Source organism: Embiotoca jacksoni, unplaced genomic scaffold (assembly GCF_022577435.1).
Source record: "Embiotoca jacksoni isolate LCO1_2020_lvr unplaced genomic scaffold, fEmbJac1.0.p SCAF_5, whole genome shotgun sequence".
Taxonomy (NCBI): domain Eukaryota; kingdom Metazoa; phylum Chordata; class Actinopteri; family Embiotocidae; genus Embiotoca; species Embiotoca jacksoni.
Genome location: NW_027185403.1, coordinates 3,567,825 through 3,856,182, shown reverse-complemented (window position 1 = coordinate 3,856,182; position 288,358 = coordinate 3,567,825). Strand labels below are relative to the sequence as shown.

Sequence of the window (288,358 nt, the reverse complement as noted above, 5' to 3'; positions counted from 1 at the left end):
ACTTGTTGATTCGTATTAACAGGGAATTAAGCAGCTGCTTATTGTTAGTGGAGGAGTGGTGACAGGATTTGTTGTACTGAGGCTGATTGTTAAATGGTCTCCATATGTGATCATTCATTTTCTGTGGTTTTTGCCACAAGTATGACTTGTTAAAGGTGTATGGCAGCTCCTGCGTCAGTTTGTGATTCAATCTTTTCGGCCCCAAGGCAAAGACATATTATCCTTTGACTCATGCTGTATTCAGCTCTGTAGGGTTTTTTTTTTAGAGAGCCTTGCATATCTTCTACTGGCCCGAGGTTTTTCATAAATATTGCACTGTAGTATGCTCGATGGTAAACCCCATGTTGCATGCAGTGTATCGTATTACTAAATGAATTATAGATGGGGGTTATGGAAGCGGGACACAGTGTGGTTCTCCAATGATTTGGGGTAAAATCAAGATACATTTATCTATAAAATCCTTTTTATTTTTCTGTTAAAAATCTTAAGACCTCTGTGTAGAACTGAGGAACTGACTTGAATTGTTCCTCTGTATATGTCAGGTAACATCTAACTTCACATTACTGGTCAAGTATACATGAAGACATGGTTTCTGGGCTTGTCATAAGTTTCATTCAAATATGAGAGGTGAATGTTTTATATATTATATGACTTCTATTTACCCTTTGCCCCCTTCCATTCAACAAGGTTTTAAATGGGTTTGATGGCTAAATACATGATGTCATTCTAACATAGCATCATACAATGATGTTAAAACAAGAAAAGCTTAAGCTAAAGTTGATCATCGGTGTAGTGGTCTTGTATTGCAAAATAAGGCTATAGTTAGCCCTGCTATAATCGGCTGAATCATAAAAGCGAACTTAATATCAGGCTTTTATTTCTAACATTACACTGTTCACATGTTTTTACTGTAGAAATATAGTCCTTTAGTCAGGCAACAGTAAGTTTATATTCACACGATACTTAATGGTTTGTTGTTTTATACATGTTAAATTTGTATATATGAAAAGGCTTTGAGAGTGAACAGCTATTTATATTTCCAGCTGTAATTCATTATAATAATATATACCCTTTGGATAAGAGGCAATGCAAATAAACTGTTGCAGATCATAAAGTGGTAAGTTGCATGCAATTATGGCCGCTTGCATTAGAGCAGAAAAAACACACTGTTTAATCTTTTAATTCTTAGTAAACTGCATGACCCACCAATCTATCCAAGTATTGATATTGATTCTTGACCAGGTTGCTGTGCCTAGTTATGGTTGCTAAGCTATGACTGGATATTCAGTGGGTGGGGGAAGGGGTCAGCAAACAATCCTCTGTCAGCAGACACATTTTAGAATTTTCATCAGTCACATCTCACTGATACCTGATCCATTTAATCAGGCACAGATCCAAAGTATAGTTTGATTATAGCACCCATTATAAAATAATAATCATTCATGGTCATCATTGATTTGGAAGGAATAAATAGTGCTTTAATGCTGCACATAATTTTTAGTATATCATTTTTCTAAATCAAGATATGATTTTCAAATATATATTTGATAATCATAATTTCACCTCTATGCATCTGAAGAAAATGTCTCTTAATCATTAAGCTCGAATAATAACATTCAGTGTGTAAATTTCACCAACATTACATTTACTGCATATACAGCATCATTTGCATAAATCAAGTGAAAAGCTCAAAATAAATGACCTGTCAATGAATGCCACAAGAGAACTTGTTTCATGATTTTAACTTAACGCTCCTCACAGCAGTGCTCTCATAAACTGTCATTGTAAAACCTCTCACATAACGTGCAGCAAGCATTATAAATAATAAGGCAATCTGCTGTAGGTGTCATCCCCTCCTGCTTTAATAAATAACTGCTCCAACTATGGGTCCCCAGATCTCACAGTGCTCGCACTTCATAGTTAAGCTGGAAAATCAGTGCAATATAACATGCTTTTCTCTTTGTCTTGTTACAGAGACAAGAAATTTAGAACTGTTTATTTCTTCTTTGTTGTCGAGTGCCCCTACGGACATACAGTATTTGTCAGGGGGTTTGTTACCGCTGCGTGATTTACTGCACAGTGTAAAGAGCTGCTTATTCAAGCCTTTTCTAGATTCATGCACACAGATGTACAGTCGATGAGGAAGTCATAAATGTTTTTCTGTTGAGATCAGGAAAAAAAAATCATGCATCTCAGGAACCCCCTTTAGTCTTTTGATTGTGGCAACATAAACTGTCACCAGTTGGTCTTTTTCTTTGAGATATTTAGGTTGAATCTGTCTTAGATTTTCTTTTAGTATACAATTGAACATTTTTAGCCACTTGGTGCTTCAGATTCAGTCACTTTCATGAAGTATTTTTTAATACGTGGTTTTATTTGCGACTTTATTTGTTAGGTGCATTTACTCATTTGTAAGATTTTTGCTCTTTCCTGACAGTCAAAGATAAACCTTTACGGGTTGAATAAAATTGTTTTACCTGCGGTTTGTATATGTCAAAAAAAGCCAAACATTTCCTATATTGTATTTAGATGTATTTAGCTTTTTAATGTGACTCCATTTACTTTCTTTGACACAGGCACCTCTTTACCAGTCACTACATTCATGCGATAAAATGGGACCACATCATCTTGCACAACCTTGTGCGGTTGTTTGACTGAATTGGCTCGCGAGAATTCATGTTTAATAAGCACACAATAACTTTAACACAGAGGCCATTGAGAGTGAGTTAACCAGTAAAACACTGTCTGTCCATTAACAGCTACACATTTTGAAAAGTTGATACCTGCGGAGTAGTGAAAGAACAAATTCATTATATTTCCAGGTTTCTCATCACCTTCACAAAGTGAACCACAGAGATGCTTGATAGAAGTGTTGATAAAGTGGAGGCACAATCAAAGCTGATTGAGATAATTATGTAATATCTATTAGCGTAGGTGATAATTGGCCTCATTATGCTTTCGAGAATTGAAAGGAGGTTGGTGTCTGCAACGGGTCAAAATAAATGTTACATGAGGAAATATTGTTAGTTTTTTATAAATCTTAAACTGCAGCAAAGTTTAACAAGTAAATTAAATAACAGCAAAAACAATTCACATACCAAATTTAGTTTTGATTTGCTTTTGCTTCATTTGATTTTGCCTTTTAACACAATGTCTTACTCCATGTGCTCATTAGCCTGTCTGAAAAATTAAAATGATTGACTGAAATAGAATCATTTACTTTAGTACATTTCAATTGGGCAAATTTCCCCAAACACCACTCAGTTCATTTCCCTGTGCAGTTGGTAATTCCCTGGAGATTTGCTCATGTTAAATTCATATTGATTATAGTGTGCATTGTTTGTTAGTCAGGGAAATATGACCAAGGGAAATCAGTACAAAGCCCCAGTTAATCACAGAAAACCACCGCAGTTTGTTTGATCTGAGCTTGGATCTATTTCCCAACTGTGTACAACACAAATATGAAATGTTACACGGGGGGTGTAGGGTCAAGCTTCCTGTCTAGATGTGCTTTCTCACTGAGGGTCATATGAATACTTTGACATCACTATATGAAGAAATACATCCACTGGTCATGATAAGACAAGGTAATCTAAACCATATGTGTTGAGGCATTTTATGATACAGCCATGCTCCGATACATCGCACAAATAGCATGCAGAGTTATGCAAGTCCATGGGAAATGTGGCCCCATGTCCTCTGGGGAGCGAGAGTGAATGGGAAGATTCAGGATCCGCTCGGCTGGAGAAGGATTACATCCCACAGAGTCTCGTGGGGAGAAAGACACAGATGCTGCATTGATCCTGCTGATAAACACTGAATGGCTGGAAGCTCGAGTAAGTGTCAGGTTTCCCAAACGGAAACACCAAGCCAGCCCGGGATGAAGTTCGGAGCTATGCATGAAAGATTTTCAGATAAGCCCGCAGTATGTGAAATTAGCAGAACTAATGTGAGCTATTTGCTAATAATTTACATGATTTTCCCATTGCAATGTAATTGATGGAAACATGAACTTAATGAGAGACAGACCTGGATCATGTGTGTTTTCCTGTGCAGCGTGTGGTCTTCTGCCATAAGTGTCTTGTGCAATAACATTAGGTGGGCATTTTCTTTTTCATGCACAATTTTGGGTAAGATTTTGATTTTGGAGCACTTTTCACTGTTTAATATTTAACAGGCCAAACAATTATTAGCTCAGTAGAGCAAATTGATGTCAGATTAATTGATTGACAGTGTCATTTCTGGTTAAAATTTTAGATTTTTCAGGAAAGGCTACAGCAAATTGCTTTTAATTGCAACAGGGCAGATTTAATTAATTTTCACTCCAAACTTAGTGGTAAAAATTTAAAGGTAATTTGATATCAGACACCTTGAAAATATTTCAGCACGTGAGATTATGTTTTCAATCATACATGATGACCATGGAGGTAAGTTTTTTTTAGAGAAATCCAGGCTATATTGAAGTTTAAATCTGATTCTATTAACAATTAACAGTCATTTACTTTTTTCATTATTTTTTTTTTGCCTATTAAATGTAAGCCTTTTAACTTGGAGCTGAAAACTCTAAAGACAGTAGAGATGGTTGTGGAAAAAATACTCAGCAATACCTGTCAGTTAATTGATTATTATTTCAGCACTAAAAGCAATGAAGATTGTATCATTGCTTCTACTTAGGTTCTAATAATGATCAGCATTACATGTCCTGGCAATTTAAGCCAGTATAATCGCACCATAAATTGTTTTTTATATCAGCAGTTGCCTTGAAGCAGTGCTATAAAAGACAAAAGACACCTAAAGGCTGCGAGGACAAATTACAACGGACAAAGTGGGAGACCTTCATAATGGTCACTCAGTGGAACAGGACCCTCCTGACCACACAAGAGAGGGTCCTTTATGGTCAAGACCGGATGCTGCACAGTGGAGGAAACAAAACCATCTCAGCCCTACTGCTCTTTGATTCACGCAGTGTGAAATGACTGTCCTGTTTATATGAACGGGAGCTGCGGCCACCCATCAGGTAGAGACTGTGGAGAGAGGTCCAAGAGGCCCTCATGAATTAAGGGTAGATTCATAGAGTCTCCAGGGAGGTCTGCTGATTGCCTACAGCACTGCTAATTGATTTAGTGCAAGGTCGCAGCCTGAGTGACAGAGGGTAAAGGGTGGAATTTCCTGTTTCTACATCTATAATTTAGTGGCTTCCTGTGGACATGTGTTAGAGAGAGGCTGTTTTCTTGTATGGAAGCACATGCTTTATTCACTCACCTCATGTAAATATCTGCCTTATACTGTATACATACAGGACAGTTAGAGATATATAAGTTCATCCAGGATTTTGCAGTTTTTTTGATTGTTGCAATGAAAAATGCTTGTCTTGTGGCATTTTTAAAAATTTGGGTTGGAATTTGTAGAGTTTTAAGTTCTTTTGCGGGATAATTGCGGTCGAGAAAAATATATTGCAATTTTTTTAACAACTAACTAATAAAGAGGGTTGTTGTTTTTTAACTTTGAGAACCATATGGCTCAAAGTTGTAAGGAATTCATAAAAGTGACAGCTTTTACAAAGCAGACACTTAGTGACTGCAATATAGAATACAAACACAAAATCTGCTGTAAAAATAATGCCTTTAAATGATCTTTAAATATTATTGATTCAACACAAAATGCAGACTCTTGTGAACTGTGTTTAAAACTAAATTAATGTACAGTAATCCTCAGTCCAGTGATTAAACCACATTTCCGACAGACTCCGTCGGCTTTTCCATTTTTTTTCTGATTGTTCCGGTTAACTAGCATGCGGTTTGTTTTGATGGCATGAGGAGAGGGAGCAGGGCCCTGCTGAGTGTAAATAAAGGGAAACCTGTATCTGATTTATCTTCGGCTGCCTTCCCCTTTAAAGTAGGGTGCAGTGATACTACTTGTAAAGTACTTTTGCAGTGATTCGCCACACTTCGCTCCCTGGAATTCCTGATCTATAAGCATGTCAAGCCTCATCTGAAGTTCGTGCGGGATTGCCTCAACATTGTCAAAAAGGCGACCCTTTAGCTTGAATGGAAAGAAGTCACAAGGAGCCAGATCTGGCGAGTCAGAGTGGTGGGGAGCAACAATTGCGTTGTTAACATGTGGGAGAACCCGTACGGCATCACCCCACACAAGTCATTTGCGCTTGTTTTTTTTCCCTCAGACACGTCCGAACATCACAGTAGAACTTGATATTGATGGTCTGACTCCAGGGGATGAGTGCACAACACCATGAATGTCGTGGAACTCATTCATGCTCTTGGTATTACTCCTGACCCGCCATGCCTTCTTTGGTCTTGGACAGTGACGTTCTGCAACTCTTGAACACAAAAGCCCCTCCGAACACCTCGCCCGGCTCATTACTTCATTGCTCTCCGCTCTCTGAAGCTTTTTAAGGATCTCTGTTGCTGATTTCCCAAGTTTGACATAAAATTTGATGTATGCTACCTGCTCAAGTATCAGGTCTTAGGGATGGGCGTTTTCTACTAAAGTGGCATATGACGACGTCTAAAGTGAGCCATCATGATGACATTGGGGGTTGACACCAAACTTTTTTTTACATTTGAAGTGTTGGCTAATTTCTTAAAAAATTATGTTAATGATTGAAGATTCAAACATTGTCCAGCTTCATCCACCACAGCTGGTTAAAAAGATCTGAGACACCTTAATGCTCCTTGGAATAAATTAAGCCTATAGCTCATTTGTGTCTCAATACAATCAGTAAAATGTAATTACGGAAAACTCGGGACCTGCTTTGCTTAAAAGACTGAATAAGTTAAATGTCATCACAAAATTTTGATCAAAATATACATGCACAGCTACATTCACAGTTTATACTTTTCACACGGATCTCTGTCTGTCTATCTCAATTGCTTTTTAACTATTTACACAGTTTTATTAGTTTTAGCTGACTCACTTCTAATAGCGACAAATTGTTTTGGCATTACAGCTGTCCCTTAAATACTTTTAAGTCCAATTGTAATTTAATGTTTTCTCAAATGAGTTGATGTCCCCAGTTGTAAATCCCTTTGTAAGTTTAATTATATTAACCTGTACATTGTTCGTTCATCCATAATAGCTGATGAGGCTTAGTTTTTCTGTGCTGATCTGTTAACTGGGGTTGTGTTGTATGCTACGCAAGCTGTCCAAACCAGCAGTCTGCCAATGCACCCTACTGTGCTGTCCCTTTGAAGGTCCAGTGGATTTCCCTCTGGTGTCTCAAGACTCCTCAACCAGCCACACAAACAGACTGCCAGCTTTATGAGAGAGGCCTTTGTTTTTGTTCTCTTCCTCTACAATGCTTAAGCAGTCCCATCACAATTGAACAAACACTGTAGTGTTGCAAAATGTGTGATGCAAGTCCTCCAGCAGATGAAGATGGCGTGTCATCTAAAACATGGAGCAGGGCTATTTTAGTTAGATTAGTTTAATAGCTAAAAAGTGTCTTCACAAATCCCAGAAGCAATTAAATTCCAGCAGCAATTGCTTATATGAACCTGAAACCCATTTTAGAGTGCATATTAGTTTTTTTCTAAAGACAGAATGTGGTCCCTATTTTACTCAGTATGTCAATTTTTTTGTATTTTATCAGCTCTTCGGTTGAGACTCCAATGACCCTTAACTCCCAAATATTTGAAATAACCCCAACTCGTTTTCATGACTGGTGGACTGTGCCCTGCTGAGGGAGGACGGGAAAGAACCTAATGTGCAGTTTGGTCTTTTGAACCAGTGAAGGTATATTTCATATCAACATGCAAACCTTTCACCAAAAAAAAAGCAAAATACTGGATCAGCCCAGGATTTCAAACAGCCTGAAGCAACCTGAGCGTCTCTCACTCAACCACACAGTAACCCCCCCTTACCACCACCACGCCCCAGAAAAACTTAATTTCCCATCACATTTAAGAGAAACATCTGTCACTTCAGGGGCCTTCATCTCGTGTCACACTAAACAGGTTTATGTTAACAAAATGCTAAGTGTCTCCTGAGGAACTACGGCAGAATCACAGTGTTGGGTATGGGATTTGTTGGGTGGATCCCCTACCACAGAGGTTCAGGCCTTAATCATATTTCCAGCTTGTGTTTGGATCCAACTTTCTGTCCTGGTGGATTTTGCACCCTTAAGCTCAATCATGAAACTTTTTGGAGCGGTTCAGTTTCAGACAACGCAGGCCTTCTTTCAGAAGCACTTCCATCTGGAGAATAAGACTTTCACTGCGTCATACTATAAACAGAAGCACCTGATGCTGCGATTGATCTGGGCTGGACTGTTTTGTGGAGGATTGTGTATTTGAATACTGAGCCATCTGGGAAATTCTGTTTAGTTTTGGCACACTGGTGCTTGTGTTGTGGGCTTTGAAAACAGTCCCATTTAAATGTTTTATCTGTTCATTTCGAGAACAAACGTTAGAGGTAATGAGAAGCTGCTGCTAAATAATATGCTTATCGTTTGTTCCAGCTTCAACGTTGCTTAGTACATAGATGATGTCCTGAGGTGATATTGATGACTAACAATACGTTTTACTAGCACAGTAAAGTTTGTGATTTGCAGTAAATTAAAAACATATATTTATCTTTCATATTTTGTAGAAAATAACACACACAAAAAATTATCTAAAGGACAAATTTTGCTTACCAAATGATTTCTGTGGACTAATTTTACTAATCTGTTGCTTAAATCAGGAATTACAAAATGTAGATATTTGAGAATATAACGTGTATAAAGAAAATGGTAACTGGGTTATCTCATCCTGAAAACATGAAGGGGCCTTGTGAGACCTAGACTCCAATGTGATCTTTTTTTATGTATAATCAATAGAAATTGTGAGGACCTCAAATAACTGTGCAAAGCATTAGGCATGGACCCTCCCCCAACCCCCTAACCCCCATGTTGGTCAAAGCATGTCCTCAGGGTGTATGGTGATGAAGGAGGAAGTGAGGGCCGGCTCTATTTCACACGCAGGCCATCTCATTTGGGATGGAGCAGTGAAATTTACAGATGGAGGATCATTTTCTTGTGAATTCTAATTTGCAGATCATACATCTTGAAAGGGTCACTTCACAAAGGCTCCTGCAGACATTCTCATCCGAGATTGATGGGAAGACAAAATCATTCTCATGGGTCCCATGGGCCAATGCAGTGATCAATATGTAGCCTAAAAGCCAAAAGGGTCAGTTGATGGTAGTACAATACAATTTAGGCTTTCAGAATTTATAAGGTAGTTTTTCACATTGTACACTGCATATTCAGTGCATGTGAGAGTTAACGTTATGATCCTCTCCATACTTCCACCAATAAGTAGGGAAAGGACCTGTTGTTGTTCCAGGTTGTTTGTTTGTGTGTTTGTCAGATGATTATAAGAAACTACGGCCTGATTTTTATTAAACTTGGTGTTGCACAGGCCAAAGAAGATTGTTATCGAAACTTCCCTTTCTATTTTTCTGAATGATGTGGATCAGGCCAAATACTCTTAACCTTAAATAAGTGGCTTTGAAATATAATTAGGGCCCAATCCCCGATGGTGCGAAAGCCGTATTGTTATTCAAGGAATTCTTTTTCTTTTTCTTGTTCTCGTTATTGGCGTCTAACTCATGAAAGTTAGCACACGCATCACTCCTGGCGAAAATGTATGTATTTGATTTGTTTCACAAGTGGGCGTTGCCAAATGGCTCAATAGCGCCCCCTAAACTGCAGCCCCGGTGGCTACATTTACCTACATGCACCAAATTCGGTGGACAAGTGTGTATCACACCTGAAAGTACAAAAAAGTCTCTTGGCATCATGACTTCAACTCAACAAACAGTCCGCCATTTTGAATTTAGTCAACATTTTTGGGGATTCGCACATGTTGTACTTTAACGAACTCCTCCTACAGATTTTGTCAGACCGACTTGAAATTTAGTCAGTGCACTCTTAACATGACCGCAACTCAAGAGACAGTCCGCCATTTCGAATTTAGTCACCATTTATACTATAGTATGACTTTTTTTCCGACCAAAAATCTAAAAAAACGTAAGGCTATAGTATGTCATCTAAAATATGAAAATGCATCATACTATAGTAAGACTTTTTTTTCATCCAAAAGATTGTCATACTATGGCATGTCGTTAAATAAAACAGAAAAAAACCTTTTCATCCCAAAAATCTTTTCATCCCAAATATGAAAAAAAAGTCACACAATAGTGACTTTTTTTCCAACCCAAAAATCAAAAAAACGTAAGACTATAGTATGTTGTCTAAAATATTAAGAAAAAGTATGACTTTTTTTTCGCCCTAAAAATAAAAATAAAAGTAAGGCTATAGTATGGCGTCTAAAATATTAAAATGCGTCATACTATAGTATGACTTTTTTTTCATCCAAAAGATTGTTATACTATGGCATGTCATTAAATAAAACAAAATAAAAACAACTATGGCACAGGCACATTGGTACAGTGGTTAGTGCATTTGCTTCATAGTGAGAAGGTCATGGGATCAATTCCAGCTTGAGGTGTAAATATTTGTCAAAAAAAAAAAAAAAAAGTGACTTATTTTTTGTCCCAAAAATCAAAAAAAACTTAAGGCTATAGTATGTTGTTTAAACTATTAAGAAAAAGTCATACAATAGTATGACATTTTTCACCCAAAAAAAAAAAATAAAACGTAAGGGTATAGTATGACTTTTTATTTGCCCCACAAATAAAAAAAAACTTAAGGCTGGAGTATGTTGCCTAAAATATTAAGAAAATTTCACTCTACAGTATGACTTTTTTTTTGTCCAAAAAAATTTAAATAAACATATGGCTATAGTAAGTTGTCTAAAATATGAAAAGGCGTCAGTTTTATAAACCTAAATTTTAAAAAAAACTGTCTGAATAACAGAGTTGGCTCATCTCATTCATTTTTTTTATTAAAAGATTCCTGTTATAATTGGTTCACAAATGCGACCTTTTGGATGATGAACAGTCTATCAACCAGATGCCCACAGGATGTGAGAGAAGCCCTCGATATTGAAACATGTCTTATCTGGCCAAGCCATCTTGCTGCCATGCTTATGATTCTGACTAGTGTGATTAAGCTGTACATAATTGGATACTGTTACTGCTCTTGCATCCAGAACTTTGAAATGCCACAGCCAAAAGAAAGCATTAGCCTCACCCAGCAAGGATGTGTTGAATGTCCTGCAATAGATGTGAAAATGAGATAGCAAGAGATAAAGCTGAATAGCCAGAGTGTTTCAAATGCCTCATTTGCACTACATGAGTCAGACCATGTTTGGTCTCAGTGGGACAGTCTGGCTTGACCTTAGAGAAAAAATGCATCTAGGCATTCACAGTTGATCACAGATGACCTCTTTCATATAAAGCACAATGGTCTTGTTTTAATTGTCCAAGCCTAAAACTTGGGGACTTCAAATATATAATATAAAAACCCCAGAGGTCGTAAACCGCAGCTGAGGAACAGAAAGAAAAGAAGAAAAAGTCAACCAACCATGCGGTGTTGTCCTTGGAAAAAGTTTCAAAACATAAATTCAGACACAAAACATTTCTTTCAGGTCCATATTTTCAGTCAACAATGATGTTTTCTCACATGTCTGTCATCTTTTGCATATTTTTCTGTTTGCAAAAGAGACTCAGAGACTGTAGTAGCACAGCTGTATTTAAGTTGTATGCTAACAGGCTTGCAATTTTTTTAACATTTGCTGGTAATATACAATTATACAGTTCAACTCAGGAAGATGGGAAAGGCGTAGTAATATTTAGCTTCACCATTTACCTCCAAGGAAATTATGTTTTCAGCGCAGTTTGTTTGTCAGCAAAATTACGGAAAACTACGGTCTGATTTTAATGAAACTTGGTGTCAGGGTGTAGCACTGGCCCAGGAGGTAACCATTAAATTTTTAAATGGATCTGAATTACAATGCAAATCGACTAATTATTTTTAATAAACATTGTGTGATTGGCTATTAGCTTGCTAAATGCAATACATCTTAAATTCAAGTGGGTGGTACTAAATTGCAAAACTGACAAAACATAGACAATTCTAGAAATATGACGTCTCCATGTTATAATCCACATTCACAGGTTCCAGTAATCCTCTGAGATAAACATGTACTTGCACACCTTAATACAACAAGCAGTCGCAATGGGGCACTTTGAAACAGTGGAGGGGAAAAACACAGTACAGCCATAATTGTAGCATAGAAGATATTTGGCCTTGGCGCACATTTGTGTCGAGTGCCTTTGTAGTTGGTCAATAATTTGGTTGGTGATTGGGTTGAAGGAGGAGCCAGGAAGGCCAGAGGAAGAATTCATTTGTCCAGACTTTGAGATATTTGACAGTGTAAGTGAAAAACACAGTGCTGCTTGTGGCACAATATGAAAGTAGATTCATCAAAAGCATTAGGCTTCATCTTCATGGGACAATGAATGGCTGTACTAAATTTCCATATTTTATATTTCCCACAGCACCAGAGTGATGGACTGACACAACCCTATTGTGTCCATAGAGCTGCTAGTATGGTTGAAAACCTATAAATGCCAAGTTGTGGTTGGAAAACCCAGACTACTTAAAATAATCAGTTCAGTATTTTCAGTGTCAACAATGATTGTTCAGCTGTCCATCAATCTTTGCCCATTGTTCTGTTTGCAGAAAAAAAGTACTTGCTCCTGTATAGTTTGTTCAAAAAATGAAGCAACTATTCATGTAACTGTAGAAACTTTTTTATTTGTTTTACTTTTACCTCCTGGCAAGGCTGTCTTTATTCAAAAGGGAGAATAAATAAATAAAAACAATTCAAGTTTCAAATATCTCATGATTCTTCTGTCAGATAGTCACAACACTGTGTTATTGTTACTGTACGGTCCCGCTGTACTGAACAATTTGTGATGCTAAAGCCTCTGTTTGGATGATTCATAACTCAATTCGTCGTGTCCCATTCCACAGGCTCAGGCCGCACAGCAAGATTTATACGATGACATTGAGGCCTTAAACGTTTCTCCCTGAAGATGAATGCGAGGTTACTGGGCTGCCCACAATGTTTCAAAAGTATCCCAGATGACTACATGGCAGAGGTACTGCTGATACTTTGGACCATTTTGATTTTAACCAAGGAAATGATTTGAACAGAAGTGAACCACAGAAATCTTAAACATTGATCAAAACCAGCAGGTCACTCAGCAGCCATGTTTGTCTTCTTGAACTCTGTTTCTCTTGTGTTTATTTTAATGCAGGGTGAGCTGAAGTGCAACAACCTTACTTCAGGTCGGCTGATTTCACATGAAGCAGTCATCCATCAGTTTGGTTCTGGAGTAGAGTTGCGAGGCAGCAATGGTATCCGTTGTGGTAACCAATGTGGACAGCGCTAATGTCGGATGGAGATTGTTTCCATATGGGGCCTGTTTCAAGCAGAGTTATTTTGCTGGGGTCTAAAAATCAGCTTCCATTTCATACTTTTGCCACTTCAAGCACGCAATGTGGAATAGTTAAATAACTTTCACACTAGCAGTTGCAAACAAAACAGCCCACCTTTAACCTTGGTGGATAAATCAACAGTAGGTAGAAATCTCAGGAGAGATGACGTTACCACCACGTCTAGTACGTTATTTAAAATAAACAATATAGAAATATAAAGCCTTTCTTTTAGACTTCACAGAAAAACAAATAACAAAAATCAAGAACATTTTCTATTTTAATGACATCTGCAAAATGAGGAGGGGGACACAAACATTCTGATACAACTTCTATAAAAGAATTAATTGAGCAGTCGATTGGCAGAAACTGTGCCAGCAACCATTTTGATTAAGTCATGTATTGGTCTAAAACTCTGTTTTCTGGTTCGCGTTTCTCCAATTTGTAAAAATCTGTGTTTTTCTCTTTTTTTATACCCAGCATTCACAAACTGAATATCTCTGGGTTCTGGACTGTTGGATGGCCAAGACATTAGAGAACATCACCTTTGGAAACTTTGTTTTCTGGATCCAAAAATGAACGATATGACATTTTTATGATATTTTCGATAACATGCTATAGAAGGATTTTTTTTTTTTTTTTCCACATTTTGGATGACACACTATAGTATGACATTTTCATTATATTTTTGACGACATACTATAGTATGAAATGTTTTTCAAATTTTGGATGACATACTATTGTATATTTTTTTCACATTTTGGACAATATAACATTTTTATGACAATTTCGATTACATACTATAGCACTATATTTTTTGCACATTTTAGACAACATACCAAGGCATTGTATTGTTTTTTTAACATTAATGACCACGTGCTATTATATCACATTTTTATGACATTTTGGACTTCAGCTGGAAGTCCAAACATGCTATTATAACACGTTTCTATGACATTTTGGATGACATACTCTAGTATAACGTTTTTATAACTTTTTGGGTGACATACTATAGTATGACGTGTTAATAGCATTTTGGAGAACATATACTATTACATTTTTTTTCACCTTTATGACCACATGCTATACCAAGACATTTTTTTTATGTCATTTCTGATGACATACTATTCTATTATATTTCTTTGGAAATTTTTGGCCACACGCTTTAGTATGAAGTTTTTATGTCAGACATTTGATGTCATAACATTACAGAAATACAAACGGCTTGCTGAGAGGGCAGAGATACTGGATTAGGGCTGTGTGCATTTACTGTGTGAGTTTACTAATCATTTATAGACCTTCACAGTGTTTATCTACCACCCATACCTCCTTTACTATGTACAAAGCAAAGAAAAGTTGAATTTATACTTCGAAAATGTGCTTCGAAAGAGCTGATAGACTAATTTATATTTAATATTAGTTATAGCTGTAAGAAATGTATATTTACACCTATGAAGTCAATGATATGAAGAGTCATTTTGCAAGCCTGTAATTATCATTTGAGTTATTCCACATCTTATGTGAACTGAATCATATTTTGCCTCAGGCTGAGAGAATTAAAAAAAACTTTGATATTGCAAGAAAATAGGTAACGCTGCATATTTCCTGCACCTAACATTAACAGCAACATATACACAATCTTTTTTCTCTTTACATGACGTGAAGCATTCTCCATCTACATAACATGCCATGACAGTAATATGCCACTTTTAGTTCATTGTAGTCTTTGAAATATATTTTAAGTGTTTAGTCACTTTGATTTTTCAGAATAAAAGACTCTTTCTCTGCACAGGATAATAATTGCCCTTCATAAAGTTCCTCCCCACTTCCCTTTTCCTTTCCTCAAACACTTCCCTCCTCGCCTCAGGTCCTCTAACAAGCCTCTCTCTGGCCCACTTCTGTCAGAGCACTCTTTCACCTCTCTGCTTTTCCCTACTTGAAACAGTCAGGCTGTGTGATGTAGAATCCTCTACTATATGCATGGCTGCCCGAGCTCGACCCTTACGGTGGGCTACCGCACCAAAGTCCACGTTCCTAAGTTGCAGAGCTCCTGCAGCGATCCTGGCATCGCATCAGAGGACGACAGCTCATGATGGGGGAGCTTCAAGTGGAGGAAGTGTCCAGAGGTCCAACCTCCTGCCATGTTGGGTCCCAGGTGTGCATCATTTCATAGACATGATGTGTTCTTTATTCTGTGTCTCTTTTGTGCATCCTGGGTGAATTAGCATTTGATGCAAGTGCAGCAAAGACTTGGGATTGGAGCAGAGTAAAGTGAGAAGGTTAATGGAGGAATGTCAGGCTTGCATAACTGATAGCACGACCCGGGGGGAAAATATAGGATTGTGAATAACTTTGTAAAGACACTATTGCTATAGACTCACTCTTATCCAATGTATCCTAGCACCCATTAGACCTGTGAAGAGTGAGTTCACATTGACACACGACTCGCTGCCATCGGCAGCAGTATACCAAATTAAATCCACCTACAAACAAAGGATAAGTTGATAACGTAATTTTTATATTTTTCTTTTGTTCTCTTAACTTCTTGTTGACAAATCCCATAAAAATTTTTTTTAAAAAAACACAAGTTAAAAATGGAGATCTATGGCACAGAAAAATCAACAAAATCACAATGTGAACACGAAGCCCTCAGAATTAACTCTTGGTTTAGGTAATTTGATAGGATTTGTCGAAAAGAAACGTGTAAATATGGAAAATAAAAATAATATAAAATAGGATCTAATGTAGGTTATTCATGTGGCTCAAGCAAGAGACTGTGTGGAAAGTGAAAGCCAGAAAAATATAATTATTGAAGACCCAACCCCCCTTTAAAAGAGACAATTTGACGAGGATTTGTGGTTAATATGCAAGGACTAACCAAATATTTTACCAGTACAATCTTCCGTAGCAAAGGCCAGAGGTGTGTAAACCAGATAAATAACACAAGACACATCCAATTTCAATGGTTTATGCCAGAGTAGTAAAAATGACAACTGCTAGGCTTCTGTTCGCTGCTGTTATATTTAAGTTTTACATGTGACTTACAAAGCCGTGCTCTCCTGTGCCACTGAGCTGAATGCCAACAGAGAAAAAATTTGGGATCAGTCATTCAATATTTCCAATCTTTGTTGGGTAACAGAAAATGTTGGGATTTGTGATTACAGTCATTGTTGTAATATTGATTCATGTGGGGCAGCACCAGCAGTTTTACTCATGTGGAACCGCAGTTTGAAATACAGTTCTCAACAAAGGGCAAACAGTTACTGACAGAGCAATTTTCCACTCAAGGTCTCCATAATACATTAAGTATGGTTTAGATCATCATGTATGGAAACCAAACTATATTTCACTGGCTGGATGCCTCCCATATGACAAGACTGTAACTATAATGGAATATAAATTAAAAGCTCCTTCCACCCAGTATGCATAGTCATGTAAGAAACTTCTTATAAGTAAAGCAAAAACACCTGAGAACAAGCTGACCTTTTCCGAATCACTTCGCTTTCTTTAAGAGTCGTTAGGAACAAGAAATTATGACTCATCCTACGAGTTGTATTAAAAGCAGTGAACCTGGAGGTCAAACACAGTGCAGTCTGCATTATGACAGATTTTGTTTTGGCTTTCTACTCTTGCACATTGGATTTCAAACAACACTATAACTATGAGAATAAAGTGCTGACTTTTAGCTTTAAAGCGGCTCTAATTATTGTTGTATATTTTAACAGTGAATGACATTACTCACAACGGGCCACCTGCAGTATGAGTTACAGTCACCACAAAGGATGATCTGTAGTTTAAGCTCATTGTTTTTGGCAGTTCAGGGAACAGATTTACCGGTTTGACTCGCATGTGTCATTTTCAACAGCAAACAGATGTTTACAGTAAAAAAGAAAAGGCTGATAGAAGTAATGAACCGTATTTGAACAGCACCAAATGAAAGACGAACACAGTTGGCCGATTAGCTGCTAAATGTTTCATTATGTTTCTCTCAAAAGGAGAGTGAATATTAGGCTTTGGGTCAGGTTGTTTTGAAAGGTGAATTTTCTGCCCTTTTCCACTCCCCACTAAAAGACCCACCAAAAGACCCAGAAAAGTTGTTGCTCAAGTGGGAGTCTTTGTTTTCAAACCTCCAGTGTGCTGAAGTAAAGCCAAAACAATCAAAACATATCACTGCCCTAATGCTGACACGCATACATGTACGTCATCAGCTGTCTGTGACTGATCTCTAAGACAAAGACTGAGTTAAATGGATTGCTAACAGGATGTTGTTTCACTCGTTTTCAGGTGAAATGCAGCTCATGGTCTGAACTGGTCTTTATTCTTCTGGGCTTCATGGTTGCTTAGCGAGGAGGCAGCAATGGGAACGGCTGAGAACAACATGGGCAAGTCTTTCATCAGACATCTGTCATCTCATCTTCCATCTCCCCCTCTGTTTCACCTTCTGCCTCGCCTTCTTCCTCCTCTTCCTCCTCAGAAGTCACATCCAGCTCCTCCATCTGGGAGACACACTTTGGACACGAGCAGACGAACAGGTAGTTCTCCCTGGGAAGAAAATGTTCAGCCAGTCACATTGTTGCACCTCTAACAAGAGCTAAATTAATTACAAGAATTCTGCGTGGCGGCGTTACAAAAGTCTGGTGCTTCGCAGCCGTCGCTTTTGGCTGTTAAACACTGCAATTAATGCTTGTGGTGCAATTAATACTTTTAATCAGCTGGTGTGATATGGTCCCAAAAGAGCTCACACCAGCAGCCTGGTAGTGAAACTGCACCTTCTCAGCCCCGACAATAATCGCAGGATGCACTAAAAACGTTATGCCTCTCAGAGACTTGTTTAACAAACTTCCCCTGCCTTTCCAGAGTATGGGGTGTAATTCGAAGATGTCAATCAATGATGAGCGTGAGCGCAGGAGTAGTCATCAGACCCCGTAGCATCTCGGCCTTAAGACTGGCCATTATTGCCTGGAAAGCTTTTTATTGATCCGGATGAAATTCATAACACTATGACCCCTGTTCGAGTGAATCATCCGAGGGATTACCTCAGTATTTTGTGTCTGCTGTGTCGGCTTCGGTCCCGCTGACAGCAGTCCAAATAACTGATGCAGATCTCCTGAAAATGGAAGAAAACGCAAACTTGAACTGGCTGAAGAAGCCCGACATCAATAACATGAAGATATTCAGCCTTAACATTTCCACTTAAATCCCACAAGCATACTACGAGTACTGCTACTTTTCATATGACAGAAATGTGTTTTTTGGGTTTTTTTTTTTTTTCAAATGTCTTTGTTCCCGCATGCAGGAAGCTGCTCTGTCCTTCAGTCGCTCTGCTAGTGAAACGTTGTACAAAGCACTTCTGTCTTGTCTGACATTCAAAGGAGAAAGCTTTGCCGGGAAAGTAGCGCGGCTGCTGTGACATTACTGTGCCGCACGGATGCAAGGCTTCTCAATCTTTCTGACAGCTTGACAAACCCACTCCAATCCTGAAAGTCTCAGCCTTCTAATACCGTCTGACAAGGGAGCACACAAAGCTAGAGAGGGATGTTCCGTCCCGTCTATCCCAGGCCAAAATTTATCACTCCACACCCAGGCATGTCAGCTGACCTCTCCAGGGTTGATGTCACTAAGGGCACTGAGGTGAAGCAGGAAATTGTTACTGGGGAAGGACGCCTCTGCGTTGGGTATGCAGCTGTGGTTACCTGCGTGGGGGGGTGGGGGGTGGGGGGGTCAAAGAGGCAAAAATGAGGTCACCAGACGGCCTTTTAACCAGAGTAACAGAAGTGCTCGTAACAGACACATCATCTGCACTTACATGAGCTTTGAAGCAGAAAAAGTCCAGAGCCCTCACAGTTAAGAAAGTCTCCCGTTTCTGCAGAGAAAAGTCACAAATTATGGACATTTCTGACCTTTGTTGGGATCTGCGCACAGGTTACATAATAATCGCAGCATGTTCATTGGTCAGAACTACAACACACACAATAATGAACACTCACTCAAACAATATGACCGCCGCAAATCTGCTCAGTTGAGACAAAAAATAATTTGCTGCAAGACTGAGATAAAACTGTGACCTTTCTCTATGTCCTTGTACAGCTGGTCGATAAAAGAGTCCAAATGCTCCCTCTGCTGGGCAGGAAGCTCAAGTGCATCACAGGCATGAACCCACTGACTCAAAGAGCTACAATTAAATGAAAGTAGAGCACAAAGAAGGAGAATTATTGAAGCTGAGATCCAGAGTTGGGCCTGTTGAAAGTTGAAGTGAAGAACAACAGAGGCAGGTGTTTACCTGGTGCCGATACCTTGTCCGTTGGTTCCCACCAAAGCAAACAGAGAGCGGAAACCCTCAGGAACAAACCACTGCAATACAGTTACACCTTTGATGAGCCATACAGGGAGATTTTCAATTTAATTTAACCCCTATTTTACTGAGGAGAGACATTAAGGTCAGCTACAACGTCACTTGAGCTAGAAGGAGTTACTTAAATTCACTTTTCAGTCATATCAGCACAATAATTAAATTTTCAAGCAAACATGCCAGAAATAAAAAACACCTGGCATCCCCTTTTTAAATGTGACACATTGTTTGCTGTCAGCATGACACAACTAACGTTTCACTGACATTTATACAAAAAAATGATTCATCAGGCAGGATGACATTCAGGACGCAGAGAAGGCCAAATGAAATCAGAACCGTCGGCTCAAAGTTCACCTGTGAGCTGCCGTAATTAACTGTCCTGAGGAGAAAAAAAATATTTTTGGGATATTTTTTGGCAGCTGCGCAGCATTTGGCAAAAATGAGCTGAACAAACCAGTGGACTGAAAACATGAAGAAACACTCTTACCCGGCTGAGATGGTCATCATAAAGTGCTTCTGTAAAAAGGCTGTGTAACAAGGCTAACTGCCCCTGCAAAAACAAATAAAAAAAAAAAAAAGCCATTTTACCCAACAGAAAATATACTTCTGAAGCAAAGGTGGCCACAGTGGGACGAGAAACTGTCTCAGGGGAGAGTGACACCTTGGCATGCTTTGCTTATCGAGGTGTGAAGAACTGCGATGGCCACGAGAGCATGATACGGTCTTTGAAGAGACATTTTCACTTCAACAACCTTATATCTGCAGCAGGAAGAAGATGAAGGCTACTCACTCTGAACTTCTCTCCCAGGAGCTTATGGGCGATCTCCTCTTCCTCGTTCGCTGTCCGGCTGCAGAAGTGAGAAAACAGCTTCTGCCAGTGTGCTTTATCTTTGGCCTGGACAACATCAATGACATCGTGTCACTTATTACAGTGAGTTGCATTGGTGAATAGCAGCATTTCTCTGTTGCACGCACCGAATGTTTCACCGCTTGTTGCGAAGGATAATACGTGTTTTTTTTAAAAAGAGAGGAACAACTGAGTCAAACCAAATTACTGATGGTATCTGCACATATGTGACTTACATCCTTCAACACCAAGCACACATATTTTACTGTATGACGTTTAGGCCCGGTGTTCACACTGAACAATTAGCATCCAGCAAAACATTTTCCACCAATAAGTCTCGGAGATAAAAGTAATCAGAGAGACTCACCTGTTTGACCATAGAGACCATTCTGGCCATAAGCATGATGCTGGAGGTCTCCGGAGGATAATGCATACTCCTAAAAGAAGACAAGAATCTGCATTTCATAAAATGTCTAAATAAAGATCAGCACCTTGGAGAGGGTAAAACGCTCTCTCACCTCCATGCGTCTTTGAGCTTGTTCATAGGGTGGTCAGGATCATCATGAGAAGGACCCACACACAGAGCTCGATGGTACTGATCTGCAGCTGCTTGTCGACACTCGCTGCCACAGTACATCACCTGCAAGGAGAGCCGGGTTCACACAGGTCATAAAACACTGGAAATGCTTAAAAACAATGGTGTAAATCATTGGAAGTGATAAAAGAAATCATCTTCACTCCAAATAACGCAGTTCCTTCCCCATTAATTGGATATTACACATCTGCAACAGCCACTTCAGCAACACTATGAGCAGGGAATTGACTGTGGTTTATTATTCAGTCAAAAGAATTTATAAAGTAATGCACTAGTGCTCAAACATCTATGAAATATATAATTGTGTATAGATTTTTGTTGGGCTGGTTTTTGATTTTCAAATCATTGTTCTTCCAGGTTTGTGATGAGTCAGCAGACAAATTTAACACGGACCACTTTTTTTTTTTCAAGCCCCATTTGTGACTCCAAGTTTCTTTTGGACAAATCGGGAAAGCCTAAAAATATTATAATTTTCCAAATTAGAGAAATGTAATGGAGCAATTTCTAAAGATATTAAAAAATATAAACCATTTCAGGAACATCATCATCCATTCTGAAAAGTAGGAGATGAATCTGCAAACTGTGCAGGTTATAATGAAAGAGGAATGAGCTTTGTAAGTGTGTTGTACAGCTTCAGGAACCTAAAGCACAAAGCCATGAAATTATGTGCAATTCACTTTGACATAGTTCAAACTCAGCTTGTTTGCTCCATAGATAAGTAATAATACACGTACTAAGTGAGAAACTACTGCAGGTCTCTGTGTTCCAATAAAAACTAGACAGATAGATTGGCTCAACAGTATCAGTCCTGGTCTCTAAAAATCGAACAGCTTGTCGTGCCGTCCACCACAAATACCGTCAAGTTCCTCACTGACCGCCGCCAGCTCCAAATCAGTGAGTCTCATATTGATCTGATGACTTTCTCTAAGGTTATTATTATTATTTTTTTTTTTTTTTTTTTATTGAGAGAAAAATGAATAATAAACAAAGTTTAAACCTTCAAGCACCAACTTAAGTCCTGATCAGACTTGCCTGACATTGAGGGCAGGCCTGGTGCAGCTCCGGTCGAACACGGCAGAGCTCGGGGTGAGGAAGGCTGAGTCCGGGGATGCCGCTGAGTCTCCTCGCATTCTCCTCTGCAGTCTCCAGAGCGCGTAGGCAGTACTCACAGGCTGGCAAAGGTGCGAGAGCACAGCAGATGAGCACAGGCAAAACATCGCTGCAGACCTTGGAGATATTAAAGTTTCATTCTCCTCCTAAAACTCAGATTTATGAAGTGTGAACCAAGTCCGTGTCCTGATGCTTTATAGGTACATATTATTAATGCAACTTCAGTCTTAGTCTTTGTAAAACGATGCAACTTGAACGATGTTAAAGTCAGGTACAAAGTCCTAAAGGCACCTTCAGTTACTTCATTCACACGTGTTGTCGTATTTAAATACAGTCAACATGCATTTGACGTCTCACCTTTATATTTATACAAAGCATTCCAGAGGAACTGGGCAGAGACGAGAGGGCGCTCGATGAAGATGGCGTCTCCCTTCTTGATGCTCTTTTTGGCGAATAGACCTTTACCCTGAAACATGAACAACAAACTGTTACCGTTGTTCTCCGTCACAGAGGGATTCGCTTAAACACAACTACAGCACAATTACTAGAGCACGTAGTCTACTGAAAAGAAAGAAAGACGCTTAAAAGCTCCTCATAGATGAAAATGTAGTAAGATGAGCTTAAAGATCACAGTGAGAGCTGAAAGATAAGCAAATTAAACAGTGGGTTCACTAACAGGAACATTCTGTTTAAGCTATTTGTCAAGTAAATGTTCCAAATACTTAATTGCCGTTTCCTCAATAGGAGGATTTGCTGCTTTTATCTTAGCATAAATTGAACATCTTTGTCGTTCGGCTTCTTAGTCTGACAGAACAGTATCAATACATACAGATCAAAATAATAATTATCAGATGACTGAGTAAATAAGCTTGTTGTATTTTACAACTTTTCTTGCAAATGTTGCCTTTAAAAAAAAGGAAGAAAATATGAATGTGATTTTTGTGTGAAAATATGTGATGTGGTTTTCTATCAGGACCATCAAATTGTATTTTTTTTTCCCTGAAAGCAATGAATCAACTAGTGAACATGACAAAAGCTGACAGAAAACAAACAGCGACAAAGAAATGCAAAATGGGACACAGAACAATCAAAATGATATAGAAAACAGACACAAAATAATCAAAATGATATACAAAACAGACACAAAATAATCAAAATGATATAGAAAACAGACACAAAATAATCAAAATGATATAGAAAACAGACACAAAATAATCAAAATGATATACAAAACAGACACAAAATAATCAAAATGATATAGAAAACAGACACAAAATAATCAAAATGATATACAAAACAGACACAGTGATGCAACATGAACCAGAGTGAGACACAAAAGTGTATTGAGACGGTGTTCAATGGGGATTTTCCACTATAAAATCTAGAAAATATTCCTTCTGCTTGTACAACTTTTCTTACAAAAAGGTGAACTTCAAAATGGTAGAAATGTGATTTATTTGTGAAATAATGTGATTGAGTTTTCTTCCAGCGCCCTCAAGTTATTTTTTTTTTTCTTCTGAAAGCAATAAATCAAACAGTGAACTGGAGTAAAAGCTGCCAGAAAACAAACAATCGGGAGACGCAGAATGAGACTAAACGAATACAACGTGGTGTAACACCAAAAAAAAAAACAAGAGATGCAAAACGAAGCACGTGATGCTCAAAAAAAACAAAATGACACAAGCGCAAGACAAATAAAAGTAAATGAACATCAAACACAAAGTGACCACAAAATAAACTCCTCACCAGACCATCTTCAGATCAGCACACAAAAACCAATGGACTTTGGTCGGAATATTTTTAACAGCAGGAACTTCATGTTTGTATATGTTGAGCAATTATTGATTTGATGACTGCACGTGGCTTTTTTTTTAAACGTGTCTCTCTTTTTTGTTTTCGGAGAATCATCGCTCAGCTGTGGTCTTGTTGTGGTCAGATTTACAGCTTTAAAGTCGCTGAGATCTGCAGTGCACACGTAGCGCTCACTGTTAAAATAAAAAATAAAAAATAGATGAACTAAAGACACAAGTCTGAAGCTCTGTGGTAGGTTTGGTCATTCGTTTGGCTTCATCCCTGTGCGCCCTGCAGCAGTCAAAGTGTGCTGTGATCCACGCCGACAGCCGACACGCGACCAACAACTCCGCTGATTTAAAGCGACGTGAAGACGCGCATTTTGTCCGAATCCGTTTAGTCCGACACACCGGAGTCAGTCTCACCTTGACGTTGTCAATAAATCGGACATCCACGCCGCTGGCAACTTTGCCGGGGTCCTCGCAGAAGGAAAACATGTCATCCAGGGGAGCAGCCATGTTCGTGACGCCCTTTCAACTTTCAACTCCCGACACTGACGTGTTATCTGTGAGACGGGCTGCTGCGACCTCTGGCGGTGGACCGGGAGGACTGCGGCGGATCCCGCAGAGGGTTCACTGCTGAAAGTTGTTTTAGTTGGGTAGGTAGGTAGGTATTTACTTTATTAATCCCCGAGGGGAAATTTTTTTTTTTCGCTACAGCAGCATACAGAAGCAATAAGATAATAATAGAAATAATAGAATAAAATAAAATAATAGAATAGAATAGAATAGAATAGAATAGAATAGAATAGAATAGAATAGAATAATAGAAAAGCAATAAAATATCAGTAAATAGCAGTAAAAATATAAAATGCACAGTGTATACAGTACATTATATATCTATATATATTATATACAACAAACCAAGAAACACAGTTAACATATATATATATATATGTACATATATATATACAGTACCGTATATATCTATATATATTATATACAAACAAACCAAGAAACACAGTCAACAGTGTTATTGTACTGTGATGGATTTTGCCAGAGGTAAGTTATTGTACAGTCTAATTGCGGTCGGCAGAAATGATCTCCTGTATCTGTCCTTGTGACAGCGGAGCTGGAGGAATCTTTTAGAGGTTACTGTAGGTTATGTGAAAAATGAATATCGTGTCTTGCAAATATGGCAGACAGTGCAAGTTTATTTATACAACACCATTCAGACTCAAGGAAAATTCAAAGGGCTTTACCGAGGCATCAAAAACAAGATGGCAAAATTGCATTTGCAAAACAATTAAAACAGTCACAAACACAACAACATGCAAATAAATAGTTAAGATATTAAAACTAAGTTACATGTTTAATTTATTGGAAAATCACAGCATATGATAATGTTTTAAGTCCTGATATAAATGAGCTGGCAGTTTTAGTAGACCTCAGGTGCTCAGGAAACCACAAGCTGCTTCCCCTCGCTTGGTTTCAAACCTAAACCAGACTTCCTGAGGGGTCTGGGTGATTTGTAACCCAGGGAGCCAGTGCACTGATTTTAAGACCGGTACAATGTGCTCCACTTCCTTGATGTTAGTGTTTACTCAGCATTATTTTGGATGTACTGCAGCTGTCTGGTAAATGTGTACTATTTTCTCAGTCCAGTGAGGACTTCATTACAACAGTCTGTAGGTTGCTGAAAAAAAAAATGCATGGATACAGTTTTATGCATCTTGTTGAAAGAGAAATCCTTTGTACTTTTTTCTATGTTTTTAAGGTGGTAGAAGGCTGATTTGGTAAATGTCTTTATATTTGTTGAAATTTGGATGAGTTTTGTTTTTTTTGCCATCGGAGGACACAGTTCTCCTCATCAAATACAACATATCTTTGAAAAAATACTGTCATTACCATTAAGAGAAATGCAAATGAATGTATAAATGACATAAATTTGTGAATCCTTGTATGAAAATTTACCCTCATTTATAATATGAATGAAATATAGTCACTATGTTGTTAAAGCTTGATAGCAGAGGAGAAAAAAAACATCATCTCATAAGACTGAGCAGCTGAAGAAAAGAGTACAAACACTTCATATACAGTGAAAGAGAATTTATTATATATTGTAAAATAATATAGATAGATGTTTTACAGTGTTTGACTAGCAAACATTTAATAAACTCATAGAAGTATTATACAAAGAATTAAAAACATAATCAACAGTATCATATATATTAAAATTGTGTTTAAAATATTGTACAAAAAGAAGTTGTTCATTAAGAGCACAACAGTAGTTTAACAACAGTCAGTAGTGGAGTAGCATGTCCTTCATACAAGTTCGGAAGGATAGCTTAGGTCATGTTATTTCACATTATGTGGGTTAAATTATGTAAATATTAAAAAGTGTATAAAGGAACATACTGTATATCAGCAGTACAGTATAGATGTGTTCACATGTACAGTACAGCCACGGACAGAGAGGTTTCACATTATTATTGTTCCATACTCATCCGTATGTTTTTCATTGTTTATATTAGCACTGCCGCTTTGTTAGTTAAGAGGTCAAAAACTTCTACCAACTACTTTCCATCACAGTAATCCAACAGGCTGGAGCTTTATAATTATCAGTGTTGACAGATAAGTAACAAGAAATTGCAGTTCAGTAAATGCTCCAGTACATTTGCTCTCGACTTTGTCCACCAGAGAGGACCGAGAAGTTTGTTTTTCAGCCATGTCATGGCCACAATTCATTAATTTTCTATTTGAAAGGTTCCTTATGAAACAAGTTAAAAAAAAATTTAAAAAAAGCCTCTGATTCATAATCATACAGAGCTGCAGAGTAGTATGGTTTCCAAAGTGGGGTCAGCATCCAGATTTATCTGAGGGATTATTAACAAGATGGAAAAGCAGAAAAAAAAAAATCATTTCCAGAAAAAAAATTTCCAGACTTGAATTGAAATAATCTCAGTCTAAGACAACAACAAAAGAGTCACATCAAACAGAAAAAAAACAAAACTGTTTTTTTTAACTGGTCACATGAATTACAAGGAACTGTGAGTATCGACATCACTTCATTTTTATGTTACATAAAGAAACAAGACAGAAAAACCTCTGATAAACTCAGAATACACAACCTGCAGCAGCAACAAATAACAGACAGACTTGTTTGTGAAGAGCTGGTGTCCATAGTGGAGCATTTAGCATCTGAAAATACAGAAATCTTTCCCTCGCAAAAGGTGGTGGAGACCAAAAAGAGAGACACAATACTGGACTTACATTCATCAGGTGGCCAAAAACATCACCCGTAATGAATAACAGTATTGCTTTGTTAGGCGTTTGCCAACAAGTTTGCCATATCGAAAGGTGATAATATGTCAGTGTTGTGTTTACAGCTTGTTAATACAACCCCCTAGTGGACAAAGATATCATTCAAACTGTATTTATGAACCTTGGTCATTGTTTAAATGGGCTGAGATATACTTGAGCAGCCAGAACTGGCGTCCAAAGTATGGCATGTGTGCTGGAAACCCTGTATTGTATATATATTAGATAATTTGTTAATGCTAAATACTGATTTTCCTGTAAATAAATCATCATTTCTATGTACAGAGTTCTTAAAAACAGGAAGATAGACAGGAATCTATGGCATTTTCAACCTCTGAAGACACTGTGACTGAATATTTGCTGTGATCTTGACAAGAGTATCAAACGCTGGGTTAGCACACGATGATCTACAGACTCTACAGTGATAGTAACACAGCAGATAGTTCCCAAAAGTGTCAACAGGAGGAACCTTTCTGTGGGTTCTCCCTGACAGATATTCACCATGCAGCCTCATCTCCATCCTCGTCCTCTTCTCTCCCACACCGCGGCATCCATCATAAACCCTTGTTATAGGTCACCACCTTGCAGTCCGTTGCCATGGCGATCTCCGGCTCAAGGTGAGACACCTCAATCTGGCCGAAAGATAAACACGAAACTGAAGGTAAGAATTTAGCTGAACAGCTCTGTCTTTAGCCTTGAAAGTCATTTTTAATTAGACGGGAGAAGAGACAGCTGGAATACGAGGAGTGGGCCGGAGCTGTGCATGTCAAGTGGTGTATATGTAATTTGAATTTCCTCACAGCTGCTCCCTGAACCATCTGGCCTTGAGAGCAGAAGCTCATTTAACAGTGTATACTGTACCTGAGACATCTGGGGGAACAGGCTGATGGCCAGGGGCAGAGAGAGGCCGAACGTGACCAGGCACACCACGCTGTGGATGGGCAGCAACAATCTGCGGTTGCTCTGCAGGAATCGCAGCCTACACAAGTCAAGACAGAGACGAAAAGGAGCCTGCTGTGTGGATCGATCCCGGATGACTACTGCGTAGCCAGGAGTTATTTTCGGAACTGAAGAAAAACATCATGTGCAGATTTGGGGGAGCTATTTGGCACAAGTGGTGGGTGGGAGACGTGTGAGTTCAATGAGTCAGACTGCAGATATCTTATTTAATTCAACAATAAATCCACAATGTCTTTGTCTTTCTGGTCTATTTATTTATTTATTTATTGTATTTTCTCCTGCTGAAGTGACCTCCTACTGTATAAATATGTGTGTCAGCACTTTGGGGCACAACATATGTTGGCTTTGGCTCAGTAAACACAGATATATGTAATGTATTTTTAGAGCAGGCAGACAATGCTGTCCTACGAAGACAAAGAGCAGAAACTAAAGCAAGGATGAACATTAGGTAAAAAGGGTTTTAGATGAGTTAGCCAAAGGACTTATGACTTATGTATTGTAAATTTAATTATGTTATAGGCACATTGCTTTACACTTCAGGATGAGGGGAAAACCATCAAACCTCTGTGATGTCAAGGGCTGATGGATTGGTTCGACATCTTCCAGATTAGTAAATAGTAGTTAGAGAGCTATTTTAGGGTTTACCTGCTGTTGCATCATGAACATGTACAGGAAAGGAGTAAGAAATGGGAGGCGTTTAGCTGAATCTGTGTCAGCAGCTAGCTTCAACCCAACTATGATTTTTAGGTCTAATTTGGGTTTTAGAGACTTTACATGTTGTTTTCTCTGAAATTATAGATATCTACAACATCATTTATTATATTTGGTTCAAAACATATTAAAACATAAGTTTCTGGCCCTAACTTGGTTTTGACCAAATGTGTAGTAACTATGTTTTGACATGCTTCATTATCCACAATTTTGTTCCCAACCTTCAGGTTTTCGGGATGCTGATACACTCACATTTTTCTTTGCAGTAAAACATTTCAATTACATAAACCAGCGCTTCCCAGCATGCGGGTCAGGGCCCCCAAAAGGGGCCCCAAAACTAATCTGAGAGGTCATTAGATGTTTGACAGGATAGGAATCAGAGAAAATATATGCCTTGCACACACCAACGTTCAATTTACTTAACCAGTGATGCACCATAGTTATGAACCATTTTTTGGCTGAATATACTAACCACATGTTTAATCACATTTACTGTACTTGTGTTTCACAAGTTTCAAAAAAGGAAATGTCTGAACATGAATTATTGTGCTGTTACCTCAACCTAGACATTGACTCTGCATAAAAAGAAATACATTATTATTATTATTATTATTATTTTAGAACTGTACTTAAAACAATGAAGTCTATATAGAGATAAAACCAGAAAGAATATCATTTGTTAAAAAAAAATAAATAAATAAATAAATAAAAAGATCCTGGTTTCAGGCCCTCAAATATGTTTTTAAAAATAAAATTCTGATAATAAAATATTTTTTTCGTTTTTTGCTGTTGTTCGGACAAAACTAGACATTCAACTGCAGCACATTGAAACTATTAAACTAACTATTAACTATTTCCTTTTCTTGACCAACTGACTGAACATAAAAATGAAAATTATCCAGAGCACTATAGTAATTTAACAGATGTATTTCAGCACAGACCTCTCGAGGTACGACATAATGATGGGGGGCAGGACGAAGATCGGCATCGGGAGGACCACACGTGTGAAGGCCGTCTCCATGATCGCCTGGGGATAAAAATGAGAACATTGTGCTCACGCTTCATTGCAAATACTGCAATGAATTGGATTTCATTTTCCCCTTCATGAAGTCAAATGGGTGCTGAGTGGCAGGAGCCCAGCAGGAAATGATACATTTTCCCATTATCAGCCACCATCACGTCTGAAATTCACTGAAAAGAAAAAGGCAGGAAGCGTCTAAACAGATTCAGTGCAGTTAAGTAGCAACGGTGCTGAGACTGCAAAAACAAACAACGAAAAAGAGCCACATACATGTCTTGCAGCGATTTTGGAGGACCCCACCACATTCCCGTTGTTGTCGAGCACGTCGATACCTTCAGAAAGCTCGTTGTGTCTCATCAGGCCCACGTTACAGATGTTTGCACTGGCTAAGGAGGCAGAGAGGAAGGCAGCTGAGACATTATTTTAATACATTTTACCAGGATCTTAACAGATGCTGACAGACAAGACATGCAGTAACACATCAAAAGAGGAATTGCTTTAAAAATAAACTGAGAAATATACAGGATGCAGAAATTACATTAATGGAATCAATGAGCTCTGAAATTTGAAATCGATATGCCTTTTTGTACCATTTGTGAATAAACTATGACATCAATGAGAGACTGAGAATCCAACCAGTAGAGGGCCACTTAAAAACCCGACCTCATTAAAATACGGGGTCCTTTGAAAACCCACCTACAGCTGGAAAGGGGACAAGTCTCTGTATTATCATTTTGGTGGCAGGGCTCAGCTTGTTGGCCTTCCGAATCAGCACATTCAGTCCCACCTAAAGAATACAAACACATTTTAAAATAGGAGATCAAAAATTTGTACACCTCAGGCAAACATCATGTCAGTGTTATAGAAATCTCTTTTCAAAATCTAAAATTGCAACACATTTTGTTTTTAGTAAAACATGCTTTGAATACTGCTACAACCGCAGACAGCTCTTCGCCTTCCCCTGTGTAGCTCGGCTGTTTTATTGGTACTTTAGGTTTATTTAATTTAATTTCACTGCATCATAAGAGCACCTGGTGAGTAAGAAGCTGAACTTGGACCACATAATGAAACCTGTGTGCCAGAGATAGTGAATTTTACTCACACTTGTGCTCTCAATCACAGACAGATCAAAGACCTCACGGCTAAACTGGATGAAGACCTTCCCAGTGATCTGTGTCTCCACTGATATTATTTCAAGATGTAAAATGCTTTCCTGTTTTTTTTTAAGCTAGAAAACAGTGAAGCTGTTTCTGGAAGGAAAACATCAGGACGATGCCGAGCTGTATTTCCCCCCGCGGACTTCAGATTCTGGCCTTTCTCGTCGACACGCTGCATCAACAGAACAATCCTAATCTTAATGTGCAAGGGAAGTTAAAAATGCTGCCTGACATGCTACAAAGTGTTTTCACATCAGTCAAAAGACTCAGACCTCAGCAGCTGAAGAGGCTGCGGGCTCTGCAACGCTCAGTGAAAATCTGCAGCATAGTTTTAAGGACGGATTCTGTAACCTGCAGCAAACACTGCCACAGATCACATCCCTCGTCAATCCTTTCACTGCTGGTTCAGATTGTTTAAAAGCACCTTTACAGGCAGATGAAGCTGAGGATGACTAATGATGTGTTTTAAGAGAGGAAGATTTGTCACCGTCAAACCAGCTGTAACCCTCAAGCTTATGTCAAGGCTTGGATGGACATCTGTCTGTGAATCAGTTTGAAACAAGTGAAGTCAAAACATGGCTCTGTTCTTATGGACACATGCAGAGTTCCATCGAGAGGCCACAACTAAGTACAAGCCAGACCTGAACAAGAGTGTGTAAAACAAACACTGCCAGGTGTCCCAGGGAAAAGCCCAATGAATACTGTTCAGGTCTATTGTCATGTGTTGTGTGGCTCTTTGCCATCGTTGTATTTGCAGCTGTAGAATTGTTATCAATAGTAGCGATCCTTACTTTCCTGCAGCTACAACACTGTTATTAGTATTACAACTGTACAGCATTACCAGCACTGATACTCATATTGATGTCAGTGAACAATAAAGACACGCACCGCGATGGAGACAGCACTCGTCACAGCTCCTATGTAGCCTTGAAGAAACTTGGATGTTGGCGTAGGCTGAAGAGGAACAAAAGAAAGGCGGTCAAATAACTTCATACTGACAGACTGATCTCAACTCTGTAATGATATTTTGTATCTTATGTTATAATTTAGTTTCTTAATATTGTATTTTATTTATTGACGGTAAAAAAAAAAAACAATAATCATGATAACCTATTATTGGAATAAAACCAAAAAAAAGTTGAAGTCTAAAAATCTAAACAACCTAAATGAATAAAATACATTTTATATATGTTTAAAAAAAAAAAAAAAAAAAAAGTGACAGTGTAATTTCTACCTTAGTGGCATTTCGGTTTGCATAGTTCACACATGCGTTGTGACTCTGGTTCAGCCACTGAAGGACAAAGAAAGACAGGAAGTGATGGAAGACGGAAAGGTTAAAGGAAAGAGGACATAGATAGATAGATAGATAGATAGATAGATAGATAGATAGATAGATAGATAGATAGATAGATAGATAGATAGATAGATAGATAGATAGATAGATAGATAGATAGATAGAGAGATAGATAGATAGATAGATAGATAGATAGATAGATAGATAGATAGATAAGCTCTGCATGTACACAGTAAACGTGCACTTCTTAGCCGATGTTCAAAATGAACAATAAATGCAGTGATTTACAATGTGCATGTTATTTACAGTACCTGCCATATAATGGTAGACACCACAGTCTGATTTGGGAGAAGGAGGCCAATGACCTAGATGAAACCAGGGGATAAGAGCTTATTTTTGGTCAAAATAAGTTCAAAGTCTCATTTCATCTGTTCCCAAAACATGGCCGTGTTCATGGATATCTGCACAGCCAGACAGAGTTCTCGGAAATCCATGAATAAAATGTATGGTTTTAAATGGGACTTACAATTGGTGTTCCGAATGGTACATAACCTGCGCAGCGAAAACATGAGTTTCAGTGTAAAAGAAAACACGATGACAAAATGGACCGAGTTGAACAAAGTGAGGAAAGATCTTCATCTGAGGTCGTACCTGACATTCGAAATGGCATGAAGATCTTCTCTCCTGTGTCAGGATGAATGATGGCCTGCGTGCAGAGAGCATGAAAGCTTCCTCATGATGCCACGGGCCCAGAGACTCGAATGTAATGAAGGGCAGTTAACCTGGGCCAACTTACGGCCGACGACTCACTTACCTGTTTGATCTTCTGGGCCTCCCACAACTGAACCGGTGAGCGGTGCGGTAAAACAGAAGGACTTATAAGACATATACTCTGCCTGTTCTCCAAATTCATATTCAATCTGCATTTTCTTCATATTGTACTGCAATATACTGCATCACATTAACATTAGTGAAGACTCACCTGAACATCAGATACTCCAGGTGGAAGTGTGTCATGTTTATAGTCATCAAGGAGTTTGATGCATTCTTTCAATCGTGTCTGCAATCAAAGGAAAATGAAGAAAAAGGTAATTTAATTGGAAAAACAATTAAATATTGGATATTTTGGCAGGAATAGTTGGGTATCATTTGAACTGTTTCTATATTGAAGCTGATCCAATACCAGCATTTTGACAATGACGCCAAACAAAACGTTTCTTTGTTCATTACTTTAACAAATAGTTTAGCTACAATACTGCACCTGCACCGACATACCTGCAAGTGTGTTTTAATTTAACAATAAAATGTTTAGGGCTGTAACTAATCATTACTTTCATTATCAATTAATCTGTCGATTTATCAATTAACTGTTGAGTCTTTAAACATCACACAAGAGTCCAATATATCATCTTCTGATCTTCTGTTTAATCAGATGACAGTTAAATTTGGCATTTTATTCTTGAAAAAGGAAATAATCACTTGATTATGAAAATGTAAACTAAACGAGTGTTTGATACGGGTTGATATCAAAATAGCACTGAGATCTGTTCCCTCCCCTTTCACGGGTTGTGGAAATGGATGAGTATGAATACCAGAAAGGTCCAGACTTTGTGCTGCATACACATGCAGTAGTGCAAACGTCTATGGAGATCAGATTTCACAGGGAGCTTTACCTCAGACACAAACAGGGTGCTGGGGTCGATGATATCAACAAAGTGTCTCAGTCGACCAAGAAATGAACCCTGAAAAAGACAGTAAGACATTGTTAATTCTTTATGACAGTAAATTAAAAAATAACAGCAGCGGACCACATTCCTTCAGTGAATGGATCATTGTTTCACGAGTCCTCTGAACTGATCCACTTTGTTTGTACTCATGCTAAAAAAAAAAAAAAAAAAAGCAACTCTGCAGCTGCTTTAGAAGTTGCAGTTTAAGATCATTAATGTGCTGATAATATCACATGCAAGCACATGTTTCAGTATTATTGTTTCATATGTATACACAATTATACACAAGGACATAACCAATCCCAAAAACCTGCTTCTGCTACTAAATGTTGTCACATCATATTATATTTCAACTCCCTATACCACCGTGGAAATACTGTTTTAAAAAAATGTGCAAACTGATAGGAATATTATTGTAGTGGAGAATCACAAACTTCCACTTTATTTTTACTTTTTGCCCGAAAAGAATCGCATTTAAAAGATACTTATTCAAAAAGAATCTGACAATAACGCTAAAAAAAAAAAAAAAAAAAAAACTAAACTCCTCACCAGAGTATGAAAATACCCATAAAACACTTCTCTCATTAACAACTGACTTTGATTTGCTAAAGAAAGAGTTTAAAATTCAAGAAAAAAAAAATGCTTAAAGATGTGTATCCCTTTCGAGCAGAGAGATCCAGGCAAGCCGCTTTCCTGTTTTCCATTTTTGTGCTGAGCTAAGCTAACAGGCTGTCGCTTCACATTTACAGAACAGACTTAACAGAGATTTCAGTCTTCTCCTCTGATGCTCGGCAGAAAGTGAAGAAGTGCATTTGCCAAAATGTCAATCTGCTGCTTTGTTTAAATTTCCATGCAGGACAACGAAACCTGGCTCCCTCAACGAAGACTGTGAGATGCAGTTAAAAGCACTGACTCGTTATTTAGAGGAGTTTTGTGCTTTTCACAGTAGCTGTTCCTCCATATGTTAATGACAAATAAAGAGACGTGTACTTCAAGATGCAGATCCAAAGGCATGTTTTTGTTAAATGCACAATGGAAGTAAATATAACTGAGACGTAAATGCGAAATGAACCTTTTGAGATTAACTTGCACAAACTGAGTAGTTTATCATTTACTTTCTTTCGAGTGAGGTTTGAAGCTGCTGGTCAAGCGTCCCTGTTTTCTGTTCCCCTCTCTGTCTACATCCGCATGCCAATTTGCTAAGTGCGTGTGTGCCAACAGTCTGAAAAGGCCCAACAGCATTTTACGCCAAGAGTCTCTTTGGCAAACCAGATGGACGAAAACATGGCAGCTTCGATCGCATTCCCTCAGAGACATTTATCAGTTATGAAGGGCAGGAAACGCGGCAGGCAGACAGTGGAACCGACAAGTCTTTATTCTAATTACGTCTCTAAAGCACCGGGTCCTAATTGAAATGACTGGGAACAACCTCAAGTCTCCACAAAGACTGCAAATAAACCAATTTCTTTCTGTATCTCTTTTATCCGGGTTTTCCGTCACTGCCGTTCCCCCATCACACGTCTCCTCCTCTGACAGGCCATATGTGCTGCAGTGCTATTTTGTAAGAGTGGGGTAGAGAGAGGATCCGTGTGAGGAGCCTGCTTTAATTATGCATGAGTTTCAGCTCCCCGGAGAGTACACACAACAAGGCTAGCAGAGACGTAGCGCAGCACAGAGCTCAGACAAACCAGGCAAGATTTATGCTGATTCAAAGTCGGCTGGCCTAATTTTAACTGCTTTGATGCACAGAAGTGTTCCAGCACCTTTATGAGCCCAACAGGAACTGCAGGTAGCTGATGGGAAAAGGTTGCCTTTATGGAGCTCATATAAAGATCTCCCAGTTGAAAAAGCAGTGCAACGACGACAGGAGCCGATAACCGAGGACGAACAGTGAAGAGGGAATTTGTAATCACTCCAAAAATAATAAGAACTCGCATGAGACAAAAGTGTTAATATGCTGTTATTTAGGCAGTCTGTGAACAATGAAATATCCTGGGTTAATTGGTGTGTTAATGAATGATGAAACAAAGGGTCCCTGCACGCAGACATGTAAACATCTCTCCACCCTCATGGCAAAGGAGCAACACATCCAGATTCAGAGAGAAAAGAAGAATTTTTGTCTATTCTGTCTTTTTTTTAGGTCGTTTTGTGTCTCTTTGTTTGTTGTCCATCTCCCTGTAGCTATTTTACATCTCGTTGTGGCAATTTTGCATCTCTTTGTAGCCGTTTTCTATCACTTTGTGGTTGTTTCGTTTTTTGTTTTTTTTTTGCAGCCGTTCTGCGTCTCTTTGTGGAAGTTTTGAAGCAATTTTGCCTCTCTTTGTTTCTTTGTAGTTCAAAAGGACATAAGTCACTGCAACGGACCATTCAGGGGCATGTTGTGTAACAATATGTGTGATGAGAAAAGGTCTTGTGCATATTTTTCACGTTTTTATGCCTGTGGATTACAGTTATATTGACAGCGCACATCAGGTGAAACAAAAGCAGATCACAAAGTGAAGTGACTTATTTACACAACATGGACTTTACTTTGTGCATCAGGTAAATAATTCACTTAAGGCTGCCGTTTAAAAAATGGCATTGAACACGTCTGAAGCGCTGGAAATTTAAATGTAACTAGTGTGTCGCCTCCTCAGTTAACGTGCCATCCGGGAGGACGTGAAGGTCACATTATCTTTCAGGGCTGACCAATGCAAATTCATCTGTGTACATAAAATTGAGTAATGGGCTTCAGATAAGGATGGACGAGCCTCATTAATCTCGATCACAAGCAGGGCAGAAGTCAGTCTGCAGAAAGTATCATGGGGGGGGGGGGGGGAAACTTGAGTCTGATTTGGACAAGATTTATGGCAAAATATAACGAGATGTGGAAATATTGTCCAAAATGTCCAAAATGCAGCGATTTAAAGCTTTAAAATAATAATTAAAAAAAAAAAAGACACGAGGAAAAAAAGAACAAAATAGTTGCACATTTATGGTTAAACTGATAACAAACAAAAATGCAAATTGACGAGGAGGCTCTCGGTCTCTCGGCTGCGGATCTAAACAGATCAAATCAGCAGCGAGGCGGCGGGTGTGAAATCTGTCAGAGATGATAAACAGCGATGTGATACAACCGACACATTTACTTCCACTGCTTAAAACTGCGATGAAGTCCAAACTCATCTAATCACACCCGGAAGTTGATTACCACTTGAAAGTTGTTGCGGTTTTCATTAAAAAAAAAAAAAAAAATTAAAAAAAGACAACAGAGAGTCGGATCGGAAATCAAAGGCAACTTTCGGCACAAAGTGTCAGCATCCAGCAGAGCGGCGGCGGCGGCGGAGGAGGAGGATGGAGCCGCTTTTCCACCGAGAGCCTCAAAAGCACAAACCGAGATTGTTTACCGGGCGGTTAAAGGAGGAGGAGGAGAGACGACTTACTTGATCGTATCGGGGTCTCCCGAGCTGGAAGACGGGACACGCTGCAGATTCCGCCATGACACCCGAACTACTTATTTATTAATGAACGGAATCATGAACGGATTTCCAAGTGGAGCCAACTACATCCAATGTGTAACTAGTGAAGCAAAGGGGGCCGCTACGTCTGCCGGGAGATGTAGTTCTCCCGTTTGCGCGAACACTGGCAAAGTTGACGCGCATGACTACACATCCCAAATAATCGATCATGTGAACGCTATTGCGTAACTGTTCGGATTGATCTTGGGGAGGGGAGAGATAACAGTTGATTGGCGTCTGATTGACCCACTTCACGGTACTGGGGAGAGGTGTGGCCTGGAGACACGAACGTCGTATGCAAAGATCAGCTCTGGACCTTTTCAGGAGAGTCTTCTTCTAAAACAACCTGCAGCGAAAACCTGTGACATCAGTCAGCACACTGGACACTTTCATTATGGTCAGTGGTCAGAGGGGAGAGACTACTGTTCAGAGAAAGTGACTTTAGTCGGGAATGTGCTCTCATCATTTACCTTGTTTAAAAAAAAAAAAAAAAAAAACTTTTCCATTTAGCACATTTGATCCACAACATCTTCCCCAAAGCACCAAGGAAAATCATAAGGACTCGTGTTTTCTCACTTGTAACTGCAAAAAGATGAGGCAAGTAGGCTTGAGGTATGCACAGCAAAATGTGGTTGTTAAAATGCTGGTAAATGAAAGGACATTTAAAAGCACTCGTTACATGCCTGAGAAACATCATGGAGGTACACAACACCCGAGAGAAAATCCCAGCTAAAGCCAGCAAACTAAGAAAAAGAGATGAAGTACAGTATATTTACTCGAGTACTGTATTTTACAGTAAGTTATATTTTCCATTTTATGCCACGTTATGGTCGTCTTTCTCATTTCAGAGGAAAAGAAGATTTAACTCCATTTAATTTAATTGACAGATACGTTTACTGGTTACCTTGCAGGTAAATATTACATGCACCTCATACAGTCAATAAATACATTTCAAGTGTTACACACTTGAACTATAGAAAATATAGTATCGAAAATATTGCTTTAATACTCAGTAAATACTCAGTAAAATAACAACCTGTGTTGCTTTACATTACTTTAGACCAGAAATTTGTGTAAACCAGAATTTCACAATTTGAAATAACACCACAAGAGTGTCCGGAGGTGCAAGAGAAGTGCAAGGCCAACTCATCTATACAAGGTCTGTGGAGTCATAGATCAATTTTTCTTGTCAATGTGCATAATCAAAGGGTGCAAAGCAGAAATGTGTGCTAAATCAGCAGGTTTTTCACCAGAACTGTAAAGTCAGGAGTGCTCTCTAGTGGAGAGAAACAAACATTACTGCAGGACTTACCACAGAGTCATTGTCCAGGATGACATGTAGTCTCGCCACCTGATCCAAGAAAACAACATAAAGACCTTAAAAACTTGGGTTCATGTGCACTTTATTTTATTACAGTACAGTACTGCAGTCATGTAAAGCATTGCAAGAAGCTACAGTGGTACTAGAGGAGCATTAGAGAATATATTATCATGACAAAAGTGTTTGATAGAAATAACTTAAGATGCTCTTACTTACTGCATTATTACTGTGTTATTCCTAAAGAACAATGTAACTACTTTAAAAAAAAAAAAATGGAGAACAAAGACATAAAAATATATTAAAACATTATAATTGTTTTAGGGGGGGGGCATTTAAGAAACACAACACTCAGTAAAAAATAAATAAAAACAAAACAAGATGCAAACAATAAGTCTTCATCGTCTTCAGCCGTTTCTGACACAAACATGAATGTTGCTTTTTTGCTCATCATACAGCAATGTTAATGCAGAGACAAATCATTTTTATTGTTCATATTGCAAAGCAGCATTTTATGTGTTGCTATTTCCTTCTTTTTTGTTCTTAAATTCTATTAAAAAAATATGTAATTAACTCAAGTTAGCCTTTGTGAAACTGTTTGAGGTAAAACAGTTGGAAGTTCGTGTATCAAAATGTCATTTTTTTGCTGTAAATTTGAAAGGTTACTTGAGCTAACGCCATACTTAGTCCCTGAGCAGCACATTAAATGGTTTTCTATAGCCTGTGTTTTATTTTATGCACATGTGAAAGCAGTGGCTTTAAATTGACAACAGCTGACTATTCTAACTTATTCTAGTAAGCATGGATAAAATAATCACTTGCATCTGCTTTGACAGAAGCTTTTTCTCACAGTGCGTTGTTCTTATTTTCTGTTTGTGCCAAATTGGGATCGTAACCAGCATGCATGTTGGGTAATATCGTGTCTACATCAACAGGGCAGTATTAGCAGTGAGAAGACCTGGATGATTGTGAGATCCGATTTTGTGGGGTATTTGTTTGACTGTAAAAAAAAACCCTCTAGAATTGTGACTTCCATCCATAAATAATAACTCAGTGGAAACAACATTCTAGAGGCTCATACATCGTGTGCAATACACCAAACGCACGGCAGTTCTGTCGTCACTTGTGTCTCGAGCGCACTTGAAGCAGCGTTGGCGTCTGCTCGATGATCCGCAGTAACAGATTATCAATGTAGTCCTCCAGGTCCCTGACCTGCGCCTTGACCTTTTTCAGATCCGCCTCGCACTTCTCCAGCTGCGCCCCCTGCCGCTCCGAGGCCACCTGCTGCTTCTGCATGTCCATCTCCTGCTGCAGCAGCAGGGAGATCAGCTCCATGTTGGTCAGGTGCTGGTACTGGGCCGAGGTGTCCACCGTCACCTCCTACCAGAGGAGGACAGAGGGACAGTACAGGTTTATGGTGTCGCGTGAAACTGGCCTGTGAACGTAGCAATTGTAGGATTGGTTTGATTGCCTTTGGACAGAATCAAGCCAATGGTTTCCCTCTGTTTGCGTTTTTGCTGGCAAGTTAAGCTTTCAGGCGGTAGCTTCAATCACAAGAAAGGTGGCAATCTTCTCCTTATCAAACTTTGAGTAATAGAATATATAAACACAAACTATTCTTTCTAATGAAAAATTCAAATGAATGATGACGTGTTGGAAAATGAAGGGGACACATTAAATTGCAAGTGGTAAAAAAAGAATTGAGTCGCAGGAAACAATGAAGTCATTCCAACAGTTGCTGTCCGGTCCAGCACTGCATCTATTAACACTACGTGCACTGCTGGTGGTAATAAATGCTCATGGAAGCATTAAACAGTCTGTGACTCTAATGGCTTCCTGTGATTTAATGACACGTTAACAACCTGATTCTTCTGCCGTTTGACTCGCGCAGCGTTGTGGATATCATTTGAAAGATGACTTTATGAATATTTTCTAATACTGTCTGATAAGTTTTAATAAATATAGGATGTGATAGTGTGGATGCTGTGCTCTTCTTGATTAAAAAACAAAAAATGAAATTCTGAAGCACAACCGTGATCTTAGTTGCAGTTTTAAATAGATTCACTTCATCAGCTGAAGAAATATAACAGAGAGAGTCATAGGTAAGAAGGTAATTTCAAACTCGTGTTCATTTTCAGGTGACCCTGAAGGTGCCAGGACCTGGAAACTCTTATCTGGGCCAGAGAATTATGTCACACTTGAGAGCAGTAATGGGATCAGTATTTCTCTCCACAGTGTTGGAGGCAGCCTCACTTTAACAGGGAGCTGTGAAGAAGCAGCTGCAAACTTTCACGTTATTTTTGTTCTGATGGACTCGTCCTATGCTGGTCTGAATTATTATTTAACCAGTGTGGAGTTCCTCCCTTCAATTAACTGGATTATTGTAGGCGTAAAGAATAAACTATCATTTCACAACAGGCTATAAAAGGTTTGTGTTTGTGTATGTAATGTTATGAAGGTGTATCGATGTTTTTTTTTGTCACAGTACCGGACTCTTCTCTGGTTCAGCTGCGGCCTGATGGGTGGTGCGTCCGGGGTGGATGGTCGATTTGAGCTTCTCCAGAACCGAACGACCCTCCTTCTTCTCCGATTGGCTGGAAGTTAACGGCTTCACTGGATGAGATCTGCAAAATAAAGAGGTCAGAACGAACGCGTTTCAACACGGATCTACTGTCTGTTCACCATAAGTACATAACTGCTTCTTAAACAATGACACGCTACTGAGTTTATTTTTTGTTCAGCAGTTGGTTACCTGAACTACAGACTCTTTTTTCGAAAAAGCTCAACATATCAAAGCAGATCCACAAATCTGACTCCGCACAAAATTAGTCTGGACCAGGGGTCTCCAACTCGTCCCTCACAAGCTACTAGCAGCCTGTTACCTGTTTCTGAGTAGCTCGCTGGAGGTTTGAACAATATGCCGGGTCTCCCATACATAGACTTACCTCGGCAGGCCGCACTGGTGTATTTGCCGGATTCATTTCAGCATTTTCTATTTATTTTGTAACCTGTCCAAGAGAACGACTCTATCAATGCGATCGATTAACGAGCGGACAATGTCTACTCGCTCTCCTCTGCCTGTCTCTTGGACACTTTCATTTTGTCACAGTAGCTCTCAGAGCAAGAAAGGTTGGAGACGCCTAGTCTAGACCGTCTAAAACCTCTGTCTTTAAACACATCAATTTGCAGCTGTTCTGATGAAGTTTCAGCATATTTGATCCTGCAACTGAGCCCGGGAGTATGGACATTTTGGCTTACATGAACAAATGTGATACAATACATATCTTAGATTTCTGGCATTTAGTAATTTAATCCTTGATCCCAATGGGCTTCCTGACCGTCTTTAACTTATTATTTTATAAAGTGTAAAGGTGTATTTCTTGGGAGGACATGAATTTAAATCTAAAATAACACTTTCACTCTGACCATGGGTCTCGTGCTGTGAGAAATTGCATATTCTCGTAATATAATTAGCACTTATTTTTCCACTGAGTACATCTACATAGCCGCGTATAGACATACAGTGCAGTGTTCATTCGCAGGTGGTCAAAGTAGCAGCAAAACTATCTGAGTTTAGGCAGAACAACGAGTAAGAAAACAACAAAATTACAGCAGCCAACAAGAAACGGAAACATGAGATGAATAACATAAATGTGAAGCAAAGCCAAGAACAATGCAGCAGTTATCATCCAATCACTTTGGATGAAAAGGCAGAACTCAAACACACAAATGCATTCAACCTCAAACAAGCCCGGACAGCAAACTATCAGAGCAAACAAAATGAGAAAGAAAACAAAAAAAAAACCAAAAAAAATCCCATTTACATGTGTTGTAGTGTTTGTGCAAATCATGTCTGTTACTCCAGTTTAGCACAGCTTGTAAACACCTACACAAGTCATGTCCTAGTGTGAGGACTCTCACCTGCTCTCCTGATGGGGCAGGTTGCTAGCTGGCTGTGTCTCCTCAGGCAAAAGTGAGTGCCGTGCATCGACCAGGGGCTGGTCAGTGGTGAAGGTGGTAGAGTAGGAGGAGGTGTAGGGGGCCACAGCCAGCGTAGTGCTGGCTCCAGCACTCGGCCCCATGCTCGAGGGATGTATGGGGGGGCAACAGAGAGGGGTATCAGCTGACAGGGAGAGTGCAGAAGGGATGGAGGGAGAAGAGGGTTCAGGCTCTTGCAAAGATTGCCCAATCTTTGTCTTGGAAGGGGTTCTCGAGTTTGGTGCTACTTTTGCGTGGAGGTCTTCGAAACTGATCTCGGAGGGTTTTCCTGTGACACAGTTTTCTGTAAGACGTGACGTTGTGTCCTTTGAAGATATTTGCGATGTTGTATTAGACTCACGATGTGTTTGGTCGCTACCTTCTAGCAAATCTGTGTGTTTGTCTAATGCCTGTAAGGAATGAAGGGCAGATTTAGTGGGCTGATATGATGACGGTCCTTCACTGACTTCTGAAATGTTTTGAACGAGGCATAAAAACTGTTCGAACTCTCTGTCTCTGCTTTTGCTTTGGCTGTTCGGGCTGTCACTGCTGCTCTGTCGGGACACTCCTTTTGGTCTAAAACGTGCGCTAACCACGCCTGAAAATGACTCCGTCTGGTAAGGTTTGGCTAACATTGCTTGGCGATTGCCGTTATCATCAACGTCCTTCTGTGTCTTTTTCAAATTATCACCAACTCTTAATTTTCCTTCTGTGTATTCAGTTTCGGGTGAAGTAGATGTTTGATTGTGTGACGTCAAAGCAGTAATCTCTCGGCCGTTTACCCTGGAGTGACCGTGTGGCGCTACATTATTTAGTTCACATCGACAGTCTTGGCAATTGTTTTGGCAAACTGGAGACACTTTGCACAGTTTATTAGAGGACGCAGTTATTTCAAATGATGAGTTCATGTCAGGTATGTAGGTGTCCTTCAAAGTGAACATGTCCTCAGGTGTGGTCTCTTGTCTCCCGCCCAAACTGTTGATGCTTTTGAGGGTGTCGGCTATCTCCGACTGAGAAGAGCCATCAGAATCAATAAAACCAAAGTCTGAATTATTCACATTCATGTTCAGATCTCCAAAAGACACGTTATTGTTGAGGCATGTGGTTTCAGGTGGACTTGCCTCTACTGGATCCTCTACTGGTGTGAAAGAAATATCAGGTGCATTTACATCTGTCGTGGAGGGAGCAGTAGAGGACAGGTTCAAAAGGTCTGCTACAGATATCTCACTAGCAAGATACGCTTTAGGCCCTGAGTTCTTAGATGTGGTTTTATTTCCAGCAGTTTCCTCAGAGTTCAAGGACAAACGGTGACTGTTTACTTTGGGTTGTCCATAGTTTCCTCGACACACCCGTCCATACAAGTCTTGCTCAAACAACATCCCTCCCCAGCAATCAGCATCATCTTCCAACGGCTCATATTTAAACTTTTTGAGCTTATCTTCCAACGTAGATCCCGGACAGGTAACGTTTGTGTAAGGTTGGGAGTGTACGGTGAGGGAGTCAGAGGTCTCGCTGTTTGTGTGAGGGTCTGGAGATACACTGTTTCTTTTGCACTCTCCCTCTCTTCCTCGTTGTAGCGAAGCCACACCGGTCTGAGAGAGGAGGTAAGCCTCTTTATGGACAGCTAGCTCCTGACCTCTGTGCAGCCAGCCATCAGAATAAATCTCGTTCACCGAGGTTCTTAAAAGTCTCCTCGGGGGTAAAGGCGGAGGCTCCTCTTGGCATGTTTGCAGTTCTTGTGCATAATTAGCGGCGTTGTTATTAACTTGGGGATAACTACGCTTACGACATGAAGTTGGGCTGGTTCTCGGATGCTTTGGAGGAAGACTTTCTTTAGGCGAGTTGAGCCTGCTGGAGGCAAAGGCATCAAACGAGTCCTCCCATTCTCCTGCACTCTCTGACATGGAACGAGGAGCGGAGTGGTTAGGTGTGGCAGCTTTGGGTAGTAATGTAGGGAGTGATATCTGCCTAGCTACTGGCCTGGGGCGCTCCCGCCTAATGGAAACCATATTTGTAGCTCTAACTTCAGAAGCAATACCGGGTGTGCAGGGCTGGGAGGGCAGAGTGGTGTAATGAAAGGGGGATGAGCCAGGAGAGGAGCAAGGCGCAAGAGGTGGCGACCTCTGCAACTCTTCCGCCACAAGCTCCTCAAAAAAGGGGTTGCGCTGTATACGTGGGAGGAAAGGGTTGGAAGGGGAGATGGGGGTTGAGGAGGGAGAGGAAGAAGGGGTAAAGGGATTGGTGTAACTGCAGCCATCAGGTGAAACATGACCGGAGGGGGTGGCAGAGGGAGAGGAGCACTGAGGAGGTACAGGGGAGCGAGGAGGGAGGGGAGGGGGTACGTCTGAGCTGCTTTCTACCTTAGGAGAAACTTCCAGCCTGTGGAGGAAAATAGGGCACAATAGTCCTCTTAGTTAATGATGTGCCAGGTTACCAGATGGGGAACAGAAAAGACAACCAAAACACTGACACTCCTCAACAAAGTGGGACATTTTTGCTCATCTAACTTCAGTCTCAGAACATCAGTAGATATAAAATTAGCCAAATGATAAGATTTATGGAAACAGTAACGTAAATTAAAATAAAGCAAAGCACATTTGCAAAATAATCAAGCAAAAAAAAAATTAAAATAACTGACGCATCGTAGCCATTCAAGCACCACCTGCATCGGCAGCCATTCTGTTGGGTGAGCTCATATTAACATGGAATGATTTTATTTCACATCATTATTTCAAAACCACTGTGACGTTATTGATAGAGAAACACACACTGGTAAAGAAAAGCAAGTAGAGGAAAAATGTAGTATGAGATGAGGATGGTTGTAAAATGGAGAAACTCAATCAATTCCATTTTCAGATGAGCAGGGATCAGAGCAAACACTGGACTCAGGACACCCAACTGAATGCAGGCCTCCCGTGTGCCTAAGTAGAAAGTACATTCATCAAAGACTGTGAGGCCCAGAGGCGAGCCTGCACATGATCGCCACTCACCTTGGCTTATTCTGGGAGTCACCAGAGCCAAACCAGCCCCTGAGCCTCCCCTCAGATGTAGAAGCAGCCTGGTTGAGGTCTGACTTCGCAGGGAGAGAATCACTCCGTCCTCCAGAGAATAACGTCTTTCTTAGCTTCCTCCCTTTGTCAGGTGAACTGGAAGCCGAGGAGACGATTGGCGTCGCCGCCTGCATGGTGCGACCGCCTACCTGAGCTTCCTGAATTGGGAGCGAGCATGCCTGGGCTTGCTTTTCTTCCTCCTTTTCTTCTTTCTTCGTCTTGTCAAAGGACCAGCGTCGGCCCTCTGCAAAGGAACCTTTGTCCTCACTTCTTTTGGTGAGGTTCTGCAGGGAGCGCGAGAGCGGGGAGTATTTCTCCAGCAGGACCAGCTTGGACGGCAGCGCTCCACCGCTCTTTGGAGTAGACAGCTCTGAGTCGTAGACGTGGCTTCCATTTATACACAAGGATGACTTGGACTGAGTCATGGTCTGACCCTTGAGAGACTCCACTGCGAGATTTCCTCGAGGGACGCCCGTTGTGATCTTGCTAGCTTCATCGCTAAAAGCTCGCTTGTGTGTGAGAACCTTTGTGGTGTGCTGGCTGGTGAGCACTGTTGGAAAGGAGGAAGAATTGGGTTATAGACATTTCAAAAAGATGAAATGTTCCAAATACACAGGTAAAGCTGAGAAAGTTATTGAATTTGTCTTCCTTGCTATCAATTTTCTAGCCAACATTTTGCCTTAAAGGAGTAACACTTGATTTTTTTTTTTGATTTTTTTTTGCCACTTAGGGCAGCAGAATAAGCTGTACACTATTATTATTTTGTGATGTGTTTCAGGCCAACTGATGTCCAAATAGTGACTCCTTTCCAGTGACATTAATTAATTTAGTGGTCATACAAAGTAATTTGATGCCTTGCTTATCAAAAAATATCCCTATCTTGGTCACAAATCTTTTCTTACCAACATTATCAAAATATAAAAAGATGATTCATGCTTTTTACCTCCAAAATCAAGTATCGCTCAGGTTTAATCCTGTTGTCAGTGTGAGTAGAGGAAATTATAACTGTCTGTTAATATCAGAATTTCTTTAACTAATCCTGTTACATGACATCTTGTGATCAGTTTAAGCTACGAGATAAAAGTCTGAACACGCTGATTAAATACCCGATAAATGCATGAAATAGCATCTCTGTTTTTACCTGAATTTGTATTCAAAGTGCGCTCATTTCTCAAGATGTTAGAGGAGGTGGTCTTGATTTGGGGAAAACACTCTAATTAACTCATTAAATCAATTTTTTTTTTTAGTCTTTATGCATGTGAATAATATCAAAGCCTACCTTTTTTAGCTAAATCTGTCTCTCCATAGTGGGAGTCCACTCTGACTTTGCTAGTGTAGATGGGGGAGCTGGGAGGTTCTGACAGTAGATCCAGACTGGGTGGAGGGCCGAGGTTATCGCTGGCCATGGAAGACACGCTACTCTCTGAAGCCAGAGACGAGCAGGACCTGGTGTCGGACGACTTTCGCAGCCTTCCCTTGAAGAAGTCTTTCACCTTGCTCCTCTTCTCCTCTGCTACCTCCACTTCACGTGACTCCACCGGCCCTCCGCCCTCCTCTCTGAACGGCTGCCCCAGGGATGCTGACAGGGCAGCGTAGCGGCCTGGGACAATGGCTGAGGAAGACTCCACGTCCCCCTTCTTCCTCCCCGTGACGCGGTCCTTGAGCTTGCCAAGCGCAGAGCGAGGTTTGTCCTTTATGGTGAGGTCGAACATGCTGGCTGTCATGTTGTTGCGGGTGAACTGGACTGTTACCTGGAGTTCACCACGTTCCTTCTCTTTCCTTCCCGCCTTCGAGTTGAGCTTGAACCATCTGCAGAAACAAAAGAAAAGGGAGAGTCAGCATCACAAAGTGACAAGTCAAATCTTATATAAATACAGCACATTAGCAGGACATGTTAGGTGTAAGGATTTCTGCTTCAAGCTCAAATCAGAACTTGTGTTATGTGACCATTCACTGTGACAAAAAGAGCAACAACAAAATACAAGGATTCTCTTTTGGCAAAGCTTTCAAATATTACATAATCTGGAAATATTGCTCGGGGGATTGTACTCAGAATCTGACTGACAAACTGCTTTATAAACCCCAGAGCAGGAAATCACAACCCAAATTCCTGGAGGTCCACCCACCTACACCTGTTTATGTGCTGAAAAAGGATGACACATGGACAGTACGAGGTGTTGACCAATGAAATTATCCCTCTATTCCTGCCTCCGACGTCCTCTGAGTGAACCACAGAAAATGTTAGAGCCAAAACTAACAGCAGGAATTCAGTGTGAGTTTCACTGAGCGTGGAGAGAGAGGAGAGAGGGTGGAGAAGCCACAATCAAAGCCAGATGTGTTGTATTGTTTTCCTCCACTCTGCTCCTATGTTTCACATACTGTAACACTGGTGAGTCCAGTTAGGTTACATGTGGCACGACTCAGCTCTTGAACAAAAAATTATCATTAAGCTTAAATACAATTTGCTCATGTGGTTTAATTAAATTAAATTTACAATAATGAATTTGAGAACATAGAGGACTTTTATTAATAAAAAAAAAAAATAGCCTATAATCAAACTAGGAACACCGTCTCATGGTTGTACACCTCCATCAACCAGTCAAGTTGCAGTTTACATCCATATCTGTCCAGACTCATATAAGATATGTAGCGCAGACTTTGAGGGAATCCGTATGGGTTCACATGCTCGGCAAATAAAGTTGATTGACAGTTGGTAGATGCTTCAAATAACAAAGATGCAAAGAAACTAGAGGTGGAGCTTAAATCTGACAGCACAGAAGATCTGTACAATCATCACAGTTTCAAGGTGGACACCCAAGATCAGTTTTTATAGAAGATAGTACAGTGAAGTTAACCTTTGAACTTTTGAATCTAAAATGTCATCACCTCACCATTTTATCCTATTAGACATTTGTGTGAAATTTTGTCATAATTAGCAAGTGAGTTCTTGAGTTTTGGACACACACTTATTTTGAGGTCCGAGTGACCTTTGACCTTAGACAAAAATAAAATCTAATCAGTTCATCCTCGAGTCCAAGTGAAGGTTTGTGTGACATTTCAAGAAATTCCCTCAAAGCATTCCTGAGGTATCGCATTCACAAGATTAGGTGAGGTCAAAGTGACCCTGCCCCCGGCGATCGCTGGCACGGAGGCATACAATAACACAACGCATACTATAAACTGCACCTTCAAAAATGTTCCCGAAGTCAAAAAAGTGGAAAGTGGAACATTCATGTCAGTCCAAAATAGAAGGCATTTGTTTCTAAGAAAAAAGAGCAGTAATGGTGTTTTGATTGAGCTGGTGGGTCAGCCAGAATTAAGACTCTGCAAAAAGCATTACAACACAACAACATTGGGCCTCTTCAGAACCTGACAGCCACTAATCTGATGCAGAGCTCCAATAAATAGATGCTGACACTATCTACCGCCTCTCATAACCTTCTGCCGCTGTTGGCTCCAGACTATCATTACTTTTCCAGAAACACTGGTTCTTTAGGCTCAGCCAGACAGTTTCAGTTATAATTACATTTAAGACATGTGTTTCATTTTGAGGAATTCTGCCCTCGCATGACCAACTTTTTTTTCATGGTTTTCCATCTTCAAATTAAATCTCATGACCCACCTGCCACTCATATCACATGTTGTCCTATTTTTATAACAGTATGTGGAGTGTGAGAATGGGTTTCTGTCTCAGACGCCCAGATTAAAATAATATGGGAAGCCATTTACGGTTTTATTTCCGGACATTTGTGGCCTGAAAAAGGACACAATGTCCTATAAGTTACACAAAATGTACTCTCATTTTATTTTATCTCAAACTTTACAAGCTATAATGGGAAATTGTGCACAGTCTGTCTGGCTTTAATTGCTCCACATTGGAAACTGCATCTCATCTTGTTGATTTGCAGTGCATTGTGGGAACTGCAGCTGGAGTAGCCTGGTGAAGGATGTCTGTCCAGAGGGCTACAATTTAATGAGTCTGTGTGGGTTCGAGCTTTGGCAGCTTTCTCAGCTGTAAATCATCCTGCAAAAAAACACATGTGACTCCACTGGCTGACCTCTCCGCTCAGCTGCTGCATGTTGGGTTGTAAATGATGCACATCAATGAATATTCAGTGGAGGGTGAGGTAGAAACTGTCCTCCAAATACTGAATGAGGGAAGAGCTGCATGAAAAGTTGCCTTGTCAGTGTACTGTAAAGTTTACTAAGATTTTACACGGGCATTGTCTGACCTACACACATGACACATCACTTGTATCTCCTCTGTGTGCCGTAAACTGACATGGTGTGTCATGCACGCTGCGTTAAAATTGAAATCCCAACCTACTCGTCTCTTGGACACACTCCGTTCTGAAATATCCTATCAAGGGGAATGATGGTTTGACCGAGGAACACGTCCAGTCCGATGAGCACCCGGTGCATGACGGTGAGGACCAGGTCCCCGCTCCCGGGGGGGTAGGCGCTCCGGCCGCCGTCCTCCAGGATACCGGGGAGCAGCTCGAAGCTGCAATCCTCGTTCCACACTGGCACCTCCGCCTTCTCCACCAGCCCGGTGGTGTACTTCTCCTTCCCCACCTGGATGATGGTGTAGAGGTAGCGGCTGCCGTGCTTGCCCTTGGTTCGCAGTCCCCTTGCGCGGAGGACGGTGACATTCACATGAGTGGGTACCCATCGCTGATCATCGTCCAGATCGATCAGTGACATCATCTTGCACCGCTACAGAGGGGCACCTATGTGTCCGTAAATAGTCCTGGTTTAACTTAGTGGCGTGTCTTCTCAGTTCATTGGGAGATCATCCCTACCCCCCCTTTGCGTTGCGCCAGAGTTTCCGTGCTGCGCAAAAAAAAAAAAAAGAAAAATACCTCTGCAGAATATCTCCAAAGTCCACCGAGTCTCTGAGGGTTTACCCGAGGTCAGTTTCCCGACAGCTGGCTCGCACCGTGCTCAACTTCAAGCTCTGCATGCTATTCAAATTCAAACAATGTATATCACGTTAGTGGGAGCTGCGTGGTGAAATCATCCCAAATCCACGCTGCGTTCATGTCGCATCAGTTCGTTTACTGTCCAGAAACTGCTCATTGTGTCGACGGCCCGCCCTCCTCCACTACAGCAGGCCCGCATACACAGAGAGAGAGATGCCGCAGAATTAAAGAGAAACACCCAACCAAAGCGTTTGTCAGATCCACCGCTGCTCTGTCCTCCGCCGTGCTGTCAGACGCAGCCAAGAAGACAATGAGCAGCAAATTAGTCTTTGTTTGAACAGCGGGAAATGTGCTCGGTGAAGTTCCTGGGCGGATCCAGCTCTGACAGCTAAATATCTTCCAGTTCATCCTGTCAGTTCTTTAATTCCGATCATTATTTCCAACCAAACATGAGGAGCAATCCCAGCGTGACAAAATGTACTGCGAACCTTAAAATGAGAAGATGCAAAGTGTTGTTTGATACATTATTCTGATTATGAATGTAGAATTTTTTTTTTTTTTTTTATCAGTACATTAAAATTATCATTATTTGAACATTTGAACCATCAAAGAACCCTTCCGGCTAATCCTTCACTTCCAAGTTTTATTTATCGACCCAGTTTAGTGCATCATTGTCCTCTCACTGGCCCTTGCATCAACATAATTACATTATTGATCAGGGCTGGAGAAAATCATTTCACTGATCATCTTTTTAACTACAATGCCATCTAGTGGATTTCAGTGACAGCTCTGTGAGAGGAATCGGCACTAGCGAGATACAAAATCAGATGTAGAGGACTCTCAGTGGAGGAGCTGTTGCAGTCACCACCTCTCTGGCATCTCTGCTGTAACACTGAGGCAGACTCAGTGTTGGTAAATTATTTACAGATATAATTGTGACATTTACTCTATAATAGTAGCTATACAAGTAAAGTTGGCCTGATTGTATTTGGTTTTAGGTTCATGATAATCTTGTGGTCTGTACAGTTAGGGCTTATCTTGGTAAGAAAACTAATGCCACTAATAATAATAATAATAATAATAATAATAATAATAAGTGTCAGTAAGACCTTACTGACCTCACTCCTTTAGTATTTGTGTACACTTCCAGTTAAGTTAAGAAAAACTTTGAAAAAGGTTTCTGGCAAGCAGCTACAAAGCTTTTTTGGGTTTACTCAACTAAAAAGGTGAAGTTGAAGTAACAAAACATTTCAAGTTAAAAGGAAACGATATCCCAACATAAAATATTCAATGCTGGTGATGTATTTTTTTTTCAATACACACAAAGTTTCTAATATGTAACAATTTAAAAGTTGATTGTATAGTAATCTTAAATTGGACAAACTTAAGAAGGCACTTTAGATAAACTTCTTAACACAAGTTGACATAACACTTTACTCATTAGTTGAGTAAACTCAAAAAAGCTTATTGCAGCTGATTTGCCATATTTTTTTTTAAAGTTTTCTCAGCTTTTCTATTTTTTTTTACAGTGCATAATAATTTCCACACAGTCCCATAAGTGCTACGGATTTCTGTATCAGTGTAGCATCACCAGTAGATGCTGTCTTATAAACAACGGTGCAAAAAAACTACAGCAAGTCCATTTATTCCAGTACAAATTTGAGCTACTTATAGCCAGTATATTGATCTTTTATGATACTTTATACTTCTATTCCACTACATTTTCCTCATCTAGGCCTATAGCTATTTATCTGACAGCTATGCTTACCAGTTACATTTCAGATAGATAGAAAGACAAACAGACAGACAGACAGAGAGAGAGAGAGAGAGAGAGAGCGAGAGAGAGAGAGAGAGAGAGAGATACATTTTCGGCTTCAGTGCTTATTTTATTTAATATAAATAAAAAAAACAACAGAAACTATTAGATTTGTAAAAATCCGACTGATGTTTCACAGTGTTGATAACAGCCACTTTGAGGGTAAAGGAGTAAATACAAACCAACGCTCACATTCAGAACAGCAACACGACGACAGAATCCAACTGTTTTAAGGTTTCTGTGGCACTTTCCTACTTGGCTTTTTAACGAGGGAGACATGGTATTTCAAGAACACCTCGCACAATAACTGTACTTTATATTACACATTTACACAGCACTGTCGACATAGCGAACTGACCTCATAGATCTGGCACATTCAAACGTAGAAAACAGAGTCATGAAGTGAAGTTATTGAGTCAAATCAAGTCAATACCAAGTCACAGAATAAAAAGTAATGAATTCAGCTTCAGGAAGTCTCGCTGTAGGACTGCTCGGGCTACAATGAGACACTTAAAAGTGCAAATAAGAGCTTCAGAAAGAAAGAAGTGCTCAAATTTTTCCCACTCGGGTTGACAGTTAGTGGATACTCTCTCTGTCATTATTAAGAAACTTTAGGTTGAGACAGAAACAACACACGACTTCTGACGCACAGCTTTAACACTTAACACTGTGGAAGTTTTCCAACAGGTTTAAGGCATTATCATATGGCAGCAGCCTTAAACCAAGAGTTGATCCATCCTGACACGAGGAGGCTCGTCAGAGTACCGAAACAACATAGTCAGGGGGTTTGTAAAATACTGTAAATTATTTTGTATTCCAACAAGCCTATTTTTTTTTTTTTAGAAGTGAGCCAAAAAAAATCTGATATAAAAAATGCAGACATTCAAATGAAAAAGAAATATCTATTTCGCTTTTTTTTTTTTTTTTACTTAAAATCAGCGTTTTATCAAGTACAATGCGTTTAAACAAATAGTAGACCTCATGTCATCTTTGCAGGAGCGAGAATTTCTGCCGAGCCAATTATAGGACTGTTAATAAAGACGAAAACTTTGGGGGAATTTGTGCTGGAGAGCAAATTGAGTTTTAAAAGCTGTGAATGTAACACTGAGGATGTCTGTGTGCGTAATTTCAAAAGTGTTCTGCAATATTTTTCTGAACGAGATAGTTAGAAACAGCTCAGCACTGATCTAAAACTTCTTCCAACTAAAAGGAAGCTGGATTTTAAACACATTTCACAAACGCTATATTGTTAAATGCACTTTTCTTTTTAACAAATATAACTAAACTCATTGGACACGATTCAGATTAAGAAAAAAAAAATTAGGACGCAAAGTGCAAGACTACAGGTAACAAACCATGTCTTTCTCAGAGGCACTCCTGTAGACGGGTTGCAAGTAAAGGTGCTTCGGCAGTCACATTAAAAACAAATTGAAATGTTACTTTTCATGATGGACGTGATAGTCAGTGATGGATAGAAGAGAGGAAATCTTCCACTGGTCGTAACATAACTGCTCAAAACCTGTGAAAACATAGAAAAAGTAGCATATGGAAGACTCAAACTGTTTAATTTAAAACCCTGATGAGTTCAATTTTAACTAAACAAAACTTCCGTTATATAAAAATGGCAGAAAAGCTATAAAACTATTTAAAAAAAAAAAAAAAGAAGAGGACTGTCATTATATTCTGTCATAAACTTCTGGAATGTTTTCTTCACTGTGTAAAGTGACAGGATAAGGTTGGTGTTTTGGGATATGTTATTATACAGCTACATTTCAAGCATTTTGTCTTTGATTTCTCCCCTAACTTCAATCCGACTGGCCGTTCTGGCAGCCTTTTAAATACAGTTCGTCCTGCGACAAATGGCCGTCGAAGCCGTCCATGTAGAGGCTGCTGGTGCTGCTGCCGCTGCTGCCCAGGAACGTGCCGACCGCCCGGCCCTGACGAGCGTGACCGACGGCGTCGCTGAACACTTTGTTGATCTGCTCCTCTGAGGGCATCCACCAGTCTGGGTTTGAGGCACAGTGCATCCGGATAAACTCTGGCAAGATTTACAATTACAAGGTTGTTTTTGTTTTTTTATTTATTGAGAATTATAGTGAGTCTCATCAGGCTTTGACAGGAATGAGGCTTGGAGGGACTTCAGGTGGAGTTTGCATGATATTCGGTGAAGTGATGAGGCCGAGAAGACAAACAATGGCCAAAAGCAGAGCAGTAGTATTACCGCTAATGTGCATATACATCCTGGTATTGCGGCAAAGCGTGTAATACACCTGTCAGTCCACAAGAGGGCACCGGGTCAGTGCCACGTTTTGCCTCGCCTGGTCGTGAAAAGTTTTTTTTTTTACTTTTGGTCTCGAAGAGACTTTGAACACTGTTCTTTTTTGATAAAAGCCCTGCGTTGTTTTCATCCCGCCACCCTTGACATCATCGTTACATGGACTTCGCCACATGACCTCAATCACATGACCTCCTTCTTCGACCCTGGTCATCCATACCTGTATTTTTCACATGAAACTGACACGGTATCCTCTGCTGGACTGACAGGTGTATTACACGTTTTGGCGTGATACCCGGATGGCAGGTGCTATTTTATCTTATTATTGTCAACCCTGTGCCAGTGAATGGATTAGACAAGAGTTTAGAAAGGCACACAACTGTGTTTATAAGGTCCCACGGTTCACTCTGCTTATCTGTCGTGAGGCATCGTTCAGGATAAATTGAAGTTTTATCGATTTAAGATTAAACTGACAACAGAAATTTGAGTTTTTTTTAAAAGAATGTACGTCTTTTTTTAAAGCTGTTCGAATTGCCGTTGCTGAAATGTTTTACATAAATAAACTCGCCCGGCGTTTCCTGACATCAGATGTCAGTTGGTGAAGGAGAGGAGTGAGAAAAAACACTGAATCTGATCAGTTATACTTGAAATCCCTCCACCACAAATGGGATATGTTTCAGATCTTACACTGAGTATAAAGATGAGAAAATCAAACCTAAAATTTGAATTTGTTTGTGTATATAGGGCTAAAAATAAATCTGTGCCATATCTGAACCAATAAAGTCATATTTGGCACATTTTTGTTTGCAACACAAACACAATGTCAGTTTCAAAGAAGTCTGTTTTGTATAATTATGAGCCCATAAATAATGATCAGAGTTGATATCTGCTGCATTTCAATTCTGAAACAAGACTTGTAGAAGTGGAGTGCTCTAATGAGCACGGCCCTCCATCATTCAACCACTGAGAAATATTTTATAAGCAGATATTTGCCAAAGATTCATGTAGGAGTTCTACTAATATTTCATGCAAATTCAGAAGCCGATTGAATTATGACACAAATACTGTTGTGAATCAGACATTTTCAGGCCGAGTACCTCTGAGGCAGCTGACTTTGACCGGGTTGAGCGGTCGTCTCTCCAGGCCCGGCTCCCCTGAGTGGACTGAACGCTTCCTTTTGCCCAAACCACAGGAGAATTTGAGCTCATCTGTGGTGAAGACGTAGCGAATCAGGTAGCGCAGCAGGCGTCTGCCGTCTTTCTTCGAGGAGTTGACGGCCTCGTCCCACTGCTTATTAGAGATGAAGAGAGGATAGTTCTCCAGGAGCTGTTTACTGCCCTGCAGGGAGGAGGAGGACGGAGGTGACACTCAGATGGAGTTCAGGTTTTCAAGCTTTTAGACGTAGCATCTTCGCGATAATGTGATGCATTACAGTTCTGTCACTATGTAGAGATAATTTCACTACTTTCTGTTCATGTCATGAGCAGAAAATGATTAATTGTGTTCCTGAAAAAGAAATGAAGACGCGCACCTCAAAGACTGTTTGCCGTTCTTCTTCCTGCACAGACACAGTTTTTAATGTTCACACCACTTGATAAGACATTTCCGGTGCATGATGCACCTGTTCAGATATTCTTGCACCTTAACATATGCTACTGATAACACATGCTTTGAATAGCTGTGAACAATGTGCAGGAGGCTGTTTCCTCACCTCTGTGAGCTGGTCCTCTGGCAGCGGCTGGACCAGCTGGTTGTGAAACTCAAGAACAGTCTTGAAGTAGTCAAGAACATTTTGACAGGGAACTGTAAAAACACAAGCTAATGTGACCAGTAATAGAAACACATTGTCAAAGTTCCCTGCAAGCAACGAGACAACTTCTATGGTGTGTATATAATTAAAGAAGAATAACCCTGCAACATTTCCCTCCTCCTTTAAGGATCCTTTTAACTCGAATGTGTTGTAATTATGAGCTCAGATTGAAGAAATCCGCTGTGTACACAATTTCACGTGCAGATAAAATAATCAGTTTTAGAGTAAATTAGATTAGTGTGACTCTGGGGAGCTCAGAAAGCTTTGGAGAGAATAGAAAAGTTGGCAAAAATAGATGGTTTTATTAAAAGATTGTGTGATGCATTTAGGCAGCAAGACCACGAGAAGGAAAATGATCAGACAACCTTTCTGATAATCAACTAATCATTTACACCATTTATCATAGATGGTAAATATTCCTGTACATGTGAAGTCAACAACCAAAAAAAAAATACCCATTTGGACACTTTTCAGCTCAATCTGTTTCTGACTAGGTTTACAAGACAGGCGAAATATTATCGAGTTTAACGATCCATCTATTAATTAATTGGTCTATCAGCAGAAAATTCTTCTTCAACTATTTTAAAGATTAATAATTGTTTTAATATTTAAAGAAAAAGTACTTATATTCAATTGAATGGGCTTCTTTTGGTGCATTTGCTTTTCATGCTAATGAGAAATCAAATAACTTTCATTTGTGATATTTTGTGGACAAAACAATTAATCCATTAATGAAAAAAATGTATAATAAAAATAATAGTTGCTGCCCTAGAAAGGGAAACCAATAAATGCAGATGCTCCCTTCCAGAAAAAACACATGAATTTCACGTGACCACATATACATGTGATTGTACACATGTTAAACGTGTTTTTTCAAAAGGAAACATGTGGTTTTGGAACATTTTCACGGTGAAATGTGTGAAGCCCATGTAGATTCCCATGTGATAACCTTTCCACATATTTTCCCCATGTTATCATATGTGGCAACATGTAAACATGTGTCACACATATAATCATGGGAAAACTCGCGTGTTTTTCTGTAAGGCCGTTCATGCAGAGTACTGTGAGTCATTGAATGTTTTTTTATAAGTTTAAATATTATGCCTTCACAGCTACCAAATCTCTTATAGACCACACTCTCAATCGATATCATGTAAACTCTAAAAAAGATTTATTAGAAGAACAGAGCTCCAGCGGGGTAAAGACTCTATGAAAAGAAACCGTTTGCTTCAATTTGTCACCATTCTGTATCAATAAAAGTACGACTTTAAGAGACCCTTGTCCCATCCCAAAGTTTAGCATCAATACCCAGCGAAGTCCCGACTTTTATTACTGCACCTGGGATATTCTCCAGCTTGTTGCGGAGCTCCTCGTTCTCCTGCTGCAGGGACAACACCTCCTGCTCCAACTCCAGGCAGCGTGGACAGCAGCTCTCCTCCTCCTCTTCCTCCTCAGGCAGTGTGGACGACGGGTGGCCGTAGGACTCTGACGGAGTCGGGGAGCCCCAGCCTCCCATGTTGTGCCTTGGAGGAGACACCCCCGTACCGGGCTCCGCTGTTGGACACTGCTCTTCCTCTAGACCCGCAGCCAGATGCTGCTGCTGCTGCTGCTGCGACCCTGAGAGCAGATAGTTCTGTAGGGAGTCTGTGAAGATGCGGAGAACTGCAGAGGTCTTTTGTTGGTTCAAATGGCTTTGTTGGGCCTCCTCCTCGGGGTCTGTGGTGGAAGAGCTCTCCTCAGATTTGGTCTTCCCCAGTGAGGAGCAGTGAAGGCCCTGAGTGTCCCCAAGCCCGTCTTCCAGCTTGATGTTAGGGGTGAGGGAGGAGGAAGGGGGCTCCAGGAGACGCCCGTTATTAAGGAGGCTGAGGACTCGACTACACTGCTGGGCAAAGGCATCCAAGATTAGACGGTTCTCTATGACAAAGAGAGGAGAAACCAGGTGTAAAATGACAAATCACGACACAAGTCATCTAAGGGGATTTTACATTGTAAAGTCAAGACTTACAATATTACTGAGAGGAACCAAACAATTCAACAATTCCCACATGAGTGACAGCGGGGAGAAAACAACTCTTTTAACCAGAAACCTCATGCGGCCACCTGCCTCGACGGGTTCCGGTGACAGGAGAGCATAGAGAGAAAAGAACACCATTGAGAGAAAACAAACAATAAACACTGAGTAGGTTAGTGGGGCTAGTATTACAGATTGGAAACATGTGGATCCAGAGCAGGACATACCTGCAGAAAGGTTCAGGGAGAGAGGACAGAGAAAATCACAAACTATAGTAGAGAGAAGACAAAAAGTTAATGCTATGCAGTACTGGCATATAAACACATCGAGAGTCCGTCAATCAAAAAGGAAAGTTTTAAGCCTTATCTTAAAAGTAGAGAGAGAGAGGGTTTCTGCCTCCTCAACCTAAACTGGGAGCTGGTTCCACAAGAGAGGAGCCTGAAAGCTGAAGGTTCTGCTTCCAACTCTACTTTTGGAAACTCTTGGAAAAACAAGTAAGCCTGCACTATGAGAGCGCTATGTTGGGATAACAGGGTACCATGAGGACTTTAAAATATGGTGAAGCTTGGCCATTAAGGGCTTTATATGTAAGGAGAAAGCTTTTTAATTCTATTCTGGATTTTAACGGAAGCCAATGACGAGAAGCTAACATGAGAGTAATATGATCTCTTTTGCTAAAATCCTGTCTGCACTCTCACTGCAGCATTTTGGATCCACTTTTAAAGAGTTATTGTGACATCCTGATAATAAGGACTTATAACAGTCCAGCTGAGAGGTAACAAATGCATAGACTAGTTTTTCTGCATCACTCTGAGACAGGAAGTTCTTAATCTTGACAATACTGAATAGCGAAGAAAGGCAGTCCAAGAGACTTGTTTTATGTGTGAAGTAAAGGACATATGCTGTTAAAAAAAAATAACTCCAAGGTACTTCACAGTAGAGCCGGAGCCCAAAGCAATTCCATCCAGAGTAACTCGATGGTTAGAAAGTACGTGAGCCTTGATGTCTTTTAGACATGCTAGAAGTCTGACTAGCTGATTTGTTCCATCTTTATAGATCAATACAGCTGCGTGTCATCTGCATATAACAATGGAAATGTATGAAGTGGTTCCTCATCATATTACCAAAGGGAAGCATGTATACCATAAAAAGTATCGTTCCCAGTGCAGAACCTTGTGGAACTCAATAACTAACTTTTGTTTGTGCGGATGAGTCGTAGTCATAAAATACTGTGATCGACAGTGTCAAATGCAGCCCTGAGATTCAGCAAGAAAAGCATAGACACGAGTCCAGTGACTGAAGATATGAGAAGATCGTTGGTAACTGTCGCTGGTTCTGTTTCTGTGCTATGATGCCCTCTGAAGTCTGACTGAAAATCTTCAAACAAACTATTTCTGTGAAAACAGTCATGCGATTCATTTGCAACAGCTTTTCCAAAGATTTTAGAAATAAAGGGGAGTTTGGATATCGGTTTATAGTTGGTTAAAACGCCTGGATCTACACAAGGCTTTTTAAAAGAAAGGTTTAATTACAGCAACCTTAAAACTGCCTGTGGTGCGTAGCCTGTTGATAAAGATTAATCTGATCTAATATGGAAGTGTTAATTAAGGGTATAACATAGTGTAGTTAGGATTAGGTCTGAAAGAAAAGTAGACGGTTTAGATGATGTAATTGTTGAAGTTAGCTCAGACAGATCTGTAAGAGAGATGCGGTCTAAAAATAAATCATGTCTTACAGATGTTTCCAAAGCTACTGAACTTGACGATAGATCTGTGACAGCTGTGAGAGGGATGTGATTATTTTTCTTACTAGTAGTTGCAATTTTATTTGTAAAGAAGCTTTGGAAGTCTTTACTACTGAGAGCTAAATGAAAAAAAAAAAAAAAGAGCCTCACAAGAGCTGTGACTCCTGGCTACAGTGCTAAAAAGAAACCTGGGATTGTTCTTGTTTTATTTTTTTGTGTTATTGGGGAACATTTTTTAAAAACAAAAGTACTTAATCTGCATGTCATATTATATATGCATTAGTGTGTCAGCAGCATTTTACTGTTGTAGCTTGTCAAGGTGTTTCACTGCTGTAGTTAGGTTGTTTAGTCCACTGGTTCCTCACACAGGGACAGAAAATAAATAAATATGAGCGGTCATGAGATGATATATGGGGTAAAAAACAAAACAAAGCTCTGCAAGTCAAATTTTGCATAATTTGAACCCTGAGAAGTTTAGAGGGCAAATGTTTCAGCTGGAAAAAAAACTCAAGTCAAAGAGCTGTTTTAAGTATTCATGGGTTTAATCTTCCGAAATGCAACGTGTTTTATCTTATTGTGTATTTTTTTTTATAAAATCTTAATCTGCAAAATAGCCAATAAATAGCCAGTAAATCTAAAATGTAGAGAAGTATAAAGCAGCAGAAAATGGAAAGGACAAGTATTAAAAAATAAAACTTCACCACTTACACTTAATAAAACGTACTTTGCTTTTGACCCGTGATGAAACATAATTTGTTTCTCAGTAAACTGCACAGTTTTGTAAACAATACAATTTATTCTGTGTTTTACGTGTCATCACATTTAGTTCTTTTACTTTCTGTCCTCCGTATCTTTTTGTGGCAAAGTGTTTCATTACAGTAGCATACAGGAGGCTCCTCTGCTCACAGAAATGTCAGCGTGATTATGCTGATTTATTCAGATGTCAATAAACTCCAGAGTTACATTATCTGTGACCAAATCCAGACGAGCAGAGCAAATCAGCACAGACCTATTGTCCAGAAACAAGCCTCGGCGTATGGTTTCCCTGGTAGTCTGGGCACGTCTCAATGAGATGATCTCACACACACCTCCGGTGTGATGATTATGAGTCTACTGGCCTCACACAAACACACACACACACACACATACACACACAGACAAAATGAGTTCTGGGAGGCCATTGCTGCATTGCCACTCGCTCAGACGTGTCTATCAGCCTGGCGCAGATGTGTCGCATTTATTAATATGCGTGCTGTCTCTGTTTACCCGTCGAGATGTATCTGATATAATTTGCCTTCACCCTGCACCCCCCCCCCCCCCATCCTCCTCCTTCACCACCCCCCACCCTCGTCTCTTCTCTCACCAGCTCTGTGGCAGTGTGAGCTGAGAGCCTCATAAAATTTCATTAAAAAACAACACGGTCGGCTGAGGCAAATTTATGAGACCCATTTATTTTAATCACAACTCTTTGGGAAAGGCTTCTCAATGCAATTTGTGTTATTGTGTGCTGTACTGATTGCCCAGTCCCAGAGTCTATGGTGCTTCTCCTCATAAGAAAGGACATCAAGTGTTTTTGTTTTTTTCCAGCCATGAAAAGGACATTAAGTTGTTCCCATCATGCAAATAAAAACACTTTGATGTGTCATTATCAGTGCAAATTCATGGCACGTTTAGCCGGGAATGGATGCTGCATCTTCTGCAATTCACTGGAGCAGAGAAAATATGGTTTTGTGTGATTATTTCACAAGTGATAACAGGATCATGTGTGTGCCAGAACAGATGCAAACAATGGGATCATAGAGACAGGAAACAGATTCAAGTGGCTTAAAGATATGATACTAATGATCAGTTTTATATTAAACATGTAATACTTGATGCACATATTTGCCAACTCACATAAAGGTTAGTTAATATGAGGCTACAGTGCAACCTGAGCTCTGGCTCAACACTTGATTGCCTGTAAAGCGACAATAACCAGCAGCAAATTGAGCCGCTGCTGCCAGCTGTGATAAAGAGATTAATATCTGATTAAAGGATGAGGTGTCTAATATTTAATTTCATAACTGCCGGGATTAGGTTCATTGCTTTCATCTTAATGTTGGTTCCCATGGACCCGCCCTCCACATGGGTAACACATTTCTTCCTGTACGGCCCTCTAATGAACAGCAGCTGAGGAGAAAAATGAGCAAGGAACAATGTGTTTCAACAGGAGAGTGTGAGGGCCCATCTCACGCACACACAAGTAAACACACAAACACACACACACACACACAATTACCCAGTGTAATTTTTTAGCACATCCACACTGGAGATTCAATCATGACTGCTCCCATTACAACAGCAAATCCATCACTGCTGACAGGAAGGGGAAAAAAGGAAGGAAAGGGAACAAAAAAAAAATGAAGCTCAGGTGATGTGGAGCAAACAATAGGGATGCTGGCTTTTTGGCCTTCCTCTAAGTTTACTGACTCGATTCATGCCCATATGGCTGCTGCCGAAACCCCCCAAAAATAAACACTAATATCTGTGTAATCTGGAGACACGTAGACGGGAAAACTCTCAACATCCAAAATCTTGAATACTAATACCACTACTTGAGCACTAAAAGAGATTGGAGCAGACCCGAGCAGGAGCACTCTCATCACTCACTCTGAAGAAGTTTGAAACCCACCTGTGCTGATACCGTAGGTGCAGTCCGGAGAGAATCTGGGCTCCGCTCCGCCGCCGCTGGCGCGCCGCTGCAGGTTACCAAGAGATACCGCCGCCGCCGCCGCCACGCTGCCCGCCGCGGCTGAGGTGGATGTCGGGACCCTGCTGCTGGGCCTGGTCTCACATGAGAAGCGATGCTGCTGCTGCTGCTGCTGCTGTTGCTGCTGAGGCGTCGGGTGATGCTGCTGGCTGCTGCTGATAGCGACGCTGTTTTGGTGGAGCTGCTGCAGACGCTGTTGGTGTTGGGGATAGTACTGCTGGAAGGGATGAGGCTGCTCGGGATGAAAAGTGAAATGATGCCCGTCGCCAAACAGAGGCACCTCCGCCACAGCGGACCGGTCAAAGCGCGGCTTGCCCGCCGAGCGCTTGCTCTGAAAGGTTTTCAGGCTGCTGTACGGACCCCGTTGTTGTCGGCACATCTTCGGGGCGCAGGGCCCTTCATCTGCGGGCTGCATCTCTCCCTCCATCCCCTGGCCAGGTGTCACAGCGCGGCGGAACAGCTGCGTGCGGATACCGTGGCGCGCTGGTGTGACAGGCAGCTGATGAGCGAGGGATCGGATCGTCACTGTCTGGCTAGCTTTCCCTCATCCACGCCGTGCGTGTGAAGGGTGGGCTAATTTACTGACAAGTCGCCGCTCCAATCCCCAGTCGGGAGCGCCGATACCGAGACTCCTCCAGAGGGAAATGCAGGCGGGACTTGTGCGCCGCTGCCTGCCTCCTTTGTAGCTCAACAGCCTCACTCAGAACAACGGGGCGCTATAGCAGTTGTACAATCTGAAAATAAAAAAAAATAAAAAAAAAAATAAAAAAAAAACATCCTACAAAAGAAAAAGGCAGTGGCCATTTTGCAGCTCGGCTCAAAGCCGCAATAGAGCAACACAGATGACAGAAAAAAAAAAGAAGCTTCTGAACATTAGGTGGAGCTAAAAAAAAAACAGCACAGTTCAAAAGTCTTAAGTGTCATAGTCTGTCTTTAGATTAGAAATGATTATTGACAACAAGACTATACAATAAACTATAAAAAAAGGAGGACAGCCTCTAATTTGAGGCCAAATCCTACTAGTTTCTCGGCGATCTAAAGGTTACAAGCCTACTTCATCAAATTAGATCAAAAGTCCATATTATTTTATTACCTGATATCCCCCGATAAAAGGCAGGTAACAGCTGTCCAATAGCGCGGAGGTCCAAAAGTTTGCAGCACCACATGGGGGCGCTGCATCAAAAGGTTTCAAACAGAGGAGAGGAGGGTTTAAAGACCTGCTGCTGATTACCGTCCACTTTTTTTTTCTTTTTTTTTAATTTCTCCGGACAGGTCGATAACGTTTTTTTCATTCTGTGGAATATCAAAATACATGGAAGAGTTTGTTTCTCGACACCAAACTGAGACCGGCTACACGACAATAATGCAACAAAAAATACTGATTAAACAATGACATGTATATGCTCATTTGGCCTGTTATTAATCCACCAAATCAGCGAGTAATATTTAGAAGATAAAAAATTAAACTGAAATGTGAAACCTTTACAATAAAAAAAGAAAAAAAAAAAAAAGCTGCCAGAAACCGTTGGAGTTAAAAAGATAATAATTGCGGATTTACCTATTTACAATATAACAAATGTTTAGTCTTAAATGTCAAAATAATGAAAAGCAAAGACACAACCTGCTTATGTTTAGTTTATGTTTAAACAAAATAAACGAGTTGAAATCACGCGTGTTATTTACGCAACTTCACGGAATCGGGAGTAATTGGCGTCTGCGCACCCCCTTGCTTGCCGCTGCACCACGTGATCGCGCACGTCCCGTTAATGGGAGTTACGTGCGCGCGTCGAAAAACCCCGAGTCACAAAATCAGCAAAGCTCCAGAGAGGTGGGCGCACAACTTCCACACCGACACACGACCACAGGAGCGTTATTCACCACAGAGGTTTGAGAGAAACTCGAGCGCGTTTGGAGTCGCTCTGCCGGCTATACTCGTCTTTTTGGGATCAGAATAAAGTTCAGCAATGTTATTTTTTTTAAAAGTCACTGAGAACAGTTAGTTGGACAAACCGGAGGAGGGTCAATTAAGGAGCAACTGTTGCCTCAAAGCGGTTCGGATGCTGGAAAGATGACGGTGACATAACTTTGGATCCGGTCGTTGAAGTTCCCTCTCGGTTAAAATTCATCTCAAATGACGAGCGTGTAATCCGGACTGACTCGGCGGTACCCAGGGAGCTGCAGCACCACAGGACGCGGGGAACCGTGAACCCCCCCCCCAGCGGCTCGCCGGGATGGTGCGCCTGTTGAACTGCCTGCTGCTCGGATATCTGACCTGGAATCTGCGGATATCGGACGCTCAGGGAGAGTACTGCCACGGCTGGCTGGACGCGAATGGGAATTACCATGAAGGCTTCCAGTGTCCGGAGGACTTTGACACCATGGACGCCACCGTGTGCTGCGGCTCCTGCTCGCTGCGCTACTGCTGCGCGGCCGCGGACGCGCGGCTGGACCAGGGCGGCTGCACCAACGACAGGGAGGTGGACAACACCGAGTTTGCAGCGCGTAAGTTCGGTGTTTTAAAAGTCATTTTTCAGACTCTCGATGTACAATTTCCACCTTAAAACACCACCTTTCTCGTGTTTATTTTTACGTGCAAAACCTCGCAGAGGCGAATTTGTTCAGAGTTGAATTCGTCTGTATTATAAAAACGACAAAGTACGTCATTTAAATTCTCAAATAAACAGTATTTAACTTGGTTGTAATTAAAACTAACAAACACTGTCAGATGGACATGCATATTCAGCAGAAGTTGGAGCAGATCTTTCAGGAGAGGTCAGAGGTCAGCTGAACAATTTCGACAGCAGAGAAGGGAGAGTTTCAATGCCTTGCTTAAGGACACTTCAGGTATTCAAGGACATAGTTTGCTGGAACCAGACCACCCTGTAGTCCTTTGAAATAATGAGAAATTAAAACATTAAACAGAAGTTTGGTGCTGCTGGACAACAAAGGCTAAAATTGTGCCAATATTCAACACAAAATCTAAACGCAAAGTTTTTATATTCTTATTAATGTCTTGTGTTTGTTTTTTTTTGTAAATTTAAACTTTAGAAATGGACACTGATGTTCTGGAAATATGGGATGTGTTATGCTTGTCACATGCAGTTAATGTCTGTTGAATCACTGCTGTTTGAAAGTTTGTATGTATTTTCAGCATTAACCAGCCTGAGAGTCCAGTTTCCACCACCTGCTTTTATCTCTACTCCAGTGGCTTCATTTTACCTCAGCACACTCCAGATTGTTATCGGCGCAAAAAGGAAAAGCCGGACGAGTTTTTGAAGACCCGGTCCGTCAGTCGCGCAAATATCGTTCTTCAAAGAAATTCTCGTCAAAATTTTCACGCAGAAATTAGCACGAAACTCGATCAAGTGGAGCCGGATTACAGTGGAGGAATGTTTTCCATAGTCGGAGCCTTCTCACACAAGCAGCCCTTTTGTGCTGGTGAATATAAAGCACATTCACTTTGACAGCTCACTAATTTTCAAATGAAAGTAATCACAACATTGTGAGACACCAACTCACTTCTGTGGCCTCTTCAAACGGTGTCAAAGTGTTGCTTTGACCTACTGTTGCTTACGAAGGTTGGAATAATCGGCTTCTTTAACCCCCGAGGTTTTTATCAGTTTTCTTTAAATTTCCCGGACGGATAAGCTTTTGAGCCTTTTAACTGAATGGACTGTGTGCACTCACAATTTCCTATTTTTCAAACTAAATAAACGTTCGTAGCGAGATTTCCTGAGTGCAAAAGGGCTTCGTGAAGTGTAACTTGAGATGTTTGTGTTTTCAGGAGGAATGTGTCGCTGATTTGGTCACGATACTTTAAAGGATTTTAAAAGAAATTGCATGATTTAAAAAGTTCAGTATCACAATTTTATTCACCATAAGTAGCCATGAAATAGGTTGTAGTTCTTGGTGACCAACAAGGTAGGACTTAACTTTAAACCTCCTGTTTCGGGTTTAAAGCCACTAATGCATTTGATAACAACTATCATTTCTCCTGTGGGTGTGTAAACGGAGAAGAAATGACAAAGTAAAACTCATCAGAAAACACGAGTTGTTGAAAAGACTGTAAAAACACTTACAAATGAGTTTGTATCCGAGATCAACTACATTAGTGTTTAAAACAATAATTTCTTAAATATTCATAGTGCTTCTAAATGTTTAAAGTATAATAAATGTACTTTATCTTTAAACGATGTAGTTTCTCTGAAAAATGTTTAGCTTTTAAATGTTTTTTTTTTTTTGTGGTTTCCTGGCCGCTGATTCTGACCTGCCTGTGCTCCTTCCCCCTCAGAGCCCGTCTACGTGCCCTTCCTAATGGTGGGAAGCATCTTCGTCGCCTTCGTCGTGGTCGGCTCCCTGGTGGCCGTCTACTGCTGCACCTGTCTGCGGCCCAAGCAGCCGACCCAGCAGCCCATCCGCTTCTCCCTGCGAAGCTGCCAGGGCGAGACCATCCCCATGATCCTCACCACGGCCCCCCCGAGCCTCCGCGCCCCGTCGCGACAGTCCAGCACTGCCACCACCAGCTCCAGCTCGGCCGGAGGGGGCAGCTCCATGCGGAGGTACTCTCTCGGGGGTCAGGGGCAGCAGCAGCAGCAGCAGCAGCACGGCTGCCTGGTGTCCGCCACCGTCTCCTCGTCAGCCTCCACTCCCACCCAGACCCCTCAGACTCTACTTCCACCTCCGCCGCCTCCCCCTTACACATCCCCACCGGCAGCCCTGACGGGAGGCCTCCACCACGTGCTGCCTTCCACCCACGCCCAGCTGCAGCTCCACCAGCCCTCCATGCCCTCTCACGCCGCTCAGAGCGCCAGCTTCCTCCTGCCCCAGCAGTACTTCTTCCCCTTGCAGCCCGACGCCTTCTCAGCAGCCAAGGGCTTTGCAGACTTTGGGCAGAGCTGACAGGGCTCTCGGCATGGGAAATGGAGGGATTACAAGATTTGTAGAGGGTAAGATGTGAGCTGGTGAGGGCAAACACGCAGCAACCCAGCTGGCGGCGTAAAAGGCCCGGCCCGGCTGAATGGACGCAGAGAGAGCGGCGAGTGGACAAGGAGTAAAATGTAACAAAGCCGCGGTTGAACGCCGCTTAATTCCCTTCCTGTACCACAGGACACATCATCAGACCTGCTAAGGGCTAGACCATGTCTGAATTTAATGCACTTTTATACTGGATACAGATCTCAGTGGTCTACGTTCTATTGTTTTGTTTTTTTATATATACATGCTGCTTTTCAAGGAGGAAGCTCGCAGACTAAAATCGTATCACCCTTAAAGAACAGATGAGACTGTTACTGTCAGTCTGAGACTCTGCTGAGTATTGCTCCACTTTTAGGGGAATATTAGAAATTGGAAACCAGGGAATTATGTTTTTTTTTTTTGACAATCTTAAGGACCTCTGAAAGGGGGAGACAGAGGACATTTTATTTTGGGGGGAAAAAAAGAGGATATTGTGAGATGTTGTACAGGTATTCTACCCAGACCGGGGCTGTCATATTGGTTCTTTTAATTTACAGCAAATAAACGTATCTCACTAATGTCTGTGCACTGATATATGTGACATTTGTCAAGTGACATTTGAAGAAGAAAAAAAAAGCCTGTCCAGAGTGAAGCCTCATCATCACTCGGGACAAAAAAAAGGGAAACCGGAGCGGGTCGGGTCTGCACAGCAGCCTCCTACCTGTCGCTCATTCTTGCGCCAGACTTCACAGCAGGAATGCAGCGCTGAGATCCGTCATTGTCAGTGTTCAATGAGCATGGCATGGTCACAGTGTTAAAAACAACTCGCCCCAGAAATAGAGGTTTATGTTGCACCAGCAGGTAGAGCAAAATCTTAACAAAGACCGTCCTGTTTCCCCGGTTACCTGACTGTGAAATAGACTTGGCAGTCGGGTGTCTCACGAAATCTGCAAACTGTTCGGTCTGAGACTGTTTTCAGGCCGCATTCAGAGGTCCCGTAAAAGTCTGCGCCGTTATCACAAAATACAACTTGCATGATTTGGATCACTCGGACTCGTTCATATTGGCGGCTGTCAAGTGTGAACGTCTCTATCAGATCCCGGGCTCTGCTTAAAAAAGGAAAATAAAAGCTGCTAAAGGCGTTTTTATGGCATTTCGTACATTTTTCAGATACTTACAATCCTTTACCGCTTTGCCAGGTTTCAATTTCTTTTCCAAGTTATCCTTGGATCCCGATTATTTCTCCTCGCACAGTTATTTGTACTTAACTGTCTCATGGGTTTCATAGTAATTACAAGTTTTGCAACATTTCTGGGTCTTTTGAAAAGTCTCACTCCGCTCGGAACAAAACCAAACTTCTGTTTACTTTATTATGAATTGTAGCCATTGTTCATCAAACATGCATCATTTCTGGCATCATTTTGTCAGTGGATCAACCTTGATTATTGCAGGGCATCATGGGACAATAACAATCGAGCAGTAAACCGATGAGCTGATGACTGAAAGATGACTTCTTTATGAAAACATGATGGGTTTGTTTGGCTGCAGTGTAATCAGATACCTCAGTTGTTCTTCTGCTCAACAAGTGTTTGTTGAGGTAATAAATCAAACTTGCTGACATCACCAGGAACCCCGATTGTTGCAAAAATCAACCAGGATTGACATTTTTAAAACAACTTTAAACGTTTTCTTTATTTATTTGATGTAGTCATTTTAGTTTGGACGCATCTGACGATTACTAAATCTTTTCTCGTTTTTTGTTTTTTTTGGGGTCTGTAAAATATCTAAAACTAGTGATGCAATCAGTCTCGATGAATAAGGCTCAGGTTGTCTTCAGTTTATGGACAAATAAACTCAGAAAAGTAGGAAAGCTTCATATTTGAGAAGCTGGAACCAAAGAGTTGTTCAGGTTTCTACTATTAAAAAAAAAATGACAAAAAAAACTTGATACATTTTATGTCAATCAACTATTGAATTGAACTTTTAAGACCCAGATTACAGCAACAAAAATGAGATACAAAACCTTCTCTGCTGATTTATCTAGTAATAATAAACTCATCAAAATAAAGTGTAGTTGGGTCATTTAATCTGGATTTATTACAGGATCGGATTGCCGTCTGTGTGATCACACACACACATTCGACTAAACCCCCCCCAGTCATAACCAAAAAGGTCTCTATTGATATCATGTGTTTGTCCTGCAGTCTGATGCTTCGCCCTGCCTTTTCCTGTTTAGGTTTTCTGTCCTGTTTGTTGCCACACAGCCACAAGATGACGGTGATTACCTAGTCTGCAAATACACACAAGAATGACCAAAGATGTTCACATTGTTCCTCCACGATTGTAAAGTTTATTTCAGTAGTCCTTCATGGCAGTAAAAGACAACACTTATAAGTTTGCAGTCCCAACATGCAGAACAATCATCGAACAAAATGACGGAAAGAAACAAATATTGAAATAAAAGAAGTTAAAGGTGCATTTTTTTTCCTCTTTAGTAAAGTGATCAACACTCGAGGGAGAATCAAAAGTAGTACAGTTAACACCTCAGAGAACAGTTTGTGTTTTCCATTCATGCAGCCCACGACCTTTACAGACAACAACGTGTGTTTTATGTTTTCCGGAAAAAGAAAGCAGTCCAAGCCTTCCACAACGACGACATCCACATTCAGCTGGTTGGAAATATTCGACAAGATGACGACCAGTAAAGATTTCACGCATAAAGACCAGCAGAGAAAGAATAATCAGAAACACAAAACACAAAAGAGCTTCCTTGTAAAGCAGAGGTACCACTGCATGAAGTAAACGAGTTACAAACATGTACACTCAAGAGAAATCATATACCGAAACCAGATAATACCGGACATCCACAACTGGAAAGGTACATAGAGTGCTTTTGTGCAACATCTCCTGTCGAAGCAAGCCGGGCGTCGGAAACCGCCACAGTCGAGGCCGGGGGGGTTCGACTACGAACACACGCACAGGCACACCGCACAATCTCACTTTCCCCATGAGGGCCATGCATCGGCACGCGGTAGTACACCATAGCTATACCTGGAGTCGTGCAGACGGACAACTGGAGCAAGCGTCGCCACGCGCACGCGCACGCATGAAAAGAAATACACGAGGAGGACTGAGGCTCTCCCAGTCTCACACAGAGGACACAGACATGCAACGCATACATAGAAGTTATCCACAGTAAAGGTGACACATACACGCGCGCACGCTCACACTCACACACGTACAGCACATGCACATGCAGGCGATAAACCGAGACACGCACACACACACACACACACACACACAGTCAGAAATTTGATCTCCCATGGGGAGAAGAAAGCAATCACGCGGACATTAAGTAGTCAATTATAAATAAATCAAGCTGTAACAATATTAATATTAATAATAACAAGACATTTAAGAAAGCTCCGTTTCCTCATTACATCTATTCTATCCTGCCAGTTCATCAGAGGAAGAAACAACTGAAAAGTTACAGACGAGTCATTACAAAGCCAGTCGATGCAAAATTCATACATTTCCAATATAAAAATACAAATCCACAAAATAACTATAGAGACAAAGTAGTTTTGATACCGTCGTGGAGTTTCCTGGCTAATGTTTCTCTCTCCCTTTAAGCTAATGGCACTTATGTTAGAAGGATAAAATCTCCATTTGAAGGGAAACACGGCCACCACCGTCAGCTTCACGAGACCATCAAGAGAGCCTCCCCTTCACCGCTGCAGGAACACGTTTCACATTGTAGGAGTGCAAAACTGTGGCGGGGAGACAGTGACTCTGTCTTCGGTAGGTGTGTGTGGAGCACTGGTCTAAGCTAGCCGGCGAAACTATTCTTGTTTTGTCTTCTAAGAGGGAAAAGTTTGACTTAGGCACCGTTGTGATTGTTGAAACAGGAGTGATGTGTGGAATGCAGTTACGAGTCGAGAGCAATACTTCTGCTGTAAAAATGGTGGAAACAGGACTACCGTCGGTTGCTGGAGGCAACTTCTTTAAAAACGAAATAAATTTTAAAAAAATTTTTAAAAACAAAAGATAAAAACAAAAGAAAACCAGGCACGATATCTACATACTTAAAAAAAAAAATTAAAAAAAATAAGTGTATCTTAAAAAGAAACAAAGAAGGACGAAGGCATGAGCAAATGTAAGGCTTTACACAATAGACGCTTCCTTAAGTGCAAAAAGAAAATGAAAACGTTACAAACGTCTGCTCTGAAGTGGTCTGTTTAGTGCTGGAATACTCGCAGGAGCTTAGTTACATTTGGTTTAAAGGTTTCCGAATTCACTAGTGCTTGGGACGACTGCGGACGCGACCGCTCTTCGGCAAATCTCTCGCAAGTTCACGTCCTCTAAAACTACTCATTTGCCCAGCGTTTTTAACGTTTACAATAACAGCGTTCGGGAGTTTGATTTGAATTCAAGACGGTGATTTTAGGCTTTTTGGCTCAGTGCTAAAAGCTGTCGTTCGTTTAAATCAGTCACTCCCGACAAACAGAGCGAGAACAGTGAAGAGCTTCAGACCACAGACTGCTAAGAAGCACAGTGCTCATCATGGCTGCTGGACACACAACTACAGCTGATAGTGAACACGTTTTGTTTTGTTCCTTGGTTGTTGTTGTTTTTTTTTTTTTTTTTTTTTCCTTCCCTTTTTCAAAGACTACACAATGTCACTCTCCTCTGTCCGTTTCATGTCCAAACACACCCCCCCTCCCTCCCCCTTTCTCTCTCTCTCTCTTCAGTGCTGGAGGCACACGCTTCACGCCACCGCTTCACATCGCTATCGGAAACGGCTGCTGCGGCTCCAAAACTGGCCGGCCGGGAACGAGAAGGCCGGCGGGCTCACCACTCGTTGGTCCTCTGTTTGGTGGTGTCGTACGCTCTGATCACCTCAGACTGAGACACCACTCCGTTCTCATCTTGAGAGAAGGCGTAGCCATCTGAAAACGAATGCAGCAGTTAAAACAGAGGTTGTACGAATTAGTCGTTCATGAAATTTAAAAAAAAAAAAAAACAACTGATGAAATGTACATTAAAAAAAAAACAACAAAAAAACACACACACACTTAAAACAAATGAATTAACAAAATAAACAAAATCCATTTGGGAAATACGCTTATTTTTGCTTTCTTGCCGAAGATCAATACTGGTCTCACATCTGAGGGTGAAGCTCGCAGCCAAAAGCAAGAGAGAAACAGCCTCGCTGGATCGTGTAACAAAATACACTGAATTGCACCTACCAGCCGCTCTAAAACTCTCCAATTCATATTTCCGATTTTCTTGATTTAATGCCTCCATGAAACTGAAGTGTAAAAATGGCAATTTGTGCTTTTATGGGGGGCTTCATAAAGTCTACGTTGGTTGTTTGGCAACCTCACAGCTACGACAAGCTTGCAGGTGGTCACCGCATTGAGCCAAAACTATAATTAAACAGGACACAAGTGTTTTAATCATTGAGCTTCAGAGGTGCTGGTCGGCAGTTTGGTGCGTTTGGATGGAACCAGGCTCGTTGTTTGATGGGTGAAATGTTAAGCCAGTGTGGCTAGCACTGGTTTGTGCCTCTTCTGACATTCAGGTCACAGCAGTAAGCATCTGCTTCTCTGAAAGATAATTACCAGCGATGCTTCTACACCCCGGAAGGTTGTTTAACAACGCTTACTGCTGCACTGAATATATTTCTAGAATCCTCAAAGACTCTTCTAACCATTCTGTCTGCAGCAAAAATAAAAACTGGAGACCTTTAACCCGTTGGGACGCTGTTTTCTATTCAGGCGGCCACCAGCTACCGTTTCTATCTTAATAAGCAAACAAGAGTTGCATCTTGGGAAATAAAGTTATTTCCTTATCGTGCTGCAGAGGGGAATATTTTACAGAGAAATGAATACTGAGCTCTGTGCCCTGAGCATAAAGCTAATGCTAATACATAAGAGGCAACAAGTAAATAGACAGATATGAGAGCGGTGTCAATCTTCTCATTTAAAAAGAAGAAAATAAGTAAATTTCCCACAATGACTGTTCAGTTCAAATAAATCATGTGGTGAATATAAATCACGACAAGGACACACACACACACACACACACACACACCTCCCCCTAAATTTGTATCTGCTGCCCTATGATCTATCACCTAAACTGTCCTACGGGGTCTCACCTGACCTTTGACCCTTGACTCACCTTCAGGTGTCAAATGACTTGCTCAGTACCTGGAGGACAGCGGGAAAGTTCAAAGGACCCCGCTGAGACGAGTGCATTGTGGGGGAATAACAGCGCAACATTTCATCATTTCAGCGTTATCTCGCTCTACTGAGTTCAACTGAGGACACACGGGAGGCACACGAGAGGAAGGACAGGAAGTCAACGACCAAAAGGAGGGAGAGGGGCGTCTTATCGGGGAGCTACAGGCGGGCTGGAGACGTAAACGGGGTTAGGTTTGAGCATTGAATCTAAAAAGGTATCAAACAACAACGGTCTCATCCCCACCTATGAGACAAACAAAAAACAAACTGATCAGACAGGAGACATAAAACAACAGAAAAACAGAAAACCTCCAAAAAAACAAAACCCATGTTTAGAAAACCATCGGGGAGAAAATGGGACCTTAAGTTTGGACGCTTTAGGTACTTTTTCGATGCGTTACTATGAATGAAATCCCTTTATTTAAAAAGGTTTCAAGCTCCATTCGAAGGGGATTTATCTCTCTCTCTCTCTCTAGGATGTGGGGTGGTTTCTCACTCGACATGATAAGTGATTTTCTTCCCGTCTGGAGTGTTTGTCTGTGACTTTTCGCCCCAAACCCAGAAATAATTATAGCCTCATTACCGACAGATTTTTGGAAAATTCACTGAGCCTCTTGTGATTTATTTCAGTCCTGAGAGACACTCACTCACTTAGAGTGTCTACTACCTCATCAGCTGAGTGCAGTGGGACAACAGAGAATGAAGAAAACGTGACAGACATATCGCTCCTTAACAGCATCAGTAGCTTTGCCCAGAGAAGCTGAGCTGACTTATTGTGTCTGAATGGGGATTTAGATGTTGCCCCAAACAGTCAAACAGTACCGATATAACACTAACTGAAGAAATACATTTGTAAATAAATAACTGATTCTGACTGCCACCTTTATATATTTCATAGTTTTTAAAAAAAAATATATATATTTTTCAGATCATGTTTTCATGTTTCTGACTAACTATAAAAATAATTCATCAAAGAGTTCATATGTAGTATTTGTCAGGTAGATTTGGTTTGAGTTCAGACGCAGGGAGCTAGGTACGATCTCTGATCGACGTCCGTTTAACGCAACGTATTTCTGAAAAGAAGCAGGACGAGCAGAATGTTACCGTCTCTCAAAGGACAGAGTAATACAGAGTGTGTCAGAGGAGGAGCAACGACGCTCGATCTGCTTTCCTACCCCTGACAGGGCAACGTGTTGGGGAGCAGATAAATCTAACACGGATAAACTAATGGCCTGGTGCCTCCACCCCAAAGAAAGAAAGGAGAAAGAGAGAGAAAGAGAGAGAATGAAAGAAAGAAAGAAAGAAAGAAAGAAAGAAAGAAAGAAAGAAAGAAAGAAAGAAAGAAAGAAAGAAAGAAGTTGTGAGTAACTTACGGAGCAGGTTCTGCTGCATGGATTCAGAGCGGTACAGACTGACTGTGCTCTTCTTGAAGACGTTCTTCAGGAGCTGAGCTCTCTCTGTCAAACTACACAGAAACACACAGAAACATTCAGTGTGTTAGCAGCATGCTGAGCACCACAGGCAGATTTAATGACCCATACATCAAGGCTGTCCGAGCGCTCGGACCTGCCAACTGCTCTACCTGCTGCTCCAAACACCGTGGAGGGAGACAAAACTGAGGAGACGCACAGCAATGGATAAAGTGAGGGAAAACAGCAGGTCGGCCGAAAATCATTCATGTATCCGAGTGTTGGTATCTCTCCATGTTTGTTTCTGTATAGGCGCGTGTGTGTGTGTGTGTGTGTGTGTGTGTGTGCGCGCGTGTGTGCGCGCGTGTGTGCCTGCAGCCCGCTGGGTCCGGGACAGCGGCCAGGCGGGAGGATCACTTTCAGCCAGCGGGAGATCTCACTGATCGGCTCCATGTTGGTGCCTGCTGCCGGCCTCAGAGCCCAGAGCCCAGAGAGCAGAGCAGACCTGCTTCAGCTAAGACGTTTTTAGAATATACAGCTTTAATATGAGACGACTGTTGCTTTAAAATGAGACATTCGGCACTGGAGGGGGCGGGGGGGGAGGGAGACAACCACATTTATGACATGATTGCCGATATTACAGTCAAACTCCTGCAATTTCGCAGCAATTTTAAGATTTCTCCTTTCCACACAGGAATACTGCCGGCAGCAGGAGCGTGACTATTTGTGACATTTTGAGGGATTTTGGAGGATGTAGATGATTCTTCCTCCAAGTTCATCATGAGAATTTGGGAAAATGCTTCATATTTTGTGAAACGGCCAAGGCATCAAGCAGAGACATATGACACCCCGAGTCAATACAGATTTGTCATTTTGCCATAATGTTAATGTGAGCCATGTGAGCGATGCTGCAAATCAATGAAGAAAACTGATTTGTGGCAGGATTTGAGTTTCATAAGGAGTTTTGCATCAGTTTTGTGATACGTCCTTTAATTAATTTGCCGGATGAACTTAAAACAGATTTTATCCATAAACAAATCTAATGATATGATGACTCTTTAAATCTTTTGCCGGTGTGGATAAAGCTCCAGTCATTTCACATGGAATTGTTGTTGAAGAACAGATGACTTTAGCTCATGAGAGACAGTTATGTTTATTGTGTTTTCAGCCACTTTTGTGTTAAGTCTTAGCTTTCAGAAAAGTTCTCAGTCTCGAAACTACGTACAAGTCAGAAAATCATTATTACAACAACTCCAACAGGCCATGAACGCATCATAAATGTCCACGGAGGACAAGATTCATTGACAGATTTAAGGATTCTTGTGCTGCTTGGCAAAAAGTCTGTAAATTGTTGTAAAAAAAGAAAAAAAGAAAGTTGAAGGTTGATTATTTACCCAAAGCTCACTACTACTTGCTACTTGCTAGCTTGCAGGTGTGGACATTTACGCAGTGACTGACAAGTAATGGTTAAGATAATGTCACCTAATGTTGCTTCAGACACAAACGCTGAACTTTGAATGTCTGTGTCACAACAGTCCATTAAAGCAAACAGCAAACTAAAAGTAGAGAGAAATATTATTGGAAATATTCTTTGAATTGCAAAAACATTATCATGTTATTACACTGACACAAATTGTTTTTGATCCACTTACAGACAAATAATTGGTTCAATGAAATGACGTAAATCTAAAATCACGGAGTAAAGACAGGAGAGGTGAAGTGGTGTGTAACAGTACCTCTTTCCGTGCACAACTGCTCCAGGGTCTTTAGATAACGCCTCAAGCTCCTGCACCTCATCCACCAGGGTCTTAAAATATGCCTTCTTCACACTGTAAATGAAACAGTATTTCATTTAATTAAAATCATGTGGCAGATGTTTTCACATGAATCTGCTGTGGGCTGATGTCCACCAGACCCGAGGCAGAAACAAACATTTCCCACGTAGTATTCACAGAATGGAAAAATGCTAGACTTCCTTGGAAATCTGAGCAAAACACGCAGGCAGGAATTTCTTTTGTAGATAGGGGAGATTCTGGAGGAATTTCCTGTATCGGATGTATATTGGAGCGATGATGAGCGAAGAGAGGAAGACTCACACTTTGTAGGCCACGTCAAAGACCAGCGAGGTGACTGGGATGAAGAGCAGGCCCATCCAGAAGAACCCTGAACTGAACATCATTTCCGCCTGTCACACACACACACACACACACACACACACACACACACACATATATACACTTATTCTCAGGTCACTGTAGACAATGCAGAGTTTAACTACCAACACAGGTAAAAAAAAAAAAAAGACGAGCTCTTTAAAAGAAGAACCACCCGATAAAGGACAACCACCACATATCAAAACACATGCATGACAAAAGCAGCTCAAAACAACCAGTTATATTGTGGAAATAGAGAGAAGAGGGCTCTAAATAACTTGTCAAAGTGGGTTAATCCTCCATGACTAAATGATGCCATGTTTTCGTTTGGATCCACTCCGCCTCGCCGGCCTTCAGGGTGGAGGAAGTACCTGTGACGTATTTAGACAGTGGAATCTCTTTCAAACGAAAACAGGCCGGTTGTGTGCTGTGCTCAGAGCTCCTGTCAATACATCAGAGGAGCCACGGGACCGTGATCTGAGGGGCTTTTAATGATACGTTCAATACAGCCGCCACTCAATCTTAGTGAGTGTTGATGAAGCATAACAGCTGTAATTATGGTAGTTTCTTGATATCCACATTAGATGAGCTCCAGATTCCTTAATAACATAATTTTTTTAGAAGATTTTTCCAGTTACTTTAAATGGGTTACAGAAAGCCGAAAAGGCTGACTGGAAGAGTTTATAATTTTTGGCTTATTTCCGATTCCTATTTCATCGCGAATTCTTTTCTTGATTACCGGTCGACCTAAAAATGTCAGACAGTAGTGTGAAATGCCCACCACAGTTTCCCACAGCAACCCCCCCGTCGACCACACGCGCACAAATAAAAATAAAACTGCAAATGTTATCATTGTCGAGTTGACCAAAAGTTCAGACAGAGATGATTTTCTTTGCTGTCGCAGAAGTCCTTTAAATCATGAGCTAGTGTTTTATTTCACCACAGTGAGTAACGAATGTTCACGTTGAGCTCGTGAGTGATGAGGTTGTTTTTGGGTCCACGGCGGCGGGGAGACAGCGGATCGTCCCGGTGGGGGCGAAACCTTCCAGCTCTCTGCGTGAGGACGATGTTTGTTTTGGCAAGCCGCTATGAAACTATCTGTCATTACACGTCAAAGTGCAAAACTCGCCCTCCTCGCATTGTAACGTGCCACTTGTTTAAACTGCTGAGGCCCCCGCGGCAATACTGTCTCTGCTGTAATGTGACACAGGCCGCGTGCGCGCACAAACACAAACACACACACACACACACACACACACACACACACACACGCACACGCACACATGCACACACTGACGAGTGTCAGAACTATCAAAGCGCTCGGGTTTGCTGAAATTAGCTAATCTGTTGGCCATTACCTGCAAATTGACTTTGATGTCTGACAAAACACTGGAGGAGAGGAAACCCCAAATGACAGGAAATCAAAAATGGCTTTTTCCTACAGGTTTGTGAAGGGACACGAATGAATAGAGCGTTTTCTGTGTCGCTTGGAACTAAACATTTATGAGATGAGGGAAAATTGCACCGAAGCACGGGATATTTTCACGTCAATTTAGAAATTACGCAGCACTGGTGGAAACATTTACTGTTTTTTGTCGTGAGTCACTTTAATTATTTTCGTTTTCATCCAGCGTATCATGCATTTTAATGGGGGTGTTTAAGCTGTCTTGAGAGTCTTTCGAAAATAAACCAGGGATGTATACTCAGCATATTAAATCAAAGTCAAACAGCTTGAAAAATAAACCAAAGTAGTCGTTCACAAGCTCAAACTATGAACCATATTTATATATTTCCATACATAACTCTGGGGCACAAACGATGTATGTACAAGCCTGATGCTTTAAATATCAAGTTTATCATAAAATTCAATATTATGGGTTAAAAGATTTGGTACAAAGACTTATTAGAACATGAGGTTTAACTGTGTAAACTTCAGCGACTGTAAGACAGTAACAAAATAGAGACCGACCTAAATATACTGCATTCATTGTGAATCAATCTGACGTCAAACATTCAAAATCCAAACAAATCTGATCAGTTACAAAACAACAAATGTTAGTGTTCCTGCATCTGGACTGGCTCCATGACTACAAGCGAGGCAAGCAGCGTTGGTGGACGCTAGCGACGTCTCATACCAGGGGGCCTTCTGGGAGCTGCACGGGGTGAGAGGGGCCCGGGGAGCGGGGCTGTATTTTTAGGACAAACTAATAAACTTGTCTGGCTGGACAGACAGTAGTGTCCGCTGGCCAGGAGGGGTGTGTTTTGACAGGCCACGACCCTGCTCCCGGCCACACACACAACCACACAGACAGACTAGACGCAGGGCTAGACAGGCACAGGCAATCTCTCACACACACACACACACACACACACACACACACACACACACACACACACACACACACACACACACACACACAACATGCCAGCTAGTGCATTTGTTATAAAATGCATGTTTGAGTACTTACTTATTCCATTATCATTATTATGGTCGCCAGATCGTAAAAAGGTGTCTGATGGGAGTTTTCATGAAAACAACCAAATTGCGTGTGTGTATCGTGTTTCCTACTAAAACACACAGATCGCCCTTGAGGTTTAACCCAGGCGAGAACTTCAAAACAACAAAAAAAACTACATTGTTCAGATCCGTGTTTACTGGACCGCCAGTCTTTATTGGAGCGAAACTACGTATGTCGGCGCATGAAAATTGCTTGTTAAGTATCGTGGTTATACTTTGCAGTTATAAGGTGTGGTGTTTTGAAGGAAGGAGTTCCAGGAAAAATAAAAAATCATTCATTCTTCAGCCAGCGGACCATGTTGAAATAAAAGTTTAAAAATACAGAACATCAAAGATACAACTTCATCCAATGTTATAAATCTTTTAACTCGGCAGGAAAACTTGAGGGGAATATTGTTCCCAGACCTAAAAACTCGGGAGTTTTTTGCGCTTCCTTTTCCAGGAAGACTCGATCAGCGGAATCTGGCACCTGGCTGATCATGCAGAAGAAAGCCCGTCGTCTCAGCAGTTTGAATTATGTTAATGACTGCCATTGTAATGGTAAATGTGAGGTGAGGTTATCCGCTACTTCACATTTCACCCCACAGGCCCAGAGTAAGGTTTAGATCCAGCAAACAAAACGATGAAAAGCCAACTTCATAACGCTCTGGCAGCTCTAAAACATCCCAGAGATGCTAATATTCAGACACTGGCTGTTCCGAGTACACAGAGCTCCTTTGTTTAACACTTTAAAAGACAGATTAAGAGGAGGAGGGTTAGACTAAATTGCATTCTGACTAATACTTCTGTCTGAATCCATCTACAGTATGTTGATTCTCCAACTTCTTTGACCGGACAACACTGTGCATGTCGGCTTTAGTCGGAGGGGGGGAAATTGAAGATGAAACTATACATTTGGCCAAAAACCTCAACAGTCTTTCTTGTGCAAATAAAAAGTACAAGCTTCTGGATAAATTTCAAGAAAACACAGCACAGTAGAGAAGAAACAGACAATTGAGGATGACAGAGGAGAGCACGAGAAGCAAAAACAACCAAGAAAGCAAATAAAAAGAGCAAACAGGCGGCCCGACAAGGTCAAGGCAAACCCTCAAATTCCACAAATGTCATTAGCAGAGACAAATCAGCCAATAGCCACCCTGAAAAGGTCAATGTGGAAAACAAACAGTGATTTTCTCGTTTGGATTTTTCTTCCACTCCATGCTCTCTGCATGTCGCCTAACAAAGAAAACCTCTTTATATAAACTCTTGCAGCTCAGCAGTCTCACAGACGACTACACACACAAGTGATTTACAGTGTGTAAAAACTGCTCTCTTCACCCACAGGGTTCGTTGTCAGTTATTACATTAACCTTGTGTTGTAGTGTTTATCAGTTATTAGCCAAATGAGGACAAAGACCTCACTTGAACTACACTTAGTCTTAAAGAAGGAACATAAGGACACAACCACAGTGATTGACAAGGGATCAATAATATCAAATTATCCCTCAGAAAAATTGAGCAGTCGTGAATATGTCAGATACCAATCATTAGAGCTTCTTTTTTTTTTTTGGCAGCTTGTTTCTACTTTTCAACTTCTGAAGTTCTGCCAATCATACAAACACAAAACAAGAACAAATGCCAGTAATCTCATCTGTGAACAACTTTTGCAGTCTGAAAATCAATCAAATCTTCATGTTTTCTTGTCTGTCTACTGGTGTGAATTAGTTTTGAAAATAATAGTTCTGCCAGCTAAATACAAAAAGGACAAAAAAGTGGAGATCCATTTCATCAGTCGTTATGACTTCTATTTGACAGAATACCTTAAAATTATTTTTTTTTAATCTTGAAACTTTGAGGAGAGTGTCGATCGCTGGCAGGTTTTTTGCTTATTTAGAGGAATTTGATTGCTGAGTCTCAAATGTCAAATACCCTTTCAGGCAAGTTGCAAACAACAATAAACAACATTGAGTGAAAACTAAAGATGACAGATAACCTGTCTGACACGAGTTTCAACCTTCTCCGAGTCTGTTCTCGGACAGCGGTGTGACTGCCTGGAAGGTACAAATGGATAAAACCTCACGAAGTGATAATAATGAGTAAAACGAGGTCACTCGTACTCTCCTTTTTAAAAATCGAATGTGAAAGCAGCAAATTAATGTTATGACCTATTAAAAATGTGTTTTAATTACTTTAAAAAAAATGGGATGAACAAACAATTTAGAAAATCCATGTTGGTGTTTTTTGTTTGATAATGCATTGATTGGATAAATTACATTTCACTCACATTTACTGACCTAACTGTGTCTCTGCTGAGTAGCTCCTGAATTTTCCTTTAAAATGGTGCCACGCAGACATTTAAACAACAATATCATTGTCACACAAAACTTTGTTTTAGGGACAGACTTATTGTGGACATGTTAAAAACGGATTATATTGTTTTTTAGTGTTCTGTACAAATATGGTAAGTGCAGCTGCTACAAAATAAAGCTGGAGAAATATTTTTTGGGGAATAAAGTGGCTGATGGAGAATTGAAGACAGGAGGGACGCCCGCTATGATTAACATTCCTGTTTCATAGAGTTAAGAGTTTCTCGTGACAACCCGTTCACTCAACTTAAACTAAATAAATCTGCCCGTGAACATAAACCACTCAAATTAATAAACAAACTGATCTGTTTCTATTGTGACTATTTCATACACTTGCTAGATATTCCTAGCACGCTACACAACAACAAACTTCTCGGTAAAGCGATTCCTTCCAGAGAAAACGTTTCTTATCACCGAGCAGAAACTGTGGAAGAATCTTGATGCATGCTTGCAGAGTGTAAAATCCATGTGCAGACGACAAGTAGAGTCTGACAGAGCGAGAGGTGCTTCGCTGCAGCAGGAACTGAAAAATAGCAAAGGTAGGTGTGTGTGAAAAGTGAGGAGAGACAGAGAGAGAGAGAGAGACAGGACCGAATAAACTCTACTGGAGCCAGCTGTGTTGATAGCAGAAGCAAGTCAGCAGGCAGCAGGTCAGTGTGACAGAGTGTACATGATACATCTCCTGAGGTGAAGCTAAGCCGCTTAGCATGGCAGATTACACTGCCTGAACCGAATAATCTGACATTCTCTTTTGATATTTGTGTCAGACTTTTGTGAGGTGAAAACGGGATGAGATATGCGTTTGGGATCGGGCCAGTCTGCAGAGTACATGTGAAAAGCATACAAGCTGTTTGAGTGTGTCTGCTGGATGGATCCTGCACCTGTCTTGTCAATCGTCCAAAGAATATTTTTGCCTGACATTGATGAATGTGTTCAGATGGGGCCGAGCGCTGCTTAGCGTCTCTTGTTAAAGGCGGCGAGCTGGGTAGTGAGTGAGAGCAGAAACAGGAGAAGAGGCGAGTTCTGGTGTCTGTTATGTTGTTGGGCCCCCAGGTAGTTTTTCAACTGGCAGAGGTGGGGGGGGGGACAAAAAGAGAGCTGAGGAAAAAGCAAAAGAAAGTAGATGGGAGGACAGAAAGCACTTTTTTTTCTTTCTTTTTTTTTGTCTTCTTCTAAGATTCAAGTACACAGGCAGGGAGGCAGGGCTGAAATATGCGAGGCTCCATCAGGGTGGAGAATAATCCTGCTCTTAAGAGGCTACGAGGTCTTGGAAGTGGAGATAGTGTCTCTGATGCCCTCTCAGGTTTCACAGAGATGTGTCCCTGTTTGATGATGTACTGGCATCCCTGAGTTAGTGCTGGGCATAGAGTTACCAGCTACCCACAGGACACCATTACTGTCTTCAGTCAAGTGCTGCAGGGCATGGATGAAAGCACCGGGCTTCACAGACGGGGGATAAGATGAAGCTTATATACCTATGGTGTGTGTGTGTGTGTGTGTGTGTGTGTGTGTGTGTGTGTGTGTGTGTGTGTGTGTGTGTGTGTGTGTGTGTGTGTGTGTGCGTGTACGTGCGTGCGTGCGCGTGTGTGTGCGTGAGATTGGCCGAGCAAGTGACAGCAAAACAGCATTTCTTTGCATGCGCAGATAGTTGTTATACATTGTCGTGCCAAAAATACCGTTGCTGTGGGGAAACTTTTGTCCGACAAGAATATCGCGTACACTTATATGTAATTTCCCTCAAAAGTCGTCCATTCCAAAAACACAAACTATAATCATCCACCCAACATAACTGATCAGAAATGACAGATTTTTGACTAAACATTGTGCTCCACGAAAGGAATAGCTTGGCATTTTGGGAGACGTTCACTTTCTGGCAGAGAGTTTGATGAGAAGATTGATACCATGCTTATTTCCGTATGGTAAATATGAAGCTACAACCACCGGCAGCTTAATGTAGCTTAGAATAAAAACTTGAAACAGGGCGAAACTGCTATTCTGGCTTTGTTTAAAGGCAACAAAACCCGCCTACCGGCACCTCAAAAGTTCACTATTTAACATGTTACATGGCATTTGTTTAATTTGTGCAAAAACCAATGTATAAAAACAACATTTTGCTGTTTTTATATGGGGGTTATTGTTTCTTGGTGGGCCACAGCAACTTCCTGAGGTCTCTGTTATATAAATACTCCAACACGTAACCTCCTGTGAAACAGAGATGTGTCATTTTTGCAGTTCTTATTTTATACTGATTAAACAAACAAGGCGTGCGGTGTTAATACGTGAGCTTTAAAGGTGCTGGCAGGTGGACTCTGTTACTGATGAACAAAATCACAGTCTGTTTCCAGTCCTAAAGCTAAACTGTGGCATTATATTTAACACACAAGTATGAGAGTAGCATCAATCACCTTATTTAACTCTCCGCTAAAGCTTGAAAAAGCATTTACAAAACCTTTTTTTTTTTTTTTTTCAAATCATCATACTGAGTAATGATGTGTTCATCTTTAATCTCACCAGAATCCCAACAAATCAAGAATTTTCTCTTCAGACAGACGACAAAACCGGCCTGTTTCTGAAGCTCGGGGTACCTGAATATAACTGAGCACACAGACCTTTGATGAGGCAATATGTTCTTAATTTAGTTTTTTTTTTTCGACAGACCATCTTTCCTCTTAAATAAGGAACTATAAACACCACTGTGACCTGATTTGAAAGGTAAATTAATCATACAAAATAAAGATTTTTCCATCACTAATCGAGGGGGGTTGATGCAAAATGTCCCGGTTAAAGACATTTCTACTAAGCTGCTGTTCAAGTTTCTCACTTGTATGTTTGAAGTTTCCCATCCAACATCACCACTGATGGCCAAAACTGGTGTAAATGTATGAACTACCACAAACAATCGAATAGCTCAATAATAAACTGAGTCACAATTTACATTTTTACTGAATCCTCAAAGCCAGAAGTATTAACTAAAGCAGAACACGCATAAGGCTTAAAGAGTTCTGAAAGTCCAGATCGTTCCTTACTTGTGACTAGTGAGACAATAACTACTTTTAAGAGGGATTTTCTGTTTTTAAAGAATATTTTCACTTCTTAGAGTACATTATACTAAATTATGAAGTGATCTGTTTGCTCAGCATCCCTGCAAAGACAATATTTACTGTGAGGGGCAGATTATTTGCCTCTGCTGCAGGCTGTGTGTATGCCAGCCTTTTTCTTTCAATAGCTTCCTGCTGTGCTCTTGTTCACGAATGAAAAGATGCCTCAGTCTCTTCTCCAGAATGCACTGGGAAATGTCACCTGTTTAAAAGGTTCTCATTGACCACCTGTGGTGACTCAGAGAGATGTTAGTTACATTCACATGTAAATAATAACTCCTAAAAGAATAAAGTAAACAAAATACTTCAGGAGTATATATCTATATCTAATCAACTTTAAAGGGCTTTTTAAACTCATTTTCTAAGATGTTCAGGACGTGTTGTCCTCATTTCTCTTTGCTCAGCTTACTGACTGCTTCACTGTTTCAGTGTCACCTGTGGATACTCAGAGTCCGGGAGGGAAATGTAACACAAACATGGGGCAAATTGGCCCAATTAAGTCATTATGCAACACAAGCCAGAGGTCTAAACTAGTCCTCTGGCTTTACTTATACACTCCTGTGTCAAGTTTAACTCGAAATTTTCCCACCAATATCTTTCTGCAGAATCAGAATTATAAGGTGCTACAGGTCTGTCAGTGATAGACGGTCATATCAGCAGTTTCTTTTAGTGCTGGAGGAAGTTGTTTCTGTAAGAGTGTGTGTGTGTGTGTGTGTGTGTGTGTGTGTGTGTGTGTGTGTGTGTGTGTGTGTGTGTGTGCGTGCGTGTGTGTTTACCTCGCCCGACATGTCGGGTGCCAGAGGGATGAGGGGCCACAGGGAGGAATAGATAATGAAAAACACCACCCACAGGCCGATGCTTCCCCAGATGGCGATGTGGCTGAACTAATGGAGGAGAATCAGAGGACAATAAAGTACCAGAAAATGTTAATGTTTAATGATTAATTTTCTCAAGATTTGAGCGAGACTACAATTTGCCGACTGAAGCTGTATTTGAAGCAACATTTTCATTCATTTACTGTCTTGTTTGATGCAGTTTTTTATAAGTTGGGTTTAAAAGTTTACATCTTTACATGCAAGTTTACAGTTCCTTCTGACAACTTGAAGGAGTTTCCATACGTGTCATCGCTGTGGGTTTACAGTTACAGGCCCAGTGGGAACAAACCATAAAGAGATTTGGAGATAAGAGGATGATGTAAAATATGTCACAAGCATCAGTGGTCACATAAAAAGGAGGAAATGAAAACAGATAACAGAACCTCCAGCTTACCATGGTCCAGGATGAGGTTTCAAGGCCGGCTTTAAGACAAACTGTGATGACCACAAACTGTGGAGACACAAATCACAGTGTCATTGCACAAAGAGTATCCCCTATACAGTAATAAAACTGGTCATGGGAAATGCATCACACATATCTGAGTTTACATTAAGAATATATTTCACATGCTGTACAGTATAAAAGTGGAAAAGACAGTAGACAAACTGAAAGTCACAAGAAAAGGAAGTAAAAGTGATGTTTATTCACTGAAATTGGATAACACTTGGCTCGGACACCTGCACTCTTTAAACACAGCAGAAACACTGCCTGTCAAGAAGATTGGTGCACTTACTGTGTAAACCATGTTGCCTAAGAGGAGATAGTCTGGAGTTCTTCCGTTGCCAAAAACTGTATCTGTGAAGGGAATCAACAACAGAGGCTTTTAGGGCCAACGCGGTCTCTCCTCAGTTCTCTGGGTTTCACACAACACACGTAGGAAATTACTTTAAGTACAACTCAGTGTGAACTTTATCGTAAACCAATTGGAGTGTAACAGGGAACTTAAAGTGGAAACGCAGTCAAATGCTGCATCCATTACTGTCCTTTGAGCACGGCTGGAACGATAATTCTGTATTTCGCAACTATAAGGAAACCGTGTTTGTGTGAAAATCCATCAATGAGACTGAAAAGTAGAATTGATGTGCATTCATTATTTTCAGAAACACATTTTCTGGCTGATTCTTGCCAAAACAGAGAGAACAAAACAGTTTTAGTTATTTATTCAGTCATTAAAAAAGGAACCCAACAAGTGTTTTTAAACTTTCCTAAATTAATAAGATCGTAATAAACGCAGACATATTGCTTCAACCCGTCCAAGTGGGTTTGGGCTGAGTCTAAAATATCAACAGTGTGCGACTGCCAATAGAGAAAGAAAGAGAGGCTCCCTTTCCCTTTACTTCCGGCTGGTCACATGTCTTGTGTGCAGTGAGGCTTTGCTGACAGCCTGTCAGTCAGAGTGAAGGGGCTTGGCGCCTTTGTTTGGAGAGCAGGCCCAAGCTTGTGTGGTCCTCGGCTCTGGCCAGCCAAGACTTACCGACTCAAAGATCCCTATTCTCTCTGCACTCACACACACACAGAAACCTTGCATCTTAATGTGAACAAACATGCACAAAGTGACCTATGGATCAATAAAGATATTGTGAATAATATTCAAATTTATATTCGCACACAGAAACACTGATAGTTGTTTGTTCGGATAAAAAAAACAAAAAAGAACCACCATTGTGGGCCCTGAACAAACAGGAAAGTGTGTATTTGAGTGATTTATGAAAAATTAAGTGCAAATAACTGCATACAATAAAAGCATTTCAGCAGTCATTGGTGCAAAAATGCACATACGCTTGTTAGTGTGTGTCACTCAGACCGGAGCACACACATGTTTGCAATTCATGACTGGATGCTTGAAGAGAGAAGTAATTAAGACAAAGTATGTGTGTTTGACTGTCCGTCTTTATCCACCGAGTCCACCGAGAGCCGTGGAGGAGTCTCTGGGAGCTACTTACCATGCTGGAAAGCTTTAAGGGGGACCCAGAAGAGGATGACGGAGTGGAAGAGGCCGTTCAGACAATGGGCCCAGAAGACCTGCAAAAAAGAGGCAAGAAGGATGGAGGGGAAGGAGGCAAGATGAGGGAGGAGAGAGGGTAGAGGGAGGATGGGGGGGTGGCGGGGTGGGGGGGGGGGGGATTCCAATAAGAGAGAGTGCGAGACAGAGAGAGAGAGAGAGAGAGAGAGAGAGAGAGAGAAAAAAAGCATGAGAAAAGGGTGTGTGGAGCTCCAGCTTTCCAAGTGACCCCTGACCTGGGCCCTTTGTGCCAGCCCAGCGCTAGGCTAAGTGGCGGTTTTGTCGGGGCCTCCACGCTGAATGGCCACCCCGCTGACAGACACGTTGTATATCCTCTGTGTGTGTTATGGGGGAGAGAGAGGCTGCTGAGTGTGTGTACGAGTCGTGAAAGGCAAGTGGACAATATCAATGTGCAGGTTTTAACTTGTAGTTTTTCTTTTTCTTTTTTTTTTTTTTAAGATCATTCTGTGTAACGGAATAATAAAAAAAAAAGGGAGCACAAGAAACTGTAAAATATACACACACTCGCCCCGACAATAAGAACATTATACAACATTAAAATATGTGCTGCCAGTGTGAAGGTTTCCTCTCATTTCTTTCATTAAGCTTCGGCGCTTTCATGTGAGAATTTTAACTGGTTTGGTAATAAATGACAGGAGAGTTTAAACAAGCAAAAATCAGTCTAGAAACACACACAGGGAGACTGACAGGCCTGACAGAGATTAAGCTGTTTTCATGGTAATTATTAAGGGACTGGAAAATCGTGGCGTGGACTGCAGTCTGCGTGTGTGTCTGTCTATGCAAGCATACGGACTTTGGATGAGTCGTTTAAATCAATACTCCCACTCCAAAACCACCTTGTTTAAAATTTACGTTATGCAATGCCCGAGCCAAACAAAACACTAATGGGTCATGTAGCATGAAACAGCCGTGAAATCTATTCTGCCAAAAAAACACTCCACGTTTGTGCCCTCTTTTCCTCCTCCGTGCTGACACAGACGTTGGTGTTAATTCTGAGGGATAAAATTAGTCAACCCGGAAAGTAAACGGCTGATGGAGGAGGAGGTAAATAAAAGAACTTCACATTTTAATCTTTTTTTTTTTTTTTTTCACGATACCTTCTTGGCAGATGACAAGTAAGAGCCTCGCTCTCTTAAAAACACTCTTTTCAACTTCAGCAAACCTGTCAGAAAAACATTAAACACGACTTATTCAAGACAAAGTTGACTCCCTGAAAACTGAAAACATTGTGTGATTTCTGCAAGTCATTTTAGAACAACTATCAGCATATTTACATTTCAGGGTTATTCCAAATATTCTACCAGGGAAAGATGTTAAAAAGAAGGGAAAAGGAGCCGAGGAAGGCAGAACAGGGTACAGGGTACAGCGAAGGAAAAAAATATATACTACTAGAATATACCCTGGCCTCAGTGGCACGACCTCCTCACCTTTCCTATCAACCAAACAAAGTTCTATAGCAGCCACCCCCCCCCCCCCCCCCACCCTGGATTACCTCGCCCTCCCTCTGTGTACACAAACCCCAACACACTGAGCGGGGGGGGGGGGCTAAAGTAAACCCCCCCTCCTCTATCTCTGTGGTCAAATGCGTATTAAATTATTACTAATGTTACAATCACATGTCTACGCCAATTAGCCTCGCACTGACAGGCTCAGCTCTCTATCAGCTTCCTCCTCCACTATCCCATCCCAAACACTGCAGGAGGCGGTCGCAAACCAGCTCCAGTTTCCTCTCCCCAATAATGAATGCTAATGAAATCAATAAATGTTCATAATCATTTGTCACACTGGGATCCTCCCTTTCACCCCTCCAGCCACCCATGTCTCCTTCTTTCCCCTTGTTTTACGGCAAGTTGCTAAGGATCCCCTCCAAATGAATGCCCGGTCTGTCCTGTAAAGATTTGGCCCTTTGTGAACGTCCTAATTGCCAAAAAAAAAAAAAAAAAAAAAAAAGCCCATGAAGGCCACTAATTAATATCGAGCCAAATATTTCCAGAGCTGTCCACTCATGAACTTTTCTTTTTGAACGAGTGAGGTAAGAGAGGTGGAAAAAGAGTATAAGAGAAGGAAAGGTGCTGTATAAGAGGTGATAGCTGCTGGTAAACTAATGTAATTACTGAGGTCGCATAAAGGGGAGCCTGGTTTATTAGGGTGGCTTATGTGTCCGGAATATGTAATTAAAAGAGAAAGAGCGACATGGCTGAAGCCACGCCTCGAGCTTCTTCTAACACCCTCTGCCTCTCCCTTCTCGCATCTCAACACAAACAGCTTTAATTCACAAAGACAGTATCTGTTGTGTACAAAAGAGCCAGGCGTGCAGAAAGACAGGCTTCGAGGGGCCAAATTCCTGCTGGATTTTCTCGCCTCGCCTCGGGCCAGCTGCAAGGAAAATATATCGGGAAGAGAGTGGACAAGCCAGCAAAAACAACCTGCTGACCTGGCCGAGTCATCATTTATGGGTCTTGGAAAATGTGGCCCAAACAAAATTGAGGTTCATTTGCTTCTAACTATCAGACACATATTTTTGTGATCTGTCTTTGGCACAAAAAACTTAATGAAGTCTTCAGAAAGTCAAAGGGAAAATCCACCCTAGAGGATTTATACTGAATTGTGGACGATTAAAGTAGCAGCTGTGTGGTCATATATTACTAATCTCCAGTATAATTTATGATAAACAGAATAAAGAGGATTTCTTATGAAAAATCTTGTTAAACTTGCAAAATCTACATTCATCTACAAATAATGCAGGGCTTTTATTTTGAGTTTAGCAAGTCTGTTTTTCAACAAATTGGTTTTCCATTTCTTCTGATTTATTTTGTGGGTTTCCACACATGCACATACCCACTAACTACAGTATGCTAATTAATCAACAGTGACATTATAACCTCAACAGTTTTTCATAGTTTTCTTTATTAGCTCTGGGAGAAACTTCTTATGTTTACAGTCATTAAAAATGTGTGTTATTACCAGAGTTGCAACTCTTGATTATAATCAATTAATCTGTCAATTTTCGTTTTCTATGAAATAGAAAAAATAAATAGGAAAAAACACCAGTTATGAAGTCTTAATTGATCATATACCATTAACTTTCATGTACAGCAAAGAAAGATGTCAAAGCTGCAGTTAGAAAAAAAAATTAAAAATACTATTCAGCTATAAAAAGTTAAGTCTAACATCAAGGAAACAAACATGTTTTTTTTTAAATACTGTGAATTCTATTTGAAAGGAATTAGGAGGATTTCGATTTAATAGGTTTAACATTGTCTTCTGGTAAGTAAAAAAACATTTGACTTTACTTCTACTTCAATCTTAAAACTGCCTTTTATCAGAAGTGAATAGTTTGTGGTGAGTAAAACTGGAGATTAAACTATCATCACCTGATACGTGATGTCTGGTCCTGTGTGGCGTGAATATGATCTGATAGCCCCGCACTGAGTGCAAACAACTCCCTTACTTAAACAAATTGGATAATTTTCCGCGACAAATGCCATCACACAATGACAGCACACTCTCTATTCCCTCCAATTCTTTCTGCTGCATCTCCCCAACCCATCTGACCTTCCCTGCCCCTGACCACCATGGCCAATCCGCCTTTAATCCACCTCCATGTGGTGCTAACCAGGTCACCACGCCTGTGAGGATGGTCCAGGAGTCTGTGGCTCGGCATGGAGAAAGGGGGAGACAGCTTTATTACCAGCAGGGGAAAGTTAACGGACAGCCCCACATCAACCAGACAGAACAGGTCAAGCCACGCCATACCAGGCTACAACTGCAGCTGCCAGGTCACTGTGACGGGAGGTGCATCCGTCCGTCACAGCAGCACAACAGAAACATCTCCTGTCATTAGTGTGACGTTAATTGGATGTAAGAGCTGGAACTTCTGACCTTTATATTTACGTGGTGTAGCAGACTATTATTTCCCAATGGAATTTTAACCACATTCGTGAGTGTTTTGCATCACTTAGTTCAATTGCATAAAATTGACCAAATTGCAATAACTGATACTCTCCTCATGGTTACAAACTAACTGCTCAGGTAAAACAGGTAAGGAAATCTGCCAAATATTAACTACTACTTTCTTACAATCCAAGTTAAAACCACCGTTCAATATTGCACTTTTTTTTGGAGACACTTGATAACCATGGAATAATGTCAGTCACCGAAAAACAAGGACCAAAGCAAAGAAAGTTATTAAAACTGAAAGTAATCAAGATAAAAGCGCAAATACATGCAACAAAAAGATCAAACTAATAATGAGAAATACATCTTACAGTATGTAAATGTGGTTTGTGTAAATTAAACAATAAACATACACATATACACATATATATATATATATGACGGAGACAAATATTACCTTTGTATTAAAACCCATTGCATTCTGGGAGGTTTTGTAGAGTTCTGGGTATTTCAGCATATTCTCTTTCCTGCAGGAGCGCTCAAATATTCCCAGAGTGAGAGGGGGCAAAGCAGTGAAGATCTACACAAGAGAGACGCGCACACACACACACACACACACACACACACACACACACACACACACAGGGAAACATCAGTTTTAACTTTGATAAATCCAGATTACTTCAGGCTTTCTTAAAAATGCTCGTGTTTAAAGATGTGACCTTGAATCTGATGTCTAATTGCTCTAAACTAATGGCATATGGCTGTCTTCATCATTCCCGCCACCTTCATCTGGTAAACCTATGGAAGAATTTGCCTCACTCTGTTCTCTACTTGCTTCATTCTTAAGTTTACATCATTGAGGATCATTGACCTTAAAACCCTTTGGGGTTTTTCATTTTGATTTGTCATGCTTCAGGTCCGTTCATATGTAAAACCCATCTCCAATGAACATCTGCGATGTTCTTGACTAAGAAGCAGGTATTTAAGCCTGGCTGAAGTGTAATTTCTTCGTGGTGTTGTAATGTTCTGTATAGCAGCTGTTGAGAGAGGAGTGATTGTATTGTGTGGCTCAAGGGGGGGCGGGCGGTCGGTCAGTTGGTGTGAGTTCCCTGTGGGCCCATCTGGAGTGGGAGTCTACAGGCTTCAGACTGCAACACCAGCGGGCCACAGGACATGCTCCACTGGGATCCTTTCTTATTCAGAGCTGGGCCTGGGAAGATCTCCATTGAGAGGCGGATTCAGCCCATTGCCTCCAACAGACTCCCACTGAGCTGGAGGAATTCCTCAGTTTTTAGATAAAGTAAAAGACTGAGCCTTCTTCCCACCCCCCATTACAGTACTGTCCCTATAGGGTGGTAGTTTATTATGAAATAATGCAAGAGGCAGAGCTGTGGAAACATCCTTCTGACTTGACAGTTTAGATAAAGTAAAAGACTGAGCCCTCTTCCCACCCCCCATTACAGTACTGTCCCTACAGGGTGGTAGTTTATTATGAAATAATGCAAGAGGCAGAGCTGTGGAAACGTCCTTCTGACTTGACAGTTTGTCCCTCCCATGAATTACTTCCATTCGAGGCCAATCCGGAGCATGGGGAAATTTCTCTTCACACTTCCCTCATTCATTTTTGTTGATTGAATGGATTTTGTTTTTTAAAAAAGTTTTAAGTTACATATCGACTCCTTGTGGTCTTAAGAGTATGGTATTAAAGATCAGACTACAGATGCACATTTTTTCCTTCTACTTAGTTCATGACAGAAATGAAATATGAGTTCATTAGGAGTGGTCCCATTAAAGTGCCCTGTGGGACTCCCTACATCGGCAGCCGGCTCACTTCCTGCTCCAGTCTTCCTATTCTTTTTATCATTCAAACGTAGCTGCTCTTACTAACTACGCTCTTTGGGGCAAGCAAAACCTGTTGTTCTTTCACATTCAGTACATAGTTTAGGGCACAGAGGGAATATGGACTTGACAACAGGTCATAAATAAAGTGAAAAATTTTCAGGACGCTGATGACAGTCATGCAATAAAAGGATCAGTTTTGGGGCAACACAGCAAATTCGGTCTGTGTCAAAGAGGGGACAGGGATAGAGGAGTAAAGAGGGCTTTTTAGAGACACAATTTTATTAACACTTACCACATTGTACAATCCAATGCACCAGCGTTCAAACAGAATCTGACCGGAGAAGCCATTGACAAATGCAAACCAGATCTGAGAAAGGCAAAAAAAAAAAAAAAAAAAAACACAAAGAAAGAGTCAGAAAAGCAAAACAAGAACAAAAACTAAAGTATTTTATTATAGTTTATATTTCAGAGTTCATCATTTTCATTGGCAAACAATGTCCAAAATATTCACATCTCCCTCTTACAATACTGTCAGTTTAATCTGTGAGGCACTTATGAACTTGATATTGGAGGCATTACTCAAAAAAAGATGATGAAAGCACTACTAAATGTCTGCAGCCTCTCTGATTACCCTCTCAGTATGTGCTTCCCATTAGTGATAGTGAGGGTGAGTGGTTACCGTTATCAGATTTAAGACGGGCTCACTGTGTCTACTGACTAACAATCCATTTTTCTGTCACACTCCATTATTCACTGTCTTGTGTCAACAGAGAACTGAGATACAGAGAGCAGGATCTGTCATTCACATAATGTGAACAGATCAAAGAAAGAACACCGGTCCTATTGATACATCTTTAAAATTACTGCAAAGTTGAGACATCTTGTAATACCGGTTGTGTCCGGAGTAAAATGTTTCCTGTTGTGTGAGAAGAAGAATTAAAAGATCCTGAGACGAATGCGGTTTAGGTTGAAGTGCTGACCTGTGATCAGCATGTGATCAGTCTAACTTAGGCAAATTTCAAACTGAAGGAAGGCAAAAGGGCCAAAACAGGCCAAATGAGAAAAAAATTTGAGACGGTGGGAAAGCCAAGACCTCCAAATGCTACCTCCACGATGCAAATTGTCCACAGGATCCATCACAGGATTACCTTCAACCATCTATCTTACCAACTGTTTCCCTCCTTGATCTACCTGATGACATGTGTGTGACAGATGAGGTTAGTTGCAGGGGCGGAGTCAGGACTGTGGGACTCTGAATGATGGAGACTTTGATATATTGTGTCAGGACAGGGAGACAGAGGTAATTTAAACCATCGGCTGGGTGGAAACAAGTCTGATCACCATATCTGAAGAAAACAATGCCCCTGAGATCAGGACAGAAGCGAGGTATTCTCAGTGAATTATTCTAACATGCAAGCAGAGCAGTTGTTGCAATCGGGTAGGAAAAAAAGGCACATGAATGATTGTTTTATTGGTGTAAAGCGGATTTATCTGACACATCCTGGAGTGAAACCGACAGCGCAACCTGAAAACAGTTTGCAAACTGAGAATCAGAAATCGAACCTCAGTGTTACAGTTTGACACTTCGTGGTCCAGAACAGGTTCTTGCTCGCGCTAAAACTGTTAAGGGAACATCAGGGGTGCTGTGTTTTGGCCGTGGCCAACCAGGCATTTCCTCGCTTCATTTAACTTCATTATGAAGGCATGAACTGCTACAAATTCTCAGATTGGGACAAAGCTGGTTTGACGGCCCCACCCGCCGCCGTCACTGTCTACACGACCGATTCCAATCTGCCACTGGTCCTTCCCATTTAATCGTGTAAGCGTATGCATGAAAACAAATGTCCCACACACAACCTAACCCTGTTCATTCCCTTCATGGGGGGGGGGGGGGCTGCAGAAGAAGCTTGTGTTTATGTGTGTGCCCTCAGACCCTGTCCCTCACCTCCCTCCCCCCTCTGCCACACCCACCCATCACAGATCCCACCCTCTACTCCATCAGGTGCACTCTACCATGATGTTGTTTCTTTTTCAATTGGTGGGCCTGCTTTTAAACTCATGTGGGATACTCAGCTGTCTCTGGGACCATGTGGCTCTGAACCCAAAAGACACACAGTACATGTACTGGCAGAACAACAATAGTTTTAGGTGTTTTGGTTCTTGGCTTGTTGAGAATACATTCAGATGCCGTTGCTATGGGTTATGTGTAGATGGAGCCCAAGCCATGAGGCAAGTTCAACCATTAGTGTGGCTCAAGCCAACGGTAAGGAGAGGCTAGCGGGTAGGTCAAACTGCTGAATTAATTACAGGTCTTCTCAATGAGAGGCTCTGGGCTGATATATTGTTGTGCTAAGTTAAAAAAAAGGCTCCTATTCATAGCGTGTGGTAACTGCTTCTGTGTGAGTGTTTTGGCCTGGTCCTTCGGGTCCCAATAGCTTCTCTCTTTCTTTCTCACTCTCTCCGTCTCTTGAGGGACAGATGCATTGATTTGCTCATTAGGGGAAGTACCAGGCAGGATTTTTCTTCCTCTTTTCTTCTCCTCATTGAGTGCCACTCAGTGGAGGGGTGTGGCTGGCCTCTCTCCCCCACTGCACATCGTGAAAAACAGTGATGGAGGGAAGCGGGAGCTGAAAAAAAGGAGGATTGGGCAGTTGCTCGCCGATAAGAAGATTTGCATATTCATCAGCTAATAAAAAATCATTGATTCCATGGCTGCTCCGCAGCTTTGCAGGAAGTGGCTGAGAGTGTTGGGAGGGGGGTGGGGTGGGAGGACATGACATTTGTCCCCAACAATGTGAGTCCTGATACTCTTAAGCTTCGCACTACAGAATTGCTAATGGCATTCATACACAAAGCAAGTAAAGAATAACGCGGGACATAAAGAAGGAGCTGATAAATATCCTGGAAATATGTGGCGCTACAAACAGAAGCTGCCTCACAATGCCTGGCACGGCCTCCGTGGATTATTCAGTGCTACTGGTCGGCAAGCTTTGCTCTGCTACTCGGAGCCGGCTCTGACTACGCTGAGCTCCAACTGAATGAGCTTTCGTGTAATTGCCTCATAAATGCCACTTGTCCATCAGCCCCTCTGTAGCACCCTGGCAGAGTGTCAATCAAACACGAGTGGCCAGCTGGATCGACCATTTGAACTGAGTTGCTATGGCTTCCTTTAAAAAGGTCTCTTAGCTTCATTGTGGCTGAATTTCATTCTTTTCCCTCCTATTCTTTAATCAGTGGTGTAACTTGTAACAAAGTCAAAATGATGAGTTATGAACACAGTTGAATACTTTGCAGGGCGTATTGTTTAAAATATTTGTACAATCAAAGTTTCCTTTTTCGATCAGATAAAAAGTTACGCCTCATATGTGACCATGCTGAAACTGTTCTCAAACTGATTAGGAAAAGAAAAAAAAGTCATCAGTAATCAACAGGACCTGAAGAGCCGAAAGAAAAACTGTGAAGCACTTCCACCTGTCAGTCAATCATCCTCTGGAGTGACAGCCTTACAATCTGACTCACAATTAACCTTTGGTGAGTCACACAGAACCCTGATCTGTTCCATAAGCTTCAGACTAAGTTGCGCTCACATTCACTTCTTTCACAATGGCCCAAGAATCCTTCACCCTCCTACTCTATGTCTCTTATATGGGACCAAAGACCCAGTGGAAAGAGAGGGCGATGAAAAGCGGCTTAAACACAGAGTCTCCCAGCCCTGGCATTCAAATTGTAACACACTGTACGGGACAATGGTGCTGTGAACAAAAACATAAAATTCCCTGCAACATCCCCGATTCTCTCCTCGCATGGAAGCCCGAGAGTCGACGAGAAAAACATGCAAGCTCAAAAGTAAACCTATTAGTGCAACAAATGCAGCTTTGACTCATACCCCAGGGTTGCTGCTGTGTTAGATGTCAGGGACTTACAAAACAGCGACATTTGAAATACTGAAGCAGCCAAACATTGAAGAAATGTCCTATTATCTCCTTCAGTCCCCCTGAAGGAGTGCAGTGTGGAGGGGGGTGGGAGGGGTTATGTTTTCAGAGAGCAACAAAAGGTGTGCAGGGGTTAAAAAAAAAAAAAAAAAAAAAAAAAAAAAGCTCGCCTTGCAGACAGAACTATAGAAGTTATGTTCCAGTTGTTGGAAAAGACCTTTGAAAAGGGACCTGGCATGTTTCAAAGCTGTAGTTGGATACGCAAACAACGGATGTCGAGAGGAATTTTGACCAGGTTTCTGATGTGATTATGGACTCTATCGATAGACAGGTCCATTGAGAATTGAAACGAAGAATAACGGAGTAAAAATGAGAATAAACAACTGGGTTTATTCTTGAATGTATAAAATATAAACATTAGAGGTTATGCCACTTTTTTTTTTGCACTGAAACATTAGACCCAGAGTGAAGGAAACACTGTAAAGTTTACACATGGTTATAAACAGGGTCAAACAAAACATCTTTACTTTTCAGGCCAATGAAAAGTCAAGTTTAACGGTTCTGCCAAAAGAAAATCATATTTGCTGAAAATGTCATTTTGCTTTGAACTCGGCTATAGTGTAACGGCTATTTTGGAAAAGTGCAGCATGATCGAACAGTTGCAATGAATTTATAACCTGGACGGAGACCAACTACCCTCTTTCATTTCAGTTCAGAATGCGTCAGAGATAGACGCGCTGGAATGTTGAAGGTAGTCTACTGATTTTCCACGGCACATAAACTGCAATGAGGATGAAAAAGGGGATCAGAGGTCAAGTGTCACAGAAAGAGGATGAACAAAAGAGAATTTTAAAGTGCTCGTATTTCCATAACAGGTTATGTGGTGATGATGTTTTAAAAACGTGAGGCTGATCACTTAAGTGTTTGGCCCAGGGAGCACTTTTCTATTTGTCTTTTTTATGAGCAAATACAGTAGAAGACTGTAAATCATTTGCTTCCTATGTGCACTGGACCCCCTCAGGCAACATGTGTAGAGAGAGCTGGGAGGTGAGGGGGTGGAGGGGCTTTTTTTTTTTTTTTTTTTTTAATGCTCAAGTAGTGTCTTTTTCTTTTTGTTCGGTTCCCTGGTGTTATGGTTGTTTTTTTTAATGTCATTTATCTTTAATTCCTGCTGTGTGGTGAAGCCAAAGACTCTGACATACCATAATTCTAACTAATTAAAAAGTTAACAAGCTGCAAGGGAAATACACTAATATTTCACTTGCAATTAGGAGCATATTTTGTTCATATGACCATATTGCTCCAAATTTGCCTTTCAATTTCCTGATATGTGATGTGGGACATGTGATCAAACTACAATTTTTGAGAAGAGAAGCAAACCTAAAGTCGGTCGTTTTGTCAGACAAGTGCAAAGGTTTGTAGATCAAAACATCTGAGCACGGCCAGTGATAAAGCTGCTGCTGATAGGAAGCACTTAACCTGTCTGGTCACTCTTGGTTGTGGCTCTAAAGCTGCAATCTGCACTGGATCTGGTCTCTGTCAAACACCATCAAACCCACCGCACACCATCTGACCGGTGCCGGGAGAAACATGCGTGAAACGTACTTAACCCTCATCCACTGATATAGAGGGAGAGTTGCTATAAATGTTCCATCCCAAGGACATCAGTGCAATAAAACTTGAATAATCACTGGGCAGAGCATAAATTCAATACAATTACTTATTGTCTGTTCGTTCAAACTTTCCCTCTCCACTTTACATTATTTTTAACATATAAATGAGGTTAAAATTTGCTCAAATCTGTCAAATCATGAAATATAAATACAGTAAAAATATGATATACTTTATTACACTTTATTCCATTTTGTTGAATGGTTTTCTTGTGTTTTGCTAGATTAAACAGGCGATAATATTTTGGATTCTCAATATTTCAGTGACATTCTGATGCTGCGATTAGGTCAACAACAATATTATTATATCATTGCCAACTTTTAAATAATAATTCTTCTTTTGTTTTTAGACTGTCCAATGTTATTTTCATATTTGGCTGTAACTGCTCTCAACACAGCATAAAATAGAATTAATATCTTGTGATTCTAGCGGATAGAAATAAATAGGTAGCATCACTGGTTGTACCTCCAATAACTTGTGAGGACCTTCTAAAGCCAGACTTCCTCTCAATTATATATGTTTTTTTTTATAATTACAGTGTGTGTTTGTCTGTGAGTGTGTCCGCTTGTGTGTGTATATTTTGCCCAGCAATGTAAAAACTCAAACCATTCACCCAGGACCTGCACAAATTGGCAGGCAGATCCTGTTGAGGGGCCAGTCAACAGAAATACAAACATAGAAACTCTAACAGGGAATCTTTGCCTTTACTAAGTTGTGTCGTTCGGAAAAAAAAAAAGATCACAAAGCTCTGCTTTCATTGCATGACTCAGTCTTGAGAGCAACTGTTGGAGACTCACCTCGATGATGTAGAGGACGATATTCTTGTAGAAGCAATACAGGATACACTTGGCTACACGGTTGTAATTCCAGGCTCCGTGGACAAGCAGCAGATTCTTTAAGTACTTGAACTGTGTGGGAGGGAAGTAAATGGAGGAAAACGACAAGATGAATGAATGGTGCAAGTCTGTGTACAGTAGACTGTCTAATGGTTCCTCATTATCAGAGATCAGTGCTGGAACACTAAAGCAGTTACAGGAACTTCAAGATTAAAGAAGGTCTTTTGTCATTCCCCAGCAGAGAGCAAAAGGACTGATGAGGCATTGTGGCCAAGGCTCTCACTAACACATTCCAGAAATGTCTAGTCAAAGACTGTACGGCCAAGCTTTGAGTTGCTGAAATTAAAGGGGTTAATATGGGGGCATTGGTCTCCAAGGTCTCAGCATAATAGTTAAATTGCTTCATAATTACACCACTATTTAGGCCCTGCAGTGAACTTTAAATTTCAGTGCAATTTCTGGCTGATCAGTGTGATAACACAAGCAGAACTGGTACGCAAATGTGCCATCCACAAAGGGGAAAAAAAAAAAAAAATGTGGATGTAACTGAAGCAGGGAGGTGGAGCTGAAGAAGAAAAATTAAATTTACATTTTTGAGAGGAACACACGTTTGTTTATTTGAAGGCCTGCTTGTCTTTCAGCGTCACCACAGAACCCCTCGGTGAAATGAAAGCACAGTTTGCGTGACCCCTCGAACGGCTGGACCAAACATCAGTTAACACAGACCGGAGCTGATGACAGACGGACAGCAGAGGTGCCTCGGCCTGAAGCCTCTTTACTCTCCACTTACTCTAACAGACAACTCTGAGTTTTCAATCTTAGGCGCTAGCTGCTTAATAATCTACAGCAGCAAGGAGCTCCTTTGACACTGCAGAACATTAACATAAATCATGTAAAGGTTTAGAAAAACAAGTTATACTGCGTCCAAGGATTGATTTCAGCTTGCAGTCAGCAAATTGCAGTTAATGTAGCGAAACAAGAAGATGCGGAAAGTACCACTGGAAGTCTGGAGATGTAATTTAATTTGACGCTGGGACACAACCTGAATGGATTATAAGAGGCCACCTGTTTTTGAAAGACGTACCCTGCCTACATGTCATGTGGACTGAAGGGGGCACTTAAGACAAATCCAGGTCTCTTGAATAGTAATTGCCTACTGAGGCACAGAAAGTGTACTGTGTCCTCGTCAACCCTTGCTTTCCCATACTCTCAAGCCCCTTGGCTGTAACAGAAACACGATGTACTGAGTGGCGTGCTGTATAAGAGAGCCATGATACCGGAACGCCACGGCTTTTGTTGCTAACAGGTATCACATGTCGACGCACAGTTTCAGACTAACTGGTTACTAGGATGTAAGCATGTATTTAAGTAGCATTTCGCCAGAATCCGTTTCTGTATAGTCGTGTTGGGAGTTATGTGTCACCAGATGCCTGTTTTACAGGTGTTACTACTTCACTGTATAAGCTGGAGACCTTTCAGACATATGACCCTTTGTTACTGAGAACAATGTGCCAAGCTATCACTAACACATATCGCATTTGAGAAGACAGCGACAGGACTGATAATTTGAGGAATCAGAATTTCTGAGGGCATAAATATCAGTGTACTGCTGCCAGATTGAGGACATGCACCTGCAGTGGCAAAGTAAACATATTCTGAAGTTAAATTCACGGTTGTTGTTTTTTTTTTGGTATGGTTTTCACTTATGTACATATTTAAGCTCAGGTGTCAGAGTGTGTCAATATTTTTTATCTGAATTAGTTACTATTATAACTGAATTTCCACAGCTTTAAATTCTTGAAGATTGTCTTTGTTCACCCTCTCTGACCTCAAACGTGATGGCATCAGGCACTCAAAGTTACACGAAGCTGTCGAAGTCCCGATACAAAAGCTCAATTATGACTTTGAATCAAAATATTGATAAACTTCCCACTTCAGATACTTGTGTCTTCCATTTCCAATACTAATCAATATGTTTATCCTCACACAGTGTAGGCCCCTGACACTGTTCTCACCTGAGCAATAGAGTAGTCTGAGGAGTTCGCTGCCTGCAGACCCTCGTTGCCTGAGATTCCCACACCGACGTGAGCCGTCTGGATCATTCCCACGTCGTTAGCACCGTCACCGATGGCCAGCGTGATCACCTTCACCTGTTTCTTCACCATCTCGACCACCTCCGACTTCTGAAGAGGAGATACTCTAAAAGGGAGCAGCAACACAATGAATGTCAAATTAATAATAGATCCGTGTTTATGAAAAAGAACAATAAACGAGAAGAAATGGAGCTTGGAAGGTTGAATTCACAACTAGTGACTTTTCGCAAGTATGAGGGCAACAGTGACTCATATACAGTTAAAAGTGCAATACAGCGTAAATAATGATTTAAGATTGTACCTGGAGATTGTACACCCTACTAAAAATGTACTGTTACAAAATCTCCAACTTTTTACAGTATTACATTTACAAAATACTGTGTGTGTGGGTGTGTACAAAATATTATTATGAAATCTCGAGATCAGACTTGAAGAACATTAAGTTGTGGCGTACAGACAGTCAGGCCAAACTGTCTGAGCACTCTAAAAACAAACATGAGGGCATTTTGTAAATAATATTTATTCATTGAGAAGCAAAAAAAGCAGATGCAGGTTAGAAAGCAGATATCTGCAGAGACTGCATTTAATTTCCTATAAGGGTCAAAAGTTGACAGTGACAATGACTGCACTGTACCTACTGGGATCTACTACTACAAATACTACTTGTCATATTCTGAGTCCCCTATAGGACCTTTCTTGATTCATTCGATTGTGGTTGTGACACATTTTATAACTCCTTTACAAGACTTCAACTTTAACTTTATACCTTTACTAACAGCAAAGCCTCCCGCCTCACAAGAGCTTCCGCTTTATGCACCAAAGTCAGCCCCGCGTAGAGTGAAGAAAGTCTCTGGAGATGATGCTGTAAACTGCATGTCTGTCTTTAGCTGTGAAACTGTTCATGTTTATGTTCTCCGTGGTTTAAGAGGCCTCATTCATCTCCTGGTGTATCTTAGTGGCCAACGAGTGTGCACACGGCAAAGGCAGGTAGAAGTGAGAGGGGGGAAAGATAAATACAAATTTGACATAATGTACTTTGCAATAATGTGGCATCTGAAGGTTTGCTGTGGTGCTGACTTCTGGCCCCAGACTCCGTCATGGTTTCTTGAGTACTTAAGTACTTCCTATTATTTATGTTGCTTGGTCAAGTCAACAGTGATGTTGAAAGTTGCTATTTAAATTTATAACTATCACACTTTTTTTACTGCTGCCATTAAAATACTGAATGACCTTTGTGGCAGAAATAATACTTTGAAGTTCAACTACAGAGTTCTTAGCAAAACGCCCGACATTATCTACGTGTAGATTGTCGATTGCGGGTCTTTGTTTTTTTTCTCGGTTCATACAATTTTTAAATAAGTATCTTTTGGTTTGGTCTGACAGCTAGATGACATTTTGTAGACAAAACATTTAATCACATTTTAGTTGCAGCCCTTCTTGCAAGTCTTACTTGCTCTCTTTTGTTGGTGTTTCAGGTTTATTTTATTGTTCCGGGCACAAATCTTACCTGCAGCATATGACAGCTTTACAGGACAGGGCGAGGTCCAGGAAGTACTGACGCACCCCGAACGTGAGGGCGTACTTCAGAGTTTTCCCGTCAATAATGAGGGCAAAGTCGTTTTCCTTGTAGAGGGCATCTCCCAGCATTCCAACGTGGTGGCTGAGCGTTTCCCTTGTTGCCTGCGTGATGGAAAACATTTCATGAACATTAGCTGTTGTTATTTTAATTTCAAGCCCATAGTGTTAGAGTGGTCTGAGGAAATGTGCACTGTTGTTAGAAAAACATTGTTATTTTGCCCTGGTGGATTGGCTTTCACGAGCCTTCTGTGCAAGCTGATTATGATTAATTAAGAAATACAAAAATATGATACAATTATAATAAAAATACCATCAGTTATACTGGCTAAATTAATTAAGTGTGTATAAACACCTGTGGATAACAGATCAACTATTTGTAAAGTAAAATAAGATTTTGTTTTAAATGGAAGACAAATCACAATTCAATGATAAGGAAATATTATGAACATATATTCTGTGTTTCATTAGAAACATTTAAAAGTGCTCCACAGTGGCATTCATACTTCCTTGCAATAGTAAAGTTAATTTATCTCTACTCAAGAGATTTTAGACTCTACAGATTAATATATATAATAATTTGTATCCATATTAGTGTCAAATAAGCAGATTTATCCTCTCCTATCTCTGCCTGCTGCCGACCAGCTGCTCTTCATATTTTAGATATTCATTTTTGATTCTCATATTTATTTCTCTCAGATCTTGGCAACGAGGTGATAACGTTGATGAGTCCTGTGGATGGATCCTGTTTGTTTTTACAGTATATACAGCTATGATGATACGTGATGAAGAAAAGCTGTGAATATGAGACTGACATGAGGATTAGGTGTTCAGGCATGTGGACATGATGGACGGTGGTGAGATCATCATTGTATTCATCATTTAATCAACTTCACCGCAGATGGTGATGTCATTCGCAAATGAAAGCAATTCTGTATGTAACCATTATCTGAGTGATGGGTAGATGTACGGCATGTTTTCAGTTGAAATCGTAAAACATTTGAATGAGCTGCATAAGCAAGTAACGCTTCATGTAATGATCTCTTTAACATTCTGGTGGACTTGTAAAATAATAGTGACATGTATTGTGCATTGTATGGAACTTAATTTGCCATGCAGATGCCCAAACAGCTGAAATCATAAAAAATAAAAAATAAATGGTGGCCATTAACAGGACTGAAGAAGGGAGGGAGAGGGGAGGGGAGGGGGGGAAGCTCCGGCCTGGTGTTGAGGTCAGATATGTCAAAGCAGTCAGATTGTACCACGGGGACCATCCAATGTTCGCTTGGCATAACAAAACTCTGAAACCCCAGCTTAAAGGAAATATTTGGAGAAAGGGGCTTTACGTTTCACAAAGCAACGGACGGCCAGTGAGAGACACGCACAGAGAGAGATGATGGATTAACAGAGGAGAGAAACTAAGCAAGAGGATACAAGCAGAGAGCAGCTGTGAGGACTTAGCCATCCCTGATGGGGTCTGTAAAACAGCACGAAATGGCGAGCAGTGGGCAGCCGTGTGTGTTTGTGTGTGTGTGTGTGTGTGTGTGTGTGTGTGTGTGTGTGTGTGTGTGTGTGTGTGTTCAGGCCAGAAGGTTGTGATATCTACATCCAACTACAACTGCTCAATTCAACTACAGCGGCTGTGAGTATGAGAGGGTTCTTTAGATGACATCTCAGTGTGAGTGCATGGATGTCTGTAAGCTGGTGTACTATGTGTATGAGAAAGAATTCACTTTGTTTGGGGGCACAATCAATTCATCCCATCGTGTGATAAGCACATGACAACCCATTTCCTAAATAGGGCGGCCATTTCGCCCCCTAATTTCCACTGAGGAATTTTAGCACTAATGCTACACATCTCCTCCTAAAACCTCTTTGTTATGGCTATAATGACCGGTTTAGCCTATGTGACTAGCTAGTGTTTGGTTTTGGAGTGGGTATGTGGCGTCCATTCAGAGAGCCACAAGAGCATCCTGTAAAGACTGAGCTCCATTGTTGATATAGGCCTTGAGTGATATACCCAACAGGATGTGACACTCATGATGTGGGATCTGGACATTTGTATGGATGTAATGTCATCATCTGTCTTAGACTTGGAGGCACCCAAAAAGGGGATGGTCCACCTTAGTTAGAAGTCTATGGACACATACGTTTGACTGTCACTGAAAAATCACCTCAGCATGACCGGTTAAAGACACAGTGTTTGGAAATATGAAAATAATGAACCCCATCTATCTACAACTGTGCTTCGTAAAGATTAATATACTAATAACAATAAGTGCTGCTTGCGCTCATGATGATTAAACACACTGACTGGAAGACAAAGCTTTTCAAAATGACCTAATCTTACCTCGGAGACATAGTTTTACTTTGGGAATATCAGTTCAAGTAAGATTTAGTGCTGAGGATGTTGAAAGTTTTGTCCTGCCTTTGATAACCGTTTCTAAACACAGCGAAGAAGGAAGACATGCTCCAATTACTCTCTTTCGCAGCACGAGAGCACTCAGGAGTCTCAGCCCCGCTGCCTGTGCCTCCTCAGACTTGGAGGAGAGCTTTTCTCCTTTCGCGTTTTAACACACTGCCTTATGTAAGCATCTGCTCAACTACAGCAGAATGGGAGGTGACATTTCAAAGCGCTGGTCCGCGTGCTTTATAAATGCAAACACCCCGAATTTCTACCTCTACTCCATTCATCACGCTTAACGACTGGCTGACAGAGTGAAGGCCGTCCGTCATCACCCCCGGTTCCCCTCCTCCTCCCCCTGCTGCTCGCCCCTCCCTCGTCCACTTCTTCTCGCCATCTCCCCCCCTTTCTCGACCGACAAAACTAAACTCAGTCGAGTTTCTCCTCTGCTTAGCTTTCTCTTGCTGGAAGTGCAGGGACTTGCCCTTTTCGATCCCTGAAACAACAGACAAGGCTCTCCTGCTGAGGGGGTCAACAGACTTCTCTGCTGGGTGTCTTAAAGATGTTGAAAGCAGATTTTAAGATGTGTGGTGGCTTCAGGTGGAAGGCTCCCTCCGGCCTCATCCTTTCAGTTTGGAGACAGTTTATTTCTCAGCAATTAGGTGAGGATACGACGAGAATATTATATGTCCTGACATATTTGAAAATAGTCCATAGTAATTTCTTTAACGCATGTATAGAATTTTGTAGGTATAGAAAAGAATTGTGAATACATTTAGGATACTGTTCTATATTCTGATGGCACTTTTCTGTTACTATACAGCTCACAAAAAAATAAAACGTAGCGAAATGTTTTGAGTTCTCATTTCTCCTTGACCTCTGACAATGCTGTCTCTTTACTGTAGGTGTAGCAGTTGTAATATGATCTTCAGAAAATGCGAACGCATGAACCAAGTAACAATGAGATTATTTTGATTTGTAGCTTTTTAAAAGATAAATAAATAAAGATTTTATGAAATAATTGTTGTTTTATACTTACGTCTAGAGTGTCTTCATTGATCACGAGCATGCCCATGTTCTTGGTCAGTAGTTTGCAGGAATGTCCTACAAAAAAAACAGAAGATGAAATTCCACTTTTTATAGGGTAAATCTGTTGACTATGAAAAGAATGGAAAGTAAGCATATAAGTACACAGGAAATATTTTCAATCTAAACTGCTGTTCAATTTCTGCATAAAATTCTAGTTTAGCTCAGTGACAGCTTATCTGCTTGGGGCCCAAACACACATGGACATTAAAGAGACAAAACAACAAAAAAACAAAAAAAAGGAAACAACGAAATCAAACAGGCAATGGGATACCAATTAAAATGTTACAGCTCAGAGCGAGTGTCTCAGGACATGACTAATGAGTTTGGTTTACAAGAGTTTGTCAGTTTCCTGTTTTAATAGGCAGTTACAACTCTGCGTTACCCAACATGGCTCTCTAGGGAGCGTTTCCCTCGGCTCTTGGCTGGGACAGATGCTCAGGGTCACTAGCAAGGTGGTAGAGGGAGCCTCCCATTGGGGAAAAGAGAAATGTTTCATGAACCAAGACTGAAGACTTCAGTTTAGTGCTGCGGCTGTATGAAAAGGCTGCCATCTGTGGCACAACCACACGAATATTTGTGGGCTTCAACACTTTGCTTCTGTCTGGAAAGAGATTTTAGTTTCTTTAAGGGGGTTACCACAAAGCTTGAGTTTTGTGAATACTTGGGTGGCATTTTCTGCGAGTGAAACTGAGATAAGATTGTGCACAAAACACACACAAAAACACACCGCTAAACAAAATAGTGCGCGTGCGCGCACACACACACACACACACACACACACACACACACACACACACAGAGGAAATGAATAAGTTTCACCTCCAGAGTCAAAACCAAACAGGGTTGGGGTCTGGGGTCTGGGGTCTGCCAGATTGTTTTCTTAAGTGCAAAGGTGCAAACGTCCAAAAATTTGCCAATGTGTGGAAAATGTCTCCCGATCTCAACACTGTCTCTGTTCCCTTCCCCCTTGTCAATTCCTGCCACAGCCCTTCTGCTTAATGTGTTTACCTTCAGCTCATTTGACTGCCTGTTTTTTTGTTTCAGCAAAGTTAAATTCCTGGCCTTTCTCCATCTCAGGCGGAACTAAACACTGCTCCCTCAGGACTTGAGGAATGTGTAACTGCGACACTCATGTCACAGTAATCTGGGATGTTGCCTCGAGAACAACAAATAAACAAGCTAATATTAGCCACATAAGGTACTCAAAATGGACAGCACAAGGATTTGGGGAGGCAGGAAGAATGGAGGGTAGATATTGATGGTCAGACGATGAGGTGGAAAGGTAGACGTAATAGGGGCTCATATTGATGTGGGAAGATAAGGGACTGTGTTTACTCTTTAGTGTCTCTCCGCTTAAGACGATGATGCACCCTCTGGCTGAACTTAACAGGCCATTAGTAAAGTGAGCAGTGTTTCCTAACAAGCCGACCGGCAGGCTCTTTCCTTTCATTGAATTCTGGCTCATACCTGTCTCGAGCATTACGTATGTACAGCTCCCCTCAACCAACAGCTCACAGCACTGCGAGCTTGTCCCAGAGCAAACATTGCGTTTTTTTTTTTTTTTCTCCCTCAGACAGCCAGACACACAGTTTCTGAGTGGTTCCTTTACATTATGTCTTGATAGTCCTGGCTCAGTAGCAAAAGGAGACAATGACAGTCTTTACAGCCTCAGATCACACTGAATGGCCATGCTTAGTAAATAATTTATGTAAACATAACGGCACAGCATTTATTCAAAACAAATTTCACCATAGTGGTATTCAGTTTAGGCCACATAAAAAAAATTAAAAAAAATAAAATCGAAATGTCCTGGGCTGAATTCATCATCCTAATTTGGCAAAAGGTGCACCATTAACCCTGCCAATGGGGATCATCTTTCAGTGAGGAAAATAGTAAAAAACAAAGTCAATATTGAGCAGAGTTTTTACTGAGCAATTCAGTCAAAAGGCGGACCTGTAAAAATACTTCCAGCGAGCAAGAGCTTCTGCTGAGCCCCCTCACATCTGGGCACAGCAGGCACAAAGGGCTGATTCAGTCGGGCCACAGTGGTAGGTACAGCCACAAACGGAGGTACTTTTGATATCTATTTTTCTGAACTCCGTGTTACGTCGGTATGTTGGCTGCATTCAAGGGTGATCCATTTCTGGTGTTTACCCACACCTTAAGACTGTAGGTCCATTTAAGGAAGAGGAATATGAACGAAAATGGCCGACCAACGATAGTCATTAAATTTTTTTGATAACATCTGAAAGACTAAAACCTCTGGGGGAGCAAGATACGTGAGAGGTGCCTGCTTGTGTACATATGCATGTTATTTATTTCATGTCAGTGCAGGGTGCTCATATATCATCTGCCATTCTGCGACAGATGCTTTTGCTGGATATGTGTGACAGAGAAACATTCAGCCTGTCAGTAGTTTGTCTTGCTGGGTGAAGAAAGACCCGCAGGATTGACTGCAGTACCCGTAGGAGGCTGGCGTGTATGTTATCACAGCAAAGATCAGCTTCACCAGCGACTTTCCTTTCGGCTTGAGAGCAAGTGCACAAACCAGCCTGAAGAATGTTAATGATGCACATACATTTAATATATATAAAAAAAAACATGGGCGTAAACAGAGTATTGATGCTTTTACGTTTACAAGAACTCAATTTTAGCACTTCTAACATCAGTCTGCTATTTGACAGCAAAACGGAGAAGCCTTAATATAGGTTTTCCTGTGTTTGATATTTGACTTCTATGTTAACGGACATATATTCAATTGAAAACATCAAACATATATTTCAATTGAAAACATGAAGACGTGCATACAGAAAAAAAGCATGCACGTGCTGTTGAATTTAAGCTGCTGTGATACAAAATGTGTTCGTTGAGCATCACTTTGTTTTATTACATAAACTAAGCTCTTTAAGCTGATTTTGGTGGAGCTCAGCTATGTGAATAAATGTTAACCAAATATGAGCTCTCAGAGGAATAAAGTTGGAGACCCCTGCTTTACATGATACACATGAGAGCAGCGTCCATGTAAAACATGAAGTTTTAAGACCATGCACTCACCAATATTGATGGCTGTTTCCTGTTTGTCCCCGGTCAGGATCCAGATTTTGATGTCAGCCTTCATTAGAGTCTCAATGGTCTCGGGCACCTTATCCTGGAGCTTGTCCTCTATCGCTGTGGCCCCCAGGAGCTGCAGGTTCTACACCAGAAAAAAAAGTGAGTAAATGGGGATCATAACAGAGGAAGGCCTTTAAAACGTCATGTGTCAGACAAACATCTGAGCCGGGGTTTGTGTCACTCACTCGGGGAAGTTTTTTTTTCCCCCTCATCAGCTGCTCTTGTTTATCACCCAGAAAACCCACCATGGGTTTAAGGGGTTTTGGATCAGTTACTGTGTCCCTGTGTGTGTGTGTGTGTGTGTGTGTGTGTGTGTGTGTGTGTGTGTGTGTTTGTGTTTGTATGTGCATCTACGGGCATGATCTCTCCCACACAAGCACACCCACTTGGTGTTTTTCCCAGGAAGCTGCGGTTATTTAGAGCTGGTTGTGGGCTTGTACGGGCCCAAAGATTTTGACAAGACCCAGGGGTAGAAGGGAGAGAGAAGCCAGCAGCAGAGGAAAGGCTGGGGAAGCTCTTTAAGTTGTGACCTGAGCCCTGCTGCCTGTATGTCTCCAGCTCTGTCTTCTTCTGATCACTGGGAACCACACAGCAAGAAAAACTGTGCCTGGGGAAGAACATGACGATATGTGCTGAGTCGTCATTTGGCTTTTTTGATGCGAATTGTTCTATTGTACCTGGGGTTTTAGTTAAAGGCACTATGTGGAGTATGATACAACACCCACTTTGATCAGGATTTCAACCCCCGAGCCACGGAGGAACCATAACAGCAGTGACCAACCAAATACTGGTAGTCTGTCTGGTGTTGGTAGAACAACCAAAAATTAAGGAGTTGCATTTGCAGCTCAGTATCCAGAGAGCACCAGGAGAGGACCTCTTACAACTCTGAATTCAATCATTCTCTGTAATGTGTTAGAAAAGAAGTTGGGGCTGAAGTGTAGGAAACAGACTAATCTGTTGCATCCTGATGGTTCATGGAAAATTCGGTCTGGTTACTGATAGTTGCTGGGCTAAAATGAACGTTGTCCCGAAATAATCCATTTAAACTTAAACCAATCAGTAAAGTTGATGAGAAACTTTTCCCTCAAAGCCTAGAGCAGTTGACTTTACACTGATTTAATGCAGAATATAGAAATATAAGGGTCAGAATCCAGCAATCACTTTGTTGAGGGAATATTTAGGAATTGCACTAATTAACTATTAAGTGACAGTAATAAATAATTACTGAAAATAAAAATCTAGAAAAAGCAAAATTACATTTTCTTCTTTTTTTTTTTTAATCATTTTGTAGTTCCTATCAAGGAATTGATCTCATATAAACATTTTATTACACATTAATTTTAGCATTTTAGTTGAGAAATGATGTGAATGAGTAACAAGATTACCAATTTCACACTACTGGAACGTATCTGTCCTTAAAATTTACTGCGACTCTATTGTGCCCCCATGTGGCATTACTGTGTACTTTTGTTTTAAGTGTGGGTGGCCCTGAGCAGCACTGAACCCCAAAACTTGGCAACAGCAATGCCACACTCTGCTCATTAAGCAATGCACATTACACTTTTCCTTTCTGAAAGCTTTTATGTTTATTTCATGATTGATTGCTTCCATTTGTTTTGGGCAGCCAGCAGCAGCCATGAAGAACATGCCAAGAAGCTGATTTACAACTGTGGCTTCCTGTGTTTGACCAACGTTTCTACACAGACCCACCTCACAGAAAACCAATTCTACCTGCCGGTGAAAAATCTTGAAACTCTCTCACAGAAAAACAGACACAATTTTGAACTTTTGCATGTTTCCGGGCATGATTACACTTTTCCCATTAGCTACACTTGAGTTCATGCCCAGTATGATTTTTTTTTCTGCAGAAGCCTATTAAAAGGATGGTTTGCATGAAACCTCGTACATTGGGTCAATGCAGCATGTAACCAGAGGAAGAGCTGCCTCTGCTCACTACATTCCACAGTGAGAGTAAAATGCTGAGTTCATTCAATATCACGGGTCATAGCATTCGGGAACTGAATCCATACAAAAGAGATATTTCACTTCACTAACCTTCTCTATCAGTTCGTAGCTCTCCTCCATTTTCAGGGCTCTGTTCTGCAGGGAGGTGCAGGCTCTGTGGTGGACCTCTAGCCACTGCTGATAGGACGATTCACTAATGTCTGTCACCGCAAAGCACAGAGTACGCAGCCCTGGAAGATTAAAAACAGAATCACCTCGGTCAAATATCACAACTCCATACATTGATAAGCATGGCGTTCAGATAGATTTATGCGGTGTAACGGTTGTTGATCATCTCATTGTATAATTCAATGAATACGACTACTGAGAAGCGACCACTTAAATCATTCAGCATTTCTATGTATTTCTGATGCTGAGTCCTGGTGGGTGGTTACTATGGAGAACAGTGCAAAGCATGCAAATTGTACTATAATACTAATTGTTGGTGGATGAGCTTTTCTGAATGCAAATGTATTATATTGTAGAGACAAATGTGAAATGATATGTTGTTGTATTCTATTTTCAAGACACCCTTTTAACGCCATGCTAACAGATACTAATTAGCCATCTAAACCACATCTAGCTAACGTGTAATTATTTTTTTGTTGTGTAGTTTTTGCTCAATGTCCCTGTCAGACAAACGTGTTAGTTTAGAGACCAGAGAAAAAGAAAAGCATGACAGGTTAGAAAATCTTCTCAAACAGCCAATATAATAACCAAGTGTTATGATACTAATGCAGCAAATCCAACCTATCAAGGCATCTGTTTTATAGACAGTGCACATCTTTAATTCAAAGATGGTTACATAAAGACTTCACACACTGTATGATGTCTGTGCACTGCAGCAGTGTATAATGTAAAAAAAAGAAGTGTGTTTGTAGTTCCTCTGAACATAAATCTGTTGAAAGTCCAAATCTTAGCAAAGAGAAGTGACAGATTATTTTGTTAAATGATAAAAGCGTTTGAGACATCAAATATACAGATATTAACTATCGCTTTTCTTTTGAGAGTTTGAGGACATTGCCATATTTTCAGCTCTTTTTCCAAGTTCCCGTGTCTGAAGATCTTCACAATCTGTCCTGAATGCTATATTTAGCCCACATCAAATATTCAAAAATGACATCATTTTGCTGGTGTCTCACAAGGGGGCAGTATGAACACAGAACTAGAAGAAGTGTCCGTGGTGCAGTTTTCTTAAGCTCCACTGCGTTACGTTCATGTTCCTGCAAAATACTCACACTGGCGCTAACTGTTCATTAGATAATGGTTCAGGAGGAAAACCTTTTAGGGAAAGAAAATCTGTTCTGGTGCTTCAACGGAGGATCAAGTGTGAGATTGTGACCGGAAATAAAAGGGATGCATATAGCATACTGTGTTTGAAAGCACCCTAAAAGATGCTTTACTTGTGGCAGACAGGGGGCGATGTTCATCTACTCACCCTCGGTGGCAAACTGCTCCAAGTGCTTCAATGTGATCTCTTTGTACCTCGAGCTGTCTGCCAAACGGTCATAGATCACTGTGTCCTGAAGGGAAACAAACACTCGCTGGTTACTGACACCCAGAAAGGAAAGAAAGGAACCTCCTGGACTTGTGCTACTTTGCAGATGGGAAATCTAAAGCTGGATTCAGCCCTTATGAGATGCACTTTGTGTTTCTATTCAGAGATTAATGGCCTTCTGGCTATTTGTACACTTTAAAGGCTGGTACAGGAGACTATACAATATATATACAAAAATGTATCTGAATCATATAATGGATACATTTTTCTGTATTTGAGAATTAAGTAATGTTTTTTAACAACATAAAAGCAGCGTAGTTATTGAAGAATTTTGTCAGCTCAGCATCAAACTAGAATAAAACATAATCAGTCGATCCGTTAAACAAAAACAGAATCATAAAAAAAATTCTACATTTGTTTAAAAAAAGAAAAACTAGAATCAATGTTAACCTATTTTTAGCCAAATGATTATTAATATTGAGGCCAGGAGTGATCAGTTAATGCTTTAATAACCCTGACAATGCTTATTATGTATGCAATAATACTCCTGTTAAGTTTAGGTCATAACAGATTATAGAAAACATGTTCTCAAATCCTTAACATTACATTTAAAATTATTATTTTCTTCTAAGTGTTTAATATTGCATTGACTAAAGCTAGTCTGTATTGTCCTCAATATGAAACAACATTTGTGTCTGTTATTTTGTTCGCGTGCGAAACGCAGCGATCTTGCTTTATCCTGCCGCTCATTGAAAAGATTTCTTGACATGAGCAAGAGGCAATAAGAGGAGAGGAGCGTTCGACACTTGTATGTGTGTGTGTGTGTGTGGGGTGATGATGGTGATGGGTTGTCATGTGTTGCCATGGAGAGAGACAGACACTCACGGCTCCTTTGCAGTAGAGGCGGATCTTTCCAGATGGGGTGCGCATGATGACTGACATCCTCTTCCTTGTACTGAGGGACAAAAAGCCAAAGGAGAGAGTGTGAGAGGAAACGAAGGAGAAGGTGGAATAAGGAGAGACAGCAAGTGAGAGAAATCACATTACAAGGTGTTCCATCCGCTACTGCACATTATGACTGTTTGAGCTAGCATGTGACTGCTGAAATTACAAATCAAAGAAGGTGGGGAACAAGATATCACACCTCAGTCACACTATGAATTAGCACAAATTCTGATTCTGTTAAGGATCAAATAGCAAAATAATTTTTTTGATGTACACCTACGGTCCATATGGGAAACAAATTACTGAACACAATGCTGTTGTATGCATAATAAGTAAACAAGCAACGGTTATCAAAGAAGTACCTTGTGAACTCCAGCACATGAAGCAGTTCGTACTTTTCTTCTTTCCCCAGCTAAATTAAAGAGACATGCATGTTAACATACCCCAACAGGAAACACCTCCACCTCAGTCTTCTGAGACAACTTATCTTAAGTAGCACAAGCCAACCCTGCCGTCCTCCTCCAATCAGCCTTAATTGCACTTTAAATGTGTTTATCAGTTGCCTGCACTGAGCTGATGGAGGGAGAATAACAAGGTAAAATTCAATTAACTTCCTTAATTGTAAAGACCAGTAGGTACAAGACAGTGATTAAGTAGATGCCGAGAGCTTTAGAAGGTCTAATAAAGATTAAGAAATTGGACAAATGTCTGGGAGACGATGTTCTGACCAGAAGAAAAAAAAAATGAAAATGGTTCTGGCCTTTCCTGCTTCAGGCTCTTTGAGTGCAATCATCAGGCAAGCCAATTAAGAGAACAACAGGATGGGGTGGCCTGAGCTTTGGAGAGGACCCACTGGATCAGCTCAGGATATAATCACAGCAGATGGGGTGTTTGACATTTCCCATTACTGTGGCCACAGTAAAAAAAAAAAGAAAAAAAAAAAAAAAAAGAAAGTGTTTTATGTATATTAGTTTTAGCCTTAAGGTCTGTTTTGGAACATACAAAATAACAAAAACAGTGCATTCATTACCTATTTTTTTTTTGCCTAGAGATATTCTAGACATTATAAAAACACTACAACTTCCTGAAGAAATAATTAGGTTTAGATGATAAATACTTTGTAGCTGGAACACCCAGTCTATTAGCGTAGCTGAGTTTAGCATATAGACTGGAAACAAAGGGAAATATCAGGCCAGACTCCAAAGGTAATAAAATCTGTCACAACCTCTTTAGCTCAATAATTTATACACCATACTCTCTCCTTGATTAGTCCACACAAAAGTGTAAGTGTAAAAACAACAATTTGCTATTTTATAGGGGTTATGTGTTCTTGACGAGGTGCAGTAAATTCCTGAAGTCTCTACTGGGTTCCTGGTAATTACTCCAGGTCAAGAAACTTTATGATTTTTTTTTTTTTTTACAGAATATACAGGATTAAGTGTAATAAGTGTATTTCTTTAATACATGACCATAAAGAGAGGTCAAACTCTTCCACTGTGGGGTTAAAGTAATTTTCTAAAATTCGTAAACATGGGACATCAGTAGTATATCCCCTTCAATCACAAATACATTAGACTTTTATGTCTACAGCTGATGAACTGGTGAAGAAATTACAATCTATTTCACTGATAAATCTTGTAAGTACATAACATTTCTTTATTTTTTTAGCTTAAAGCCCTGTCATCGTCTGAGCCAATAGTCTTATGGATTGTCTTTTTTTTCTTGTTCGAGGTCATAGTAGACCATCATGCTGCCAGTATTAAAGATTGAGTGGATCCATCAATCAGCTCAATAGCCTGCATGCCTTTCATTAAACCCGTCTTGTCCAACTTACGATTTCCACAAAGACGCTGTCTGGGGTTCGACCAGAAAACACAAAGCCGAGGTTTAGTGCTGCTCTCACCAGAGCTCCTTCATCTAGAAAGAAAAGAGGGAACACAAAATGTTACAGACACGCTCGTCACACGACAGAATTGTGTCTCGACCTGGAATCTGATCCTGATATTTGTGATATGAACCCCATTCACACTTGGTACATAAACCTAGTTTATCTTGACACATTTTCCCAAAGAGGGCAAGGACAGAGCGCTGTGGACCAGGTAACCCACGCTGCTGCTTGCACGAGTACGCTGCGGGGCGAGAAAAAAGCTCTCTGCTTGTTTTTTTACAGTTGACTTAACTAGCTTTCTCTTTGCTGCAATTTCCCCACACTGCTTCAAACCCCAAAGCTCCATAAGGCCATGACTGTTCTGAGCAATCAGGCAAAAAAGTAATCTCTCTCATCAAAAGCAAAATGAAGATGAAAAGCAGCAGCGTTACTGCGTTTAATCTTACATCAGGAGCCGTTCATTAGAAGCCCAGTCGGTACTTTTGAAGCTATAGCTAATGAAAGTATTCATTGTTTCTACGTTGAACTGAACTGAATAGAGGTCTGCTTTACTTCTATTCTTCGTAATATTACTGGTGTAGTCAAAAGCATGAAGCATCAGGAAACATTAACACCACTGATTTAGTTGTAATCGGGTGTTTGTCAATTGAGATTTAAAATATTCTCATGAGAGTAACTTCTTTGTTTACGTTTGGATCACAGATTTATTTCTTTAAACATACTGAGCTCATTAGGATGGACCTTTATTTTAAGGGTAATTTACATAATGCTTCTTGGGGCAAACACTATGCAAAAGCAGGCAAACTAATATTTATAAGATGGGTTTTTTTCTGAAATACAAAGGCAGCTTGTTTTAAGGGCCTCAAATTAATTTCATCCCCTCTATTGTTTGTCACTGTGGCAGTTTTGTGGAGTTAAAAAGAATCATGTTGAAGGGCATGTTTTCATGATTGTCAGCTGTCTCCGTTCATTACTTTCAACTGTGAATGTGACAGACTGGGGGATCATGGTGAGGCTTAAAGAATCAAAGTGACACACACCATGCACTTTGTAAACAGGAGATTTAATTTTATAACATGATTCCTGGCTCTCTTCTGCTCCTGTGATTATATTTATTTCTTTATGAAATACTGGTGCCTGGAGGCTGCAGGGGTGCGTTCCATTCGCGAAGGCACAGAGGTCACCAGGTAGAAAATGAAATATTACAACAAATATCAAGGACACACTGTATCATTATTGCAAAGCATCGTGAACCTGGCCCAGGCAGGGCTGCAGCACCAGCAGTTTAAGACCTGCAGAGTTGGACCAGAAGAAGCGCACATGCAGCAGCAGTTTAGATTTACAAATAAACACGTCGCCGAGCAACGACAAGCAAGGGAAGTAGCAGTTTCTGAAATTTTGACACTTACTCCACCTAAAGGCCAACAAGTGCTTCAAGAGCTAATTCTTTTCTATTTTTAGGTGCAGAGTGTGTGTTTGTGTGTGTGTTGGGAAGTGTACTATGTTCACACTGTGTCGTTGTGTCTTCCAATTAGTAGAGGCTGGGGGCCCTACCTTGCTCTTGTGTTACATATTTGTACAATAAACTCTGATATTATTGAAATAATTTATATATCTGGACTGTATTGGACTTCAGCTGGAATGACTACTAGACCGGTTGAAATTGCAGAATCTATCATTTTCTATGTTTACGACATCATCATCTTTGAATCCCCAGGAATACACTTTTTTTTTTTTTCATACAGATGATGCAGGTCGGCAGGTTTGAAACTGATAGTGATCGAACAACGACTGCACATGGGTGTGGACAAACTTGAAAGTGCACATTTATGATTAAAATCCCATTTGATGATACACTTGTGAAAATGTGAAAATGATTAGCTGCAACATCTCCCTATATCAAGCCTTGATAGCATAAATCAAATCAAGTTAGCAAATAAGTCTTAATTCTTTGCATGTTTAAGTTTACATTTTTCTCTTTTGAGCCACTAGTCAAAGTCTGGCCAGCAATACCATCCCTAAATGATCACATCATACACTGTAATAACAGCAGAGCCACATACTTTCTATCCAAAAGCTATGTTCCTACTGGAAGGTGATCTACCTGGAGATGCCGCCTGGTAGATGATTTTTCCATCCGTGCGCTCGGGGACTGCAGTGTGACAGATGGCCATCATGGTCATGAACTCCATGATAACAGCAGCTGTAGGCTGTAGGGAGGAGGAAAGGGCACCGTGACTTTTAATGTTCTTTAATAAAACATGTAACAGAAGAAAAACAACAAGGGAGACCTTGATGAAAGTGTAGTAGGGGGGAGATCAAGGGCAGAGAGAACAACAGACTACGATCAACTTGCACGGCTCACAGCTGATGTACATGTGAAAGACTGATGATGCACACAGCCTGCAACAGCAGCCGTCGCATGTGTTGAGTGTGCAGTATTATCTATTGTTGTATGTTTTTGCACTGGAGATTTGGGGCGAGTTGTAAGTCAAAGCATTTGTTTAAACTGTGTTATAGCACCAGATGCACCAGATACAACCATGTTGTACAACAATTAAGTGAAATAAAACACCATATATTGTTAGGAAATACAGTTTACCTACATCGCTTTAACAGAGTAACAGAGAATCTGACCATGAATGTTTGAAATCTGAAGCTTGGAGTCTGAGAACATCAAGACAGATTGCCAATGTTTTGGAATATTTAATAGAGAAAACGGATTAAAAATGTGTTTATTACACAGTGATACTAGAAGTATAACAACTTCTAATTTATAATCAATTAAAAATGCCCTTCACGTCAATCATTTAACCCAATAAAATAGAAATAAAGTTATTGCAATTTATAGATACCCGGGCTCCTCCAAAAGTACCACTATCCATCACAGTCCTGGACAAAAACTTCTCCAAACCCAGTAGTGTCTTAAATAGCCATTTTGTTCCAAAGCCAGCCTGAGGTTTGTCAACCCCTGAAATACATGTGGTTTCAGTACTCGATAGTCAGATTTGGCCGGACGAATGACTGCTGGTAACAAGCCAGCAGGATCCCACAGAACTCGCCAGCTGCTGACAGACATTCACTTGTGCCTCTTCATCCAACACAAACTTGCTTCAGTTAATAAAAGAAAAGGCCTAACCTATATACTGAGGGCATTTTACATTAATGAGGAGAACAGTATGACTAACTTGCCGTGGGTGAGCCTCAGACAGGCATCTGCTGAGGCTTTAGTCTGAGGCTGGAGGACCACCAGCTTAGAGTCAGTGGCCACAGCTGAGGCAGAGATATCAGCAGCCTGCAGGGCTACGAAAGGCCTGAATAATACAGCAACAGTACCAACAGTAGTCTGGCTGCAAACATTTGTGAACAATGAGTTTAATACCAGATTAAGCTCACCAACAGTTTGCCATCACCATGAGCTACCAGTTATGAATACAGCTGTCACAAACCTGAAGTAGCAAACAAAAATTACAGCAGCTCTAAGAAAAAACACGATCTTTCTTGAATAATACAACATAGTGCGAGAAAGAGCCGTGCTATAAAGCGATTGCTCAAAAGTGCTTGTTTAACTCCCCTTCTCAAACAAAATACCTGCATTCTCGGGCACAGAATTATTAAATCTGCTCCTTCTGTTGGCCGTGAAAGGCGTGATGAGAGGAACAGCGAACAAAGGAGCAAATAAATGAAGGGGAAGGAGGGGTAAATCAAAGGGCCTCTTGTACATGAAAAAACACACAGTCTATTACAGTCCAGGTGGCTGCGAGAGTCCCTTCTGCCTCCTGGCAGCATGCTAATCTGGTCTGGGCTTGACAGGTATCCTCTGAAGGACATGTAAGGGTGCGCGCCCGCCTGCGTGTGTACGTATGCGTGCGCTTGAGTTTTAGATCCCAAGAGTGCTGACTTTTTGGCCACTCTCCTCTTTAAGGGTCTATTTAGGGGGTTTAGACTTGGCTTTGGGATTAAGGTTAGTAGATGTGTTGCAGTCAAATGTACTTTAAAGGATGGTGGTAGACATAAAGCTTGTCCTGTTTTTTTTAGCCTGGCAAACCAACAATGATGACAAGACTCCAGGAATAAACCATCATAAAACCACAACTTGTTGTGTTGACACAATACATTTGTTAAATTCAATATCACGACTTAATCAGTGAGCTTGGTAGAAGGATTTGATACCCTTAGAAATACAGCAGCTTGGGGCGAGCTGCACCCCTGCTTTCGTTATGCTAAGCTAAGTGTCCCCTGGCTCCGGCTTCACATTAAACGGATATGAACTTAAGTTCAGTAAGTCAGTGAACATATTCGCAAAAGTGTCAAGCTACTCCTTTAAGCTCGGGGTTATGTCGGGTGGCGGTAACCCAGGCAGAGAGCGCGGCCCATCCGAACTTTGCTCTGACGGCGCAATTAGATGCGACAGCTAATACCGCGCCGTCCGTGCTGCCAGCGATCACCCGCCACCGGCTCTCCGGGTAACCTGTGTCACGGCAAGTGACAGACGCTCATTACTTCAGACGTGGCCAGTGTGGAAAAAAAAGTTGAAGGGTCAAGAGACAATGAAGCAGGGAGCCCGGGCGAGTGAGCAACCAAACACCCACGAAGGCTGCTGAAACTCTGCAGGCGGAGAACATGTCCAGTGACTCAAGAGAACGCGAAAAGCACCAGAGGGGATGTTTATTTTTGTCAGCACTGTTAATTCCCCTCTCCTCCAGTCTGCCATCCCCCTCAACAGTGTATCAACATTACTCCTACAAACAGCCCGCAGCCACGCAAAACTGTTGTTAATGATCAGGATTAGCGATGTTTAAGTCAGAAGCATCCTGACGGCGGTAACGACGGCGGGTTTGTTCTGTGACAGCGTCAGGTGTTAGGCGGCGTTTAAACGGCGCTGTGTAAGTGAGAGCGGAGTATCGGTGGCGTATTAACCGAACTCAAGTTCTAAAGGTTTGAGACAAGGCCATAAAAGAAACTTTCTCTCGCGGAATTAAAGGAATAGTTGGGAAAATCAGCTTAAACGCCTTTTAGCTCAGACTTGTTAGCTTAGCATAAAGACTGGAAACAGCTGGCCGGGCACATCTGCCGGGACATTTGTTCAAATATACAAAAACCGGAGGCACAACAGTCGTCTTGTGTATCAGAAAGTGATTTATGTTGAAAAAATGTGAAGCGGGAAGAACTATGACTCATATTGAGACATCCGCCATAAACAAAGCATTAGTACAACCACAGCCCAATAGATTAATCATAAGCAGAATCATTACCAAACGTGCAGAGAGACTGCAGTTGCCAAACACCGGTTTGTTGTGCACCATCATTAGCAGCGGGCGAGGGGCTATCAATATGAAGCTAAAGCAGATCTCAGACAAACTCAATGTGTGGAGAGATTCTGCTGTCATAACAAAGCAAACATCACAGTGGGATTACTACTTTCCCTGGGCGGTACTACTGTACGTAATTAGATGTGACATTCTGCCTCCCCCACGCCGCTCCGCAGCTGAGTGACTCAAACAGCCAATCAATCACAGGCTCCATCTATTTCAGGACTACAGGTGGCCATTACCGCTCCCTCTTAAGTCCCATAAAAGACCACGGATTCATGTGATAGTGTGTGTTTTGAGAGAGATCGTTTTATTGTTCCATCTGTGGTCTCCTGAGTGTCTCACCGTGGATGAAGCATGTTTTGATCGTGTCGGAATCAACTAATGAGAGTGTTTGTCCGCCTTCGTTTATAGTGCCTTCTTGGGGGAAAAAAAAAAAACGGTAATCCTCCCCTAAGTATGGTTTTAATAAACTGATATTAAAGACAATTAAGTCCAACGGTCTCTAATTTTGTCATCGTCTGTTATGAAGCATCAGAGACGTTTCACCATTTTTTATGACACAACATAGGAGCTAAAACAGTCTAGTTGAAATTGCAGGACGATATTACACAACCGCACACAATTAGATCCAAAATCCTTCTTAATTTCATCCTAAACAGCAGCCGTCACTGCAGGCATGCGACAGGGAACCCTGACATTACTTACGTGATTACTTTGGCAGTTTTCCAGCAAGCTCGGGTCATTAAATCCTGCCTCTTCTGATGACTGTGTGCTGTGCCTGGAAAGAGGAGATGGAGAAGTCAAAACAACACAGCACGCTGGACTACTTGATAGCACCCCGACACAACACTAGCAGCCAAGTAGGACATGCTGTCCTGACAGACTGGACGAGGAAAGAACGAATTTGCATCAAGAACAGAATATATTCTGACGACCACGGATATTATAGCAAAGAGAGTAGTTAACTTAAAAGTTAACTAGTAACAGTTTTTCTAAATAAGAACATGACCAAAGTGTCTCTTCGGAGCAAATATACATGTATACTGCTCTCAACGGGAGCCTGGTTCAGTCCATATATAAATTACATGATTGATTGCTGCTGTACAGTCTGGTAGGTATATTTAAATGTTAAATTAAGTACTGGCACAATTGATTCTTGCTTTGATTTAAAAATGAAACTAAGGTTGCAACTACATGTAATTATTACTATCATCGTCATTCAGTCTACTTCTACTGTACTTGTTTTGAATATAAAATGTTGTGATAAACATCCATTATAATTTCACAGAGGCACCCGTGACATGTTCAAATGGTTTCTTTTATCTGAGCAACAGCCCAAAAACCCCAAATAGTCAGTGTAAAATCAAATATTGAAAAGGAAAAATTCACTGGGGAAGCTAGAAATAATCAAAGTTAAGAAATTGTTGAAAAAAGACAACCATCAAAATATATTCAGCGGGCACTTACTTGGATACCTACATAAATCTTATGCAAAGAGCTTAGGTTTCTATTGTTTTTTTGTTTTTTGTTTTTTATTTAATTAAATTTGTTCTTGTCAACTAACTCATCTTTTCAGCTTTAGATCAAACTAATTCGCACCAAGATTGGCAGCACGAAACACATGCTGTTGTGCTAACACAGTACTGTGTGCCAACGGTATTGACATTTGCAGAATAAAGTGTTAACCACAATGCAGACAGAATGCAAATGCTGCTCCCCTGAGCTTCAGTGATGTAATGTACAGTGTGACTGTTTGGGAATCTGTCCATGCTGGCAGAAGCAGATCATCCTCAGAGAGAGCAATGTCCTGAAATGGGACATTATTATTTCACAATGCACAAAGATTTCACGCTCATACATTTATTCATTATCCCGTTTATATATCATATTCACTCCAGTCATTTCCATAAATAATAAATGGTGTTCCCCCTTTTGCTTTAGAAATTAAACAATGCGTGAGGAACGGCTTACAGGAACAGCACACAGGCTGAATTTCTGGCAGCAAAAAAACACCACATTACTCATACACTAATCAAAGCCAACCCTAAGAAATTACTGGAAACACAATTAGTCTCATACTTGTACCAGGAATACTTTTGTTTTTTTATTTCTGGCAAAATGCAGAACAATTCAATATCGAGAAATGTGATAGGTATAAGGCACCAACTACACATCTTTCATCGACAACAGAAAGTCATGCCAAGCTGGAAAAAAAGTAATTTGGATTGCGGATGATTTTCGGTAATAAAAGGGTGGGTTTTTTTTAGGCCTGTAACAGCGATTTAGGGCAGCAGTTTTGTAAGTAGCCACCAGCCGCTCGCTGGATCGATTCATGATTCTGTGATCAGGCAGACAGCAGCTTTGTCCATGGCATTGGGGTTTGATAGAAATGTAACTGAGGCTGCCATTAGTGACCATAAGTCTTTCTGATCCCGCAGGATACGCTGTTCAGATCCCCCGAGACCCGACCAGCCGGCCGTGCCAGTAATATTCCCATCTACTGCACAGAAAATAGAGGTTTGCAGGGAAGGAATAATAGGAAAAAGTCAGCAATGCAATTAAACAGCAAGGCTGGAGTCGATATTGTGTTCCACCAACATAGATGCACTTGAGGTCAAAGAGATTTATCACACCTACAGGCTTGATTAAAATACTGCATGTCACGGAGAAATTGGAAAACAATCTGCATTACTAAATGCTCTGCGTACATTACCAGGCAGGTCGGATTTTTCAACTAAATAGCTTTAAGTTTCGTATCATATACTGTAAAACTGTGGTAGGTCAGATCCAAATTTCCAAATGCATGGATACAAGCTACTAAGCCACCTTATATGTTCATATGTGATACAAAAACATGTACAAATTCTCCCACAAACACTCAACATGTTATTTTTTGTGTAATTAATAATGTTTCTGTGGAAGGAAGCCCTACAACATTTTTTTACAGCGGCATTAGTGTAGCTCTCCACATCGATTGCCTTGAAATGAAATTTGTGGGGCACGAGGCTGGGTGAGGACAGATGGCTATCGATTATCTGCCGGCATACAGAGGTCCTGTCACTATGGGAACAAGGGTGCTGGCTGTTCACAGTCAATAACCAGGGACCAGTTCCAGATCAAACCTGTGACACATCAGACTGTCCTGTTCCCGTTAGAGGGAGGAAATAATAAACTTATAAGCGAGCTCCATCAGCGATATCAAAGAACTTCTACAGGGTTTGACTCTGGACTCATAAGCCATATTTTAAAATGACATTAATTTAAATAGATTTTAAAAAGAAACCAGAAGAATAAGACATATTCAGCACTCGTTTTGCTTGTTTTTTTTAAATCCATCAAGAACAAAACACACTCATTAATATTTCAGCTGTTCCTGTATCTCTAACATATCATGTGTATAAATAAAGCATCGAAATCAGTTGTTTCAGTGGAGGAAAAATAGCAATATAAAGAGACATGCTTTCATGGAAGCTGCCAACATCTTTTAAAGCAGCAAGACTCAACATTTTGGCATAATAGGCATTAACAAACAGGCTCCAATCCCCCCATGCAAAATGGATGAGACACACCCATGCTGTTACTGCAGATCTCACCACTGTAGCAGATGGATCTCAGAAGTAGGACCGTGCAAGAGTGTGTGCGCATTGTGTTTTCGTGTGTGTGCTTGTGTGGGAAAAGAGAGAGAATAAGTGGGTGTGTAGCTACCATCTCCAAAGTTAGTTTGATGTTTACTGGAGAACAGGGGAGTGAGCTGCACCGCTTCAGCTTCAACACAACATACAGTAAACGCTGGAAGGCTTGGTCTATCAAACCAGATACTGAGCCATAAGTATACATAATAACGACTCGATTCAAGATATCCCTTCGCTTAAACAGATATATACAGAGATTCAAAAGCCACAGTCACATACAACACGTCCCATGTGTACTGAACACACAAAGAAAAACAAACACACACTGAGGTATTGTGTTCAAAGTCACAATTTTCACAAGGCAAGGCAGCACCAATACATCACAGAAGCGGGAAAGAAAACGACCAGCATTGAACACCCATCGTCTTACCAGTCATCCTCTGCAAAACTACCTTCCTCAGCCTCAGGGACGTGACTGTTGGAGCGAAGGTGGAGAACAAAAAGCATCGTGTTCGTTAACATGTTCTGTGAATGTGCAATACGCAAGGTGTAGAGTAAAAAATGGGATTGTTAAGAGTTAGTGTGATAGGTCAGATGCGAGGAGGGGCTGCAGCTAAGGTGCTGGGGTTAGGTTGACAGCAGTGATTACAGCAGGCTCTCTTTTTCTCGAAAGGGATATTCATATAAAATATTAAGGTTATTGCAGAGAGCTACATACTTGGAGCAGTCAGTTAGCCTAGCATAGCATATATATATATATTTATTTCAAGATTTATTTATTTCTATCTCTGTCCACAGGTAAGAAAAAAACCATCCTATATCTTCTCATATTATATCTTGTTTGTTTATTCTTTGCAAAAGCTAAAGTGCTAAGAAATTAGATTTTTACCAGACAGGTTTCAGGTTTTACAATTCGCAATGTAATAAAGTGTAATAACAATTGCGATGACTCTAAGGATAAATATAATTTTTGCCAGTAACATTTTAGTGAACCTAAAATTAAATTAAAAAAATTTAAAAAATTTCCCCTCGGGGATTAATAAAGTAACTACCTAACCTACCTAACCTAACCTAACCTAACCTCAACCGAAGGAGGAACAAAAGTCATCATAGTTCAATGGACGCATTGTGAGGCTGATAATATAATAACTGGATGCACATAAGATGTCTGGACAATTATGTATATATATCTCAGTATAATTTGGTTATAGTACATTAGACGGTTTATACTGCGCTGAGGACATTGTGTTTCAAGAGAAAATTCAATGAAATATCAGTTTAGGATAATTACGAATGTTTTGTATTTTAATAGCGGGAGCATGTCTTTGCAGCTGTAACAGCTGTAAGAAGCTGTAACAGTGCAACAGCTGCAACATGTCTGTTAGCATTTTGTGGATATGTTCGTGGTCACCAGTGAATGCAGCGTTAAAAACAACAATGTTAGAAACTAAATGTGGTCAGAGAGCACTCAACTCAAAATTGAGGCACCAAATTATTTTGACATCTCTGCTCTGGCGGACTAACTGCAGCGCAGGATTTTGTTAAGTGTACGGAGTGTAGCCGACCAGACGACGTGCTCCACTGAACATTACGGTTCTCCATTTGATTCAGGCTCAGTTTGATTCATACTGTGAGCCGTTCGCTCTTCCACCTTCTGTCAACACTGGAATTATTTGCGTTAACAGCAAACTACGTCTGCATAGCAGCTAATGTACATTATTACACATATGTTACAACTACATCTGATGCGCACATCCACTGGGACACACCCAACAATGACTGAACTCCTAGAGAAGTCGGTGCTATTAAAATAATAATAAATCAAGACATATTTTTGTCATTTGAGAGCATGTAAAAAATATGTGCTCTCTCTAGTCTGAACGAATAACACCCAGGAGGATTCTGGGAGCCTCTCTAACCTACAGTATCTCTCCTTCAGATTTGGACTCCAATCCAGTGGAATTAATTAATGTCTTCACCCTTGGGGATGGCTTTATTAATTACAGCAGCACTTAATTTGTGGTGAGGAACACATGCAGGCGGCAGTGTCAGGGGGGCTTTGTGTGTGTGTGCCGGCACCAAATTACAAGTCACGCTACAGAGTAAGTATTATGCACATGCTTGTTCATTCATTTGTATAAAAACATGCCATCTTTTATCTTTGTTTCTACTCAAACAAGCTAATTTTTCTCACAAGATTATAAACCGCTTCCTGACGCAGAGGCAAAAATTATTATTCTAAAATGAAGTGTTAAAAAAGCCTTCAAGTATGTTAATTCCAGCATTTTAAAGTTTAATTAAACAATATCTGCCTCCTGACTACTTAGACGGCTGAATGCCTCAATGATGGGAACAGGAAGGAAGTAATGAGTTATCAAACTGTATATAACAATGTGCTAAGAGATTCAAGCTTCTCAAGCTCTTTCACTGATGGGTAGATAAAACAATGATGAATGCGTTACATGTTTATATCATTGTATATGCTAGAATCTCAAACCGATTTAATCATCTTGGCATTGATATACCCAAACCCACGTTTGGTAGTTTAACAGCAGATAGTCTGTGCAAAGTAAGATACATGGATCAAAACAGTTGTACTTAGTCTCTTAATTAATTAAGTGTGTTTTGGCCGCAATGTGAAATAAACCAATCAGAGTGTCATCTCTCATTCCTTTTATAAACTAGGTACACTTCCACTATTTCAGATTGCTATTATAATGGCAGATATGCCAGGAAAAGAACGCTTTAGGGAAAACACATCTGCTTTTGTACAGATTGCGCAGATCAATAATAATCTTTCATGTTGTAGTCTTTTTTATTTTTAATTGTGTGCCTGTTTGTGTGCTGTTGCATGTCCCTGTGTGTGAAACAGCAGACTAAGTTAAGATTGTAATATGTGCATTGAGCACATATTACAATCTTAACAATGCACGATTCAAATATCAGTAAAATGCTGCACTAGTGACTTAAGACCAGGTTTTTGCTGGTTAATCACACAATTGCCTTCTGCTGCCTCAAGATAGAAATGCACCAACAATGCGTCTGACCACAGCTCATTGTAAGACCAACGCACCCGCACCGCAGGTGCACACACAGTATGAACTAGCAAAAACACCCCAAAATACTGACAGGTACTAAAGTGTGATGTGCCGCTAGCTTAGGTGGTGAAATAATGTTTGGAATCAGAAAAGACTACAAAAACAAAACAATAAAAACCACCAAAACAAACCTGCAGACACATTTATGCTCTGTGACGATAGCAGCGAGGTAAGAGATATTTAGATTGTGAGACTATGGTAATTCAATGCAATGTAATATGCACTGAAATAATGTAAAGTGTTTCTGCAGTGACATGTTCAGTTCCCTTTCGTTAAAATAATTTGAATATACAGTATATACAAAATTAAATTAAACCAATCGGTTTGGATGGGTGCAGTGGTTAGCATTGTTGCCTCACAGCAAAAAGGTTCTGGGTTCAAATCCGGGCCTGGGCCTTTGTTTGCGGAGTTTGCATGTTCTCCGTGTGCCTGCGTGGGTTCTCTCCGGGTACTCCAGCTTCCTCCCACCACCAAAAAACATGCACCTAAGGTTAACTGATGGTTCTACAAATTGCCCTTATGTGTGAACGTGAATGGTCTTTGTTTCCGTCTGTCTCTATGTGGCCCTGTGATGGACTGGCGACCTGTACAGGGTGAACCCTGCCTTCGACCAATGTGAGCTGGGATAGGCTCCAGCCCCCCCCCCGTGACCCTGTTCAGGATAAAGCGGGTATAGATAATGGATGGATGGATGGATGGTTTGGATGGACATAGTTGCAGCATCAGAATGGTTTATATTAATGTTACAGTTAACATTGTAAACGTCTGCAGGATTGTTTTACAGTACAATGACCTGTACTGTAAACAGTTTATGAACCTCCAAACTCTTATCTTGGAAACTCAGAAGAGGAAGAGAGGGTCATAACGATGGAATCATCAAAACAGCCTCGCCTCATTAGAACCTGCCTTCTTCCCTCCTGCTATGAAACACTCATCCATATTTATCAGTTGCATTAGTGGGAGTCCTCATTTCAGAGAATCAAAGAAAAACATCTTTACTTGGAATGAAGGAAGGACAGACTGCTGCCTAACTTCAGTCTTTGAAGGGAAGAGTGTTGGTCCCTGATGACCAGCAAGATTGACCCAATTAAATAACCGTTAAAAAGACAAGAAAAAAAGAAAAGACATTGTGTAGCACAAAGAAAACACATTGTGTAGCACAAAGAAAACACATCTGTCTCGTTAATCAGCATCAGCAGTAGTTAAAAATTAAACATCAGGTATCGCATCATAACTACTTGATGTGACTTAAGATTGTTGACCGACAATCACTTGGCTTGTAATCACAACCGGATGAAAGATTGAATTCAGAGAACTCCAGATAAAATACTGCCTTTTGTCCTTCAGTCTGCACTTCGTCAATCATGCCTTTAATTGAATCCTAATGGGATTAATCATGTACTGTCACGCCTGCACTTGTTTTGGTTCTGTAAAGACACTCTGCTCTCCCACTTGTTTTGCATCCACCGAGGCTAATTATCTATGCACAAAAATGTAATAAGAAGGGAGAAGGGAAAAAGCATTTAAGGCTGATTTAATGAAATGTTAAATGAATATGCTTTTATGTCAGTAGAGCTGAGGAAAAATAAAGCAAATATGTGGACTATGAATTTTGGCTAAATCCCTGTGTTTCCAATCGGAAACTGTTTATTACCAATTTGTGTCAAAACACTGTCAAGCTCCGGACCACACAAACAAAATACTGGACAGCCAGTTTTCACAAACACCTCCAACGTGACAAATGATGGACGAAAGCCTGCGAAGGAGAGTGTAAAGTGCCTTCGCTTGCAAATGTCTGTCCGCCTGTTATTTATAGTTTATGTTGAGAAGAGCACTGATGCAGCTGCTAATGAGAAGGCAAGGGAGAAGAGAGAAACGCCAGATGTACTATGGTGCACACTCGGCATTTAATGAAGGTGATGGGGGCAGAGGATGCGAGGAGGGAGACAGGGAAAACATTTTAAAAGGGGGGGCAACGAAACATACCCATAGGCCACACCAGCGATGGTGCACTTCTTGAACTGCATCACGTTACAGGTCAGGGTTCCTGTCTTGTCAGAGAAAATGTATTTCACCTGTCGAAAACCACAAAATAAAACTTCATAAGTATACACTTTATTTTAAACAAGAGATGGATTTATATTTATTATATAATAATATTTGCATTGTTTACCTGGCCTAATTCTTCATTCAGATTGGAGGTGCGGGCCATGGCAGGTGTGTTTGTGGGCTCATAGAGCATATCGGTGTCCTGAAACCAATCAGAGTAGAACTTTAAGTGTAACTTCATTAAATAAACCAACTTTCCTGGTAATAACATACATTTTCAACAAAGTACATTTCTGATCAGTGGTGAAAGTAAAAAGAAAAAAGAAAAACTTCACTTTAGTCCAAAGAAAATACCGAACCAACTGGAGCTGTGAGAAGAGAAACCAACTGAGAACACCCTAAATGTTGCTAAAAATTAATTGCCAGGGATTCATTTAAAATTTTATGAATAAAGACTCAGAATAACTGTGGGCAAAAAAACCTGTATGATTCCTCAGCTGAGATATTTGGTGAGTTTGACCGAGTTACTTAGGATATACAGTAAAAAGTGCATTATTCAAGGTGTCAAATCAAATGCTTTGTATCACCTTTTATGCATTTTGGCTTTCCAGTAGTCTTTACAGATATCAACACATATCCATGAAAGTAATTTAGATATGGAACGTGGAAATGGAAAATGTTTTATCTAACAACGGCAGATACATGGCAACATTAACATTCATTTGGAGTCACATTGGTGTCGACTTGACAAGTTTAAGCTCAATGTTCACTTTCCTTTTAGTTCTGTTTTGGTCTCTACTCCCTCATGAGGAAAATATCTGGTTCTTAAACTGCTAAATGTTCATTCATGTTCCCCACATTTCACAAACTGTCTTCTGTTTGGTGCTGGGCAGGTAGTGCACAGTTGGTTTTTATAGATTTTAAATTAAATAAATGAATAAATTGAAACTGTAAACTGTTTATTTACAGTGTCTTCTTGTATTATGCCATGCATGGAGGTGAATCTAAAGGGCGCATCTAAAAGTTAGTTTCCTTTTATAAAAGTCTCATCTATCAAGAAAATAGTCCATTTATCTCATATTTGGAGTTCTGTTCATTGACATGGTTTTACTCACCCAGTTGATGAAAAAGGCTTGGATGAACTTGATAACCTCCAGTGTGACCAGGAGACTGATGGGGATCAGGTTGTTGAACAGGATAATGAAGGTGAGGAAGTTGAGGCCAAAGTTAGCTGCCCCGCCATCTATCAGGGGACGAGTGTTGGACAGAGGGAAGTGATACACAGGAGACTCATCAGTGCTGGTTGGTAAACATCAGTTAGTTCAATTAAAATGCCCAAAGCTTCTTCCAGCCAATGATCAACATTATCCCAATCCAGAAAAATGTTTTGGGCTAATATCGTGCATTAGCTGGAATTAACCATTTCTTCCACCCAACCTCATCCTCTTACAGCTCAACCGATTAGCAATCCAATTTAATGTCCCAAAGATTCAAGGTAGCGAACAGGGACTGAAGTATCTCAAAATGTCATTAGTGTCACAGCAGCAGCCTTGGCATCCAGCATGATCCAGGCAATGAATTCCACAAAGCACTATGCAAAATGATGCTGGTCCCCAGAAAGCCCCAAACAAATTGGCAATGATCAACATGTAACCCCACTGACACCAAACATGAAAACAGGAGGGGTGAGATTTACCTTTCCTCAGCTTGCAGGAGGTGCAAATGTTACCTTCCTCAACCCAAGCCTTGATCTTAGCATTGCGGTTGAGAGGGCCAGACCCTTCCCCATGACAGAACGATTGCAAAACAAAAGACTGAGTGGCACAAAGAAGGTGGCAGAATGGAAGCTACTGCTACAACAACACATATAGGAGGGAACACTTTTTCAGAAGTGGGGGGGAAGACAAACGTATCGGATGCTCTCAAGACAAAGGAGGGAGACTCAGTCCATAGCACATTCGCAACCAACAAGAAGTGGAAAAGAGTGGGTGGATTATGTCAGCAAAAAAGTTTGGGTGTTAATGATGATCACTACATCACCTCATTTCACTCATTATGTTACGCAGAAATGCTGCTATCAGATGGGAGAGTGATTCTGGATTGGACCAGCAGAGAGTCATTAGGAAGTCATTAAAGCAATCAAACCAGAGCAAACCAGGACATGCACAAGCCACACAACTGCTCAATGGCATGTAATAGTCATGTGAAAATAAGATGTTCTAACTGTGTATATTCAAGCAAATGAACATACAAACATTTCTAATAATTCATTCACAGCAGGTTGACTGTACATTGTTTCACTTCTTTTTTCTGAGTGAGCTTTTCACTGGTTTCACACGGCACGTCTACATTTGGGTGAAAAAACCTCAACATGCTAAAAGCAGAAGTGGGACAAAGAAACGTTTACCAGGCTGTCAGTTGAGACAGCAACAGTTTGCAGTGATAGTCTGTATAAATTCAGTGATATGGTGCTAAATATTGTACACAACCTAAAATAAACAAACTGAACAGTGACATGAAAGCAAAACAAATAACAGTAAGTTTCTTCCTCTCAAAGCCTGCACCAGTTAAGCTGTCACAACATACAGTATAGGCTTATTGCAATGACCAGTGTCAGCACTTTGTGACAGGTCAAAGTCAAATTCATTCGTCACCAGACATGCATAGTCACAGGATATGAGCCGGCATGATGTGTGTTGGGCTAACATCGACTCTTCAGTCCCTGCCTGCATCATCCAAATGTTGATGAGTGAGTGAAGTTACAATAATTTAGAAAAAACAAAGCGATGTGAGTAATCTGGATGTTGAAGTCATGACAATCTCCCCACCTCTCTCTTTTGTCACAGGTTGGATAATGTGCACTGGACAGAGTCTCAACAACTCCCTATGGAAGTAAAATCAGTCTCAAGATGGACACTTGCTTTATGACTTACACTCCCCTCGTCAGTTTGATATGGGGTCTTTTAGATGTGGGCTTTAATGCCACCGAGGACAATATTAAAACCCTCACAAAATCAATAGAAGCCAATGCCAACGCCTTATCTAAAGGGACAGTGTACGTCGTAATGCAAGCTTAAATTGACCAGGGCACAACCTCTCCTACACAGGCCTATCAGGATACAGAGTAATGGCCAGAGTGTCACGATAATCACTTTGCATACCAGGTTCAGAGCTTCATCACAACAGACCAACTGTCAGAAACTGAGCAGCCCATATTTTGTATTGCATTAATGTCTGTAACTTCTAATGTTTACTATAATGGTTTGAGAATGCATGTAAGAACTACGCGGGTTTGCACCTCTCCCCCTCCCCTCTCTGTCCTTTGAAAAATCCACACAAGAAAAGGCGGCAGCAGAGGCATTTAGAAAATGTCAGCCCCTGCCCCTCGGGTTGCATCACATGTTGTGTTCTAGCAATAAACACGTACAAGCCTCCTGCTATGAAAAGCTTCCCGAGCACAACCTCATCTCCCTTGCAGTCAAAGTAAATGCTGCTATTCATTTTCTTGTAGAAAAATGAGGGGGAAAAAAAAAAATGACGGTCTGAAGCTTGGAAACTGCAAAGCGTTTAACGTGGCACAAAAAAAAATGGAGGAAAAGTGAGACACTGTTTGCATCAGGCACTGAAAATAACTAGACGAAGGTATAAGAGAGCTTGAAGGGAAAAACCTATTGTTGGATCCCTGGTATGTGCTTGTCCATGGCATGGGCCCATACAAAGTAGGGCAACCATATAGGGGGCGAGGGTAGGGGGGCTTCATTTGCTTAGCAAAGGCAGAGCTTCAGTAAGGGGTTAGTAAGGGAGGGTCATTCACGGATGGCCAAGGCTTTTAAATGGTTGTTACCTGGAGCTGTTAAAAAAACGACAACAAAGAAAACAACAAAATCAAACAGAACATTAGAAAGGAACCAAAAAGTACAGCAGCGCAGTGATATTCAACCATTTCTTTTTCAATCAGACTCATTCACAACACATTTATGCATGTCACTGTCTTTTCTTTAACAGGGAATTCACTTATTCCCACATTGCCACATATTTCACTTGTAATGCGAAACATAGTTTAACTGAGGCAACATAAAAACGACACGACACATACCAGCATCAAAGAACTCAAAATGACAAAGAAATAAGCTGATATGAACAAGTGAGACAAAATATGTGGAATAAGATGAGCCGCGTGGGCTGTCGAGACTCTTACAGTTGAGATCCATGTACCAGGCATCATTGCCATATTGGTACTTCCAGATGGTTTGGCCAATGGAGCAGACTAGAGAGATGGCCAGCAGGCAGCCAAACAGCACCAGGATCTGAAAGTTGGTGATGCGCTCCACGTTGGACAGCTTCAGAGGAGGACGTGTGGAATTCTGGGAAACACATGACAAGATAGTTGCAGTAAAAAATGAAGAAGTATGACAAATGGTGGAGTTCTCTTTCTATTCGATGGCAATAAATGCAACTTATACATCCAAACTCTTTTAAATGTGTGAATACTAATACTGAGAAACCATTGCAAGGTTTGGTGATATGGAAGCAGGTACATGCAGTCTGACATATAGTTTGATATACTGTTTAGCATAATTTGACAGTTACAGATTTGGCTGCATAACCTGTATGACTACAGCTACAATGGTATCAAACAGATAAATCAGCAGAAAATAAACGTTTAAAATATTTTTTTTTCTCATTTTGCCAGTTTGACAGACTGATTTTTTTTATTTATTTTTTTATTTGTAACTGCAAATAATATACCAAATACTATACAAATGTAACGCACCTGCATGAGCTTCGTGTCGTGTCCTGTGTAGACCACCACACCATGGACCCACTGCGTGTTCCTGAGCTGGGCTCCTCTCAGTAGGATCTGGTCTGGACCCAGTGGTACTGTGCTGTAGTGGCAAACATCACTGTCATTAGTGCATCAAATACAATACAAATCAGTGAGTGTTGCTCTTACATACAGCCACAGATTTAAAAGGAGCAGTGTGCTGGATGTAATAGCATCTAGCAGGGAGGCTGCAGCCAACTAAACACCCTTCGCCTCACCCTCCTCTTCCAAGCATGTGGGAGAATATACAGTAAATGTTTAGTTTGTCCCATCTGGGTTACTGTAGATACATGGTAGTAAAACATGGAAGAGGACCCCCACCCTATGTGGACATTAAGACCTCATTCTAAAGAAACCTGATACAAAAACCTTATTCTTGATTTCAGGTGATTATAGACTCATGAAAACATATTTATGAATTTTAAGTTAATTTTCTTCCAATTGATCCATCTATATCCTACACACTGGTCCTTTAACATAAGTCTGCCTGATTCCTTATCGCTAAATAATACTACCAGTAACCAACAACCAATGTCACACTAAGCAAAAAAAATTCTCCATTTGTGAAAAGAGTTCCATCAATTCAAAAATACTGCCTATAAAACTATTAATCCTCCAAAAGCCAAATGTATCTTCAGGTGACAACATTTATTGAGGATGGCTTTATTGTCCCAGACTCCTACAATCAAGCAATGACACAGCAGCAACACAGCTTTACAATTGGAAAGCCTCCAAACAAATGTGCAATAAAATATCAGTGAAGCAGGTCCTTTTATTTCTTCAGCAGAAAGATTAAATGTGCCCTAAATCCTCATAATGCACTGATTCTGGCTCTGATACTGGCTAATGGGCTATTGAGTAAGTAAGGGGGAAAGAGAGCCAGGCATGGAGCTCTGCGACTGAGCCCACCTGTGTCCGGTCAGGCGGATGTTCCCGACAAACTCATACAGATGGCGGTTTGGGCTTTCACACTCCATCCGCCCAGAGAGACGCATCAGGCTGTCGATGTCCTTTATGTCTGCAGTCACTTGGAGACCCTGTTGGTTCAATTACAGCAGCATTAAAGCGGCGTTACTTTTTACTCCTCATTGTATGCAAGGTAAGTTGCAAACGAGACACTGACCTGTCTGATCTTAAGGTTTGTTTCCCCGTCCAAGTTCGACGTTTCAATGTAGCACATACCCTGTGGCTCACTGTTGTGAAGGGAGAGGACATGGACATTTGGAGTGGCGTTACGATAAACATCAGTAAACTGCTATTCAATTACAGTAAATCTAACCTCAGCTGTTCACTGTTTTATATTATTATAATAAGATATAATATTGTACAGTATAGCAAAAATAGTCTATCAGTATTAATGTAAATTTTACAACCAGTCTCGATTTATTATCAACTAAATGTGACAGAGAAAGGGGCCACGACAGGACAATAGCAGAAGACTAGAGCACTGCAAACAAAGATGCTGCATGCCAGCAAAAAAGGCCACCACATTAATAATCTACTGAGGTTACCCATTTAATGTACAGTAAACCTCCTTAGAACAGATATAACATCGTTGTTTGGTGCTGCCCCTGAGTTTAACTGTCTTTCAAGAGAAGCTAAAATACACTGCAGACAGACAAGGACAAGAGAGAGAAAAAAAACATCCGAGTGGGGCGAGCAGGAATACCGAGCACAACAAACAAAGCAAACAAATGGGCCTCTGACAGACTCTGGGCACAGGGACAGAGAGTTAGAGCATGCCGGTGGTTAAGGTGAGCTAGGGTCGCCGGTTAGCTCCTCTTAATGGAGTAATTTATTCATGCCGAAGACATTGAAGCCTGATCACAATCAGTGAGATATTTGGAATCTGCTGCTGTTAGCCATCAAATGTGAGTTTGGTTTCATGGAGATGAGCAGAAGTCTCCTGTGATGGCCAGGAAGTGAATTCTAAAAACTCTACTATTCATAAAACAGCAGAATACTACTTTATTACTGATTGCGAGGTCCACGTAGGCTCATAGAAATGGCAGTAACATGTGGTGGAGTTCGTGAAGTTAGCGACACTATGAATCCAAGATGGTTTTCACCTTCTCATCTTGGAATGTGACTGCATGCAAAGTGCCACATTTACTTTAATTGTTGCATTCAAGGTGCAATACAAGCCATACAAGGGCAAGAATGTGGAAAATATATTCACACCCACAAGAATGTATCTAAAAAGATGCAATGTGCTCCTGTGGTGTAATACTTCATGTCAATTCACTCGTGTTAGAGATTTCAGCCAAACATTTAAAAGGGTCTATGATACACAGGACGTAGTAAAACTAAATACAACAGGATAAAATCACTGTATAAACGGCCAATAAACTGGCTGCCAAACCACAACGTAGAGGAAAAGTATGAATAAGGAAAAAGGAATGTGCTGCTTGTTGACTGTGGCACTCCACTATCCGGATGTTGCCAAAATAATCACAGGCCCCTTCCTTCCTCAAGTGTGGAAAACAAAACCTCTCTAATTTGTGTCAGGAGAGCTAAAATGCGTTGTCCCGGTTGCACACAGCCCCTGTCTCTCCCACCGCTGTTTTGTCGGTAATGTTGCTGGTTTTCTGACCTGGACGACAGTATGACGAGGTCAGCCGGGAGGTGATCCCCATTTGCAGCTCTGACTACTTCCCCAACAGCCACCTGATATTAGCAACCGCACACCAGCAGGGGGCGAGAGAGAGAAAGTGTGGCAGTTGTTCGTAACAGGGGGGCAGAAGAGTAGAGGATGAGTGGGAGGAGAAAAAAAAAGGAATGGAGAGGATAAAAAAAAAAAAAAAAAAAAAAAGACAAACAGACAAACATAACAAGGGAGAGAGACAACCGTTTCAGTTTCAGGGCGATGAGAAGAGCACAATGATCAGTCCTGTATGATCAGATATATGGTTGGTCATCTGTTCTCCTTTTCACAAAACCACTTGGAAAAACACATCACAGTGAGATTGCTGGTTGTGCCTGAATGCTGAGCCAGCAGAGGAAGTCAGGACTTCCCGGTCTAGAAACTGAAGAACAATATACTGTAAATTTGAAGTAAAAACAGAGGTAGAGAAAAACTGCAGGCTGCAGTTACAGCAGGTCCAAATGGTTTTTGAAAAGGTGAAGGAGGTAGGTAGGTTTATGTTGATATGATTGTTCAAATCTAATCTAAAAATCACATTACCACCAACTCTCGCTGAGGAATTGATGGCTGTTACATCAGACTGAAGAGGATCATATTTAATTCAAATGCTTGAAAGTATTATTTTTAGATGAGTATGACCCATCATTTCAAAAGCAAGATTTCTTTTTTAACCCACTTTGACAATATTGGCTGGATGTACTATCTAACCATGACTTCTTTAGGGAGAGCTGAGAGAGAGCAAGAAGAAGAAGAAGAGAAAGAGGGAGAAGTTCCCCACAGTCTGGCAGCAGGGTGGACTCCTATACCTGGATGATAAAATGACAGCATCTGCAGGAACGAAATCACTGACATTTACTCTAATAATATCGCCCGTTTCAACCTGTGAAAATAAACTGGTTACTGCTGTGGGTTGCCTATAAAACAGCATAAAAGAAAACATGAGCTCAACATCAGGAGTAAAAAGTCACAGCTGGAAAGAGAGAGGGGTAAATACCAGAAAGCATTTAAAGATGGTAAAATACTGATGAGAAGACACACTGACAAAACAGCTGGAGTCTTCTTTCCATTACTGCTGAACTTTGTATTCCATCATTCATTGACTTCAGTCGCAAAAGTAGCATTTATCCACACTTTCACCCTTAAAATCTGGTGAGACTTTCGTGTGTTTTCTACAAAAACCAGCTCCTCGTGGCTGTACAAAAATCCCGATGTATTTCCACCAAGTTTAATGTTTATTTAGCCACTGAGTGACGCTGTAAATAAAGTTTGAATATAAAATTAATTCAGATCAACAACAAAAAAGGCAGCAAAGAAAATTAATTAAAGACACAATTCGTGACTTGAAGATCAGAGAAGATCATTATTATTTAAAAAGATCAGAGAAGAGGAAAATGATAAACTGAGTAGTAGCGTTTAAAAAAAATCTATTACAGCAAAAAAAAAAAAAAAAAAAAAAAAATAGGATTAGATAAATTGCAAAACACATAACTGAAGAATTTTGCTGCCAAATTCATAAGGACTGACATCATTTTTCCTTATTATAATCAATATTAGATATTTGTCAAAACACAAGTTAATCATTTTGGCCATATTCAAGTTGCCCTGAAAGAAACTTGGAGCCCAAACAGAAACTTGGTACAGAAGCCTGATTCATAATATGCATGTGCATGATGAAGATGTAAAAAGGATGAATTATTTAGACGTTGGCTTTTTACAAGATCTTTTATGTGGATGAAGGGAAGGGACATTCACATACCAGCGAGTAAAACAGTGGTTTTCTTCCTACTGTGATGATTTCAATCCACGAATCAAAACATGTCCTTGGCAACAGTAACAATGTATTTTTATTGCCAGTGTAGTTGCAGTTCATGTAATCATACGTACACCCTAAACCTCAGATCAGCTGTTGGTATTGTTAGTATGTTGTGTATTTCAGTTTTCTCTGTTATAACTGATGTTGTATTCATTTAAATACATTACATGTCTAATTCTGTGCATCAGCTTGGAAATTAAGATGTCAACATATTTATACAAACACAACACATATCCTGCTGTTAATCTAGTTCTCAGGAACAAATCCACAAATACTTCATGTAATAATTAAGTTCTTATTATCTGCCTTTTATCCCACAGAGCAGGAAGAAAGATTCAGCTCACATTGCACTGCTACATGCTGATTGTAGCCTCTGATGGAGGAAGCCGTATATCCAATTATTAAGCAGGCCAAATGTACCTAATTTCCGCACCGCCCGGTGGTTTTCCTCCTCACTCTCTGCTTTTAGCTGAACTGCTCCAGCCACAATAATAAAGTAGTTTCATTATGAGGGAAAAGAGGAAGCTGCTCTTTGTCCTCCGGCATCGCCTTCTGATGACCGTCCACATGGAAACACGTGATTAATTAGTTTAGGCTGGATACAAGCGGGGTATGGTGTTGGTGTTGTATGTCAGTGTGTGCTCGTGTTTATGAGGTTTCTCTAAATGACAACAGCACAATAGGTGGTGAAAGTTGTGGAATGGATGATATGTCAGCTGCTCCAGATGAACAAAATAAGAACTGGCTGAAATGACCATTAGTGACACATTGTGGGTTCATACCTTCTCCCAGTGCACAATCTCCCAGGCACCATTCCTCAGTACTGCGGTGATTGACGAGCGAGACGGGTGAAGTTACGGTCAGAGAAGAAGAGGAAGCCAAGGCGACAGAGAGAAGAAGATAAAGAGACCACAAAAACAGTTGTTAGAAAAGCACATATTGGTATTAATGTTTTATAGCCATGTTACAATGCAGAAAATTGGGTTTTTATCCAGACCTACTTTCTTGCTGGTAATAAAAAATACTTCTGCAGTACACCAAATACAGTAGTGACTTTTCTAGTAAAACCAAGAACATTTGGTTTTCCTTGAAGAAGAAAATAGTTTTCCATACCATGACATTCCTTTTTGTTGACAACATTGTCAGCATTGTGGCGTTTCTGTAAGACAAAATAGAACAATATATCTACATTATACATAGGTCAAGTGAAGCATATCACAAACAAACATATCATACAAATTCTAACCGTCTTGGAATACAAGAGCCTCTGCTTTTCTGATTTTATAGGCAGAAAGGTAGTGAAGAAGCTGACACTGTATATCACGACTTACTCCGCTGAGAGAGGGGGAGATGGACATCTGCAGTTCCTGCAGTGACTGCAGAGTGATATTCTCACAAGGATTACACAATCTTTTCAAATGCACAGACTGGTATCATGCAGCGTTTTATCCGAAGCACCCCACAGTAAAATCACTGGATGGGGTTTATGTGTGGTCTCAGTATGAATCCCAAATCTGGGTAATGCTCAAGTTTAACTCTGCCTATTTATCCTGACAGGGTCACCTGATAAATGGAACAATGAAGCAGGATTTAAGTAGTGATGTAAAGTTTGTCACGTGGCTCTGAAAGGACCGTCTGTGTGAACCGAGTTACAGTGCAGCATTCATTATTATTATTGCTTAATTTAAAAAACAACATAATTGACATGGAACATGCATAAATTAACTGCTAATCATGGAAAATTCCAAATATTTGTTGGCTAAAACTTTTCAGATGTGAGGATTTGCAGCTTTCCACTGTTCCATATGATTATTATTTGAATAACTTCAACAGTTGATGAGCCAAGACCAAGAAATTGTCATGTTGGGCTGGTCGTGTGCTTCAATGAAATTTTGAAGATGGATGGATTCATTGATGAATCACAAAGATATTTTGCAGACGAACCAACCAGCGACCAGCAGTGAAGTCAAGCCTCAAAGCCTCGAGTCGGAATTTGGCCGGCGCCATCTTTGTAGTCCCGAGCGGTTTAGAGCCAGTGGTGACCATATTTGGACGATCTAGAGGGGAGCAATCGGGGGATCTGACGCAATCTCATTGGAAACCTGGCGACCCGGCAACCTGACTGCACCACAGTCCTGTCAATCAAACAGACACGCCCCCAAAAACACTTTTTTTTTTTTTTTTTTTTTTTAAATTTTAAGCTTATTTTCTAATTAATGACGGGTTTCTTTTCAGATGGACGGCCAGATTAACTAACAAGTAGTGACTTTAGCTCGCAAAACCGAAATAACTCATGTCGCAATTTTATTGACTACCAATTTTATGAGACTAGTTGAATGGGAGTCTATGGTGTCAAGAGGCTTTTTGGAGCCAACCTTTAGTGGCACTCGGGGGTATTGCAGTTAAAGGCACTTCCGCATCAGCCTCATTTTTCAGGGCCGGAAGCTACGTCCACTTTTATATACAGCCTGAGATGAACTGATAACGAAAATAGTCCAGTGCCCTACAGTATATTAAACCAACAGTGCATCTTCCTACTAACTAGTCAAACTGTATACTGTGTGGGACCACATCAAAGTACAAATCATCAGCATTACTTCTCCCCATGTCCCTCTTGTTGGCTGAACAGTCATGCAATCAACTGACTTCAACAGCTGATTCCAAGGGACAGCCTGTCAACTAGCATCACACTGAGTAATAATGTGTCGCTGCATCCATCTCATGTAAATGATCACTGTGTTTTAAAATCTCGCTCCTGAAAGCAACGCGTGCTGCGTTCGATTGACAAGGAGAGGACACGTCCGCTCTCATCTCCGCTAATTACCTGTTTACAAGAAGAGAAGACCTATTCTCATTCAGTCTAATTCAATTTTAAACTAATTTGGCACACTGTACTGTGCGGTACATTTCAGGAGAAGGAAAAAAAAAAAAGTATTGGAGCCGGTCACCGAGGGAACTGAGCATCGTAAGGTGAAGTGGGCTGTATCACCAGAGGTTTTCCATCTCCTCACACAGATTTTCTCAATGACCTAGGGACTCAAGCTAGCAACCTTACAGCCACAATAACATTGGTCTTCTGCTACAGCTGCTATCAACCCAGTCATAGAAAGGCCTACAGTGTACAGTGCCTCTGAGCGACAAAAAGTTCAAATCATCACATAAATAAATCTGCTCTACAGGCTTCTTTTTTTTTTCTCTCTCTTTCGTTTCATCCAATCTTCTTTCTGATTTTATGTTCCAGTGTGTCTGCTTCTTATACATCCAAACTTTTTCCTCTCTGCCATCCAGTTGAATCAAATTTGATTTAATATCCTTGCAACATGCTGTAGTGTCTAATGAATTGGCCGGCTGGGTCACATGGCTTCAGCCTTTAATCGGCTGCACTGTGCCCAGGAAAAAAGTTTGCTGGTGGAGACCATTACAAAGCTCATTCATCATCCCCTGTGTAAGAGCTGTCAGCTAATTTCATTCATTCGCACTATTAGGTCTGGCTGTGAAGACCCTCCTCTATTAAAGTGGAGGAGGAGCTGCACTGTATTTGTATCAGCTGCTCCACAACTTTTCCTGGCTTTCACCCGTCTCAAATTCACAGCCCCTCTCTCTCTCTCTCTCTCTCTCTCCCTTTCTCGACTTCTGTCCCGATGGACGTGGAGAAAGGGAGATGTTCCGTATTTAGATGATGTGTGTAATCACAGTGCAGTAGAAGGCATGTGGCGCACAAAAGGTTATGCGTAAATACTGCAGTATCAGGCCTCTGTAGACTCCCGCCGTAGAGGGGAAATTTAAAAGCAGTGAAAGATAAAAGCAGCATCGGCTTGATTAACCTGCTAATACTGTATGCCTGCAATATAAACCGAATGAGACAGTGAGTAGTAGTGAAGGACGTTTACCCACACAAGGGCAAGAACAAGATTTTCTCTGGTCTTTCAACTGCTGTTCTTTTTAATTTGCATGAGAGTGTGCGAGCATTAAAAAAAAACTCTTGTTACTGTGTAAAAGTGCAGCACACACTATTGTGAAACACACTGCAGCTCAATTTCACAGTATTATAAGTCTGTTTTTGTAATATTTTAAGCTGAAAGATAGCTGAACCACTCCGAACAAACAGGCTGAGTGTGCTGCAGCAGAGGCAGCTAGCAACAAGATAAGATACGTGCTGTACAGTGTGTGTGTGTGTGTGTGTGTGTGTGTGTGTGTGTGTGTGTGTGTGTGTGTGTCTGTGTGTGCGTGCGTGTGTGTCCGTAGTGCATGATTCATGAAGTTAGGGGTCAACTTGTGAGGGACAGCACAGTACAGGGAACAGACGTGTGTGCAGGTGACCTTCAGCAATAAAGACGGAGTCATCACCACTCTGTTCCCATGTTTTTCACAACAGGCCAGGAGAAAAAGTGCTGCGCTGGTCCCTTCAGCACGAGATAGAAGCTAATAGTATAGAGTAACTGTCCACTGGGACCTGCATAACGGATCGCATTGCAGGGTCACTGCAATACAGTAGAATGCAACGTTCTCTCACTTAGTTCAGACAGACTTGAAAGGATTACTTAGCAACAACAGAGGGGGCAGATTTTGAATTTAACCTCAGCCAAATTCATACAATAAAACGATTTATCCAAAAACAAAAGAATACTGAAATCAAACTTTCATACTCGATGAAAAAAAAATGAAAACATTTCAAGCATCTGTTCAACAGCTCAGACTTGCTTGGGGGCGGACAGTTGTTTTGTTTTGTTAGTACTAACTGCCTTTGTACATGACCGTTCAGTATCTAGGTTAATTGACTGAATGAGTACTCCGGGTGCAGTGGGCACAGCTGTGACCTCTGAAATGAGCACTTGTGTGTGTGTGTGTGTGTGTGTGTGTGTGTGTGTGTGTGTGTGTATGCGTACGTCACGATGCTGTGTCTATATGTTGGGAATATCCTGCTGTGGTCACATTACCATCACTGCCTCCTCTGTGCTCGACAGGGAATGGTTGAGCACTCAGAGGACACACTGTACTGAAAGACAAAACGAAGACCCTGCACTCTGTATAAGGAGACAGGCTATACAAGTTAAAGTGTGTCACTTCAAATGTGGACTATTATACCGAGAAATACTTTTTCAGAAGATTAGATTTATGCATGTCATGTACTCAGCTGCCCGTTTGTGTTAACTGCTTTGGATGGTGGAGTGTATTAATAGCATACATGGATAAAAAGGAACTAATTTAGGACACAACTGAAGACACGACGCACAAATTGCAAAAAACACTTGAAACAGCAACATACAATACTATACAAGGCTGATGCAGTTTTGTCCATATTGTCTGCATTAATTGAGGACCAATGCGGAGAGGCTGAGAGGTGAAGGTTGGTGTTAACCAAATGCAAATGTGGCCTTCAAAAGTATGTTGATTGCCTTTTGATAGTTGCTGACTGCATGATTTTTACTTTTTCATAATCAGACTCTTGCTGATGTGTGTGTATTAATTCCTGCTGTAATGATGTTTTTCTAGGTCGGATGATGGCTCTCAGGTAATATCACTCTTAAGACAAACACCACATGACAAAAAACATTCAAGCGATAGAATCTGGAAATACTTTGCAATACACAGAGTATAAAAAAAAGGTATTGATTTATATTTAAATAGAAAACATTAACAAAACAAGTCACAGACGTTTCTTTCCCCACATCAAGGTTAAAGCAAGCTACTATCAAATTCTACTTGGGGTTTGTCTTACCAGATCCTCAATGATCTCCTTGACCGCAGCCACCACCAGGATGAAGAGCAGCGGCACCAACGTGGTCCACCGACCAGTGGGAGACACATCTGGGATTTGCTAAAAGAGACACAATATAGGGATGTTAAAAGAAAAATTTGACATTTTTCATATAAACTTTCACTATAAATATAGATTCTCTGTGTCTCTGGGAAGTAGCTGCAAAATGTGCTGTTCTTCCAGTCAATAACTTTGTCACTGGTGGCCGCAAGATCTAAAGGTTAACCGAGCTGTCTGGGTAGCCAGGGGACGCTCTGCATGCCGCACCAAAACAAAACCTTGTCCTCTTTGCTTGTACCACAAGTAGCTCAGTTTTCAACGACAAAGATGTCATCGCAAAATATAAGTGAAGAGGCTGTTACAGACAAGGATAAATATTACAGTGTTTTGGTTGACTCCGATATTAAGCTGGATTCATTTGCGTCTCAGTATACAGCCAAAGAATTGCAAGCAGAGAGGTCGAGGCTGTGGCTGTATTAGCCGTGCAAGAGGATATGGCGAGTGGGAATCATCCAAAAACAGAGCTGTCTAGAGCAAACAGCGACGGGTGGTTTCTTTGCTCAAATTGACTTTTATTGCCAACAGAAACTGAATCACTCTTCTATAATGAATTTCAGTGTGGGCAGTTTTTGTTGGATGCTGTCAACAACCACGTCCCCCGACAAAGCTATGAGTGCAGTACCATGCTTGAAAACTTTACTCTGAACTTTGCCAGGGATGGAGACCTTCTTCAGGATACCAAAAATAATGTCAGCAGAGAGAGATTAACCACTGAGTGCGTATTTTCGTCACCTAATGCTATGTTTTGGCAAACAAAGTGGGCGTTCGGGCCGATGCACCATGTGGTTTGTGTTTAAGACAGCAGCTAACGTTACAACATTTAATCAGAACGAGGAGATCCCAATAAATAACCACCTGTGTGCAATGCATTATGGTACATGTAGGCACTACTGACAGGAAATCTCAGAAAATCTCAGCTTTCTTGATGAAAATAGCACATTTAAGAATTTATGGCTTTGACTGACGACACTTACCACCAACAGTGAAAGGGCATTCACATTGAAAGCAGCACATTTTTTGTTTAGGTCAAATATTAGCGAGTTTTCACTGAAAATAAGTTTAAGAACACTTTTATGGATCCAAATCAAATCAACCCTTTGCCAGTACAAGAGGATGGCAGAGCCCAACAAAATAAAATGTTGCACGACATTACACCCGAATTACATGTATGGTTTTCTCAGCTCGATTGCAGGTTTGAGGTGGTTTTAGAGAAGGGTCTTTTTCGCACAAAAAAACAAGACGCACAGTTTCAGATGTCATCAATAGTGTCAGAGGTTCAGCTTTAGTAGCCTAGTTCCAGACCAAGGAATGACCACCTGGGCCTACAATTTCATTAAAACATCATTACATTCAAAACGTAAATGCAAACTCTGAGGTACATCCAGCCCCAAAAAACTCTCTCCGTACAATGATATTTCTGTCATTACCACCAAATGTTTAATTATTTGGCTATTCTAGGTCCTTAAAAATTAGCAGTCAAACACCAGCATAATTAAAGCCAAGCCGGAGCCACACGAGACAGTCAATGTAATACTGCTCGAGGTAAACTTGAACGAAATAGATCTCTCGTCTCGCTCATCTGCATAGATGTTTTATTCAAGGTCGCAACATCGACAGGGCAGGTAATGAAGATTCACACTGGCTGCTTTTCAAAGCAGCTACTTCAAGGTCATAGATAGAGCCCTTTCCCATCCTCTGAGCTCTCATTAATGTGGGATAGTCTGTCAGCACAAGTAAAGACAGAAACTCAATGCTGTGGAGCTTTTCCTTTTCTCCATTCTTTAATCTTTTCCGGTAAGCTATGAACACCTGAGATATGGATTTCAGCCTCTTTGAATCATGTCATAATAATTGGTGGTTGAGGCTTTAAGTGTTCTTAAAAGGGATTATTGTTGACCTATACAGGCAAACCATTCCAAACTTCTTTAGGGCCAGAAAGCCTTTGTTCTGCTAAATCAAAAAAAAAAAAAAACAGGCAGCAATGCCAAGATCTGGAGCCATTGTTGGACCGTCATCAAAACACGACAAGAGCTGATAATCAGATTGGCACTGAAATCCCCTGCCCAGAAGAAGCTTATATCTTTTAATAAATTCACTACTAAAAAGATTTTAAAATCAACCCTGCTCTCCAACTTGTGGCTCCAAATCACTTAGACTTCTTTTGTGTATTGCCCAATTCCCATGTCACACTTACAGCACAATGCAGTCGCTGTACTGCAGTGTTAGGGGTACAACGAGGGACTAAAATACACCCATCCACAGCACAAGCACTGCATATTTCATGCATTTCCAAGGCATGCAATATGTAGTATCAGTGTGTTAAGTCTGTAGGTAAATCTAGTTTCCTTTTAAAGTAGGCACACAAAGTATTACATGTATTATTCATTATCAAGATATATATATAAAGTACTGTGTCTGAGTGTGTCTGTATATGTGTGCGTGTGTGTGTGTGTGTGTGTGTGTGTGTGTGTATATGAAATTACAGACATGACCTAGGGAAATGATGTCTAGGTCATGGCAAGCAGTAAAAGTAAATTACACATTAATGGGAACAAGGCCAAATTTAAATATGAGAAGAGCAGTGATGTAATATTAACACTTTTGCATTTCTATGTCAGAGATGCACAGAAACGGCAAACCGACCGCGTCTTACCTGCAAGAGTGCAATGAAGAGAAAGAAGGCGTTGGCCGCCCTCCTGAACTGTGAGTACAGGAACCGAGGAAGGAAGGTGAGGACGTTATATTTGGCTGTGCTGTGGATCAGGCGGCAAACAAGGGTGGAGGGAGAGGAGACAAGAGACAGAAAAATATAATAGGTTAGTTATCAAATCTGCTAATACAATCCCAGACAAAATGTACTCTCAGATCTTTACAAGATGACATCACTGATATTGTATACAATAACAAGACGAAGCTTCGTATTGAGACAACCCTGGTCATATAACTGCATTTTCAATAACCTCCTCCTTTCCTAGCAGCCCACCAAATCTTAAGAAGTCTTGGTGTTGCAGAGACGTGCGTGGCTGCGCTCGCATGTGTGACTGATGAACAGCACAGTCCAGTGGACTCGGTGATCATAAAGAATAATTAGGAGGAGGAAGGGAGCCAGCAGAAGGGGCGTAAAAATCTCCCAGCAGATGTGAGCTATGTTGCCTGCGCTGCCATGGGGTCGATGGTGATGGTGGTATATTGACGCTGGTGGAGCTCTCAGCAGCCCCACAGTCAGACCTCCAGCAGTCTGATTTACAGCTGCGTTAAAGGGCCAGTCGGAACAGCCGCTTTGGGAGAACATATATACCATGATGTACGCCAGGCCGCTGGCGATGCTTCGCTTACTCGCGCGTGCACAAAAGCCGTCAGACATACACAAGCAGAATATCGCGGACTGTAGCCTCCAACTCGTCTAAAGGCGACTGAGCATATGGAGCTCAACATCAGAGATACCGCAGTTTTGCTCCTGTTAAGAGTGAATCATATTTGGCGGGCACATTTTCACTTGTGGCATATCCGCAAGCACAAGTTATAAAAAAGTGGACTGGCCTTGATTTTAGTACAAAGTCACTATACAGTCACTGTCGCCCTGGCCTGCCTGGTACAGTGGCATTGTCTGGGACGGCGTGAGTAAGAGCAAGGCATTGTTCTGACAGCGGCACAGTGTGACACCAGCCTCACTGAGGAGCCTGATGAAGAGCCTTGTAAAAAGAAAAAAGAAAAAGGGGGGCTGGTCAAGAAAGAGCCAGCTTTCATTCATTCAACAAAGTCAAGTCTTTAGTCATGTGTAATCAGTTCAGGTTTTGGGAAACAAACAAATCATCTCTGAGTATGTTTACCTCAAGGCCTACAGAGCAGAATAATCTGGAAGAAAATAAAAGATGATAAGCTTAACCGCTGAATTTATAGCATTTTATTTTTCTCTTATTTTCAAACTCGGATAGAAAATTTTAATGTATAAAGTTGCCAGAAACATGTCTCTTTATTGGATGTTATGACAGAACAGCGCCTTGATTTTTTTTTTTTTATCAACATCTTTAAGTTTCATTATTCATTTTGAATTTTGGTATCTGAAGTTCACCAATCTAATTTGAACAACTTTGTTAAAAATGTTTTTTGAAAAGTTCTTAAAATTAAATGACTTGAAACCACATAAAGATATGTATTCAAACCACAGAAACTTAGATACATGGTCCTGAGAGTAAACTATTTATATTATATAAATTCAGGACATTTCGAATTCAACAAGTATTCAGGTGTTGAGTTCTTTGTAAAAGTAAAATCCTCATAGCTTTTTTTGCTTTCAATAAATTCCAACAGAATGACACACAGAGGAGATTTCTCTGTGATCTTTACGTAATGATCCTGTCATTTTAAGAAGAAACAAACACGGGGCGTGCACATAAATATAGATGTATTTGGGTATTTTTTTAAAGGTGCTTCTGACAATTGTTTCACTTGAAAACGTCGTTATGCAACAAACAAAAACAAAAGACACAGAACTTTACAAGTAAACAACATTATAACTAAGACGTTAGATAAACTTCAAATATATTTTGTATGTTTATAAGCTCAGTTTGTCATTATAATCTATCGTCATTGTAATAACAGAAAGCTCAAGGTTTCCCATCATAAAGTGAAAAGCCAACAAACAAGCTGAATAATATATGCAAATACAAGGAGGTGGAACAAGAAGGCATTATGTGTGTCTCTTTGTATGATTATGTGGGTGAGGGTAAAAAAGAAAGAGTGTGCACGACATAAACTGTACCGTCCTCATTATCTGCAGAACTTCTATGGTTTCCACATTTATTTCTCCTATTCATTCTAACCAGAGGAGATCGTTTTATCTTCAGTTTAGTCACCGGGGACCTATTAGTTTTTATCAAATACTTTGCGATAGATCATCTGACCTATTGGAGTGAGAAAAAAACAAAACAACAACAACAAAGTGAGCGAACAACAGCAGCGGTTTACTTTTTTCATTGTAGTGACCGCCACAGTCACTGGAGATACAAGAGAAGCTCTGATGCAGCTAAACCTTAAAGCCACATCTTCATCGTTGGGTTCTGAATGCATTTGTCATTTCTTCTTTGAGATCATCATTTTCTTCACTTCACCCTTCATTCTGATCTCACGGTGCTAAACGGTAAAGCATGTGTAATCTCCAGTTACTCCTGTACACTGAATCACATAACACCTCACTTAACGGACAAGTATGGATCTTACGTTTTATTTCCTGGCAGTGCTGCGAGAATCAGGAGGATATGAGAGGAGCGCTTCCTCCCATTTACTCACAGATATCAAAATGATAGCTATGAACCGCACATCAGAGGACATTTCCACCACAGTTAAATGTCTAACATTGCAGTACGTCATTACGGACCCCTGTTCTGGTTTGTCTAAGCTTTGTATAAGATTTGTGCGGGGTAAAAACTGCTGACACAACACTCGACTACACGTAAGTGCCGCAGTGTACCGATGCTTTGTTGGGTGTGGTGGGCTTCTAGGGGCCACGGATAGAAACAAAGACTATCACAGTGCTTTAAAACCCAATGCCCATTTAAGTATGTGTTACTTTAAAATAAAGTTTACACACTCTTCCAGCTCAACTGCATGGTTAAAAAAAAAAAAAAAAAAAAAACAGGTAAAAGTTACTTCACCGTTGCAACACTATGTCATATTTATCAAAATTTGGTTTGACAGTTTGAAATAAAACATTTCCAATAAGAGTGGGTAAAAAATCTAGTATTTGGCTTCAGCATGGATGAAACACTTGTGGGCTTTAAATTTGAAACATTTACAGGAAGTGTGGCATTTGGGCGACCAATGGTGCAACTTAACTACGTATTTAGAAAAACTCCGTCAGTGTAACCACACGATGCCCTGGACCTTCCTGTCAATACTTTGTCTTGAACACGATTGATCAGGACATGTGCACGGTGTTCATGTATCATGGCTCATGTTTTTCTTCGAGGCGTTGTCTTGTCTGCAAAACTATTACACGGATTTCCAGCAGGTGTCAGAGAGCATCAGCGAGTTCAGTTCAGCAGCGGCTCTCATCACCGCTGTCATGTATTAAAGCTGACGATCCTCTCCGTCCATCAGCATGCAGAGAAGACGTTACTGCCTTTATTCATAGCACACTTTTTTAGAAGCGTTTTCTCTCTTTCATGTGTAGAAAACAACATTCCACAGTGGTTTCTCAAAGCAACACCAAATTAGGTAAAGAACAAACACAAACAAGCCTAAACTGCTTTTAATCTTAAATCATTTTTTATTTATGAACTTTTTTCTGGAGCTTATACAATCACAGTCAATTCACAGAGTTCATTTGGAGAAGTCTCGTATGAAACACACTGTTCTTTGAATTAAATGTATGGGTTGATTGTACCATAATAATCACAACTTCTATAAATTGGTTGTATTGTCATACAGGTGGTTAAAAAAATGTCTGAATACAATGAATATTTGTATGCAAACACACATTGCTTGGATAAAGTTGTACAACTGGTTGGATCAGTAACCTTTACAGGTGACTGACCTATTGTTTTCCTGTATCTCCTTGAATGTTCCCTGACGTGACGGGTGTCACATGCAGAGCTAATTATATAATTATGCCACAACAATGACGAGCTAAAAATATGATGTAAAATGCCCCCAAGTATATTGAGGAAAGTGGGTGGGGCAAATTGAGATTCATCTCAAGGGTCACTTGTTTTCATCACGACACATCAACATTTCATGGACGCTCACTAGTAAAATGGTTTCCACAGCCACTCTTTGTTTACCATAGAATAAGCTGTCAACATCTCAGTACTTAATCATCTTTACACGACAACCAGATCTTCCACCAACTGCAGTGCAGCTGAACAAACAATCCACATCCACCCTTACATATAACTGTGTAACCAGGGTGACTGTGTGTTTACGAGGAATAGCGTGCGTGCGATTCCGTGTGACAGTGAACGGTGACATATTCTACAGGTAATGATGCTGCAGTGGGAGAATGAGATCCAGTGAAAGCGAGACAAGTGGAAGTGTTTACAGTCTGCTTGCAGGATAACATTCAGCATTTATCACAGACGCAGCTCCTGCATGTGTCTCCACAGGTCTCAGACAGAAACCAATCCTCGCCAAACAAATTAGATGTTCAGAGCAGCCCGAAGCTTTCGAGGCCTGAGGCGAATATTTGGCCAAAATTGGGATTTCAAGAAAAGAAGAGCTCAACAAAAGCCAAGTGATCTACACAGCTGTGTACTTCTCTGCTGATATAATGCAGTATTTACTTCATTAATCATTTAACAAGACACAACTTGGGTGCATTACAGTCAGTAAAAGTGGTGAAATTAAAACCAGCTTGAAAAAGGCTCACGGTGTGCTCACACTTAGTAAATCTGCTGGTATTTATACCTGTAAAAACGGAGCTACAATTTTTCAAACTTTGACATGTAACTTTTGTTGATTGCATCTTATTAAATCAGACGTGTTATGTGCAGTATCAGTATTTAACCGATTGTCAATCATAAATAAGCTTAGTGATTCTAAATCTGATCAGAGGAGGTGAATAGCAACAGTTATTTATGCAACAATATTCACATAGTCCAGAATTGAGAACTGCAAAACAATATTGATAATTAGCATCCTTATTTTTACCACAATGTGTGCAGTGTTTACAATATCAGCTTCGGTTGAGTAAAATTAGCTGAAATTTTCCTGTATTTTTCAGAGTGGGCAGTCCTCTACTGAATTAATAACCACCTCCAGCAATACTTTTTAAACACCAATCACCATATTACTTAAACTTCTCTGATGCAATATACTGTAATTCCAACATCAACCATCTGGTGCTTCAAACAGGACAAGCTAAGTCTTCATTGCAAATGCTCTTTGACCTTGGTCTGCTCATAACTGTTAATTAATAACCAAGCTCACCTAAAATGAGCCAGTAATGTTACATCTACGTAACTAACTCTAAAAGGAGCTTAACATTTTTTTTTATAAATAAATAAGGTCGAATGAGCCTCCATTTCTTTAGTTGGGTAATTTAAAATAGGAAACAAACAGTAGTAAGTATTCGGCATTTTTCTCAGCTGCTTGCATCCGTTATTTGTCATGTCAATACGTGAAGCTGACTTAACAAATGGCATAAAACTTTGCATTCATAGGCCTTTTTTTTTCATTTACTATTCCTGTTCAGTTTATAGCTGCGTCGGTGTAAGCACATACATATCTCAAGCTGCTCATGCAGCGGGAATGCGAACAGTAATATTCCTTGACAGAGGGCGGCCTGAACCAACAATCTTGACCTTTAATGCTAAAAGCACTGCAGTCCTCCTGGAGGAGCAACAGCATAAAGAGGTCAGGCTGGAATATCTGCACTAATGCAGCGCGCCGGTGATACAAATCTTGCGGGTATTTATCAAATATCATGTGGCTTTAGGTACTTGTCATGGCTGCACCTGTGGAACAGCTCTCTCTGCTGCACAACAGTGGTGGCTCTGTAAAGTTTAAACCATGGCGCACATATTCAAAAAGCCTTTGTAAGAAGATTAAATACAACATTTTAAGATATTGTAGATCAGTCTGCTGTTTATTTAATGCTTCACAGTCACACCAGAAAAGGGCAAGTTCACAAAGTATATTGTACTTTTTCTCCTCAAGATGTTTGTTGGAACATAATTTCCATAACATACGCTCAAAAGGCCCTTTAATGGATTCACAATTTCCAAAAAGGTTTGCTACTGGGAAATTCTCACCAGTCTGACATTTCAGTAGCAGCTGAACTGTCAAAGCGTGCCTCAATTCAAGTGTTTTGCTTGTGACTCTGAAGGTTAATTTCGGGTTAAAGGCCTGTTAAGCTGCAGGTCACCATGGAAAGCACTGATGGCCTCTGGGGTGCCAAAACAAAGTCAAAAATAGCAGCAATTCATTCCAACAGCAAAATGTTTTAGAGAATGCAACATTGAGTGCAAGTTTCTAATGTGGCTGAGATAACCATTCATTTTCAGTAACACAGGAAAAGCATCTTTACTTAAAGTATTTACAGCGGAAATTCAATGGAAAGTATTTAAGGGTCAACGTTGTGTGTCTGATCTGAACGACCTAAACTCATCAGCTGTAAATTAAAGCCCTACTGCATTATGTTGTCTTCATCTCCTGTTGTAAATCTCAGCGGTAGAAATATCATCTGATTTTTCTTCTAATGGGAGGACTGCTGCTAATGTTGCTTCCTGAATTTAATGAGGAACAATACGACATTTGGCCATTGTTTGTGTAATTTTATCTTAAGCCCCATTGTGGCTGCACTCAGAGGAGATGTCATTTTGTTTCCCAGCACAGCTTTCAGCTTAATGCATGTAGTTTATCTAGTAGTTATAAAAGTGGACCTCTAAACTTTACTACATGATATTAACTTAAAGCATATAGCTTTAAACATGAAAAGGTTACAGTATGTGGTCATAATTAAGCTATCAAGCCATTGTAATTCACAAATTTTCCAACAGTTCGCATAGTATATCAATATTTTTCATCATGTTAAGTGATTTTCGATAAATAATCTCCTTACCTGACTCGATTGCAGCAAAACTTTGTGAACTGTTGCTGATTGAGGTATATCATCCGGGCATCTTCTTGGTCAGCCAAGGATGTCTTTTCTGATGTGTCCTCTGTCTTTTCATATCCTGCAGCGTGTGAGAAAAGACATTTTATATGTTTAAAAAAGAAAAAGAAAAATCCGCCTTGAGCACAAACAAAAGTAAGATGAAAAGGTGTTTTGAAGTGTTTCAGTTGGTGCGTGTCGAAAAGTCCCCAAAGGAGTTTTTGGAGTCTGGAGAAGGAAAGTCAGTAACTCTTAGACTGAAAAAGCTATAGAAATCTATGGAGTTTAGGTGACCTTGATGCTTTAGAGGCCTGAGACAAATTTAAACAACTTATTTTTTATAGATATACTAATAAGAACCCGAGTATTTTTATACATTTATGGTGCAGTGATGGATTAACTTGGTGTTATAACATTTCATAATGCAATAGTTTTCAAAAGAATGTGCCGTGCTCTGCAAATACAACACAGTGCCTTTATTTCTTTGCATCTACGATGGATTGCCCAATATATCATTCTAACTGTTAAAGGCAGACTACAATCACCGCAGTTTACACACAATGCATTGAGTCATTTGTAATTGGATGTACGCTAAACTTGCCTCAGCTCTGGAGCAATGACCTGATGGCAATATAATGGTCAAATTATTATCGTAATGGAGTGAGAAGGCGCTTTGGCAAAATATAACGGCAGGTTTGCCAAATGACGTGTCACTGAAAATACATCTCTTATTACTCCCTCTACAGTAAAAGGCCAACTAGGATAAAAAAATTAAAAAAATTAAAAAAAAAACCCTGTTGTATAATAATACAGGGAATCACCAGCTTTATGTTAACTGCGTGACTCATACATATCCGGAGGAAGACAACACTCTCATATTCCTCTAGCTGTCTGAGGATACACCCATTATTTTATTTTGAGGCACAAAAGAGTTTTGAGAGTAAATGTCAGTAGTCTAATTACCCAAGAAACACTCAAAAGTCCACGTTTCAGCGATTGCCCTGATTGAAATGTGTGATTAAAGCTGGGAATTTCCTGTCAAGAGGAGTGACATCCTGCTGGTTACAGTAGACAGAACTTATCTGTGTGGATCAGCTGCAGCAGTCTGGTGTCAGATAACTACAATAAAGAGGGACAGTACTTGCGAGACTTTCATTAAACTGCATTTCTGGTAATTATTTGTGTTTTTACTAACTGAAGAAATATGATGCAAAGGTTTAAAGTGCAGAAACAAAGCCTAAAAACCAAAAAAAAAACAATCATCAGGCCCACTTTGTTTTGATGCATAAAAGAATGGTATAGAGAAAGCCATTCATTTTTCAATTAATCAGTTTGCTTTATTTCGACTTCAAAGTGAAAAAAAGTAACGTAGAATTGGCAGAAGCCACCTTTCGGTGTTGAAAAACCTATTCCTTGGGTGGATAAAACACTTTTTCTCTCCATCTCTGGAAAAGACGAGGCGCTGCTCTGCTCCCACCAAGTTCAACGAAGTGGGATGGAGCCATGTTGGCTCCATCAACACTGCTGAGGCCTGCTGAGGGCTCTATGTGGGTCGCAGAAATGCTTACGCATGTAACACATTTAAAAAATGTTATTACAAACCACACACGCAAATTATTTTTTTGATTGGCAAGAGGCATTTCTGTGTCTTACTTTGGCCTCTACAGGAAAGATCTCACATATCACAGATGCACACCATCTTCAAGGCGGTAACACCATTAACATGCACGCTTTTCCATGCTGGAGACAGAGGCGGCCTGTAAAAAGGCAAGGCAAGGCAAGGCAAGTTTATTTGTATAGCACATTTCAACAACAAGGCAATTCAAAGTGCTTCACATAAAACCATTAAAAGCATCAAAACATCAGGCAAAGGAAAAGCTCATTTAAAAACAATTAAGAACATTGATCAAAACATTAAAAACAGTCATTAAAACATTAAACAAGCTAAAAAATAGAATAAAAGTCGCAGCGCAGTTTAAGAAATAAAATACAGTAATAAAATGCAGAAATGCAGGAAATTGATCAACATCCTCGAGTCTGGTTCAATTGAAGGCAGCAGCAAACAGAAAAGTCTTCAATCTTGATTTGAAGCAGCCGAGAGTCTCAGCAGACCTGCAGCTTTCTGGGAGTTTGTTCCAGATATGTGGAGCAGAAAAACCGAACGCTGCTTCTCCATGTTTAGTTCTGACTCGGGGGACAGAAAGGAGACTCGTCCCAGATGACCTGAGGGGTCTGGAGGCTGTGATAAGGTTGCAGCAGATCACAAATGCATTTTGGCCCTAAACCATTCAGTGCTTTATAAACCAACAGCAGGATTTTAGAGTCAATTCTTTGTTGGACAGGAAGCCAGTGTAAAGACTTCAGAACTGGAGTGATGTGATCCACTTTCCTGGTCTTAGTGAGGACTCGAGCTGCAGCGTTCTGAATCAGCTGCAATGTTCTGATTGACTTTTTACAGAGACCCTTAAACACACCGTTACAATAGTCGAGTCTACTGAAGATGAATGCACGGACAAGTTTTTCCAAATCCTGTTGAGACATAAGTCCTCTAATCCTTGATATATTCTTCAGATGATAGTAGGCTGATTTTGTAATTGTCTTGATATGGCTGTTCAGATTGAGGTCTGAATCCATAACTACACCTAGATTTCTGCCTTGGTTTGTGGTTTTTAACATCAGTGATTGAAGCTGAGCGCTGACTTTTAATCGTGTTTAGGGTGTTTAGGGAAGTAGCAGGTACATCTAAAGTCTAAAGCTTGAATCTGCTTAGTGCAGAACTGGATGGTATACAAGAAATCCACAAAATTAGCGCAAACATGAACTGGTCAGGCACGATCCAGTGGACATATGGGTTCAACTCTACACAGTTATCCAAACTAAAAGTGGCCTCCTTAAGCCCTGGTAAACTTTCCTCTTTTAAATGATCCCTTAAAAGTATGTAAACATATGTGGCACGAATCATCTTTTAAGTATTGTGGTAAATACTACAGCAGCAAAGAATATAAGGCCCACATTATATAAAGTAGTAGATTCAGGCTTTTTCACTCTGTCTGTTGAGGAGGTAATTTGACCAGTTTGGCATTGCTAATATTGAAAGTAGAACTGAAACAATTTCAGTTGATTTCTCAACTAAACACTCTAAAAATACGAGAAAATCGTCTTGCTTATCAAGTGGCAGGATGTGCAACCTCCCTTTGTCATATAGGATAATAAGGTGGTGAATACTTTCCGAGTTACAAACAAAATGTGTCAAGACATTACTAAGGACATTTCATAGACTCAAGCAATTATTGAAGTAATTAGTGAAGAAAATAATCATGTGTTTGAGCCCTACCTAAAGCCAAGTTTACACCTGCCTTTTTAAAGTTACAGCAGCTCATGTTTGACACTGACTTCTCCTGTGGCGGTGGACAAGACTGAAAAACAACTGAAATTCCATTTAATGCGAAAACATCTGACACCGAGATCATCTTGTTTGTAAGATGAGAAATGATAAAAAAAAAAAAAAAGCCAGTTCCTGGGTTCACATTTCCTTTTCCTCATATTTTAACTGATATGTCTAGATTAGTGCCTTCAGCACTGCAGGGGAGCCCTACTGTAAAACTCTAAAGTCAACAGTATTCCCACTCTCAAGTTACATGCATGTGACCCCGTAAGTGCTGCATGGTCTTCCCTGAGATGTAGTGGAAGTGGCGTTGGGGGATATGAGCGCAGCTTCCACAACTACAGATATAGTAAACGTCAGAGTTTAAAATGGAAAAAAAAAAAAAAAAAAAAGGGCCATTCTGACGCACAGAAAGAGTGGGACACGAGACAGGGAAGTTGGCTTCATGAAATGTCAACAACAACAATAACAACACAACGCAGTGTCATGAGGCACTGTAACCAGAGCCCCTACCGGATATGCCCCAGTTGCAGCCGGCACTGGGCTCGGGGCGAGCCTCTGCCTGCAGTATTTCATTCTTGTCAAGTCAAGTGGAAACAAAGTAGAAGACCGACACAACCTTCAAAGTCACGCTTCCCACTTTCACCGCTCCTTTTTTTTTCCCCCTCTTCTTATTCTCACCTTACGTTAAGCACTTTCTCACTCATGTTACACAAACCCTGAATCTTCAATTACAGCTCTTGTTATTTTAATGATCCTCTTGGCTTTGCGCAGAGGATTACAGAGGAGGCTCTGCCAAACATCCTCTTCTGATAGTTTCTTTCCTTAGCATGTGCTCTCCGGGCTAAAAATAAATGGCCCCCTGCAATCATTTGGTCACCGGGGGAAATATGGGTTGGCCGTGGCCGCCTTGTTATGCAAGACGTCAGATCACCACAGTGGGATTTATTGGATTAGCGTGGTGGCAAAACGGTGCATAGATACAGCAACAGGAGATTAAAGAGTGCTGCCTACTACTTAAATTGGGAAACGCCCTTCCTGTTGACCAATAAAAGCTGTATGCACGATACGATGTAATCAACTACAGTGATTCATTTCAGTTCTGTTTTTTTTGTGTACAGTGAGAAATAAGTTTGCGCAGGAAGCAAAACAGAGGTTGGTTGTTTTTTTTTATTATGAAAGATATCATAAAAATTGAAATGAAAGAAAAGCAATATTTTTTGCCCCACATTCACTATAATCAGCTCAAAAAACAATAATCACAATTGTGCAAACTCATTTCAACAGGTGTTTAATTTATCATTCAAATCAATAATTGAATTTTTGCATGGTGCTATCTTAATGCGATCTGAATTTGTCACTGGGAGAACAATCTAATGTATTCTCAGACAAGGTGAGGATTTACACAAACATGGCGTCATAAAATCCAAGATGTGAAAACTCACTGAGAGCTCCGCAACACCAAGTGTCAGCACAGCATTACGTAATGTTCCTGGAGAGTTGATCCACTGATTTTACCCAACCTTTGTGGTTTGAAAGGAGGTAGCCTCTCCCTCCTCTCTGTCTGTCAGTTGAGTGTAGCTTCTCCTATTTGAAATTAAAAGAGAATTTGCAACCAAGAGCTCTCCTGCTAACACTGGGAGGACAGGTAGTTAGCGATGAGTAACAGCTCTGAGTAAAGGTGAAGAAAAAGGGCATTGTCTCAAAGGCATGCTGCCTCACCGAGCCTGGGCTGGATGAGGACAAGGCGACTGGATACAACTGCGCTAAACTACAAACATCCTTCCCTATGTATTAATCTTTATGAGGAACCCTTTCCTTGCTCCTTTGACGTGTTATTAGTTTGAAAATTTCAGCACAGCAGATATTCTGCAAGCAACATTGTCCTATTGTTGCAGCTACTATGGGACAACATTCAGAATGTAAGTAGAGGGGAGCAACATGGGTTTATCTGACCACCTGTAATGTCACTTAAAAACAGTAATAATGTCAGAAACGACCAGAAAATGAATCACAACATCACAGAGATTCATGTCCGGCTTGTTGTTGCATGATATTCCCACTTTCTCTGTCCTTGTTTTCAGAATCTCACTTTTGACTGAAAAGATCAACTTCTCTGAAGCACCAATGCACGGTCAGCGTTTACATGACACCTCCAGACGGCTCAATGAGATGCCAATGACAATCAATTACATGCCAAGGAGAGATGATCTCTTGCACAACAAGGAACAAATCCAACAAAGTTAGAGAAGAGGCTGAATTATTAAGCACCTCGGGCAATCGAAGAATTAGTGTCTACAATGACAAATGAAAACAGGGGACTGGCGTAGTTGGTGACTGCATCATAAGGCCTGTCTGAAATAGCGGGCCAGAGGAGCTGGCTGAGCAGCTGTGATTGATGCTGTGTCTCTGTGTTGTGAATGAGCCTTCGCAGCAGGAGCCTGTGTGCTGGGGTAGGCCAGGTGCTGCAATGCACCAGTTGCAGCTGGTGCTGCTCCTGCTTAACTTAGTCCTTTTTCCTCTCCTCTTTTAGCAGCATTGACACAAGGGGTTGTACAATAAGTTCAAAGAAAGAGCTAAACACAACCCATGCATAGTATGCTGGTATGGTTCCGAACAAAGGCACTAATACCATTGCACTGTTAAGAATACATTACTCTTCATCTTTTCTTTTTTTTTCTTTTTTACAATTTACAAGGAATATTTGATTTGATTTTGAAAATGGGGCCAGAAACAGACAGGAATAGACCCTGGGATGTAACTGTGCACACATTTTCCCCAGAGTGGAGTTATTCTTGTCACCTGTTCCTGTTGCGTATGGCCTACAAACAAATATTTAGACTGTTGTCAAATAATTACAGTCTACATCCTGGGATGATACATACTAATCACTTAAATAAAAAAAAGTGAGCATTGAGTAAGCATAAATACAAAATAAAATATGTGCAGGCTGCACTGCCTGTAAAAATGTTTCCTTTATATGTACATTGCATTTGTTGCAATAGGTGCCGAGATGGTTTCTTGATTTCTGGCAGACTGTGGTCCGACTACAGCGGGTTGGGTGCAGGAATATTCTATTGTTTCATGAGAGCTGTGCTGCTCAAGTCTTCAGGAACTAGCCAGGTTTTTTTTCTCTGGCTACTACTTTTGCCCACCTGATCCAATTAAAGGCTACATGTTGAACGCTTTAATTGGATCTGAGAGCAAAAGTACAGCTCGAGCCAGAAAGTTGACAGCTGGACTTGAGACGTTGGGAAGGAAACACTGGTCTAATACTTTGGCCGATCAATTCCACAATTTCAGTTGAATTGGATTCATAAAAAGCAGCTCTCCGTTATATTATGGTAGCAACTTATGTCAGCACAATTTACTGTCATAATTGGGAGTTAAATTTAAGGTCCAGGGTCGAAATAACAACAGAAATAAGTGTGACGTCCATGTGCAACTCACTGTAACTGTGACCAAAATATAAAATTAGGACAGACAAGGTCAACAGACCAACACTATAATCCAAAGAAATTGGGGGTAAGAGATGGAGGATGTGATTAAAATTGCTTTACCCCAGCTTCCACCTTTATGGGATCTCCCCCTCCTCCCCCATATCCAGTTCATTTCCTTACTTCCCACCACAGTCGCTGGATAATGTATGGAACCACTGCCACAGATGTCTCAGAGGGAACTGCTCTTAATATTCCCTGGTGGGCAACGTGCATTTTCTCTGCACTAATTGCATTAACCGTAGGCGTGTCACGGCTCAACTACCCTCACATCAATAAATATTGGAAACGGGGCAGATACTCACTGTGGGCATTCTTCCTTAATCTGTGTTATATTAGGCTTCAAAACAACACCTTTCATCGGTTCATTGAACCACCATATTATCCATACCAGCTGGCCATATAAAAACAATATAGGAGTCATGGAAGGAGAAGAGACACGAGAGTGACAAGGACCCAAATAAAGCTCGGTATGAGCAGAAAGCAGTGGCACACAGATCTGGAGGGGAAGCCTCTAGAGGAAGGATCAATGCCACCAAGTGTCGTAATGAGTTTGGATGCAGGCCAGATGTCAGGATTATTGCTTGTGTCAGCCAACAGACAGACGGGTGGAACAATAGTCACAAGGGGGCACGTACTTTGGAGAGAGTGCCCAGTGGGAAAAATCTGGGCTCAGAAAAGCTTGGCCAAGACATGCCGGTCTTCCCCTGTATCCCCTACTGACTGTTGTAGGTTACCGAGACACAGAGAAACCACCAGGCAGGAAAATCCCTGTTAAAACACCACTGATCATACGAGATGCAACACAGGTCACCTCCGTAGCAAACTACTTTCACACACTTGAGATCATTGTTATCCTGGCAGGTCAAACAGAAACGTACTGTACGTCAGTGCTTGTACGATAGAACAGTGTTTGTAGATAAGAACAGATTAGATATATAATGTATTATCTTAGGTCAGGCACAAGTGGTGGGGGTGGAAAATTATTGCTGCCATGACTGTCAACACAAGCGAGATTAAATGCATCTAATGGCAGCGATGACAGGAACAATAATGACCTGACAGTCAAGCACATTGCCTCGCGCAGAGTCTTATCGAGTCTAATCTCAGGGTAAAATATCAAAGACAAAACACAACTGACCAATGACATGCAAAGCTGACCAAAATTTTAAAGTACATGCAAAAAATATGTCTGGTAATTTGACTGATTATTTCGCAGAAAAAACACTTATCCTTGTTTTAAAATCAACTACATATAGTTATTGTGGTCTAAATATATTTTTAGCGACAGTATCTTTGAGCTTAAATAAAGCTTTTAAATCAAATCATAAAAGATATATCACAAGTTGGCTGCATTTTATAACTTATTTTTGTCAGCACCTACTCTTTCTTTGATTACACTGAGATTGTTCAATCGGATCCATGGCTAATTCCTCAGAAAGGCCCATCAGTCAATCCCCGAGAGAACAATATAAATCTAGAGGCGAATGAAAATGTAAAAAGGGCATTTTTGTTCTTCCAGAAATAGGTCCAGCCAGAGTTCAGTCTGAGATACAGAACAAGCACTAATGAGCCTGAGAGACTTGTAGGCTGGTCAATAAAGTGTAGATGAGGAGACACGTGATCTGGCCAGGACCCGGCTCCCACAGGATTTATTCAATAATAGCAGGGTAGGTGGGGTCAGGCAGCTTGGGGCTACTGACAGTGATCTAACACGAGCGAACGAACGGCAGCCAAGCCACAGACAAGAAGCTTTGTGAAGAAAAACTGCATCCCGTGCTTCACCCAGAACAGAAAATGCAGAGGAATGACAAGTGACTGTGGAAATGTTTTACATACACGGACCTCCATCTAAGAACGAAAAAGAAGGAAGCCAGAGAAGTGAAGCGTAATAAGGAGTTCAGCATTGTCAGTGTGCACGTTGTTCACCTTAACCTGAGGCTATTTACCATTGTTATTAGGCTCAAATTAGTTCCAAATCACTGGACTTTGAGATGTCTCAATCTCACAACCCAGTCAGCTAATGCGCCATTTATATCTGCTCATCACCACCAAAGAAAGAGCTCTACATGATTCATTTATGCCTGATAAATATTTCAGTAGACAGAGCCGCCACAGTCTATTCATGGGAATCAAGGTCCCAGAGATGAAAGCCCCCTTCCCTATCTTCTACCATTTGTGAATGGGGAGAAGAGCCAGAGGGGGAATATAGATACCGCCTCGATCTAAGCAACAGCAACATCCATAAGACGCTTATCAGATCACAATGCTGTAACCAGCACTCACAACAACAACAGGGCAGCTGCAGAATTAATCCCCCCCCCCTCCCCGTCTGGCTCCTCATAGGCTCAGGCACGCTACGAGGGGGACGGACAGTCCAGGGACAGCGCAGGCAGCTGGGGCTTGCTGTGACATCACGGGGGCTTGCCTGGCTTGGCTTGGCTTAGTGAGGGATCTGCAGGGAGAGAAACCTTTCCACTGTGTGCGGTCTTATGAACGACAGAAGTGAAGGGCATGTGGCACGCAAGTCACAGGTCGGAAAACAGGAACCAGACCTTGTGAATGTCAGTCACACAGCCATAGCGTCCTTATCTTTATCAAACCCAGGTGTATGAAATAACACGCCAGGTTCCATTGACACACAAGGTGTCACCAACTTTTTGAATGAGATTCCTGATGCTCCGCACGTCTGTACTTAAACACACGGTGGGTCATTTCTTCTGCCGCCGCCGCCGACAACAACAACAACAACAACAAGCAGAAAGTTTGTCAGCATGCTAGCATTAACTACTTAGCACGAAACACAAAGGACAAAGATTTCAATAAAAGTCAAAAATGTCAACCTGCTGGAGTGGCTGGATGAGAACTTACTTAATTACCACGCTTACGTGGTACGTGAGGGGCTGCATTTTTCAGGCTTATAGATTAATTGAAAAATAAATACCTGATCAAATCAACAATGAAAATGATCATAATTTACAACCCAAAACTTCCTTTTGCGTCCTGAAATATTTGAAGGGGTAAAATTTTTTTTTTTTGAAATATTACTACTCATGATGCAAATGTACTCCGTTCAAAACTTCAGAGCCTTTTTCAAACTCTTCTGTGCAAGAAAAATGTCGCACATTTAGAGATTTACCACAAATGTGTATATCACATTTTAGCAGCTGCTTTAGGGTACACAGCTTCGACGGTATCTGGAAAGTTTTTGGTTATGGTACTGCTGTCAGGCCAGATAGATCTGTTGTGACAACTGAAATGTCGTCTCCTGTCTAACAGGGTCAGTGAGACTCCCCTCTGAGGACAAAAAAAAAAAAAAAAAAGTATATGAATGGCTGTTTGTTCAGACTGCCTGAAATGAAATTGGCTCATGTACACTATCACAGAGGAAAATCTTGTGACATTTATACTCAAAAAAGATCAAGAGGAAGAAATGCACATATTAAGCATTTAACTTTGTCACTGGAGATCAGGAACTCTCCTTCTACAGTCTAACAACAGTCAACACTCATTTTCTTTAACCATAATGGCTCCAGTTTGGATGTAATTTCAGTTGCTTAAACGTGAACACAACTTTATTTTCTTATATTGAACAAGTGTGCCATGCAGTTGTGTTTGTTGGTAAAATACAAATATCCCCCCCCCAAAAAAACTCCCAAAAGTATTGTGTTACTCACTAATAAAGAGAACGTATTCATCGTTCAAGTTCAGGGCCGAGGTATCAAATAGGGATAAAATACTTGCTCAGGACGAGCACGCTAATTTCTATCGCATGTTCTCTTAAAGATAGCTGTAATATCCAAATGGATGAGTAATGACAATGAACCCACGCCAGTGTTTCTGTGCTGCCATTTGACGCGCGTGCGACACGTCTGATGTGCCACCACCGAGAACTACCGAGGCCGTAACACATGCACACGACGCAAGCAACGGTCTCAGCCTGATAAGAGGAAATGCAAAAAATAATGGAGATGCATCCCCTGTCTATTATCGATTCAGACTATACCATCTATTTATAACGGTTACAGAACTGCTTTTATTGTAGGAGCGCAGGCATTCATAAAAGCGATGACTACGTTTCCTGTTAGCACCACCATTCAAAGAATATGACCCATATGTGTCAAGCGAGCATTATGGGATTATAAATAGGAATGTAAATTAAGCTACAACTATTCTACCTTCCTTCACTACTATTTTACATTGACAGTCATCAGCTCAGTTCTCCGCATTAGTCCCACATCACGAATGTACACCTATTTAGACTTCAAACTTTTGGGTACTCTCAATGCGAAGGGACAAAACTGACCGGGACGCATCAGAATAGAACTTGTCCACGTGTCTTTAGACCTCATCATCTATCTATGGAAGCAGCACTGTGGCCTAGTTGAACAGAAACCGAGCCGAGACAGGAACAGGGTAATAAAACCCAGAAGCTCTTGGATGTCGAGGGCAGCAGGAGTTTCATCTTCCCGGCCATTGATGGTGTTGCTTTCCTGCGGGGGTGCCTGCCTACACCTCTCCATCTGACCTCGTCATTCCAACTGTGACACCATCGCACTGACCGTCTCCTGGCACGCACGCACGCACGCACGCGGCGGGCTCGCTGCGTTTCCCTGCTGCTCGAGCGCGTGCATCTCGCAGACAAACGCAACCGGGCGAGAAAATTCCGCTCACCGGCGAAAAGACGTGACAGCAGCAGGTCCAGTTTAAACCTTCTTCAAGTGATTTAACGTTTCAGAAGACGAGGCGAGAACGGATTTACTGTACATCTGCAGCTGATGGCTAAATAGGGGCGTATGGAAGATTTATCTCCCTGCACGCACACATTTGTAATTCAGCCTTTCAGTGGTTCGTAAATAAGATTCAATCTTTGCAACGTCGCTGAAGATCTCCAGATAACCTGCAGATCAGAGGATTGAATTAACTCCAGAAGATAGATAAGATAGTTCGGGGACTCAGTCAGCCATTCAGGACATTAAGACATTACGGTATCAGAGTTTAGGGCAACACAATTAGTCTCGAGTTTTATTTCAAATATTAGCTGGTGTAATATTTTGCTCATAGGTTTGTCCTGGTTATTAACCTAGCAACAAGCGGATTCATACTTTTCTGCGCGTATTCGCTTTTCGTGCTGAATAAATGCCATCGCATTCACATGACAAATCTGTTTAATATAAAAAAAGAAGAAAGATGACTGGATCACTGTGTTGCACAGAGCGAGATATCGATAGCTTTCACAGAAAAAAAAAAAAAAAGAACCGCAGGGCAGAAATATTTGACTAATTTTTTAGACTCCATGCAGAAGCACGGAGAATAATGTATTCATCAAGTAGAGCAATAAACTTTGTAAGAGCAGAAACATGAGGTTGTTGTTGTTGTTGTTGTTTTTTTGGAAAGGAATTCTGATAATCAAATTACAGTTGTTTAATCAAGCAAATATCACAGATATTTTTAGGGTCCAGATTTTTAAGAGCTGTTTTTCTGTGTTATTATTACATTAAATTGAACATTTTTGGTTTTTGGACTGTTAGTTGGACAAGTCTCCTTGGGCTTTCTGAACTTTTAATTAATCTATCAATTTACAAATTCATTTAAAAAAAAAAAAAAAAATGATGAAAATAGCCATCAGTTGAAGCCCTTGAAAGACGCTGCAATTTCTCCTTGACGACTCCCTCTCTGCAAATGTCTCCCACATGCTCATAGGTCTTCCTTGTCCGATGTCCATGTAACAATAAGCGCGAGCGTGCATCAGAATAGGCTCAGTGTCTCCGCATCAGATGAACTGTCGATTCTTTGTCTCTGCATCCGTCTTAGTGGGAACACGTGCACACGAGCGTTTTCCACATCTCCCCCTCTTCTCGCGGTGACCTGCCACATCCACTTTGCCTTGCAGACAGAGAAGAACCATTGAGGTGGGTAGAAATTGAGTATCTGAAGAAACACATATTAGACTGGCTGCAGGTTAGTAATGGAGGCAGGACATGAAGTGGAAAATAGAGGAGAGGAGATGTCCCATGCCGGCACATAGAGTAGAGAGGCCCGAGGGGACTTGATATGACACACCAGTGGCCCCAGACAGGGGATTTGGTGGCGTGTTGGGCTTTTGTGCCACATTATTATCAGCCAGTGATCCGCCAGGCACATGGGCAGCTCTCGATCCCTTCAGAAGGGAGCAGTCTATCCTCCTCCAGTCTCCCTCCCCGTGCTGTTACCGCTATTCAGACAGACTGAGGCTTAGCTGGTGTTATTAAAATGCTACAGGGGGAACATCCTGCTTCACTTACGCTTGGGAAAAAAAAAAAAACGAAAAAAAAAAACCTTGAGAATGGGAGAAAGGTGGAGATATAATGCTCATAGAAGAAGCAGACTACTTAGCATCTCTGTAAACTAGTATCGAGGCAATCAGAGCTGGAGAGCGCAAATCATGCGTCTCAGCTGACACAAAAAGACAAGCCTTCGGTCCTTTGATAGATTCATCCTCACAGCATGGGCTTACCTGTCTATCTCCACCTTCAGTGTCAATTGTGAGAGGAGATTTGGCCTGTGTGCAGATAAGCATGCAAGCTAAGATGGCAAACAGGATGCGTGTTGCCATCTGTCTAGCCTTAACTTGTGTGGCTTCTGTCAATCAGCTTTCCCATCTCAACAGTGGAGGCAGGTATTAAGCACCTTCCTGCCATCATGGAAATTTGTTCTGGAGAGATGCAAAGGTGCCCGTCAGTCACAGCGGGATCGCACATTAAACATGCTGGTAGCTGCTGACGTCACCTGCATCCCCAGTATCCCAGATAAGGATATTTTGGCAACGCGTTTAGGCACAGGCTGGCAGTGACGCCTGATCTTTCCACAGCACAGCGGTGAAGAGTGACAAGGAGCGCAGCGGCACGTGGTGGCCAAGACCGGGGAGTGTGCAGCATGGAGAGCTGACGGACAGGCCGCTGATGGATTAGGTGGTAAGCCTGGCAGAGGGCAGCCCTTTTCTAGATGGAAGCCTGCCTGATGCACTGTGGTGATTAAAATATAAAACTGAAGGGTGGGGAGGGTGGAGAGGGCGGGGAGGGTGGGGATGGTGGGGAAGGAGCTCAGGCGCTATTAAAAACAGCCAAAATAAATGTTGCAGAACAGTCGTGTGATTGAGAATATATGGAAGTAGATGTGAAGCCACGAGGCTGAAACATAGCAGCGGCAGGTCATTAACCTGAGCGCGCAGGAGGTGATCAAATCCGACACGCCGGAAGATGCTTGAAAAGCGATCCTGAAGCTGTTGTAGGTGAAGCAGCTGGATAAGAGTGTACACTTAGAGCCAAGTGAAGTGAAAAGCTAAAGTGTTTGCTCTTTGTAAACTAAAAAGGTGGTGTGAGGGTGACAGCAATAGCTGCTGCATAATTCATGTGTTCGCTCTTGTGACCGCAGCACCCGCATTGGTCAACAGTTGTATACAGAATCTACATTAGTATTTAATGATTTAGATTTCTCCTTGCATGATGCTTCAGTGCAACAACAGCATCATTTCTATTGTGGAGTATTTTTACTTTCAACTAGGAAACATTAATTCTCCAGTTCGAGATGCATCCTGCTCACAATTTTCTTATGAATAATATATGAATTTCAGGAGACGCTCAAGTTAACTGCACAGGCATTGGTTAAACTCAAACACTTTTATTTGGATGATTTTTAAGTTTTAAAGTTAAACCACTGAATCTCCACCCTCATATATGAATTCAATATTACTTATCACAGCTGTCCATTCAGAGCCATGAATCAGAAACACCATTATACTACAGCATAACGTGTTCAGTCACGTGAAATTGTCTATTGTGTTTTGACTGGTGACATCGAGGCCACCTGTTGGGAATGTGGATATATATTTGAAGGTATGATGGATATTCACGGCAGGACACAATTTGAGGTTTGTACTGGAACTATCTCGTGTATTAGTTAACTCAAAATAACGGATAACTTACTGGGTAGTTTAATATCTGGATGGTAGAGAGAGAGAGAGATGCTGAATATTAAACATTTTCAGAAATACACTTAGAAATGATCAGGCCAATATTAGTCCCAGTATTTTCTGCTGCAATATCATGACCCGTCTACTGTCCACATAATAATATTTAAATAATGCGGCTGAATCTGAGTGAACATGTTATTTTCTTAGTGCTCCCACAGAAGGTAAATCCCTGAAGGCTTTTCTGTGAAATGCTGACAGTGACACTTTTTACCCATCAAATAGCTTTTTGTTTTACACAAAACTACGGTTGCAAATTAATTTTTTTATTATTATTATTGATTAGTTTCTTGATGGGCAAGCACAGTGGTGCATTGGTTAGCACTGTCGCTTCACAGCAAGAAAGTTCTGGGTTCACCCAAAAGTGAGCTGGGATCGGCTCCAGTTCCCCGTGACCCTGTTCAGGATACAGCGGGTATAGATGATTGATGGATGGACGGACGGACGGCTGGATTGATAGATGGCTGGATACTTTCTTGATCAATTGATTAGTTGTTTTGTCTTAAAAATGTCAGATTATGGTGAAAAATGTTGACTAGTATTCCCTGACGTCAAGGTGCAGCCTAAAATGTCTTGCTTTGTCCTGACCAACAGTCCACAACCAAAAGGTATTAAGTGTCTTACTGTTGAGGTTTGAAATTATTTACACTTAAGAAGATGGATTTTGAGAATTTTAGCATTTATTTCATCTCTACACACAAGCTTGGAAAGTAACTTTTGCTATTCAGAAGTAATGGACATCACATTTAAACAAAAGCCATGAATTACAGCTAAGATAAGGGAAAATGTATGCATATGTTTTTATAATTAGAAATAGAATCCAAGGTTTGATAGGCACAAATATGATATTAATGGGAACACTGGTGAAAGATTTTTTTAAGCAGCTGTTTTTCCAATACAAACAAGCAGACAAGTTGGTCTTTTACTCGTCTGCTGCAGCTCGCAGGAACTCCTCCATGTTCACAAATACTGAATTTTTAAATGAAGTTGCATGTCTCTTTAAAAATGCATTTCCCTCTCTGCAGTCCTTATCAGCTGGAATAAAGGACGCAGTTCAGAAATACTTCCTGTATGAACTCGTACTAATTGACGGCATACCACAACACTACTGGTATATCACACAGCAAACTGTGCATTACCGGAGAGACATTTTCAAGTCTTAATCGCCCCTAATCCCCTACAATTTGAGTTATGCAACAACTTACCTCAAAGTATATGAAAAAAAACAAATGAGAGTCGAATCCACTTTCAGAGACCAGGCTGCTCGCTGTGGTGGCCATATTATATACACACACAACAGCAATAAGTCAGACTGAGATATCCTTCTGGACCCACCGTTGTAAATCAAACCAAAGCCATCCAAAACCGTACCACAACAGCGCTGTCACACTCACTGCGATGGGAAACAGAAACTGCAGAAGGCATCATAAATAATGGGGTGTGTTATTGATCCCTGCAGATAAATACTGCCCCATTCCCAAGAGGTCGAAGGTCAGGGACAGCTACAAAACAGAGATGGGAGGGATTTAAAGACTTCAGGAAGACAGCCTGCAAGACTGTGTGCCTGCAGCCGGGGAGTAACGTGCCCAGTGATAGGTGCCAACCCAGATAAACAAACACACCTTAAACTCCAAATCTACTCTGTAGCTCTCGGGAGTCCTAAAGTAAACAGATCCTCTAATAAGCATTCAAAGCGGTGGAATAATGTGTATCCGCATCCTCTTTCCCCGACTGACACCGATAGAGATGCAGTGGAAAGTTACTGGTGCAGTGAAGGAGTGGAAGTCCCAGACGAATTACAATGGCTGTATTATTAGACCAGACACTGGTGTAGATGCCATTTGCTGCACACTTGCGCTTGCTGCCAGCCTTGTGGCTTCTGTCAGTGAGCTCCAACCTCACCTGCTTTACGGGAGGGTGTTACCTTGTACCTGGCCGTCCCTGTCTGGATGGGTTTGTCTGGGTCAGGTGCCCCCCCACCCCCGCCCTATATGAATTTCAATTCAACTACAGACACCAATTTGATTAAGCCTTTGTTTGGGGAAACCCTCCCTTGTGTTTATCTGCAGATGTGGAAATTACTTTTGGGTTTAAGTTTGTGATCAAAATAAGTTACATTTTTAACGTGAATGAGTTATTTTCTTGGACACCTCCCTTTGGAAAACTTTCGAGCCCCCCCACCCCTCCCTCCCCTCCCGGGGTTTCCTTGACGCCCGTTCGGGCACCGGTAATCACAGCCTTAGCTAGCGAGTTACTTCCAGAGAGCTGCCGGCCGGCCTTCATGCAGTAACGAGGAAATATCCGTAGAAGGGTGGGCAGGGTTTTCAGAAGGGTCCCCCCCCCCCCCCCCACCACCACACGTAAAACAGATTAAAATTGTTCCTACATACCCTCCGACCGGGTACGGAGATCAGACATCGTTCTCTGGACGGGCGGCATCTTCTCCACGCGCAGCCGGGCGACGGCACCTGTCAAAGCGGCCGCGGCTTCTTAGTTCTGCTCCCTGTGGCTGCTGCCTCTCGACCGTCAAAGAATTAAAAAAAAATTAAAATTAAAAAAATAATAAAAAGAAAAAAAACCGGCTGAAATTCAGCAGAAGAGCCTCTCTCATGCGGAACGGACTGCTGCGTGTAATACCGCTAAAGAGAGGCGCAGACGAGGAATAACCAACTTTCGCTTCCTGGTAGTGACAGGACCATTGCTCAGGAGCCCCGGCGCTCCGCGGATCTCCCCAGCATCCCGGTTCGCACGGCGGAGTGAAGCCGACAGACGCCCTCGGTACGGCAGAAGTGAACACGGACTTACCATAAACTGAGGGGAGGGGGACGGTGCCGGTTCACGTTTTGGACCGTACCACGTCCAGCCGCAGCGGTAGGGGGTTCCCCGAGCAAAATAGCCGTCGTTTTCACCGCGGCCGGGTGTGTGAAATAAACCATACGAATTTGACTTATAATATTACCTAAAAAAAAAATTAAAATCCCTAAGTGGTGGATTTGAATCGACATGGACAGCGGTGTTCAAGACACGTGTGTGTTTTTAAAATTGGCCAACAAATTGTTGGTTGTTATGAACACCTTCCCTCCCCCCCCTCCCCACACACTCTGCGGTAGTTGTTGTTCACAGTTTGGGAGTGGGCTTTCTCACAATTGAATCATGTTTTTGCATAAAATGTAGTTATTAATGTATTAACAGGGATTGCAACGTCAGCAAAAAAAACAAAAAAAAACTACATAATTTGACGAAATAATCTACATCAAAATAGGGCCAGACATATAATGTAAAATATTAAAAAAAATATTGCTGGCTATATTTATAAAAAATAAAACATGCACAAAAAGTCTCCACATAGCTCTTACTTTGCACTGCACACCACTATAACGACGATTCTGTCAGTAGAATTAGGGTATAAAAACATAAAACACATTCTATTCATATTCACTATGCAGCTGTAAGTAATGGGAAATACATGGTAATGCTTTTGGTAAAATATCCATACAACAATAAATCGCTATTTCAGTACTATGAATGTTGCATCGTTAGATATATTCTCTAAAACACCGGAAGTATATAGTCAGATTGCATTTATATTATTCTTAAATCAGAATTATAGTGCAAAGAATATTTAACTGAAACAACCAATAAAAAAATATAGAAATGTTTTGGGGAATCTGGCTGTTGAAAGAAATAAGAAGGCAAAAAAAAAAATGGTCTGGCATCTTCACATAAACCTACAGAGTTGTTGATAATTCCACTAATAAATTACTGTTTTCCGTTATCTTCATTTCTGTATGCTTTAATGTATGGGTTATTTATTTTTTTAACATTTATAGGTATATAGTCTTTCTACATAAGCAGAAAGAAACTGGCAACACAAAAGTGTTTTACCTGCAATGCAAGACAAGTACAGGATCTGCATTCCACTCAAATCTGAAAAAATACAACAGTATTCTGATTTATATCTTGCTTGCAAGTTACTTTTTATGCTACAATAAAGGGAAATTCTACTACTCTTATGTGAGCACAGTGGTTTTAAGATGCTGCACTGGGATTGTTGCCCCTGCACATTATAAATACAGCAACATATGATGTGCAAGGTAAAAAAAAAAAAAAAATAGTGTCAATAATTCCTCTACCTGGACGCTTTGACAGATTAGGTGGCTGTAGATTTAACATCATCTGTTAAATAAACATTATAGTGAAAATGTTCTCATTTCCTGGTCAGCCTGCTCCACAACATAGCATGCAGGGGTGTTTCTGAAATTTGCAAAACAGATGTCAGGGATCTGTTAAGCACCTCTATTTGTTGACCAGCTCACAAACTTAAATGAAACAGTCAATCCAGTCCATCAAAGAGTTTAAATCTTAGAAAAAATTATTTCATAAATGTGTTATAAATAAACGCATAAGTAAAGTAATTTTGCAGCAACAGACCTGGAGAGATTCTGACCACAACAATGGGATCAAACAGTTGTAAACTGACTCTAGAATCTGTCAGTGTGTCATTATGTGATTATTGTCTGGAGACATACTCAGCAGAAGATCTAATCCGGGGTGATTTACTCCAGCTCACAGTTTCCTTTATATTCCTCATCACTGTGTCACTCTGCTGTCATGAATCTGCTCCAGCACGGAGCCTCTGTAACCTAAACAGCAGTGTACATTCAAATTACAACGAGGAGAACGGCAACAATGCCATCTCTGCCGCCCTTCTGCTGTGCATACGGTAAATCAAAGTGTGTTCTCATTCTCACTGCAGTTGAAATGCAAATCACACTGGAGACGGCATTTGTACAGCAGCAGCACCGCTGCAGTTGCCTGAGAGAACTGCAGATACACTCCAGCTGGCTGATGTGTGTATTTCTACAGCGGTCTTTTCGCAATGTCCTAGAGAGAAATTCCTTAGTTATGACTCCCTAATTTTGATATGATCTCACATTCGTCGTTGGGTTTGATCCAGGAGACTCTCCTACTATTTATATTCCCTTGAAATTAAAATGTTTTCACTGTTGTGGGGATTAGAGGGAAATGAGATTTATGCTTCTCCTGAAAACAAAGAGTCGGTGGGCTTCGTGTACGAGCCGTGCAGCAGGACGTGTTGTTTCCCTGTTTCTTTAAATCTTTAAGTCTTATATTCTCAACAGCCAGAACCATACAAAAAACACAGAGAAGCTTGTGTTACAGAGGAGGTCAAGATTCAGCACATCCAAAAATAAGAAAAGGAACACCTGAATATGTTCGCCTCCTCCTGCGCCCACTGCACATCTCTCCCAAAGATTTCCTTTCTTTCCCCCACTCCACCTAATTCAACATCAGCTCGCCACCACGGGGATTTGGCTCCGTAGCTCCCACGGTTGCTAAGCAACAGTGACAAGAAGCCTGCCTCTTCGATTATGAGCAAGTTGCACTGGTTTTCTGTTTTATAGCACATCCAGTCCAAACAATGACTCACTAATTCAACCAGCCGTCCGGATTCCTGCCACTGTCAAAATCTGTGTCAATTACAAAGAGCAGGAGTTTTTGTTTTTTTTGTTCGATTATTTATATCTTTATCAGAGTGACCTACAAAGATTTCATCGACACTCCCTCCGAACACGTTTCATGCTTTGAAAGACTATAGCAGTATAAATGTACATTTTGGCTGTTGGTGATTAAAAGGCAAATAAAAGATCCAGCCAGACAAAGTATAGAGTTGATATGTTTTTAGAATCTGGACCAAATTCATTTTATTTTTGTCAACAGCTCAAATTAGCTATTAATAACACTTTCAAATCTCCTGTCTCTATCTATATTGCCAATAACATAAAATAGTGATACAAGTAGTAGTATATTGATCAAGATCAGTCCCAGAAATGCAGACAATTTTTTAGGTCAATATGAAATCCCCACACTGACATCAATCCAAATTTTATCTCAGCTTTTGGCTTGCAGTTTTCCAGCTTATTTTAATATATCAATTACATTTTAATCTTGCTGAGTTTTTGGGTCATGCAGGATGAGTTCAAAGCATAAAGTCTGATCAACTGCAGTCACATCAGTCAGCTGCAATTTGAAGTTTTGTTTAAAACACAGACTGAAATATCGCAGCGAATATTGATGGATGGATTGCAATGAAATTTAGCAGAAACATTTGTGCCCCCATCGGGATGAAATGCAATTTGATGAGCCCTTAATCTTTCTGTTATTGGGCCATCATCAGGTTAAAATTTAGATAATGTGATTCCCATCGGCTGTACTGTTTGTTTTGTGCTTTTTGCTCAATTTTAACAGGTTAACGCTAATCCAAGAGGAAGATAGCTAAGAGAAAATCAGAAACACAGATAGACACAGAGACTGAGCTGTAGTTCCAGATTGCTTTTTACTTTGTAGTTAAAAGTGCTAAGTATTAAAGTCTTGCCTTCAAATTAAATCAATCAAAAGTACCAGAAAAATACAATAATGAATAGTATCCTTGAACCTTGAAATGCCACATCACTTCCCTGTCACCTTCGCTCTATTAAACTACAATGAATCTGCACTGTCCTTCAGAGACGGCGAACAAAAATCAGGTTGAATAACCAGCTTATACTGTAAATGACGATGTGTGTAAGCCTCTGCCTGGAGGCCTTTTGCTTCGGCAGGAAAATACTTTGAGCCACTTTGCTGCTGCTGAGAGAGGAAATACTAAGGAAAGAAGTAATGCAGCTTAAAGCCTGCAACAGCTTTACTGGATCCCATCCCAGATGCTTTTAAAAAGGTTATCTGGTTGAATATACAGGATGAAGTAGCGGCTATTTCCCTCACTGGTCTCTTCACCATGGCACTGAAGACTGCTATTGTGAAGCCTCTCTTGTTAGTAACCCCAATTCTTTCGTGCTTAAGACTTTTAAAGGAATTACCGTCCTTATAAGAGTAAAATCATGACACAAAAACAGCTTGATTAGTAACTTAATTGTGTTTTAGGTAACAATTTAATTAACTTTTATGCCAACCCAATTACTGAAAGCAATTTAGCTGTAAAAATGGATCACACTTTAGTGTTTTTAAACTGAAGAATGGCTTTAATTTCCTTGAAGAACATAAATATGCTCACCACACCTGTGGCTGCAAACCCTCTGAAGTTCAGTCTGCAAATCTTAGACTGAATTGAATCGCTGTCTTTTCAGGATACATTCATGTGGCTCTCACGCACTTGGCTTGGATCATTTTGGCATTGATTTTTATCGTGAATCATTATTCCTTCTGTAAAGACTGCTGTAACCAAGCTGATGGATGCAGCCATCAGGCCTGCAGCTGCATCTTCCATTCCTCGCCTGCAGCGCTTGAGGGAGTTATTGGGCTAGTGTGACATTTAAGCTGTAATTGAATTGCATTCTGCCCCCTTGTGGATGTTGATCTGTAGTCAGGGGAAGGACGAGATGGTCCGATTGGCCAACTAATCACAAATGGTGAGTCACTGTAGAGTCATTTGTCCGGACCCTGTTCGCACCAGCTGATTAATGCATGCAGCTCATCCTGTCCAACTTGTACGGAGACCAATTTCAGTGACTATAGTTGGATTAAAACACTATTTAAAATAGAATTTTCACTCAAACACTTTGACATAAAGATCAGGCTCGAGCTATATTGTTACACTGACTCAAAAATGTACTGCAGATCAGTTATACAGTTAAGTGCAAAATAAAATTCATACTGGCAATCTATGAATCTGTTTATTGAAGCAGCACAAAATTAATACCATTTATCACCCCACTCTGTTTGACTTCTTCCACTCAGTTGCAGCAGCGCTCACAGTCAGCAGTGAAATTAAAGAGCGTTAAGGTATTAATCCTTTCAAATGGCTTTTTTAACAGCAGTTGAGGTGGCTGCTGAGGCTACATTAGCACTGGTGATGAGCGGGGCTGAGAGATAAGCTCTTCAGGTTGAACAGACTATCACCATCACAGTGCACTCTTCTCTAAATGTGCTAAAGAGAGATAAAATGGCTGCTTGACTCAACATGGCGTGGGTTTCGCTGAACTCTAGATAAGCATGTCTCTCTTTCCTGTCTTTACAGGGGTGCTGAACAACGTGGCGAGCTTGTTTTCATGTTTAATTTATCTTAAGTCATCTACTTATAGTGCCACTGTAGTTGGATCCATATGAAGTTGTAGCTATATGAAGCCTTGTGTTAGAAAAAAAACAAAACGCTGAAGGGGTTTTTACTTCAACTGGGGCTGATTGAGAAAGTGCTCCTCCATGATATACAACAAAATCCTAATTAAAATGAAAACGATATGTAAAGACCATGACTGATTTATTCCAATTATAAGAACAGTGTGTTCGACTGGCAGGCAGAGTAGCCGAACATAAGCAGCTTTATCCAGACACTGACTGCTAAATTTCAAATGAAGAATCTCTAATCCATCAAGGACGAAAATAATATAGTATAATACAATATAATATAATATAATATAATATAACCATTTTTATGCACAAAAGTAAATGTTTCTCCAGAATTGAACTGGTATCTCTTTGCAAAGCAGAAAGAAAACTGCTCATATCTCTCGGAGCCTTCAAAAATATTATTCATTGGTTAGTAGCTCATTAAGGCAGCGTAACCCGCTGCACTTGGCAACAACCTATTTTTAATTACCCTAATCATAACATGTTGAATTTGTTGAGAAACATTGGTGAAAATATTAATTAAGATGTAAACTCTTAAACTGAGGACCGACCTACTTTTTCCCAGAGCAGGCAAGAAGTGCTATTTCTGGGTGTTTCCACAACCAAGAATGAACCTTCACGCCTAGAATCTTGCTTAATTGCATATCTTCCAGAGTTTTCATACAAGACACAATAAAAACAACAAATTAAAAAAATCTGAGGATGCGGACTGCAATAAGAATTTGGAAAGTTGAAGCTAATGAAAACATTTTCTCTTCAACAATAAAATACTCATGGTTGAAGTTTGAAAAAACAAAACATCCTCATTTACGTCCTCATTTCTACTTCTTCATCAGGATTGTGTGTCTTTTGGATCAGAGTTTAAAGGAGCAGTGCGTAAGATTTAGTAGCATCGAGCAGTGATGTTAGAGATTGAAATTAAGTGAACAGTAGAGTTTAAAAAGATCTACATTCTTTAAAAAACCCAAAGTCCCTCTCTAGAACCAATGTTTGGTTTGTTCCTTCTGGGCTACTGTAAACATGGCGGGCCATGAAAGAGGACCCACTCCCTATGCAGACATGAATGACTCATTCTAAAGCAACAAAAACACAATAATTTTTTTTTAGTTTCAGGTGATTATACTAAAAACATAATTATAAATATTCTATTCCACTTCTGCCAATAGATCCTCCTAAATCCTACACACTGTACTCTTCTGAGCATGCAGGTGCAACATGACACATTTGTGCCTTTGCCTATTGCTGATACAAAGAATTCCACCTAATCTACAGGTGAAAATGAATGCAGATTTCAGATGTTTTTCCCCAAAAAATTGGTTTTGTGTATGTTTTTTGAAAAAAAAAAAAAAAAAAAAAAAAAATCTACGTGTTTATCCCTCAACACACAGCAGTTGAAGATCATAAAAAATAAAAACAGCAAGATAAAATTCAAATATAACACTTAACAGTGATGAGTCACTATCTGCTACTCGGGCGGTAATTTGACAGTCTCGACACTTGAACGCTATATGTTAGCGGCAATAATATACAATAAGTCTTCAGAGGTCATGTTGCAATATCCTCTCCAATGTCCATATAATCACAGTTTAAAGGAGAGGTGGAGTCACATTGGATCAATAAGACCTGGAAGCAGAATCAGACCCATCATACTGCTGCAGCCTCAGGATGTCACTAAATCTTAGTTAGATTAGACTTTCACAGATGATCAGCACGAGGTGTCACGAACAGGTGATGACATACTCTCTGTGTGTATGTGTGCGTTTGTGTAGCTTTTACCTTAGGGGCCAAACTGCAGCACTCAAACAGAGTGGTACTGTCACCGCTGTAAGCTGACGTGTCACATCTCCAGGGAGCTGCTTCATCACCTGTGACACAGAAAAACTGGTCGAGAAGTCTCAGCGGACGCGCTGCTGCATTGTGCTGCTGTGACACATTATACAGTCTGTTCCTCTTAGTGAACACCTGCAATCCCACACTGGATGTAATACAGTCGGATTACGTCATGCATTCACGTGCATGGAAGATGTCAGACTTTACTTTACTTTACTTTACTTTATCTTTACTTTAAAATGGCAGTATTTAAATTAAAAAGTACCGTGTTAATGAAATCTTCAAAATAAAAGTAGAACCTCCCGTATTTATGTGTATACAGTTACAGTATTACTATGATCACTACCTCACTGTTTTTTAATGTTAATTCTCTACATCAGTTTCTCTTTCTTTAGTTTATATCTACATGTGCTTTTGCTACTGTTTGGGCTTTTGGGATATGATAAAAATCTGTGTGCATTGAAAGTAAAGTATGATGTAAATCAGGCATAAATTTGCTCAACGTTGTAGTTTATCTGGCATTTTTACCATGAACGATGCTGTTAAAATGCATAAAATTGACATAAAAATGAAAATGTAGGTGATATAAAAGACGAGAGTATGTTAAGATAAAGGACATATATTTACTTTATTATTATGCATATACGCATATGTGGAGTTTAAAAAAAAAAAAAAAAGGTTGTACTTTGGCACAGTACTGCTTTAAATCAGCTGTTAACATCAGTCGGCTAAAAGCAATAATGCTACTTGAGCAACAATGTTAATTTGTTATATATATAACTGGTAAAATGTTTGTTAGTATGCTAACATTTGCAAATTAGCATTTAACATAAAGTGCTGCTTTGGATGATGGGAATGTTTTGTGGGTGTTTAAGTATTAGACTAATTGGAATTTCGACCTAATAATGGCACTAAAGGAAACTTCAGATGATCATTAAATCTAGCAGGATACATCATGTGGAAACCGGGGATGTCTGCATAAAAGTTTTGTTCCAATCCAACCAGTAAATGTTGAGATATCAGCATTAGAGGGACACTCAGGGCATCTCCAAAGTCAGAGAGGTCAGTCATCTGGTGAACACGAATTTTTACGTCAGTCCATCCAGCAGTTAAAATATTGAGACTGACATTTATATTTCAAATGAAATGAAAAAAAAAAAAAAAAAAACAGCTTTCAATAGAGAAGTAACACTATAACTGTAATAAATGTTGAAGCTGATCCAGACGTTTCCTCACTCACTGTGTTGGCTGTCATCTCATCCCATGAGGGGGAAATGTTTGTTTGTTTGTTTGATTAAAGCACATGAAGTCAGGCCATTAAAAGTCTTCTGTCAAAGCTTTGGTGAAAACTGTGTAAACTGTGATGAATAATTCAAAGACAACTATCATTTTACTTGAGATTAGCTTGCGAGGTTGCTATGGTAGAGATGCATGTATTATTTACTGGCTGTGCGAGTCTGACTGTAAGGCAGCTTAGGGGCTCTCGGTTGTTTTTAGATCTGTTCAAACAGGGAGGATTAAACGTGGTATTAATCCATGGGAAAGGAACAAGTGCGTCTGAGCTGCATCGTTACTTCCGAATGAGAAGCGGAGAGCTGGACTTCAGTGTTGCGGACCATGTGATGTGGCGCAGGGTTCGCAATGGAGGAGACGATGCTGACGGCGGGGCAGGAGAAGCCACAGAAGCGGGTGAGGTTCCGCGTGGCTTCGGGGAACAGCGGCCGGGTGCTGAAGGAGATGTTCAAGGATGAGGGACCTACGGACTCCCTGGACTCCGACTGCACCAGCAGCTCCGACGCTGAACGGGCCAGTACCCCGTCTACGAGCGGAGACGCACACGGACACCTGTTTGGATACCCGGGCTCTGAGCCGGACGACAGTGAGAGCGAGCCCGATGAGCTCCTCATGTACGCGGGGGCCACCAAGGACTGGATGTTCACCACCAAGAGGGTCAACATACGCAGCAAAAATGGGACTGTGAGAGGGGTCAAGCACAAAGTCAGCGCGGGTCAGACGCTGTTTGAAAACCTTCCTAATTCCAACAGTGTAAGTACATCTGACTGGGCCTGGGTTTGTATGATCATGTTAAATAACCTGTTGCATGGAATCAAATTATTGCTTGGATGCTTTTTTATCACCGGTTCCCATCAGTGTCAGCAAGTCTAGTTACAGGTAAGAGTGTGCAGGTGTGTGACTGGGATAAAAGCTCACACTAGAGGACAAGATCACAGAACAATTAAAGATTAATGATGCATTTCGTTGAGTGTTTCAGGAGAAACTAATCAGGTTAATGAATTCTCAGCACTTCGCTTTCTACTGTCCCTGCTCTCGCTACTTCTTAGATAATGCTTCTCATCATGATTAAGTCATATTATCTTACTATTAGTGTGAAGTTTAAATGCTTATCAAGGTGAAGCTGTCTGATCTGATGGCAAAAGAAAATGCTGATGTTTCTGGATGTTTTATCAACTTAAAAATCATGTTTTTTGACAAAGCAGGCCGTCGTTTTGAACTGCTGTGACTACTTCTTACTCACATGCTAGAGAAAGTTGCGCCATTACAATGAACATTATGTATGGAAATAATCTATCTGTCATTGCATGGTTAAACTGACATTCAGCCAAGTTTCACCTACAATAAAATTGAATAAAAACAAACCTTACACCAAAAGAAGGTTAATTTTGAAGGAATACCTTCTCTAAAGTAATATTCAAGTCTCAGAACAGTAAGTTGATTTCCAAACCATGTTGAAATAAATGGTAACCAAAGGCTGCCTGAAAGGGGAAGATGTACACATTTAAATTGAAATCGATGGTATACTTTGGGGAAGTAAAAAATAACATGTTACATGTTAAAAAGACCCCCTTTTTTAAGGGATGTCTGCCGAAAATGCTTTACATTAAGATCCCAGTATCACGGTGCACCAGGACTGAATGCAGAACCATACAGTAAAATCTTTTTAAAACATTCTATTGCAAAAATTTGTATATCTGTAAATTGTGTTTGGTGCCACTTCGACAACTTTTTGATTGGCACTTCAACGAGTTCCCTTTTTAGAAGAGACCAGGATCATAACTGTTACAAAACAGTTTAAAGACAGAAAGCATCTCGATTTGGGTTAATCATTTTGGAGCTTGTGAACAGTTTAGTTAGTAAGTTTGAAAGAAAGTCAAATTGTGTTTCTACAGCATCTTTCAAAACCAACGTGTCAAAGTAATTTTCAAGGGGATAAGGATGAGCAGAACATAAATATTACAATAGCACAATAAAACAGCTAGAATCATCACAAATCAAAGTGCTGTACATGATCTATGCACAGAAACACTTCTGAACTCTTCAGCTGGGACTCAAACGACCCCGGAGAGTTTGCTGACCTGACTCCCAGCGGGTGTCTGTTCCACAGTCTGGGACCCAGGACAGCAAAGTCCCTTCATGTTTTCAGTCTTGAGCGAGGTACAACTTGCAGACCTCATTCAGACGACCCGAGGGGCCCACTAGAGGAATATTAGTAGTTCACTACTATTCTTTGAAGCAACGCAAAGTCTGATAGATGAGCTGGAGGATCTTGATTTGAATCCTAAATTTAACTGGAAGCCAGTTTAGTGACATCACAGAACACCATGTGGGTAATCTCGCTGCGGAGTTTTGGGCGAACTATAACCGGGTAACAGCGTCTGGACTTAGATGGGATTAAAGAGCACGACAGTAGTCTACATGGGAGGACACCAAGGGAGGCCGTGGATAACCATTTCCAACAGCTGGAAAGATAACAGTGGGACAAGTTTTACAATATTTCAAAGTAGCAGTACTGAACAACTGTGTTGACATGTTCAGAAAATTTCATCTGGTGTCAAAAATGATGCCTTGGTTTTTGGAAAAATATTTTCTCATAGTGGCCAATGAACCAAGGTGTTGGAAGACGTTAGAGTGACTTATCTGAAGAAAATGTTGAGACCTCCAGTTACTAATCACGGCAAGAGATTTGTGCAGGGGTGTTAATTTTGAGAGGTCAGCGGACCTAATACATAAGTAGAGCTGCGTGTCATCGGCATAGCTGGATATAATTGGCTTACAATGTGGTTTAGAATACCTTGTGTTTAACCTTCATGTTTGGTAGTAATGACTTATCAAATGCTGCTGATGTTATTTAGATATGAACAAAGCATTAGTCGTTACAGTGTATTCAAAAACTGATCCCAAATTTGCAAAATGTTCTTATGAGTGAAAGAAAAACATTGGAAGTTTCACTGTATGATACTTCTGCCAGTATTTGTAATTCCACTATGTACCAGTGCCTCTGAGAGGCTGGTCAGAGTAAGACATTAAGACACTGAAATTTAACATCATAATCCCCAACATAATGCTCCAGGGAGGCATGGTTTAATCTAAAGTTTCTTTGAAAGGTATGAATAAAAAATACAAAATGTAAATACAGTAAAAAAAAATTGTTTTAAAAAGTAGCATGTAATGGCATTAAGTATTTCTTCTCCCTCAAAGATGGAGTTATCACTTGAGTTTGGGCGGATAGTGATCTACACCACGAGTTTCCGTGTGGTGAGGACGACGTTTGAGCGCTGCGAGCTGGTCAGAAAGATCTTCCAGAACCACAGGGTGAAGTTTGTGGAGAAGAACATCGCCCTGGACAGCGAGTACGGGAAGGAGTTGGAGGAGCGGTGCAAACGCGTGGGAGAACCTCCTTCATTACCGGTGGTGTTCATCGACGGACACTACCTCGGGGTCAGTCTTCAAACTCCTCTCTAATGATATAACGTCAAAATCTCGTGCATCCACACTGAGTGACATTAAAGACTGCGATTTGACATTGAACCTGTCTTTGCAGGGTGCTGAGAAAATACTTGGCATGAATGAATCAGGAGAGCTGCAAGATCTTCTGACTAAAATTGAGGTTGGTTTTTCACAGTTGTTGCCTTAGAAATCGCATTATGAATAATTGATGTTGTTCAGAGACGATTTGCCTTGAATCTGATTAAATCGACCACTTAATCTGACCCACATTGACATTCAATTATTCAGACGTTTCCTCTTATATTTACCGGTAAATATGAACGTGTGAGGTGATCATATTCATAATAAATTAACAGTTTACATTTGTCCAAAGCCTCTGAGATGAACAAAGTGCAAACAGGAACAGTCAACTCACTAGTCATGTCATCAATAAAACATGAGCAAACTACAATGTAAAAAATGCATGCACATCAATGGGAGACCATCAATAATGGAGGGCTTGTTATTGATTCGGCTCCTAATACATTTTGTTTGAACACACCGCAGAGTAGCAGAGTATCCACGGTACAAACTGAGATTATGTAAAGTATTTCTGTTTTGCACTGAGCTGCGGTAACCTCGGTCACGCAGGCACTGGCCTTTTCTCAGGCTTTGGTTGTAATTTGGGAGTTCAGACCCCCCAAAACCTCTTCATAAGTGAATACAAAGCAGTATGATGACATTTAAGTCATGCAATCCGGTCACTGCGGGCCATTAAAAAAAGTACGCAGCTCCTGAAAGGTCATGCATACACTAATCAGTCCAGAACGGGGCATCCAAAATGCCTCGATTGTGTATTTATATCTGCAGAGTTATGCACGTAAAAAAATTTGGAAAGAAAGTTGCATTCAAAATAACAAATTGACATTTTGGGAAATGCACTTATTATCTCTCTTGCTTAGGGTAAAATGAGAAGGTCGCCATCTCGCATGTCTCTTAGTTAGAGGACTATAGTCAAGAGAAAATTAGCTCAGCTCAACGTACGCCGAGTAGGAGGAAGCTATTACCCTCCTAAGTAAGTATTCCAAGAATTGATCAAAACCAGCAACCGAGTCACACACCGTTTCTGTGACCACTGGTATGTGATTTCACCGTGGAGCTGAAACTTGAGCAGAGAGCACACGTCCAATTTTGTGTCAAACTCGGTAAATCATCAACGGAGGCCCTGGAAATGCTTCCAGAACGCCTGCAGCCATGAAGCAACAAGCCAGGCGAGTTGTTTTGAGTGGACTCGTTTCAAAAGGGGAAGAATGTCACTTTCCAAAACCTAGAAAGGCTCATCCGGTCAGGAGCATGACCAGGTGGGTTTTCTTTGCCGTTCGTGGGGTTGGGCGCCATGAATTCATCCCCCCCAACATCCAGTTATATTGTGACGTTCTGAGGCGTCTTGAGGAAAAACATTCAGAGCAAACGACCTGAACTGTGGCGCGACGGGACTCCAACGCGACAACGCACCCGCTAAAGACGTGAAACATTCACCTCCACGACAACACAATCAGCACTTCTCGCCGGACTTGGCAGGGAGCCTGGCGACGTCTTCCTACTAAACACAAAATTTGACGTGTTCTGCTCAGGTTTCAGCTCCATGTTGAAATCGCGAATGCACATCAGCCGCTGCTGACAAAAACATGTGACGTAACGTGGAATACTTACTGATGACGATTAGAGCTTCTTCCCGCTTCAGGCAAGTTGCACTCTGAACTCTCTGATCGCCTTTCGTACTGGAAACAGGGAGAAAAGGCCAATCTGTCCTTCCAAAGGAACAAAATCCACCAATAACACCACAATGAATGCCATGTCATAGGCCATCTTTGACTTGTTTGTACTCATAATTTAATTAACTAAATAATTAACTCATTATTCAAGACTTTACCTTGAATAGTAGCACTTAAAATGGCACTTACTGATAGCACTTTGAAGTTTGGCTATCTTGAAGAAAATTGTACTTTCTTGATCGTTGTTGTTCTGAATTTGTACCCTCATGGTTGAAATGTACTTACTGTAGGTCGCTTTGGATAAAAGCGTCAGCTGAATAAAATGTAATAATTTGGCTAAATTAGTCTTGTGATATCACATAACAGAAGTGAATTAATTGTATTAATGCCGATACTGGATTTCATTCAGATGTAACTGACAAGAGATGAGCTTCGGAGCTATTTTGCCTCTAGTTCTTTTTAACACGTAGAAGTTATTTTTGCTGTCAGAAATTACTGACAGAAAAATGGAACTGAATTGAAACTATTATTTTTCTAGAATTCTAGGATACAGTAGTAAAAGTACTCCCTAAAATGTCAGACTGCTCCTTTCCAGTTTTAGTTTTAGTTTACGGGAAAGCTTAGGTCTCTAAAAAGTATTTCAAGTTAGATATCATATCTAATTTTTCTACTTATCCATTTTTTTGCAGAGGGTACAGCATCCCCAGACGTGCCAGACCTGCGGGGGCTTTGCCTTCATCCCGTGTCCAATGTGCCATGGCAGCAAGATGTCCGTGTTTCGCAACTGCTTCACGGATTCCTTCAAAGCCCTCAAGTGCACTTCCTGCAATGAGAACGGCCTGCAGCCCTGCGCGAGATGCAGCCAGTGAGCATGTTCAGTGCCTGAAACAACATCCCTACTTCCTTCTTCAGGACCTTCCACAGTAACCCAAACTGGACTGCAACAGGTGCAGTGGCAGCAGGACTCTTCCTCCATGGCCATCGTTAATACAGAAAAAGGCATTTGTAATAAAAAGAAATCTGTGAATTTGGTGTCGAGATGTTGGATCACAAGTGTAACTTATGATATGAACATGTTGGCAAAACGCAAATTACATCGTCGCTCTCATTTTAGAGTATCGCAAAATTCTCAATGAACAATTTTGGTCTGGGTCAGCGAACAGGTCATTTCCACTGAGGAGCGGGGAACTAGTTTCTCCCTTTAGTAAACCCAAGCCTGTTAGATAATTAGTGTATGAGGCTTCTTCATTACCAATGCTTCCATTACTAATCCCATATCAGACAGAGGTAACGATAGCAGACACTCAGAACACGGAGTGAAAGTCAAGGGAAGGCACGAAACTGGAGACTTTATTCTTAGTGGAGCACCAAACATCTTTGAAACCCAACACGACGAGTTCACAGACGGCACCGTGCAAACCTTTCAGGCACTTTTACATGTCAAGATTTCCATCCATCAAAACTACACCATCATTGAAACATGTGATCAGCCACAAATTTATTCTGCAACCCCAAACAGCCAGAGGCGTCATGAGCCAGTCACAGAGGAAAGAAGGAGTCGTGCAGCAGATGGTCTGATCTCGACGTCATGGCGTCAGGATAGCGAGAAGTTCAACTTTGATTATGTGCACTTGAACAGGTGCAGTTTAAAAAGCAAAGTGTGGTCACATCAAAATATTGATTTGATTTATTTATTTCAGTTTACTGCCCTCTTTATGATTGATCAACGACATCTATCCATGACATTATTTTTTTTTTTTAAGCACGAGCCTTTACCTTCAGGGCCTAAACATTTGCACAGTACTGTATTTTTGTATCGTACAAAAGACTCGCATTTAAATTGAAAAGATATCAAAGACATTTCTCAACAGTACTTTAAATATTTATGGTCTACCAGCATATATACAAACAATATTATCTACACAATGGCCTATCTAGCTATAGACCCGTATCGGCCTCTCATGTCATTGCATTCAAGTCACAGAGCTAAGCATGTAATCACTGGAAAAATAAATACCCAGCAATCTTTGAAAAGCCTGGAAGGTTGTTTCACATTATTAGATCTGAATGTGTTTCTGGATATTTCTGTATGAAAAAAAAAAAATTGTTTTTTTTAGTATGATAAAAGTGCATTTTCTTACCAGGTAGCCAGAGATGAGATGTCTTCTTCCAAAACAAGTGAAACATGACTGTAAAATACTGGAAAGAAACATTTGAATTATGGTTTTGCCTGTATGTTGTACCTGCAGGCTACCAAATTTGTATGGATTAGGGCATACAGGGTAAAGATCAGTTTATGTTCAATCAGGTTACACCGAGTGTCAACTTCTTCAAGAATTACCTTTTGAACAGCAGTAAAATGTTGTTAAATGACCTTCAGGGTTTCTTCTGTGATTATATCTATCTATCAGAAAATTGGATGCCGAGCTCTGTGACTCCCCTGCGATGAGACTGAGGTTCATCCAGAAGCTGCACAATGAAATGTAACTAATTGGTTCAATAATGTATTGACTGCAAAGGGGTCGAGGTTTACGTTGAATAATTCAACCCAACGAGAACTTCATGTGTTCCAGTTTTCCTCTGAGCCCCAAGAAATCAATGCATTTCAGTTCTTGACTATTATCAGCATGACAATTAGACACATCACTTTGTGACCAACAAACCAAGCGATCCTCGACGTTTGGTGGGTTTTTTTTTTGCGGATGATGTCGTTTGTTGGCTGCCATCCACGGGGTCAGGGAAACGCAGCGCAGCTCTCTATGCTGTCATAGCCCTGTACAATGCTGCTTGAACATGATTAGACAAGGCAGCACTGTAAAGAGGCTAAAAGCGTAGAGCAGAGACGATGATGATGATGATGAAGATGATGATCTTCCGCCATGGAGATTTCTTTTTTTTCCTGCCATCAGCAATGTACCTGGATTGTTCGAGATGCTCCTGCACCTGTGATTGAAACAGCAACCAAATCGATCATTTCAGGAGAAGAAAAAACAAACAAACAAGCAAACACAACACAACACACACACACACACACACACACACACACACACACACACGGTTCGTAAAAGCAAAAAAAAAAAAAAAAAACCCACACTGATGAGGTTCGGTTTCCTGCATGTGAGATGAGAAGTGATTACACTGCTGCACAAAAAAAAAAAAAAAAAAAAAAAAAAAAAAATCCCCCTTTCTTTAAACCAAGTCCGCACTGAGGAGCGATGGGGTTTGGGGGTTTTGTAACCACAGGCTCGTGGTGATGGAGGGGAGGCTTCATGAAAAGCTGAGACCCCAACTGTGCAGGTTTACTGCGCCCCCATCTGTGGGCTGCTGGAGACAGAGTTAAAAAAAAAAAAAAAAAAAAAAAAACTGGATACACCGAAGAAAATACAAAACCAGCAAGAATTTTAAAAACCGCTTGCAAAATCTACCAATTAATGACACATAAAGAGCCGATGTGACGTGCAGAAAGCAGGACTGAGGACGTGTGGTGATCTCCAGACGTGACAGACGGGTCTCGACGCATGTTTCTTTTTCTAATAAATCAGCCGAAGGAGCTGATCGTTTTCTCTTTTAATCAACGTTCACAAACGATGATTTTCTTCCTCCGAGGAAAAAAGGGGCGACATGAAGCGAAACGGGATGGGTAGTGGCACTGGCACAACTGACTCGGGAATGGCATGACGAGACATGACACCGATATGCGCGCAACACCCAAAAGACAACATTAAACGGTGGAAAAACCTGCAATGGAGGCTGTCCCGCATTTGTCTCCGCTCTCCGGGCTCGGCGAAAAAAAATTATTTCAGTCGAGTAGTCTAGCGTGGTCCGGCCGCGATGCTGTGCGTAATGTTTTGAATGGTCGGTCAATGCGCAGACGGGGTTGGAAATGACTGTTTTTATTGACGTCAGCGTACAGGGCGAGTGCCCCCCCCCCCCTCTCTCTCTCATCCCCAACAACTGCACCATCTAATGGACTCGGGTTTACATTCCAGTCAACCATCAGCGCTTTAAACAGGAAACTGGCCTCCAATTTAAATTAAAAAGAAAAAAAGAGCTTGAATACTTACCTCTTTTTCTGTCCTAGACGCGTTCACATGCGTAAAAGGTCTTCAGTGGGGCATTTCCCCCCCCAAAAAACCTAGAAGGCTTACTCACAGCTTCTTCTTCTTGTCCCAACAGTCCAGAGAGAAAACCTGGAGCTTCTGCAAGAAACCCAACATCTTCAGAAGTTGATGAAGCCAGGAAATGACGCTTTAAATATTGATCTAATCACACAGTATATACGAGATGTGCTGTTGCAAAATGTAAAAAAAAAAAAAAAAACATCCAAGTCCATGACAGAAGAACAGAAGGCAAAATAATTTAATAAATAATTTCAAATTTATTCCAAGTCCTTCAGCAGTAGCAACATTTCTTTTTATTTAACCAAAAGGGAAGAATATTTCACTATTAACACCTTCAAAAATATATATGCACCCTCCCGTCACAGATGAAACGGCTCCGGCCCACCTCCTGAAGCAGAATAAGACGTTCGCAGGTGTGTCCCATGCTGCAGCTGCGACTGTGCCGACGGCGAATGCAGAACCAAAAGCCCCCCCCCCCCCCCAAAAAAAAAAATACCACCAAAAAAATTTTAAAGTACAGTCACTGTATGTTTTAAGCAGATTATTCAGCGGTAACAGAGTAGGAGATATTGAAGGACACGCACTGTACAGGGTGACAGCCTGAATGATGAGAGCCATGTTTTTGAAGTTGTTGGTGGAATACTTGATGGGACTAGTTTGGTACATTTTTGTCGTTACAGACAACTGATTTACACTCAGTGGAAAAGGGGCAAAGACATTTCCATCCATCCGGTATATCATCTTTGGAACAATACAATCAATCATCCACTGATCAGCTGAAAATCTCACAACGTTTCCAAACCTCGAATTTGGAGAACGTCATCGTTTGTGGCTGGAGAAGGCAAGTGAAAGAGATACCGTGACGTATGACATTTCTATGCTTGGAAGGATGTTTAATCTTCACCTCGTGTAAAGATAATTATGTCCAATAAGTGTTAAAACAAATGTATTTTTTTTTGATAGATTTGACCATCTTCGCAATATCACGCGAACATGATAAATCAATGTTGCGACACTGTTTTCTAATGTTTCCTGCATAAGCTGCTGCTCATTAAGAGCTACTATATTCAATCCTACCATACAGATCAAATACAAAGTCTTAACACCATCTAATTTGCATATTTTTCTGTAATAGCAATAAAAACCTATTCATCACAAACTCTTGAGCACCTGCAGCGTCTTCAGTTCCTCACTTATTACGTTAAAAGAAGAAAAAAAAAAAAAGAAAAAAAAAATTCTAATAATAGTCTAGCCATGAAATAAGTCTTGTTTGACTGCGGTTTCCTTCGCACTAATGAAGGAAACACTATCACTGTGGTTCAAAGATATCGTTAAAGTACAAGTCAAGTAAATGATACTGGTCCTGTTCTCGGTTCTGGAGCAGAAGTGTTTGCAGCCGAATCCCGACGCGTTTGTGGAGGAATGTGAGTTCAAGCGAACGGGCGGGACACCGAACTGTTGCAGTTGGGTTTGAATTTCTGTTGAAATTCAAGCAGACTAATAACAGTCCTCAGTCTCTTAGCCAGAAACACTCACGCACTCGAATGTGAAAGTGGATCTCTGGCAGGCTGAACTCACAGCATCGCTAAATGGAGATCAAGCACAATCTGCAGCTTGAACGCCGTCTGCGTTTCATCCTTCTACTATTCTACGGTAAGACTTGATGACAGGTGTGTGGGATTGTGTTGTGGTGGTCAGAATGGGAGGCAGATTGTGGAGGCGGGCTCTCCCCCCCCCCCCTCCCCTCCCCCCCTTTCACTTTTTGTTCTTCTACTGTTTATCTCGGTACGGCAGGATGTTTCCTCGACAGAGTCCAGTCGGTTTTATAATATCTCCAAGTCGACATGACGGACCTCCGGGTTGCGTTGCTATGGAGAAACAAAGCAGAGTTACACACAAATCTGCCTTGCAGCGCTTATAAATTCCGTATGGACAAGTTGTGTTTTTCTTGGCGCACTGTGGCATCGGTGAACAGCTGCCCGTTTCTGTACCTTGAGTTCTTTTTCTAAGCGGTCCACCTCGGCCCCCAGGGTGTCAATGATGTTCTCCCCGTGTTTCAGCATGAAGTTCTCCAGCTCCTCGGGGGTCTTCACCTGCTGAATTTCCTGCACAGACAAACAAACAAAAACCATCGCTTAGCTTTTGTCAGTACAGATTGTCAACAAAAAAGCCCAGGGAAACGGGACATTGCTGCTAGAATGAGAGAGGGGACTCCTTCGGCCTAGTAGGCATTTGGCCTCCTAAAGAAGAAGATGATGTTAGCTCTGACTAACGGGGTTAAAATCCTAAACCTCTGCTCACTACAAGAGCAACAACAGCGTGACATTTTTACACACTTAGTATGATTACTAATATATATATATATATATATTACAAATACAACTATAAATGGTAGAACTTATTGTGAATGTGGACTCTGAAATGAATAAAATACATTTAACACCGACATTGTAAATGCAGAAAGAAGACACGCAACTATACAAGAGTATATAATCTATCATATATACAGTAAAACGCCATCAGAACCATTTATAGTTATTAAAATACAGTGAGAGATTCTGTATTAAAAAAAAAACTTCCCTTTAGTATGTATAGCAGCGTACAAGTACATAAAAGGCTAAAGTCATAGTGTACAGTAAATATTAATAATTCATATGTAAATTATGGCGTTCACTTCACCATATCACAACTTAAAATTGTAATAGCAGCATACACCAGAAAAAAAAAACAGTCACAAGTGTCACATTCTTAACGTATTTGAAATGTTTATTGTTTTATGTGTATTGGACGTTTACCATCCACACATCACAGCAAAAAGGAGAGAACTGGTTCAAAATTCAATCAAATATGAATAGCGAATAAAAATAAATGAAGAAGGATGTTTTTTTTTGACTAAATATATACGAATATTTATAGCAAAGGGAGTAAACGACAACACTCACATTGAGGATTTGGTCAATGTCTTGTTTTTCCAGGTACGAGCGCGTCACCACTCGACCGTCAAAGTCAACTTCCGCCTTGAAGCGCACTTTACTCAGTCCCATATCGGTGGCCTTCACGTCATGGATTGCCCTGCTCACAACAACACAAAGCGTTTCAGGAAGTCTCCGGTACGGGAGTGCAGAGAAGTCGGAGAGGTAAACGTCACCACTGGATACGGCGGAGGATCCGGCGTTTATTTACGCGTCACTGTTGGAATTAAATGTGCAATTAAAACCGGCTGCGGGACGATTTGTCTCTCGCGGTCGCATGTTCACGGGGACTGAGGCATTAGTCTGGATGACTCTGCACTGCTCTGTGGCCGTAAAGACAGTTGCATGTCAAGACCAGTAAACACCAGGTGGTTGCTTTCAAGCCTGCATGGTGTTCATTAACATCAGAGGACCCGTAACGTCCTCGTCAGACCACTCAGACTGGCTCACTTGGAAAGGAGTGGATTCATTACTATTCTATTTTTAGATCAACAAGACCTGGATCATGTTTAGCTGTCGTGGAGCTGTGTGTGTGCGTGTGTGTGTGCGTGTGTGTGTGTGTGTGTGTTTGTTTGTTCGTTCGCTGACCTTACAGCGGGGTCGTTCTCCAGAAACTCTGTGAGCCTCTGCACACGATCGGGCTGTATGGAGCGTCCCAGCAGGGCCTCTGTGTTGGTGTAGATGAGGAAGGCCGAGACGGTGCCCAGCAACGTGCCGACGCAGATGGAGCCCAGACTGTCATAGTGCGGGTTACCTGGGGGACAATCGGCAGAACTTCGATGAGGTGCCGACACTAAACCACGGACCAAAGTGCAAACCCAACGGGGGCGGGGACATTATCCTGTGGCTCATTCAGCATTTCGACAAAAGAATAATCAAATCAGAGGAGGTGAATCAATAGCCCGACTCGGCATGATCCGTGTCTTTGTTCACCTGTGAGTGAGGTGAGCCCCATGCAGCCAGACGCCATGATGACTCCTAATACAGCAGCAGCGTCCTCCAGCAGCACCACGTTGGTACTGGGATCTCGACTCTGCATTACTGCACACAGGAAACACAGCAAGACCATATTTACACCTGAATGTTCATTTGTTTCTCATCCACGTTTGCCGTCAGAGGAGCCTCTCCTCTTCCTCTTCCTCTCCATCAGAAGAGCCTCTCCTCTCCTTCTCCTCTCCCCCCCTCTCCTCCCCCCTCCCTCTTCCCCTCCTCTCCTCTCCCTCTTCCCCTCCTCTCCCCTCCCCTCCCCTATCCTCCCCTGTCCTCCCCTGTCCTCTCCTCCCCTGTCCTCTCCCTCACCTACAGCCTGACTGTCCTTCACAATATGTAAATCGATGCGGTCACAGTTTGCACACAGTGGCATAAAACATCTGTTTCATTTGACTCCAACGGCGTGTTCATCCAGAGTCTTTACTGAGTATAATGTTTGAAGTGCCATGTCTTTTCCTCGGAGCAGTGAGATCGTTCAGTATATGTGGTCTATCAGTTAAAAATTTAATTCCCTCCCCTGCAGCTTCTGGACATTTCACCTGCAGTTTTGCGTCACATCAGGTGTAAAAGCATTAACGATAAAGATTTCTGCTGTCGTACCATATTCATAAAAAGACACTCCATGATGCTTGGCGCTCTTCTTTATCTCATTGACGGCAACCAGTAACGTGGCTGAAAAACAAAAACAGAGAAAGACGTTTGAGTACAAACAAACTGCCGAGTCACAGTCTTCAAAGATGAATTAGTTCATTATTATAACCTACCTCCTTCAGACACCAGAGAGCCCGCTAAAATACAGTAAGCCTGAAACAGAGAGACGTGGCAAGTTGACAATTCTTTTCCTTCACATATTTCGAATTTTGGACAAGAGTCAACACCGACACTCACAAAAGGGCTGAGTGTCGTTTCCATATTTTCAATAGTGGTTCTGGTACCAGCACCTTGACTTTGATGCTACTTCCTGAATGTTCATGTTTTCAATACCAATCTTAGGAAATCCATTGTAACACAAAGAACACTGCAGCGATAGCAACGTGGACAGGAATGTGGCTAAAAATGATTTTAAAAATCTAATTTACCAAAGTATAGTTAATGCTGTGGCTCATTGATGCTGATAAGATTTACTCCTGTGTAAACACAGCAAAAAAAAAAAAAAAAAAAAAAGTGTTTTTAACACAAAAACATGTTAATGTATATGTAGCCAAAGAATGAAAAATGTGGTCCAGAAAGACGGCACTCTTTTGATGATGGATAATATCGAATCATTTCCGCCGCACCTATAAAAGTTGGAAACCCAGTCCTTCACTCACCCACAACAAAGATTCAATGGGCTCCGGGTGCAGTAATCCCATGATGCCGTGGTACCAAGAGAGGCCTGCTCCCATCATAAAAATGCCAACCCCGCTGATAAGCGAGGCGATGTAGCGCATGTTAGAGAAGCCGTACCTGAAAAACACAAAGAGGCTCTATTACAGTCGACATTGAGGCACCATTATTTCATCATTTATAGACACGTGCTCGATCCGCACATACCGAACGCGCCTTCGAAAAAAAGTTTGAAAGAACAAGTCGCATGAGCAAAGTTGTGCAGACATCTTTTAAAAAAAATCTTTTTTTCCGAGCCTCGTCTGACAAAATGTCGCTCTAAAACCAATTTACTGGCCCAATTCTGCCCGACGCTTACATTTTGTGGTGGCGCTGTTTTTAATACTGCATCATTTAAATTCAATATTCGCGATGACTCAACTTCCCCTCGTCGTCTTCCACGTGTGGTGAAGTGTGATGCTTACGGGTGCCCGGCGTCCGGGTTGCGGACGGACTGGGCGATCCCCAGAGCGAGCAGAGCCTGGTTACAGGTGTCGGCCAGAGAGTGGATGGCTTCTGAGAACATGCTGGCTGATCCAGTGTAGACCCAAGCCAGGAGCTTGAAGAAGAAATTCAACCCGTTGCTGAGGACGAAAGAAAATGAGTAAGTGAAGTGCTCAGGAAAAAAAGTCGGTTCTTAAAAACACAATTTAACGGTTAACAGTAGTTCTGACTGAGGTGGTTTACAGGTTTATCAGGTTGTGTGTACTAAACAGCAAAACACAGCTACGTGATGACGTGAAATATAATGTGGCTTGAGGTTAATCGTTTCCTAACATTCCTAACAACTTCATTATTCAACTATATTGTTTCTAGGCAGACAAATATATGACGATTCGTCTTATTTTCGAGTGTGAGGCTTCTAAATCATAGATTTTTCCATCTGGACTGGACCTCTCCTGTGACGGGCGGTGAACTTATTGACTCCTGCGTATCCTCCCTGTACCGCAAGTGGCTGCACGTGTGCTCTAACACAATCAAGCTAATCAAATAGGCCAAAGCAGCGCACGTGATCCAACGTTCTCATGCAGTTCCTATTAAAAATGTGCACATTATTGCTAGTTGGTGTTAAACTCCACAGTGCCGGAATATTTCTACATTAAAATCGCAGCGACAGCAAGTCCACGGTTCACACGCAGCGTCCGTTTTGATCTTCTGCTACAAAACTGACCCTCGCCAGGTTTTTGTTCGGCTTCCCGACCAGGTTGCATTAACACTCATCCAGCATACTGCACGTAGTTCCCCTGCTGACAACAGATACGCATAGTTCTTCTCTCTAATCCGATACCTCCTACTGGGTGCGTTACGGCTCTCCGAGTACAGACGGACTTCGCAGCCAAAACCAAACACGCATTCACAAACGGGGAAACTTACATGCAAATAGCAACCATGACCACCTTCCCGGGCCCTTGTAGAAACGTCGTCCTCTGGCCCGATCGAGGCTTTATGAAACATAAAAAGATGTGAAATGTCTTGCAGGGGGCCGTTAACAGCAGGTGAAACAGAGCAAAGTGTGTCCTGGTATCTACATACTGTTTATGTTGCTGATTAAAAAAAAAAAAAAAAAAAAACATTATTAAGAGGAAATTTAAACGCAAAAATACGTCAAATAAATTCCCTGCCTTGTTGTCAGTAATTCATTTTTACGGTAATGTTATCCGACGAGGCGTTCAGAGGGATCCTGTGGCAGAAAAAAAGCCAGCCGAGTTTAGAATATACCACGACGTACCGGACAACAGTACAATAACTGAAATAACCTCAGCTTCGTACAAGAGGTGCTCTGGCATGAATGCCAGCAGATAGTGACATCGTCATGTAGATGCAGTGGCCTCTGTCACGGGGTCAAAGGTCACACAAACACCACTTGGCGTTACCGGGGCTACTTGGGCACGGTGACTTTCTCTTTCGCCTTTAAGCCGTGACGTGGAGAGTTGGTCAGATCGTCAAAGAACATGTCTAACGGCAACCGAATCACAGCGCTCACCTTCGTGTTTCCCCAAAAGTCTTTGTATTCCTTCAACAGCTGCTGATTCCGAAAAATATCTGAAAGTCAACAGACAAAAGAAACCATAAATATTTTACCAGTTCAACGACCGAAAACAGTAGCGGCTGTGAAACAAATCTCTGAAGTTACACAAATCAAATGTCTGCCCCTGTCACAACGTGGCTTGAACTCGACTCTGACGTTTTAAGAAACAGCGGAACGTTTCGCTTGCTTGCCGTTTGATGGGAGAGTTGGAAGATCGATGCCACTTTTATTTCTGTTCGTTAAACATGAAGCTTCGGCAAGCGAATGGTTAGCTGAGCTTATCTTACATATTAGGTTGATACGCGGTTAAGAAACAAAAAAACAGCCAACCGGCTCCTCTGAAGCTCACTGACGAACGCGTCATATTTTGTGCTAATTCGGGACCTTTAAAAAGGAGCTGGTGGGTGTTCCCAGTCTTTGTGCAAAGGCAGGAAACACCGGCTGCCAGCTGCCTGCTTCAAATTTAACAGACAAACTTAAAAGTGGCAACTCATCAAGCTCGCCGTTAGAAAGAGCGAAGCTTTTAGATTAAGACGAAACCTCGCAAAGTTCACAAAGGAATCAAGAGACCACGAGGGTGACAACCTACTCTCTTGGAACTCTCTCTCCACCTCTTTCCTGAGGTTTCTCTCTCGGGCGAGCGCCTCATGGCTTCCCCAAACATCCAGCGCTCTTAACGATCACGGAGAGAAACAGCTGGATCAGCAAACATTTGAGAACACATCGGTAATAAAAAAATTTTTTTTAAAAAATGGTGCTTCCGGCTACAATTTGTCGGGTTCGACACTAACTTGGCCTCGACGTCTGACCGCAGGAACACAGTGAAAGCCTCCGTGTCGTCGTGAGGGCTGCGCCTTCTGATCTTCCGGAGTTGCTCCAAGTCACTGTGAACACACGAGGGGAGGGGGGGGGAGGAGGGGGGTTCAGATTAATCACAACGGCATGCTCACTTATTAGCCCAGAGGAACTCGTGCTAAGGTTGCGGTCGCCCCGCAGCTCAGCTGCCTCCGAACAGACGGACGTCGCTCAAGTCGGCTCGACGCGGACGAGTCCACGGTTTCCGTGTTCTCGCACGCGTCAACTGAGTTTAATGTAAAACGTCTCCACCGGTGAAGAGGAGTTACCTCGGTTTGAGGCAGAACTCATTCATGGCTCTGACGGCAGTGATGAAGTTGTTCTGAGTGTATTTGGCTCCATATTCCCTTTTCTTCAGGACAGCCCGAACTGCATGCGACGACAGAGGAAAAAAAAAAAAAAATCAATGAGACATGTTCGGGTCTTATTCATGCCACCAAATCACACTCTGAAGATACTGAAAATACAAAGTGATGAAGTGAATCTTATTTAAAGGTCTGTTTAAATGTGGAGGACGCTCAAAACGTTGTTCACTACCTTTCACGTGAATCGTCTCGGCTTTCGTCAGCCCCTGAGGAGTCGAATCTATGAGAGCAAAGATTTCTGATCAGACATGGTGCTTGGAAGAAAAAGACTTTAATAAAAAAAAAAAACAATGAACTAATCGGATTGGATTCCTGCTGCTTGTGAGAACGCAGGATGTAATTATTCTTTTTGAAAATATCAGGATTAAAAGGAGAAATAGGAAATATTACTGTCAATGTAGGAAATGAAGGGGGGGGGGGGCAAAAATGGCCCAAGAAATCTCAGGATGTCTCTAAAATCTGTGATCAGGGAGCAAAAAACTGCCCCAATGATTGTGAAAAATGAATCATGCTTACAAGTTCAAGGCCAGTATCCTAATCCTATATTAAACCATCATTTTATTTTCCTTCATTTCTGTCCCGAACACACACTCTCACACGTGTTACGATATTGAGACGAAGACATCCTGCACCGATGAAGTTTTCCATTTATCTATCAGCTCGTGCGATACACGTGTAAGAAGGCCGTTATGAGCCGAATAAGAAAGTAAATAATTAGAAAATGTCTCCTGCTTCCTACTCACACATGCAGATGCTTTTCTAGACGCATTCGGAAAGAAGAACCGCAGACTTTTCTTTGTAACGGCAGTGGTATGGGTTTTATTTTTATTTTTTTAATTTCTCCCGTTGGTGCTTACTGTGTCTGCATTCGTACACATTACAGTGCCACGCAAAACACTCAACAACACACAGACATCTAAACACCTCAACAACTACCGCAGTGGAACATTTAAGCGTGGTTTTTACCTAAGGAAGCCGGGGTGGCTTTTGAAGCACCAGACAGGACCGTTTCGGCCGAAGGAGCATCAGCTGATGGCGAGTTTGGAGGACCATCTTTACCGCTGCCGGAGGTAGAGTAGTACTGGACCCTGCACAGCCCCGGAGAGGCGACGCGGCAGTCTGGGAGACTGAACCACAAGCTGTGTGCGCCTCCGCTCTGCCAATCTGTGTTAACAACAATGACTGATGAAAGTCTGTATTACCCCCCCCCCCCCCCTTTTAACAAATCAACAGCAGAGCAGAAGAGACCCGTCGTTTGAGTTTTGCTCACCGTGGTACAGCTGGGGGAACCTCGGAGACCTCTGCGACAAGGACCCCCGGTGCTGCAGCGAGACCCTGCAGAAGGTGTGCCACGGTCTGTGGGCCAGGCAGTGGAACATCCTCGCTGTAGCGGGGCTCGGTGCCGAGGTGCAAGGAACACGCAGCCGGTCTCACTGTGAAGGGGGGGGGGGGGGTTTAGACAAGATTAACGCCGAGACGGGAGCTCACCGGGGAGCGTCGACCTGCAACGCTCCTCTGGCTGCAACTAAACTCACACGTCTAACTTGGATTACGTGTGTGTGTGTGTGTGTCTCTCAGATTGAAGTGGTTTATCACCCGTCAGGTCAAACAGAGCCTTCGCCGGCCCGGAACACGCCGCCCGTGTTTGGAGCTGCACCGAGCCGAGCCGAGCCGGGCCGGGCTGCGTGCGTGGGAAGCCGCTCACTACGCTAACCTAGCCGGCTAGCACCGTGAGCTACCATCGTTAGCCTCCGGAGGTAACAAGTGCTTGTATAACGTTTAAATTCACTCAACAACGACCGCGACGGGCTCGTAAACACATTGAGACGAGTTTCGTTTCTGGAAAAGACAATACCTTTCTCCGGTGAGGTTTGTTCAGCATAATCTGTTGTCCATTTTGAGAATCTATGGCCAAACTGATGGTAACGCCGCTACAAACACACGTGACCTGTGACGCGCCGATGACGTCGAAAGCGTTCTCGTGAGAGCTTAATTGGTTTCAGGGTTTTACAGGAGCTTTTATCGCGATACTTTGTAAACAGCTGAACAAACAAGGTCATTTTAAGTTACGAGTTTTAGCCCCTGGTCTTCTTCATAATGCTGCTTAGTGGTGGAAGAAGCATACATTTGCATTATATTTTAATAATATAGCGTGTCCCCGCTTAAAGTCAACTGTGAATAGGTTATTGTGACCCGATTTTACGTTCATGGGATCAACCAGCTCCACGCAGGACGTGAAAGTATGAAAAGCGTCATTTCCAGTGGCCGACAGGGGGCGCTATGACTATGAGCGAATATTACCACACACGGGTCTTCAGGGCGGAGCTGTTATAAAGTAACGCAAATTAACGAGTAACGTAAAGTAACGAGTAACGAAACGACGGTGCTCGGCGTTAAAAAAAAACAACAAAAAAAAAACAAATGAAGCTCGGACATTTCCTTGTGTTAGGTTAGGTTAGGTAGTTACTTTATTAATCCCCGCGGGAATTTTTTTTTCGCTACAGCAGCATACAGAAGCAATAAGATAATAATGGAACAGCAGAAAGCAATAAAATAGCATTAAAATTATAAAATATAAATATAAAATATAAAATGCACAGTATATACAGTGTATACAGTACAGTATATATCTCTATATATTATATGCAATAATAGGTGTTACCTGTGCAGGTGTGTTTTAAAGCTGAATATCACGTTTTATCTTCTGAAGCAGAGCTCATCACACTCCTGGTTTTATACACCTTAGTTTGAACTGTGACTTCTGGTGCTGACTCATCGATGACTGTCGCCATTTAACCCATAATCCACCTGAAAATCTACCTGCAGCATTACAGGAAGGATTTTAACTGACTTCCTGTGTTCCTTTACATCCTGTGCTCTTGATTTGGAAAAACAATGTTCGTACCTGATTTGCCCCTTTTATTGTTTCATTAATGTTGCAGTTGTGTAAATATATTTCTGTGACACACTAATCCCTTGGAAAATGGAGGACAAGCTGTTTTCTATCTGATTTTATCTGTTTGCTGAGAAAACATCTATTACTACTTAAAGTACTTACTTGAAGTAACGTAGCAACAAAGTAACAAAACATTGGTACGAGTAACGCAAAGTAACGCAAAGTAACGAAAACACGCTACGAACAGATCGGGTCCAGTCTACATCCAGGACATGGTCCAACCTTACATCCCAGCCCGTTCACTCCGCTCTGCATCTACCAATCGGCTTGTTGCTCCCTCACTGCGAGCTAAACACTCTACAAAATCACGACTGTTTTCTGTCCTGGCTCCTAAATGGTGGAAGGAGCTCCCCACCAACATCAGGACAGCGGAAACTCAGTACATCTTCCGCCACAAACTAAAAACACACATCTTCCGACTTTACCTTGAACAGTAGAACTTTAGTAGTACTTAAAATGGAACTTACTGATAGAACTTTGTAGTTTGGCTTTCTTGAAGAAATTGTATTTTCTTGATTCTTGTTATTCTGGGTTTTGTACCCTCATGGTTGAAATGCACTTATTGTAAGTCGCTTTGGATAAAAGTGTCAGCTAAATGTAATGTAATGTAATGTAATGTTACGTTATGTTACATAAAAGTCACTAATATAGCATGTCGTCTGAAATATGTCATTTAAAATATAATAAAGTAATACTATAGCATGTTGTCTAAAGTATGAAAAAACGTCATACTATAGCATTTCGTCCAAAATGTGAAAAAAAGTCATACCGTTACGACACTGTATTGACTCTCCATTAATTAGTTGTCTTTGATACAATGTTGTGATCACTTGATAACAACTCGTTAAACTTTTTTTTTTTTTAGTTATTTAAAAGCAGAACTACAGCTCATACCTGACCCAACCCCATTCAGTTGTGAACACCAAAAGGGTAGGGCTCTTTGAGAAATAATACCAAAAGAAAAGCGCTTAGTCACAGAGGGAGGAGAAAATAATCCCAACACTTAAGAAAAAAACCTGCAGGTTTATTGGATCTTTAGAACAGTACAGTAGATAAATGTCATGATAGTGAATAGGCGCCCGCAGCAGTGTTTGCAATATTCATGCGACAAATGACTGACAAATCAAACACATACACTAGGGGAGAGGTCTTTTGACTTCCCATGCAATATCTTGACAGCAATACCTGCAGATCCATCACTTCCATTTCACAATCCTTCAATGGAATCCAGGGTATTCAATCAATAATCAAGACCCACAGTACAGTTTAAGAAGCCCATAACTCGGGTCTTGGTCCATTAAGGTAAAAATTAGAAAAAAAAAAGTGAAACACTGCTCACGAATAAGGTCACTTAAATGAGAGAAAAAGGGAAGTATGTAGGTAGTTCTATAAAGCAAGTCGTCAAGCTGATGCGAGACTAGTATGGAGGAGTGACTCTGTCCTGGTATGCTTGTCTGGGTTGCTGCTCGTATAGGGAAGAGAGGAGGGGGGGGGGGGAGTTTTTGTTTGCATTAACGCATAGTGACAAACTCCTCAGACGAGGTGGGGTGAATGGCAACAGTCTTGTCAAAGTCTGCTTTGGTAGCACCCATTTTGATGGCCACAGCAAATCCCTGTAGCATCTCATCGCAGCCCAGGCCCTGCATGTGCAGGCCCACCACCTGGGAAAATAACACAGCTCGGGGTTTAACAATACCTGCAGCAGTTTGTGTACACAAGAGCTCAAATTAAAGACACAGACGAGCTCATAAAAAGCTTCAGTTGATGCTTTAAATAGATTAAAGTGCTGTTTTCCGTGCTGGCATGAAAGTTAATTTTTTGGGGGTTTTAATAAACTTCAGCCTCAGATGTGGCTTAAAATGAATGCTATTTCTTAACGTACAGATCATTTGAACCTCTAATATAATGAAGATCTCAAAATCGGCTTAAAAACGTATTTATAGAATTAAATGATTTTATCAATTATTATACAATTTAAGTTCAGTTATTTGGAGCCACCAGCATTTAAAATGTGACTTCATCGAGGTTTTTCCCTCCAATAAACACAAAATAAAAGTCCTCATATATTCACAAAAGGTGAATTAAACTTCTCAATATCTCTAAACATGTCTCTTGTGAATGCGCCCATAAACATCTTTCTCCCTATTAATATTAAAACACCTTTTTGGCATACAAACAGATGTAGAGAGATTAAAAATGGATACAAAATGCTATGAAAGCCTTCAGTCTTCAGTTTTTGTTTTAAACAATAACTGCAGCAGTTTGTGTGCAGATGCGTCTAAAATAAAGACACTGTCCAGCTCATAAAGAGCTTCAGTTAAGGCCTTGACGAGATGTCAAGTGTCCTCTGTGCTGTTTTTTGTGTTGGCATTAAAATATTCTTTTGTGTTTTACTAAACCACAGCCTGAGTTGTTGCTTATACAGCTGTAAAAGTGGATACAACCATTGAGGTTACAACACAGTAAGAGCAGGACAGATATTGTGATCCTGGTTAGAAAAAAAGACAATAGACATCCCATATTCAACATTTGATGTATAATGCGCTCTGGACTTTAGAAACCTCCGTTTCTACAGTTTCTGTGATGATTTCTGTCTGCAGAAGAGCTTGTTACAGTATTGGTGCCGACTAGTGAGTCTAAACAGGAGCCTTTGAACAACCTTGACATTTACTCTGGATTTCTTGGCTCAAACTGGGTTGGTAAAAATACAAAAATAATAATAATAAATGATAACAAAATATGCCCTCTAAAAAAAGTTCTACCCATCAACTTATATTGTATTTTTTTCAACAGTGTTAAGAAGATTCAAATAAAATTTCCTCCTTTAAAGTTTTAATTATATAAATACGTTTTCAAACAGGTTTTCAGATCTTCATTATCTTAGAAATTCAGCTGATGTGTACACTAAGAAATAACAACACAATGTTGTAGTCTTGATTAATACAAGGTTACTAGAATCAGAATAATATAAATTTACTGCGTTAATCTTTCACCAAGCAGCTGTTGTCTGGAGAACAGATGACTCCTACGTACCGTCTCCTCCTTGCCCACACACACCAGCTTCATGATGCACTGAGTCTTCCTGCTGGTGACGGCGTGATACATCGGAGTGAAGGAAGTCTTGTAGACCTTTACGTTCTCCTTCCCTCTGGATTTAATGGCCTCATCTGTGACATAAACACATGCAAGTCAGCACTTAAAACTCTCGTCCTGTTGAGTAAATGCAGGATTTCCATTGGTGTAAAACTGTAGTGAAAAGTGCTTCGGCTTCATGGGCCGAGACTGAAACCCACCTGAAGACATCTTTGTACTCACCCTCTGTGAGGCCCACAGTACCGATGGGTGGGTGGCTGAACACCACTGTGGGGATGCTGGAGTAGTCCAACTTGGAATCCTTCTTGCCCTCAAACAGCCTGTGTGCCAGCTTTCTGCCTGCAGCAATGGCGACTGCCCGGACAACATAACATCAGAGGACTCTGAATCACAGTAAATGTCCTGCAAAAATACCTCACGTACAAAAGGATTAAATGCTTTATTCTAAAACCAGAAAAACAGGTGCAAACCAGAACTGCTGCTCCGCTGATACCCTGTTTAAAGCTAAATGTATAAATTAATCTACCAATAAAGATTTCCTTTGAATAGATTTTCTTGGTCTGAAAGTTGGTATGGTAGTTTCTCTTTTTGGTTTATTTAGGTTCAAACCTCCGAAGCACAAGAAACTCAAGGCTTGTAAATACAACAGCTATATTCCCATAATCAAATTTGACTGGGTAAGAATATCATCCTTTTTTTTTCTTTTCTTTTGCAATGCTGTGCAGTTATTTTGAGCCACACGTCTCTTGTGAAAGCACCCACAAACACCTTTCTTCTTACTATCGTTGAAATACCTTTTAGACATAAAAAATAATGTAGGGATATTAACAGTGGACACAAAATGCTATTAAAGCCTTTAGTTTAGAAAACATCAGCATCACCAGCCTTCAAACACCCAAACTGGCCAACATGTAAAATGACTTGGGTTATTATGAGTGCTGCTTCCTACCAGGTGTGAGAAGAGCTTTGCCACAGACATCCCCGACAGCATAGAGCCCTGATCGACTGGTGTTCTGAAACTCATCCACCACGATATGGCCCCTTTCGTCTGTATCCACACCCTGACAAATAAAGAGACAGAACCCCTTATACAGTCGTCACAAGTCAGTAAAAACATCAGGATGTACAGCGAAGAAGAAGACAAGACATTCACTTTGAATTGTTTGACAAAATTGGTATTTGTGAACTTTGCTACGACACTACTAAAGCCAACAAACAAACAGGTTTAAGACAAAGTGTTGTGGAGAAGCTCTGCTGGGATGAACAATGGTTTAGAGAAACAAGACAGAGGGTTTTGACCGTTTCCCTTTCTATAAAGTTTTGAAAGTGAATTAGGAGCGAGCAGCTGAGCAGAGAAATGATGTCTACAGCAAGAAACGACTACGGAGGATTGTAAACAGAACAGAGGTCAGTCACAGTCCTCACTTAAACATGCTTTGTTGACCTAAACAGAAGTTCATAGTCAAACTGCTGCTTTTGATGGTCAATCACTGCAGCCAACCAGCTGTCTCTGAGCCACAAATAGTCAGAAGAGGCAAAGCCCTCTGACTATTTGACCCAGACTAACCCAGAATTCACTGCTCCTTTAATCTGTTGATAACAGGCCTGTGAAGCTCACAGCCATTTCACTTGTGCCAGAATTTCACTCGTCGCGTCCAGAAAACAACAACAAAGTTGTGCAACAGTTGTCTCTGCTTGTTCCTAGATTATCCCCAATCGTTGGTTTATGATCCCAGTCCTAGTTTATTCTGGTTTATTGCCATATAAAGGTCTTCAATTATGAAACTTTTTCGTCTGATAGTGTGTGAATAGATGTAGTTCTGGGGCAGAGCTCTTTTTATGCTAAAATGACTAAAGACATAAATCCTGTGTCTTTACTACACAGAAATTCTAAATGATCTGCAACTCTGCTGTTATCTAAAAGGACAATTAAGCAGCAAGAATAAACAAGGCTGACACATTGAATGCTGAACCGAGCCAAAAGCGAACGAATTCCCTTTGCAGACGAACAGTGGTGATAAGCCGTTTTAAATCCAGTTACGGTTTTACTGACGAGTGTTTTCCAGCCTTTCCAGCTGTTAAATGAAATAAGAGCTTTCATTTATGAGTCCATGTAGGGGAAGTGCCTGTTTTCCAGGAAGCTCAGATGTTACATTTCGCAGTGACAGCCTGCAGTAAACATCATAGGGTGTCCTCTGAATGGGCCGACTGTTACCATCTCGCCGATGTTCAGCCCCAGTGTGTTGGGCTGCCTGCCGATGGCCCACAGAAGGCAGTCCACTTCCTGGATGGTGCTGATCTTCTCTCCGTCGTTCTTCTTCTCCGGGTCTTTGGTGACGAGCGTCACCTCCAGACCCGTCTCCGTTTTACTCACAGACTTCACCTGAGAGTTCTTCCACAGATCTATGCCAGAGTGTTGCAGTTCTTTGGTGCAGTTTGCGCTTATGAAGGCGTCAAAGTTCCTCAGAACCTACAGAGAGAAAACAGAGACACGTGTTTCTGTGTGGCTGCACTCCCGCGAAACAATCATGCGCTATGATGGTGCGTTTTTCTCCTCACTCCTGTCTGTCGAATAACGAGGGATGTTTTGGACCCCAGGGTGGCGAGAATGCCTGCCATCTCCACTGCAATATAGCCAGCCCCCACGACCACGGTGCGTCTGTCAGGAAAACACAACCGTGAGCTCCAAATGATCCTGATGGTGTCCAACCTGTGTTTACAGAACATATTATATTTCCAACTTACTTTGGCAGGGTTTCAAGTTCAAAGAAGCCATCGCTGGTAATGCCCAGACTTGCTCCTGAAACAAACAATAAACATGATCGTTGAGATTTCATAGAAGTAGCATTATTGTATTATTGGAATTAATTAAAGAAACTAAAAAAAAAAAAAAAAAGCTCAGGAACAGCAGAGCTTCACACAAAGATGATGACAGCGTGTCTTACCTGGAACTTCAGCTTCACTCAGAACAGAAGGATGCCCTCCAGTGGAGATGAGGATGTGAGGTGCCGTATACTTTTTTCCATTGACCTCCACAGTCGGCTCCGGATCGCTTGTAAACCTGGCGTGGCCTTGAATGGTTTGGATTTTAGCCTGAAATGGAGCAGACATCAGTATTTTCTGACCGGCAATTGATCTTTCGTTCCATCTTCATGTGGAAATGGATTCTTTGTGACCCGAGTTGTGACACAATGAAACATTAAATAAAATTTGAACTCACCTTGTCAAGATTGTTGCGATAAATGCGGTTTAGGTGACTGACATACGCATCTCTTTTGGCCTTTAGAGCTCTGCAAACCCACAAATACACACAAAATTGTAAGGGCAGCCAAAGCATTTCCTGTTTGTAAACAGTAAGCAGGGTTACCATAAACACTTGCGTTGCCTTTCACAGAAATTAGATGACTGAGAAAATATCTGCTGAAATCTTAGTCTTGTTTTCAGAAAATGTTTGATTTAATATGACATCCCACTGCCTATTCAGATGGATCTTATTGCTGCAACGTACATGGATTGGACAAAATAACAGAAACACATTCCAATTAAAAACAATCAAACTAAACCAAACAGACTAAAGGTGACAAGAGATGTAAATTATTAAATCATCAGTTTCAGAAAAGTTTAAACATTAAAAGCTTCACACAGGCAGCATCTTTTGCATTTGATTTTTAGAGACCCTGTTTCCACCTCTTTATATTTTAATATATACTTTTCCGTGAGCTTTACCAGTAACATGTTGAAATATCTTTAATAACGGTATTGTTCCGGGACAATAGAAGTATGCTGGACACAAACCCAGACTGGCCCACCTTAAACAGCTGCCCTACCCCGTCTCACTTCACTGCTTTGTGTCCTTGACTAAAGTTGTCTCATGTAACCCCAGCCACTCCTTCCAGAGTTTAATCTCTAACCGTCATCCTGACTCAACTGGCTCATGCACAAAGATAGGGAAGTGAAGCAACAAAACAAACGGAAAGGTTGCACCGTGAAATGAACACCGCTTTGTTCCTGGAACAACATGGCGGCTTTCAAAAGAGCTCAATGCGGTTGCACAAAAACATGAAAAATGAGACAACAGTCACTGTAACTTACTCCCAACTGAAACGAACATTTCCAGCATCAAAGCCATAATCACTGTGGTCATGTAGATACTCGGCATGAACTGCTGCATTCCACATAACCTGTGAACAAACATAGATTTTCATGCAGATGAATACATTATTCAGCCTTACGAGTTCAAACTTGACCCATTAAGAGAAGAAGGGAAAGGAACGTTTACCTTCTTGGGGACACAGCCGACATTGACCTGAAAAACAGCGGAGGACAGCAAATGAATCCAGTGTAAACTTTATCAAACGTAATAGAAGCACATGTTAAATTATCAAGAAGATACTTCAGAACGCCAAAGAGGTCCGAGCATTTTCTACACACTACATTGTAATATGTGTCGTGGCGTTAAATGAAAACGTAGCTGAACAACAGCCCAGCTCCTGTGTTTCGTACAACTAACGACGACATTTTATAGAAGAAAAAAAAAAGACGTCACTCGTGAAGCTCCTTCTACAGTTCAACTTAAAAGATGTATACCTGAAATCACTATCACATTATCAATATCAGGGATGGAGAGTAACTAGTTACATGCAATACAATTACTTACTGAGAAGAAAATATGTCATCAAACTGCAGTTACACTTCAAAATGTTGGGGATTGCAAAGGAGGATCATCGGAATATATTCTTTTTGGTTAAAAGCGTGTATGTAGACTATAACATTAATTCTGTTGCTTTGCATCTTTTTTTTCTCTCTTTGTACATCTCGACAGGCTCCACTGATTTTGAAGTACCGTTTTTGACCTGTACCCTCGTTTAAAGTTGCACCGTCTTCTGTCTGCCAGTCAAATCAACGTGCACGACAAGGCAGCCGGACAGTTCACGAGACAAGAATTGATTTCATCGCCAGAAATTCAAGAATAAACTGGATTAAAAGGCCCTAACGTCAAATTAGACATCAAAAAGCTTGATGTCACACCAGAAGAAACATCTGCAGGTAAGTTACTGTAACCGCCCAACTGCCCAATTTAAAACATTTATCAGAAAAGTAATCAAATGTAACAAGTTACATTACTTAGATGAAGAAATTAAAATAGTAACATTACTTATTACTTTTCCAACAGCTCGTATAACTCGATAAATAAATGTAACTTGTTACATTTCAAAAGTAACCTTTCCAACACTGATCAATATCAACACTTTTAGGTAATCAACATGGCACATTTATGCAAAGTCAAGTGATTGTTTGAATTTATCGAAATCAGACAGTAACACAATATAACCTTATCTTTTTTTTTTTATATATATATATAACAGCACCCGAAGTGAACACATGATAACAGCAATAGATATGAACTTTGACTTAACTTCTGTTATATTAATTGAGAAGTAAATGCGGAAGGTGGAGATAACAATATAAACACCAACCACGGGCTACATAATGCATTCAATTCTCTGCAACAACAACAACAAAAAAAACAACTAAAACTAAGGAAGTAGCTCATCTTCCATATATTGCAGCTCCGGTTGCACCATGACCCAAAACCTTTCAACATTGTAGAACATGTTTCCAGGAAGTAAAAGAAGAGATGCAGGTTTTTAAACAAGTCAGTTTACTTTTAAATGTTAAGACTGTGGCTGTGTTGTTTTGTCCATTGGTGTTAGCCTCAGGACGAGAGGAGAGCACTTCTAACAAACCCACAATGTTTGTCAAACACAGGGGGGGGAAAGGAAAAGAAAAAAAAAAAAAAAAATCCACAAAAGGAGTCCGGAGGCTTCGCAGTGAACCTGGTAACTAACACGAGTATAAAAGCTGCAGAGGCGACAGTAAAGTGACAGCAGTCAGAGTGGACTTTTTTTTTTTTTTTCCTTTTAAATTATTTTTTTACTCACGCAGGTACCTCCGAGTTTGTGACTCTCGATGACGGCGGTAGCCGCTCCGAGCTCCGCCGCCCGCCGAGCCCCGGCCAGACCTCCAGACCCGCCGCCGATCACCAGAAAGTCGAACCGGGTCGTCTCTGGGTCTGATGCCATGCTGCGCCGGGGAAATCCGTGTCTGCGGAAAGACGAGAAAAGTTGCTTTCTGAGGACAAAACGGCAGGGAGTTTGCGACCGGGTTAGGTGGATTGATATTGCCATAACCAGGAAGCTCGCAGGCGTTATGTGTGAGACAAACGGGGAATGGGGAGGGTCAAGTGAAAGCCACTGCTGTGTCATTATGAATCGCAACAATGGTGTGCAAATCCCAGAAACGGTTTTCACAATAGTTATGGTGATCCTCACATGAACTAGTACGGGGGGGTTGGTGGGGGGTGGGGGGGGGGGGAAGCTACAATAACAGGAGTACATCAGGAGCATATTCTGCAACGAGAATCTCAAATGTAAACCTGAATTTAAGGCGTTTTAAACACTAATACCTGCAGATTTAAAGAGGTTAAAACAAAAATAATAAAAAATTAAAAACCTGCAAGCAATAACGCAACATTTCACAGAGAATACTCACCAGTCTAATCCATTATTTATTTATTTTAAAAAAACAACAACAACAACAACCTACATTACTCACCTTGGTAATGCCAGTGGCGCTGACGTAGTAGGAAGCAGTCTGCAGATTCGGACAAACAGCATGCTTTTCTTTCTTTTTTTTTTTTTCTTTTTTTTTTTTTTTAGATCATTTTAATGAGTTGCATCCAACGTTGATCTCCGTCCGGCCACCGTCAGCCGGTGAAGGCCTGCGGGTTGGACTTCATCACATCAAATACAAAAGCTTCAAACCACTTCCTGTGTCACTGGGTAATCTCACTAGTAACCGACCCGTTTCTATATAAACAGCTGCGACCAAAAAAAAAATAAATAAATAAAAACAATAATAATAATAAAATTTAAAAAAAAAAAAACACCCCGTCCGGCTCAAATCGAAAACTGTCCGGACACGTTTAGATTTAATGTTGTCGTGGTGGAAGTTGTCAACATTTTGAAGGCGTGGAAAAAAAATAAAAAAAAATCGGCGGTGCCCGAAAGCATTACGCTGTTTTTGTAGCCGATTTAGATTATAACGCAGGTCATCCCAGGAAATGTAGGAGGTTTGAGTTGTGCGTGTTGGAGAATTGCACGGACTCCGCTGCACGGTCCCGTCAAACGTCAAGAAAAATATGATATGAAGCAGAACTTCCGGTCGGAATTTTTCAAAATAAAACTTCGCTCGCGCGAGAACACGCACGACGACATCGTTTCGTGACGTATAATAAGCGTAAAAGAAACCACAAACGGCGTATAAGGGTATATCGTCAAAAGGTAAGACGGTTAAACGAGGCGGAGTGGCTTGACTTGTTTGTCCTTACTATTATTTTGAAAAGAAGAGCTGCTATTTTCCGGAATTGTTTTTTTCTGCTAGCTATAACTGGCTAACGACGGCTCCGCTAGTGGAAGTGTTAGTAGTATCACGTCCAAGGAAGGGATTTTCTTTTTTATTTATTGACTTGAAAATACACACAAAAGACCCCCAAAAAACCCCGCTGTTTCCCAACGCCGCGGCCAGGTACGTGGGAGGAATTTGGGGAAACGTAAACAGTTAAATACGGGCCGTCGTCTCCGCGACCCCCCCACCACCCCCACCCCCTGTTGTGGTTAGTAACGGCCTTTTCCCCCTGACGTTGAAAGGAAGACAGGACAGCTCGGGACAGGACTGGGGGGAAAAAAGGACAAATAATAGACGATCGCGTTTAAATCGAGTCACCGGATGGTTAATTGTGTCATGCGTTCAATCCGTGAACTGGATAATAAATAGCTGCAAGAGTGGAAGAGGTGCATGAGCTTGAGGGGGAAGGGCTTTATGGGCCTCTTCTTCTTCAAAAAAAAGCCAGCATTGTGCCCTGAAGGGTTCAATCACTGACTTAACTCAATTTTTTTTTTTTTTCCCCCTCTCATCTGCCTTTTTACAGAAGGGAAGTGCCTTTGTTGTCAGCTCACGGTTGGTCTCTTGTCTCCTTGAGGTGGAGGGAGGGGGGGGGGAAACAAAAACCCTGGACATCAGGGGACGATGGACGTGGACTTCCCGGTGTAGTTGAATCTGTGACACCAAGCTGCCAGATGAGCGGCAGACCTCGCCACTGACCATGAAGCCCGTCAGCTACCAAAGCATGCCGTCGCCCGTGAGCGGCGGACGTCCGAACTTGGGACTGGATTGCGTTTTAAGCCCCTCAAAAGTGATGTACTGCGAGAAATGTGGATTTGCTTCGAAAGACGCTGCCCTGTTCAAGAAGCACATGATCGAGCACATGGGGACGAGGTTTTACTGTTTTTACTGCAACGCGGTCTCCTTCAGCGAGGCGGAGTTGAACGCGCACCTGAAGCAGCACACTTCAAACTACCCGTTCAAATGTCCCCACTGCGGACGGGGCTACATGAGGAGGCTGTGCCTTGTGAAGCACATTGACCGTTTGCACAGTAAAAGCATCAGTCAAGAACCTTCCAAGCCCGGCGTGACAAAGAGTCCACAGGGCGCCGTTTCCAGTGCCTTGGCGAGCGTCCCCGCCGCGGATCCGTCGCCCCTCCGGCCGCTCGTTCGGGTGACGGTGCCCGCCCCGAGCGCACCCGCCGTCAGACTCGGAAAAGACGAGCAGAGAGGGAAGACGCCGGACACGAACGGGTACTACAGCACCAACGGCACTGTGGAATGTTTGTCCCCTTTGAATGGACTCATTCAGCACAACAGGGCTCTCACGGTTTCTCTGCCAGAGGAAGTAACGATCCCCGCCGGCTGCTTGGTGGAACTTGTCGAGGTGAAAACTGTCAACGGGTCGAAGGAGCTGAAGCTGAGGCTCGTCTCTCAGCAAGAAAACGAGTCCGTGATAAAGGACGCGAGGACGGCGGTCCCTCAAAACTCCGCCCTGGGGAAGCCACTGTCGTCCGCGTTAAATCATCCGAACACGGCGAGGCCTATGAGTATGGGCATGTGCACGGTTAACAGCAAACAGTGCGAAGCGAAAGCCGCGACCGCGGAGCGCCCCGCGGCGGCGCCGGTCAGCGTGTCCAACCACCTTCCAAATCAAGTTCGCAAAGAACAGAGCGGCTTTAAAAGAGCGTCACAAGAAATAATCAACTTGGATTCCCACACCGTCGTCCAGAACAAGGTCGCCAAAAGCATCCTGCATCATGTGAGAGAAGGAAGCGGTGGGATCAGAGCGACACAAACGGCGCCTGCGAGCCATAACGCGGCTCCTTCCACCGTTATCTCCAACAGGGCTACCAGCAGGTTGAGCGCCGCCCTGCATCCAGACAGCATGGCAACAAGGGTTTGTCATAAAGCGGTGGATGAGAGGAAGAGTTCAAACCCAGAGCCCTACAAGGGTATCCCACCCAGGAGGGCGAGCGACACAAAAAACCTCCCTCGAGATGTCCCGATGGCTGTGAAGCTGGAACCTGGAGCCATCTCCCTCAAGAACAACAACACTACTACAAAAACGATTAAAGAGCCGGCGCCCCTGAGCCAGCAAAGTTTAAAATCAGCTCCTCCCTCTTCGAGCGTTCCCGCAGCTGCCCAAGTGAGACCTCCGGCAATTTCAGTCGGCAAGGACAATGTTGCAAATCAATCTTTTCCACTGCCCAGGACTCTAAACAAGCCCTTATCAATCAAAACGCCCGTCCTTTCTCATCACAGCAATTCAAAGATCTCGACTTGGAGCCAGGAAGTCCGATCCAACGAGACGACAAGAGAAGGACACGCGTCAGAACCGCAGAGCTTCCCCGTCATCTCGTCTGTGTTTTCATTGAGTCAACAGCCGGAGGACGTCCAGGGTCCCATCCAGCCGCTGGTCATGGCTCTGCGAGGCATAGTGATGGAGAACAGTTGCGGCAGTACAACCCCGGATCAGTTCGCGATGAAGGACAGCGCGGAGGAACGAAAGAAGGTTTCGACACCGGGGGACCGCGCGCAGGCGGCCTCAAAGAATGGAGCCTTCACCCGTGACGCGTTGTTGACGGAGCAGACGAGCGAGTCTGTGAAACTGGAAGGTCAGGATAAGAGTATTCAGCACCCTCCTGCACCGACCCACAACCACGTCCACGTCAAGGAGGAAAAAAATGGCTCCGCTCCAACAGACGGCGCGAAATGCAAACGCATTCCTGCCCCAAAGTCTTCAACGGACGAGGAATTTAAAGTCGGCTCACGCGTCGAGGCGACTGCCGACGCTCTGCAGCGCGCGGCCATAAATGACCCGGACGTCTCCTCGAAGTTCCTGACCGTGTCTCTGAAAAGGGTGCAAGTGGGAGTGTGGAAAAAAAACAAGAAGGGATTGAAGCTTCGAATATCCAAGTACAAGGCTCAGGTACCCGTGGAGAGTCTAAGCGATTGTACAGTTATTTACCCGATGCCGCTGAAGGTGGACCAGCCGGTGAAACGACCGGGTCCGAACCAGCCGGTGGTGGTCCTCAATCACCCAAAGCCCCGGACGTCTGCGCAGGCGACGAGAGCGGACGCCGTCGCGGACACGGGAGCTCCCGGGGTGGTTCCAAAGTGCCAAATCTTAAAAATGAGGCTGAGCAAAGTGATGGGGCAAAAGTACGAGGTGATGGGGTGCACCGTCGGAGTCTTCCCATGAACGTATCGGACAATGCATCAATGGGCAGACGTCGTACATTGCAGGAGGAAAATAACTAGTATTACAATGAAGAGATGTTAACGTTGCCTGGAAAAAAAAAAAAAAATCAAGGTAATTATTTTCTTTATGTGAGGATAAGAATTTAAAAAAAAAACAAAAAAAAACATGGACATCTGAGTATCACTGAACATTGTCTTATATGTAATATATGTAATATTTGAGTGCAATGCAGTTTGATTGCTTTAAACCACGGACTGTCTGCCGCTGTAGATTACAGTCGGAAATACACAGATGCTAAGTACTGTCTCAGAAGTTTGAGAAACCAGTAGATCTGTCAAATTAATGCATGCCTTTGAAAAACTTATTTATTTTTTTGTTTTGTTTGCATCACTAATATGTCACGGTGCATCTGGAACCTCAGTGCCGCAATCTGCAGCGGAGGCAGTACGCAGATAAATGATGGGTACAAGTCAAACCACACGTGCAATATTTAACTCAAAAAAAACAACAACAACAACAACCCGTTTCTGTTTGTAACATTCGCACCGACAGAACAGATCCGGCCGTCGCCGACGGTAAACTATTTTTTTGCGCATTTGAGATCGTCCCCATTTCCGTGACGACAGACGTCTCGTCGCGTAAAGACATCTGAAAAGTCAACATTTCAACACCGATGAAGCTCAACGTGGGAAACGATGACTTTTCGGGTTCGTCTCCCAATATTGTAAAGTCTTAATTTGCGTGGCGCGCCGAGATTGTGTCGTGTGTGTTGATTTGACGCTATGTTAACGGAACTGAATTGAATAGTAAACTGGCGCAGCCGTCCTGAAGATTTGTCTTCATTTCTAAAGCTCCTCCGGACACGGCCGGAGAAACCGCGGGCCTCTCGGAGATCGCGGCTCGCAGGCCTGCGCGGCGGGGAAAGTTTCCAGCGGAGCGCCCGGCCGCTCTTCGCAAACTCTCGTATTTGGGGGAAATGTTTCAGGACCGCGGCGTACGTTTCAGAGGGGCCGCGAGTCACCCGTTAAGTTCATCAAACGAAACGGACCGATGGGGGGAAAAAGCTGCTGCGAGGTGTAAATAATGGAACTCGGGCATGCGCCCGGCCCGCGCGCCGATCGTTTTGAGAAACGTTTGGCAGCCGTGCGTCATCTGCCGCGTGAAGTGAAAATGTCCCCGTTGTGCTTCAAACTTGGGAACCGTGGGACGCGCGTCCGGGTTTACCGCTCCGCTGGCCGATATCGGCGATAAACTTAAAACGTTTGGGACTTCGTCGCTCGTGGTTTCTGCGAGGCCGGCGTTAAAAGGCTCAAATTTGGACTATTCCTAGACCTCTCACGATTGTTGCATAATCCCCCGATTGCAGCTATTTGAGCCGACCGCAGTCATATGACGCGATTGTTAATATCGCTTCCATTAATCTGTAAAAAAAAAAAAAAAAAAGAAAAAGCTGAGTGCAACTATCATTTCCCAATGTTTAAGGTTCTAAAATGTGATCAGGCTTTTACTATATTGGTGATTATAAAATGGATCAGAAAAAGAAAAATCCTGAATCACAATTATTTGCATGACATGTAATAGTCAACTAAAATGTCACGAGTGCGACACCGTCCTCTTCCTACTAGTCCAGACACGGAGATGCATTAAAAGGAGGGCTTAATGAAGGTTTCTTTCTATTCTAACTCAAACAGAAGGCAGCAAGAACACAAGTCTGAAACAACAATTGTGTATTTTTTTTTAATTTTATTATACAGTCTCGTGTCAATTATTGTACAATTGTTTTGACAAGTGTTTAACTTATTTTACTTTACAGCCCTAGAAATGAGCTATTTTGAAAAATCCTGTCGGACCTCACTCCCTGAGGCGGTTTTTATTTTCTCTTCAAATAACTTTGAGACAGATAAAAGCAACCCAGACTGGTTTATTACTGTAATAGAAAAGAAAAAAAGCCATGTGCTGTTTTTTTTTTGTGTTTTTTTTGTTTTTGCATTTTCCTTCCGTGAAGATGCTCAATGCCTGTGGAGATCCTTTGAGCACCTAAAACCTGTTGTATATTTTTCATAAGCATCAACCAAACCCCTGTCCCGATATTTTGCAGATCTGTTTCTCATCTTACGACAGCATTACGACACCTGTGTGTTCTTGTTTATAATATAACCATCACGTGCGAGGACGCCAAGACCTATACGTTTGTAGGTGTCGGTTGCCTCCAGCTTATATTGTGTACATACGTCTTAGTCACGTTCAGATTTTACTGTGTATATACCTATAAATATAAAATGTGATAACTGGTGTTCGTACTCGGTAGAGAAAGGCGTCTTCTGCATCAACCCGATGCAGTTTTACTCTCGTTACACTGCAGTGTCTAAAGCTGCTGTGAAGCCTTTGTTACATGTCATTCTTTTCAAGTTGTTTCCGAATGCTTTCCTTTGCCAAGAAACTCCCTTCTCATCCGCGTGAGAATTAGTCAAAGTGTTTTATGGTTTAATTCCATTTGCAGTGTTCATTATCATTGTGATCCATGCTTTTATAACAACATTTGTGTAACTCCTCTTTTTTCTATTAAAAACAACGTAAATATGTTCAACTTTGATGGTCTACTCCTCTTTGTTCAGCAGAGGTCATGACATGACGTTTTCTTGATCAACACAAAACCTTTCTTAAGGTTATATTTTTTTTTTTTTGTCTTTACAGCGGCCATTTTGATTTGTTCTGAAACAAACAGCGCAGGTGTTCCCGATAATGTTAATTATGTTTGTACCGCCAGCTATTCATCAACAAAGCAGGTTCCTGTAAACCACAGCAGCTCAATGGACTTCAGCGAATAACATGTCCGAAACATCTTGAGAAGAAATTAGTCACGGTAGATTACAACGACGGTCAGGCTCGAGTGTTTACGCACACCGGGGTTAATTAGACTGTTAGATGAGGCTGAAAATGAACTGACCTAAATAGACTTTTCATTTAGATTCATTTAACGGTCAAGAAAAACAATCCTGCTTCAGTCTGGCTGGTGGTTGTTAAAATTGTACACGCCGTGCTGAAACACAAGTACACCTACTTACAGCGCTACGTGTACATTTTTTTTTTTTTTTAGGTATCTAGTTATTTCCATTTTAATAATTAGATCTTAAATCACATGTTACAGAAATCATGCAGTCCTCAAACTTAAAGAGACCCTGTTCATAAACTGCAAACCGTCCTCGTTCATTCCGGTCGGTGTTTTACATCCCACCGGAAGGCCTCCAACACCCGGCTGACCAGATGAACAACGTGGAGAAACCCCACCCGGACTCCCTGCTCATTGTTCTTGGGGAGGTGGGGATTTTTTTTTATTTTAACAAAAGCAAAAACCTCAGCCACAAACTTCCCAAATACAGACAGCTGCGTTACGTGTCCCTCCAGAGACAATAACACCACTGCTTGTACGGGTACGCAGGACGCATTTCGCCCCGTTCCCCCCCCCCCCCCCCCCCCCCCCCGGGACTCTCCGATCACCGCCTGGTGGCATCTCGTCCCGACTTACAGGCAGAAATTAAAATCCTCCGAGCCTGTGGTCAAGACGGTGAGGAGATGGACCGACGAGTCGAAGCTGGAGCTGCAGGCTGCTTTAACTGCACTGACCGGAGCGTTTTTTTGAGGCTGCAGCCGCAGACCTGCACGCTCTCGCTGACGCTGTGACATCGTGCATCAGTTTTTGTGAGGGCATGTGTGTGTGTGTGTGTGCGCCGATGCAACAACAACAACAACAACAACAAACGGTAAAAAAAACACCTCCATCACAGGACTAAATGACCACAGACCCGTCACCCTGACGTCTGTAGCCATGAAGTCTTTTGAAAGACTGGTGTTGGCCCACCTGAAGGACACTGCAGGGCAGCTGCTGGACCCCCAGCAGGTGCAAAACAAACAAATAATAATCATGCTGACTATTTTATCATGTTGATTTAGCCGCCTACATCCCACTTTGTTTGCATGCTTCCCGGTTCTAATGGAATAAAATATGTCTGAAAACCATGAAAACATTCAGCTTGATCAAAAAAAAAAAAAAAAAATGGACAAAATAAGAATTGCAAAGTATTTTTGTACTCAATGTGTAGTTTATTTGTTAGAAAATATTTTATCATAGTTGAATTTATATACCAAGAAAACAATGACAAATACTCTGCTTTTATTGTGACATATGTGTTTGCTGTTTTTATATGTAGATAATCTTTGTTTATTGGAGTTGTTGGTACAAGAAAAATATATCATGAAGGTTTGGTTTTGAACTCTTTGTAACAAAAATAAAAACAACTGATAACGGTTAATGGGATTATCCAAATAATTATTAATCGCAGTTATAAATGATGTTCGGTTCTGATCAACACAATTGTATGCAAAGTAATTTTTCCTAACATGATAAAAAAAAAAAATTATAATACACAGCAGGATGTGAGGAACCAGATGGGATTGAACAGATTATCTTTTGCTTTTGTTATTGTAGCAGCTGGTCAACATCCCTTTTCGTTACTGGACATGTCAGCACACAGTTTTCTGGATATTTGTTTGCGGGCATATTTCTGAGACTGATGAGTACTATTGGAAATATGGAGTGGAACTTGATGATGTCTGCCACAGAGTCAAACAACTGAGGAGAAACAGAAAGGAAGTGAGTTACAGTGAATGTAATGCCGGAGAGGGCGTTTGTCAAACTGTCTCCTAGGCGCTCGTCCACTCACGTCGTTCGAACGTTGTCCTGTTCCCAGGGCGAACTTGCTCATGCTCTCGATGTACCGAATCTTTACATTATAGACTTTCTTCTCGTGATACACAACCAGTACCAAGGGTTCACTGCCGGTGTTGATGGAGCAGTCTCGTATCAAAAACGCTCCATCCTACTCAGGAATTATGAAAAGAAGAAGGCATGGTTAAGACAGTCGCATAATAATCTGTAAAACCACAACCTGTTGTTTGGTTTTTGTAGCTTGCTCGTTTGCTGGTGTACTTGTGTGTTTTGAACAGAGCCAGGCTAACTGTTTCCCCCTGTTTCCAGTCTTTGTTTGAAGATTGAGCGAGTGTGTTTTTCATAACATCAAACTAAGCTTCGACCATATTCAGGTACATCGGGTACATTTCTCATTCATTTTGAGGTACCTTGTTCACCAGGTGTAAGGCGTGCTCGGCATCTGCTCGACTGCAGGCTCCGACGTACCAGTCCTCCTCGCAGTAGGTCTGCCATACAGTTCAGTGATCAATGACTTTCACAGCCACTCAATATCATGTGGTGAAAGAGCAGATATTATTCTGCATCATATGACGAATTTGAATTGATTATGTAGCAGCTTGTTTACCTGTTGAGGCTTTTCTATCGGAGCAAAGTCGTGCAGGTCAAAGTCTTCTTTAGTCTGCGGCCACTCATGGTGATGACGTTTTGATGGCACCCTTTCTTTAAATACACGGTAATGTTGATTTATTTAATCATTAACTGTAATAAAAAATATTGCTCTCTAACATACTTACCAAGATTTAGTTGTGCTCTAAATAAAGGAAGGAAAAAGCGCATTTAAATCAGACGTGATGTAACGTGACGTCCTGAAAAGCCTGAGAAATATTACATTACATTTCATTTAGCTGACGCTTTTGTCCAAAGCGACTTACAATAAGTGCATTTCAACCATGACATATACGTGAAATATAAGTCTCACCTGTTTTCTAGGATGTGAGTCTCCAAATCCAAAGAATGTCTGTGACTGTTCTCTGAAACACTTTCAGCACTGTGTGCACCTAAAAATACATTCAACAAAATCGCATATAAGAAGATGATTTTCTACAAAATAGGATATTCATTAACTCTTTAGTTTTATTTGACCTTACCTTTTGTGTAACTGAATTCTCCCTGTTAGAAACATTAAAAGACATTAAACAAAAATTACTTTTTTTTGTTTTTACTGCAAGTTAAAAGATGAATTAGGTGGAAAAATATATAATTTGTGAAATTATAATGATAATATCACTTCTGAAAGGGCTGATTGATAATATATTTCCAGAAAAACATTACTATTTATTATTTCAGGGTTACAGGAGTCACCGTGATTTTAAGACACTGCGTATAAGTTAAATAGATTTTCTAAGCTATTATTAAAATAGTTCTCCTCTTACTTTTTTTGTTGTCCACTGTTGTCTAATGAAATTAAAAAAAAGAAAGAACATATGAACATGTCAATATGCTTTGTGAATAAAGCCTTTTCTGTGATTATTTTTCCAACCAGCAGATGGTGTCACTGCCACACTGTACAAACTGTACTGTGCAGTCATGCAAGTTCTCTGAAGCAACATTGAAGACTTATTAGGACAAGTGACTCTCTCTACCTGCTTTCCGGGACAGTAAAACTGTACTCACTCTCTCCTGCAGGGTTCATTGAGAAGCATTCCAGCCATGTGATTAGCCAACTCCAAGGTGAAGGGCGAAGAGGATGGAGAATGCCTGGAGGAGCACAGACGAAAGCCGTGAGTCCACCCATCACCCGTTTCAACCCAACAAAGAATAACCAGAGTAGTGAGAGAAAAAACATTACCTGTGTGAGTGCTGTGAGGAAAGAAAGAGAGGAAAGTGATCTGAGTTTCAATCAACACGATTTATAGACACAAAATAAGTTTGCCTTGTTGTACATGTCTCAGGTGTTTACCGGCTCTCCTGGCTGCACAGGTGGGAACTTCTTTTCTGTAAATGAAACGTGAATATTTGAGATGTTTTTGTGACCCTGAGAGAGAATTTTTTTTTTGTTGTTGTTTTTTGTTTTTTTAGTTATTCAGATGTTGTTACCTGGTTTGGCCTTTCGTCTGCTGGGCTTCAGGTTTCTGTTCACAGCAGGCCCTAAAAAAGGCGGATGTGAAAAGTAAGCACTGACTGGCAGTTTTAAGCGATCGATTCTTTCGGGAAACATTCAGCTTTTATCCAATTTAAAAGGAAATAATGCACTCTACTATATTTATGCATGGCTGATAGTGGTTACTTGGCAGGTTTTACATTATTTTAAGATGTTTAGAGCTTCTTTTTTTTTTTAAAGTTACAACAGAGAGTCATTAATCTGGTGTGAAGATAAGCAACTGTAGTGTTACACGCTTCGATGTATTGAGGTCAGTAGCTGTAACCCCCGTCAGTAAAAGATCTTGTATTTTTCATTGTGGTCTGACAGCATATACCAATAAGCTTTAATACTCAGGTTGTTCGGAGGTGTGTTTCTGGTCACGTGACAAACGCGGAATTCAATATCAACTTGTTTTTTTAATTTATTCTTTGATCTTAAGCAACAATTGAAGAAAATCAAATATCCGTGTCTACAGATAATAGTTGGTTGATTGTGTTTACTAGCAGCCGGGCATCACAACAAACCCATCGGTTCACTACAGAGGATACTGTGTCAGTGTTTTGCCTCGCCCCAGTGAGAAACGTACACGCACACATGACCGGGGTCAAAGAGGGAGGTCATGTGACGGAGGTCGTGCGAGGTCATTTGACAAAGCACAAAAGTACTAAAGTCTGAGTAGAAAGGTAGGTCAGGGGTGGTTGGACGGGTTCAAACACAGGACTTATAACCTGGAGACAGGAGTTCAAGTCTGTGAGAAAACAACATGGTTTATCCTTAAAGAAATCTTTTTCTAACCCTGATTACATGGATTCATGGATTTGTTTTCTTAAACCGAAAATATAGGTTTTTCACAAGTGGTTTTCACAGTGTGATGTGAAGGGTGCATTACATGTTTTTTGCATGATACAGAGTTATCACTATAGTTTTGAACTTAACTGCAGAATACAGGAGATTTATCATAGATATTTTCCTGAAAACAAAGGTTTGAACAATGCAGTAATTGTGCAGTAAAATCAATTCACTGTGCTAAAAAAAAAAAAAAAAAAACAACCCTGCCAACATGGATGATGATTCTCAGTGTTTTCAGTATTATTAGTAACTCTTTCATATTCCACACGGCCATTTAATTGAATGTTAACTATATGTATGTATTAAATTATACTGCTTTAGTGACCCAATGTACCTTTTTCTGAGCAGCAGCCAATAGCCGAGAAGAGAAAAGTCATAAAGTCAGTGACAAGACTCAGTAATATCTGTCTAAACTTTGCTAATTTTAGCTCATATGTGCCACCATATGCTACTTGTACCAGACCAACACAGTCTGCAATAGCAAGGCCTCTGCAGAAACTGTGCGCTTATGTATTTAACTTATTTATTTTATATATATATTTTCCGAAAGTTACATAATTCCCTTAGATTTGAGCTTCTCCCACGATTACTTTGACACGTCTGCACCACAATCATCACATTTCCAATCATGCCATGTTTTGAAACTTTACCTGGCATGTGTGCGGTTCTTCTGGGTGGTAATCTGGGAAGGATGTCAGAGTTACCCTGATTGAGTGAAGAGCACAGCGAAGTGTAGAGTACAGACCGCAGAGAAGTTCAGCTGGAATAGTACATTCATTAAAGAGCAACAAAAGAAACCTTACAGTGGAGGCTGATGAAAGGCTCTGAGCAGACGTTGACCGCATAAGATCCCTGTCTTGAAAGCAAAAAAGAAACTGTGATGGCCACACTTTGATCAGTAATGATACAAGTTTCAGTTCCACTGTTAGTTGACACTTGAAACACTCTTTGAGTTTGTATCATTCTCCTAAGTCGGTCGATGCCGGTCCCAGTAGTGCACTGCGGAGGCAGACTGTATTGATTACAGAGGGAAAATACTCAGAGTGTGAACAAATTTAAAAGCCACATTCAGTATGAAGTTGTCGACGTGCAGCTGTGAGGCCCCTGGCTGTGGGCCACATCCATGCAGGAGAGTAAAGGGAGTCTGTTCACACTACATGCTTTCCTCTCCTCCCCTTCGGCTCCTGGATAATTGTAATCTCCCGCAGTCTGACTCAGCCAACAGATGGCCCTGGAGACCCACTGGCAGATCATGCTCACTCAGCGTGAGCTCTCTCTCACATCCACGCTGCTTTCATTCTCACCACAGTCTGCAGTGGAGTTGTTTTTTTTCTATTTTTTATTTTTTTTAGTTCTCTTGCACTTCATTCAGCTTCATTCTAATTATATTCACTGGAGTTTTTCTGTGTAGGAAAGTGAAACATACTCAGCCTCATTGTGTCAGCTAAAGTGCACTTAGAGTTTGTACAAGTTTGGGACTTAATAGTTTATTTCTATGGTTTTGGATGTGAATATGACACTATATTTATGAAATAGATGTATTGTATTTGCATATATTTGGGGAGAAGTGAAAGACAGGTGGATTGATGTTCATTAAAGGTCAGCTTGACTACCTACAGATGGACAGAATTACTCGCTTCACGTCTCGGCCCACCGAGGGTTTAAAACAAACTAAAATAATAATAAAGCAAATGGAGCCTCGGGTTAACTTGTGCAATAAAAATAATGTTTAGTTTCACAGGTTTTGATTTTGGGATACAAAATAACGTGCCTTTTTAAAGTGAGACTTAAAGTCAACAGTAACTCATGAAACCAAAACTAGAACGCAAATTTCATTGAAACTCGATTCTAATACTAAAATCTAAACAACCCAAACGGGAAGTGAAACAAAAGTGAAAAACGAAGATGAGCAAGTGGTAAGTGTGTCATGGTTTCCTTCTCTACCTGCGTACGCTCTCTCATCATCTATGGGCTTCGCAGGAAGTATGCGCACGTTGAACACTTCCACGTGGTCGTCCACCACGTCGTACTCGGGCTCCGTCACATTGTTATAGTTACCACATTGTCGAGCTCTTTTCCTGTCGGCCGTGCTGCGATTCTGCGAAGAGAAAATTGCAGCTTTGTAATACATGAACACGCTCAGTGTACAAAAACAAGGAAATCCGTAGGGTCAGCATTTTTTTTTTAATTTTTGCTTCTTTACATCAGCCGATATATACAGAATACATTCTGAGTAGATGGTTTTAAGATTCTGTACGTATACCACGCTGATAAGCAAAAGGAAGTTATTTGGAGGTGTTGCAACATAACCCGCTGCTCGTCTCCTAGAGTTTTCCTTTTTAAAGCGTCTCTCTTTACAGACCCACACATTTACAGTCAGAGAAAAAAGTGACAGTGCGTGACACGCTGTTAAATCACAAGCTTTGTCTATTTCTGAATTGATGGCATATGACGCAAAGTGCATTGGGACCGTTATGTGCACCTTTGGCGAAGCTGTGAAAAAAAAAAAAAAAGGGGGGGGGGTGAGATCAGGATGAATACATTATCAGTGGGTGCATTAATCACGCCCAATCACACCAGTGTGTCTCATTCAATTTAAAAGCTGTTTGCTCCACATCACAACTGGTTTGTCTGTAATGAGGAGGAGAGTCCGCACTGACTTCCACCCCACCTCCTGGAGGAAATGGATGTTTGTGTTCAGCGGGTGCAGTGTCACCATTTGGCATGTATGTAACACTCAACATGACTATTTCACCACAGGAAGGAAATGCCATTTTATGTAGCTGCAGCACATTTATTGTTCTGAGGAGATTGTGTGGAAAAAAATTGGGTTTTTTTTGGAAAGGACAATTAGATGAGAGTGCCTCAACAAACTGAGCAATGATAACGCGGTCTCATTGAGATTTAGACAGCACGGCAATTATTATGATATCTGATTTAACGAGGCAAAATAGGCTAAAAACATAATTACGTCCATCTAACAAAAACAACAATTTTGAGTTTCAGTTCAGTTCTGTGACATGTTTTTGTACTTTGGTTCCTTTTTTTTTTTTTTATGATGTTGAATTTCTACAGAATTTCTTTATGAAGTCATTGATAGAGTTTAATTAACTTTAACACAACATTTTGCACAATTGCACCATTTTTGGCTGTACATACGCCTTAAACTGTATATATGTAGGTCTATCTATATCTGTTTCTGCGTGTGTACGTTGAGAGCAAGGACAATGGGAATCAAATTCCTGGTATGTATAAACATAACTGGCCAATAAAGCTGATTCTGATTCTGATTTTAATCCAAACAGAGTTCAGCCGGAGCTGACTGTTGTATTGATTTGAAAAGATCTGCTGTATCTGATCCCTCCCTGGGACCAACACCTGCAGTCTGCACATGCCTATAACGATCGAAGCGGTTCATTCATATATCTTACAGGTACGTGTGGATGATAAACACTGGTATAGAACTTTCAATGAACCCACTACAGCCTCTAGTCACACTTGCGTCACTGCATTTTAGATGGAAATTCTGACATACAGGAAAATGGACGTAAACCAACAGAGGGCTATTTTAGCTAATAAAAAAGCATCCAAGAAAACACTTAAAACTGCGTGTTATTGTTCTTTGCTGCATTTCTGAGAAGCGTCGTCAGCTGAAGACGTTTGAAGAAGTACATCGTAAAAAGCATCTGAAGATAACAGCCAGTTTCCACAAAGCACAAAGTAAACACAGTATACAAAGATTAAGAGTGTGAGTTTTCTACAGAGAAATATGCATGTTTTATTCATAACCAAAATAAGACATTTATGTGGAATGAAAAACAACTACAGCTTTTACAGCCTTACGTCATAGACCTATAATAGAGATGTATTGAACTGAAGTAATGTCTTACAATCTGAACACAGGTCGGTGACAGTGACTATAACTCTCCCTCAAATGACATAATGCATATTAATCTAATCAGCCTCTATGAATTTTAGAGAAGATTACTGTATACATTCATTAGACTAAATAAATATTTCATAATTTAACTACAAAATGAATATTAATGCAACAAAAACAACTTTTGTAAATTCCAGTGAAAATACAGACAAGAATCATCGCCTGCTCTGTTGTTTTTACTCCGCACTAACAATGACAGAGCAGAATCTCCCTCTTTGCTCATTTCTGTGCTAAAAGGTAATTACACAGGGGGCTGCAGGCTCACAAAGTTCCCCCTGGGAACGTTCATGTGGAACCAGCGGGGAAACGCTGCGGACGCGAGCGCCATAACTCACCATTATAACAGCAGACTCATGGCTGTTCCCTCTCTCTGCAGCTAACGAGGGGGCGAAAACAAAAATGAAAAACCATCATTAGTTGGGTGTTCTGCTGAAGAATGTGGCCTTCCAACCCAGTTTGTCCTTGGACTTTTCTTCCTCAGCAGCCAACACACGCAGAAGAACGAGGTCTTTATATAAACCACAACAGAGCTGTTGGTGGCCTCCTGCTGTTTTCAGGTTTCACTCAGTTTTTGTTGGCGGTCTGAATTATATTTGTAACATTTCATATTTACAACATGAATTTAGTGTGAAACTTTTTTTTTTTTTTTATATTGAAAGGTTTATTATTTTATTTTCCTCCAGGAACACGTTGTCTTTCTAATGCAATTATATTTACATGTTCATATTAAAAAGAACTGCTTCTTGATTAAATCTAACTTTAGATGAACACTATACTTACAAAATATATATTATATTTTTTTTTTAATAAAAAAGGAATATAATTCTAAAATCAGTTGCACAATGCTCGTAATGACGAACATCACTGAAGATATAAGAAATGGTTCACTAGAATATTCATGCTTATATCAATGTTCAGCCAGGCCATCTAATGTCAATAAAAATGGATACTGGTCTCGTTCTGAGGAACGAAAATGTCGTGTACAGTTGTAGCTGATCCGGGCAATCATGTAATATTTAAGATTTATGCTGTTCGATATTGTCGTGCCTCACAACACAACCCATCAGATTCCTAAAGGGTCAAAGAAGACACTTGTGCAAAAATTGTAACAGTAGGAGTTATAATTGGAATAATAGTTAATTAAACTTCTTTTGAATTTCTGAGAGGTGCAATCCAGCGTCATCAGCATAATAATAATAATAATAATAATAATAATAATAATATATATAAGAAACAATGCTGCGCTGGACAATTACGTGACTGTAAGGAAACATAACACAGAATTTTGGTTAAAGACAGAATGATCAACACTGTGTTTAAATGTGGCACTTGGTTGGTTAAGCACGACCAACGTACTGTAAAGAACATCAGCAATATCAAAATATTGATCTAAAATACCATCTTTGTTAGTGAAGGGAGTGGTGCTGGTTACCGCCATTGTTTTTACAATACTTATCTTAAGTTCAGTCAGTTGACGGTTGACCTCGAGGGAAATTACAAATTCATCCCAAAATATTCAGAAAATTAAAGTGACAACACCTGCAGATCATGACAACACCAAAATTTAGCTATGAAATGAGAAAACTTTTAACATGGGGATCCTCTGACCCTTAAACACTAACCTGAATACAGGCAGAGTGAATGGGACCGGCCACTTCATGGCTCAAATTTAACGATCTGTACTGTGCATCTTTTAAAAGCATAGAGCTTTGCGATTGAGCGGCATCAACCATTTTAAGATACCAAGACCACAGAGACAACAGTTCCGTACTTTGTAATACGAGTGTACACAAAGCTAAAAGGTGTTTTGTTGAATTTGCTGTCATCGATAGGGGCATATTCTTATTGAATCACTATAGAAGGGTCCGATGAATAAAATGTTCCCAAGCTTTTAGTGGTTTTTTTAATAAAAGAGGGAGGTGAAGGTTGGGTGTCAGAGTGCAGAGAAAGTGTCAGACTTTAGGTACTCCACAATGTGAGGAATATGAGAAAGACAGTACTGACATTGTTCAGATTTGTTTGGTCACATTCAGTAAGTTAGTAAGTGCTGCCGTGTTAGACGCTCCAGATCAAATGGACAGAAATTAAGTGCAACAACGAAGCAACTGAAGGGCTAAAAAATGGCCGCTACACTTTGACTTTCACATGAGTTGTGTTGCTGCACTGACACAGAGACACGGGTCTTCACCACAAATCATCGTCTTTTGAGCTTTTTAAAAAAACAACAACACCGTGCATCAATTTTAAAATCATATTTCCAGGGAGCGAGGCATGAAGAAAGGAAGAAACAGAGTCAGGACTAATCCACCACACTGTGATTGACAGGTTTTGATCTTTAAATCCATTTGGCTGTGAAGGAGAAGAAAACAGGAAGCAGGAAGGAAAACCTAACCCAAAATAGAAGGACATTTTAGCAAGGCCCAGGGATTGTGAACATGCCAGCAGACATCACAGGCTACCAACTAGCAGCACACAGGCGGGGGTGGGGGAGTCAAACTCAGTTTTGGATTTGTCACTGTGGTCTAACTCTCAGTGGGGCTCTCTGACTACTTTGCAGAGTTTACTGGGCCATGGGAAGAGGGGTGGGATGAGATGTATGAAGGGGAAGGAGATTAGATACATGGAGCTGGCATCTGAGGTTGAGCAGTTAGTCCGGAAAATAAACTTCTGCCCCATGGAAATTGGGTGCAGAGGATTTGTGGCAACTCAAACCACCAGACGACTTCGGGATTTGTGACCTGGCTTCGCTACGGCCGTCAAGAAAGCATCAGCGGCAGAGAGCGAGAGAGGGCTCAGAGAAACACTATCAGCAGGCTCAGACCAGGATACACTGTCGATATTAGGATTGTCATAAAATGTCATTCACTATTGTTGATTATAATCGGTATTGGTGTTGACATACATGTTTATGTATCAAGGCCCCAATTTAAGCATCTTTTAAAAAAAAAAACTGCTCAACAAAAAGTTTTTACAATTTTTATTTTAAAATGTACGTGAATTATGTGAATGTTTCTAAGGAAACTAATTATTGTTGTGCTTTAAAACCTTCCTGTTGTCCTCGGGTCTTTCGTGACTAATTTGCAAAACCATTTTGGGTCGCGAAAGACCCGAGGACAACAGGAAGGTTAACTATTATGTAGATTGTATTTATTGTAGCATGAGATGCAATTCAATTTACCAACACCACCTCCATATAAAATAAAACGTCATTGCAATTGCAAGCAACTAGAGGCTTGTTTTTGAATTATAATTGAAGTGAGATTCTCATTTTTTTTGCTGAAAACCAGAGCTTTCATTTTACTTTACAGAAAAACCTTTCTGCCTCTCCGGTCTGCCGTAGCTTTTATACACTAACAAAGGCAGAATTTGAAAGTAGGAAGCTATTTAAAAGTTACCTACCTTTTCCGAAGACGTGCACAGCGAGTGCGCCAGCATCAGTGGGTGTCCGGCAATTTCTGCCTGCTTGGTTTGTGTTTTGGTTACAGAAAAAAAGCGTCTGCAGTTTTTCTTCCCTCCTGTAAATACACAGAAACACTTCTGTTGCTTCAACTGAGGCTGTCAGAGTTAAGCAGCCCACTGCAGCAACTTAAAATAACTTCCTGTGCGGTGAATAGCTGGCCTATAACCTGAGGACTGCGCTGCTTTAGACAATAAAAGGGCTGTTGGTGGAGGGCTTTGTCTTGTGCATCTGTGCTCTGATTTGACTTCATGTAGAAAGACGTCAGTTTAGCGAAGAAACAAAACATTTTGCGAATGCATTGTTTGTAGAACTGGAATTTTTAGTTTTTTCACATTTGTCTTTAACTTCTGCTGAAACTTTTTGCCAAATGAAAAATCAGAAATGTTTCCTGTGTCGAGCTTTTGTCTTTCAAAGTCGACACTTCAAAGCACAAAGTTTCCACGTACAAGCTCTTTGACTATATTCAAAGTCCAACCCCAGACCATTTCCTCGCTAAATCAAGGTTAAATGAATCCGCTACTGTGATAAGTATTTCTGTTCATTTGAGCAGGAACATACTGACATTTCAACAGCTGCTCTGCCAAGTGCCAAAGGAAGCAGGGTGACATTTACTGTTGTCAACATCACCATCTGCCTTCATTTCTGTATCAAACATGAAGGTGAAACCAAATACTAATTTTTCAGTCAAGATTAACCTTTCAAAGGAAGATTTCACTTCAGTGTTTTATTTTGAAGCATAAACACTTAGAAAAGCGTCTGCCATCAAGGTTTTACTTAGAAAACACAGCTCACACGAGTTTTCGGTCACATCTTCAGCACTCACAGCTTCATGGTTACATGTTATGCACAAGTTATAATTTAGACGGAAAGAGACTTTAAACTTGAGCTATTAAAAGTTAAATAGCATCTCAAATGAGACAGAAAAATCTGCTGAATCTTGTTCAAAATATATTTTTTTGTGTCGGTTGTGAAGCCGGTTTTGAGCCAGGCACACTGACAACAGTTAAAAGATAAAGCAGTGAACATTACTCATTCTTTAAAAAAAATAAAAAAAAAACCTGGAGACAGTCCAGGAAGATTTGTGAGTGATGTTCTGCTTAAAAGCCTTTTTCTCTTACCCTAAAAAAACTGTGGCCTCAGCATTTACTTAACTTTTGGGCCACTCAGTCCAAAGATTGTAGTGTTAAAGGGGAACTCTTGTTATTAGAAGATGAGCTTAATTTCTGTTGTTCTGGCCATGTGTTGCATCGCTCATGATAACACTGTACTCACCGTCGATGAAGTCTCTAGGCAGGCTCACAGTTTCTTCCAGATAAGCTGCCACTTCATTTGGACCGAAGGTTCAGCACACCACTCATAAACCTGCATCACAAGAAAACCATGAGAGGGCAGAATTATGGCAAGTACTGCAAGTACTGTTGAACCAGGAAGTTGGTCCGAAAAATGTGATGAAAGTCCAGAAGAGAGAGTTCAGGAAATGATTTATTCCGTTTGTCTTGTTTTTCTCTTCCACACGGGTTTGACTAACACGGACATTCGTCCGCTCAACAAAAAGATCCCAAATTATGAAAATAAAAAATGTTTTCTTTCCCTATTACACACATAGATTTAATGTGAACGCCGAAGGCGTGCTCAGAGGAAAACAAGGTGAATTTCAGACAAACAACAACAATATGAAGTCCAGCGAAAGATGCAGTCAGAAACAAATTCATCAATGTGGGTGGATTTGGGAGGATTTCAAATAGCACAAACAATTTTGGTAATCCCTGCACTTTAATGAGCTACTTCATGAATGTATCACGTGACCTTTTTTTGTGCTGAACACATGAAGTACGTTGTAACCATGTCTTAGATGCCACACGGCACCTTGTGTGTATTTCTCTGATGCCAACCGCTGAGACAAGACGGCAGGATTCGACGCCCTTTGATTGAGAACGCGCTGAAATAACTGATAGAACTGGAGTTTCGGATGAGTGTTGAGGCTGATCAGTGATTGGCTGAGCTGAACGCGCACACACACACACACACACACACACACACACACACACACACACAGAGCTACTCTACTACACCGTTAGTACATGGCTGTCTCGCAGCTAACGTCTGTGCTATTGGCACACTGGTTGTTTGGGGTGACTAAGCTGCCAATTTGAGCAAAATAAAGGAAAATTAGCTTGGTCTGAACACACGTCTAAATAAAGTATCATCTATAATAGCGTCATCTATAATAGCGTCGGCTAAATGTTGCACAACAGCTCCTACGTTTTTTTTTTTTTAGCTTTACCGCTGCTGTGGTGCCGTAATGCAAAACTGCCAATCATACAAAAGTTTCAGACGACTTCTCAGCGCTCGGCACATCAACTTTAGAGCTGACTGGTCTTTGTTTTAGACACAGCATTTCTATGACAGAGTATCTTCCTGTCTGCAGTGGGTAGGAGGCCTGGTCTCCTCCAAAAAGCGATGCAGCAGAGCACGAGCGCACAAGGTCAGCCTCTCTCCTGTGGTTTCTTCTGCAATGGTATAGCCTGACTTCCTGTGAAAGATTATCATCTCGCCTCTCATATTCTCACTGATGCTTATCTTTTGAGCCGCCAACGCCAACTCCCCGAACATCTCTACACCTTGGCCCCCAGTGACGGCTCCATCGGCCTGTCAATCTGACTGTCCCCCCCCCCCGCCCCCACGGACTGCTCGTCCTCGTCCCAACAGCCAAAAAATGAGCCTCCTCTGTCCCGGTCCTGTCACCAAGAAATAAGATCCAGAGTCCCAGGCTGGGGGGGTGAGGAGCACAGAGGTTAAATATGGCGGAGGTTTGTGCATGTGAGGGTGTGTGTCTCACCAAAATTCCAGTACTTTTATAGATTAAAATAAAGCAGGTCAGTGGTGCAGTCATAGGTGTCACACAGTAGTTCAAGTCAAAGATGTAGAATTCAGGAAGGACGCACGTGATCACAATGATAAACCACATTAGGTACCAGTGAGCAGCTGCAGAGTTAGTCAGAATCAGGAGGCCCTCTTCTACACGGAATAACCACACAGTGCTGATAATTGTTGGGTGACATTTCCTATGTAAGAATTACCTAACTTTCACAAACTGTTTTTATTTTTATGAACTATTGACATTTCATTCATGTTACTTGATTTCATTTACTCTAGTTAAATGTAAGAAAGCACCAACAAAGTCAAAGTATTTTGTTGTCTATATTTATATCTAAGAGCAGGTACATTGTTAAGAAGGCTTAGAGTCTGCAGCCTTGTCGCAGCTCTGTGAGGCAGTTCTTAAACTGAACACTCATCTCAGTAGGAACAGTGTTTTACCATCTCCATCTCAGTTCACAATGTTAATATTTGCAAAGTGGAACCAAACACAACTGAGGCTAATGTCAGTTTCATTGATTTGAGACTTGATCATAAACAAAAGTATTGAAAAAAAATTCACCAAGTCATTTTGAGAAGGACTGTGAATGTGTCTAACAAACCCACAGGCTGTATATAAAAGTGGACGTAGCTTTCTGTTCTGAAAAATGAGGCGGATGCAGAAGTGCCTTAAGCTGCAATACCACTGGGTGCCAATAGAGGTCGACTCCAAAAAGCCTCCGGATCCATAGACTCCCATTCAACTAGTCTCCTAAAATTCTAAGTCAATAAAATTTCTCCACGAGTTATCTTGGTTTGCTGACTAAAGTCGCTCCTTTTTATTAGTTATCTGGTGATCTATCTGAAAATAATCCCGTCATTATTTAGAAAATAACCTTCAAAGAGCCATGTTTTTTGGGGTTTTTTTTTTTGGGGGGGGGGGCGTATTTGTTTGATTGACGGGCCTGTCAACTGTTAGGTTAAGGCTATCGGTGGGCGGGACGTAGTATCGTCAGGTTTCCAATAAAATGGAGTCAGATCCACTGCTCGCTCCCCCCCAGTTCAATATGGACACTACCGGCTCCAAACCGCTCGGGACCAGCAAGATGGCGCCGGCCAAATTCCAAACTTGAGGTTTCGGAACCGCTGTTCACAAACCAATGGCTGCCGTCACTACCGGTTGCCGCTTGATCAAATCTCATGGCAATCCATCCAGTTGTCAAGACATTTCAACAACTTTATTTGACATTTCTGATTCTGAATATCTGCCACTTGGAAATACCTAAAGACATGTCAGCAAACTGATGTCAAACTAGCTGCAAATGCACCAACGCTGGCAGTTCCGTCAAAAATAATTCCATCAAAGCAAAATCCAGTATTTAAACCAACCCATTCTCCTAATCTATGAGCTATGCAGTGTTTGTTTGTATCTGTTTTCACTCTGCAATGAATTCACCACCTAAGAATAACGCATGAACATTACTCAGTCAGAATAGGGGGTGTTTTTCCTCTTCTTCCACTCTGCACTGTGTGAATGCAGGAAGGTTCTCACAGTGGCAATCATCTTTATATTTAGTTACAAAGATGTCAAGCCAAAAACTAGACTGCAGTCAACTAACTAACTAGCTGACCAACCAGGAATGTGTTCTTGCATGTACTGTATTTGCAGGCCGAGGCAGGCCTGAAACAAATGAGTTGGTGTGGTGTGTCAGCTGATGTGCTTCCAGCTGTTTGGATGACTACACCTGGAGGAGAGGTGAACACCCAGGAGAAGCTTTCCACAAAGCCGTTCATTGTTTTTACATACAAAAAGTGATCTGAGTGAGATAACAGACTATGATGCCTACTTTCTCACCTTTGTTCATCTTTTATGCATCCCAGGATGAAGGCATTCCCTAAGTTTGATGTCAGAAAGGTGCAGCGGGAGGGTGCTTCAAATGCTGTTTGTATCATCTGACATGCGCTTTGCTTGAATTGTTGTCATACCTATAAAAAATACAGAAATTCACACCATTTTCAGTACAGAAACCATGATTCTCACTTTCATCACAACATGTATTTAAAAAATGCGTTAAAAGGCCTTCACATAATTCCAGGTGGGTATTTTGTTTCCTGGTTGAAGCTATGACTTCATCGTGCGCTCCCCACTTGTCAAAAACCAAACCTTGACTGCAGGTGAAACTACTCTGCCCAACGTCCTGTCTTGGTTAGAGACTGTATGCTTTCCTCATTGTATGCCGAGGCACAGGCGAGTCCAGCTGTTCTCCTTTCTAATCTGCAGTATATAAAAGAAAGATGAGATAGTGTCATACAGCCAGATAGATAGGATCGGAGAGAGGGAGAGGACGGGCAGTCTGGCCAGTCGGGCTATCTCTCTGATGAGCGTTGTGATTCAGCAGCGTGAATAATTAAAGCTGGAAGCAGCGATAGGAATCTGTAGACGCCAGGCTCGGATAATACTGGACGGATATCAGGGTCCTTTTGGTGCGGGGAGGTGGCGGCTGGGACGACATTAGTCACTCTCTCTGTGTGTGTGCCCCAGGCAGCCGTCAGGGTACAGTGCTGAAGGTCAGGATGTGATGGATGGACAGAGACCGCTGGCGGCTCACCGCTGAAGTTGACTAGAAAATGAATGTCCTGTACATGAAATATTATCCTCATGGAGGAAGATACCTGATCTGATACTGCAGCAATGTGTCATGGCTCTGTGAACTTTGTGAAGACCTGTGGTCAATCAGCTCGAAATGAAGTTTGTGACAAGAAGAGGTGGAGAGAAAGAAGCATTGGGGGATGTTTAGTCACGTCAGAACACTTTCAGATCGTCAAGAATCCTCCAAATGATCCTCCAAATTTGCGACTTGATGCGCTATATTTAGTCCTGAGACCATTTATTATAATTACACTTTAAAGGGTGAAACTGTGAAGGGTCACAGGGACAATTGCGTCTGTCACCCCTCCTACATCATCAATGTTTTTTCTCTTTTTTTTTTTAAGTCAGCCGTGAGTGTTGACGTTTTAAGGAGGATGTTATTTTTCCGAACCAGTCCTCCGCAAAAAGCCACATCTGCCTACTCACTGACTGTTTTATTCATGAGTTTATAAAGAAGGAAAAAAAAAACCTACAAAAATTCATGTTGTTTGTTTTGCAAAAATTATGCTGCTCTAAATATAGGCTGTGGGTAGGTGTCATGGCATGCAAAAGTTGTACTGAAACGAGCATTCGTCGACCACAAAAGAGCATCCTCCTCCTTCCTGAGCATTAGTGTGATTGTAATATGCGTCGCCCTCTCTCAGTCTTCTTCACGCTCTGCTCCATTCATTATAATGGGGTGTCGGCAGAGCTTCCATGACGGTAAGAAACCCCATATTCAGGTCAACTCGCAGCCAGAACGATTCCTTGATTATTCCTTATTTATCCCAGTCATTCCCCCTGCTGCGGCGCCGAGTCTCTGGAAGATGTGTGTCTGAGAGAGAGAGAGAGAGAGAGAGAGAGAGGAGCCGGGGCTAATGAGCTGAGAACGAGCCTGCTGATTGTTGGCTCGTGGCGAGCTGCGATTCGTCCTGCTCAGAAGGCACGTTGAAATCATCGGCAGGTCAGCCTCGCGTTCAGGGCGCTGCCGGCTCGTGATGCTAATGTGGAGGTGTTTACTGTCTTGCTTATGATGATAAACAATTAAAAAAAACACCCAATGTGCCCACAACATCAAGAGGCAAAAATCTGTTTTGATTTTTGTCATGAAGACGAGACAGAAACTTTGCTGAAGCGCAACGCATATAGGAGCGACCGGGCCTTGTTGTCACACTGCTTTTATTTCCAACACTAGAGGGTATTACTAAGAAATGTAATATTGGTTTTGTGCATTCACTTATTCTGATGCAATTTCCTCGCCTGGGAGCGGTCAGCCGTGCTGTGAACTGAAGTTAGCGCAAATGAACTGTTTTTCACACCCCTGATTAAAAAAAAACATGTACATTTCAATTTTTTTTTTTAGTTTTGCTCTTCTAGTAAGGAATATTACATATTATAAATTTGTATTTTGCAGAGGAGCTAATATAGTATCTTTTTAAACCTTTTTACTAATTTAATGTGCCAAGCTAACCAGAGATTTAGCAAGTGTTAGAAAATATGGCGGTATGGGGCAAGTTGTCTTGGGAGATTTTGGGAAATTGTACCGAATGTGGCATTGTAAATAACAACATCAGTGAAAGTTCAATAAATAGGGGTAGCTACTTTAAGAAATGTTTGCCAATCAGCAGTCAAAGGATTGTTTAATGATATTTAACATATAATTGGGTTCACATCATTTTAGAAGGAAGGAAGAAGGAAAATAGGACAAAAGGAAAGGTGAAGAGGTATTCAGGGATTATTAAAGAAAAACAGAAGATGGCAGCACACCACCTGACATCCTAATGTTAAGGGCAGTGAGGCCGGGGCAGGAGAACAGCCCAGAATGTTAATATTAACCTGACTACCGTACCCTGGCCCGATACTGAGCAAAGTTAACAGCAGATGAGATAAAAAAAAAAAAAAAAAGACAGGCGGCTACAAGTAAAGCCTTCCGCATCCCAGTGGTGACCGAGCCGTGGTGCCGATTAGCACCATGTCAAACTTTCCCAACGAATATCCAGTGATGGGGCAAATTGACACAAGTGCACATGAGCTATTTGACTGCCTCTGTTCTGAAGTACAATCTCAAAATGTGTTGAATACAGAAAATATGCCAGAGACTTTCCTCTTTCATTCGGTATATCATGTATAATTATATGATTTATGGATCCCAAGATATATAAGAGAGAGTGAAAAGTGTAACAAACTAGCCCTGCTCTCTCTTACTTCTGGAATGACTGCCATGCAGATCAACAGTCCACAGCAGCGCTCGCAGCTCTGTGAATTCAATGATGTCATCTGCAGGTTGACAGGCTTTCAGTCAAGATGCTAACATGCTGATGTTTTGCGAGTATATTATTCACCATATTCACCATTTTGTTTTAACGTGCTGGCATGCTAACATTTTGATAAGTCTTTAGTTTAACTGAGACTGATGGGAATACCAAAGTGAAACCAAAGTGTCGGACAAATCAAAATTTGTACCTAATGATGGTGTCATATGGAAAGTGAAAGTATCATCATGATGTAATCCGTCGGGAAGGGGGCGGGGAGATTAACGTGGTCATTTATTTGCACACCATTAGCTTTCACCGCAGCGCTTGCGAGTCATCCTGACGCATACAGGCTGCATGGTATTGGAACAAATGTCTGTTGCAGAAGTTGGTGCTCTCTCTAAAGATATCACATGTGGGGTGCCACAGGGGTGTATTTTAGGGCCTCTTTCACTTCTCATGTAAATCTTTTGTAATCATACCAAAATTGTAAGATGTTGGCCCAGTTATTTTTCTTTGAATCTAGTTTTGCTAAAATATTATCTCAACAATATACAAGACTTTTTGACTTTTTTGTTAAGAAACTTCTCAAGTTACCAATGATAGTATCATAGCTACTGTGCTCGTTGTGCTTGGTACAGCTGTTTGACCATTATATCGAAGAACATTCATGATACGCATCCCTGAAAACTCATCGTAGCTGGGAGAATTCAGAACGGTAGAAGAGCTTTTCACTCTCACTTCACTGTATCCCTTGGATTTTCTCTTTTTTTTAATTTGTAATCCATAAAATAATTTCATCAACAATGTCAGGGCTCCAAAAAATGTTTGACTTGAAGAAGCAATTCACAAAACAATTGTCAGATTTTTGATGCAGCCTGAATAACATCGGGTGTTCGGGGTAGTTTTTAAAATTGTAAATACCTGTTAAATGTATTTATTTTAGCAGATTGTCACCATCATAGCAGACAGAACACTCATCTTGCCAATTACATGATAAGGTACAGTGAATGAGAGATTTAATGGTTGTTCAGGATTGAAATCTTTTTATATTCATATTATAGTTTTATGTAACTGAAAATAAGGAAATTCAAGGGAATTACAAAATTATATGCCATCTTGTTTAAAACAATTGTATTTATGTTACTTTTTGAATCAGACAGCAGATGTGTGTCACTATCTCAAACAAAAAGAACAAAAAGTTCACAGAAACATATAATTTCCTGAACATTCTATATTAAACATGCATCTATGCTACAAAACTGACAAAAGCTGTATATTTTTTTTCAAGAATCTTCATTTCCTATTGATGTGGTGCACCTTGTGAACAGTTGTACACATCTCATCCGTGCTCCATGTGGTGAGAAAACTGATAACATCAGCATGTGTTTTCTGTTCAAATAAAACAAGTAAACACAGCGTTGCTCACTTAAAAACTCACTGAAAATTACAAAGCATCTGAATTTCTGTTTTCAAAAAGTTGTTCCATTTCATATTTCCAGCTCTGGTTATTCATGCCAATCAACTGACATCAATTCCATTACCACTGTATTAAACAGTTGTTTTACTGTTAAAGGTTTACCTGAAGGAAAGACAAGTTAAAATTGTTTTAAACTTTGCAGAGACGAGACCGGTTACATTGTTTTTATCCACTGCTCAAATTACATTTGCTTGCAAAAGTGCTAAAATTCTGTAGACTGTTAAATAAAGCTGTTGAGATATTGTATGAACACACACACACACACACACACACACACACACACACACACACACACACACACACACATAGAAACACACACTATACTTAGTGGGAGCAAAGCATTGCTTGAGCAATTCCAAATGGGCAACACTGGGACCAGGAATAATGGATGAGCAGCAGCATGGTCCAGTGTAATTACTGCAACCTCTCAACCACTGAATCCTGGTCCTTACTTTCCTGGCCACCCCTGGTCCGGTCACATGTGTAATACCCTGTTGGGAGAGCATGCATCAGTCTCCCCGTGCTGCTAGCAGTTCAGGTCGTCACCCCGGCTGTGGCCCCCAGTAAATGTGGCTCTACATCACCCCGGACACAATCCATCCACATTAACTTCAAGCAGGAGGAGCCTGTTTCATCCTCATTGCCCACAACGTCTGAGTCCGACAGCCACTCCATTCATATAATCCCCGGATCTCAATGTGTTATGCCGTGCTCATGAGGTTCAAGTGGTTTAAAGGACACGGCGGGGCAGAGAATGGAAGTTAATTGACTATGCGATGACTGTAATGATTTGATCCCGGCCAGAGAGTGAAAACCATCACGAGTTTCTCTGCAGACTGTCACTGTCCACAGCTGCAATTAGGAAACAATATTTAGCGCTGCTGCTAACAGGAAATGTGTCGTCCATGCAGCACAGAATTTATGACTATAGAGAGAGGATGTTCCCATTACGGTTGATAGTAATATTGGTGTTAATAACACAACTGTAATAGAGTAAAATGATGATGACGATAAAGTCACCACACACAAGTTATTGCTTGGTGATGATGTGGGTTTTTCAAACCATAAATCTACTGATAATGTCACATGATATGTAAGCGTATATATCACATGCCCAGGCTGACTCTGATGAAGTGAAGACCTTTTTAGTCATATAGAACAAAATTACTATTAAACCTCAAAGTGGATTTATAATCTATGCAATGTACAACACAGGCCAACCTTTAATTCTGTTTTTGTTTTTTTTAAACAACAACGATAACAAAAGAAAGAGAAATCTCAGGAAGAGCATCAGTGGTACAATATAGAGGGATTCTATAAATATTAGGCAAAAACATACATAAGGAATACAGCTCAAATCAGATATTATTAAATAAAAACATGATGCCCAGATCATCTCATTACTGTATGTAATAATTGAGTTTTATAATGTTAAAATGTATGTGTTTGAATTATGCTTGTTTGCATTTATTCTGAATATAGTATTTTCCTGTATGACACATGGTTATAGATGATGAGACTACCTGTTTAAATATATAAAGATGGTGCTTGTCATCGTTTCTAATTGACAACAAAATTCCATGAAAAGACCGACTATGGATTAATTTGTCATTCAGTACTTCAGACTTTGCCAGCCTGCTGATGATGAAAATCTTTAAAATGAGTCATAAATTAATACTTTCATCGCATTCACTCTAACAAAAGGGAAATATAACCATGTCAATAACCATTTTCAGTCATGGATTAACACAAATCTGAATCATGTATTTCATTATTGGAAGAAAACCGCTACTAATTAAGTAAATAAAATCTTCTCTTAAGATATATAAAAATAGTTTATTTTCAACAACAACATCTTTTTCCTTTTGCATTTGTTTGATTGAATTCAGCTATTTTTACTTCATAAACAAAATGACTTTGATAGTTCTGCAGCAGCAGTATTGAAGGAAGCTGCATTTTATGATCTGAGCTGTGGTTTTCTTATGTAACATGTAGTGGTGATTGATGCGCTGATCAAATCCTCATCCTGCTTGTTTCTCGGTATTTCTTCATACTTTTTATAGTATATTTGGTAACTTGTTGGAGGGTTGTCATAGTTTTACTCAGAGGAAATATGAGGTCATGCGTATCGAAGTGCCTTTTTCCTGTTTCTGTTCAAGATATCTGACAAACTCTGATATAAGAAATTGGACGTTAATATGTGAGTGTTGACGTTATTGAGCAGAATGGATATGGCTCTTATAAATCTGGGCCTACATTTTCTAACCTGTGGAAATAATGTATATTGAATTTACAGGTACAGAAATGTATAAATGTCAGCCTCTCCACAAGTGATACCAGATGTTTCTTTTTGAAGTCACCACTAGGTGGTGCCAGTAATCACATATATTTTGTTTCCCATGTTGACTGTGTAAATGTATTCAGCAACATTTTATTACTAGATATTAGAGAAAAACAAAATTAAAATGTATGTTTTCTTTTAGTTTAACGGCAAAATCTACAGACATTTGTAGAAGACAGAATAAAATGGAGCATGCCCATAAATGAAGAAACACACGTGTTTTATTGCAGGCTTGGTGTGACAAGAAAACAGCCGGCCCGACCAATAAAGTCTTTAATCGAGAGTTTTATCAACAAACTTTGTGTAAATCGTATTTGAAGCGGGGATGAGACCATCTTTGAACTCTTTTGCAGTGACCAGATGAGGCTTGAGTAACACACACACACACACACACACACACACACACACACACACACACACACACACACACACACACACACACACACACGCACACACAAAGATGGCATGCCTCAAAGACAAAGAGAGATTTTGTCAACTTTAAAAACAGGTTCAGTATTTCAGGTCTAGCGCTTCTAAATTGAAAAGGTTGCAGAGTTACAGTTAGTTTGTTCACTGAAGACCCTTGTGGGACAATTTAACGACTCTGAGCTGAGGAATAGAGAAAAGCCCTGACTGGCCTGTCTGATTTTATTATCAGGTCAGTGACCACAACACTTAATTCAAACAGTCGCTGTGAGCATTTTACTAGAAAAGAAATGTATGCAGTATTTTCTTTGATGCCAAAATGGTCTAACTGGGCACAAATGTTTCAGTACGAGTCACACAAAAGTTCTCACTTAATGTGAATGTTTTAAATGTTTTTATTTGTGCCAAACCTCCGGCACACCACAATACTTTATAATAATATCAGAAACAAAACAAACGCCCTATATTTTCTGTCTGCACCTCCACTTTGATTGTCGATAAAAGCATAAATGCATAAAAAGCATTAAAACCAGACAGTAGACTTACACATCTGTTACTATTTTATACTTTTTCAAATTACAGTTTTGGTACAAAATCTCAAAAAGTAGCTGAAGGAAAAAAATAAATGCCAAAATCCTTAAATTTACCCTAATGGGACCAAGTAAATGATTCATTTAACATATAACCTCTTGTACACACAATCCAGATTTAGAAAATCTATTCCTTTATTTAACATACTGAAAGAATACGTAGTTCCCAGTAAAAGGGGCCAATAAACCCTCGAAGTCAGGGAAAAATTATGATTTGCTTTTTTGTAGGGAGTTAGAGGGTTTTATTATTGTGTGTGTATGTGTGTGTGTGTGTGTGTGTGTGTGGGGAGGGGGTGCTGAGTTGTGCCGTGAAAGGCCGACACCAAGTCGTGCACTGCACCAAGTTAAAGTTGTTTACCTGAACTGATAATGAAGCTTCCCACCGGTTCACCGATGGAAGTGAAGCAGCAACAGCAGGAAATGTTTGGTTTGCAACAGCAGTAACTTAACACAGCTGTGATACGGCTGAAAGCGATCAATGAACAGTAGAATAAGGCTGAAATGTGAACGTACAAACAGCAACTAAAGGGTGAAACTAAACTCGAAACTACATTGATTCAGGTATATGCTAATAAAGTCCTGAGATACTTAAAAAACAAAAAGTTTCGGCACTGAAGATGAGGGAGGAGACAGGCAGCAGCACGGCTCAATGTTGTACGGTCAGCATTAAATTGCCTCATGATCACAGTCAGATGGCTGTGAGGGCTAGCTACCATCTTAAAATGGTTTATGATGTTTTTTTCCCTTTTACTTCAGTGGGATTATAAATGCAAGAATTTTTTTTTTTTTTTAAATTTTTTTTTACAGCTGTACTGGCATTTTTGCTTCAGTTAAATAAAATAAATTGCTGAGCAGGTTGCTAGGCAACGGTGAATCTGAAAGTGGGCGGGGCTTTTGGTACTCCTTTGATGAATGGCAGTGGGCGGGGCTTTTGGAACGCCTTTGATGACATCACAATTGCACATAAGTGAGGCAGGAATTCTCTTGTTTACACATTCAGTCTTCATTAGATAGATAGACAGTTACTTTATTAACTGTTATTGTTACTCTGACGCACCAGTTCGCGAGAGATAAACCAGTTTGTGAAAGAATCACCAGAATAGATAGATAGATAGACAGATACGTAGATACTTTATGAATCCCGCAAGAGGAAATCGTAGTGCAAAGATTTGAACAAACAAACAAACAACCAACAGTGCAACGGTGTTATTGTTACGCTGACGCACCAGTTCGTGGTAATTCACAGTGAAAAGTCCCGGAGGTCAGAATGGACACAATTCGCCCAATGTTTGAGTCCTATTTTAACAAGACTACACTGGACCATTTGGTTGGTTTGATAAAAGCTAACCCTAATGATGCAATCTCTCAACTGCCGTCAGACCTGCTATCAGATCCAACGCAAATCTTAAGAGCCCTGGGTATTAAAAAAGAGCTCCACTGTGAGAGCTCAAACACGTTGACGAGCTTAATTGCCAAAGTTGGTGATGAAATGGTCAACTCCGACACTGCGGTGTCTTTAATTAAACAGCAGGCCACTTCCATTAGTACTGCTGTGGCTCAGCATGGGCAGCAAAAAATTCTGTTCACCCCCATACCTACGGACACTGTCGAGAAGAGGGAAGATATGGAGTCCACAAAAACTGAGATCTGCCGTTGGTGCAAATTCATATAGAATAGAAGAGCTAATAGGAAAATCCCATACAATGACAAGACTGATACCACTCGCGAACACAGTGAGCATAAAGACTGGGAACAAGTAAAACAGGTAGAAAATCACGTACAGCACATGTAAACACAAAAAAAGGTGCACACAATAAGACAAAATTTACAAATACGTATATATAAAGTAAGATAATAATTATTATTATTTTAGAAAAAAATAAGAACAGTAAATAAATAAATACACACGGACACACACAAACTATAAATACAAAAAAAATTAAATAAATATAAAATTAAATAAATGGGATGAGTGGAAAAAGTGGAAAAGTGTCAGTTGCTATGAAATGAAGTACGGTGCAATGTTATTTGAGGCTGGTGTTGAACAGTCTGACAGCCGTCGGAACGAACGACCTGCGGTAGCGCTCCTTCCTGCACCGAGGGTGAAGCAGTCTGCCGCTGAAGGAGCCGCTTAAAGCACAGCTCCAATATACCACTGGATAAAAGATGGCCGACGCCACCACAGAGTCGTAGAATGTCCTCAGCAGAGTCCTGCAGACTCCGAAGGACCTCAGACTTCTCAGCAGACGGAGTCGACTCCGGCCCTTCTTGAAGAGGACATCCGTGTTGTCCGACCAGTCCAGTTTTATTGTTGAGGCGAACACCCAGGAATTTACAAGCGTCCACAATGTCAATGTCCAATCCCTGGATGTTCACCGGCGTAGTTGGGGCGACCCTTCCTGCGGAAATCAACCACCATCTCCTTTCGTCGTACTGCCGTTAATGCGGAGGTGATTGAGATCACAGGTCGACTAAGTCAGCAATGACCTTTGCTGATTGTTCCCTTCTGATACACATCTAACGATGGCTGTATCACCAGAGAACTTCTGGATGTGTCAGCAGTCGGTGTTGGACGTGAAGTCTGACGTGTACAGAGAGAACAGGGAGGGGGAGAGCAGAGCAGAGTCCCTCTGTTCTCAGCCTTTATGCTAAGCTAAGGTAAACTAACAGACTGCTTGCCCCAGCTAAATATTTGCTAAGCATACAGTAGTTCCCAAAATATGTTTTCCAAATATTCATGTAAAAAGAAACGTATCCTCTACTGACATGATATAAAACTCATAGACAAGGCAAGCAGCTTAAGTAAAATAGTCTCGGGATATCTGGGCTTACAGCAGGAATAGTAAAAAGTCAGTGCTTGGCAAACTGTCCGCTTTGATTAATGTTTGTCTCGAAGGTATTTTAGTCACAAACCGCATACAAAAACAATACAACTGTTTTTCATTGAGGATAGTTAACACCTTGAGGTCAGCAAACAATAAGATCAGCATACAGCTTCAAGCCAGTCTTTCCCTGAGGAACATACTTCATTAAAGAAAGGAGGGGAAAAGCGGGAGGGAAAATTTATCGACCAAAACAGAAAAGAAGAGTGATTAAATACGAAATGTGCACCAGTATTTAAAAAAAAAAAACAACCTCTACATATCTATCATAACTTGGTATTTTGTGTATTTCTTTGTTGCATCAAAATGCTGTTTCTTTGACATAACTGAAAATAGTCGCTCCTTCACACAGTCAGAGAGGCATGAAGTTCCTGCATCTTACAGTACATCTCTCCTGAATTAATACTTTATGAGTTTCCACACTGTTCCTCTCAGGACTGACAGGAAAGTGCAGCAACAGTGCAGAAATCGTCTAAAAAAACATTGGCAGCGCTACAAGGGCTTCATCTGCACATGACAAGTTGAGGAAGAGTTTTTGAAGTTGACAACACACTGAAGTTTTCCATGCAAAACCTCGTCCTACATATTCAAATTGGCTCTGAGCAAGACGATGAAATTATTACATCAAACTGAGACACCACTGCGTTCTTATTCTTATATCTGGTACGTCAGGGAAGGAACTTTACTTTAAGGAATGGTTCAACATTTTGGGGGGTATAGTCTTATTTGCTTTTCTCGTCAGTGGCCTAAATTGGATGAGCAGAAATATGAAGCCACAGCAAGCAGATGGTTAGCTTTAGCTCAGTTTCGCTTATCTTCAAGACCGGAAGCAGGGAAACAACCGGTCTGACTTCATCCGACGGTCAACCTACCAGCATATTAAAAGCTTATACATATTTATAAATGAGAGGCTTATTCTGGATCTAAGGCTGCATTAAGAAAAACAGGCTTTACGGTGTTTGATTTTTGTTAGTTGAAGCAACTAATCAGCTTTATTTTTTTTTTTTAGATTAGCACGCTCTCTGTGTGGGAATATGGGAGAGGCTCCAAAGTTTTAATTTGGCTCATGAAAAAGGGCCAAATGCCAAATTTAGACAGAAGAAAGGTCCAGCTGTTCGTCTTCACGTACCGAGATTTGATTTGATTTGAGTGACGGCCGACTTTCGACAGCATGAGCGTCAGCCGGCGGTGCTCGTGAGCGGTCAGAAAGGGCTTGTGGGTTTTATTTTTAGGGCGCTGTCGGCGGTTGGTCCCGTTGTCATCGTCGACTGAAAAATCAGGGGGCTGTTAAATATGGAACTCCAAAAAACCTGCAGCCTTTTGTGCCGCGTCATAGGTCCACTTTTGCTGCGCAGTGACTTCATGTTGTGTAATTTGTGAGCTTTAGAAGTGTGTATTTTTTTTTTTTTACTACTCCAGACAGAGCCAGTCTGGCAATTTCCCCACTATTGTCATCCTTTACGCTAAACTAAGCGAAGCTAACATCCGCCGGCTGTAAATTTATTTTCAATGTATGGATTCTGCAAGCGGTTTAAGTTTTGTTTTTTTTCCATCGAGGTCTCGTTAGAACACAAATAAGCGCTTCGTTAAACTGTCGCCTCAAGCCCCTCGGTAAGCGGTAGCCTCTTTAACGCAGCTCGTTTTAAAGAACGTCGTGCCGCTATTTCGCCTCGGTGTTCTAAATAAAAGGTACCGACATGGAATCGGGGGCGTTGTTGATCGCCACAGACACGTTGGGACTAGACCCGGACGCCGTCGTGTCCCATGATGCCTCTACTTTAAAAGAAAAAAAAAAGAAAAGCCGAGGCTTCTTCTTTACGGCGGTGCTGCGGGATCTGTGTGGGAAAAAAAACAGCTGATCTACAAACCCCGCTGGCTGTAGTTACTGTACAAACAAATAAAGGTGGAGCGCTGCCAGGTGTAAAAAAAACCAAACACGTTTTGCCTTCCCACTCGCTGCGAGGCCTCACACATTCTTGGGGTTAAAAGTGCAATTTTCCTTCAAGCTGTGTGAGCAAACAGGAATGTACTCTGTCTGGCAGCGGCTCTGGTTGTAATACATCGCCGCCAAACAGCAGAAGGTTGCGGCAGCGAGCGTTAAGAAACTGTGGAGCTCTGCTCGGAAAGAAAGAAGACCGGCTCTGCCTCCGCCCTCTTAATCCCTCCTTCTCTTTTTCGTCTCTCTCCATCGCTGGAATTCCAAATGGGTACGAATGTTTTTCTGCCCGCTTTTCTCAAAGCTGCGTATTAACAATTGCATCGTGCTGCAAATGGCATCTCCGAGGTAGGGGCTGACCTTCATTCCTCTGCAGAGGGCACACCAGTAAATCCATTTCTCCAGAGATGCGGTTCACTGAATAACAAATCACAGGGGCAGACGTGGCTCTCTCTCCTGTTAAGAAGCCTATTGCTGGAAGCTTCCTCCACACCAGGAGTTTGTTATGAAGAAAGGGGAGTGGGCAAACAACATCAGCTGCCAGGGAAATATACCCCGAAACATGTGAAGCCCGATCTGTTTTTCTTTGTCTCCTCTTCCTCCTCAGTTTTTCTGCCGTTTATGTTAAATTACACATATTACCATGTGAAAAAAAGTAATGAAGCCCTGTCTATAAATAAATACGCAGCTCTCGCCTATACTTGGTGTTCACGCATCCACGAAACACAATCATATCAACGACACTCTCAGCCTCATCGGGGAAAAATGCACAGTCCCATTTCTGCATTGATATCTCACAGCTTCTGCGCATATTCCTGTATCTCATTTCCGATGTTCTCCCCCTAGAACCACATCAGCTCCACTGAATATCAGCTACCTGTCAAAATCTGTTAAGGCTCACATTTCATGAAACACCTTATCTTACTTCATGACCACTGTAACGTTATTTACACCTCGCAAACAAAATGGCTCCAGCACTGTCGACGCTGATAAGGGCCTTCAGTCGTGGAGTAAGGTGACAGCAACCAGATTAGAAGTCGGTGATTTACCTTATTCATTCCTGTGACCTAGAAAAGAAGACCAATTTCAGTAGACGCTGCTGTTCCATTGCAGACGTGCACTGTCTGTGGCGTTTCATTCAATCCTCCCAAGAACTGTTCAAGCAACTTTTCCGTGAGTAGAGAAAAGATTAGCTTGCAGATGGAAGGAGGTAAGATTCACGGCATTCGTTGAAACCAATTTGTGAAACATTATGGCACCGGGGTGATCTGGATTGCATCTAATGTCTGTTTTGTTGACATGAGGAGAAGTTATGTTTACTTAAGGAGAAATCTTTAGTATTTTTCAACCCAGGTCTTATCATAATTGTGACCATTCTGATTATGGGCCTAAATATGTACCTCCATTGTAAAGACATGTAAAAAGCACCTCAGGCAAAACTGTATATGTGGAAGCCCAAGAGTTACATTTTACATTATTTTGTCTGCATTTGATCAAAATCATGGATTTTTGTAGCAAAGTGAATATCTCCAAGCATCATGAGCACGTACCAGTTTATTGTGGGTCAATGGCAATTCAGAGTGATGGCACACTGGTAATAGCAAAAAAAAAAAACAGAATATGATTATGTTTTTGCCTTTTAGGCCAAGACAGTCAACCAGCACCTGGGCTACGTTTTGATTCTTGCAGTTTGCCATTTTGGCCGTTGTGTTTTTGGAGCCAGAAATGACCGTATTTGGATGAGCTGGGGAGGACCGGGGCGGCGGATCTGACTGAGAACCCAAAAATACTAAGCCTGCCCACCCACCTCCAACCTGACTACACCCCAGGCATGTCAATCAAACCCAGAACGCCCCCAAACTTACCTCTCTTAGAGGCCTAATATCTAATTAATGATGGAATTATTTTCAACAGGACCACAAGAACACTGATCAGAAGGAGAGAATGTAGCTAATGACACAGTAATGACTGCTGGAAGAAATATTTTGACTTTGTGTTTTATGAGAGAAGTTGTTGCTTTTCAAATTGGAATCAAAATCCAGAGATTTGTTGGCGCCAGCCCCTAGTGGTCCTCAGTGGTATTGCACCGCGGCATTATGTTTCTTGAAACTTGACATTGGAGATGCAGTGTGCAAAATTAGAATGACCTAAAAAAAAAAAAAATAAAAAAAAAAAAAAAAAGTACCAATTTTGAGAATAAGACTGATCGAAAAATGATTTAATTTCTGTTAAATTAATAGTGTATTATCCAACATCCAATGCTGAACTCATAATCTAAACATCCAGACCTTATTCCCTTCAGATTATGAGACTTTTAATGTTTCTTTTATCTCCCGTGTTCAGGTGGAGGAAACATAACTCTGGTGATTTTCAGTGTGAAATCTGAAAAATTCGGGAACTTTGGGAATATTGGGTAGAGGAGTATTGATTCGAAGACTGGGCACACGAGGGACACAAAGGTGCTAAGAGTGCTCGCAGGATCACTCTTCCTTCGCTTCCCTTGTCGTCTCACACAAAGCTGCGGCGTGCACACAGTCTTGCGGGGATGCCCACAGCTACAACCCGATAAGTGCATCATACACACGCAATCCCATGTAGGAGGCAGGTTACAAATACGCACGGATGGGTGAGAATGGGCCTCGTACCAGCTTATTAAATAAGTGGAGGTCCTACATGGTGAAATGGAGCAGCGAGGAAGAGTTATATGCACTGCCTCCTCTGCAGTGTTGGTGGACCGCCAGCATCACCATAAGCAGTCAGTCAATAGGCTGACTCAACAGTGTGTGAAATTAAGAGGGAAATAGAAGTAGACAGACATTAAGCCTCTCTCCCACTTCCCTTCACCCTCTCAGACGCCAGACAGCAACTAATGCACCCCCCCCCTCCCAGAGCCCCCACACACTGCTATCACACACCAGCAGCACCAGCGCTCCACTCCTCAAAAAGAAAAAAGAAAAAAAACACACAAAAAAACCAACTCCCAGAGACACAGAAGAACTACTCTGACCTCCTTTGACAGCATTAATGTAAATATGACACCGAGACAAATTTCATGAACGTCTGTTTCAGCGAGTTACAGCTTTAATCAAACCTGCACAGAAGAAATGCAAACATCTTCACATGCCGCCACATGGCAGGAAACTCCAAAGCTTCTGCAAGACGAGGCTTTGTTTGGCTGGTGTTTTCTTTTATATATGGAAATTGTGTAGACAAACAATCAGTTTGTGCCATGGAAAAAAAATAAAAATTCTGACACCTGAAGGAGAGAACAAAGGCACAAAAAAAAAAAAAAAGCAGAGAAATATCAAAGCAATACATAACATTACATTTAAACTTCACATGGCTGAAATAGCTGTTACTGCTCCAATAAAGCCAGACATCTATTGTCAGAAGTCCATTGGGAAGATGTTTAGAATATCTTTTTTTTTCCTCTTTCTTCCAGCTCCTTGATATGTTAATATGGGTCTTGTTTTTGAGTTAGAAACAAAATCCTTTCTGCTGAGAGCCTCATTTTGTCAAAGCAGGGAGGAGTCACATTTCCATACGAAATGTCTGGGTCAGAATGAAACTACTATTAAGGAAATTTTGAACAGTGTCCTAATGATGAAACAGGCAGTTGCCAAGGTAATATGCAAAGCAGTCTCATTGACTCCGAGTTGAACTATTGAGAACTACCTCCAAAATGGAGGCTGGAGAGTTGAACTAAATCCTGCTGACGGCAAATGCTCAATAATATTATTATCCAATAAATAGCAACAAAAAGCTGTAGACTATTGTGTGTTTCATACATTGCTCTTACTCTGACAAACTGACATGTCTGGGAAGTTATTAAATAATTTTTGTCAGGTACTAAAAAAAGTAAGACATTTTTTTCTAGTTTCACGTCACGACATTTCAGAGGAAGACAATTTTACTTTTTACCACGTTAAATTTTGTAACTAAGTTTGTAGAATAATAAAACTTGCAATCTTTTTAAAAATATGATGGGTTTTTTTTTATAAATAAAAGTTGTTCAAATTAGCTTCTTGAACATTTTTGGATCAGTAGGGGAGGATGATATGTATATTATGACACTGTGTAGAAAAATCTTTCAGCTTTGTTGAAATTGAGAAACCACAGCAAGAGATCAATTAACTAGAACACAGTATCAGTTTTTGTCTAATCCAGTGAAATACAAACACGGTACACATTCAAGGTACATCATCGTATCTCAGCATCCTTATGTCATGTGTAATATTCATACATTCATGTACATGTGAAATGCTTGAATATATCACTGCAAACAGTGTGCATATTTATATTTTTTCCGTGGTATACATCGTCATATTTCCCAGCCCTCTCCTTCAGTGATAATAGTCGGGAAATATAACACACAGTAATAAAACATACAAAGGATTGTACTTTTACTTTTGATAATAGAAGGGCTTTTTTCTCAAAATACTTCTGTACTTTTACTGAATTCATGACCTTTAATTGTACGGTAATAGAATATTCTTAACATGGTTGTATTTATACTTTTAGCTGAAGTATAAATGACGTTATCACTGACATGTTTTCACCGTAAGGTCCAAGGAGACTCAAGAATCCACAAGAGGGAGCAACACTAGATAAATGCAAAGTAGTGAGGATGTGGTGACAGGATTTATATCGTCCTCTGCATGCAGGAACAGTCTTGCATATCAGATAAAAAGCTTTATTGTGTTTTTATTCTTTTGGTATTGGAAGTGATTGTGATGCTATTTCAGAAATGAGTCTGAAGTGTCTAATTAAATCACCCTGAAAATCAATAGATCAGAGATTTCTTCAATGGAATAGGTTGGCAAGAAGAAAAAAACTGAAAAATACACTTTCTGCTGTCTTCTATTTCTCTGGAGTATGTCGTGCTCATCGAGTGTTTGTTTTGTTTTTTTCTTCAACCTTTGCTGCTGCAATCTGATTCTGTCCTCTGCCTGAAAGCGGCCAGCTGAGGATGAATGTAAGTGGCTGAAGGCTAAGAGAAGACAATGTCTGGAGAGAGTCTTCAGATAGATATTGACCAAAGGGGTAAAAAAGCTGATGGAATTTTATTGACCCCTGGCAAACTGCAGCGTGTTACACAACCAGATCAATGTCCTCTCTCCCTCGTTTCTCTGTTCGCCTCTCTGGGGAACTTTTAATGCTCGAACTTGTTCTTACTGGGAAATCGAGAGGCGGCGGAGCACCCGAAAATGTCGACAGATGTGCGAGAAAGCGTTCTGCGAAGCTCCTCAGGATTGTTTGTTAGTGCGTTTGATCTGCGCAATTGAAGGACGGCGAGACAAGGTTTCAGCTGCCGTTGTATATTCCTCCTCTGACTTCAGAGAGAATGTTAGAAATACAGAGATGCTGTGATGTGGAAGATCCTGCACAGATGCTGCATATGCTCCCCTCGCTCAGACATTTTGTATTCATGCTGGTGATGTGGCGCCTTTATGGTCTGTGACCAAGGTCAGCGGTTGAAAATATCTGATTAAATCCCTCTGCTTGATTTGCGATTCGGAGTTTATATAAGGACGCGCGTGCCGGGTTAACATGGCCGACTTACATCAGTCACAACAAAGACGATGTCAGGGTCTCTTGTCTGCCGCAGTGAGGAATCAGTCGCTGAAATCTGAAGCTCGGAGCGTCGGAGGAGTTTGACGAGATAGACTTTTAATTGATCAATACATTCTTATGATCATAATTGTTTGCTTAGTATAATTCATACTTATGTAATTTCAATATGTCCTTGTTTACCAATTGAAAATACAACCGCATGAATTGAAAATGTTTCTCTTTGGAAAATAGAACTCGCTAACAGCTCACAAACATTTTTAATGAATTAATACTTTTGACAAAGTGATGTTTTCGTCATGAAGCGCTGTGAAGTAAAGTCAGTAAATACATTACAAGGCCTTCTTCAGAATGTAATGTCTCTGTCAGGAAGCTAGGTCTCTCATAATAAATCTACTTAGAGCTGTCAGTTTGTTTTTCAATGGACGTGCTTTACAATCTGTTGGATAATTGTTGAGGTATTTGTGTTTTTGTTTTGAAGCAGTTAAGTGACAATTACCCACAGGGGAATGTCATATTATGGTCTTTGCAACCTACACCAGAAGGGTCTATCATGTTGGGAACACGACTGTGTACAGAGATATGTGTAGCAGTTTTAGCGGACGCCTATAACCAAAATTTGCAACACGCAGGCCGCAATTTGGATTTATTTTTTTTACGTATTTCACTTATCCAAGCCGACGGCGTAATTACGAGAATTGATTGCTGAAATTGACAATCTGTAAAACAGGACACTGTCACTATTTGCAATCTGCGTATGAGCAATGTTCACAAATGACTTTTGTCAAAGGGGGTCCCAGATCAATAAGAGCGCTGGGGGGCTGCATTGGTCTGTTCGAAAATGAGACGGGACATGAAACACGATCCAGGAAGTCCCGTTGGACGCTGGAGGAGATGAATGTGATAAAAGCTTAACAGATGACAAAACATTTTCACCTTTTAATGGTGAAAATAAGCATGGCGGCAGCTATTTTATCCTTTATTGTGATCGCCAGGGGGGAAAAAACACAATACACCAGGAAAGTGTGCTTAAAAATGTGCTATCGGCCAATGTAGCAGTTTTTCCAAATGACACCGTATCGGATGTAATCCATCCAATAGTTGCCAGAAAGTTTTACACAAAACTTCGTGGCCAACAAGTTGATTGTTGTTGATATATTTCAGTCTGGACCAAAGTGGCGGACTGTCAGACTAACACGGTCATAAAGCCACCGGCTAGCGTGGCTAAAAGGCTAATAATTGGAATATTATTTGGATAATTCGACTGAATTATTTTATCCGCTTTCACGTCAGCACATTGCTAAATGGAAAGTTAGCCAGCTCGGCCGGTGGAAATCACTGGTGCACATGCTCTGCCCACAGACCGTGGCCGTGAATTACGAAGAAATGTAACTGATAGGCTTAATCTGCACTGAGTGAACTCACTGGGCAAAGGCCTGAATATAACCCAAGTTTATTTCTATATGAAGTCGTGCACGGTAGGTTTAAGTGAAAAAATACAATGTTACAAAGCGTCAGAAAAAAACAAAATGACTTTTCAGATTCAGAGGGAAAAAAAGCATACATTGTGCAACACAGAATGAGAACTGACTTTAAATGGTCATGTTTCAATTAGTGAAACGATTGCATTATCATTCTCCAGGTGAGAAGCAATATATCAGCCGTGCAGGTCATTGGATTTCAAGACTCACGGGTGAGGGGATTTGGTCAATCTGAAACAGCCAATTGATTTTCCTCTCTGTATTTGCAGAACTTGGCACAAGGCAGGAGGAAATTTCTTTCCCTGGGTACGCTGATTGAATGTAATTTTGTCTCCGCACAACAAGCACCCTTACCACCTGTTTTCAATTTTCTCGGGATGACATTTGGGGATATGAGATACCTTTGTGAAAGGCTTGGGGAAAAAAAAGAAAAAGAACTGTAAATAGTATAGGGGAAAGTGTGGTTTGACTGGAGAGTGTGTGTTTCCCGTCAGAAGTGTGACTTGAGTGTTTGGAGGAGATTATGAGGAGAACTATTTGAAGTGTGCTAAATGTCAAATCAAATCAAATCAGCCTTCATTTGTAAAGCAACTTTAAAAAAAAAAAATGCACTCAGCTGTCTTTTTGTAATCTCGGAAATTCAGGCTCAACACACCGTGATAGATTTATAAATTCTTGAATTGGGAGGGGGTTCAATTCCTGCTTGGCCATGATAAACTGTAGTTTCTCAATAGTTTCAATATGTATCAGTGGGAAGAATGAACATCAATAAAACAGCTTTGAAATATTATGATATGAAACCACATTAATAAATATCCACCATCGGCAACTCCCAAGTATTCTATCATCATGGACAGATTATGAAACACCGGGCTTCTTGACACAAACATGGAAGAGGCCCCCTAACCCTCCTCCATCGGAGCAACATACCCAGACTGTTTTGGGGTCACTTTGCATCCATTTGTGGTTGTTTTGCATCACTCTCATTTTACGTCTCTTTGCGGTCATTTTGTGAACCGTTGTGTTGTTTTGCGTTATTTCTTTGTTGCTTGAGGTCATTTTGTAGGAATTTGTACTTGTTTTGCATTTCCCTTTTTTGTTTTTCTTTGTGATTGTATTGCAACTCTTCGAAGTTGTTTTATGTCATTTTGTGGTTGTTTTGGTATTAATCTGTTTGTTTTCATTTGTGGTTCTTTTTTTATTAAATTTTTTTTTTTCAATTGTGGTTGTTTTGCAAGTCCTTCCGGTTGCTTTACGTCATCATGGGGTTGCAGTGTGTCATTTTACAGTCATTCTGTAAATCACTTTGCAGTTCTCTGACTTTCTGACAGGAAATGTTAACAGCCATCTATTACAGAGGATCCAATACTCAGTGCCCCCGATCACCACCTCTTTATAAATCTCTCTGAAGAAGGACCCTCGTTTTGACAAAAATATCCTCAATATGTGTTTTATTTCCCTTTGACCTGGAACAGAAGTACATTTGGCAGTGTGACACCGCAACCACGAGACAAAGCCGACACCTGGTTTCAACATGCAGCGGCTCTACTCTTTTAATCACGACAACACACGCTGAAAACACAGTCATGTTGGAATGTGATACTTCAGTGATCTCGCATGTCATTATTTAGCTTTGATTTAAACCATATGAATGGAGGACAGTTGTTGCGTGTCTGGAGAACTAACAGTGTTATTATGTCAGCGCAAGAGAGAAATGATGTTTTCTTACAAGCGCGGTAACACAGTATAATTTGAGTGCCAGACGCGTCCAAATAAACTCAGCGGTGACATTGAGTTCAAATGACACTATTCCCAGTGACAGAACCCATTTCGATCTGTTCGGGTTTCACTCTGTGGGGAGCATCCGGAGCCTAGAGGTTGAAAATCCTGCTTTGTATCAAAATCCGTGTGTTTCAACGCTCCCCCCCACCCAACCCCTCGCAGATTTCCTCCACAAGTACGCAAATTCATTTAAAAGCAAGTTATGAAGCTAGCATGCATGTTGCGCACATAGACACACACACACACACACACGCACGCACACACGCACACACACACACACGCACGCACACACACGCACACAGAGACACACACACAGCACAGGGAGTGAGGACTATCTGTGGGGCCAGTCATGCTTCACCCATGCAGAGGTGTCTGTTAGCAGTGGGAGTTATCATTGGCCATGGAGGCTTATTCCTCTGCCAGAAGACACCATGCCAGGAAATGACTGATAACAGTGCACAGCTATTACTGGCTCGCACAGCAGCGGCACACGTAGAACCTGACCACGATGAGGGAAAGATGGGAGTATATGCACATACATCATACAGTAGAGCACGGGCGCGCCCCTCCTTTAGCCCCTTTTCCCTAATGACATGTGTATTTACGTTCCATTAGCTCTGAAAGGGTAAACGGGATTGAAGAAGCAGCTCACTCGGAGGTAAAACCACATTTTTCTGATCTAATATCGAAATGTTATTTGTTTGCGATGTTGAGCTGCAAAATGAAAACGCTCATAGACGTAGTAATAAGCACGGAGGGGAATTGATGATTTGTGTGATCGGCTGAGAAAGAATCATAACTTTGAGTCATACGGCGTGGCGTTTAATTTTAGGCGATTCAATTTATTCACTGTGATGCTGTCATCCGCAGCCAACATCGCTTTCTGTTTTGTACAGGGAGGATGGGAAGGGTTTTTGAAATCCTTCACATTTCCTAAAGGACGAGCGTTATTTTTTTTCACCGGACATGCTCAACAGGCTAAATAAGCCGGAGATTCTTTGGAATTTGCAAACACCAGCGGGATGGATCAAGGACTATTTCCAGTACGTGATTCAAAATCTGCAACAGCGAGAGGCCACACAGATGCTTGATTCAGTCTGTGGGAGACCTTGAGTGTGGAAAACTGTGACAAAAATCGTCTACAAAACAACTCTACTGCAGAAAACAGCAGTTTTAGAGTTGTATCTATTATTTTAACCTTTCAAACTCTGGTGGATTAAACTGCGTGGTTACCCCTACAGCGCCGGTTGACGTTACCTGAGATGCTTGCAATATCCCTATCCTAAGTCCTTATCCTAAACATCTTCTGTCTTGTAATTTTGAAAATGAACATACAATTAAAAAAAAAAACACAAACAAGCATGTAGGCTAAAAGAGTAAACAGTGTGATCTTAGATTTTGTTTTAAAGTTTGAAGGAGCTTCACACGTGCTGTTTCTTCCTCTTGTAATTGGTGAGGATGCTGACTATCATCATTGGGACATGTAAGCGTTAGCATCATGTCATGTATGTAGCAAAGAAAAGTATATTTAAGACCTTGTTTCATGGTCAACTCAAAAAATAAAAAAAACTGTTAAAAAGTTAGTGTTGACTGCATTTTGAACTGTTAACACAGCTAATAGTAGAAAGCCAGCAACAGCTGTCATTTTCAGCTAATAAAATCTACAACCTAGAAGTAAGAATACTCGTGTTGCTTGTGTGTGTGAAGTCAACATTTAATTTAAAAAAAAAAAAAAAAAAAAAAAAAATTATCGTGGTAATTCTGCGACTGTTGTCACTGTAAAAGGCCTGTGTGAGAATAGAAATCTATTACAGGCAGAGCAGCAGTAGGGGGTTGGGGGGGGGGGGGGTGGAGGTTGTCCTCATATTGCTGTGTTTATGTTCAAGGCTGCGTCCTCGACGTGAGCGACGCAGTTGTTACCTCTTGCAATGAGCGGGCGGCTGAGCCAACCGACACATTGCGCTTCAATGAAACTGCCACTTCACGTCTGTAAACATTTGTATGACCCATTTACAAGAGACCACAAGGACGGACAGATAAGAGTACTCGTGGAAACAGATAGCGGCCACACATTTGGTCGCTAATGCAATACAATTCTTCACATCGAGCACCCTCATGTCAAGTCACAATACACGGAGGCTAACAAACAAAGAACTGCCAGTCAACTAAATTAACCTTATAAAACCTGGATTCTCCCGACAACAAAGTCATGCAAACTCGGGGCGGGGGGGCGAGTTAGTTGGACAACAACCGGTACTTGAGAGCACTTATTACCAGTATAGATGTTAAAGTGCGTTTATCTGGCTGAAGTTTGCTAAACTCCGTCAAAAGGGGCTTACTCGGCCAATGACCAAAACTATCAAGTCGTTAACGTTGCCAACACAACGAATCCACCCAGCAAGTGCAACAAAAACATGACACATCAAGCGTGTTTATATGACTTCTCTTCCAGGCTTTTATTTTGCAAAGTTCTCGCTGGCGAGACTAAAAGTCTGAGATTTACTATTGTGCAGCGTCTTGCTTAGCTTTCTCGATCAACAAACTCTTAGGTCTCTTCACCTCTGCCATGATGTTACTCTAAATACTGAGCTAGCCTCTTCTTTTAGCCCGCCATAGATGGTCTCATGTAACTAAGTGGCTAAAGCGTTTTAGACATTTCATGGGAAAGTGTACCCGTTTTTCGAGACAATTACAAATCTTCCCCTAACTCATTTCTATGAGCTTTGTCTGATGAAAGAAAAGAAGTAAAAGCAACGACAATGTGCAGAATCTCTTTTTATCGCCTTCTCAACTGTAAATCAAATTAAATTGGGAAAATCCAGGGTCAACAGTTTGAAATGTTCCAAAAATAACATCTATATTTCCACCATTACATCTACCACCGTTGTAAACAGTGTGTGTTTTGGTTGAATGGGAAGCTTGACAGTCCTAACAATGGTATCCAAGGAAGGAAAAGCTCAGCAAAGGATCGGTTAGACAGACGATATGTTTAACTGCTACACGGTACAAAATGACAGAGCATTAACACAAACCCTGTTCGGAGAAATTATCTGAACACTTTGGTTCAGGAATGTTTGGATAAAAAGGACAGGTTGCTTCTGGAAATGTAAAGCCGATTGTAAATAAATGGTGCCACCATAGGTGACTTTCATTTCAGTTTTGTGCTGAAACGCCATGAATAGATGACTTTTCATTATCACACACTTTTATTCAGAGTCAAAAGCCTTTAGGCGTTTTCATGAATACACCTCTTTAAAGGTGAAAAGCAGCTCGGACCCCGACCACGTTCAATTCAAACCAGTTTACCAGAGACCTGAGACCAGCGTACATTTGCTTTGACTAAATGGTAGACTTTTCTGAATCACTGATGTCTGTGGTTTTGTCAAACAGGCTTGTCAAGACTGAAGATAACATCTTTCTCAGAATCTTTTCATTCACCTAGTGTGTCCTCATTTCAAGGTTACCTTGTTGAAAAAGAAGCGGCATTATCTTGAGCTGGAGCGCACGTCTCACTGAATAAAAGCCTAAATGCAATTTACAATGTCCATAAAAAACTGTACTGTGATTTTGGTATTTCACTTTTCGTTTATTCATTTTTTTTTTTTTTTCACCAAAACTCAAACGCTGCAGTTCCCCATACAGCCTTTTGTGCCTCTCATGTATTAGTTGTACAATTGACCCATAGAGCTCCACCTCACATTTTCCAACAAATAATGACCTTGTGGTCTTTGAAAAAGTCAGAAGGGTGTTTTTTTTTTTTTAAAGTATTTCACGAATCCTTAAAGACTCTTCAAACCATTTCGGTGAAAATATTTTCGTTTTTCTTGATCCAGGTGGAAAGAATTGACATATATCTTTATAGTCTTTGTAAAACACAAGGAAAATAATAATTTCTATGAAAATATATATGAAGAAAACATGAATATATAAAAATAACTGAATGTAACAGTTCAATATATATTCTTTATCGGGTAAGAGATGGGTCATGTTTTCATTCAGAAAGTTAGAAAGGTCATCAGGGATTTTGAAAAACCTTCCAATCAACAGTAATTGTTAAATGACCATTAAAACATCAGAGTTTTCAAATATCATCCAGTTTCACAGGAACTTTAGGTGGCTGCTCTTTGGCTCACAAGTAAAAGGCATTACGTGACCAGCACAAACCGGTGCTAGGTTTACAAGACGCAGTGTGTGTATGTTTGTGTGTTTGTGTGCATTCCTATTCCAGTGTCTGTATGGTGAATAGAGAAAGAGAGGGTGCATGTGTTATTTCTGCCGAGCTTCACACATTGAGCGGACAAACAATCTATTCCAATTAAAGCGAGCTGCAGCCGCGCAGACTGCAGAAGGGGCTGTGCTCCATCGGATCACATCATCCTTTGAAAAACCTCAGAATGGCTGATTGTGATTTGGAGGAAACAGGCCCCTTCAGGAACAACTAGTGTGGGCTGGCAGCGAGGGGAGGAGGCGAGGGGCGGGGGTGGCGGACTGGGTTTAAGTTAGTCCAGAAAGTTCCACAGCGAATAACGTTATATAGTGGAGGAGTTGGGGGAGGGTGGGGATGGGTGGCGGGGGAGGGGAGGGGAGGGATGCCGGTAGGAGGGCAGGGTCATTAATCCTGGTTGTAGCCCTGGTTTACCACTCTTACTGCATGTGGGGCGAGGAGGCAAATTAATTATGTGGCTGAGATTAATTAGGTGATGTTAAGGGAAATCTGTGACTGTAAAACTTTAGAGGGCTGCACAGCTGACTAGACTAATGGGCCGTTCATGAACTCTTAATAGATGCTGCTCTGATGTGCCCAAGCAGAGCGGAGAGACAGACAGACAGAAAACTAGAAACAGCGAGAGCGGCGAGAGGATGTGCGCCTGCTCAAACTAAATTCAGCAGAAAGCTTCAGTGCAGGTGCTTCGGCGAGCAGGCTTTACATCCTCATTACGTTATCCCCCTCGTTCTGAGAGCTGCTATGATCAATATTTTACAGTTACGAAGGATCAAATGGCTGTATACAACATGAAGGAGGTGGCTGAAACTCATAGAGAATTAATCACTACTTCTACAGTTACCCTCAATTATGAAGCTTTTTAACATCTTGCAGTCTGTTTTTTCGGGGTTTCAGCTCGTGGGTTCGCAAAAAAAGCTACCGGCCCAGCATACATTAATGTAAAAATACTTTGTTACAATCCCTGCATTCAAAATCCTACTGAATTAAAAATGCAGAGGTGTTGTCTGCAAAATGTACTGAAAAATATCAAAAGTTAAAATGGATGATATACTGTGTTACCTTATTAGACTTCTGACACGGATGCAAGGATGAATAAGCAGTATTTTTATTTTGTAGTTGGTCGAGGAGCTACTTTTAACAAGCTAGTTTTAGTCCAATGGTTCCCAATCGATGGGTTGGGATGGGTTTAGAGATGAGTAATAACAGGACAGAAGAAACAGACAGAAGAAAAACAAATTCTCGATACACTATTTTTTTAAACTTTGGACAGAATCGGTGCTTTTCCTGTTAAATGTTAAGCAATTTTCCCTTTTGGGGGCCTTAAACTGTTATTTTTTTTTAACAGTTAATACGGATAATAAAATGATCAAGTTAAGACGCAAAAAGTCTCTGGTGGAAGTGCTAACAATGACTAATCTGTGCTAATAGTGCTTTTTTGTTCTGGCTCCATGCCAAACACAAGCCAGTGGAGTGAATTTTATAAGCGCATATGATTGGTTATGTAATTTAGAAGCAGGATTATAAAGTAGCAGATAATTGAAAGAGTATACAGTCCCTTAAGTACCTGAGTAAATGTACTTTTCATCATTACAGTTAAAGCTTAACATGGTTTTTTTTCCTCTCTTCTTTTTAAATGAGTGTTTTTGCAGGCTGATGTGTGGAGAGAAAACAGATTTATCTGGAAATGACATCAGTCCCACTTCGACCCAGAGGAAGGTGACACTGACATTGCTGTTGCTTTATTCTCCATTTCAAGTCAAACAAACGCATTCCTGCAAGTTCCTCCAGAGGACCTTCTGGAGACTTGAAGCCTTCAAAACAAGAGTAAAAGAAGAACATGCAGAGTTCTGGTGTTATCGCTGCACACGCCAGACGACACGAGCCACTTCTCTGATAATCTTACAGCAGAGATCAGCCTTCACCTCACACCTCTACATACTCCCTCTCCGTTTACTCTTTCTCTTGCGTTTCCTCTGCGCCTGCAGCCAAACCTGTTAGGTTGAAAGCCGTTGATAGGTCTTACTCAACAATATGACTACAAAAACACATGTAAACTGCAAGCAGATCAGGGAGTCCCTTCCCTCTGAGGGGCAAAAGAATAAGAGAGAAATAAATAGTGCTGTGGTCTGTTTCAGGGGCAGCGAAGTTAACATCCTGTCTGCAGAGTCCCAGTAAACCCCTGAGTAAATCTAGGCCACATTCAAATATGAAACGGCTACTGTGGGTTTTTTGGAGATTAATGTCTTTGAGACTGTGCTGCTGATGTTTTCAAAGTAGCAATACCATTTGAAAAAAAATAATGCTTCGCCTCTCCTAAAAAACTGAGAGAGAATATTGCACCCTTGGGCATAAACAACTTCTTTTGATTTCTCAAGGTTCGGATTGTGCTCAAATCTGACTTTACCTATGTGCCCACTCTCAATTCTCTTATATTTGTATAATTTAATCTCTGTGTCAGAAACCTGCCCTCGCAATATATACAACTATTCATGGTTGGAGGATGAGAAACATGCACACAGGCAGCACCAAACAGGGGTTTTTTTTTTCTTCTTTTTTTTATAAATGCCACTACCGGCTGTGGTCCAAGTCTGCATATGCAGACAGTGGGTGGCCAAACAGGAAATTCAACCTAGCTAAGATTATACATGATAAAGTTGCACCATTGTAATATGTGAATGTAACAGACAGCATGTCTATAATGTTCATAATGACCTTTCCATGAATGTAAATTTAGAAAACAATGTGATTTGGGAATCCACAGAGAAGATAGCATCCTGTGCACAGACGCACGCCTTTCTCGCTCATTAAGATGTAAGACAAGCAGTCGAATACATAATGAGTGAATAAAAATAGATAAACCCAAAAAATAGAAGCATCAGACATACTAAAAATAAAATACATCTTTATTATGGTATTAATTCTTCACTTTAAAAAAACAAAAACAAACTATTTACAGTACACTGTAATGATCAGTAATATACGATGAGCACACAGCGTTTATATAACCGACTCTTACATAAAGAAAAAAAAATTGAGTAACAAAAAGAACAAATACATATCCAGTATGGCGTATGCCTGAAAGTGACTGAGAAAATCATAGCAGCAGGTAAAGGTCCTTCCGAGCTCGAAGTGCAGTTAATAATGTCATGTTACATGAAGTGAAACAGGAGAGTATGACAACATTAAAACTGCTCGGTACTTATCTTTATGTAAAACATTAACTGGCACACTCTAAAGTCTGAATATCATCATCAATGTCATTACAAGTCGTCTGCTTTGATCAGACGAGCTGAGAAGTAGTGAGCGTCTCGAACAGCACAGGAAGACAGTGAGATGCATGTTTGATGGAGAAAATGCGAGACACGCACTGGGAGCATGTCATGAACTGCTGTCTGCCCTGATATTTGGCTCAATCACACTCCTGTAACAACCATACCAGTATAAAAATAGATTTAGTTTAAATTTACATTAGCTTCATCTCTTCATCTACTTTGTTAGTGAGGAAAACGGGACAACTCGTGGAGATTTATCCCCGTGTCACTCGACACCGAAACACCGAGACTCAGAGGTTCATTTCCAGTTGAATGTTCGACCCACCAGCTCAAAGAACTTCTTGTTGGGTTCGTGAAAGAACTGGTAGAGTTTTTGCAGGATGGCAGGAGCCACGTGAGGGTGTGCCCTGCCTTTTGAGTCGTGTAAACACCTCTCTCGCCCGTGGTCTCTCAAACAGTAGAATCCTTTTGTTTTGTTGAAGTAAAAATTCGAAGCCTTTATTTGAGGTTCCAGCTTTAGGAACCTCTCCACTTTTTTCATTTCAGGGAAGGGGTCCCTGATCAACTCGTCCCCGTCCACCACGTGAATGCTCTCCAGCGGGAAGTACTGGAGCCAGTTCTGCATGTGAACATAGTACAGGCTGCGATTGAGAGCCTTGTATCCCAGGTTGATCTCGCCATCCTTCACCAGCACGGACTCGATGGGCTGGTAGCGCTTGTGCTTCTGGAGGCGGTTGTAAAAGACCTGCGTGTAGTCCGAGAGCACCCGCTCGGTGGGGTCTCTGAGGATGAGCAGCAGCTTGATGTCAGGGTTCATCTGATGGATGCGTTTGGGCACTCTGCTGGAGGTGAAGTAGGCCGGCGTCTTCTCCACCGTCAGCTGCTCGGGGAAGGCGTAGGGCATCTGGCTGAGGTACCAAGGCCAGCCCTGCTGAAAGTGACTCTCCCAATCAAAGAAGTGCACCTCGTTCTGAGCCGCGGCCACCGCGCTGTGCAGGCTGAGCATCTCAATCAGCGCCCGCGTCCCCCCCTTCCTCACGCCAATAATAATAATCTGAGGAAGTTGCTGGAGGGTCCCGTTGGGGTGGCTGGTGGTCCCGTTGTCAGCGGGCGATGAGGTGGGAAGCGACGGTGGCCCCCCATCGGCCATCGGCCTGGAGGGGAGGGGGGGGGACTGCATTGCAAAAAGCAGCAGCCCAAGGAGCAACGCTGCCATGAGGGAGGTCCTGACCCTGGAGGATTTCAGCCTGGCGAAAGGACCAAAACTGTATCCCACATTGAAAGAGCAGCTGCCTGAGGACAACGGTCCGATTGAAAAGCAAGAAAAAATGCCTCTTCTCTGCCAGTGGCTGTAACTGCAAAGGAGAAAAACAGCTGGGATTAGACAATGCCTAATGAATATTTGGCAGACACACAAAACATGACTGGATCACCACACTTTTATGACTCTGACTCCACAACTTTAAGGCATCAACATTTGCATCATTTACGGTTATAGAATAACAAATGATCGACATGTCAAACAGGAAAATGTGACATCAGTTACCAGCATTGGTCCTGATGTCATGTCCTTAAAACATGTTATCAATATATACAAAGTATTAAAGGCACGAAAACACGTCGATTGTAAAATGTAAATAAACAGAATTTCATCTGGTTCATATTTCTATAAACTGCTGGTTTATAATCCATGAAGATGTAATTAAAACAATATAAACATTGGCTTCAATAAAATAAAGGTCAAACACTGAATCTAAGCTCAGAGACATTTATTGTCTGTTAAGCAGGTGTGGTAAAGCCTGCAAAATAAACCCCGGACAGCTGAAACGGAGAGAAATCAGACGGACACACACGAAAACGGCACGTTTTGAGCTCGCTGTCATGTTTCCACTGTCTCAGTCTAACATGCCTTCACATTGACCAAAAAAAAAAAAAAAAAAAATCCACGAAGTGCCGTGGACCTCTTACCTTTTGCAACTATAACTGTCCGCTCGACAGAGATTTCATTTCGTGCAGCCTCTGGGTCTCTGCTCGCGGCACCGACGCTTCCACAGCAGCCGGTAGACCATCCACCTCCGTTCCGTCTGTGTCGGCTTCCTTTCGCCACCGGAGCGCGCAAAATTAAAAAAAAAACTTGCTCTCCGACCGGAGTCCAACTTCACCGGAACGCCTCCTCCGTGCTGTGGCTCGGCCGCGCACCGTCCTCCCGGTTTTTGAGTGTCAGCTGTTGTGTGGAAGCCTCCGCCTACCTGCAGGACCACTCCCCCTACTGACTCACGTTGTTGTCATGTATTTCACAGAGATAACGGCTGGCACGCCTGATACCAGAGGAGGAACTGAGGCAGGTGTAGGACTTCACGTGCAGGACTTTGTCCACAGAAGAAGACAGACAGAAATGAAAAGTGCAGGACGAAACAACTCTGGTATGTAAATATGAGTCATAAAGCAGAGCATTGCTCCAAACTTGCTCTGTGTGCTTTCGTGGTCAATTGCTTTAGAGTATTTACCAAACAAAGCTGAACATATTCAAATCGGTCCGTCTGAGTTGCTCTTCTCAGTAAATTTGTTGCCCATAGAGAGCCCGCGCCTTCTCAGGATCTGGATTGAAAAAGCCTATTCAGCCGGGCCTCCAGGAGTTCTCCCTTCACTGTTCGCTTTCAGGGGAAATCAATGAAAGAGACAGACCAGTTATTCATCCCTGGCATTCTCCTCCTCCTTTGTCCACAGTGCGAGTGCATCCGTGGGTAGTCACCGAGTCCGAGTTGAACAATCTCACCACCTGTTGAGCTGTAGTTTTATTTCTTCTTCTAAGATGTCTAAATCCTTTCCCCATCAGTTCGTCCAAAATATTGCTCCAGTCCAAACGTCAGAGTTACTGATGTGGAATTGAATCACTGTAGTATTTCGCAATTTCCTCTGAGTCACGTACAGTCTGTGTGAGAAAGTCTGAATGACTTCAAAGTGCTGATGAGTAAGTGGCACTTCACTAATGTCAATAGCTTGCCAGTTTGTGTCAGTTTTGCCCTGCAGAGATGACAAACCAGTGACAGAGCTGCTTGTGAAACCGCACAAGTTGAATTTCACTGGATGTGAAGGGAAGAAAGTGCCCATGTCCATAAATCTGATCAAACTATTCATCAGATCTTTGTCTGCTTTAATTGGATGGTAAGGTGTAGCCTCTTTCCCATGCTGATATTATGCCTAAATCATGAAGAGCTTCGGGGCTTTGCAGCTGAGTATGGATGTATCTGATTCTCCCCATGTTTGCAAAAAAAAATTCTGCTGTGCAGGTTGTTTACGTGAAGGCCATCACACACATTAAAGTAACGCTCTACGTATACTGGGGCAAGGTTTGGAGACGCAGGAAAAAAAGGTCAATCCTCCTTCTTAAATACATCCTCTCTTTGTAAAGAATGCAAATGCATGTGCTTTGCTATTTCAGCGCGCACAGTCCTGGTGCCGATACGGTCGAGAGTTTCCCCTCATTGATTTTTAGATGCGGTTTGGTAATCCTCAGATTCTGCCCTCTTCTCTCCTGGAGAAGTGTGAATTCAGCGCAGTCGTACAATATAATCCCGCTTTGAGGATCATCAGAGGCGTCCGGCAACATTAACATGACAATAGGACATATTCACAGACCATAAATAGCCTCGGTGCCACCTCGGTGACTTCTCTCACCCTCAGTTAGAAACAGTTAAGCAGGATGAAATAACAAAAGTGGTGCAAGAATTATGGTGATCTTTTACATCAGCAAAACACAGGACTATAAAAATACTCCATTCCTACTAAAAGTCCTGCATTCATAAATTTACTTAAAGTACAGAAGTTTTAGTTGAAAAATGTACTTTGAAGTATAAAAAGTAAAAGCAACCTTTCTTTGGATTATTATTACTTGTATATTAAGATTAAGGTTTTAGCCGACGGAGAAAATTTGAACTGTAGATGCTGTAGAGTAGCTTAATCTATACAACTGCATATTTTTTCTGACCTGGTCTTCTTTTTTGTTTGTACAACCGTAATCCTGAAAGTAGTTAACAACTACTGCTGTCAGAAAACTGTGAAAAACAAACAAAAAAAACCACATAAATTTCCCTCTGAAATGTAGTAGAGTCGTAATATAGAGTAGTTCAAAGCAGAAATAGTCAGGTAAAGTACCTCAAAATTGTACTGAAGTACCTGATTCAATTCACCTCCACCAGAATAACAACATTAACTTCTCTGTGACTTGCTGGCGCCCCGTCTCATACATATTTCCTCTTTAAAGTCTTAAAATCTTCTTAAATATTTCTCCTTGATAGGCTTGAAGAAAGCCACAGAGAAGCAAAGTGTTGCATTTCATTTCACCCAAACAAGTCACTTCCACTTCTGATGTAAATCAGACAAATCTTGCAGAGTCGCTACACGAGCTGCATGCCTGAAAACATTTTCTTTAGCACTTGTGCCAAATGTGAGCCTCATTGAAAAAAATAACAAAAAAAAACAAAAACAGGTTTCATCTGGCTCTGGGAGACTTAACAGATTCCAGATTGTTATGGGGAAATATATGATATGCATGCCCCGAAAGTTCCATGACCGTGATCACAATTTATCAGGAGAAAATACAGTAAAACTTGAAAATGTGTCTTCATGTGAACTTGACCTGCTCCCACGAGGAAACAATCAACAAAGAGAAGCCACTTTAAACAGCTCAGTAGTCTGGTAACCTTGTGTATAATCTTTGAAAAAGGCAATCAAAGCTTAGAAAGTACGTTTTTCTCATTAACACAGAACTTTAATCACATTTAAGCTACATTTATTGCCATATTAAACACGATTACGCAGAAACAAAGCCATGCATGAAGGAGTTTGTGTATCAAATATTTCTTTTTGAAAAGTATCACTAACTACCTTTTTGTTTTTTATGGTCACAGAGGTTGAGCCTCAGTACTCCTGCAGGCTCTGTAAGTGGTGTGACATTACACTGTCTTACACTTCATATTATTGTTTTCAACTACTAAACCATCATCTGATCATTAGTTTTCAATACAGCACATACAGCTCTGCCCTCAGGCGACAATCCTTAATGTTGTTTGGCTTGTATTCTCCAAATGATTATTCATATTTCGGAGAGGGAAATTAGATTTGTTTTTTCAAGGCTCATTCAGTTATTTTTTTTAATTTTTCAAAACATATCATGGTACTTTGTCATCCTAAACACCTAAAGAGGAACAGCAGTTTTTTCTCCAATCAATGGCTATTATTTTCTTTCGCCTAATTCCTCAGTTCAATTATATACGCTGTGAATCATCACCCGTCACCCACCCACCCACGGCACGCTGCAGGTCACCAGCTTCTTCTATAGCTTCCTCTATTTAATGGAACAACGCTCTTCTTTGTTCATGTCGGTGGATCATTACTGCAATTATTTTGGGTCAAACAAGATGATGACAAGTAACACAAATCAGAAAAACTAAAGTGAAGCTCATCACGGCGCCAGCAGAGCAGTCTGAATAGAAATTCAGAGAAACGTTGGCAAAATAAACGAGAATCTTTGTTTCCTGGAATACAAACTGTAGCTATACGACCATCTTTGTTTCACTTGACAGGAAAAGTTGGCACGTTGGAGCCAATTTCAGTACAGGTGCAGCTTTAGTGTTTGGCTCGTTTCGCAAATCCTGTACGAGAAAAGCTGAACAGCAGATAAACACTAAAAACTGTCAAAACAATGAGTGTCTGCAAAATCAAACCTTGTTCCTCCCTTTTTCTGCTGGAGTTCTCAATTGAAAATAAACATTAATTCGAATTTTATAAAATCTTTTTACACTTAAAAAGCTTATTTACGATGTTTAAAAAGTCTGAGATTGCACGTAAAGACATCCGCAAGTGAGTCCATCGGATGAAAAGAGTGTCACAGTTAAAAACTACTCGGAAAAAAGGTTTTAAGTGAATCTTAACTTGATTGTTTTACTCAACTACTATTTACATCTTCGATGAACACGTTTTCTGACCTAATTTGTGACCCAACACAGATGAAAAACACAAGAAACGCAGGTTCTAAAGTAACAAACGCTAATGAGCTCGCATGCCAACCATCCACTGATGAGGACCATGTGATGTGACTGAAAGCACCTATAAAAGCCAGTGATAATCTCTGAAGAAGGAGAATTTCCTTGTTTGAACGAATAGGTCTTTCGCTCGACGGACGATTAACAGTTGTCTTCCTGTGTTTGAGTGAACCTGCGCCGCTGGACCGTCAGTTACCTCCGACTCAAACTACAAAACACGGCGACTGTTTAGGACGCTAAAGTGCAGAGATTGTCCCTCTCAGAGTGACGCAGAGCGGCGAACACATTATATCCAACACTTAAGACCGTTGTAATGCTCTCCTGTTTGATCGACCCCAATAGAGTAATAGATCGGTTGCATTGATCCAGATCACTGCTGCGCGAGTGCGAACAAGGACCAGGAGGAGAGAACACGATGCAAGCCATAAGCCTTTGAACAAGGACGGTCTGGCAGTTGTTCCGCAAAAACTTTTGGGGAGAAAGCTTTTCGTTTTTTTAATGCTCTGAGTCGGCTAAAGAGGATCTGAAAACAACTTAAATTGTTGATATCTTTAAACACAAACCTAAAATCGACTTATTTAACCTGACTTTTGATTTGAAAGCTCTGTGGCCATGATTTCATGTTGTTTTAACCGGTTATTTTACCATATTCATGTCGTAAATTGTTCTTTTCCTTCATCTTGGTTCTATTTACCTCCTTGTACGTTTTTCATCTATTTTATGCTGTTCCCCCCCCCCCCCCCATTTAAAATTCCTTGTGCGCTTTGGTCTCAAGTTGTTTGCAATTTTTTATATTTCAAATTTTTTTCCTGCTCCTCAACTATCTGTAAAGCCCTTTGAGTTGAAACAGTCAAGTGACTGTTTCCATGTGTACTCTGCTTCTGTGAGTGCAGCTAACATTCCGTCTTTCTCCCTGTCCTCATACTTGCGGGTAAATAAAACAAAGCAGCTGCCTTGTTGCTGCCCAGGACGCTTTTTTTTTTTTTCTTTGCTCAAGGACTCTGAGTAGTGCAGATGTTTGGGTAATGTCTTCTGGCTGAATGGAAACATGTCTGCTACCCTGAAGAGCAGCTCAGAGTCCTTTGAATTATGTCCATAAACAACCAATTCGCAATAGCGGTTTACGTTCATGGGAGATGTTTCAGCCACTACCGAAGCTGAAAGAGGTCCGACATGCAGGAAAAAAAATTGAATGTTAACATTTTTCATCGAATGTTTGTATCTGAAATTCCTGGTTTATACTGTAAATATAATGCTGTATAAAATTTGATACAGACGTCATCGTGATTCATGCAGAGACAGAACTATTTCCAAAACTGAATTAAAAACAGTCTGAGTCTGAGGCTGCTTGGGAGGAGTTAACAGGAATAGGAATTAAAGTTGAACAAAATCTGTGGTTTAGCAGGATTCAGTGATTAAAGCCACAGTATCTGTTTCCAAAAAGCTGTTGAACCAGTTGCAGAACAAACTCACTCTCTGTAACGCTAATCTGACAAATATATTTAAACATTTATGAAATCACATCTCAACTGACAAAAGGAAGAAAGCAAAAAAAGAAAGGAAAAAAGAAAAGTGAGCATAACAACTTATTCACACGTGACGTTTGGAAAGTGTGTGGTGCTGCCATCGTGTATCAGTCCGTATGACGTTGTGTGAAAACCACAGCTTGAGGAAGGTGAAGTAAAGAGGAGGGGGGAGGGGGGAGGTCGGGGCTCAGTCATCATGCCCGGGCGTGCTCAGTGACGTTAAGTCATGGGAAAGCTGCAGTGGTGCAACATGGGAAATAGGATTGTTTCAATATGACTCATCTGGGCTGCCATATAAACACATAAGGACGACTGCAGTGATCTCTGACAGCTTCCTTTCAAGAAAACTGAAGCATTGCTGTAGATGGGGCAGGCTTTAACACCATCAACGTAAATATTATCTTCTTGACTCAAACATTTAGTTTGCTATCTTTGACAAGGATTTTGAATAAACATAATCGCTGCTTTTTTTCCCCCCCCGTCACTTCACTTGTCACTGTGCTAGACTTTATGGTTTTAAAGCTTTCATGAATGCATAGAGGAGGCAAGAACAGCCGCTGTCTGCCTGAGTGTTGCTGCTGAGGTTTACATTATTTATTAGATAACACACTATCCAAATTATTATTTTATCTCCTGGGGCAAATCATTACCAATTACACAAATAGGTCGTGAAATGAGTTGAAACAAAATAAAACTGTGTTTGTTGACATTCCTGCACAGAGGCGGTTGTTCTGTTACTGTAAATACTATTATCAGACAGGAGCTGAAGCGTAGAGAACGGTACAGTTGAGTAGACTAGAGTCAATTTCACTTCTCTTGAATTACATGAAACATCCACAGAAGCATTTGAGACGATGCTAAACAGTTGCGTAACATTAATTTTAAAAAAAACCTCGTAGAAACATAAAAGAGACACTGGACAACAAAAATTGATTCAAAATAAAATAATAATTAAAATGCTAAGTACCGTGTATATATTGCAACTTGCTCTATCGCACTAAGGTTTAGCATTAGACTCCAGCAGCTTGATGTAGGCTGGCACAAGGCAACAGCTTCAAGCGGTTCGTACTGTACTTTGGCACCCAGGAGGTTCGTATTCAGAGTCGAGGAGATGTTGAAAGTCCGCAATGAATTCTGTTTCTTGCTTCACAACTGCTGCCTCCTACAGGCTCCTGCACGGGCTCCTGTTCTTTCATCCCCATTATCTCCAAAGCCGTTTTGTGCTGTACATGCTGCATTTTCTGCAGGTTTACAGTTGTACAGAACCACGAGGGATTTCTATTTATAGCCCACAGTAAATACTAAAAGGTAAGAGGAATCTCCCTGTATCGGTAATTACTGCAGAGTTTGGCGTCTGTGCCAGGTGTAAATCCTTGGAAATGGCCTTCATTACGGGGACGCTCGCTGACTGTGGCTAAGAAGTGAGGATAATGACGGTGTGGGATTAACCCTGCTTCCAACTCTCTTTGCTCGTCTTCCTCCAAGCCCTCCCTCTGCAGCAGCCACCAGCCAGCCCCTTCTCTCTCCCGGTGCTCAAAGGAGGCCCGTTTTCTCAAACAATGCAAAAGCTTGCCGAAGGGGGTTTTGATCATCCTGTGATGCGGCGCTGTGTGACAGGCCTCAGACACAGATATTTAGTTTCCCACTCAAAGAACCTCAACTCAGGAGATTAGTGGAAAAACTTCTGACACAGCTGCAGCTGAAATATTTTACTACACTGCAACCAGCCGTTACCTCTATCTCCACCTCAAAGAGAGAGCTACATGCCTGACTGTGTTTGTGAATGTAAGCAGTGCTTGTGTGTGTGTGTGTGTGTGTGTGTGTGTGTGTGTGTGTGTGTGTGTGTGTGTGTGTGTGTCTTAAAATTATTATTTTTTTTCATCTTTTCTCATTTTGCGCTGGTATTAATACCCCCCACCTCTCTTCTCTCAAAGTCAGGCCAAGGTTTACTATGGGCTCAGAATCAGCCAGCTTTTTCTATTTAAAAGTAAGATTTCAAGCATATGAAAAGAGGGATTAGTGGCTATTTGGTGTGAAAAATGTTTGGAAAATCCACTTGAGTGCATTTTAAAACTCTCCCTTATCACGAAAAAGGAAACTCAAATAGCAGGTCTCGCATCTCGGCAAATTGGATGCAATTGGTGATCGCAAAAGCAGTGAAAGCATTTTCTATTTCATTTCCAGCTCTATTCGGGAGGTTATGTGTTCATTAAAAGAAAGAATCTCTGACCTGCTCCAATGTGTCGTCTCAATTAAAGGTGTCGGGGGTGAAGGTTTGCATTGTGCCCGCTGCGACAGAAAACTGGAACATCTGGTAAAAAAATAGAAGAGCACCTTACTTTTTAGCAAGGCACTTATTAAAGAGGTGTTTTGCTTTAAAATGTAATAATCTATACGGACAGTAAATCGAACAAAATGTTGGAAAAGACACTGAAACACAGGATCCACGTAAAATGAGGTAGATATTAGGGATAGGTTGAGGACAGATATACAGTAAAATGCTCTGAAATATGTTTACAGGGGTTTCAGTTTACAGTGGAAATGCCTGACAACATGAACTGACCTGTCAGGTTGAACTCCGCACAGATGTTGAGCTCCAAGGGCAGATGTTCAGGTGCCTGTAAAACCCACCTGTGAGGATTACGGAGAACATACAAACGCTATATGATTAGTATTTTCAACCCTTTTTGTATTTAAAGCTTTATTCTTTACAGAAATGAATCCAGCCAAGATCAAAGGCCACAACACAGTCAATTACTGCACGAAAAAAACAACCTATAAAAACAGCAGTCAGTGGGGATCAAGCTGGGTTTCTTTTCAAAATGAATATGGCACTATGGCGAATATACTGGATACCTTGTTCGATTTATTTAATATAAAGAGAAAAAAACCCTCTATTTTAGATTCTAACACCTTCAGCTCAGCGGGGTAAAACATAGCATGAGGTTTAACTCCTTTCATGCCTGTGCACATCCAGACTGAGCAGCTGCAGGAAGTTTTCCCAGAGCTAACACGCCCAGCGTACCTGATAACGCACGTTAATGCACCTGTCTATAGCCTTTTCTTCTGTGTTTCCTGTGTATCTCTTCACTGCTGTAGGTGTACTTTATATACCGAAATATCTTAGAAAACTTGAAGGAGCACCCGCCTGGAAACAAAGATGCGGTTTGATTTATTCTGCCATAAAACAATGTAAACACATACACGAGCATGTGGGTTAATTTTCAAACTTGAGAAAAGCTAAATGCAGTCAAATAATAGCATTTTCCTCCGGGGAGAAATGATGTATTGTCAGGTGAAGCGACAGTAAAAGTGTAAAACTCCAGATGTAATCAGTTGTTGTGACTGTTGCACAAAAATCATGCAAAATATATGAGACAAAAAAAACAAAAACAAAAAAAAAGCACAGATATTCAAAACTGAGAACACTCCTTGATGAAAACAACAACAACAATAATCTGACAAAGCAACATAAACAAGATGCTATTAATAAAACTGTATAAATGTAAAAGTTAATATGTACGTTTTTTTCCAAAGGTAACATCTGCCGGCTATAATTACTGTTATCAAATCAGAGGACGACATCTGTTGTAAACACAAGGGACTCTATGGAGGTACGTGACAGTGAAAAGAGCAGCAGCTACCTGGTGCGCACATACCAGTGCGCACCAGGTAGCGAGGAAACTGAAGACGCTGGCCAAATTAAAAATAATTAGCAGCTCAAATGAACCTCATGAGCCTCATCATTGTTCAACAGAACTTCACTGACATGTACCAGCTTTCTATATGCAAAGAAATCTTCCTGAGATCAACTAAAGATAAATATAAAGGTCATTTGAGGATATGTCAGAATATCGGTTCCATAAATGTTTGAATTTGTTATTTCTCTGTCATGAACGTGGCACGGTTTGTGGTTAAATGATTCATAGTTATGAGAATAATGAAAGCAAATTTTTACGGGTCTGTATTAACTTTTTTTTAAAAACCCCATCTTCAATGGGACCCTGTGTCAAAATCCAACGTCGTCAGGTGTCTTATTTTCCGTCTTTATTATGGTCATTGTCACTCAGTATTGTTCTTGTGCTCGATCAGGTTTATGCACCGCAAACCTGGGGTCATGTAAATGTCTGCATTGTGTGCAAGTTATTAAAATTGGTTTGTGAACTGCTGTTATGAAGCCTCGAGTTCAGATTTTAGGCGTCACCATCTTTCGAGCTGGAGAGGAGGGAGCAGTGCACCTGACTTGATTTGATTGGACATCTGAGGACACTACACCCCGCCCACCTATAGGTGCACAGGCCTGTCAATCAAACAGACACGGCCCTAAACATACCTTTTTGGGGGGGATCTAATATTTAATAATAACAGGAGTATTTTTCAGATGGACCACTAGATAACTAATACATTTAAAATTAAAATAAAAAACGACTTAACGGAGGGCAATGACCCCATTTTTCCTGCGACTGCCGCCCGGATTTGGTGACTACTCTTGGGCCTCCGTCAGCTACTAAGGTTAGCCTCAAACTGCGCGGTTGGAGCTGCAGGACGTTGTCCTGCCCCCGCCGTGGGAGCTGGACACCCGGGCCGACACATCTCACACGGCCACGGCGTCATTCCACACAGGTAAGACCTTGTTGCTTGAGGTGAAATGGGGTTGTTGTTGTTGTTGTTTTTTTTTTTTTTGGGGGGGGGGGGGGGCCTTCAGGTGTTAACATGGCTGCCACGCTAACGCGTTAACTGCTGTGTTGCCAGGTGATAATTTGCGCCCTCGCGCTGCCGACATCAAACTATTCATTGTTTTCCTTTGTTTTTATTATTATTTTCATGTCTCGGCTGCAATACTTCTTCCCGGTTGATGTCTGGCAGTTGCAAAAAAAAAAAAAAAGACGATTTCTAAAATACGGTGACTGAATTCTTGTGATTTGAATTGTCATCTCTCGCCTGCTGCTGCTGCTGCATATCGGTTGAATTACCATTTTAATTGTTGAATTTGTGTCATTATTCATGTTCCATTTATTTCATCCAACAGCCCGGCACGTAATTATGCCAATTAAGTTATTATTGCAGCAGACACGATGTGTGTTGGCAATATTTAAAAAGAATACAACTGTTATTGATCACGAGGACAAATCAAACATTAAAAACTCGTTATTCGGGCTCCCTTGTTTTTGCTGTCACTCCCTCCACGTTAAAGTGTTGGTATCAAGCTGTTTCAACACTACCTCTGTACTAAAGACTTGAGTCTCAAGTCTGTTAATTGCATCGTGTTTCTTTTGGAGTCCTCATTGGCTCACTGGATGTGGGCGGTTCAATTAAAGGTTGTGCAATTATTATTATTATTATTATTTTTGTTGTTGTTGAAAAACTACAGAGGAAAAGATGTCGGCCGAAGTTTGTAAAAGTCGTGTGGAACAACAAGTGTCTTTTAAAAAAGCCGGTCCGCTTCCTGCTTGCGTAGCTTGTAGATAAAGCTTGTGTCTTCCAGCTTCAGCATAAACAATCATGTCTTGTATTGAGTTTTGTCTGGGACTCCGCTTCCCTCAAAGCTCGCTTGTCAGTTTGAAAAGATATCGCTCGAATGAAACAAAAAGGTTTTTGTTTTTTTTCCCCCCGTCGATAAAAGAAACGCTGCAAACTGTGCAGAGATGAATTATAGCCTTGGACTGTCAAACACATCTGTCAGTTTGGCATTTTGATTGAAAACTGAAAAGGATCCCGTGAACAGCTGAAGGTGAAGCTCCACCGAACGCTTTATCTCTTGACGCGTGTTGTCATTTGATGCGATAGGATTTAGGTGGGTTGAAAGTTTGAGGATGTGTGAAAAGTGTCAACTCCGCCGACGTCTTCAAAATTAGCAGCCTTATCACGAGACACAAAAGTGGACGGACAAGATGGAGCAGTTATGTTTGTTTCCAAGAGCCTCCACTGTACACCTTGAGGGGACAGAACAGGAATAGTGTGTTAAATTGGTCAAATGTTTGAGCAAATAGCGTGGCCACAGAGCGCAGCACTTAGGAGTCCGGTGAGGCCACTTACAAAGGCCAGCTGTCATACAGAGGTGCGCCGAGAAGAGAGAGAAAAATCAATGGCCATAATTGCTCAATAACAATCTGACGATGGAGGTGCGGCGAGAGGGGACGCGGGTCGCAGCAGACGCAGGGAGGCCTGTTTGCTCGGTGTATCACTGCACCCGTTTGCTTCTTCTTTTTTAACTTTACAAGTCGAGCGCTTCACGACTGCCACCTCTCCAACAAACGAGAGGTTCACATTTCAGACAGCACTTTGTGAACATGATTACTTGCTTCATATTGGCCATCAATGATTCTCTTCCTAATGCTTCAGAATGGAAAGTATGTTCAGGGGACATATCAACAGTCTTTCTAGTGCAAAATTCCCTCCGTTTACTTTTTGATCTGCGTCGGAGGAACGGTACAGAAAGAGGGAATTTCATACCAAAAGGTTGTAACTTTGGAAGGTACCCATTTGATTTACGTAACTTGCTGATGCGTCATACAGTAGTTCATATCTTCAGATTTACCATGGAATACCTGTTTGTATAGAATAAAGATTGTGACTAAGGGATCTTTAAATGTTCAGTATGTCATCATCATCCAAACCTGCGTGTTTATAGTTGTTGTCCTTTTAGGACAGGCTTCTAAAAAACAAACAAAAACAACCTATCCTTTAAACAGAAACCAAATGAAAGAAATGTGTTTTTCCTTTAGGGTGAAGTTAAAAGTTACTTTTACTTTGTTACCGCAGCTTGTGTTAATTTTTTTTCTCACAGCTGTCTGTGCCACCAGTCACCCTGATTTACTTAGGAGCCTGAAGAACTGGTATCCTAGCAACAGAGGCAGACATCCCTACTTTTGTTCTGTCACATAATGTGTGTGTGTGTGTGTGTGTGTGTGTTTACGTATATGGTGTGTGTGTGTGTATGTGTGTGCATGTGTGTACATGAGAGCGCTTGTGTGTGCAGGAGCTTCTCGTTACAAACTCGATGTTGGAATGCAAACCGACACCTCATTCCTGCCTGTAATGGCTCTGGATCTATTGGCGTCTGGGAGAGAGCTGTTTACGTAGTGCCCTCCACTGTTTCCAACGGCCATGATAATGCTGTCAGACAAGGCTTAGCGAGCCCATTCCTCCGTCTCACCTAACTTGATCGTGTTTACACACTAGCTTTAAAATGTGCTCTGCAGCGCTCGCGTGCCAATTCTCAGCCAATCCTCCCAACAAAAGCTGCCCTCGCTGAGGTCACCGGTGGAAGGATGCCCGCTGACCCTTTACAGACCAAAAAAAAAAAAAAAAAATCAACATTCCCAGTATGGACAATTTAAATCCGTTGAGCAAGAATTTCGTAATCTGATTTACAACAACTGGATCTAATGAACTGTAGAAGAATAGATGGAAGGCTCCCAACCGTCCCAGGGAGGGAGGCAGTGTGCTTTTCATTGGGTCTAATTGAATTACTGCTCGACTCGACACTGGACCCCTTCACATATCTCAGAGCCCCCTTGTTTCACAGAATCTTCCTTAAACATGCTTTAGATTTATTTTGTAAGTATTCGCCCGCAGCAGAGATTTTATAAATAAATGCAGCTTGAGAAGTTGGTATCGACCTTTAAAAAACAAACCCAATTCCTCTCCTGTAAGATTGGGTTCAACTCGGGCCCCCAAAACAAACCGGGTACCAAACTTCAATACTTTTATGGCACCGACTGAATTTCTTAGAAACTCTATATTATCAAAAAAGCCTCGTCTTTTGGTACCACATTTCGATACGTACTTTAATTTTGAATAACTTTTGCTAAACTAAAGCAGGAGTACATCTCATCAGCACCAATGAGCCAATACAGCATTTTTTTTTTCCAACTTAGCTGTACTTACTTCAGTCTTTTCGAACTAGTTTTGGGCCACACACCTGAGTGAGTTGTGTGCACTGCAGTAACTCGAGGCGTCTCTGTGCACAGCTGCCTCGGCCTGTCAACGAATTGCATGTCATTCGATATTCGTTCAAATATAATTTTTTGAAAAAGTCACAGCCCCACTGCCTACCTAGCGTCTTACCATTTTATAGAATTGGTATTGAAAAAAAGTATTGTTCGGGATCCAGCATCGAAAACTTTTGACTGATAATAAGGTAAAACAAAACTATCATTTTTTGCAAAATTGCCTTCACTGAGGCATCATTATTTCTGTCCATGGTTACTTAATACAAACAGGTATAGGGTTGAATATCAGCACTGATCTGCCCAGTTGATTAGATTTTGATTCAGGCAAGTCCAGAATGAATTTGTTTATTATTGACTGTTACATAAGATTGATAGCAATATTACATAACGCACTTTTCAGAATGTATCCTGCAAACTTAGATTCCTTTGACATTATAAAAGTGAGTACCGCTGTTGTTTCATTAAATATATATTGCGCAAAGTGCACATTCTGGGCTCAAATGTAAATCCAAATGGAAAAGTGAAAAATTACCAAAAAAAATGTGCCATATCTATGATTCATTAAGCCTACATGGTTGTTACTGAAAGGTTTTTTTTTTTTCTTCTTGGGGTTAAAAAGCAATATACTCCGGCGGTTTGGCGGTTTACAGCAGGTGTTGTTGTGCCGTTCCCGGCATACCATCGTGTCGTTTCAACATGTGCTCTGTGGGCTTCTCTCCTATCTGTATTTCTCTGTTTCTGTTGTCTGTTGATAAACTGGATGAGAGTGGGAAAACTGTCTGAAACTCTGTCTTGCCATTTGCCAGCTGCAGTGCACTTAACTTGCAAACATGCGCGGCTAGTGTTTCGGGTGATTTGGAGCAGAAATGTAACGATAGAAAAACCCAACACCGCGGGCACGAAACAAATCTTGAAAGGCAACTACATGCAACTGTTGTTTTCTCAGCGTTAGCACCAAGAATGTCTGTTGCAATGAGCTATCAGCAGAATAACACTGAAAACATGAAGTTCTCCAATTCTTGAACAGAGCAGTGTTCCCCTTTGAAACAAGATTTTTCCGATAAAGATGTTAACACAGCTGGAGAACAGCCAGCAGGCATCTCTATTCACTGGGACCAATCATGTGTTTCTACCCTCAGTGCCGCCCTACTCCCCCCCACCCCCGCCCTCCCCGAACCCCCGCACCCACCCCACCTCCTCCTCCTCCCCCCTAACACAGAGTTTGTACTTATAATTGAAACTGTGTGAAGAAATGTGATTTCTGATAAGGTTAATCTTCACAGTGATTAAGCTCCTCTAATCTGGCAGAATGAGGGGATCACATGCTGGATGGCAGAGATATTAGTTCCTGGTACAGAACAACCCCAGGTTTTCTTTTATTTAAAAAATTTTTTTTTTGCTTTGCTGAAACACCTGCACGTACACACACATACAAACACTCACGCTTATCTCGATTAAAATGTAGCAGGGCATACCTGGTAGGACTGCTAACATCTGTTCTTGTTAAATTGCAAAGACGTTTTATTGATCCGATACTGAGGCCACATTCCTTCGCAATTTACCGCGGTGGGAGGAAAAAGCAGAGGGTGTGGGCTTTTAAAGAGGATCACTAGTTCAGGTACTTAATGCCAGTGGTCTCTTTTTTTTTTTTTTTCTTTTTTCCCCCTCTTAAATCTACCAGGAGGGGGTATGCAGAGGGAATTCAAATGAAAACGGACTCCGCTGCCTTTTCTATAGTCCAGTCAGCAAGGTCTGAGCTTTGTGTGATTTAAGGGCCAAATTGGCTGCAGATGGGTAGGGGGTCTGCAGCTTCATAACCTCACAGCTTTTATGTATGGATTATCTGAGGTAAGAGTGCAATAAATTACTCATGGGAGCTTTCTAATACTCTGACCTGGCCACCCCGACCTGGCGGGTGTAATGGGATAGCTCGGGGAGCTGGTGGTTTCAATTAAGGAATGCTGGCATAGTGATATCATTCTTCTACCACAGGGCTCACATGCGACTATTAAACAGGAACAATGCATTTGAAATGGCTACTTTATTGATGTTATCCGTTTAGTTGACGAGGATGGGCTCATCATTCCTGTATTAATTATGTATTTTGAACCTCCCTGTGAGGATTAGAGTGTGAAAAATGTTTACAGCACGAGTCCGCCGACTAGATCTTCCTTTATGCAGCACTGTGTCTTCTTCTTCATAGATACTCCATGCATACAAAAAAAACTATTTTTGCTTGCTTTTAAAGGAAGGCCGAAATTGTTTTTGGATAAATTGTTCGGAAACCGTTGAGAGCCATTATTGTTTTGTTGATCACTGTTAAGATCTATACAGCCTGCAGAGGTTGATAAGATATTTTACAACAAGCCCACATATAATATAGGTTGTTCTCCCCTTCGCGTTTAACCTTATGGTGCTAACAACTGGACTTGTTTTGCTGTTAAGTTTGTGTTGCACCTGGAAAATGGAAGAAAGCAGCTTGTTAATGACGGCAGTGATTTCTTTTAGAGCCAGTTCAAACCAAACATTTGCGACGAGACTAGACGGTGTGGACGAGACCGTGTAAAATCTCCACAGCAGCTCTCTCAGCTGACATCTTTTCAAATTTTGTCATTCGTCAATATAATTTACTTCATCTTAAAACATGAACATGAACATTGATATTGATAGTGAGTTACTTGCATTTTAAGTCGTGATGAAATGGCGAAACAAAAAAAAAAGCCACAGACCAAAAAGGGTGCTTGAACAGAATACCTAGGGGGGCTTATGCAAATATGGGCTGTGCGCTTTAGACAGGAGATTCTTTTTCAGTGCAGTTTGATCATTTAGACAAATTTACGTCTCCTTTAACAAACAGAAAAAACACCAACTATCGTGCCTCATGTTCTACAACTGCAACATGAACATACGAGGCCTGTTCATTAAATATTATAGAGCCAGAGTGATACCAGAATTTCAGAATTCTGTTCCAGAAGTAAGAAAATCTCCTTTTAAAATCATAAAAATGTGTCTCCATACCCAAATCTACACCTATTACGAAGCCTCACAGCTTAACGACGGGTTAATTGAAGTGTTGTAGCAAGTTCAACAGAAGTGTGACTGACTTTTAGACAGCAGAATTTCCATGTAAAAAGTTGAAGAAATTACCTTTTAAAAGAGTTTTGGTGATTATTGCAGATCTGGATAAAACCAAGTCACGGTGACACAAGTACCTGCGGTAATATTTACTCACAAAGAAATCGATGTTAGCTAAAACCACAAAGGTTTCATTTTCTAAAAGCTGGAGCTGCCGTTGATGCTAATTTGTCCCAGATTCTCAGAAGAAAGCCCCAGAAAAGTGGCTTCACTTTTTTTTTTTCCAGAAAGCCCGATGAAAGAAATGCTGAGTGAGAGATTGCACAGAGTTACAGAAATCGCTGCAACAAACAGAAACTACCACAGACGTGACATCAGGACTTCAGCTGTCTGTCGAAAGACTTTCATGGGGCCAGACGTGCCGACGAACGACGAGACTGCTCAAACTTTAAGCAACGGGTCGTCCTGTAACCTCGGCGCTTGTGTGCTGTCGTTCCACTCACGACTTGTAGTAACTTTGAGAGCGCTATGGACAAAGCAATGGCTGAAAATGTCCAGCTCACACCCGTTGGAAAGTAAATGACATGTTTTATTACACTAAAGTTACTATTTGGGTGACTTCCCACACAGATACTGCAAGAATCCAATTACAATATCGATTTCAAACCAACAATCAAAGCCGGTATGTTCTTCAAAGGAAGTAATGAAAAATCTCTTGTTTTTTCATTAACTTTTTAACCAGGTAAGCGCTCGGGTCACGAACACACCCGTAGGCTACGTATCTTCTGGGTTTGAAATGAACTTGAATGTCAATTTTGACCCGCAAAAACAAAATGCGTCACTCTGGTATCAGTGAATCATTTTTTACATTTTTTTTTTTTAAGCACATCCAAGATAAAAATATGGGTGCGGAACAACGTGGGTCTCATTTTGACAAACACAGACTCTTATCAGGGAGTTTGGGAGTCGCGTCAGACAGTCCATGTTCTCACCCCGCTGCCCGCTGGGGTTCAGTCGTGCCAGGAAACAGTTGCTTCCTCGAACATTTCCCACTCTCAAGCAGAAAGAACAAATTCTCGCTCCTGCCAAAAGCGCCGGGAGTTGGTCGCAAACATGAAGTTGAAAAGAAAATATTTGCAGCACAGTGATGAAAAGGTTACTGTGGAAGGTTGCCACGCAGGTGAGAGAAAACCACGATAACATTTAAAAGCTCGGGGCAAACTTTTCACACGTTATTGCAGGTGTCACGGCGGCGTTGGCTTCACTGAACGTTCTCGAGGTTAATTTATAACCGCTTGTTTACTTCACCTCGCCGTACTTCTTTCCAAAACGATGCATTTCATGGATAAGAATCTCGCGTATCCCACTTAAAGCATGCATTCGTAACGCGGGTGAAAAGACACGAGTTCGTTTCATTACGTGATCATGAAACACAACTCGGTTTAATCAGAAGAGACTTATTGAACGGAGAATGATCTCAAGTTAATGTGTGTCCTGCGAGATCAAAGCAACGGGTTAAAATTGTATCATTTACAGAAAGTGCTCTCGTTGCCAAGACGTGACTCCTTGCTAACCTGCCAGATCAAACGCCCGTGGCCAGAGATGTGAAGACTAAAGGCGTCGGAATAACAGCTCAGGATGCCATCACCTCCTCGCGCAGCTGTCTGCTATCTCCGAATGTGACGATATGTCAGCTGGCAAAAAAAAAAAAAAAACCAGTTAAAAAAGTAAATGCATATTCAGACATTTGAGAAATTACCTTTTTTTTTGTTTTTTCTGTCTCGAGATGTTTCGGTGACGCTTAGCAACAAGGACTAGAAGAAGGGAGAGATGTCATTTTGCTGAAGGTGTATTCCAACAACTCTAAAGTTTTCATTTTTTTTTGGTGTGTAATGTTTAATTGTTGATATTTGTAGAAATGGAAAACAAGACTTCAGTGTGTCTACATGAGAACAATTTGTTTTTCGTCTGTATTTTGGGTCATTTTGAGGCGGAGTGGATGTTATGGATGCAATACTACCGATTATAACATCGCAGCACATGCTATTTAACCACCAGTAGAGCTTGGCGGTACGACCAAAAACAGGCGGCATCATCACACTATTTTTTCTGTTTGCATGACCGGGCTCTTACATGGGTTTACACTGGCTTATTCTACCGGCAGGATTACAATAGACGTTTTCTGTCCTGTCTTTCAGCCTTTCTTTTTGTGTACACCCGACAGAAGCTCTCGCTTCAGGGCTCATTGTGGCCCAAGTGTCTATTTGCTAACAACACAAGACATGCGTATATCTCGACTGTCTGTAGCCGGACCTCGTCCTCGCACAGGTGAATTGTTATTGCGTTTGTTATGTCACTCCATCGGGGCCACAATAAGGGCGTCGTATAACATTAGGTTGGATTATGTCACATTCCTCTCTCGAGAAATTCAGAGCTGTGAGCTGCAGAGTTTGTGATGACTACACCGCAGAGGAATGTACTGACATGCCCTCAACCTCTCCTTGTGCGCAGCCAGTATATTAAAAGAAAACAAACGGTTAGATGGTTGTTTGGCTGGTATATGAATAAGCTTAAATCACAGCTGACATCTGGCTGTAGAAAGTGCAAAATTTCCCACAGTTATGTATTTTGAGCGTAAGTTGTTCCCGGTGGAATTGCAATCTTTTAATATACTAGAACAGAAATACACACAGGTGGAACATCGTTTTAACTATCTAAACAAACAGCTGACAAAAACCCTCTACTCATCTTGTTAATTCCAACAAATCGAGCAGTCGCGGGTTGCGACATTGCATGCGATTTGTCTCAGTAAAAGTGATTGATCTTCGGGGGGGAGGTCAGTTTGCATTGGGTGATCATTTAAATCTATGGAAACCAAACACGCGTTACAAAACCGAGCGACATGCCAGCCAATTGCAATCAACGTTGAGAAAGTAATCAGTGTTTGATTGGATGAAATGCTCCTCGTATTGATCCCTCTCTGCACCAGGAGGCCGCTTCAAGTGCTGTGAATGAGAAGCGTTCGATCGGCTGGTGAGGTTAAACACAGGCTGTTACCGCAGAGTGAACTGCATCGGACAACAGCAATGACAGGCCGGAATGCGATAACTGCTCGTGATCCCTGGCCGAACGTGTCTTCTGCCAATGTGTCGTTGACATATTGCTCGGGAAAATGCTGTCAGGTTGTTTTTTTTGTGGTTTTTTTTTGTGCTGTCGGTGTCAAAACTGATTATTATTTTTTATATTTTTTTTCCAAGTGCTTCGCAAACACCATTTTGACACCTAAGTCTCACTGTTGCTATGATATGACAAGACGAGTTTTGGCCAAGAAAAAAAAAAATATTGCTGCCAACCCTCAGGAGAGGAAAATTTACTGACAATATTTTACTACAGTTCAAAGATTTCTTTATTTTTTTCAGTTTTCTGGGAACTTGCTGTCACCGGCAGATGTGAGAAAAGTTCTGTTAAAACATGACGCCGTAATCTTACAGCTCCTAACGGCTTGCTATTCATCACACTGTCGAT

The 288,358-nt window shown here is 41.1% G+C and overlaps 12 protein-coding genes across 18 annotated transcripts; 3 read left to right on the top strand and 9 right to left on the bottom strand.

Annotated features, from left to right (window-relative positions):
• Positions 1 to 16,362: 16,362 nt before the first annotated feature.
• smyd5 (SMYD family member 5) lies at positions 16,363 to 24,638 on the bottom strand. The gene is made up of 13 exons (XM_069171414.1): positions 24,526 to 24,638; positions 22,667 to 22,775; positions 22,232 to 22,371; positions 21,123 to 21,244; positions 20,972 to 21,041; positions 20,548 to 20,652; positions 20,245 to 20,307; positions 19,689 to 19,759; positions 19,474 to 19,580; positions 19,215 to 19,271; positions 19,007 to 19,101; positions 18,445 to 18,515; positions 16,363 to 17,950 (listed from the first exon to the last, which is right to left on the bottom strand). The coding sequence occupies exons 1-13, from the start codon at positions 24,616 to 24,618 to the stop codon at positions 17,803 to 17,805; spliced, it is 1,251 nt and encodes a 416-aa protein (XP_069027515.1). The 5' UTR covers positions 24,619 to 24,638; the 3' UTR covers positions 16,363 to 17,802.
• Positions 24,639 to 26,193: 1,555 nt separating this feature from the next.
• sfxn5b (sideroflexin 5b) lies at positions 26,194 to 37,880 on the bottom strand. Of its 2 annotated transcripts, XR_011179304.1 has the most exons (15): positions 37,713 to 37,880; positions 34,237 to 34,305; positions 33,546 to 33,623; positions 33,378 to 33,404; positions 33,215 to 33,269; positions 33,090 to 33,115; positions 32,875 to 32,928; positions 32,504 to 32,560; positions 32,158 to 32,223; positions 30,809 to 30,899; positions 30,383 to 30,498; positions 30,033 to 30,118; positions 28,282 to 28,399; positions 27,922 to 28,052; positions 26,194 to 26,975 (listed from the first exon to the last, which is right to left on the bottom strand). XR_011179304.1 is itself a non-coding variant. In XM_069170480.1 (14 exons), exons 1-14 carry the CDS (start codon positions 37,767 to 37,769, stop codon positions 27,975 to 27,977), a joined length of 978 nt encoding a protein of 325 aa, XP_069026581.1. In that variant the 5' UTR covers positions 37,770 to 37,880; the 3' UTR covers positions 26,194 to 27,974. The 2 variants fall into 2 exon arrangements, 1 of the variants encoding a protein (XP_069026581.1); XM_069170480.1 differs by having other exon boundaries at positions 26,194 to 28,052.
• A 1,293-nt stretch (positions 37,881 to 39,173) lies between these two features.
• Positions 39,174 to 51,504, bottom strand: rab11fip5b (RAB11 family interacting protein 5b (class I)). The gene is made up of 6 exons (XM_069170479.1): positions 50,461 to 51,504; positions 47,413 to 47,942; positions 46,074 to 46,683; positions 43,027 to 45,462; positions 41,594 to 41,729; positions 39,174 to 40,485 (listed from the first exon to the last, which is right to left on the bottom strand). Exons 1-6 carry the CDS (start codon positions 50,838 to 50,840, stop codon positions 40,225 to 40,227), a joined length of 4,353 nt encoding a protein of 1,450 aa, XP_069026580.1. The 5' UTR covers positions 50,841 to 51,504; the 3' UTR covers positions 39,174 to 40,224.
• Positions 51,505 to 52,698: 1,194 nt separating this feature from the next.
• LOC138211490 (BEN domain-containing protein 4) lies at positions 52,699 to 64,631 on the bottom strand. Of its 2 annotated transcripts, XM_069171425.1 has the most exons (7): positions 64,554 to 64,631; positions 63,383 to 64,194; positions 58,295 to 58,870; positions 56,858 to 56,949; positions 56,678 to 56,704; positions 56,244 to 56,484; positions 52,699 to 54,909 (listed from the first exon to the last, which is right to left on the bottom strand). In XM_069171425.1, the coding sequence occupies exons 2-7, from the start codon at positions 63,885 to 63,887 to the stop codon at positions 54,677 to 54,679; spliced, it is 1,674 nt and encodes a 557-aa protein (XP_069027526.1). In that variant the 5' UTR covers positions 63,888 to 64,194; positions 64,554 to 64,631; the 3' UTR covers positions 52,699 to 54,676. The 2 variants fall into 2 exon arrangements, with proteins under 2 accessions (XP_069027526.1, XP_069027527.1); XM_069171426.1 differs by lacking the exon at positions 56,678 to 56,704.
• Positions 64,632 to 65,167: 536 nt separating this feature from the next.
• Positions 65,168 to 68,991, top strand: shisa3 (shisa family member 3). Its single transcript, XM_069171914.1, has 2 exons — positions 65,168 to 65,962; positions 67,752 to 68,991. Exons 1-2 carry the CDS (start codon positions 65,692 to 65,694, stop codon positions 68,357 to 68,359), a joined length of 879 nt encoding a protein of 292 aa, XP_069028015.1. The 5' UTR covers positions 65,168 to 65,691; the 3' UTR covers positions 68,360 to 68,991.
• A 1,743-nt stretch (positions 68,992 to 70,734) lies between these two features.
• Positions 70,735 to 174,333, bottom strand: atp8a1 (ATPase phospholipid transporting 8A1). Of its 2 annotated transcripts, XM_069171912.1 has the most exons (37): positions 173,935 to 174,333; positions 156,622 to 156,736; positions 149,716 to 149,815; positions 146,964 to 147,062; positions 142,358 to 142,403; positions 142,027 to 142,067; positions 139,381 to 139,454; positions 137,911 to 137,980; positions 137,697 to 137,824; positions 136,737 to 136,848; positions 136,161 to 136,326; positions 133,078 to 133,205; positions 132,087 to 132,164; positions 131,900 to 131,988; positions 127,246 to 127,290; positions 123,889 to 123,961; positions 119,973 to 120,078; positions 117,815 to 117,897; positions 116,343 to 116,392; positions 115,921 to 115,990; positions 114,976 to 115,060; positions 113,589 to 113,728; positions 111,477 to 111,615; positions 108,373 to 108,437; positions 104,862 to 105,034; positions 103,277 to 103,460; positions 101,223 to 101,333; positions 95,115 to 95,189; positions 93,435 to 93,557; positions 89,001 to 89,079; positions 87,791 to 87,852; positions 87,451 to 87,507; positions 86,958 to 87,065; positions 78,164 to 78,252; positions 77,804 to 77,896; positions 76,032 to 76,123; positions 70,735 to 73,362 (listed from the first exon to the last, which is right to left on the bottom strand). In XM_069171912.1, the coding sequence occupies exons 1-37, from the start codon at positions 173,981 to 173,983 to the stop codon at positions 73,265 to 73,267; spliced, it is 3,495 nt and encodes a 1,164-aa protein (XP_069028013.1). In that variant the 5' UTR covers positions 173,984 to 174,333; the 3' UTR covers positions 70,735 to 73,264. The 2 variants fall into 2 exon arrangements, with proteins under 2 accessions (XP_069028013.1, XP_069028014.1); XM_069171913.1 differs by lacking the exon at positions 127,246 to 127,290.
• Positions 174,334 to 182,967: 8,634 nt separating this feature from the next.
• grxcr1a (glutaredoxin and cysteine rich domain containing 1 a) lies at positions 182,968 to 189,012 on the top strand. Its single transcript, XM_069171743.1, has 4 exons — positions 182,968 to 183,562; positions 186,014 to 186,253; positions 186,357 to 186,422; positions 188,706 to 189,012. Exons 1-4 carry the CDS (start codon positions 183,158 to 183,160, stop codon positions 188,883 to 188,885), a joined length of 891 nt encoding a protein of 296 aa, XP_069027844.1. The 5' UTR covers positions 182,968 to 183,157; the 3' UTR covers positions 188,886 to 189,012.
• Positions 189,013 to 192,357: 3,345 nt separating this feature from the next.
• Positions 192,358 to 202,661, bottom strand: slc30a9 (solute carrier family 30 member 9). 3 transcript variants are annotated; one of them, XM_069171231.1, is made up of 18 exons: positions 202,569 to 202,661; positions 201,984 to 202,146; positions 201,680 to 201,877; positions 200,886 to 200,933; positions 200,618 to 200,717; positions 200,285 to 200,377; positions 200,083 to 200,165; positions 199,449 to 199,507; positions 198,839 to 198,906; positions 197,890 to 198,048; positions 197,410 to 197,545; positions 196,864 to 196,903; positions 196,700 to 196,771; positions 196,043 to 196,150; positions 195,698 to 195,863; positions 195,080 to 195,209; positions 194,129 to 194,242; positions 192,358 to 194,005 (listed from the first exon to the last, which is right to left on the bottom strand). In XM_069171231.1, the coding sequence occupies exons 2-18, from the start codon at positions 202,090 to 202,092 to the stop codon at positions 193,961 to 193,963; spliced, it is 1,728 nt and encodes a 575-aa protein (XP_069027332.1). In that variant the 5' UTR covers positions 202,093 to 202,146; positions 202,569 to 202,661; the 3' UTR covers positions 192,358 to 193,960. The 3 variants fall into 3 exon arrangements, with proteins under 3 accessions (XP_069027332.1, XP_069027333.1, XP_069027334.1); XM_069171232.1 differs by lacking the exon at positions 202,569 to 202,661 and adding an exon at positions 202,310 to 202,551; XM_069171233.1 differs by lacking the exons at positions 192,358 to 194,005; positions 194,129 to 194,242; positions 195,080 to 195,209 and adding an exon at positions 195,216 to 195,326.
• Positions 202,662 to 204,672: 2,011 nt separating this feature from the next.
• Positions 204,673 to 213,542, bottom strand: gsr (glutathione reductase). Of its 2 annotated transcripts, XM_069170408.1 has the most exons (13): positions 213,378 to 213,535; positions 212,705 to 212,867; positions 211,042 to 211,068; positions 210,855 to 210,943; positions 209,983 to 210,052; positions 209,708 to 209,855; positions 209,508 to 209,562; positions 209,322 to 209,421; positions 208,978 to 209,232; positions 207,712 to 207,823; positions 206,985 to 207,116; positions 206,703 to 206,836; positions 204,673 to 205,330 (listed from the first exon to the last, which is right to left on the bottom strand). In XM_069170408.1, the coding sequence occupies exons 1-13, from the start codon at positions 213,437 to 213,439 to the stop codon at positions 205,181 to 205,183; spliced, it is 1,497 nt and encodes a 498-aa protein (XP_069026509.1). In that variant the 5' UTR covers positions 213,440 to 213,535; the 3' UTR covers positions 204,673 to 205,180. The 2 variants fall into 2 exon arrangements, with proteins under 2 accessions (XP_069026509.1, XP_069026510.1); XM_069170409.1 differs by lacking the exon at positions 204,673 to 205,330 and having other exon boundaries at positions 206,752 to 206,836; positions 206,963 to 207,116; positions 213,378 to 213,542.
• Positions 213,543 to 213,919: 377 nt separating this feature from the next.
• On the top strand, positions 213,920 to 219,997 carry LOC138210957 (uncharacterized). Its single transcript, XM_069170407.1, has one exon. It carries the CDS (start codon positions 214,927 to 214,929, stop codon positions 217,408 to 217,410), a length of 2,484 nt encoding a protein of 827 aa, XP_069026508.1. The 5' UTR covers positions 213,920 to 214,926; the 3' UTR covers positions 217,411 to 219,997.
• Positions 219,998 to 221,501: 1,504 nt separating this feature from the next.
• Positions 221,502 to 232,566, bottom strand: LOC138211590 (cytokine-dependent hematopoietic cell linker-like). Its single transcript, XM_069171550.1, has 17 exons — positions 232,450 to 232,566; positions 229,386 to 229,426; positions 227,055 to 227,208; positions 225,914 to 225,966; positions 225,761 to 225,815; positions 224,216 to 224,266; positions 224,070 to 224,113; positions 223,968 to 223,978; positions 223,793 to 223,876; positions 223,552 to 223,573; positions 223,267 to 223,288; positions 223,098 to 223,176; positions 222,913 to 222,929; positions 222,744 to 222,838; positions 222,547 to 222,624; positions 222,132 to 222,287; positions 221,502 to 222,040 (listed from the first exon to the last, which is right to left on the bottom strand). Exons 2-17 carry the CDS (start codon positions 229,386 to 229,388, stop codon positions 221,888 to 221,890), a joined length of 1,077 nt encoding a protein of 358 aa, XP_069027651.1. The 5' UTR covers positions 229,389 to 229,426; positions 232,450 to 232,566; the 3' UTR covers positions 221,502 to 221,887.
• Positions 232,567 to 265,846: 33,280 nt separating this feature from the next.
• On the bottom strand, positions 265,847 to 268,405 carry hs3st1 (heparan sulfate (glucosamine) 3-O-sulfotransferase 1). The gene is made up of 2 exons (XM_069171798.1): positions 268,202 to 268,405; positions 265,847 to 267,588 (listed from the first exon to the last, which is right to left on the bottom strand). The coding sequence occupies exon 2, from the start codon at positions 267,447 to 267,449 to the stop codon at positions 266,532 to 266,534; it is 918 nt and encodes a 305-aa protein (XP_069027899.1). The 5' UTR covers positions 267,450 to 267,588; positions 268,202 to 268,405; the 3' UTR covers positions 265,847 to 266,531.
• Positions 268,406 to 288,358: the final 19,953 nt, after the last annotated feature.

Excerpts from the sequence above, each read along its gene's own strand:
- LOC138211590 (XM_069171550.1), bottom strand. Across the intron at positions 225,967-227,054 it reads TGATGAGAGAGCGTACGCAG|ACAGGGATCTTATGCGGTCA; the intron begins GTAGAGAAGGAA and ends TTTGCTTTCAAG. Across the intron at positions 224,267-225,760 it reads AAGAACCGCACACATGCCAG|GGCCTGCTGTGAACAGAAAC; the intron begins GTAAAGTTTCAA and ends CGCCTTTTTTAG.
- shisa3 (XM_069171914.1), top strand. The coding sequence starts at position 65,692 with ATGGTGCGCCTGTTGAACTGCCTGCTGCTCGGATATCTGACCTGGAAT. Across the intron at positions 65,963-67,751 it reads CAACACCGAGTTTGCAGCGC|AGCCCGTCTACGTGCCCTTC; the intron begins GTAAGTTCGGTG and ends CTTCCCCCTCAG.
- atp8a1 (XM_069171912.1), bottom strand. The coding sequence starts at position 173,983 with ATGCCGCCCGTCCAGAGAACGATGTCTGATCTCCGTACCCGGTCGGAG. Across the intron at positions 156,737-173,934 it reads TCTCCGTACCCGGTCGGAGG|GATATGAAAAGACAGAGGAC; the intron begins GTATGTAGGAAC and ends CACACGCTGCAG. Across the intron at positions 73,363-76,031 it reads CATGCAGCAGAACCTGCTCC|ATGGCTACGCCTTCTCTCAA; the intron begins GTAAGTTACTCA and ends ATTCGTTTTCAG.
- slc30a9 (XM_069171231.1), bottom strand. The coding sequence starts at position 202,092 with ATGTTCCACTGCCTGGCCCACAGACCGTGGCACACCTTCTGCAGGGTC. Across the intron at positions 199,508-200,082 it reads GGAGAGAGAGTTCCAAGAGA|ATATTTTTCGGAATCAGCAG; the intron begins GTAGGTTGTCAC and ends GTTGACTTTCAG. Across the intron at positions 194,243-195,079 it reads ACATTGACCAAATCCTCAAT|GAAATTCAGCAGGTGAAGAC; the intron begins GTGAGTGTTGTC and ends TTGTCTGTGCAG.
- smyd5 (XM_069171414.1), bottom strand. The coding sequence starts at position 24,618 with ATGGCTGCTCCCCTGGATGACATGTTTTCCTTCTGCGAGGACCCCGGC. Across the intron at positions 22,776-24,525 it reads GATTTATTGACAACGTCAAG|GGTAAAGGTCTATTCGCCAA; the intron begins GTGAGACTGACT and ends TTCATGTTTCAG. Across the intron at positions 20,308-20,547 it reads TCCTGGGAGAGAAGTTCAGA|GGGCAGTTAGCCTTGTTACA; the intron begins GTGAGTAGCCTT and ends TTGTTTTTGCAG.
- LOC138211490 (XM_069171425.1), bottom strand. The coding sequence starts at position 63,887 with ATGGAGGGAGAGATGCAGCCCGCAGATGAAGGGCCCTGCGCCCCGAAG. Across the intron at positions 56,950-58,294 it reads CAAGCTGGAGAATATCCCAG|TTCCCTGTCAAAATGTTCTT; the intron begins GTGCAGTAATAA and ends GTGTTTTTACAG. Across the intron at positions 56,705-56,857 it reads CAGAGGACCAGCTCACAGAG|GAAGAAGAACGGCAAACAGT; the intron begins GTGAGGAAACAG and ends GTGTCTGTGCAG.
- hs3st1 (XM_069171798.1), bottom strand. The coding sequence starts at position 267,449 with ATGGCAGCGTTGCTCCTTGGGCTGCTGCTTTTTGCAATGCAGTCCCCC.
- sfxn5b (XM_069170480.1), bottom strand. The coding sequence starts at position 37,769 with ATGGCGGAATCTGCAGCGTGTCCCGTCTTCCAGCTCGGGAGACCCCGA. Across the intron at positions 33,405-33,545 it reads CTGGAGTATCTGATGTTCAG|TTGTGGGAGGCCCAGAAGAT; the intron begins GTGAGTCTTCAC and ends TCACCGGTTCAG. Across the intron at positions 30,119-30,382 it reads CCAAAATCGCTGCAAGACAT|GCGATCATGGAGACGGCCTT; the intron begins GTATGTGGCTCT and ends TTTTATCCCCAG.
- gsr (XM_069170408.1), bottom strand. The coding sequence starts at position 213,439 with ATGCTGTTTGTCCGAATCTGCAGACTGCTTCCTACTACGTCAGCGCCA. Across the intron at positions 209,422-209,507 it reads GAACTTGAAACCCTGCCAAA|ACGCACCGTGGTCGTGGGGG; the intron begins GTAAGTTGGAAA and ends TTTTCCTGACAG. Across the intron at positions 207,117-207,711 it reads CAAAGCTCTTCTCACACCTG|TCGCCATTGCTGCAGGCAGA; the intron begins GTAGGAAGCAGC and ends TTGTCCGGGCAG.
- LOC138210957 (XM_069170407.1), top strand. The coding sequence starts at position 214,927 with ATGAAGCCCGTCAGCTACCAAAGCATGCCGTCGCCCGTGAGCGGCGGA.
- grxcr1a (XM_069171743.1), top strand. The coding sequence starts at position 183,158 with ATGGAGGAGACGATGCTGACGGCGGGGCAGGAGAAGCCACAGAAGCGG. Across the intron at positions 183,563-186,013 it reads ACCTTCCTAATTCCAACAGT|ATGGAGTTATCACTTGAGTT; the intron begins GTAAGTACATCT and ends TCTCCCTCAAAG. Across the intron at positions 186,423-188,705 it reads ATCTTCTGACTAAAATTGAG|AGGGTACAGCATCCCCAGAC; the intron begins GTTGGTTTTTCA and ends ATTTTTTTGCAG.
- rab11fip5b (XM_069170479.1), bottom strand. The coding sequence starts at position 50,840 with ATGATGTCACTGATCGATCTGGACGATGATCAGCGATGGGTACCCACT. Across the intron at positions 41,730-43,026 it reads CTGCCCCATCAGGAGAGCAG|ATCTCATCCAGTGAAGCCGT; the intron begins GTGAGAGTCCTC and ends TTTATTTTGCAG. Across the intron at positions 40,486-41,593 it reads CTGAACCAGAGAAGAGTCCG|GAGGTGACGGTGGACACCTC; the intron begins GTACTGTGACAA and ends CTCCTCTGGTAG.